The sequence below is a fragment of the Gymnogyps californianus genome, chromosome 5, assembly GCF_018139145.2.
Source record: "Gymnogyps californianus isolate 813 chromosome 5, ASM1813914v2, whole genome shotgun sequence".
Lineage (NCBI taxonomy): Eukaryota > Metazoa > Chordata > Aves > Accipitriformes > Cathartidae > Gymnogyps > Gymnogyps californianus.
The window spans coordinates 55,371,127-55,659,484 of record NC_059475.1 but is presented as its reverse complement, the minus strand read 5'-3'; the positions used below and the strand labels follow the sequence as shown (position 1 = coordinate 55,659,484).

The following is a 288,358-nucleotide window of genomic DNA, read 5'->3' as shown; positions in this document are numbered from 1 at the left end:
CCCCCCCCCCCCCCCCCGTTTTATTGTTTTGTTTTGTTTTGTTAAAGCAGATATTTTCAGTACTGAAGTTGAATTCCCTCTCTTCTTACTGGGTTGTTTTTGCAGTAAGACTAGAAATCATGCCCCAGTGCTGGAATTTTCAGGGATTTTGTTACACTTCTCATCTAGTAGCACCGTTCTTCAGCTCCACAACAAACACTGGTGTTTACAGCAGGCATTGCTGATCAGCTCCTGCCATCGGATGCTTGGGCATAATTCTCCCCCGGTTAGTATCTGTCTCAGAGCACCAGACCCCAGAACTGTCTCAGCAGTGTATGCAGAGCTGAATTTCACTATATCAAAGACTATGGTTGGGGCAGGAGAGGGTGGCAGCTGGTGATTTTGCAGGAGGAGCTGGGTCTGCTGGCAATATCCTTCTCCTTACACTGCTGGAGCTTTCAGTTGCTAAAAGCAACATCTAGCCTTTTCACAATTCAGCTGGAGGCAAATGCACATCAGAGGCATCGCTGCTATGCTGCCTTAGGTAACTGCCTACTTTGCCTGTGTCTAGAGTTGGTCTTGGTCTGGTCAGTGGTGAGTAAGAAGGGATGCTGCAGACCAGTTTCTCCTTCAATAGTGTGTGCTTTGAGGGTCTTTCTTCTGAGCGACAGAAATAAGGCCGCAAACTTCAGCTGGAGTCCAGTTTTATATTTGTGAGTACAGACGAGGGCTGTATGTGTCCCTGTGACGGATGGACAAACCTTCTGCTTGCTTTGAAATGTGTCGGTTTTCTCCTGTATGTCAGGCTTGAGGTTTTTTTGTAACAGAAGCGATGCTAAAGAGGAGGTGAGGACTGACCTAGCGCTACTGCGGGCTTACGTGGCAATAAAGACGGTGTCGTGGTTTAATCCCAGTCAGAAGCCAAGCACCACGCAGACGCTCCCTCTCTCCCCGTCCCCCTCCCCCTGCTCCCGGTGGGATGGGGAGGAGAACCGGGAAAGAAGGCAGAACTCGTGGGTTGAGATAAGAACAGTTTAATAACTAAAGTAAAATATAAAATTAACAATAATAATAATGAAATATACTACTACTACAACTAGTAATGAAAAGGAATATAACAAAAAAAAAGGGGGGGAAAGGAAAAAAACCCAGTGATGCACAATGCAATTGCTCACCACCCGCTGACCGATGCCAGAGCCACAATCCGCCCCTCCCGGCCAACTGCCCCCTGTTTATATACTGGGCATGACATTCTGTGGTATGGAATATCCCTTTGGCTAGTTCAGGTCAGCTCTTCTGGCTGTGCTCCCTCCCAGCTTCTTGCACACCTGCTTGCTGGCAGAGCATGGGAAACTGAAAAGTCCTTGGCTTAAGATAAGTGCTACTTAGCAACAACTAAAACTTCAGCATGTTATCAACATTATTCTCACACTAAATGCAAAACACAGCACTGTACCAGCTACTAAGAAGAAAATTAACTCTGTCCCAGCCAAAACCAGGACAGACGGTCTGACTCTAGTCCTAGGAGAAACATCACAAACATCAGCAGCACCAGAGAAAAATGTAAAGCAACTGGTAAACTCAATTTCCACAATATGACAGATTCTGTAGTCCTTTCCATACTGGGTGGAGATTCTCCCTTGCATTGAAGAACAGCTGGTAAGGAGCAAACTGATCAGTCTTTAAAGTGGTGGTGTTTAATTATTTTTCCCAAAGACTGTATGTCTGGGCACACCATAGTTCTAGGAGATAAAGGAGCAGACCACATTACAGTTAATTTGGCTTCAGTTCACTGTATCCCATAAAGAATATATTCCACTTGTTTCTCTGCTTTTGCATGTTTCTATTGCATGGAACTGATGAGACTTTTCCAGCTTGCTGTTGTAAGACTGTCGGCAAAGACTGACCATCCTCTTGCCTGGTTTCCCATTTTTTTCATTCCTTTGCTTTTCTTTGTTTCAAATCGTGGTTTCACATTAAAAGGTCTTTGGCAACTATACTGGCGTACAAAGCTCATACCTGACTGCTCATTTGCCACTGTACGTCACAGCACCGTGGTTTCCCAGAGGTCAGTGGAGCCCATTAACCCTGTAGGGCTACAGTCCAGTAAAATAAAATGTGTTGATGCCATCTCTTTAATATCCTAATTTTCCAGTGCTTCTCCATCTTTGGAAAAAATTGGAATGGAGTCAGAAAAAATATCCGCAGTTTTGCCGTACAGTAACTGGTAGAAAGATGGGAAAGACTTTAAATGGGAGTAAGAAATAGCGGGTATGTGTATGTGGGATGGAACAGTTGCTTACTATTATTTTCTTCGAACCATTTTGTCACTCAAATTTTTGCAATATTTTCTTGGGAAGTCCCACTGTAGTGATGCTCTTGCATAACAGTTTGTCAACCACTTCTAGCAAAAGAGATGGGGCCGTGTGGGAAGCCACATGGAGGATTCACTGATGATTCCACCAAGTTAATGATTTGTTGTAAGAGGTTTGTCTGCAGTGTTCCGTCTTGCTTCAAAAATGATTCATTAGCACTAAAGACAGTTGAAGTTAATCACCAGATAAGGAAAGGGAGAAAGATGATGTTTAGTGAAGAAGGACTGTGATGGCATATGCCAGTAACAAATTGTTCCATACTGATGAAATTTAAAGGTTAAGCACAAGTTATTATTTTAATAACAGATGACCATGGCAAATCATCACTGAAAGTGCATCTAGAATGCTCTGGAAAAAAGCTTAACATTATCTAGTGTCTCTTCTAGATTTGCAAGTACATTTTAAAAGCAGTACATAAAAAATTATCTCTGTCGTAATGGGGAAATAAATTCAGGAAATGAAATTGAAATTCTGAATTTTGCTATGAAGCTGTCCTCTGCTTTTCCTCAAGAGATTGAAATCAGTAATACTGCTTTTTATGACGCACATCTCAAAATCCCCATTGGCCACAGGTTAAAGTTTTGTTGCTGGGGCTTTTTGCTGTTGTTTTAGGAGGGGAATGATGACCTTGATTAAACTTGTAAGTTTCCATGCATACATCTGCACCTCCAGCACAGCTGCATAGACATGTCAACCTGAAGATTTTCAATAGTGTATCATAAGAGTCACAAAATATACTAAAAGATTTTGTAGCTAAGAAGGGTAAGGGCCAAACTTAATCCAGATTTATAGCAAAACTTCCATTAATGTTTGTGATGCTATTATGGAAGTGTTTTGAGTTCTGAACACCAAGCCTATGTAGGATTGAGGTTAAAAAAAACCAAAAAAAAAGAAATATTATTAGTCCACTGTTGCAAGACAGCAAGACAGAGACAAAGAAGCCTTGTCAAGGGGAAGTAACAGGTTGGTTTGAAACCTAGCATCACAGCTAGTGTTGGACACTATACTGCTGTCCCTGTGGGACTGCTTGTCTAACCACAACAAACAGAATCAGGTAGATGCTACAGCTCTATCTATGATACTGTTCATACTAATCTCATACTCTGTCATGTGACACCTGGCCCAGCATGATGTTCCCTTCCCTGGGGATAGTGTGGACAAAGCAGAACATCACATCTGTGGTGGTCTCAGCTGCCAGTGAGGAACGGGTATGGGAGAGTGGTGTTCTTCAGGCTAAGGACCTGGGTCTGAGGAGAGTGATGAGGGCAGGAGGACCTTGATAATAAATTCTGTCATACTCGGACCTTGCGGTGAAATTTTTCAGGATAAGTCTCCCTTTTCTGTCCATACTCTTGATAAGCAGCTGTGTGGAGGCACAGGGTGCTAACGGAGGTGAAGGAAGAGACAACTCCTCTCAGTCTTTGAAAGCCCTGGAGTCCTTTTCACCCAGCAAAGTATCCTTGTTTGTAGTACTATTATATGAAGCAGTGTTATTGTAACAGTGCGTTGATCTCAATATCCATATGTTTCAGACAGTAGCATTGGTTACAAAAAAGAGTCCCAAGCTTAGAAATTTTATTCTATTCATCTGCTAGAATCTTGCTTTGTCTTTTATTTCCCTTCTCAGCACCATCCAAAAACCCAAGAGAAAATAACATTAAGTATGTTTGTCTCTAAAGGAGAAGCAAACCCAGCCTGTGGGTTTGTAGTTTACAATGCCTGAAGCCCATAAAACATTGCAAGTGTTAAGCAGCTGCAATGACCATCAGTCACTGCAGCAAAGAAACCTCTGTTAATGCGGTAGGATATTCTAATCTCTTGCCAAATAAGCATCAACTGTAACAACTCGAGGGGTTTTGACTGAATGTCGGCTGAGAAAAGGAAAGATGACACCTTGGGAACTTCAGTCTTCAGGAGCTGGTGAGGTGATACTTCTGGCGGGATAAGAAAGCTAAAAGGCAATGAAGCAGAAGGCTGATGTGAAGATGAAGTTGGCCTTGGCAGGATTGTTTGTCACCATTTAACCACATAGCCCACTGGGGGAGGAAAGGGAAGACAAAGAGAATAATAGCAGAGAGACTCAGTCAAAACTAGAACTACTAACTAGCTTATTTGTGTCTTCTGTTGTGTTGCTTGATGCTCATTGCAAAAATCAAGGGGAAAAACTCATGCATAAAAGTTTGTAATACAAAGAGGCTGCTTCCTTTCCTTTTCCTGCCAGCCTTGATTTTCTTGCCTGTGCTCCGCTCCTTTTCTGATCTGTTTACATCCCATGTCCTCTAGTTCTGTGCTCCCGTCCTCATCCTGTGTCCTGTGATACCTCTGCTGCTGTAACTCCATCCCTCCTAGCTCCCAGTCTTCTTGCCTTTTGTCTCTTCTTCCATACCCCTCTTCTGATACACTGTTTCCTTTGTAGGCACCTGTCCTATTTTGACAATTTAAATAGCTCAAAGGGGTCTGTAGCTGGTGGACAAGGAGGGGATGTTTTCCAGCAAGGGCACAGAGAAGGAAAATTAGAAACGTTTAAAATCTGACATTTCAAACAATGATGCATGATTCCCCTCACAGGGCCTCCCTGATTCCCTGCCTCCTTCTGCCAGTATGCAACTATAGGAGCTGGCTATAAAAGCTGTAGTAATGAAGATGTTTGGAAGCAGTCTAAAGCCCATGAAGGATGCTTCTGTCTTTCTGAACCTAGGCACAGGTACAAATGCCTTCCACAACCTTGAATACAAGAGCCTCTTGTGCGACCCCTGGTTCTGCTCGCGGGCGCTCTGTGCGGGTGCGAGTCTCGCCCTGCGCTGATCAGGATCTCGCCCTCTGCATGCAGGGGCATCGCTGCTCCAGTGGCTGGCAAGATGTGGAAGGGAGAATGTAACAGGTCAAACAGTCTGAGTATTCAAATTTCCTGCCTGTGAGTGCCTTGTTTGTGCCTTTTCTGATGTGCATGCTGTCTTAAGACATTTTAGGAGGAGGGAAACCACTCCAGTTGTCAGGACTCCCAGTTCCCTGCTCTGCTGCAGGCTGAGGCAAGTTTTTGTGACTGTGATAAGGAAAGTGCTGAATCCTTCAAACCCACTGGCATACTAGGACTTGGGGGTATTTTCCATTAAGGTTTTGTGTGTTTGCTTTTAAGTCACTGTTGCTTTTTCAGTGAGTAATGGAAAGTCTATACCATTCCTGTTCTTTAATACTATACAGAAAATATAACTTGTGCAGAGAACCCTAACTTTTAATAAGCAGATCTGTTTGGTGGTGAAAGCTTGTTAAAGATAGTTGTTGAGAAAATGCACAGCTCTAAATCAAGTTTATTTTTCAGAATGAAACTTCAATGGCGTTTAGGTGATGGGTAACAACCTCATGAAAAGATTTTTCTGTAGCACCCTGTGAATATTAAATATTTATGGTTGATAGTCTTGAAAGATATGTGCAGGGGAAGAAGCAAGAGAAAAGTGTGTGTGTTGGTGTGAGGGAGAAAAATAGGGTTTTGTTTGTTGTTCATCTCTTTAATTTTAACCTCATAATATATGTGAAGTACAAAAACTTGTGAAGCAGAGCACTGGGTATGGTGACAGGGGAAGAAGAGCTGTTCATGGCTCATGCTCTACCTGCCCGGTGACATGGAGCAGGTAAATGATGACTGTAAGGAGGTGGGGGTTGTCCTGCCTGCTCAGGATCCAAAGGTCGGTGAGATCAAATGGCAGTCTCCTCTCATTTTGTGTATCTCCTCTATGCTCCAATAACCCCAATGTGACATTTAGTTCCAATTTAAGGAGGGAAACAAAAATTAAAGAGAAAAGATTTTATTCCTAAAAGTTTAAAATTCCAAAGGGGTTTCCTTTCTAATTGATCTGCTTGTATTTTCTCACAGAACCTGGAGAACAGAAAAATATTGGTAGTTTTAGTCATGTGTAAAAGTTCTGATTTCTAACAAACCTGGGGATAACAGGTGTCTGCCTCTTTATGAAATGTGACCCGCATTTCAGGATTTTACTTTTGGGATGCTGAGGAGAGCGGAGAACTGCACTTCCACGTGCAAATTCAACCCTGGAAAATCAGCTTCCAGCTGTTCTGATGCAGCAGTGCTTCTTGCTGTGTTCAGCATGGTGTTTGCTGGCTTTTCTGCTCTAAGTGAGATGGGAGCAAGAGACTAAGACTTCCACGTGACGTGTGAAGAAGCTAAGGATTACTGGCGTGCTTTTTTAATAAAGGTCAGACTGCGTTTGCTTTATGACTTCATGTGCCTTATTCATTTTGTTTTCATGTTAAATGAAAGAGTCTTTATGTTGTAGCTTTTGTTGCAAAAAGTGAATGGTTAAAGGAATAGGTTACAACTGAAGAACATGAGAAATCTGCCCAGTCCTCCATCTGTAAATATGTGTTCAAAGTATTTCTGAAGTTAAAAGCTAAACCAAATGGTCAGCTGATTTTAATGACATGGATTTTTTTTCCATTTTACTGAGATGATACAAAAGCCATCCTTGCTCTCTACTTCCTTCTCTCTCCTTCCAAATAACTTTTCTAAGCCAAAACCAGTGTGTGGTATTAAATTATAAATATTGAAATAGTGAAAGCCTGTGTAGGCATGTTGAGTGTCTGCCATTTTAGCAGGTGCATCAATCTCTGAAAACATCCTAGATGAGCTTCTTTGGACAAAGTTTCTCCTGTATTCAACTGAAACAGGCAGACCCTTTTTTAATTAAAACTCTAGTAATTATCTGCTCAAGAAACTCCAGTAGCAGCAGAACTCCTGGTGGAGACCACAGGCAGCAAGGCATGGCAGAGGCTGTGCCTGCTTCCACTTATTGGAAGCTTGTAGCCAGATTAACCACCTTCTGCCTCACAGGTTCACAGATCTCAGATGCTTTAGTGTCACTGTATGGAGAAATCCCCCAAACCAGATGTGCGTGCCACATGCGACACCTAAGCAATCTTGCTTGCTAAGAACAGGCCAGAGCCATGATTTCAATTTCAAACTTGAATTCTCTCTGAGTGGGAGGAGCTGCACACTTTTGTTTGGATTCACCTTTGTTGTAACTTGTTTAATTTGGGTCGGTGGATTGCAAGGACAAGGCATTAATCACTTGTTCTTGAAATCTTGTCTTATACTCATACTATGGTTGACTGGGCTGAAAATGGCCTGGGGGATGAAGTTGGACAGTTGGTTCCAAGACATGATGTGAAGATCCTCCACAGGATACCTCAAAGAGTGCTTGCACAACTGAAACAGTGAGCATGGAAAGAAGGGTGCAGTTTTATTACTGGTGTTCTTAAAGGTATCCTCAAGTTCACGGAGTTTTGAAAACAGACAAAATATGGAAAAAAAAATTATTTACGTTTATTTTTACTTGAGAGGTTATTTCAAAACAAGATCTCTCTGTGTGGAGCTTGAGGATGCAGGAAATGAAACCGTGCAGGGAAATGTTCTTTTATTTTCTACAAGTGACATACTAACAGTCATGTCCTCCCCTTCACTTCTGTAACTGCACTGAAGTGTAGCTCAACTCCTCTGCTACACCTGGATTTCTGGGCCATCACCTGCTGTTCCCACCCTTTGGCAATGACCTGGTTCAGTGGTGTCAAACTGCTTCAGGGTGTCCGTGACACGTGGCCCTGCCCCAGGACACCAGACAGGATCTGCAGCTGAGTGGAGGTGCATCCACATTTAATAATAAGCTCTTTGTTTCCATTTTTGGAATTTAGTGCACTACCAGGTTTTATCTGGGATGAGGTTTTGTAACGTAAAAATGCTTCTAGAATGTCCTCTGTAAGGGAGAAGTCTTAAGAGGATCAACAAGTTGGAGTACCTTTCAAGAAAGAACCTGAGAAATGAATAGTTCATGCCAGCTTCCTCAGTTTTGAGCCATTTATGAGGAAAAAACAAGAACCCTTTAAAAGAGGATATTGATGCTTTTTACTTAATTTGTTTAAAGCTAGTAAACACGAACTACTTTCTTAGCACACATAGTGTCAGTTATTTAATTCATAATTGTTTCTCTTCCATCACAGTAGTTTTGATCTATCAAAATTCCTTTAGGGTTTTTTGAGCTGTTTACCATGATAGTATATTTTGCTAGTAACATCAGACTTAAAAGTAAAATTTAAGGGGGCGCAGAAAGGGAATGTTGGTAATGTTCAAGCACTGCAGTTCAACAAGGCTATCCCAAGAAAAATAAAAAAGCTTCCCCCTCCCCCCCAATTTGCGAATTGAGAAAAAAGTAAATAAAAAGAAGTTAAATGATTTCTTGTTTCCCCTACCCACAAACATACACACACACACACTTTCCTCAAGTAAGTTGTGTTGGAAAACATTCTCAAGGATCCTTATGACACTTGAGAATATTTCCCAGTTTGAGAATAATGGCTTGGAATTATAGCAGCTTGCATCTTTACTGGTCTGTGAAGAGTACTTTATTATTTAATTTGAAAACGGTCACTTGCTGTTGTCTGATGGGCTCCTGTTTTTTCCACGAGAAGGCTTAGAGCGTTTCACTCCAGCTGTTGTGCTCCCCATTAAATTTTTAGAGGCAAACCAAAATTACAAGAAATAAAACCAAATCAGAATCTGATCTTTGAGGAATTTCTCGCTTTGAAAAAAAGAGGAAAAAATATAAAAGAAATTTTCCAAAATGCTAAACCATCCTGTTTCAAACTACTACTCACATTAAAAAATTTTCTGAATTTTTAAAATTTCAAACAAATTTTTTGAACTAATTATCTAAAATTATATTGCCTCAGGGTAGCTGGACTTTGAGAATTTTATTTTGTATTTATTTATTTTTTTTTTAGCAGTCCTATTATTTAAGATGGGCTTTAATATTCTGAATATGTGATAACCCCGACATATAAATTGAAACTTGCTGTCTACATGTTCTATCTGATCTGGATCAGTCACTTCAAGGTCAAAGCATTCACACCTACTTGTGTGTAATTTATGATCTCAGAAAATAGTTGAAATAGTTACAGCTGAGAAGTCAAAGTCATAAACAGTCAAAACTTGTGTCTCGCTAGCTCTTTCTACTACTCCCGGGGGCAAAGCTCTTTTTTTTTTCCTTTTTCTCCAAATATTTTGTTTCCTTCCTTGTTTCAATTAAAATGGATCCTGTCTTCAACCTGACTCTGGCTAGGTTTTTTGTTTGCTTTGTTTTTTGGTGTTGCCAAAGAATTTTGCTCAGAAACTGTCCCATTGCTGCTGGTGAGAAAAAATTATCTCAATCCGTAAATGGTAATGAGTATGAAATGGATTTATTTTTTTTTTTTTTTTTTACACTTAGTGTCAGGTTTTTGTATAGCATAAACAGGTGGTGAAGACAAGATGAAGTGTAGATAAGAACAGTCTCATCCAGACGGGCGCAGCCCTTGTTACTTACGCTAACTGCAAAACTAACTGTGGCTCTCTTCTTCCAATGCTTTCTATTAAAATAAAACCCATAGAACAGATATCCACTGACTCATTATTTCCACAGGTTCAGTATTAACTTGCAAACATGCAGTGTTTATGACGTGCATGTTCCCACATGAACATGAAGAATGTTTATTAAATGATTTATTGTCAGATTTAGTGCTAAAGATTATTTTGTGCCTTGCACTGGGGAGTTCTTCTGCAGGGCACGGTTACTCACATCAGCAAAAGTTAAAACAGAAACATTCTTTACCCGTTACGTGTATTTCCAGTGCTTGTAGCTTCATTAGCTTCTAAACTCATTCATTGTATGTGTTGTTTCATTGTGTTTTCCATAAATTCAGCACTGTAATAACAGAATTTCCATATTCCAAGAACTGGATTTGTGACACTTCGTTTCATCTATGCTAATGTAGACCAAATCTACGCACCAGCCATGGAGAACTGGTCATACTATCTTGTTTAAATACACACTCAGAGTTTGGTGAGATTATTTCAGTCTTACTTGTGACTTCCTCTAGAAGCATTAATCCTAAGTATGTACTTTGGGGGAGTATTTTCAAGTAAATATAGTACAGCTGTAGGGAAAAAATAGATTATCTGGAGGGTTGGCATGTTCTAGAAGGAATATGCAAGATTTGCCAATGTCTTTCAGTTTTCTGACATTTGACCCTGACAGTGTACCTCATCTGTAAGTGGTAGCAAATTGTGTGTACAGCTTTCCTCGGTGCTCTGTATATTCCTTATGCATCTTCCATATGGTAAAACATTAGATAATCTAACACTTAAAAAAAATCTCTATGATTGAAATAGTGCTATGTCACATATTGCTGATAGTGCTCAGCAATAATGGTTTAGTTGGTAGGATTTATAGTGTGAGTGCCCACCATGTAACAGGCAGATATAAGTTCCCATCTCCCTGGAAGGGCTACCCCTTCCACAGCACATGCTCAGCATCCATCACATGAATGGTCCCACTGAAATGCTGGGGCAGGTTTACAGCTGCAGCTGAATTTGTATTTACCTGTCAGCAAGGTCAGGGTCTAAAAGCAGAGTGATTTCATGCAGTCCAAGCGTGCAAGCAAAGCCAGGTAGCAAAGGTGACAAGGAAGAAGGTAGACGTGCAAAAGTGAGAAGCAAAAATAGAAGATTATCCTGGAAGAGAATACTTCCCAGTACAAAAACAGATTAACGTTTTGTAAGTTGATTTGATCATTTTGGCTTGCTGTATAGTGTTAGTTTATTTTTTTGTTGTAGATTATTAGTGAAGACCTTTGTAATGGATATGGTATTTTATTATATCCTGTGTATTTAGTCATATCTGTGACTGTTACTCCTTTCAGTTGCTTTTCTATTAAAAGTAATTTCTCCTTCTAAGATTACTTTTGCTAGGGCTGTGTCACTGAGGGCTGAGCAATGGTGTGCTGCATGTGAGCTGTCCTCTTCGGTGTAGGCCTGTATCCGTTTTGCTCATGAAAAGTCCCAGTAAATATTTTTAATAGAGAGCCACTGCAGAGCCTACAGGGGCAGAGAGGTGTCTTGCTGTGAATCTGTCTGGGGTAGGCACTGCTTTGCTACAAGGTGAATCACTGGCACATGCTGCCACTTGAATCGTGTAGCAGTTTGCTTCAAAAGCAAAGTTAAAGATAATATGCCATACCACCCCATTGTAATGCTTGTCCTAAGAAGGGTAGGTACGGACGCTTGTTCTAAAGATCACTGGAACAAATTTTCTCTTCATTTCCACCCTCATAAGCAATGAGAAGAATTGGTTTCCAGGGTATAATTTACCTTCAAATAAAATCAATTTGCATGTACCTAAGCAAAAGACTGACACAGAATCCTATTGAAATAATTTATCATGCTACACGTGAATGACAGCTATGAAATCATTAATCTTTTGCTATTTTCATCAGAAACATTGTAAAGAACTTCAAAGTTGATAATAGTTGATATGCTAGAGCTGAGCCTGAGGACAAGGAAATTCTCTCTGCATAGTCCAGCTAGTTGTTGACCTTCTATTTTCAATCTATCTTTTAGCTTAAAAGAGTGTTTTTCAGAAACTTCAGTATGAGATAAATGCGATGCACTAATACCTGAGGCTGTTACAACTCTTTGAAAGGAGTTGTTTTCCTATCTGCTATTTGTATTTAAATCTGGTACATTTGGGCTGAACACATGTACGGCTTTTTGCCACTATGGAATGCAAAATGAAGGACTTTGACGTGCAAACTTCAGACTCCCTTGAGAGCCTGCTTGTAAAGCTTGCAACACTGAGTCAAACTCCAGCGTAGGACTAGCCAAGGCAATGGTTCTCTGTCCTTTGGGATTTGACCAATATGCCCCTAATCCCCAGAATGGGAAAATGTCCTTGTGAATAGACAGTAAATGATCTTAAAAGTAAAAGATTAAAGCAAAGCTTTATTTATCACAGTTGCTAGAGAACTATTTCTGCTCTCCCAGACAGTGCTTTGTGTGTAGCCATAGGTTGAATGTATTTGTAACCGTCAGTGTTAATGCTTAAAGGTATCTGGCTCTGGTCCGTGTCAGTGTCATGGCTGCACTCAGCAGCACTATAAATCATACAATAAACTTCAGATCTGGAAGTTCAGCAAAGTTTAAATGATTTTGTTTTTAGATTTGCACCACGGGTTTGAGTTAATGAACTTTTGTCTGTTACTTACTCATTTCTTTCTTCGAAGGAAAATCTGATTAAGAGCAAACTGTAGATGCTTTGCAGCTAAAGGGAAATCTGTGTTACATCTACAACTGGGTGCCTGATAAAAAAAGACTGGTTGGTACATCTGTGCTGGCAATCCCTCTTACTGTGAAATTGCTTCACAGAAGCAAAAGAGCATGTTAGACTGATTCTTTTTCATGATACCATTTTGTCTGAATAAATTAAATTCTTGTAGAAAAAGCACTTTCACCACTATAGCTGCATCTCCACTTGTGCCTTTGCTGATCATGGAAATCACCTTTCCCCAGCACTGTTCCTGTCTTAATAAGAATGATCAGAATATAAATATGTCTTTCCTTCCGCTAAGCCTTCCCCCAAAAATTAGGATTTCTGATTGACTTTCATGCTTTTTAAAAACATTGTTATTTTGCTTTCCTAGCATCTTTGTTTGCCCAGTAAGCTGCGGTGTACATTTATTCTGTGCTAAGTACACAAGAAGTGCCTCTAATAGGCTCTGTCATATAAATATTTGCTATCTTCCTTTGAAGATTCAGAGATCTTGATTGAAAGGATGAAGGCCCCTAGCTGCAAGCCTCTTAATGTGACCTGTAAGTTCAGAGCATCGCCTCAGTATTGCTGCTAGCTGAGAGATGTTATGTGTCAACCTTATCTATCTCCCATTCCGATAAAATGAGAAACCCAGGGCAACCATGCTCCCAACTTTAGCACCTGAAGCTAGGGGTTGTCCCTCCTGGGAGAGAAGATAAAGCATCTAAAGTGCTGAAAAGTCTGTGGTTTCTTTCCATTCCTTTTTCCAAGAGTTGTCTTCTCCCTGCTCCCTTATTTACCTAGTTTATTTTAGTGATCCATACTCTCACCCTTTGTGTTTCCATCCAAGCAGAACACTTTTCCCCAGGGCGGTTGGAATGAAATAAAAATTTAGTTGCAGCTTAATCTTGTTTTACTTCAGATATGGCTGGTCATAAGGGCTGATTTGATATTCCGCAATTGAAAGTTGCTCACTCCTCCCTCATGCTGTTGAAAACTGGAGATGGTTCTTGGCCATCTCCTGCACACTTGAGTTTTTAAAAATACTTTAATATCCTCCCGTGCAAGTTGTTCTGTGTCTGTGAGAAAGGGATAGGCGGTTCAGCTACCCTGGCGGATTTGGCAAAAATCCCCAGAAAACCTATGGGATCTGCTCAGTATGGTGTGCCCTCTCAGGCCGGACCCTGAGAACTTATGTGCAGTAAAGAAAATTTGAGGCAGGGCACCTCCAGACTGACAGTCTCTGGCTACCAGAATGCTCCAGTGAGGCAATCAGTGATTAGCTCAGTATAAATTAGAGGAAAGCTGAGATTACTCTGGGTGAGAAGAACCTACAGTATGGAGTTTAACAATAGTGCCTTGTTAGAAAAAATATAAATAGGGCTCTCTCTTGAGAGATGAGCCCGTCTTCATTAGGACAGTCTCTAATAAAACCATCTGACTGAGCTGTTTTAGACTGTATCGATGTACAGCTAGGTTTTTCCATGCCACTGTGAAATTAGTTTTGCCAACACCCAGAAACAGTATGTGCACCTCACTGTGTTGCTGATGTCTCCTGAGAAGCAAGGGCTGGTGCTACATGCCCACAGAGCTGGTGTAGCTCGTGAGCGCCGAGGAGCAGCCAGAGCTGGGGATGCACACAGGGGCGTGAGAAGTGGTGTGCAGCTTCAAATCAAAAGTCAATCTAGACCTTTATTCTGTCCACAGTAGTGGCTGATGGTGTTAACTTAGAGAAAAAAAATAAGAACAGTAAATGTGTGGATAATTCTTCTCAACTTCGGCAGTTTAGGATTTCCTAAAGAGGACTATGTATCTATATAATCTTACTAAATAGCTCTAAATAAATCTGTCCCAATGAATGTATTTAGTATAGACACTAGGGGAGAATAATTATACCCGAGCCATGTAAATGTTTTTGACTTGGATTTATTTCTAAGAATTGTTTAGAGGGTTTGGGGTTTGTTTTTTCTTTTTATTTACAATTCCTGCAATCAATGTTTACAGCAGAAACATTTTTTGTTTTGCTAAATATTTTATTTTCTATGTGGACACATCTAAAACAATTCCACTTAAAGTTTATTATTTGTTGTCAAACAATGTGCATATTTCGTGCTGTGCATTTTGACATTGAGAAGTGTCTGCCTGGGCTGGAAAGCACCCTGAAATCACACTTCCGGGGCTTAGTTTGAGATTCCTTGTCAGGTTGTTTGTCCTGTGCTGCACAAGGGTGCATTTTGGAAAGCGAGACTATTTCTGCAACACATGTAGTCAGACTGGGAAGAAAAGCCTGTAATGGAGGAGAACAGGAGGGATAAAAACCACAGCCCATGTAGGGTTACTGGGGACATTCAGAGGGACAGAGCTTAAGGACAGCTGTAATGGAAAGCATTCCTGAGTAATCAGAAGACTCAAGCATGTTTTAAATTATAAAAGGTTCTTGTGAAAGTGAGCAGCAGGCAATAAGCTGCTACAGGAGCGCATATCTAAACATCGGTGCTTAAATTTTCCATTTCAAATGAGAACAAGAAGTCGTGTGCTGTGTATATCTGGGTCCAAGGCTTTTTTTCCCTCCCCTGCTGTTTGCAGTTAACACATAATTAGCACTAGAGAAATAAGAGACATGTGATGAAGTCACATATTGTTGACCCCAGAGCAGACTGCTAACCAGATGTGTCCCAGTGGGCCACCGAATCACCATCTGAAGCTTCCCCTTTTGCCTTCATGCTATAGAACAAAGAACGTAAATCTGTGTAATCATCGGAGATGACTCTGGCACAACGTGGGTAGGTGTGCTCCCACTGGATGTTGAAGGTCTAGTAGAGCCTAGCCCAGGAAGCGGTGTGGTTTCCATCTGGTCTCTCCAATGGACACTGGGTGGGAAAGCACATACCTCCATGCCGCATATGATCTTGCAGGTTCCTGTGACAACAATAATCAGATTTAATAAATGCTGTGCTGTTGTACTAGCTTGAGGGATATTATAAATAAGTCTTCAAAGGATGTTTCTGGAATTAGTAGTGGCTTGTGCCTGACGTCACCCCTGTAATATGCAGAACAGATGTGACTGGATGGTCTGGAGGTATCATGGCAGCCTCTTTTAGAGAGACTGTTGGGATGAATTAGCCTGTAGTGCGCTTTGTGACAGTCCTTGAGTATGTATAAACTATGCTAGGATTAGTTTCTGACATATAAAATTACCCAGAAAACTGGCCATTCTTACCAACACTGGACAGAGAGCTCTTTGCCTAGGAATATCTCCTAGGAAATTAGGAGAGTAACCAGCCCACTCTCCTGCTTCCTCTTGCTTAGAAAACTACAGTTATTTCCTCATAGCCTCTAGCCAAGAAAAATACTTCACAGGACAGTTTCACTATAAAAGTAAATAGGGGCAGGCATGCCTTGCAAACAACCACTGGCATCTGGGACCAGGTTTTTGGCCTAATATAGTGGTTTGCACTCTGACTTCTGTTTCTGTTTACAAAGCTCAAAACAAAACTTAGAAGTATCATAAGTTGTGTGTTTGCAGCAATTCGTGGCATATGCATTTGTGTATACCCAGGTATTCATACAGGCTTCCTATTAGAAAAAGCCCTTGCGTGCTTCTGCCGAGTGCTGCAAGACAAGTGGCCAGGTTTTTACAATGGCTCAGCTTTCTGGATGCGAAGACCTTTCAAATATTTAGACGAAAATATTTGTATTGGAATTGCTGAGAGCTTTGAACACGTGCTCTGAAGTGCCCAGACATGATCTGAGCTCTCTTCAGTTTCCTACATATTGTTAAATGCCATGGGTGCATTTTCCTGCTATATTGGCCTTGCTGAATTCACAGAGAAATGGTGCTGACTCCTCTTGGTAGCCACTGCTGTTTTATACCTCTTTAGAAAGTACTGGCACGCAGGTAAAAATATATTTTTTTTTTTCCCCCTCTCTGAATTCAAACCAACCAACATGAACCACCACAACTCCCTGTTTCTGGGAGTGCATAGTGGTACCAGTAAACAGGACAGGGTATATTAATTAGCCTGGAAAGCAGCAGCGGAAGAAAACCAGATGGACTAGCCAGGCTCCTCTACATCCAACTGAGTATAAACAACATTCAGAGATGAGAGAGACAAATGCAATGCCATTGTTTATGGTCAGATTAAAAGCACGGGATAAATTCCAAGTACTGCTGCAAACAGCTCAGCAGGAAGGGTGTTTCATCCCACGGTGAACCAAGGAATGTACGTTTGTGAGAAAGGTATGTGCTTCCCCTTGCCTTGTCCAGGACCTGAGGAGCCTTGAGGTATTTACAGCAACTACAAGGAAGTGTACAAAACCTGTTTCCCCCAAAGTGGTCTTGTATTTTAATGAGCTTTAATATTTCACCAGCTCATATTTTCAAGTATTCTGAACGTTATTTATCACTGAAGTGAACACTCAAGGTTTCTTTTAGCACGATGCAGTCCAGAGCTCTCCGTGCTGACAGGAAATATTGGTACTTGGTTATAAGTCGCACCACAGAGGGAGCAGAGGAAACGACTGACCCCACCTCCCATCTCCCCAAATTCTGACATGGCCCCAGGGCGCTTCCTCTGGAAAAAGAGGTATTGCAGCAGGAGAGGAGTGTTTGTCACTCTCTCTGGCAGGCATAGGGATGAGACCTAAAGCAGGTGGGGTGATATGGTCAGTGTGATGGGGCAGACGCAGGAGTGTGACCATCTGCCAGTGATGCTATGCAGTAACAGTTTGGACACGGCAGCAAAACACCAGGGAGAGGTTGGCCACCTCCTCACCTACATAGGGAGATGAGTTGTAGGTCATCCTTTGCATGTAAGAAAAAGGCAGCGCTAACCCAATAACTTCCTGTCTATAGTATTTGGAGTAAGTTATGTTTAGCTGTGAATAGCACTGCAAGTGTTGTTCTTTTTCATAAATTCCTTTAAGTATAATTTCTAATGGGGAAACCAAACAGCTAGTAATTTATTTTTCGTTTTCATTATGTACTTATGCCATTGAGGGTCAGAGGCGTCTGAGACATGCACAAAGCAGGCACAATGGGTACTGTCAGTGACCACCCTCATGAGGATTTTGGCTCACACACCAGAAGGGCTGACCCACTCCTTTTCTCAGTGTAGTTCAGTACGTCTGCTCCTGGTTGTGTGACACAGTGATGGCCGTGTGGCTGGGCAGTCCTGCCCCACTAACCCCTTGTCTGATCCAGGCTGTTGCTCAATTTTGTCAGCAATGGATCTTGTGGCTAAAGTTGGCTGTGATGCACGTGCTGTGGCTGTACCATGCTGGTGTAATTTGTAGTGCTGATGGGACAAAATTCTTTTCTCTTGTTGCTAAAATAATGTGATTGTGAATGTGGCTGTAGCATAGGGTCACAATATTGTGTATTTTCTCATCCCTGTGTTATCTGCGAAGAGGAGGATGATTCTGGAGAATAGTTGGATTTGCTCAGCTGAGAATTTTGCTGCTAGAGGATACCTTTTGGATGATACGCAGTTGAGGTATCCAGCTCCTTTGCTTCTTCCTTGCCCAGGTTTAGCACGGAGGATAAGACCAGGTTACGCTGTGGCATGTGGCTGCTTGTGAGCTATTTATAGCCTGCAGAATTTGTACCCAGATGTGAGGCAGTACTTGGCCAATTTAATCAACTGGTACTCTGGCCAAATCCCTTCTTTTGGCAAGCAATTTATTAAGGAGCTAAATGATTGCTCAGCAAAGCTAAATGGATTTTATTAGCATCAGAACTTGCATTGGAAACAATGGAGAAGTACCAGCATGCGTTTGAATATTGTAGCAAGCTTTTTAGCTCTGGGATCAGAGTGTTAGGGATTGTCCTGGTTTCGGCTGGGATAGAGTTAATTTTCTTCTTAGTAGCTGGTACAGTGCTGTGTTTTGGATTTAGTGTGAGAATAATGTTGATGACATGCTAATGTTTAGTTGTTGCTAAGTAGCGCTTATCTTAAGTCAAGGACTTTTCAGGTTCCCATGCTCTGCCAGCAAGCAGGTGTGCAAGAAGCTGGGAGGGAGCACAGCCAGGGCAGCTGACCCAAACTAGCCAAAGGGGTATTCCATACCATGAAACGTCATGCCCAGTATATAAACAGGGGGGAGCTGGCCGGGAGGTGTGGATTGCTGCTCAGGCATTGGTCAGCGGGTGGTGAGCAATTGCATTGTGCATCACTTGTCTTTTCTTGGATGTTATTTCTTTTGTTATATTCCTTTTCACTACAGTTATTATTATATTATAATTATTATTATTAGTTAGTAGTGTATTTTATTTTACTTTAGTTATTAAACTGTTCTTATCTCAACCCATGAGTTTTACCTTTTTTTTTTTTTTTCCCTCCTCCCCACCCCACTGGGAGCGGGAAGGGGGAAGCGGCTGCGTGGTGCTTAGTTGCTGGCTGGGGCTAAACCACAACAGGGATCCATACATGTCCAAACTCTGTTCCTAAGAAAATGTGTTTGCATCTCAACTTTCATAGATGAACTTGTTTCTACGTGGGAAGGCCTAGAAACTTCTCCAAATTAGGCGGGGACCTAACTAATCGTTTGGGCAGTTCCATCCATATAGTTAGGCATGCTCAAAATTGCTTGGGCTGGAGACTTTCCCAGAACAATCATCTCATCTGTGCTAACAAAATGTTCTCTTAATTTGGACAGACTCTTACTTAACTTGGTCAAAGGTCGACTGTATAAGCATGGGGAACTTAAGCAGAGACTTTCTGGGAAATTTGGTGAAAAAACAAATGGCAGCCTTTTAATGAAATTATAGAATTCATTAAGTGTTATCAGTGCATTTAAAATGAAACTGGCAGGTGTCCCATGTTCTTTGATAGCCGTGATCTGTACCATCACCATAGAGTGGTCTCTTGGAGCTATTTATTACATCACTATGTCGGCTTCTTGTGATGGTGTTTGAAAAACTGTTTGCCAGCTCTCTTCTGGTTTAGAGTGTGATGAAAACCTTGATCATCTGTCCCTCCCAGACAGAGGTATCACTGGGGAAGCACTGTATAAACAAGGGGATTCAATGTCTGGTTCAGAGATCAGAAGTAAACAGGAGAGCCAGCAGAGGCCAAGGTCTCCCAGCACCCAGACTGCCTCTCTGGCAGACTCAGCTTCCTCTCCGTCTGCTTTCAGCACTGACTTAAAGAACAACAATTGCCATCATCGGTTCCCTTCCCTCATATGACTAGGCTTTTAAATGCTGCATTGCCATTGTATGATTCTCCAGGGCTTCCTCCATGCTATTGAATTCTATTTTCCGTTACAAAGTCAGGACTAGATTGAGTGTTTACTTTCAGAAATCCATCCCCAGAGGAAACAATTATGGTTTTCCTCTTCTTGGCTATCTGTCTTACTGATAATTTGTTGTGCTGTGGACACAATTTATTTTTAGTTAATTCTGAGCTGTAGCATGTGGCTTTGTTGCCCTAACACTGTTTTGCCTGTTTCACGATCATTTACCAAGATGTTTCCACTTAGTCATGTTCCTTACGGTCAACATCCATCTGAAGAAGCTTGCCTCCCATTCCACTTTTGTCACACTTGGGAATATACCCTCAGGTTTCTCACTGAGGGTGGAAATTGCAGTCTTCTGCTGAGTCTGAAAATACTGGGTTTTTTTTTATGTCCAACGTATTTAATCTTAGACAGCTTGAAATTCTTAAGGTACTGTTTACATAAATTAAAAGATGAAAAAAAAATCCCAAACCAATAAACAATAGATCCCAAATTATACTGTCGTCTTGCTGTTTTCAGAATACTAGAATAGAATAGTTCAGTTGAAGGTACTTACAACAATCATCTAGTCCAACTGCCTGACCACTTCAGGGCTGACCAAAAGTTAGAGCATGTTATTAAGGGCATTGTCCAAATGCCTCTTAAACACTGACAGGCTTGGGGCGTTGACCACCTCTCTAGGAAGCCTGTTCCAGTGTTTGACCACCCTCTTGGTAAAGAAATGCTTCCTCATGTCCAGTCTAAACCTCCCCTGGCGCAGCTTTGTACCATTCCCATGCGTTCTATCGCTGGATACCAGGGAGAACTCAGCACCTCCCTCTCCACTTCCCCTCGTCAGGAAGCTGTAGAGAGCAATGAGGTCACCCCTCAGCCTCCTTTTCTCCAAACTAGACAAACCCAGAGTCCTCAGCCGCTCCTCATGGAACATGCTTTCCAGCCCTGTCACCAGCTTTGTTGCTCTCCTCTGGACACATTCAAGTACCTTGAAAATTATTAGGTAACTACTCTGTTCATGATTTAAATACTTGGGAGAGGGCAAATTCTGTGGCTCAACTAAGACAATCACAATCTTCTACTAATACTGGATTGCTCAAAAACTTATTTGGCATTTCTAAATAATCTCACTCACTTTTAGCAAGATCAGCAATTTAGCAAGATCCATTAAACTTCAAATTAGTGTTATTTTGCGAATAAAAATTCTAAAAGTTGACAGATAACAGCTTCAGAGTGGTGTCCCATCTAGCCACTGGTGGTCAAGCAAGCTTCTGCCTACCTGTACAGTTAAGCTTCAGATCACAGATATTCTTGTCATGTAACTACTCTACTGGTTTTCTAGATCCGAGAGAGATGGTCCTAGGATAAGATGTGCCTGTGTCTGACGGCTATAGGCGCTGTAGACTCTGCAGAGGTTCAGCTTGGTCTCTCATTTCCTCAAAGCGTGCTCCAAATAGTAGGCTGTAACGGAAAAAACGGTCAAGGATGTCAGCTTTTCCACCTGCAGGCACATGAAGGGATAGAGTGGTGTTCACAGCTGCCTCCGGGGGCAGGGAATAGATCCTTTAGGTCTGGTACAAGAAATTAAGCCCTGCAAGGAGTGTACACGTTCTGGATAAATGTCAGGTTGGGGTCAGTTCTGGCCATGCACAGCAACACTATTTGTCAGTGTCAGGCAACACAAGGATATGTTCTGGGTACAGCAGTGCCTTGTACCAAGATGACTGATGTGTGTATGGGCAAGTTATCTCTGGTACAGCCAAGTGAGAGGGACTCCCTTCCTGGGCAAGGGAGCTTCCTGAGAAAGGGATATGCTGACCCCCGGAGAACACTGTGCTGATGTGAATTTACTGCTGGGTGTAGATAGGAAAGTGTCTTCAGGTGTCTTGGCCTAATGCTGCATTGCATCATATAGACATATCCTTGAGATCAGAGAAATGCTACTGAGATTCTGTGCAAGTTTGGTTGAATCCTGTGTATGTCCTGATTTTAAAGGGGTGTTGTTGTTGTTGTTGTAGGTTTAAAAAAAAACCAACACAAAACCTAAAAAACCCAAAACCAACAAAAGTGGCTCTCAACATCTACAATGTCCAGTATATGATTCACTGAGTGAAGATTTAAGATAAGAGCTCCCACTCATTAAGTTGAGGATCTGAGATTTCCTGAACGGTGACTACCAAATTGTAGAATGAAACCCCACAAATAGAAATGGATCAAAATTAAAAACAAGCATCATGTAAGAAGCCAACAAAAGAAAAAAAAATAATCGAATGTAGTAGCAGCACAGAAAATGCACTGCATATAGTTTAGAAAAAAATTTAAAAAGAAAAGAAAAAAATTGATCAGAGATTGGATGTCCACTAAGGCGCTATTTCTTTTGATGTGAAACACCAGAAAGAGGAAACATTTTATTGTTAATTCATGCCTTAGTGAGCCAGGATATCACTCATGGAAAACTGGGAAAGCAGTGTCAAAGAGTGGCGACAGGAAACAACACAGCAAATTTCTTTCAAGGTCCACTGGTCTTGGGGTGGGTTGCTTTTAAAAATCCGGAGCCATTGAAGGACAATAGGCATTTATATGTCAGCCAAACAGCAGTTCTCATATCCTTATGCAGAGAACTTTCCCCTTGTTGCCTTCAGGGATGCAGGTTCCCACAGCAAAGGAGGAAAAGTACTAGCAGGACCTGAGGAACAGATTCACTCTTTTAATATGCTGATTCAAAAAGGGAAAGCTGAGTTGTCATTCTGCAAATAGAAATATTGACAGGTATCATGGCAACGTTATAAAGGAGAATTTTCAAATTCCCCTGGCTTTTGAGTTTGCTGAAGAATGATAACTTGGGCAACCAGAAACTGTTGCTTTCTTTTCCTCCCAGTCTTGCACTTAGCGATCATCCTACCGGGCATTTTCTGGGCCATATGTGAAATAAAGGATCTGACTCTGAGCTTACTATTAGTGGTCTAAATCAAGAAGGACCCTACTGAAGCCAGTATTGGACTAGGCAGAGTCATTTAAAATGTGTGTGGAAAAAAATGAGTAAGATTACCTTTTGGGGGTCTGCTGAAAATATTGCTCAATTTGCTCCAATCAATAAATTATGATGCTATTTTGAGTAATGGAAATGAAATTCTAATGTCTTTGCTTCCAAGGATTCTCAGCAAAATACATAGGAAGCCATTGAAAATAACTTTTCCACGTGTTTCTAAACTGCACAGGAGAGAAAAGTTTCAAGGTTGTGTTATAGACCTTCAACAATATTTAAGAGGAATTCTTAAAAGGATTCCAAAGCCAAAAGACACTTTGATTATTTAACTTGATCTTATATATAAATAGACCACAAATTTCCAAACAGTGCTTTCTCAACACTTACATTTTATGAATTCTTTCCGTAACTGTGTTCCATTTATTGAGGAGGAGTATTTTTTCAAAGCTACACTTTGTTGAAAAACATATCTAGGAGAACAAATGGGCTATATTTTTGTTTCAATATCTATTTTAAGTTTGTGATTCATTTCTACGTAACTAACATGACTGTATCCTAAGTGACTTAGCATAAAGCAAGCAGTAAAGGGGGGCGGGGAGCGCCTTCTGTGAATTCCTCATATACCGATGAAGAGATGGGATATAAATAATTTTGTTTTTATAACTTATAAAGAAAAAGACTTATCATTCACTGTAACTGTGATATAATGATTAGTTCATAGTAAATAACGTAGCATTCCAGTAGAGAGCTCTAATGCTGTCTCAAGGCATATTACATTAAACAGTATTCATTACTGATGGAAAAGAAGGGAAATACTTTCATTATGATTATATCAAAGCTACTGGTCTCCCAAACAAGATAGAGAAATATCACTTTAGATTTTAGATTGTGCAATCTTAGATGGTTTTCATCAGGAATACTTCAATCTCATGTCTCAACTTTGCAGCTGTTCAGGGAAACCTATCTACTTTTCCAGTGTCAAATAATCTGAAGAATGGAAGGCACTTGTAGTGTGTACGTTGACATAATTTAAGGAAGATAGGAGAGAAAAGGAAGGGAAGCAAATCACTATAGAATAAAAATAATTCTTAGGTATCGTAATGTGTTGAGGTAACTTCGTAGGTCAAGGAAAAAAAGGAACGTAATGGTCCTCACCTCTGGAAACTTAAGCAACAGAGGCTTAGAGGCTGTTTTTCCATGCAAGCAGATAAAGTTTTTGCCTCTGATTTCATAGGGAAGAAGAACAGTTATTAATATATATCAATATGTATCAATGCCTCAAATCCAAGCTAAATGTTGTTTCTAAGACTTAAAGGAGCTGAAGTGATGCAGACGTTGCAAGGTTTACATAGAATGGCATTTTGTAAATGACAATCTAACAAGTCAGAAGAATTACGTCAGTTCTCATTAGAACAAGATTTTTTTAACAGCTTCCTTTAAGAAATCTCCTTCACTTCCTTGAAATTCCACTCAAAGAAACCATGATGCCATCCTCTGACAGCCTCACAGATTGCACTAAACCAATTAAATCAAACAAACCCTATGGTTTGTGGAACAGACACTAAAATCTGTTACTCCAAAACCATATTGTCTTGAATCTCATTATTAGAAAGGTTTTCAACCTGAAAAGGTAACACGTGTCAACAGTTATAAACAATATAGCTTGCTGGAAAAAACCATAAGGCTATATATCCTAACAGTGACAGAAATCAAACCAGTTCTGTAGTTGTACTGATTTTTAATGAATTTCAAGTGTATAAATCAATCAATAGATAAGACTTAGGCTTCCAAATGACTTAGGAATAGTTCCATAAAAAGGTTAAACTTCTGAATGCTGTCATCAGGGTTTCCATCCTAAAAAAACCCAACCAAACAAATAAACCTAAAAACCCACAAAACCCCCAAACCCTCTCAAATCGCTCTCGAAAGCTGTCTAACCTGGGAACGACCCAAGCATCTGTGGCTTCTTAAGATCTGCTTTGGGACATTTCCCAAAGGATAGCTCTTCTGATGGTCACAGGCAGGCAGCCCATGCTCTGTGAACAACAAATTTAATCTGTGAGGTTCAGTGTACCACTAGAAGTTATTAATGATGAAAGACTATGATATTATATTCCTTCTCCTCCTCCGCCTCCACAATGTCCAGTGTTCATTGGTCAGAGCACTTACCTAAATGTGGAGGAGAGCAGCTCAGGTTCCTCTCCTGCATGTGGGGAGGTGAACTCATGTTTCTGAGGTGAAGGCTGCACTCACTGAGCTGTAGAATACTATTTGCCATACTCCTATTTCAGTGTTCAGGCACTAAATAAAGATTAACTGGATGAGAGACAGCGAATACAAGTGTCTTAGCAGTTAGGACATTCAGCTGGGAGTAGAGAAGTTGAGTCTTACACTGCTCCTCCAATCACCAATTACATATTTTAAGAAGGGGAAGACAAAAAGCACCAATATGCAGCTTTGCAGCCATAGTTTATTAACATAGCCACTGTGATTGTTTCAAGTTTCCCAGTAAATGCTATGCAGATTTCCAACTGATGAATATGCATCTGAAGTAATTCTAAGGTTTTCATAGCTTCTCCTAGCCAATTTTTCCTATAGTAATAAGCAGACTGGCTGTTAACTTTGAGATACCTTCCCTGAGTTGAAGTGAGGTTCAAAGCCACAAGTAGGCAGAGAGAGTGAGACTTCTTTTTGCATGAAAAAAATTATTAACTTCCAGTATCTAGAGCCAAGTGATTATGCTTTTTCAAGTTGATCAGGAGAGGAGGAACCTCAAAATGACACTGTAGTAACCAGTAAGACTGCGTATGGTATGTAGAACTCTTCAGCTGACTCACCTTGGCATCAAGTTTCAAGACCTGATGCAGAAATTACTACATTTTTCATTTAACCTGAGCTGTTAACCAGATGGATCTTATAATTAGCTGAATCTCGGGATCTATACTATCAAAACTCTCACCTGCAAAAACTTCAAGGTGATAAAGTAATAATCAGTCCTTAGGTTGCACCACTGGCCAACCTTGAGTGCTTCTGCTGTTTTGGGTGAAGGTGGATGGGATGAATTCCTGACCAAGTAGTTGAGCAGGACTAGGGCATATACCAGACTATTCCTAAACAAGCACGGCCCCGGCATGCAAGATAAAAAGTAATGATGTACTCTAGTGAGGTCCCCAGTCTGGACAGGCGAGGACCAGGACTTTTCCAGGTGTAACGTGTTTCTCAGCCCAGAAGCACTCTTTACACATCTCTGCCAGGCAATAGAAACAAGCCTTGGCCAGAAGGGCGTTCAGTTGGGACTTGGACAGGGATCCTCATACAGAGAAATGATAGGCTGAAGTTTATGGATTCCTGTGCTTGAACTGCAAATAAAGGCAAACACAAGAGAAGGAGAAGGGTTTTGAATACAATTTGTATGCTCTTCACAGCAAAGTGGAGACTTGAGATATCAATTCTGGCAGCTTCTCAGTGGAATCTTAACGCTGGTGTGAGCCAAATGCATTAGGAATAAATTAACGTGATTGTAGCTATGCTAAATAAAGTGGCAGAAGACAAATGCCTGCACTGACAAGATACTAAGCTGGTTATGAAAATAAAGTCCTATCTTGCAGTCTTTAGTGTCATGAAAAACTTGCAACATTAAATGGGAGGTGCATGAGGAATGCAAAGTGAAGTCCATGGACTGTGTCCACAGGGTAAGTCATGCCAAAGTCACTCTTGCCATTGAAGTGCCAGTCACAGAATTGCTCCTAGAGACTCGGCAGAGCTGCCCTTCCAGCAGGCTACAAAAAGCACAATTTATCCTTCAAGGGGTCAGTCAGAATAAAGCCTCCAGGCAAAATTTGCCTTTCTGCGCTCTGAAACTGTTTGGAGTTTGGGGGTTTTTATTTGTGGTTTTTATTTATTTTTTTAAAATCTTGCTTTTATGCTACAATTTTGTCTGTGGGATGTGCACGGAATAGGCAGTTGACACCTGCAGTACAAGAAAAAAAACGATGTCAGGGTTTTTTTTTTATTTCCAGTTGTGGAATGGTCCTGCACTCTGGTTCTGCTAATGTGATGTGGTGGCATTTTCCCTGGCTTGTATTATGCCATAAGAGGAAATAGTCAAGTGGTTTAAGAGAAACATTATCCTCACTTCTATGCCAAATTTGCTCTGTTGGTTTTGTTTGGGTTTGTTTTTTTTTTTTAAATATAAAACAGTGCTTCACCGCTTGATTTAACATTTATTATTTTCCCATGGTTCTTTCCTGTTAACATGGATGTGTTACAATGGAAGTCTCTTACCGTGCAGGTTTGAAGGAGGCACTTCATATTTCCCTGTAGTGAGTCATAGGGTTTATCTGCACAGAGAACATGGGGTAACCTCCAACCAGTAGTTACTCTGCAGCAATTTCCCAGGTCAGCTGTGTGTGTGCTCCACTTTGAAGGGACACAGCCCACTCTCTGTCCTGGCAAGCCCTTGAGCAGCCCCGTGCAGGAGCCGGCACAGTGCCCTCATTCCCAGCCCCGTGGTGCACACAAACCCGCGGAAAGCGCAGGAGTTTCTCATTAGTGTAGCCCTGCTGTGGTCTTCTTTAGCACTCATGATGATTTCCTAAGCTGTTCAATAATCAGTCGGTTTGAAGAAGAGCTTTTTAGACCCCTAAGTCATTTGTTCTTGACACGGCTGGTTTCTGAGACAGCTCTTCCCCACTTAGCATGAATTAATGCATAGTAAGCACATAAGCACTGAACGAAGCAGGGGACTGTTGTCGAGCTATAAAGTAAGGGTGGCTCTCGTCTAACTTAAATCAGCCTCCTCAGGGAAAGATTCTTAATGCCAGCACTTGAACATGTTAAAACATATCTATCTGATGAACTGTTTTTATCACAAAAGAGATACTAGATTATAAAAAAAATCAGTTTGACAATCTTGACACAGTATGCTGTTCACTTATTGATATATTAAAAAGTTGCTTCAGTGACAAGATTATATATCGCAAGTTTTAGAATATGAGAGTCTAAAGCTGTTTATAATTACACTGTTGCATTGTACTGTTCTAAGAACGCTCTGATTCTCGTCATATCATAGGTCTCAACATCTTATGGGTAAAATTGAAGCTAACGAAAACTATTCTGAAATAGGACAAATTATTGTGGGTTTTATGTTTGCTTGTTTGTTTTTTCCATTTAGAATGGATTTTTTTTCCAAAATTGCCTGAAGAATAGGAATTCTAGATTGCAATTGGAAGACGGAAAAATTAAGATTTCATCTAGAGTATCCTACAATCAGAAGTGAGGCAACTGGGACAACAACTTTAAGAATTAGTCCTACATATCCTTGAACTACAAAGGAAACAGGAAGGTAAGGAAAATTCTTACAAGATCAAAGTTCAAGTTTTACTTTAGGAGACTCCAATCCAGATGTACTTCAGAAGATGGGACCCACCTGAAACAAAATCAAGTCAGTAAATAGTAAGCAGAAATTACTAGGAAAGGTTGCACAAAGGATAGAAACTAGTTCAGCTAAGAGAAACTGGTGTGGTCATATAAACTATTAAAAAAACCAAAAGCATGAGGCTTTTTCATGGGATTCAAAGGAATATAATGGGTATTTTGATTTACCAGAAGGTGAAGGAAATAAGTAATTTGTAAGTACTTTCTTTGCATCAGCTGTTATCACAGAGGACTTTCAGAATATTTACTTGAAGTCTTTTCAAGCAATAAATATTGCCAGAGATCAAAAGAATTTGGGTATTAGCACAGAGTAAGAAATGAAAGAGTAGAAAGATTAAAAAAAAAAAAGCACCCAGGTGCTTGGAAGAAGAGATGAGCTGCTGAGAAAATAAAAATCTCTGTTTAAAATTGTTTGCTACACTGGAGGCCCAGGGAGTAATAAATCACTTTACTTATCCTTTAAGGAGTCACTAGGGAAATTCACAGACCAGTAAACCTTGTTTCTGTACCCAACTAACATCTGCAGGCATAAAATCTTTGTAATTAAAAACAGAAATGACAAGAAAAAATCTTCATAAAAGGAGCATTCTTCTTGCCTCTAATGGGAAAGAATTATCTGAATATGTAAAGGAAATATGGGAGTCAGTTGATGCCCTGTATTCAGAATTATAAGATGCATCTTTATAAAGTGTAATACAAACTTTGTGGGTGATTTGCTTAGCTCAAAATAAAGCCTTTACAAGAAACAGCATTAATTACCTCAAAATAAAACCTGTATAGGGAACAGCATTAATTGACTCCTGCTGGCAGGTGCGGGAGCAGGACAGGCGAGCTGGCTTGCCTCACGTTGCTGTGATCCCCATGGTCAGGGCTGAGTCGCAGTGCCGCTATCTGCACCGCACGTGAGCTGGCAATTTCATAGTGCGGTGTTCTCAGCCCGCTGCCTTTCAGAAACACTGCAGCATCTCATAAGAATTCAAAGCAAAAGGCAAGTTCCTGTTTGATTCCAATGTTTCTGTTATCACAGCAGGCAATGAAATGGATAGCAGGCTGTTTATAGAGGTACTTCATCAACTCCCGTGTAAGATGTGTGCATGCTGCAGTTAACACAGTGAAGTCACTCAGTCATTCCAAAATATTTGAATTAATTATTCTTTATCCTGAAGAAAACTGCAACGTAGCATTAGGCAAAGCAAAATATGTCCGTTGAAACGCCATAGTGGACAGGCTTTCTTGGGCTAAAAGGCTGATGTTCTTTGTTAGTCTCACTACAAAACAATTTACATTAGCAGACATTAGCATCCAGTTTGTTTATGTAGATAATGCTGTGCAAGAAAATAGTGCCAACAATTTCAGCTGGTTTTATTAGTCTGAACACACATAGCTAAATCTTTAAATGACTGATATTCTTCCTCCTTCACTGTTCAACAGAACATTCTCTTCCATTTCTAAATTATTCTCATTTCTAATTATTGTGCAGAATTTAGAAATTAACAGAGTTGAGATCTGTATGATTCCATAGCTGCAATGGAAAAGTGAATTATAATTAGATATTGCTGTAGTGTAGCAATTGCACTGCCTTACATTCTGATGGGTAAACTCTGGAATATGTTATGTGGCTAGATTGATAAAGATTGGTACTTGAAGAAAACATGTCTTTGATTTTTAATTTTTTGTTTAAATTTTTTTAAATGAATTTTTGTCAGACTTGCTATCAGGATTGGCGTATGCATCTTTGTGATGTTCTGAGTTTGCTTCATTCAAAGGTAAGTCAAACTTTTATTTAAAATTGTGCCTGAGAGGTCACTTAGCACGTCCTTTTGTCATTCCTTCAGTGGATCTGAACGCACTTGCCTCATTGGATCCCTTTTGCAGAATCGTAAGATGTGATAATCTACATGCTGTATTGCATTAGGAAAGCCAAATGTTTTCCTTTCTTCCTCTTGCCACTATTTGCCTTTATGAAGCTTGCTGAACATCCTACAGTGAGGTCTGATGCCCCTCCTCGAGTCCCCAAAAGCCCTTGGAGTGGCTGCCCTAGGACAGGAGTTTGGGGCCACAGTCACAAAAACATCCACACTGCACCGTGGGACAGGGTAGTTGTGCTAAACTGGAGAACTGGGAGAGAGCAATGACACAAGGATTCATGGTATAAGGGCTTCTGAGCTTACGTTTGAAGAAGTTGAGACATCTTTTTTTGGCTCCAAGATGTGTTGAGGCACTTCTTGGACTTTGAGAGCAGGTGAATCCATTTCTGTAGAAACAGTGTTTTGTTTGTGCCATATATACAATAGAGATGGTTTCCCAAGACTGACAAATCATGCAGATTTGTAAATTGCAACAAATTATTAGTGTCAGTGTATCACTGGAGGTAATAATTAAACAAACAACTGCATTTACAGACTTCTAAATACTCTCAAGTAAACTGAGAATAAAATTAAAAATCACACGCTGCCATCAATTTGAAGAACTTTATCCAAAAACACAACTTCCATCCGATACTAACAAAACTTGTTATTTTCACCATAGTAAAAGAATGAACCAGTACTAAGTACACATACAGTGAAAGTAGTCAATAACTGGAGAAGAATGTAACAGGAGCTTAAAAGAATACATTTCTGTTAACTACACTTGCTAACTACAGTAAACTTAGAGAAAACAGAGGGCATTTTTAAAGTTGTTTTTCTCTTTACAGACAGAGATCCACATTTCAAGAACAATGACTACAAGAGTAAAGGTTTTTCTTTAAACCAACCCATACATTACAAAAACAATACAGAGAAGCCCTGCAAACCTGTTAGTGTACAAAACAGGGTAGCAGAGAGAAAGCACAAGAGAATTAAATTGTCAAGGATTATTAAGAAAAATAACAGTGCATACTAAAGGGCTCCTGTAAAGCTGTTTTACATGAGCTGAAGGGTGTCATTTCCATATGACTGCAATTTTGCGTGAAGTACAGATGCTTTCAGAAATGTCACTATTTAGCTTATTTTGGAAAAAAAACAACACTTAGGCAATATGTGAGATGAGATAACTGAAAAACAAATGTTATAGGCTACCTCACAAAGCTAGCTACTGGATTTATTTACATTAGTTTAAAATTTCACTGAGGCTTTGCACTCCACTCCTTCCAAACTTCGTAACTTCAGAACTGAAAGAGGTCTTAGAGAAAGAACAAATATTTCTCAGGTTAGGTGCTCAGACAATAGAAAAAATAGTGCAACTGTTTGCTACATTACATACCCTTCCAGCATATCTATCAAAATATTCAGACTTGGTTTTTATTACCTTCTCATTTAAAAAAATACAGTGTTCTGCTTTCTTCCTTTCTTTTGATTAGGAAATTATGGACATCTTCAGATATATTTAAAATAAAACCCCAGCAACCCAGAGCTAGTCCTGCAAGTTGAGCCACTGAAGCAGATGTCAGAAGTGTAGAAGAAGTGTTATTAATCCAGTTGACTCCAGGTGGAGGCAAAGGTCCCTCTGGATAGAGCAGCTTGCAGGCTCGGGAATTTCGATCCTCCTTATGAAGGCAGTAACTGAAAAGAGTTTTAGGCCTAGATGTGTAAACAGTTTAATCTTATTCGCCCATTAGTGGGATCGAACTCCACGGGAAATGCGACATCACCTTAATAACTGCAGCTCAGGAAGCTCCCAGAACAACACCAGAACAAGGAGGGACTTGTGAGGAAGGCTGTTCAGCAGTCTTGGTTCTGGCCAAGGAATACAACGCCTTTTGGTCACGACGAGATTTAGAAATGTGCAATCTGGCTATAGCAGCTTGGCCATGCATCTGAGAACTACAGGTGTGCCTAGATTTGAAATACCCGTGGCATAGCACATTGTGGTTGTTTTTCTTCACTGAATTAGGCTAGTGGGTAATGGCCTGGACCCTACAATAAATCACATGGAGCTCTTCAAGTCTCCTGTGTATGGCACTTCCACTCCCCTTACCCTACCCCAAGCGCATTACCACCGATTCTGATTTGCTAAGAATAACAAGGGAATTTGGGTTGAAGAAAACTCAATAAATGCTGACTGCAGAACAGTGCAGTATATTTATAAAATCTGAATTTCTAAAAGGAGCTTTGGGTTGTATGGATACTGACAATACAGTTACCAAGCTTCATGGCCACATCTTACTCTTCTGCTTGGGGGAAACACTTTGCGGTTTGCTAAGGCAGATAATGATTAAGATCTTCCTACAGGAGAAGACCTTATATCACTGATCTTTGCACTTACTGTGATAAGTCCTTACATATCACTGACCTTACTGTCAGTGAAGGTCAGTCAAGGAGGTGGTTAAGAAGGGCTGAAGAACATTGCTGGCTTCAAATGCTCACATACTCCGATACCAGGGAATGAAAAGAATACAGAGAAGACAAGGGGAGAAATAAAATGAAGGCATAGAGACACGTGGTGGTGACAAGGGGTTTAAAGGGATGGATGCAAGTTCACATTAGGGCGCTTTGGGGAGGAATGAGGAATGATGCAGCCTAAAGGATCAGGTAGTGACTTTTGAGACATTCGTGAGAGGTGACTTGTCTCTGTTCTCAGCCTTTTTAAAGTCTGGGTAATAGTAAGATCTCCTTTGAGACCTACTGGCATAAAGCTGTAGATTAAAATGAGGTGATGCTACTGTACTGATGATACTTGACTCATTAACAATCCATCTTTAAGAAACCTAGGATATTTTGCTTTTGCAGGGAGATTAAGCAGAGCTTTGGAAGGTAAATCTTGCATGTATTCTACCAACATGGGAAGCTTTTCAAGTATTTTCTACAACCAAAAAATATCTTCACTAGCAGCCTGCATAGGAAAGATAGAATGGGTGGCACAATGCTCCCAGGACTTCCCGAAAAGCTGGAGACACCATTTGTGCTCATATGAAAGGGCATTTGCCTTTGTACCAACAGATCAAGTCTGCCTATGACACTCAGGCAAACCTGCCTTCAGAGGCATATCATTGCGATGATTAGATATGTGACAGGTTTGTGTTATCAGGGTTGTTTTCTTTCCAGTTCCTGGCTGTGTTGCTGTAATTCCTAAAACCGGTTACTGCAAAAGTACGTCTGGTCATGTTGTCTCAGTGTAAATGCTCTGGTACAGGCCAGAATGAGATAAAATTGCCATGCATCTTGTTCTGCAAAGGCACATATTCCCCTGGAGTCTCCTGGGTAGACAATTGGACACTTCCCTCCTTCTTTGTGCCTGAAGGGCCAAAACCTAAAATGGGACATGGTTGGTCCCTAGCTGTTAGGAGTTCCCTACACGTCCAGAGAACAGCATAGTGATGCCTTCATTTTCATTGTTTCAAGTTGGAAAGACAAGGTAAAAGGCAAAGAGGGGTTGTATGAGAAAACACAAAAAGTTAGTGTCAGATCAAGGGCAGTAGGAGACTTTAAGGCCTCAGGATGCTTTGATTTCTTTAGGATGTTCCCAGATCAGGGGCAAAGGGCTAACTACATGTTAAAACATCCCTATCCTTACCTTATGGGTGGCAGACCAATGTACCAATAACAATATACCTAGCAGAATATTGATCTCTGGCTCTTCTTCTGTGAATGGAATAAATGCACTTGTTTCCCTGAGGATGAGCAAGCTGTAAGATGAGGAGGGACATGCTGTACCTGATGGTTAGTTCACTTAAACTCAGCTCAGGCTGCGTGTCCAGGAAGCCAGCAGGGCTCAGAGGGGCAGAGCAGGAGTTAATGAGCGCTCAGCTCTGCCTGTCAGAACCCTGATGTCTGACATTATCACCAGGGACCTGACTGCCCTTTGCCTTTCTGTGCATTAACCAGATGAAATCCAATTCTCCAGAGCTCTCAATGTTCTGAAAGCACAGAAGCATTTTGATCTGGGATTCTGATTTTTGGCCTATGTCTCTCAATAATGGAAATCATCCTTAAAAAGAATAATTTTCCACATTCTGCTCTGTGATTAGCCACAGGAAACCTAGTAAAATTACATCGGACAAAAAGACAGAGCTACACAAAATTAATAACTCTCAGCAGCCTGCAGAGAAATGTGCAGAGGATATTAACAACTGGAATTGTTTGAGAATAGCAAAATGAAAGCTTCTAATAATAGACAAAATATATAACAACCTGTAGACTAAGGACTCCTGTTTTCGTTTGGTCCCAGACACAAAGGCACATTTTCCCTTTATCTTCAAATGGATGTACAGGATAAGACTATAATGGCTAGCTGTTTCTATTCACTCTTGATTTGGGACTTACTTATTACAGGCTGCTCAGCAGTTTGGTGGGATGCTGACCGCCCTCAAGTCCCATTGCAAACAAGGATTTTGGAGTGGGGATCTCATTACTTCTGAGGTATCTGTCAGCTCACTTGCCCACTCAAATGGCTAAATACAATATTTGTAGCAGACGAGTCTCTCTGCTACTGTTGTTGCATCAGTTTCAAAATCTGTTGTTCAGTTTTGCAAGTGTGTTGACACAGAAATACATCCTCTTCCCTCATTTTATTTTAGGAGGATGTTAATGCTGTGGACAAGCACTGACTCCTAGCCCTGCAGATAAAAATACAATAGGAGTATCTGTGTGGGTTTCCCTACCCTGTTCTCCTATCTATCTAATGTGCCTTTGCACCCACCTCCATAACTGTTCAGCCTTCAGTCTCTTTGCTGCGGTGGCTGCACAGCTGCCGTGTTGAGCTGCTGGCTGCTTAGAGCAAAAAAAAATCTTAAGAGACACTTCAATTATTTGATATGTTGCTATTGATCCCTAGAGGCCATGGCTAGAAGAGGCGCATTAGGGCATCTTGTGTTTGTACAATGCTGTTTACAACATAGCTAGGGGTCTAACACTGCCTATAGAAAGTGTTTTGCTTTGTCTACTACAGCGCAAACTCCAATCAGGATCTTGTAAGTTATCTGTGCTAGATGCTTTTACGTAAAGCGCAGATCTTCTGTAAGTGGAATCCTGCTCTCACACTGATACACAAAGTGCTCAGCAAAGCACAGAGCCCTCTTCTGCTTTTACAGAAGAGCTTCAGAGAACAGCTCTGGGGAATGTGTTTGGGCTTCCTCGTCACCCCTCAGTGAGTGGGTTATCAGTTATCCAACTGCCTGGCTCCAAGGAAACGAGAAGCTACAGTGCTCCAAGTCAAGCTGCATTGACAGTCCAGGGTGTAACATATACCCACATAAAGAAGCAGTAACACATTTCACAGGACCCTACCTACGAAACATCTACCATTCACCTGCTTCTCCACTCCCCTCTGTGGCTTCTCTGAACTTAATGATGGATGAGTCCCGTTTTTCAACGGTTGAATGTAAGCCTTCCCTAACCTCCCAGAAGATGGAAGTGGTTGTAGTGGATGAAGCCAGAACACAACATCCAGAAACATACTGTGCTCGTTTATCACTATCAAAGTAGATCAGAGTTTGAACCAGCTCTGCCCACTGTGATTTAGGGATCTTTAATACACCTGACGATATTCTGTACAGACTCTCGCATGCAGTATCCTTGCACTTGCATCCTAAAACTATTTTTTCTCAACAGAAAAGCTGCACAGTTTGTGTGCAGTTAACTATGAGACAGGGAATGCCTCCACTTGCTGCCTGCTCCCAGTTTGCCATGTCACCCTGTCAAGCCAATTACTTTAATTAAAGTTCTGTCTGGCCCTTCTTGACAACTCAGCCTCTAACGATGAAAATATGTATGATGATGATCTGGATGAGGGAGGCAGAACTCATTGTTTTCCAGCACTCCTGCTATTACTATCAATTTCACATGAAAGTAGAGCACTTTGGGAAAAGCAACACAAAAGTGTCACTCAGTTTCATTAGCAGAGTGGTGGTTCTTTGCTGTTCCCGCTCTAATGCTCTTCATGGGTGAAGAATTTAGTCCAGTGCTTTGGGAGAGAGATGCAAACATTGCTAATTGCACTAAGATTAATACTCTAGTAAATTTGTACAAAGCACTTTTCTGGCAAATTCATTAAGCAGTAGAAGAATCCTGTTGGGCAAGTACCATAGTGTCAAACTGGTTTTAATCATGGTGGAAATGTTTTGCTCTTCCTGCAAAAACAGTGCTTGCAAGATCTGGCCTAACTAGAGAGCCTACAGAAACACTGAAGAAAAGTCCATGAGTAATTGATACAATTACAAAGGCAACAGAATATCAGAAAATGGTTGGGGACAGTACATTACATTAAGCCATATTTTCATGGGTCCTACATGTTCATATACCAGACCATGTCCTGCTCAATTCTGCATTGGAAACTTCTCTGCAGCCTTCCAACTTCACTTAACAGCTTGCTTTCTGCTCAGCAAGGAGGAGTGTAAGAACAGAAAAGGTACACAATTTATGCAGCTCCCCTGTTCTTTATTATCCTCTGCCTATGAAGGAACGAATAGCTATTTTAGGACAGCAAAAATCAACATTTTTGTATCATTCTTAAGACTACAGCTCTTTTATTAGACAGAATTTGCATTCTGTCCAGCTGATCTTCCAGAACTGGGCTTCTCAAACTTCTTCCCAGCACAGATCTCATCTGTCTGCAACCATCTTCACAAAATCCTGCCTCCAAACAGGGAAATAGCTACACACACAGAAGCTCAATTCCTCAAGTGAGTTGTCATTGTTTTTCTCATCCTCAAAATAACTTAATTTCTTTTCTCCCCCATGATAGCTCTGTTTGCATCTTTCCCAGCTTTAAAGGACAGTTCATAGAGAGGGAAAAAAATATACACAGTGACTACTGAGTGGTTATAAATACTGATTTGGGGCATACTCCTTTGATTCAAGTAACTGTCCACCAGCCCTGCAGAAAAAATGGGTTTAAAGAGAAAAGAAGAAAATCCAGACCTCTCATTCAGCAGCTCTTAGTCCAGCCTCAAGCTCAGTGGCAGGCAAGTGTCAAAAATAGTCTCTGTGCCTGCAGACAAGGCTTTCTGGAATTAGGGTAGTAGCTGTATGAGACAGAAAGCAGACATAGAGGAAGAATTTGTCTGCTGCTCTCAAAGTGCACATATTTTATATATTTGTGTTTGTTTTAAGGGGGAAGAGGGAGACTTCCAACAGAGGTGATTTTTTTTTTCTTCCCTCAAGATTTTATAATCTCTGGAACAAGGAAGGCTACAGCTTGTTTTGAAAAGATAAAGCTCTTGAAAAGAAACTGCTCACAGGAACAATGCAGTGAAAATGTTGTCCCTCAACAGGACAAATCCAAATGATAATCAGAGCTGTTACCTAAAGCAGGCTATATAAAAATCACTTCCAGGAGCCTCATCAGAACCCAGAGACATACTAATACTGAAATACAAGTACTTGCATATCTGTCACTTACTACCTTTTTTGTGCTGTTTCTACCCCAGGACATACCTGACTTTTGCATTCACTCCCTCGCGAGCACAGAAGTGTCCAATCTTTCAATTCTATTTTTCTCATAGACATCATTCACTGTTAATTAGGCTTCGCAATTTCCCCACATTCTTTTGATATACCAATAAGCTTACAAAAGTACATGCCTGCTGTGGGAAATCTGGATTACAGTGAAATGAGCTGAAAAGCATGGTATTTGGCCTTTGTTTCCTGGAAGGGACACATCTATAAACCACTGCAATCCAGCACCTCTAGACAGAAATGGGAGCTTGTGGTGCTGCTCTGTTTAACGTGTCCTCCTCTGGAGTGCAGAGGCTGTGCAGACCAGCCACACCTTGCAATAGCTGTGCCTCCTCCTGCAAACAGCAGACAGGTTTAGCATCAGTTCATAGATTATCAGATCCAGTAATTGATACTGGAAGGCAAGTGTTAGCATGCATCTGCCTGTCATAGCTTTAAGACTCATGATTTTGAACACAGCCTAGCAGTAAGTGCACGTGCTGAAGATTTACACACGATGAACTTGCACTTCATCAGAACTGAGCCAATGCTGACCATTTAGTCCATCTGGAAAACTAAGATGTCAAGCAAATGTGACATAGAACAATTTCATACAAGATTATACCACAGTAAAAAATGCACAAAAAAGCTGACAAAATGCAGAAGAGCTGCTAGAAAAATCTAAACAGTACAAAATAAGCACTTTCTATATAAATCTCATTTTTTCTTTGTATTTACTATATCCATGTTGGTCTCTCTTTTATTACATTTCTATACAAAACTGGTATTGGCTCTGTTCTCAATTAAAGCTCTCACCTCCATACAATTGGCAATTGCATCCAAACTTTCTGCCATCAAGATTCAAGATGATTAACTTGCATTTCATTTCCATGATTGTGGCAGCACTTAATCAACAAAGTCCCTACCTATATATATTTATATAGATATACATGTATATATACACACATACATACATACACATGACAAATACTGTTGCAGTTATCCTCTCTTCCAGTGTTTGGAGTGACAGTCATCCTAGAAGGTGAAGGCGTACACCACTCCCACAACCACGATATTTCCAATTGTTGCTATTATTGCAATCCATAACAATATGGCATCATTTGAAGAACGAGATGTCTCTTCTGGTGGATTCTGCATGGAAGAAGCTGCATGGACGTTGGCTGATGAGTTAAACAAGGAGTACTCTGTACTAAAGTCCTCGTTGGGTGAGTCCATAAAGGCTCCTCCCATGACAGGAAGCTGTGAAGAAAGATATGGCAAAATTAGGTTGAAGGCCAATATCTGTATTTGCTTTGTCTTAAAGTCATTACAAAAGACTAACCACTAGCAAACCTGCAAAATTACTGAGATTTCACATACGTGGTGCTAACCTGTCAGGAATACCACAGACACATGTTACAATATTTCTTCCACTTCTGTTAGAATCAATATTATTGCAGAAAACCTATGTATATTACATGGAATATACATTAAAGCTAGCATGCAGGCTCCAAGTCAGCCTAAGTAATTATATGCATTTAGAAAGAAGAGATACAGCTATCCACAAAGCACTCACATACCAAAATGTAAGTTTACAGCAAATTGATTGTTTTGTGACTACCAGCAATGGTATCGTACTGTCGTAAGACATTGAGCAAGCACAGTGAGGATGTGATGCAGAGAATTTGTTCTCCTTTTATGTATCACTCAGAAGTGAGCCTTTGATTTATGTAGAGATCATGCAAAAACATATGAATTGCAAAAGTTCTTACTGTAAAACAGGTGGAGTGTACTCAGCACACTAACTTCACTTGCAAAACACACCATTGCAACGATTCAGGGTTTATAAATCTATACAATGGAAAACTTCAAACTGGATTTTGAAAGGCTCCATAGCAATGAAGTAAGTAAGTGGCAGATTTCCAACACTTCTCCCCCCCCCCACTTCTTCTACTGGGAAGGACAAAGGTTCTTTAGTGCTCTTAGTGGATTTCTCAGTGGTACCAGGAAAAGTTCTCCGTAAGATAGCAGTTATTCAATACAGGAATATGGAAAAGTTAAAGAAAAAAGGAATCATTTAACCTTGTCCTAATACAGGTTCCAGTTGTCTTCCCAGCTTCATCCTAGATCACAACACATAGTCTTCATGATTCAACAACTATTTTATGCTCTACATAGAGGTGTAAAATTACATCCTTCTGCAAATGTATGCATTCCTCATTCAGACAAGAGAAGGATACCTACTGCAGTACTAAGACCGTCTACTACTAAAAAAAGGTTCACACAAAATCTTTCTGCTTCCATCCTTGTCCTTTGCATGTTTGGGAATGCAGATATGGAAGTCTCCCCCTGGCTCACCGAGTGCAGGCTCCACAGTCTCATGCAAGTAGAGGACATTGTTTCAGAAAAAGCTGCAGAACATCTACTTCACATATCTATAAATGCTCAGGACACGTGCCTCTGAATATCCCGTAAAAAGCCAAAGATCTGCTCAGCAACCTCAGGAACTGCAACTGTTATGTGCTGCAGGAAGAACACTAGCAGTGTGGGTATCATAAAGCCCCAAGTCTCTGCAGTATTCAGTAACTAAAACTCCCGGAGGATTGTAGTAGGTAGGTAGACCAAACCCATGGCTTTACTGGGGAAAAAAAAAAAACAGAGCCATATGTCCAAATCTCTCTGCCAGCCTGACCAGAAGGGAAAAATTCCATCATGGTGTTGATGACTGGTTTGATCTTGAGCAATGAGTAAAACCTAGACATCAGTGCATCCTACCTACACTCTCATATCTGGTAGAATGCCAGTGCTTCAAGGAAAGCTGAAAATAGTCTGGGAACGTTCCCTTAAGAAACACCCTTGCTGCAACACCAACCAACCTTTCCTTCCCCACAGTGGTTTCCATGCTGCTGCTGTCACCTTCTAACCTTTAGACGCAATTACAATCTCCTGTTTTACACCCTACTTGTAAGTGCTTTTGGGGTTTTGGCATTATTATTCTTCGCCTCTCTCAATAGCACTTTCTTCTACAGCTGAAATCCTCTGGCTCTGTAACAACAAAATAAAAATCATTCCTGTTGTTATACTAGTAGTAGGACTATTATTACTTCAACAGTACTGTTGAAATCACCACGGCCTATGAAAAACAGAGGAACCAGCCTTGTCTTCATTCAGCCACATCACAGAAGGCTGCTATACCTTCAGCCCTAAATTACTGTGCCCAATACCCACTGGGCTGAAAAATCAATCTCTTTTAACACCCTGTCCTTCAACTCCCACATCACATTTTGACTCTCCCAGTAACCTTTCCCTTTGGTACCAAACTACACCCCTCCTGGCTGTGTGCAGCTGTGCTATGGAGGCTGCTGGACAGGACAGGACAGGATTTGAGGATAAACCACCTCTCCTCTCCACAGTGGTGGCTGTAATCTACAAATTAGAGCATAGAATTTGAGAAGTTTGAGAATAAAGTAACTTTTGTTGCTTGCTATCCATAACATTTTACAGAGCTGTAAAAGACAGACTCTTTCAAAGCGGACTGCTGAACAAATTTCATCTGTACTAGAAAATATCATGTCACATTCAAAATGAAACAGAGAATGATGAAAGACCACAATGGATATGTCATACTATCTAATCCACATCATTAAATAAAATTATCTTTGAGATCAAATATGATTAGACAAAAGCAGTTTGCAAGAAACCAAACAGGAAATTGCAAAAGTCAAGTTTGATACATTCTCCCTGCATCAAAGATTTTTGCTGCCAGTTTCAACACAGTGTGTGCTTTAAAGAGAGCAAAAGCTTCCCTTTCACAACAAGCCCAGCTTGATGTTTTGAATCCAATTCCACCGGCCTTTTTTATGTCTTGGGATTTGATAAGGAAAACATTGCTTAGTTTAATCAGGATTTCTTTTTATGTAGAGATTGCCATAAAAGGCAATTCTGACTTCAAACCTAAGTGTATTTATGCAGTGATGCTGCCATTTAACAGCTATGGAAACACTAGTTAAAGAGCTTCGCAGCAAATGACAGCCATACATTTAACATACTGGCAGCAAAATGCTCAATCTGAAGTGCTTGCCTCCTTATCAAACTATTTTGAGGGTATCAGCATTTAGGATGGTCAGTTCTGCAAAATCTTTCAACTGGAACAATCATTCAAAAAATAGAGGTACACATATATGTGCATGTGCCCAAGACAGTGGGAGGTCATGAGCACTGTTCTGGTGAGTGATACCTGGTTTTTGAGCCACACATTCTGTGCTCTCAATGAGTTATTTGAAGTGACAAGCTTCCACCCTGTCAGTCCACCTGGTGCTGTCACAGAGGCAGGGAGCATTCGTGTAGCAGCACAGCTACACACCACACTGCAGATGATCAGATCTGAATCTCCTTGTACTGTCTAAGGCTCAAACAAGCTGTTTGTGCCATCTGAGGGAACACATGGTGAAACAGCTCATCTGAATCTCCGAAAGGCTTGCGGTGACCTGATATAAAGCACTGACATTTAGCACCTGGCACAGGCTCTTTCTGTAAAATTGACTTCCAGTTTTTCTGTTTGTAGGTCAGTAGCACTTCACCACAGATCTGGAAATAAACCTTACTGCCAATTTCCCATTTGCAGAAATCGTCTCTTACTAAATGTGTATTCCCCCCCTTCTCACTGCTAAAATGGCCTCACATAAGAGCACAGGAATGGCCATATGGTGTCAGACAGAAAGTCTATCTCCCTTGCGTGTTAGCTCCAACAGTGGCCATAAATAGACGCTTAGGAAAGAGTAAGAGCACAACAGGACAAGCATGTCTGATACTACGCCTTAACAACTCACAGCCGCCAACTGTTTTCAGCTTAGGAAGTTCATATGCCAGATGCTATTGCTATGGATTTCATAACTCGCAAAGAATTTTGCTACCATAAACTTGTCCAGCCTCCACCTGAGATCATCTAAAGCTGAGCATCCTTCTCAGTCCGGCTTCTTACTGCCACTTAACAGTCAGGGTTGCCCAGTGATTAGAGTCACATAAATCATCCTTGGGAGATATGCCCATCTCTCCACTGGAGAGAGGGAAGCACAGATAATTAATATCAACTGGCAATCTATCTTGTTGGTAGATTAACTTCAGTGAGATGAATCTCATCCCCAGTCTTGATGTCTTTGTTCTCCCAGAAGGTACAGTATCTTCCCTCTGCAGTCTTATTTGAGATATTACATTAAAGGCTGTGAGACATCCAGACCCGACACTAATGGGAGTTGCAAAGTGCCTGTGATAAACAGTAGGCTAAGAATAGAAAGCCTGCAACGCTTTCTGTGCTTGCTCTATTCTTCTGTCCATGCCTCTACAAAGCAAATATACACCGATTCACATTGGCCAAAAACTTCACCCATGCCACTGCCATCACAGTGACCTGCAGTCTGTTTTAGCCTCAGAGGGTTTTTGTAGCTCAGGCAAAGCTGTGCAGAGCCTGTGCCACCCTACCCAAGAGCACTAGGTGAGGAGGCCAGAGCAAAGGGTTAACTGGGAAATGCAACAGTGAGGGACATGGCAGGAGCAGATGGTGAGGGGGAATGCTGTAGCACTGTTTGGAAATGAAACTCTTTTCCTAGTGACTATGTCGACATTGTTAAGTAGCGCTAATAGTACATCACTTGCTAAATGGCTTGTGGGACTGGCGAAGAAAGAATTCAAATCATTAAATAGCAACAGGCAGAAAACCAAACAGAAAAATGTCAAGTGGTAATGAGAACACCCACTGTGCTGAATACCTCCTACTGACATGCAAGAGGATGCTTTAGGGTCACGAGGAGGAGAACAAGGCTGTTGAACAGTTAAATGATACACTTTCCAGTTAGCAGAAAAATCCTATTTTATAACCAAAATGATTCACATGAAGGAAAAACAACATGTCAGGTACCAGTCACTGATACTCTAAAAATGATAGCTTTCTTAAGTAGCATCACATAAAATCCATCACTTAGCAATAACATTGCTCCGCTTCTTTGAGAATCAGGTGTCCATCATTTCTTCATAGTCAGCTAGAGAAGTGTAACACTTAGTTCCTCCTACCTTATTGGGAACCCAGGCTTGGCATAGAGATTTGAAAGCATAGCTGAATCTTCTAGTAGCCATCTTCCAGAAATTAGGAAACCTCAGCAGTGCCTTTAACAGCTGTGCTGTATCTTGGCCCTGGCCTCACCACACACCGCTCTGGGAATGGGATGCTGAGAGGTGAAATGTCACCCCAGCTCAGAGGATGTTTTGTAAAATCCCTGTTGTTACTTCAGAATATCTAATTTTTCAGTGTTTCTTTTTGGTTAAATTTTAGATAGCATATTTTTACATGATGGCGTATTCTGAACACATAAAGTATAATTATTATTTCCTTCTGCCCTGGCAGCACGATTGCTGCAGTGCATACTTGTGTCTGAAAACCTTCTAGCTACAATCACAAATCAATCTAATGCAGTTGCCAAAGATGATAGCAATATACAGGTTCACAAAAGCATCATAACCACGTTTTAATTCTTAAGCTCTTTTTAAATAAACGTTTTGCACTAAAGGGATACCCCACAGGATCAATATTCTCCCCACACTAATTCTCTAGTGTCTCACAGAAACATGCATATATATATATCCTCCTCATCCAAAGCATGCACTATCATGTAAATGAAGACATCCTGGCTACTATTTATTTACTGGTAATACCTAGAGAACCAAATTCTTCTGTCCACCATTTGCCAGAATACCACCCTACTACTTACAATGCGAAGACTGGGTACACAGTCACAATCAGGACAGTTATTCCATGTTCACTGCAAGTGGATTAGTTTAAATGCATTAAACTCCCACACAACCAAAACTAAAGGGCACCTAAGGCAATCCTCTTTAATTCTGAAGAGGGAGGATCCATGCAAATGCTTTATGCATTTAACTTCAAATTCTCATTTTAATTAATTCAGGTCCCTGCTTCACCCTGAAATCACAGGCTCAGGTTGACAAGCTTAGGAAAAACAGCTGCTTATTTTCAAAACATAATTGTCAAAATGCTCACCCCACCAGTGGCAATGGAAAATTTTCACTCTAACTTGGAACCATCAGGATTTCACCTGTTATTTGTAATATTGTTAAAACCTCTCTATTCTATCAATTCTATCAATCACTGCTTTGCTTCCAATTCATGATATTCCTAGGACCTGTGTATTACTTCCTCCGCTGCTTTCCCGATGCTAGGCTAGATGTCTTTGTCCTTTTAGATGAGATCACTGTTCAAAGTTGTTCCTTATCAGCAGTATCGCAGATGCCAGAGGTTTGAGTTTCAGCCTTGCTGTTGAACCACAGTAAGAGTTGCCTTGACTGACAGGTGTCTAGATATTTAGGAAGGAACATCCAAAGATGTTCCAAGATGCTGCAGCAGACACTTCAATTCTGAGTTTGCTCTTGGGTGTAGAAACTGGTTTCCCTTAACTAAGGTACTCCCATGGGGAACTGAGCTCAGCTAGATCTTTGTCCATAAGCACAGCTACCCCTCAAGTGCCTTATATGAGTACATGCCTTGGGCAGACTGGAGCACCTCGCTGTGGAAAGTTACTCTGCTGAATCAGCTGCAAGAAACAGTGTAAATAACTGGCATAAAGGTAACTGTTTTCACCCTGATTTTTTCACTCTCATATTTCTGCATAGGTAGCATCCAAGATACCCTAATGATAAAGATGCTGTGATTACATTCCCACAATTTACATCTGCCTGGTGCCTCCTTGAAATAGCTTTTATTATTTCAAAGAACCCTACTGGTTTTAAACTATTATTCTCAACCAACTGCTGTTGGATTTCATCTTCCAAGTGTGGAAGACTGAGAACAAACAAAAAACCTTTTATTGCTGACAAGTCTCAAATGGAAACGGAGGAGGAGTTTCTCATCGTATCCTTGGTCCCAAGAATTCCTCCTCTCTTTCCAGCGAATGCCAGCAATGCTGCATCAAGGAAAAGAGCAAGCTTTGTCAGTGTTGAACAGAAATGCAAACAACCTGTATGAAGAAGCTGCAACTCTAAATCACATATAATTTAAATTGTGAATCTGCTTACTCTAAATTGGAGGGGGTAGTGAATATCACAAAAGCGTGCAGGGCAATCAAGCAGATGCGCTTTAAACTATCTGGATGTGCCAGGAACAACCATTCAAGCAGCAGCACTAGCTGACCTTCCACATAACTAATACAACTGAGGCTAGCACCCTACTGCAGACACCATGCCGGCGAAGTAGAAGATGCCTGGGTCCCATTTACACAGAGTTATAACTTTCATGCTTCCAGGAGTACATGCACATAGAAGAAAAAACACAAACAGAGGGAATTATAAAGGCAAGTATTTATCAATATGGAAAAACTCAGTAGGAGGCTATAAAACTAACCATCAGTGTTAGAATGAGGAGGAGCTATTCAAATCTGTTTACAATTTCCAAAACTGGCAAAACAGAGGACCTTTTTACATCATGTGTAGTCATATTGGGAAACTCAGAGAGAACAGGAATTCCTTTAGAGATAAGGGCAACCTGCAGAGCTGTATCAGTTTAATATTGAACATGATTCTGGAAGGTCTTCAAAGACCAAGCTTCTGAGTTTGAACTCTTTAGTCATATGTGAGAAGAAAGAGGTGCTGATTATCCCACCTATTGGAGGGTTTCTTGCACAACCTTCTGATATTTTTGGCATTGGTAACTTCAAAGCCAAACTACTGGATTTAACTGCACTTACACGGTCTCCTGTTCTGATCCAGGCTGGCAATTCCTTTCTGGTGTCAAGTTCTTCTATTACAAAAAAAACCCAACAAAACCCCAACCCAAAACAAAACAAACAATCTGGGGGTAAAGAAAGGAACATTGCCTAGGGCATAATGTTTTAATGTCTCAAGGGACAGCTTTGCTTTAAAGACACAAGGCGATGTCACTGACTGGAAGCAAGCACACAGCTACATGGTATCAGTGGAAGTTTTGGTTGTTCTTACACAGAGAGTAGGTAGCTCTCCATGTGCGGAGGATAAAGAGGAAAAGAAGAGTGTTGTGGTTTAAGCCCAGCCGGCAACAAAGCACCATGCAGCCGCTCGCTCAGTTCTACCTCTGGCGGAGGGTTGAGACAAGGACAGGGAGGGATCACTCACCACTTAGGGTCACAGGCAAAACAGACTCGATTTTGGGGAAAAATAAACCAATTTAATTTAACAACAAAATCAGAGTAGGATGATGAGAAATAGAACCATATCTTAAAAACACACCTTCCTCCCACCCCTCCCTTCTTCCCGGGCTCAGCTTTGCTCCCGATTTCTCTACCTCCTCCCCGGCCCCCGTGGCATAGGGGGACGGGGAATGGGGGTTGCGGTCAGTTCATCCCACATTGTCTCTGCCGCTCCTTCCACAGGGGGAGGACTCCTCACACTCTTCCCCTGCTCCAGCGCGGGGTCCCTCTCAGGGGGGTCAGCCCTCCATGAGTTTCTCCAACTCAAGTCCTTTCCACGCACTGCAGTCCTCCACAAACTGCTCCGGCGTGGGCTTTCCCACGGGGTCACGGCCTTCTCTGGGCCCAGCCACCTGCTCGGGCGTGGGGTCCTCCACGGGCTGCAGGGGCATCTCTGCTCTGCTGTTAACCTCCATGGGCTGCAGGGGGACAGCCTGCCGTCTCACCATGGGCTGCAGGGGAATCTCTGCTCCGGCGCACCTCCTCCCTCTCCTTCTTCACTGACCTCGGTGTCTGCATGGTTGTTTCTCTCACATCCCACTCCTCTCTTCACTGTAGCTCCTCCTCCTCCTCCTCCTCCTCTTCTTCTTCCTCCATCATCTTCTTCCTCCACCCTCTTTTTAGCAGTCTTTTCCCCTTCTTAAATATGCTATCACAGAGGCACTAGCACTGTTGCTAATTGGCTCGACCTTGGCCAGAGTCAGGTCCGGGTTGGAGCCAGGGAAGCTTCTAGCAGCATCTTCCCATTGCTGATGGGCTCGGCCTTGGCCAGAGACGGGCCCGAGTTTGCAGCCCGGGAAGCTTCTAGCAGCTTCTGACAGGAGCCACCCCTGTAGTCCCTCTCCCGCTACACAAACCCAACACAAAGAGTAACACAAACTGGCTGTAATGGCACTTTGTATCTGCAAGAGGAAAAGGCATTCCCACCATAAATAGAAAAGTCAAATGATGAGGTGTAAGGGGAAAACCACAGAGCAGAGCTCACGAGCGAGTGCATAGGAAAAAACTGAACGAAGCCTAATCCCATTTCTCACAGTGAAAAAGGGCTGCACGAGCCCTTCCTCCACCGTGATCGTTGCAGCCATGTTCATCTCTGACAAAATGTCAATGCCTCATTATCAATTTACTGTTGTGGCCAAGGTATCTTGGTAGCAGAGAAAGCAGCTCACCTTCATATTCTTTTGATTTTCCTTCTGCTCCCTCTCCCTCAGCCTAACAAGATACTTAGGCTATTCCTGGGAGAGAAGGATGGGAATTGGCAGCCATTTACACTAATGGAAGCAACGACACAATTTCAAAACTAGAACTAGTTCCAGATGAAAAATTGTTTAAATCACTAGACTTCAGGCATGGGCAAAAGTAGTGATTTTGTAAATCACTGTATCCTTCAGTATTCAGTAATCAGGATGCTTCTCACAAACACTAAAAGAATTTCAAGGGGCAGGTGTTGGGGGCTATACCTAGAACGATGTGACATTTTGGACATCATCTTATTCCTCTAGAGAAAAAATAACCACATACAAATTCCTCTATGTTGCATATGCTGACCACTGTTCAAACCAACACCCAGTAGCAATAAAAAATCTTGCATGCTAGCTCCAATCCCTGCTACACAGCCCATGAAAAATTAATTGGCTGAGGTTTAACTAAACCACACTAACAGGCATAATATAGCTTAGCTCTATTTCATCAGAGAAATTACTTACTATTCCATGCAGACTCAAAAGCTTTCAAACTATACATCTGATGTATTTTACACAGTGATGGTTGTACTACAAAGACAAGCTTTGGGATACATTTGCCTGTTGAGGGAAGTAATCGCTACCATTGCAGCTCTGCTGTACCTAATGATAGGATATAAATGCCTCATTTTCAGCACCTTTGAGACAGCCACCTGGAATCTATCTTCAAATATGATAACAGAAGAGTTAGGTCAGTCCCCCATCATAATGCAAACCCACTGGGAAAAAATTATTCTATGATGACTTCCAGAGATTAATTCTCCCATGGAAAATACTTTCAGGCATCCAATAGAAAGCCTCAGAAGGGAATTTAAAACATTTTAATAGTCTCAACTTATTCCATAATGATTTTGAAGTTTATATATGCTATCAGACTCCCTGAAAAAACAGAGGAGAGGGAATACTGGTAATGATGTATGCAATTTTATTTTGGCTATACATCATTTTCATCCAACATTTTTTTCTTATTAATTTTTTTCTTTCCCTTTCATTCTCATGTTGCATTACATTTTCACAAACAAAAAAGGGGGAAGGGCTGAGGCATGCTGACAGAATATTTGGGGTATATCGCTCATGTCTTATTTAAGGCTATTTTTGTAAACATTTTTGCTTGCTTACTTGGCACCTAGTTCAAGACACACAACAAGCCTGAAAGTCAACAAAAACAATGTATTCCAGTTGAGATGGACAAAAAAAAGGAGAAAAAGCTGACACAGTGTTAGCCCTCTTCATGTCTGGAGACCTTAAGGGTAGCGGCCGGCACGAAGGTCAAGTAAAGCATGCAGAGCAGCTTCTAGGAAGAAAGGAGGACTGCCAAATGTTAACCCTACTGCTACACTTCACTTGATAGAATACCAACATCTGGCAGGTTGCCATATGTCTTGATCCTATCAGGCATATCAGGCTCAACATATGGCTCAAACAACCTATAGACTGCACATCCCCCTCAACTTATTCTGTAATGCTTCAGTAGTGGCTTATACCTGAAGAAGAAAACACACAATTTGCTTAAAAATTAATCCTATTCTCTTTCATTTTTGTCTCATGAGTGAGCTAATCACACAATACACAAAAGCATAAAAATTAGAAGGTGAAAAAATGTTGACAATTTCCTAATTTCTAGTATTTGAAGAGTAGTATTCATTGTGCTGAGAAAAGTTTCTTCCAACATAACTATTTGTTGAATATCATGAAGAGACTAAAAGCTCAATCACGTGTAAATCTTGAGTGCTTAAGAACTCAGTGCCACCAGACAACTATTTCAACCGCCTTCCAGGATTTACTGTTCCCACAGCAGAGCCCAAGAAAGAGAAGTAACGTCTTTCTCATCCACTGTAGTGCAAAGTCAGCAAGCATAACATGAACACATTTCACAAATGGCTTAAAATAAGCCTGGATCACTTTGCTTTGAAGTAAAAGAGGAGCACCCATACGGGACATTTCAGTGGCTCTTTTGGGGAGGCAGAAACCTTCACCAAACTGTGAGAACAGCCATCATCAGAGCCAAATATTCCATATGTTCTCACAAACCCTGATTCTCACAACCTAGGTTTTGCTTATGTACTAAGACCATCAAGGGATGATTAAGTGTGGCTGAACTAGACAGCAGCTGATGACATCTTTATCACGCCAAACAAAAACAGAACAGCCAAGCCATCTGTGTTTGTGTGCTTATGTTTAAGATGATTGTTCAAACAGTTCAGAGCACATTACAGAAAAATATAATAAATTATACATTGATTCTTTCTCTCTAGATACGCATGTCTATATATGTGTAGGCAAAATAGCACTCCTTAGTGGCTGACATATGCACAGGATGGGCACAAATCAATGTATAATTTATGATACTTCTATTTGTAATTTGATATTTGAGCTTTGAACTCTTGCAGTTGGTGGGCTGCACAGGATAATTAAAGACATGAATATGTAACAGCTTTCCTTGGGAATGAATTTTTTCCTACCCAAAAATGATTTCTGTAAAAGCTTGTTCAGTTATTCTTGTGTTATGGAAGGCTGAGCAGGGAACAAAGAAAATAAAGTCAAAATGTATTGTATTTGCATTTCCCACCCATTTTATTCAGAGTAATCTGAATTATGGAGTCACTAGTGGCCTGGAGAGCAAGAACAGTTGCAAAAAAATGCCTGGCAGAAGCATAACACTCTTGGCTACAGGAGACCTTAGCACAGGCATGGCAGTGCAGTTCCCAACACAACTGAAGAGCTGACTAGGTTCTTCAGTCCAAAGCTTACATACTCAGATAATGAACTCACTGATCTAGACTATAATACTTTTACCCACGCTGAGGCTTTATTTATGACCCCACTGAAGCCAATTGAAGTAAAATATAATCTCATTTTTTCATGGCATCAATGAGTGTACGGTAAAAAGATTAAATGATGAAGGACATAAAAATTGGAGAGATTACAAAGATTCTCACCAAGAAGCCACTGGTTCTGATACAGGCACACCTCAGTTAAAAATGGAGGTTTGGGGTATCCCTGCACCATTTAGTGCAGCCTTTGAACTCAGATGGACTGCCTAATAAGGGAGACCTCTTAAAGAAAGGTAACAGGCAAAGGAAATTTGATCTGAGCTAACCCTAAAATGTTCTGGAGGTTGTTGCTTCCCGGGGAGAAAGAGAGCTCTCCGTCACCCCAGTGGCCTGACAGCTATCTATCTACCCACAGAGGGACTTACCCAGCCACACTGAAGTCTTCAGAATTGCAGCGCGAGTCTTTTTCAAGCTGAGCATCACTCGTCAAAAATCCAACACAGGAATATTAATAAGCAGCATGGGAGCCTTTCAGTAACAACAGTGCAAATATCTAGTACTTGTAAAAATGCAAGCATGTCTCTCATCTTTAATCACCTATATTTTGAAATGCTGGCTTGAAGATCTTCATTTCAAAAATATCTCCAAGAGACTTAGGTGTCCCACACCACCATTCTGTGTCTTGCATGAATAAATCCGTAACACAATGAGGTACTGAGAGCCCAGCAAGAAAAGCTGCAAAGAAAAATGATTGCAACATATGCCCCAAGAAACAATTAAAGCCATCAGCAGAAAAACACAGAGAGAGGTTCACTCCATCTGGTTTGCACCCTCAGAAGCAGTCTGCTTAGAAACATTCTCAAACTCACCATCCAGTCAAAAGGAGGCAAATTTAGGAATTTAAACTGGACATCAAGATCTCCCTTGGGAAGACACCTATTGCTCTCCATTGGCAATATATGGGAATGTAAGTACTTAATCTTGTGGGAGTGCACACAGTGCTCATTTGCACGTTTATACGAGAAACTTTTACCTTGTTAGGTGCTAGTAGGAACTTACTTCCCACTCCCATTATTACATGTAAGGCTTTAGAGTTGCAGTGAAAAAGTGACAGACACACATACATCTAAAATTATCTACACAGACCCATCTTAAATGTAACTAAATCAATAAACTAATAATACAAGGAATAGCAGAGGAAAAGGGAAGGATTTTTCAAAAGAAATTATCATTTCTTTAAAGTAATTCTGCATTTTGTCATTTTGAAAGTGCCCTGCAAATCATGAGTCCTTTTGTAATATGAATAATTGTAGACTGAAAGCATAGTCAAAGGGATAAAAGCAACATCAGATAACAAATAGATGACCATAATAAACAGATGACCATGTTCACCCAAGTTAAAATGAGATCAAGTTAGAAAGTTTAAAACATTCAAAGTAAAACAATGTTTTCTACATATTTGTTGGTAGGCCTGAACTCAAGACTTTTATGCAAAGTTTCTCCAAGGCCTAAGATCTTCGCACTCCGTAAAATCATGGATGCTCCTTCAAGTGCTTTCCTCCTAGCACATTCAATACCTGATTCAGTTCTCCCTTGAAAATAAATTGGAAACCATGCCATAATATCATAATATACTGCCTGACCGGGGAAACTGTACAAAATCGATCTCTGCATTATATCCTTAAAGGAGAACATAATTCCTTTAATCTGTGGTTTACCATTACTTGAAGTTCCTCTAAGTTAAGGAAAGACATTATTTATTAGCAAGTACATAGAATTAATTACAGAATAAAAACACATTTAATCCATCCTGTTGCTCAAACAGCATCATGGAAATATAACTGATAAAATGCAGTACATTGATGCAAGACAACTGCCCAGCTTCGAGATTCACCACATAAAAATAATCTCCAGCTCAGTTCAGGAACAAGTGACCTAGAGAAGTGGGAAATTATAAAATATTTAAAAAATCTTCCAGGCTTGGCTTGTGTGGGAAACGTGCAAATCTCTCTTGAACCTTTTATTTCTAGATTGCTGGTATGAATACAAGTCAGTGAAACAAAAAAAACAAATTTAAGAGATGAATATGATGTGGTTTCAGGCCAATTCCAAGCCACATCCCATTACAGTATGATCTAGAGAGCTTGTAGAAGCCAGTGGAACAGCTCTACTGGCTTCAAAGCAGAAACACTAGTGACCATAGACAGTCACCCAACTGGAAAAGAATAGTTTGAGACATACTGGGCACCATGGGCAAGCAGGCTGGCGTTCATCAAGAAACTCTTATTTGCATCCTTGCTATTGCCTGAGTCAGTACCTTCACAAACTTACATTTCTCTGTGCTTCTTTAATTTCCTTTTTTTTTGTTCTTACTTCTTCATGAAAGTTCAGGGCTTTTTGGCAGAATGGTTGAGCTCCACTGCGGTTTCACTTAGTTTTAGTTTACACAAAGCCTTCCACAGTGAGGTCCCAGTCTTGCCTAGGCTCTCCAACTACAGTGTAATTAATTTACAACTATAACTAGTAATTAGAATTATCAGTGACTCTTTATACCAAGAGCCAATACAGTGTAAGCAACCAACTCCTGTCAGGTACCCTTTACCTATGCATGGCATATCCATGTCTGCTATATGCATGAGAAAATCAAAGCAGTGGATTCACTGAACCCAGTTCTCCTTGCATTAGTTTTATATTGACATTTACTGCAATAATATAGTATCAGTTTGGGGCAATTACATGCAAAAAATCACACCTGCCATTTTTTTACCTGATTTATGTCAGGAAACACAGCAGTGTAGAGTCTGCCTATTCCGAACACCCTGAAACCAGAAAGGATTCCCCTTGGGAAAATCTTGAAGACATTCAAGAAGGTACAGTTTCATTATCCTGAAGTGCATCTCTGAACAAACCTGTTTGACCCAGCCTGTGATACAAAACACACTTAGATGAAACACACATACAACGACAAAAAGCAGCAAGTCAGACTCCTCAGAAGGACCACAAGATACGTGGCTGCGATCCCTAAGAAGAAGGACTGGGTCCCAGTAAATAAAAGAGCAAATGCAGCATGGTTAAACTTTAATTATATTTGGCTCCCTCAAAACAGATGCTCACAGACAGATTTCTGTTTCACCCACTAATGACTGTCATACACAATCATGTCACTGATTTCAGAGGGCTGCAGGGTTTATACGCTTGCAGGCAAAACTGACAAGACACAACTAAAGAATATTCACAAAATTCAACACCCTGCTTCGTCCAACAGGGATATTCAGATACTGAGATGGAGATAAGAGAACCAGGCTGTGCCGCACCATTTCAGGAAGCGGAATAATCGTCAGACTGTGCTGGTGCCTGTTACAGCCTCTGCATATAAAAGCAACGGTCCTCCTGACTGTGGCTTGGGAAGCCACAGTGTGCTCCTCCTCTTTGCTATCTGGTCTGGGTTTCTGGATCATCACATACTGCTGAAAGGATAACAGGAGGTAGTGATACGAGAAGACAGACACAGATAGGCAGGCGGTCAGAAGGAAGAGGTACATTACAAATACCTGCAGGGGAAGGCAATCTGTTGGGAAGTCATATATGCCTTGTGTACTTCACATTGGCCCAGAGTAAACCCCCTCCCAAGAAATTTAAGAGAGTCTTTCTAATTACTTCAGATATGAGCCCCATAAGATTTTGCAGTGGGCCTTGGTCAACTTCAACTTTCTGTTGCAAGATCTGCATAGAATGAGATGGGAAATGAATACACTCATTCCCCAGTCCGAGGCCATGTTTCTCAAGCTTGGGTCTTCCCAGCTTAGATGAGAACACATCAAAATGGAGCTCGATTCTGGAGTTATGCAGCACTGCTGTCATGAACCTCGTTTCACCCAATTTTATCAAGAGCAGCTTCTTGTTCTTACAGCTTAAATAGAGAAGGAAGAGGAAACAGAAGCAAAAACTTCTGTCCCTCTCCTTCAATTCTGGGGGTGGACAGAGCCTCAGCGTGAAAAGAGGGACTGACACACCAATTCCCACATACCTATAAGGGTCACTGCTGATGTTAAACATGTTCCTCAAATACCAAGTAGGGATCCCATCTGTGTATTGCAACTCTGCCCACAGCAGCATTTTTCTTCCCACAAGGCACTAAATTACCCCCAGCACTGATAGGACAAAACCAGTGCCACCATCTCCAAAGTGAAAGCAGAGCCTGAATTTTGCATGCCGGCCCCAGGGACAGAAGGGTTGTTCACTAGCCTGCCCAAGCCGTGGCAGAAGAGTAAGCTTCCACTTCTCTCCTTCCGTTAGGACGAGAGGACCCATTTCCCTCTATAATCCCACTGTGCAGGCACCACTTGTGTTTCCCCAAAGGGAAAGCACGTGCTCTTTGAGGAGCTGCAGAAAAGCTGAGGTTCTGCTTCGAAAATACCACCAGTACCCCTTGTCCATAGATACCCACACTCCCTAGAAATCTGACCAATACCTATCCTTTCTGTTTCAAGGTTCTTACAGTTGTACCATAAGAAAAAAAAAGAAAGAACAATAACAATTCATCCAAGTCTCACAGACCTGATGGAGAAAAAGAAAAAAAAGAAAAAAAATTTCTAGAAAGCATTAGAGTGCATGACTCATTACTGAGGAAATATCATTGGGTCACATCTGCCTTCAGAATGAACTGGCACCTTTCAATGAAAAGTACAGTACATCTTGTGTCACGAAAATCCTTATCTAGTATTTGGAACCAAGCCCTGGCTGCCAATTGATCTTGGCTTATGAAGGCTCCAAACAAGATGGGCTTTGAGCAAGAATCTGCTCACATGCAGAGAACAGCAACAAAACCAGCCAGTCAGGATTTGTGTCACAACAAGATCTGTGTTACAAATCTGATTTGTAACAAATCTGACTCCTGCACAACGAAGCAGGAAAAAAAGGAAAAGTGGAACTAATTTTCTTTACGGACCTTAATCCTTCCCTCCGATTCATATGTTAAGTTCCTTCTTGCCTTATCTTGTCTGCTTTGATTGTGAGCTCTTCAGGGTTTTCTGCACTTGTTCAGTGTCCACCACAAGACCAGCTGATGAATCTCTGAAGGATTACTAGTGTTCAGCTCACCTCTAACTCCAAAGCTGCCTTGATCCATAATGGACTAGTGATAGTCTGATGTTAATTTTTAATCGTTCTCGTCTATAGCTTGTTTCACCAGTCCTAATGAACCAGTGGCTTCACAACACTGAACAAACTCAAAAGCCAGCAAGCTGTTCTCCTACTTCTGTTAGAAGAATAACTCCTATAGATTTTTTTCTTCAGATCAGCCAAAGGCTGATGTTGAACACTTTTCACCAAGAGGCTAAAATACAAGGGCGTGCTCATTCTTCTCTTCAGAAGACACCATGTATGGGCTACAGCAGGGGAAAGGTCCTTATTACAAAAGGTAATTAACTCAGGTCAATTCTTTGCACCATTGTCTTCTCTTGGGTTTAAGCTAGAGGAAAAAGAAAATGGCCGTTCCCCAAAAGACTTGTGCCAGAGTAAACAGCCTTACAATCAAGCAGTGAAGACCGGCAGACAGAGCTAATATCCTCCAAGTTACTCAGGCTGGGTGTGCTGAAAAAAATCTAACTGAGGAACCAGAGCAAAGACTGTATGTAGTTTTGGGCACCTCAATATAAGAAGGACATCAAACTATTAGAGTATGTCCAGAGGAGGGTGACCAAGATGGTGAACGGTCTCAAGGGCAAGACTTAGGAGGAGCAGCTGAGGTCACTTGGTTTGTTCAGCTTGGAGAAGAGAAGGCTGAGGGGTGACCTTATCGCAGCCTACAACTTCCTCAAGGGGGGCAGTGGAGGGGGAGGTGCTGCTCTCCTCTCTCTGGTGACCAGCGATAGGACATGAGGAAATGGAATGAAGCTGCATCAGGGGAAGTTCATATTGGACATTAGGATAAGATTCTTCATTGAGAGGGTGGTTGGTCACTGGAACAGGCTCCCCAGGGAAGTGGTCACGGCACCAAGCCTGTCAGAGTTCACGGAGCACCTGGACAACACTCTTAGTCATATGATTTAGTTTTAGATAGTCCTGCAAGGAGCAGGGAGTTGGACTTGATGATCCTTACGGGTTCCTTCCAACTTGAGATATTCTATGATTCTATTATCTGCACTTCAGTCACATTTCATCTTGTATCCTTTCTCCCATCTCACTCTCATCTCTCCTTCTCTGCTCCCATTACACTTCTATTTTCCCTCATTTTTTTCAACCAGCTCTATTTCCCCTCTTACCGCTCAAATTCCTCTACTTAATACCTGTTCTCCTGCCTTTGATTCATCTCAATTGCTTAGACCATGAGTGATTTTGGTCAAAGGCTGCCTGACATTCTGGGGCTGAAAAGTGCACAGCTGATCCCTGTTGATCTCTATGACAGTAGAAAAAGCAAGAAAATGCAGCATTGGCATCTGCCAACTGTACTTGGGCATCTAGACACAGAACACGACGAACCAAGTATGAGCCGACAGCCCTAAAATATTATCTGATCCATATCATTTTCATTCTAGGCCTTCATTAAAGCCTGTAATTTAGATGATGACATGTTTCTTTCCTTTGCAGAAATGCAAATGAGATATTTTGCACATGAAAAGTTTGACATTGGTGGAGTGAATTATAGGTGTATTGATGTACTCTACTTTCTCAAAAGGTTACTGTGATCTTTTGTCGATTAAGAGACATGATGTTACTAAGATAAATGCCTCAGTTGCTATTAACAACATCTCTCAGTGAAAAAACATTTTTACACAAAGTGCTGAATAAGATAAGGAAAGGATACTTCTCATGTCAAAGCAGGAGGTCGATGACCTTAATGATGCTGCATTGTATCATAGTATAAAGGTAAATGCTTGACTTATGCAACACTGATGCACTAGTCTTCACAACTCAGAAATGAATAAGCATGAAAGGCACATTTAAGAAAGTTTCTTCCAGGTGATACCCTTTACATCTGCTGGCCATCTTGTTCTGTCAAGTGAAAAAGGTATGAATGAAAGAAGCTACCAGCAATAATAAAAAATGAACTGCTATTTTGTGTCATGATTTCAGATAAATTAAATCTGCCTCTTTTTGCCATAAAGATACTGAAAGTGAAAAGAAATTAATCTAAATCAGACCAATGCTAACTGGACCCAAAGCACTCCAAGCATATCTGACATATAACATAAAGGTGCTGACTTCAGTTCAAGGTGTCTTTTTAGACACCCTCATTCATATCGCACACTAAGCTTCTTCTACCCTCTCCAAAGACGTGGAGCCAGCACAGACATGCAATTCCTGTCCTCAGGACTGATGCATTTGTTGAAAACACGCCAGAAAACCTCAGCTTTCACCTAGCCAACTACAAACTGACTGGTTAACTTGAACTTGTTGCTCAGAGGACTTGATTTAAAAGATGGCGTGGAGTGAGGAGGTGCAGAAAAGCTACAAACGATTATCATTTGATCAGAGAAGGCCCGGAAAGGGGAAAAAAAAAATCTTTAGCCCACCTTGACATACATGTATAAAGAAAACTGTAATTTCAGTGACAGGGTGAAAAATCTAAACAAGGACTAACAACCTGAAATGGACTATGCAAATGGAGTCTTTGTAATGTATCGACGCATGAAAACTGGATCTAAATGCATACCTTTGAAATCCAGATCTGAAAGCAGATGCATACACAATAGCACGAGATTGTTTTTATCATCTCAGTTACAAAAAATGCTGCACTGATGGAAGAGGAGGGGTATACCAGCAGACAGTTGAGAACGGGTGCGAACAGGCTGCCCTTTCCCACTCCCAAGGCTGACTTGGGTGCTTGTGAGAACTGCCTAACAAGTAAATGAAGAAGCATGTGAACTCAGGCTGCTTCGGTGAAAGGAAGTTTGCACAAAGAAGGCTATCCACAAAGCAATTACTCTTTTCTGTCAGCTTCACTGACTTGAGAGCTCCTTCGCATTGCTGCTGAGGTGAGAGCATTAAAACTGAAGGGCTAACAGGATTTACCACCACCGTTAGCAGCTTTCAGAGTTGCTCTCTGGTTATCCCACACAGTTATTTAAACTAATTAATCTCCATTTTTTTGTTGATTGTTCTTTATTTGTTTGGCTTTACCCCTAATTTGAAGGACATTGAAGAGGGCTGGCCAAAATAAGATGCACCCAGGACGGCATTAAGCTCCTATGTAACGCAATTAATTGTTTAGAAGAAAAGGGTGCAGCTACCTGACATGCAGTAGCTGGACAATAAACAGCCAGTGACTATGGAGCATGTTTTGGGAGGATCATTGGCAGGCCAACAGCTTTCAGACATATATGGATGCATGTATGGGAATATAGTTACACTAGTTTTCTCCACAGATGTGGAGAAAAAGATAAAATTCCTTCAAAATGGTGTTCAGTGGGCTGAATATTCCAATACCTGTGATTTGAAAAGGTTTCATTTTTTTACTCTAACTCTAGGGACTAATAATTCTAGTTAAATGTAAGGATCCCACAGGAACTATGAAAATAAATAAAAAGGTCTTGATCAAAACACAAGAATAAAGGAATGGGAGAAGGGCAAAGATGGCAATGAGACAGAACTACAACTAGAAAGTTAGGGGCACCAGCAGTCCAGCCATTGCCCAGTATTTTGCCGACTTTAAAAAAGGACAGTTTTCAGAAGGTATTCTGGGAAAAAACAATAAAGCAGCTTTGCTGCAAGTGAAAAACTAAATGCAAGGCTGAGGGGATATATGGGAAAAAGCATCACTGAAGTCTAAAAAGTGGATAATGGAAGAGATCATTGTAGACCAGCTGGAATTAGGAGATGAGATTTTGAAAGGAAATACAGAATGATGGATGACATGGCTGACATAAGATTTTATTTATGATATAAATGGTCCTCATTTGAAAGCAGGAAACTGAGACAGACAAGGGAAAGGCCAGAGACTAAGAAAAAAACAATAGCTTGTTTCTTTCATTAATCATTTCAGGTTTCCAAATCTTCATAGCACTCCCAGTTTGCTCTGCATCCAGCTGAAGAGCAGAGTGCTCATCAGCCACTTGTTATTTCCTCAGCTTGTATTTTTCCCTCCACAGGTCTGTACAAGGCTAATTTGCCTTTTACTTACGGACTCTGCCACTGCTGAGCGGTTTGTGGGCACTGCATTCACACTGCCTACTCCGCGGCTGAAACAGCTATCAACAAAGTACCCCTGACACTGCCTGGAAAACAGCAATAGCAAGTGGATTTACATCTGCTTGTGAATCCTGTGTGGTTTTTTTCAATTCTACTATATGTCTTCAGCATGTGCTAATTTTAACATGCGCATTGTTTTCCCTTGGACATACATACATCATGCAGGCAAAGCATATGTTTATTCCCACTGATACTTTACGGCTGTCCTCAGCATCGAGCACTCAATACTCACACACAGAGATGTGGACCTGGGAGCAAGTGTATCGCCAACACCCTTTCTCCTAGGCTCCCCTTTTGCTCTTCAGATAAAGGCACTTCTGCTCTGGCAGATGAGGGCAGCTGTGCTGGTGGGCAGCAGCAGATGGAGAGCAGAAGAGCAGTGCCACCTCCTACCCACTCCTCCTTCCCCACATGCTCCTCAGCGCTTAGGGGCCACCGCTCTGCCCGGGACACACGAACGGGGAGCCGTCTGCTCCTGCACACTGGCAATACGGCCAGGGCTAACCCTGTCCTTAAGTGGCAATAAGGTCAGGCGGCATCCTATCGCTGCGGGGCTTTCCCAGGCAGGGAGGAAAGTGTGCGTGGGCTCCCACTGGTAGGCATCAGGTTTACATGATGTGAATGCACATATGCCCTTACTGCTGTTTTGCCTCCTGCCTTTTAACAGCAATTGTTCCCATCGACCTGTCTCTTTGCGAATTTGTCACAATTTCCAAAGAACAGATTTGGAAGCTATCCAGTGGCTCCTGTGAAATAGACAAAAAAAAAAAAAAAAAAAAATCTAATTCTGGAGGATTCAGGGTTTTGCTGACGGTTCCCACAACATAAGTCCAGTGCTGGGTTTGGGCAGCACAGCCCACAGTTGAATTTGGACCTACAAAAATAAATGTAGGCCAGATGATTGTGTATGAAATAAATGCTCCTACAGCAAAAATGGTAGCACATTTGAAAGATGAATGGGAGTTGTGCTGCTTGAAGCACCGGTTCCAGCAATTCCTGGACTCACAAAAGCAAGTCTGCTTTATGATTATTTAGAAAAACAGGAGGAAAAATGTAAGTGGGAGGAAAAAAAGCGCAAACATGCAGACTGCTACATTTTGGAAGCTACAATCTGGTGCCTCTAGGGAAATGCAGAGCTCTGCTACTGATGAACCAGTGGGAACGACATCAGGAGGTACCACATCCATGTACAGGATCCTACATAGGCCATAAGTTACTGAATAAATACATCCCTTAGCAGTTCTAAGAGACAAGCACCCAACTTATTTGGTACTAGCTGATGAGGCAGGCAGGAAAGGAACAGTACTATCACACAGAGCCATGGCAAAGGAGGGCCAAATGGTGGCAGAGATACTCAAGCACTGCCACATCCTGCTGTCACTCAGGAATTGGGTGCACATTAAAGCAAGGTGGCAGCAGCAGAGATGAAGCCTCCCAAAATGAGAGGAAACAAAGAAGCGTAAGATGTTTCATTGCAGATCTAAGGTCACGTCCCTGAAAACGCCGTCCATGTTGAGTTCATAAGTACACACAATCATGCTGTTTCCCACATACTTCAGAAACTGACAGGTGAGATCCTAAAGGACCGGTAAGTCCCAGTTAGGAACACCGACTGCAGGTCACCCTGATTACAAAACCCCTTTGTAGCAGCCACTGAACTGGAGTACATCTCCGAGAGCCAGCTGCTAAGGGGCGATTACCAATGATCAGACCATGTAACCAATCTGCTATGCTCAAGGGATGATTGCTGTCATCTCCAAGCCAAAAATACAGCTCCTGCCCTGAGATGCTTGTTCTGTCTGGTCCCCTCCATAGCTTTGAGGAGGAGGAAAGCAGAAACAGAAGGAAAACCAGAGCACAACATCCATGTCCCCAAATACTGTGTCTGCGTGGGTTGTTAGGGGCTCGTCCTCCTTCTGTTTATCTGGGATTGTCCCACTTCAGCCCCAAAAACAGACCACAGATTTTAATCCTGACAACTTTCCTGACTTACTGTTTTGTTTACAAATGGTCTACTGTCAGCCATTGTTTGACTTTAATAAAGATTTAGTGACTAAATACAACCACTTTCATGCCTACATTTCCGAGGATGTAATGCTGGAAGATATGAGCTCGAGCATTTGTTTCTTGGCTATCAAAGAGAAAATGTTTATATTTTCATTTTTTTTTTCCCCTCAGTGTTTTCCAACAAAACAGGAAAACAATCTCTAATTGTTATTTCTTTAAACATTCGCTCAACTATGAATACACTCACTCAGCCTTTATTACAGTAAATATCACTTGCTTACATGCAAGATAATTACTCATTGCTGCAGAGCGGGTAATAAAATCAGGGAATAAAATGGCAGCAGCAGACAAGAATCAGTATGTTCCTGCATTTGGACAGCCACATCCCATCTTGGTACAACTTCACTCAGAGGAGAAACATGTGCTTTCACCAGGTAAGGATGTGGCCTTTACCTTAACTCTTATATTAAATTAACAGAAACAGAGGGAAACCCTCAGGTCGAGCACAAGGTTGCAAACCGCACAGAAAGTGCTGACAGAGCTATCTTACATGTGCATTGATATTTTTCAAGTGACTGATTTTAAAAAATAAATTGCTAACCATGCAACTGCATGAATACCATGTTTGTTTATTCTCACATCAGTGACTGAGAAGCTGTAAATAGGTGTGACAGCTGCAGTATCTCCTCTGTTGTCACCGCTCTGCTCCTCCTGCAAGACAGGCAGTGAACGGAATGGCTACTAGGACTGACAGGAGCATAGTATGATCCTCAGGCAAAGAGTTATACATGAGCTGTATTACTCTTAAACCAATGCTGGGGTTTCTGTCAAAATCAGCACTCACAGAGATGCTGCTTATTTTGGGGAAGAGCACACGCCGTTCTGCCAGCTGGCCGAGCTTTACTGAAATGGTGCAGAGTCTGACAGTTCCAGTTTTCCAAACTTCAGTAAGATCACCTGCTAGATTCATTTTGAAGGAAGTGACACCATAGGTAAAAAAAAATAAAAAAGCTCAGAGCTTGATTGTCATGAATCCAGTACCAAAAGGCAAGGCTGAAAGCTTAAAGCTGTAACTTCATCAATATCCAGAAGAACTCGAGGGATGCTCTGAGCATTACCTGCTGGGCCACCTGGCTGCGCACATGAGGCGTAAGAAGGATTTGCTGCTTTGCCTCTGCAGCCCAGGGCCAGTTTAAGTTTCCCCACTGAAGAAGCACCAAAATGAGAATCAGTTCTCACTAAGACCCTTATCTCCTCTGTGGCATCACAGGAAGTCCTGCCTCCCTCTCTGTATCCTTTATTTGCAGGTGAAACTTTACACTCTTCATAAGAAGTTTTGAAGTTTATGAGAATGAAGATCACGTTAGAAGTTGAACTGAGGAAGTGGTAAGTCACTGCTGGATGTAGCAATTGGACAACAACACTGAAATACAGCAGTAGCCTGGAGCCACCCGTAGGCAACAAACACAGCCATATTGTCTCTGGTTGCCACCGTAAGCATGCATGATCATGCTGGCCCAGCCCGGACGCACAGCAGCTTGCACTTATGGTCCCTCTCCTCCCTGGTCATGCCACGGTCCTGCAGGACAGACTGCAGGCACCATAGATGATCACAGTATTTGGATGCAAGGTCTCAGTCATGTCTCACCCAAATTGACAGTATATGCCCGTCCATTGCTTATATTGTAGGGTTCCAGAGATCTCTAGAATAAGTATGGAGATGCACCCATACTCTAAATGTTACATATTTCTGTAAAAAAAGGTACCATGGATGTGCTGGAGTCCAGTTGAATTACCCTCATAGCCTATGTGCTATACAAGGTATGGAATAATTTTTTTTTAATTAAAAAAGCTAACACTAAAAAACTATTGAATCTGTTTGTATCAATGAAATTATACTCTTGCTTAGGCAAGGCTAAACTTATAGCGTAAAACCATATGTGATTAGTTTTCTAATGGCAAAGATCAGGTGGCAAGACAAGACCAACTTTCATTTCAGAAGAGACCCTTCTAATTCCATTTATTCTCCTCTAGAACTGAATTTAAGATTTTTAATAACTGTTGGCTTTGCCATTTCCAAAGCCAACAGTTTTAGAAATAATGAGCTGGCTCCTGGGAGCTGGCCAGCATTCTTTACATCAATTCAAATCAAACCATGCTGCATGCTCAAGGAAGACATCAGAGTTTGGCCAAAACTACCTTTGCTAGCTGTCTCCCATTTCCCTTCACTTCCTCAGCATTCCCTGTGGCATATGCTGGCACCCAGAGGCTTTAAGGAACAGCAAGTGGTTGCTATCGTGGCAGCCTAGACAGCAGCTTACATCAGCATGTGGTCTTCTGCCTTCTCCACGCCCTCCTCTTCTGCTGGCTATGTACTGTGCAGACCAGAGGTCAGGAGACAAATGTTTTAGAGGCAGGATTGTTTATTTCCTCATCCAAATGCTCATCTTTAAAGCACCGTTAAGGGTATTAAGTACACTAAAGTGATAAGCAAGAGATGCACCATGAAAACCATCCGTGCCGAAAATTACAGCTGGCTGGGTAAACAAGGTTACCTGAGAAAGTATAAAGCACAGTTGTAAGAGAAGTCAGGAGGTGCATACCTCTTCTCACACTTCATAAGATTACAGGAGAAATGAGTTGCGAAACTACCGTGGAGAACAGGGGAGGGAGAGCACAGCAATTCAATTTCTTCTACTTCTGTTTCATGTCCATGAAAAATGCCAGAGAATGCACCGGGAGAATAAAACATCTGCCACCCTGACGACAAATCAGTGCAGGATTTCACCGCCTTGCCCATCTGCACAGTTTCACAGCATGCTCAATCAGATGGCTCAGAGACCAACACAGAATGAACCATTTCACAGCCGGGATCCTATTACAGAACAACAACCATTTGCTATGCCTTAATAACCACATATTCGATAAAGTCTTCCTCCAGATCTGTGGGGGGAAAGATATTATAGGACAGACAAAGAGAGAGGAGTGTTTGTGAATGCATTTTCAATATTTTTCTCCCAAGTGGCTGCTGGGCTCAGCATCTAGAGAAGAGAATTCAGAACTTTTCAGGTTGAGGTTGTAACCTGCTCTGCTCCAGCTGGAGAGCAACCAAAACACAAAACAGAGCAAAGGGGGTGACATTTCCATTCCTGGGGGTTTAGATTCTACATCTAGTGCCCCTCAATTTTTACTAACCTGCAGCCCAGTAAAGACTATGCAGGCATACTAACGTGCTTCTGTCTTTAGTATGACAACTGAGAAAGTTTCTGCCACGTTGCTTACACTTTCAGTGACTGTAGCATTTTAGTTTGCTGCTCTGTTCCACTTGCATCTCCTGGCCCTGAACAGAAGAAATGTTTACTCTTTGGCCCCCATCTTCTGTAGGATTTGGACTTCAGCTCGTGCAACTATAGCATCTGAAACAATTTACAAAAGGTAAAGATGGAGGATATGAGAGATGTAGAAAGAAGATACCCAAAAAGAACAGCATACCTGAGTTGGAAGGAAAACATTTTATGCACGCATACAAGAGAAAAGTTGGGAGAAAACCCCTGAGAAAGGTCCATAAAAACTTATGTGGTGCATCGAGGAGGATAAGGCAGAAAGATGAAAGGATGTCCTGGTTTCGGCTGGGACAGAGTTAACTTTCTTTTTAGTAGCTGGTACAGTGCTGTGTTTTGGATTTATTGTGAGAATGATGTTGATAACACGCTGATGTTTTAGTTGTTGCTAAGTAGCGCTTATCTTAAGCCAAGGACTTTTCAGTTTCCCATGCTCTGCCAGCAAGCAGGTGTGCAAGAAGCTGGGAGGGAGCATGGCCAGGGCAGCTGACCCGAACTAGCCAAAGGGATATTCCATACCATGGAACGTCATGCCCAGTATATAAACAGGGGGGAGTTGGCTGGGAGGGGCAGATCACGGCTCAGGAACTAACTGGGCATTGGTCAGCGGGTGGTGAGCAATTGCATTGTGCATCACTGTTTTTTTTTCTCCCCCCCCTTCCTTTTTTTTGTTATATTCCTTTTCATTACTATTATTATTATATTTCATTATTACTATTGTTAGTATTATATTTTACTTTAGTTATTAAACTGTTCTTATCTCAACCCACGAGTTTTACTTTTTTTCCTTTCCTCCTCCTCACCCCACTGGGAGGGGGAGGGGGAAATGGCTGCGTGGTGCTTAGTTGCTGACTGGGGTTAAACCACGACAAAGGAGTAACCCAATTTATTTCAAGTGGAGCTCACTTTTAAAGAAAAGCTATTATGATACCTCAAAATGCTTTGCCAGTTATTGCAGATTATCAAGGCACTTAATTACATACTTCATTTAAACAGAGGTGTAGTTCAGAGGATTACTCACATACTTTAAGCATACACTTAATTGGGGGCTGAGAGAATTTAAGTGTGATCAGCTGCTCCAAGTCCTTGGCTTCAGCTGCACTTTCAGAAATCCTTTAAAACTTTACATTTTAATACTTTTGCTTCCTCATCAGTTCAACTGTTACTCTTTCTCTCTGAATATACACCTCAACACCTCTATGCATCAGCCGAAGAGACATGGCTGTCCTTTCTCCTTCCATGCAGCGACTCTATGGGGTTGGTAGCTTTTATCAGTCGCAGAACCCAGCACATCTTCCCACATTTTGCAAATGCTCATCCAGTTGTTTTGGCAGAAAAAAAAAGCCACAGTGGAAGTCAATGGAAGTTTGGTTTTGTTTTAGCCATGCACGGCTCATTCCTAGACTGTTCCCCCTTTCCGAACATTTGAAAGGCTTACAAGCAAAATTACAACAAACAGAACCAGCTGAGGTTAAAAGCTTTTTTAATTTTTTTTTAAAACATTTCCAAACTGGAGATAATCTTTTTGCAAAAGAAAAGGAATTGGCCCTGTATCCAACAGCCTGCTGCAAAGAGGCGCTGAGCTTTTCTGAAGTGACTGTAACACTAGTTTTCAGCTAATGCTGCTGCTTGGCAGGTTTTGGTTCTGGCAGCTACAAGGAGTGTGGAATTCAGCTTTCAGAATAGAAAGACTAAAGATTCAGCCTAAGAGTACGTGTCATTTGAAACAGCCAGTGCTGTGAGACAGACCTGAAAGCACTGTGTGAGTGTGAGAGCCAGCGAGAGAAAGGGTGGGTAGCGACTACCACTAACAGCATCAGTTCTGGCTGCCATGTACACGCCACATGGTCATATTTGCAGGGAGAGATCTTCTACCCTGTGTTGCCTCTGCTCCCTGTAATCCTTCCAAAGCTGCAGAGTGTACATTCAATAAGTGTTCAGTGCTCCTGGTCTTGGCGTCACAGCTAGCCATAGGGTTTTCTCCTACTGAGTGCTCAAGGTAGGGACAGGTATTGTTCACTGCAGCATCAGTTCACTGCAGGGGACAGGAAAGCACACCCGGGCCACACAGCACCTTCAGAATAGATGGCAAGGAGTTCACATGCTTCATTCTGACCCTTGCTGTTCCGTAGTGCTAACAACTTGCACGTGCAATGTCAGGATCACGTTTGTGAAACGTGCTTCCAGTGCATTTATCCTGCTGCTACTCCATGGATGGAGCATGAAATGGAGCAACTCCTGATGTATCCACCGGCACGAGAAGTACATCAAGCCACTGATGGGTGACACGACTGTCATCAGTTTACAACCAATTTTCAAGGACTTTCCTTTCACACTTGAGCATGTAACCGCTTGAAAAAAGTGCTTAAAACAACAAGAGAGCGCCATCACTATTTCAAAAGACACCTTTAAAAATCATCACCCTTGTGAACAGTGGAAGGGGTTAACACTAATCCCAGTTAGGATACTACACTCATCAAACCAAGAAGCCTGCTGAAACAACAGACAGAGGACTCCAACAGACCTCACTGGCTTAGGCAGACAATGCAATTCATGACAGAAGATACCTTCAAGGAAAGTAAGTCCCAGCAGACAGATGTAGCAAGCTAACAGAGCTGGTCACTGCTGAATTTACTTGGGTTGCTGTTCTAATTTTCTGCTTTCCACATCACTGCACTTCATTTGAATGCTCTGATGTTTTCTTTGATCAAGGACTTAATTTGATGGTGTACCAATGGTCACCATAGCATCACGCTGCTTTACTAAATCCCATGCAACCCTCTGAATCACTTCGAGTTTTTTGGCTTTTGCCTGGTATGGGAATAAGGTTAGGAAGGTGGTGAAACTAGCTTCCTAATGGCCAGCATCCATCCCATTTCCAATAAAACTTAAAACAGAACCTCCACCGCCATGTTTGCAGCTCATCAATGAACTGAGAAATTCAGCCTAGATTAGCCAAAAACAAGCTTTAAAAAAAAAAAAAATCTATAATCAGTATAGATTTTCTAGCCTATGGATTTTGAGGACCCAATGCCATTGGGCTACCCAGTTGCTACCCAGAAACTCAGTTCTCATCAAGTCTGCCAAGAGCATTACTGCTTAGTATACAACAAGGTTGGGCTCTTACCGCTAAAGAAATACCAGGCACCTGAACAAGTAAGATGTTTGGCACGAATGTAGAGCTGCTTCAGTCTTCATTCCTCTTACCTGCCATCTGTAGCTATTTTCCGTGTACAACAGAACCCCGGCTGTTGCTGCCATCGACTGTGTTGTGAAAGGCTCCCGCTTTATCTTTGTAAAGCATGTGAATGTGTCCATTTGCAGTCATTTTACAAACCTCCGTTCCACATTCAGCAAAGATGGAAATACATGAGATCTGCTCCCTTTGTGAACTCTTTAGCCTATATCTGCTGAAAATCATGTAAGTGATTAAAAAAATAAAGCACTTCACAGAATTATTCTCACAGTTAATCGGCACATGAAACACACAGAAATTATTTCCAGTATCTTCTAACCCTCCCTGTGCAAGGATGCACATAACTAGACTGCACAAACACATGCATCACGAGCCATATTCTACTCTCCCTTCCCTACCACCCCCCTCCTACCACATCCTCCTCTTCTAACACTCAGCAGCTCCTATGAGAAATTGGTCATGCTATTAATGGATGGAAATACAGTCACTCCAAAACACACAGTCTCAGCCTTCCCTGGATTAATAATACCACGAATAGTAGGTTTCCTCTTGCTCTTCTAGGATGTTTTCCTATGAATTGCAAAGCATTCTCACCCCATCTGTGCCAGGCTTTGAGATGTTTCATTTTAAGCAAGTAGACAGTCCTGCTGATGCTACTGGAACAATATACACGTGCTCCAAGTGCAGTAAGTGCTTAAGTGTTTTGCTGGATTGGAATCACTGCTTTTAGCATCTTTGACAGCAATTACAAGCACAATCCTGGAACAACGGCCTCCTCCAAAGTGCAGTATCAACACTTTATAAAACCAGTATGCCCAAATCTCTGCAGAATTTTCAAAAGCTTTGCTGGAACAGAAATTTCTGCTATACAAGACTTGGAAATGCAGTCTGCAGTGTTACTGCAGTGATAAGAAAAGTGCAGGGATTCCTCGTGTTCCCCTCACTAATAAAAATCTAATGCAGTTGCACCAAGCAGCTAGCAGAAAGACTTCTCCAGAAAACGATTCTCAGCTCAGCTGCTGGCAACATCCTCGATGAGGACACCACTGATTTCTGCACACAGAACAGGATTTCTGCAACATCTGGATTACGCAGCTGGTCCCTCTGGCTGTGCCATACCACAGTGAGGCATCAGGATTTAAGCTTGAACTTTGAGCATCTGAGGCATCCTTAGTTAAACTCAGATGTGCTCTTTCAGCTTCCTGATGCGTTGATTCCATTTATTATAGGTCAAGACATTCTGAAGGAATCAAAGGATGCCGGAGAAAATTACTTTAACCTTTGGAAGAAAGCAGAGCTGGTAGAGTAATGGTCAGTGCCCTATTATGCTGTACATAAGTGAGCACTGAACTGGTCATGTGGGAGAATGCCTACATCCTCCTAGCTAACTTTATTAATGTTTGATGCTATGGATCAAAGAGGTTTTGTCTTAGGTATTAGATTATAATCAAGGCAGCTTTTGACAAGGAGAGGCTCATGCATCTTTAAATCCTGATTCTCCACGTGGTTTGGCTTACAGCTTATTTTTTGGCAAGCACACTTTTTAAAGAAAAAAGTAGAATAAATCAGTCCTAAGCTTACACCAGCAACATCAAAGCTTCCAAATGACCACCCCATTCAGCACTGTCACATATAGATTCTCCAAGTACAAACATGACTGAAAGGTCTGTCTCTCTCTGGAAGCAGGCAATGAATTCAGCTTTCTTGGCACATATATGGTGCACACAGGTGCACACGCAAGCTCACATTGAGCAAGTAGCCTGGATTCTGTTTTCAGCTGGTGGAAATAACCTACCAAAACCAAAAACCTAAACCCTCTTGTTTTTAATACCTTCAGATTACCTTGCTGTAGAAAGAGCACACAGCTAATAAAGGCTTTGAATCCTTCTTGATCCCTGAGATGGAGAAGGAAAACAGATGCAGGATTATCCTGCACTCTGGCTCCTCTGTGCTGATACAGCAGAGTACAGTGGATCCTAATTGTGTACCCTCTAGCATCCAGAAATCTCATTAGAAAGGAATTAAAGGATACTGAACCTATGTCTTGGATTTCTGGAAATGCAGCAGGTCTGTTCAGGTGGCTGGGTGTCCAAAAATGCCAAGCACACCCTCTGTGCACACACCAGCTTTGCAGCATAGACATGGGCAGTCCACGTCTTCTGGAAAATATGAGTATTAAGTCGAACATGTCCTAAATGAACTCAGTTTACTCTGTGTATTCCAGTGCTTTCCAGAAGTTACATAGCTCTTATTAATACATGTTGCATGTGGAGGCATGGCAGCCTTGGACTTGTTATTCTGACATGGTTATAGGTAGCTATAGGGTTTCTTCAAGGTACACCAAGGACCACTGCCCTGTTTTGGGGAAAGTGGCCTGAACTACTGCCAATGCAACGAAAGGCTCAGAGAGACTTGAATGATCACTGACCAGACCTGAAATCCTAGAAGAGTAATACAGAACTCAAAACCAATAGAATTTAAATTATCTTTATTATTTAAATGTTTTTGCTTTCTGTACCAAACTTGTTCATTTGTTTCTCTAGCTCCTGAAGCATGTCATGGTTTTTTATTTAAAAAAAATCCTCAACACTACAATAGAAATTAAAGATCACAAAAATACAACTTTTAATCATTGAAACTAAACACAAAGAATTCAACTTATTGTATTTCAAATCCTCAGAAGTTGTTTACAAAGAGCTTTTGAACATGGAGAATCAATAGATAATTCATATGTAAACTATATATGACTGCGACCAAAAAAAAATCCACAGAAATGGCCATGCTCCCACAGCTCTTACTAGCTTTTCCCTGTTCTATATGTAGAAGAAGAAAAGATTTATCTGACAATTAAAATAGTATTTTTACTGTATGGAGGTATACCCAATCATAAATATATTGCAAGTTAAAGAAATCCATTCCTTATTTTCAATATGAAACAAAAATTACAGAAGTCACTTAAGGAAAAGTTAAATTACAAACATTAATCTTGAAAAACACATAACTGGCATTATGACTGCAGGTGCTGTTCAGCTCATATCGATTTGTGATACTGAAGACCATGACATCACTTTTTTCTTCTCTAGCTTCCCAGTTTTTCCTCACTATGCACCTCTATTTTTTCAAGTTGAATACATGTTTCAACTCGGCTCCCATTAACCCAGATGCAATTTTCACTGTTACATTTTTTTCATCAGAAATGCTTTAGCCGATGGTTAAATGGATATTAATTTTAGTGTGTCAAAAGCGGGGAAGGGGGCAGCTCACCACTGGGCGTCTGACAGCAAACCCCTGACCCCTGCTGAAAAGCACTGAGTGCTCTTAGCCTGGACACAGCGCTCAGCACCCCCCAAAACCAGGCTTTTTTTACACTGGAAGCAAAAGTCTCTACCTATAAGCAGAGGCTATTTCTGAGGTTACCTAGACTACGAGAGCACTCTGAAATCACTGAACAACACACAGAAATGAGCCAGTCATACAGCTCAGCAGTGGCTGAACATCTTTGGCATAGCATCTTGAGGTGTACAGGATTACTTCAATTAAAATATGGATTTAAAATGAAAAAAAGTACTAGCTAATAGGCTTTGACTAGGTGCGACTCATGCTTATTAGCACAACTGACCTTAACCAAAATCAATTAGAGCAGTCGCAGAACAGAGGACACCCAAGCCTGCACAACCGACTACTGATGAACACACAGATGCAAAAAGGCTTATTTTAACAACAGATTTAATTGTTACAGTGAAAAGCTGTTCTTCATGACATAGCTAATAAATGTACTACAGCTGAGATGTTCACATGTAGTTGCTTAAGCTGGGCATCCAAACCCTCGTGCTGTATCTACACTGCACAGATTTGTTAGCATTACTACCTGACAATCTCCTGTTCCACAACAACAATTTTTATCAGCAAAACACTATCCTTTCTACAGCTTCAAATATATCATTCAGGGGGGCATTTCATTTATCTTTCTGCTGGCACATGAAATGGTTTCAGGGCCTCCAAGGCACAAACCGTCTCACAGACATCTTAAAAAGGAGAGGAGGTGCTGAATATGAAAGCTGTGGTTTAGTCATATAGCTTTGTATACCCAGTGCTTCTAGAAAGCAGAGTTCCTTGTACTCAGGTGTCTGAAGAGGTGACCATACCAACACAGTTATCCAGATGTGCAAATTCTCACCTACTGAACGTTTTAGTAAATGCACCAAAACTTTACTTAAAAAACACTGATAACTATTGCATTACCTGGCCTTACACTTTCACCCTGTCCACTTTAGAGGAGGCCAGATTTTAAGCCTCCGTAATACACTACAGTATCACTGAGGCTGAAAGTGTTAACCTAACTTACACACACCTTCTGTCTCTGTGCATACATCAGAGGGGCTCTAAGGTACAGATCATTTATGGTGTCTCACAAGACATCTAGCAAAGCCAACTTGGGTCCACAATGAAGCGGTGCAAAGATGTGATAAGAATAATACACAAAAGCAACTTATAGGAACATAAATAGTCTATGGTATCCTGTAGAAACTAAATTAACTTGAGAGGTAGCCATTGCTTTTACACCATTAAGCATCTCAGTTTAGGCATTACCTATTTTCGTATAAAGTATTAATGTACCTGGTATTCATCAGGTAAAATGCAATCCCCATTGTAGGTCACAAGAATGTTAATGAGAGTGATAACAGAGCATCTTTAAAACCAGTTTTGAGCAGGGAGCGCAGGTCAATAATTCTCTTCTGTTCTCACATATCCCTTATTGAAGGTCATCTCAATGGACCACACCACCAGAGATGCCACAGAGATGATTCAAAAAAAAGACGAAAAGATATAGCAGGGAAAAGAAAGTTGAAGAAAAGCAATACCTAAATTAGAAGAGTGACACTCCGGGGGTTAAATGCCACTGTGGTGACAGGAATGGAAAGGGTTGCCCAGTTCAGAAAGAAAGGTACAAGAAGCCTGTGACAGGGGAGTAACAGAGGTAAGTGTAGCATCCGCTGTACACAGTGACCCAACAATTGGATTCATTTCCTTCAGTAGAAGAGGAGCCCAAGAAATCCTCTCCTACAGCTCTTAAAAGGTTAATTACGCAAATACCCCCCGGAGGACTCCCCCACATGCCCCATGAAACAGGTGCTGTGCAGACCCGGTGAGCCCCATGCCCCCACTGGGAGAGACACCCAGGAGCCCCGACTGCCTCCCGCCTTCCCCTCACCACCCAAAGGGCTTCGTGGCAGAGACAGCTCCAAGGTGTTCCATCCTTTCTTCCCGAGGCGTATTGGGCCACAGGAAGGATTGTGTGTAACCGCACCCCAGTCTTCTTGCAGCTTGTCCCTATCCCCATGCTGCTGGATGGTGTCCAGAGAGGGACGAGGGAAACGCAGTGAAGGCTTCTACCTCTTCTGCCTCAGGGACAGGAGATCGGTACCCATGTCGGGGAGGGCAAACCTCGCTTCACAGATAGCCTTCCCTGCTGCGGGGTTTTAACAAAAAATACTTTTCTTCCTTATAAAGATGTCACCCAAGGAAAGGCAGATTCCCCAAATTCACTAAAATCACATTGACAAAAATTATTCTTTGTCACTTCTTGTGACAAAGGAAAATAATAAACCAACCCCGGAGGATCAGGAAGAAAAGCACATAATTCACTGTAAATTGTTGCACTAGTAACCTTAGTAAGTATAAGACATATTTGTACAGGCAACTTTTCCAAGCGGACTAAAGCACCCAGCTTTGTGACTCTTCCAGTGCACAGAATTAGGGTAGAAGATATGTGGAATATGGGACAGCAAGAATAAGGGAGAGCATAGAAAGGGAAAGGGCAGCACTAGTCCCAGCATCGGCACACACCACTGATTACTGGTAAAACCTGCCGCTGTGCTGCACCTCTGCTCTTGTGCAACAGGGGCATCCCACTTCGACTCAGTGCTTAGGGAACAAAAGACGGACACAGGGAGCTCACTGATCATGCTGAGAAGGATCATAGGAAAATGATTTGACACATACAAAATTTCCTTCGAATACTCCAGTTCCCAGGAAGACCTCAAATCGGTAGAAATGATGCTTTCCTCCTCCTCCCCATTGTGGTTTTCCTTAAAAAAAAAAATCTTCTTAGAAATACCTCCAAATGGAAGAGAATCTTGGACAGCCCACTGCTACCCTCAGAAAGGCAGAGCCTGACACCCTCTCAGAAGTAGACTTTAGGAAGGGAACAAGACAAAACAGCCATTGCATTAATGAAACAGAACAACGCAGCAAGGATTAGATTTGGTTTCCACCAACCACCTCCAGCTGAAGTCAGTGCTCAGGCAGCAACAGTGTGGAAAGGCCTCCCTGGCCCCTACTCCACCTCTAAATAGTGGGAGGTGGTTTTTGGCAAAAGCTCAAACTTGGATCCAAATCATTCTTGAAAAAACCCAATTACCTACATACAGTTAGGTATCCCCATGAATAGAAGAAATAATCCTGGAAAAATATGAAATGGATGTTCAGTGAGAGTGACTTTTTCTGAAGCATAGCACTGTTTGTCTGTTTAAAAACCTAATTCACCTGGATTCACCAAGGTGATTTTTGGCTTTGGGTGGCTTATAGCCATTACATACTTCTCAGTACATTAAGCATCAATACACTGAACATCGATACCCACGATCATGCCTCAAGCTGAAATCCAGAACTTAGCTGCAATTTAAACAATTTGTTCATGCAAACAGAAGAGTAATTCTACCTATGCCAAGCTAGATTCTGTGCGCGAAGACAAGAATTTATAAAACCACAGACGCACGTACAAACGCAGTACGGAAGGGAGGAAAAGAACCGAAAAATCAAATCTCCGATTTCTATTTACAGTCTGCCTTCGAAGGAAAGGGAGATGCTGCCTCCGCCCTCCCCGGCCTGAAGGCGGTGTAACCGCACCCGAGAAAGCTGGGCAGCCGGAGCGAGCGGGCCGCGGCCGGGCTGGGGCCGCGCTGCCCGCCGCTAACAGGTGCCGCGCCCCGCGCTGCGCCCGGCAACTTCTCCTCACGCAGCGCCTCCCGTTCCAGCCGGTCTTTTTCCCCGCTCTTTTTCCCTTATTTTTGCCTTTATTTTCGTTCCCCCCTCGCCCCCTCCCCACGCCGCGGCGCCGCCCGGGTTTACCGCCGCGCCGACGCAACTTTGGAGCGGGGAGAAAACGAGCGGAACACGAGAAGAGGCGATGCGCGCCCCGCCGCTGCCCCGGGGCGACCCGTCCCGTCCCGTCCCGTCCCGTCCCGTCCCGTCCCGTCCCGTCGCCGCGCCCCACCTGCGCGGCCATGAAGGAGAGGTCCATGGTGCTGCCGCTGGAGCTGCCGGCGGAGCTGGCGGAGGTGCTGAGGCTGCCGCTGCCGCTGCCGCTGCTGCCGGGGGCGGGCGGGGCGCGGGGGCGCGGCGCGGGCACCGCCTCCCCCAGCAGCGGCGGGCGCGGCCGCGGCAGCGGGACCGGCACCGGTACCAGTTCCAGCTCCGGCGGCTCCCGGCGCGGCCCGGCCCGGCCCGGCACAGCCCGGCGCGGCGCGGCACGGCGGGCGGCTCCGCCAGGGGGCGGCGGCGGCGGCGGCGGCGGCGGCGACCCGGCCCCCGCGCCGGGCTGGGCCCGGGTCCGCCCCCGCGGCGGGGGGAGGCCGAGGGGACGGGAAGCGGCGCCGGCCGCGGGGAGCGAGCGGTTCGCGCCGCCCTGCAGCACCTGTGAGGCGTCCCCTGCCCGCCGCCGCCCCGGCATCGCTCTGCCTCCCGGCCGACATCGCCTTCAGGGGCCAGAGTGGCCGGGGATCAGCCCCGGACCGGGGCTAGCCTGAGCTGAAAGCAAGCTTTTCGGTTCCCTGAGGCACACAGGGGCTGGAGCTTACGTGAAAGAGCTCTACAGCCCCTGTTTCATGCTTGGTATCCCACTGGCAATAAGGCGAGCCTGGATGCTCAGGCAGAAGGAGGTCGTGGCAGCGGCAGCGGGAGGGAAAGCCCCAGGCTGGGTCTCATGCAGGTTGGGAGCCGATGATGGCGAGTGCTGAAGAGCAAAGGCATAAATAATTAACATACTAAGGAGTAGGTGTAGCTCAGCTTTCTCTGCGTTTGGAGGTCCTTTGCATGGTACAAACCTTCTGAGATACCTACCTGGCTGCTACATACTTGCTTTTCTTGCCCAGCTTGCAAATCCATCAGCCTTTTTTTGAAATACTCAACCAGCTCCTTCTCCCACCACAGCTGAAAAGAGCTTCCGACAGTTTATTCTTACACCTTTTCATGACTTAGCTGTCACAGCTTTATTTGTAACTTCTCTCTCCTCCTTGTTCCCTGAATTTACCGTTCAACAATTCGCAATAAACATATTTTGTCCCTTTTTTTATGCTTTCCCTTTTATCTCATAGATACTGTTATCCTTTTGCATGAAAATTCAGTAATTCATTTACCAGGTGGCTCTGAAAAACCTTTGACACCAACTAGAAAAGTAGGTTCATAAAAATGTAAGTTCTTATGTGTTGAATGTTTTTGTTCTGTGTTTTTTATCACCCTTCTGCCATGTACCTGTTGGTTTCATCTCCAAGGCTGAACTATTTGGCCATGTTTTCACTACTTCAGCCTATTACAGGGGCCTGAACCAGGGCTGGTGGGAATATGAGTGTATGCCAGGAGCAGAAGCACCTGGAGAATCAACTTTGCACTGGGCTTTTAAACCCTGGAAGAAACAACAGTAGGTACTTCAGCCTGTGTACTGTGAACTGTATGCTGTTTTGTCAGTATCATGTTGCATTGTTGCAGCAGGTGGTGGTGAAAAGAAAATCAGCTGGTTTCAATCAGTCCTTTACTTGAGTGACTGTTAGTGTGCCTGCCAAAAATGCTTTTATATCGAGAGGCCCATTACGTAAAACAAGTAAAATCCAAAAGAGGCAGTGTCATTTTAAGATTTTTAAACTCAGTTGTGTAAATAATGGAATTGTCTCTTCGTGGACTCTCTCCAAAGTTTTGAAAGGGTATTGATGTGTGTGTCAGAAGCCATAAAGTAACTTCAAAGCAGTGTTAATCTTTTATCATCCAGATAAATTTTACATGCACTGGGTAGACATCTCTACAGGGTGAATGTAGCCTGGTCAGTCGCTGCATCTGCGGCAACAGCTGTAGGAAGGATCATTTCATGAGAATAACAAAATAATTAAGGCTTTGAAACCACAGTGACTTCTGTACTTGTTTAATTCCATGGAGCATGAGAATTGTAGAGAAACAGAGCTGGAAAGGACCTCAGGAAATAATCTAGTCCATGCACCTGCTTAAAATACAGCAGTTACTCCTGTGACCCTCCAAACAGGGGTTTTACCTTTACCCAATCTCTTCTTGAAACTGTCCAGTGAGAAAAGTTTCATTCCCTACCAGACAATGCATAGCTTTATTCCACTGGCCATTTCCTAAGGCTGTGTCCACCAGGGACATGGAGAAGAGATTATTTTCTTTGGGGCAACCCCTTGCCTTCTGAGAACTGCTCTTGGATACTGTTTGTCTTTTTCCAGTCTTATGGTATCTTGTCCATCCCCTGAAAGCGCTCAAGGAGGACTGCTAACGGTAACAAGATTGTTCAGCCAGGTTTCCAAGTATTTTACTGTGATGTTCAACAAGTTCAGCCAACTAATAGTCTCCAAGCGGTTCCTGGCCGAGATCTTCTTTCTCACAGGTAACAATACAAGATACTTGCTCATAGTTGACCTTTCAGTGAGCGATGGCGCATCATCACTTTGGCTTTCTTGCCATCAAATTTTATTAATTTTGCCTTTCTACTGAGAAATAGAGCAGCATTTTTATTGGTCTATTCATATACTTCTGGAAAATTTTCTTTTTATCCTTGATATCTCAAAGATTGATTTCCTCCTATTTGTCTCATATAATTGCTCACTTCAGGAATACCCTGCAGACGAGTTATTGGGGAAAAAATAAATGTGAACTGCTCAAGTTTCAAATTCTTTATTTCCACATAGACTTCTGGAACAACTCTTTCTCTGTAAAAAATTGGATTTAGCAGAAACATTGCTCAATACAGGGGACAGTGAACTCGGCTACTTTCAGTTCCTATGACACAAAAATACATAGCTTCGTTCCATCTTGGTTTAAGAGGTTTAAGTAATGTGGAAAATTGCTGACTGTTGTCTATGTATATAAATTCCTACTAGTCTAGAGAAGAGGTGTTCATTACATACAGTGCCAGTGGAAAGTAGTACCTGTCATTATATTTTGAAGATGCTATACGTTTATCAGTAGACCTTTGTAACCTGCTTCCCTACTTGGAGGAGTGTTAGGTTCATTGGAACAGCATTTCTGTTTGCAAAAGCCATCCAAACCATTATCAAATTTCGTTCTAGAAAGATTTTTTTAATCACCAAAATTATTAATCACTGCCATGTCCTCAATCTCCAAGTTATTAATTCACCATTCATATTTCTTAAGCTTGACAAAGGAAAAAAATCACTCTTCAGTTTTCACTTCAGCTTTCTGTCTAGTTCACTGCCTTGTTTGTGGAACTGCATGGTTTTATACTGTTTAAGCTGCAAATAATTTATGAGGAAAACCAAATTATTTGTGTTCCAGCTTTTATTACGATACTACAAAATACAAAGCTTTGCTTCTCCCTCTTCCCCCAAAATACATTTCGGATGTAAATTGCTTTATAATAGCTCTGTAAGTTCTTCTGTAAAACAAGTATTTTAGACCTGCTTCTGTCTTCCAGTAATGATGATGCAGAGTTTGAATTGAGATCTCTAGCTGCCTTGCCAGCCTTATGGTATGGCTTTCTCATCAAAATATCTAGAACACTTAAAAAGATTATGTCGTAATTTGCTATTGCTATGGACAGACATTGTAGCACTCAGCTAAAACTGCAAACACAGTTGTGTAACATTATTCTTAAAAACAAGCTATGATAGCCTAAGATGCTCTTTAATTAGCTTTAAAGCTGCTTGCTAAAAAGACCACATTTTTCAGTACAGTGGAACACAACTCAATTAGAGAATAGTTTGGTTTGTCAGTTTTCCTGGGGCATAGTAGGAAATCCTTGTTGCACTGCATGTGTGCATAAGCTCTGCCTTTGCTTCACAAAACAGACCTAACAAAACATGACAATTGAGTCTTGCTGCCAAAAAGGATTTTAAATGGGCTTGTATCTGTACAGCCCTATTTACCATATGATGTATTTAGATACCTTAGGCAACGCAGTACCAATTTTTAGCTTTGCATCCCTGATATCACATTTAAATCTTACATTTATGCAAAGGGGGACTAACTTCCCACTTCGGGGAGAGATGGTAACATTGGTTTCTTGCTGCGTTTTAATGTACTTACTTAAATGCTATTCCCTTTGAGCCCCAGTTTTAACCTACTGTTGCCTCTTTGCAGCAGGTTGCAGTCTCACAGGGCAATTAGTTCCCTTAATGAAGAATCAGCCACAGTGACATGTGGTATCCTGTCTGGAGACAGAGTGCATTATCTCTGACGGACCCCTGCTGTTAAATGTATCATAAAGGAGGCCAAGGATGCTGAATTTTTCAGGTGAAGTCTGGCTGGACTGAATTACCAAAAGGGAATTCATTCAGAAACACTTGACTTCTTTCTTTCTTCCTGTTCGTTCATTCATTCAGGACCTGAATGTTGATTTTGTTTGCACTTTGTCTTTTAACAAAAAATGTTGACACCTGCAACTTAACACAGTGCAGCCCTTAAATTTCAAGCAGCCAATTTCCCTGAGTGGAATCCAAATGCCCCAACTTGCTTCCCAGGTCCCATGGGCAGTACTAGGACAGTTACTCAGAGAGTCACTGTCAAACTGGGAATGGAGATGGTTTGAACTGGCCATTAATAAACAGTAGGCACAGATATATGCTTAAACAAATACTCCTTTCCAAAGCACAAGTGCTTGAGTCCATGTTGCAGACTGATGTCTCCTCTGGCTCCAGATCCAGGACCCCCTCCTGAGAGAGGACAGCCACAACTTTTCTTTCATGAAGTTAATGGGCAAGTACTGTTCCTCTTTATCATATATTGGAAGGGGCCTGCTGTTTACAATAATAGGATGAAGAACAAACCCAGAAGAGGGAAACTTTGGTTCAGTGACCTGCCAAGCCTGAGATGGACCAAGCAGGTCCTGGTTCCCTGGAGGTATATCTTCTACAGAAGACTGGGATTGGGAAGAAGACTTGCTCCTCAAACCACATCGAAGACAGATGTCTCTGCAGAAGGACTTGTAAGTCACTATGTAAAGAAGAAATAACTTGGAGGAATCTGCCTGTGGCCCAGTGTTTCAGGCACTCCTGTGCAAGGAAAGCAGTCTGGAGCCCACACCCCACTGGCAGGAGCGTTAGCCTTTATGTTAGGTGGTCTTGGGATAGGAAGCACAGAAATGAATGCAGGAGAAGGCTCAGGCACTGCAATACTGGCTGTCCAGTGAGATATCCATACCTAATGCACTGTAAGTTCACACTTTCTCTTCCTTTACAATAGTAAATGAGATTACAATAACAAACTTTCATTTTTACACTGTAATCTTTGTAAACTGCCATGTGAATGTATTTTCATCATTCAGAACTGGTCAGAAAAAGGCTGATTTTTTTTTTTTTCTTTTCTTTTTTTTCTCCACAGTGAAATGTGTCTGGCTGTATCAGCAATGGAAGCCTGGAGGTCAGATCTACACCTACAACTCTCTACTGCTTGACAAAAAAAAAATCTTTGTAAGTCAAGGCTGCAGCATCCTCGCTGACCTTTCAATGTATCCCGGTAATCACAAGAGGGAGCAACATTGCGCAACAAATTTGGTGTAGATTACATCCCTTTTTATCCCTCTAAACTTCCAATATCAGCAGCTGTTACATACTGAAGGGCTTACTCATACATAACATGATAAAATTAATTTAGTGCCAAGTAATTTAAAGGAAAATTAAGTTTGTAACTTTCTATGTGACTCCTGAATCTCCACAGTTGCTCACACTAGAATAATAAATCAGATGTTACCCTCAAATTACCTGTGGGCAAAATATTCCTCCCAAAAGGAGAGTTTTAGATTTAAACTCTCCTGAAAACAGTATCATTAGCACACAGATGAGCTGTAATAGTGCTCAAATTCTTAATGTTTCAGGCCCTTAGCTTCATGTAGAATTTAATTCTAATGGGGAAGAATGCTTCTGAAGTTCAAGAAGCTTCTCCTTGTACTGCTGGCACTGCAGCTTTACAAGCAAACAATCCAAATCGCTTTGACACAGGAGGACAAATGCAGAAGTACCTGAACGTAGAGACAAGAAAAAACATTGCCTTCTACTTCACTCCTAGTCTCCACCGCGGGAAAGACGGGCGCTCAGCCCTGTAGGAATCAGCACTCCCCAGGGAGCCCCAGCCAGCTCCTTGGCTGCTGTAAGTCGTAAAGAAACTGACATTTTTGTCTCATCTATGTGAGCTGAAAATGCAACTGAAGCGGCAGCAAAGGCACACCGAGAAATCTGGCTCCTCAAACTAGCTTAATCTGCCTGGACGCACCCCCTGAGCCCACCAGTGACTCTTCCCATAGGGAGGATGGGGCTGCTGTCTGTGTTTGCAGCCTGGTCTGCACCGGGCACTCCCAGCCTAGGAAGATGCTGGGAGAGAAGAGCTGACAGCGAGGTAGAAGAAGTGGGAAAGTAATTGGGAGGGAGTTACCTCCTCTCAGTGGAGATGATACACATATATCATAGGCATCAAAACATCTCTTGCAGCCCTGGTGCTGACCCCTTATTGCTGTAATGGGTAGATTAGAATAAGAGATATATAATGTAGCCTCTCTTCCTAAATACAGTCCTCTAAGTATTTTGCTACAGAACCATTTGTCTTAGAGATTGCCTGTTCAGGTAATGGCTCAAGATCAGTTTATTTCATGTTAGAGAACAGAGAGATTCATGATGGATCTGGCATTTGGCACTAATTTAAGAGGCACTAATTTGAGAGGAAGGTGAAAACAGAAAATTCTGCATACTCGTACATTATTAAAAACTCAAGAGAAGAATTGTCTTGGCTTTTGGAAACATTTATTCCCACCCCAAATTTACATTAGCTGATACAAAGGAATGAGTAAAAGATCACAGCTGGTAAGGCTAGAATTCCCAGTTCATGGGGGATTTTGCCTGCAGTAGCCTCCTCTAGCCCTAAAGGAAAAGCTGTCTCCACCAGTTCTATCTATCACCAAGAGTTAAATGTCTGTGAAAAAGCTTCTAACAGTCTAAAACATTTCTAATGGAAATAAACACTACTTTCTTACTCCAGACAGACAGACTTTTCACCTGTCCTTAGATTAGCCAATCTGTTTGAGGCGAGCAATGAGCTCTGCAGTGTCTCTCCTGTCACAGCACATTTGATTTCTTGACATTGACACGCTCTGTACACACTTTGAAACAATATAATCAGCCATCACAATGTGAATTCAGTTCTGAGTCTGAAATGTCAGCATACATTTAAGAACCATAATCCATGTCATAATTACCAAGATACTAATTAAAAGTATTGGAAAGGGGGCATATGACCTTGAGAAGGAGAATTTTATGGTCCCAGCCAGAATACTCAAGGGAATTAGTTTGCAAAAGGAATGCCCCTGTGAAACTATTAACATGTGTAGACTCTAATTTTGGAAGATAATCAAACATCCAGAAGAAGACAGCACTGCATAGGATCTTGAGAGATTATCTACATCAGTCCTCTGCCTTGAACAGGGATCAACCGTTATTTACCAGCCCTGGTGGGCCAGTTCTTCTTGCTAGAGAGGACTTCAGCTTCAAGCATACCTCCCAGAAGAGCTGTGCTGCCACTCTAAGCCCTGGTACACCACCTTCCCCAGGAAATGAAAAACACAAACAGGCAATTTCAATCATAAATGCCACAGCTGCTGTTAATGCTGTATTTTCTCCAAATACTATCGTATGTATATATTGTCTTACTACATTGTTCCCAGTACCCAGGAGTCCTGCCTGTGAAGAGCTGGCTCTTCTGGGGCATATCACAGGCTCTCAAAGAGCAGGAAAGCATATTACATTCTCATTTTCCTAAAACACACTTGAAAGAGCCAGGATTCTTTGATCCAATTTCTTTCTTCATCTTATTTCAGATATTAGAGAAAAAGAGATTAAATATGTAATCAGGTGGCCGAGTAGCCCTCTAAATGGAGCAGAAAGGCAGAGAAGAAAAAGTAGGGGAGTTATCTAAGTGAGGCAGAGGGTTCGTAAAGTAAGCCCCACTTATAAAAGCATCGCATGTGTTAAATGAGCATTTCTTCAACATGTTTTACAAGTACTGTTAGGCTACAATGGAAAGATAAACCAGAACACAGAGGCTGTGAGTGTATCATCTGCAACACAGGAGCTGACAGTTCCCACAAGCCCATCGAAAACCAAAAGTGTTGATGGGCACTCAATGGCCAAGGCTCACCAGCTCAGGAGTATCTCAAGAACAAGGCTGCAGAGGTTCCAGTGCAGAATGGCCATGCCAGCACAGCCCTTTGCTGTATCATATGGTTGTATCAGGTTGGTTCTGGCTCGGAGATCTCCATACCACTGCATGATGCGGACACATTCTGAAAGATGGTCTGAAGGCCAAGTTGTAAGCTCATAGCAGAACCCAGATCTCAGGAGTTCTTTGATCTTAGTATTGAGTCCAAAGTACTTCCCCACTGTACAAAATAATAGGGAATGGGTTTATTTAATTCTGTCTGGAATATTTTAGAGGCAAACAACAAACAACAAACAGTAATATCCCATGGGCAGAGGCAAAAATGTTGAGATATCACTGGCTTGCAAGAAGAAGAAGAAAAAGCCGGAGCTATGCCATGTTAGGGGTCTGCCACAAATGGGCTACAGAAGGAGGTGGTAACTGAGGCATTTTTTAACAACTAGTAGAAGTAATTAATAGGAGAGTAAATAGTGGTAATGGGAGAAGGGAGTGGATTTTCACTATTCAGATATAAACTGGGAAAACATTGCAGGAAGTTGTAGACCATGTTAAATACAGCTTTCTGTTTCAGAAGCCTTTCTCAGAGCATTTGTTTTAGACTTGAGTCTGGCTGGTGGGGAAGAACTGATAGAATTAAATACAATTTGGGTAAAAGCTGTAGGTGAATGGAATTGCAGAGATTGTGACATAACAACTGGCATGTCCTGGTATGTAACCAAATCTTCTAAGGGAAGTAAGCTTTAAAGTGTTGAAGTGCTAAAGTGAGCATTTGGAGTGCAGATAGGGCATACTGTCAGATACTGACCTGCCCTATCGCTGGGTTGAAGAGATAGTGTTCAGTCTTCTAAGGAACAGAAAAAGTAAAAATGCTGAATGAAGACCATAAACATCAGAAAAGCAGACTTCACCAAATTCAGGAGTCTGTAGGAGGGCTCTGCAGGGAAGGTAATCAGGAGGATAAGGGAGTGTTATTTCACTACACTAACACAATAAAAAGCTACCCTAACGAGGAAAAGAGAGAGAAGCTGTACTAAAGAGTCATCATAATTGCATCAGGAACTGAAATTAAAAAAATTACCAAATTAAGTGTGAACACAGAAGAATAACAAAAGTACAGAAGGACCAAAATGAAAAAAGATAAATTACAAAATGCGATACATGGCAAAAGAAAGTACATTAAATGGCAGCACAACACAAGTATAGCAGATGTATCAGGGGTAGTGTGGAAGCCACTGGGGAGCTGGGGGGGATAAGGATGGTGGCAAGAAGGCTTAATTCAGAAGGGCTGTAGCAGTTCTGGAGGTCACAGGAGACCAATAACAATGAAAATCTTTGTGGAAAATTGAAGGGAATGGGTCTGTTTAGTCCAGAAAAGGGAATACCAGAATAAAACACGAGAACAATCAAAGAGTATATAAAAAAATTAAAGAAAGCAATCAATGTAATTTGAAACAAAGAAATATGTTACACTTAGGATCAACTTTCTAACTGCCGAGGAAAGGCAACACTGACAAGATGTCCAAAGAGGATGTAGGAGTGTTTCCTTGGAAGGTTTTTGTCAGTGGTGGTCTATGTAAATTCGATCCTCATTTCAAAGGGTTAGGCTGTAAGTCCCCTTGCAGCCATGGTTATCCTGTTAGCTGAGACGTTAATCTCTCCTGTGGTAGGGTGGAATTCAGCCTCTGGCCCTGAAGTAGGAAAAAAACAATTTGATGGATTTGGGGTGGGAAATATTAGCTGGCAATGAGCCCTGCCTAATTTGATGCCTTTTTTTCTACTGCTTTTACTTGAGGCATACTGTTTCCACCTCCCTTCCTTGGGGAAATCCTGGAGCAAGTGCCAAAACAGACTCATGACAGGACTGCAAATGACTGTCATGGAGTCAGGACTCAGCAGTGAGCAGCACAGAGCTTCACACTTGCTGATTGCCTTCTGACAGCTTTGTTTTGATAAGGCTTGGGGCTGGGGAATAGGAAAAAGCTCCTTGTGCATTTTATACAGAGCAATCCTTTTTTCTCCCTTTCCCTGGAAGAGTGAGCTCATGAAATACTCAAATTGAATTTCAGTGTTTCTGTCACCTCGTAGTTTTCTAATACAGTATAAGCTAGTCCATGATATTCAGAACTGAGCTGAATTTGGGTCATCATCAGCCATTTAATTTTGCTTACCAGTGAGGCAAAGCTAATGAAGACATCTTTCCGAGCAATGTAGTGTGTGTTTAATGTGTCAGCACTTGTGAAACTGAGTTTCCCTCTTTAAAAGAAGCAAGGAACTTTTAAATGCAGCAAGGTAACGTAATGAATGAAATGTGGACATTACCATATAACACTTTGTTTTGACCCATTGAAACGTTCATATCACATTTCAAACATTCTGGCGTGATACCTTACAATCAAAGGGTATCATGAGAAGATTCATCTTGCCTCTGATCTCTGTTTGAATACTGCTGAAGTGAAGCTGATAAAGGAACTTCAAAAGGAATGTAAATTATTTACAGGTTCTGGGGCTTTCACATTAGAAAATACAGTTGGGAAAAAATAATGAGATTTCAGTTCTCCAAACACTGAAAGACAAAAGTGCTACATCAAAGACTCAGCTTCTTTTACCATTAGATGGTATAACACAAACAAGAATTAAAATTATAGGGAAAAGAAGACACCTAGGGGGCCAAATTCATTCCTGATGTCTTCCATAAACTGTCTTAAAATCATTTTCCTTTTAAATATTGTGATGTATTATTTGCACCTCTGCAGCATCAGCATAGGTTTTTTCTTCTACATATCTTGAAACATTTCACAAAGACAGTGACACCAGAAACAGGTCTGCCATGGAAGCATCCTATGCAGTTGCTTTTGCTACCTTTAGACTAAAGAAGACAGGATCATATCACTAACCAGTCTGTAGGGCAATGCCCAGCATCATATTATGTGTATCACACTTACTCGTTTGAGAGATTATTCCACAAGCTAATAGTTTCCAAGAAGCTTTTCTTGACTTTGAACCTGTTAAAATATGTACGAATGTTTTTTTTCTACACATTATCTATCTATTTTTTCCACAACTTCTAATAGTTTGCACCCTTCCAAAATGTATGGCAGCCTCATATGCCTTTAATAAAACAGAAAACATTGGAGCTCTCTGAGACAAGTCTAGGGGCCCCAGTCCAGTCCTCACCAGGGAGGTTCCCACATCACAGAGAACATCAGTACATCTGGCACTGAGTGGCAAAAGAAGTAGAAAGGTCCAACTCTGACTAACACACCTGAAAAACATCTGCAGTGCTGATGCAGAAGTGGTCAGCTGGTGCAGATAGAGGCAGGTTGGTATGTTCTTCCCATCTGAAGGCAAAATCTGTCTGATTTAGGAGCAGTGATTGTTCTGAATTGCGTGGCAGCTCTTTTCAGATACTGTGCCTTTCCTGGCTTGGAACGCTTAAGGTGTTGATCAGCCTCCCTACCTCAGACATACATACCTACATAAAGGAAAATAATGACCAGGAACCTCAGGGCAGAGGCTTCCGTGGGCCAGACCGAAGGTGCTTGACAGCAGTGAGAGGCAGGAAGAGGAACGTTCTCTGTCACTGCCAGTGCTGCATCTGTGGAAAGGGTGTCATGGTCTAAGTATTGTAAGGGTTTTAGAAACAATCAGAAATGGTTGTAAATTTTTTTCCTGTTTAAAAATGACAATAAAGAAACAGAAAAAGTGACTATCATCTCATGTGCAGATATAAATGTGACAAATGCCTTGGTTTATTGGAGAACCAATTACTGTTCCTGACACATCAATACCTCCCACTGCATTTTATGAGTGAGACACTTCAGCGCTCTTGTGTGTAAATAATACAAAATAACCTGCTTACAAAAGCAGACATGAATTTTTTCTTTCTTCCCACTTGCCAATGCTTATCATGCCCAGCTTCATTCACTTTAATTAAAAGACCATGAATGCGTGAAAGGGAAATGATAGAGAAGTGCAGGATCCCATGATGGAATCCACAATGGGTGTAAGCAAAGCAAATAGTCTCTTCCTTGTTGAAAGAGAAAGCTACTAATATGATCAGCAAGGATTACACTTTGTTTGCTGCCCCCAGTATTTTAGATCACAAAGCATATTGCTCCCTGAATGGCAAAGCTGACCCTAGGGCTAAAGACAGTGAAAAATGAATGGAAGAAATTGGTTTGTTTGTGGGTTCCCTTTCCTCCATTCTCTTGGATGTGAAGTAATGAATGCTGAACAGCCAACAAAACAAATAGTACATTCCTGGAGCGGAGCAACAAGGATTCTTCTTAAAACAGGACAGAATAGGCAAGGGTGAATCTGGAAAAGCCAGATCTTTCTAAAGGCACTGACCAAAGAGAACTGACCAAAGTCGCACGTTTCCAGTTGCTGCCAGCTGCAGAATCCAAGTGAAGGCAATGTCTGCTCCCATGTCACTTCTCTCTCCATCTGGTCTGTACAAAGAGACGCTGCTGTTCACTCTTCCTGGTCTGTACCTTCCCCATAAGCTGACTTTGCAAGATTGGCAGAAAGAGTCTGTCTCTTTTCAGATAGCTTGTGAGGTAATGGTTTTGTCTCCCAAGAAATCTTGTACTACAATTTCATTGCTACTGTATTCATGCCAGCCGAAGAGAGAAAAAGGATATCAGGAGAAACACAGATACTGAGGTTATATACTGACATATAGTTTTGGGAACAGTAAATGACAGCAGATGTTCTGAAAGAGGAAAACTGTTCCCTTTTTCTTCTTCCACTTGCCAGAGCTATGCCACTCATGCATCTTTGAAGCCCCTGTGAGCTACAGCATCGGGCATTATTAGATGGAGAGCAATGTCTCCAACAGACGCAAACACCCTCTCCAGTGGCTTATGTCAGAGCTTTCTGCTTTAAAACAGATATTAACTTATTTTATTCTCCTTTTTGTTGTTGCTGTGTTTTTCTTTAATAATACACTGGATTTGCCATGAGCAATTAGACTTTGACTGGTTTTGGCAGAAGTGTCCCAACTGACTCATTGCAAATATTTTGTGCATCTAAAAATACTACACAAGGGGGTCACATCCTAGAATTGTCATTCAGAGGCATAATTATGGTTTAGCCTATAATTCCTTGGTTTTGTAGTCTATGCCTATTTTAGTAATTATAGCAATAATAGTACTTACTGTTTAATATCTTAAAATGTACTTTGCTACTCTACCCGCTCCACTATTAGTTTTTCACTTACAGACCAGAGCTCATGGGAGAAATTCTGTTTCCTCAAGGCCTCTTCATGGTAGGCATCTAGGGATCTCTGCTTCTCCCCAGAGCTCATTATGATATTACCTCTTACCATTTACATCATACAACATAAAAGCTGGGCTCTGGTGCTCTCTGTTCTTCTCAGCCCTGTGTTTTTACAAGAAGGTGGTGTGGCCATCTCCTTAGAACCCTTAAAAACATATGGAATTACAATTACATCACAAGACATTAACAGGTTTTAAGCTGCATATGCACATAAATGACTGTCTGGCCTGAGCTTGCGTTAGCTCCGGGCTACTTGCTAAGTATGCTCTTGTCATGCAGGAAACTTATCTGTCAAGGGCAAAAAAAATGACAGCACTATGGTTTCAAATATATTAAAAGCTTCTTGTATAGCTATGCTCTGAAAGTCAAGAAATATGTTTCTAAATTTTCTCAGTAATTTCTATGTACAATTTTACTGCTGGCAAACATGAGCCCACGTAGGCCAGAAATCAAGTCAAACTCTTCCTAGTTCACGTGCTACTGTCAAGAGTATGTATCCACCAATAGTTAAGAAGTCCAGTGATAAACCCAGTCTAGATAAGTATCCACAAATAAGGCTGGATGTCTAGTTGCAACAGGAATAACACTGAACTGTCATCATTGTTAATGTTAATCATTGTTAAAGCAGGTAGTATTTGAGGTATACAGAGAAAGTGAGTTTACTGAGCAAAGAGTCAACACCAGAGAACATGATCCAATGTCGTCTTACCATATTCACACATCAGAGCTCCTCTATTCAAAAGGGAGCTGCTCTTTGATGATCCCAAGAGTGTCCCAGGTTCTTCTGTTTTCTGGGGGAAGGAGAGGCTCTATCTTAGAATTACGCAGCTCGGACCCAAACTGAAGCTTATAGCAGAGAAAAGAAAAAACAAAACCTAACAACAGACCTAACAGATAGAGTACTGGCCTGTAGGATGTATTCCTCCCCTAAGCTTTTGTCTGATTTCCCTTCATATTTTTTAAAATCTGTGGTCAGCTTAGTCTGCCTCGTAGTCTATTAGTTATATAATTTAAACAGAATACTTGAAAACAGTGTCCTTAAAATCATTCCTTTGTTTGAGATGCAAAACATTCACAGATACCACTAATTAGGTTTTCACCCTTCACAAAGAAAGGAGCAATAGCTTCTAGCTAGCATTTGTGCCAGCCCCGTCTGCTGTGGCAGCAAAAAGCTGCAATGCACCAAGAGTCCCAGAAACAAGAGTCCCAGACAAAGAAAATAAGACTAAATAGGATCCAGTCAATTTTCCCACACTAGACTTTTCCTGAGATGGGTCTTAAAAACATCCAGTGATGAGGTCATGTGGTTATCTGCAAAATCCCTAGGCAACCTATTTCAGTATTAATTACTTTAATCGTTAGAAAGCCTTTCCTAATATCTAACTTTAAGTTTTCCTTTTTGCTGTTTAAACCGATTACTTTCCTCTCATCCTCAGTTGATATGGAGGACACTTTACTGCCTTCTTTTTCATACCAAACATTCAGAGATGTAAAGTCTGCTATAATTTCTCCTTCATTTCTCCTCTTTCCCATAGTTAAACAACCCCAAATGTTTCAGCCTTTCTACACAGCTCACACTCTCTAGACCTCATGAGCTTTTCTTGACCTCTTTTCATTTTCCTCTGTACTTCCTCCAATTAATCTGCATCATGCTTGAAAACAAGAACTAGAATGGGATATTATACACCAAGTACAGCCTTACAAGTGCTAACCTGAAACTTTTTGCTTTAGCTCTATAAATAATGAAAAAAAAAGTTTGTATCGAAAAAGATAATAGATCATCTGAGCCTACACAACATCGAGTAAGTGAAAGTTTCTCCTAAAGAGCTTACAAATAACAAACATGGCACAGTGTCATGGGTAAGAAACAGCATTAAGAAGATCTGTAATAACCAAAAATAGCAACACAGTACGTTCATTCTTAATAGATGCTACATACTTTACTCCTGACAATAAACCTAAACCAAAGGTAATGAGGAAGACACTTTGAGGCTCCATAATTCAGTATTTGAGAAAAATTATATTTGGTTACACACTGTAAATACACCCTATATTTATTAAAGCATGCAGCCCCTTGGTAAGCTGTCCTGAATGGTACATCACTATCCAAAGTGAACATCTCACAGAAGTATCAATGTTTTTGACTGAGCTCCAAGCCATGTCACCTGTCAAAACTGATCCATCTTTTATGGACCAATACGTACCACCTATCAAGTCAAATAAACCATGATCTAATCAAACCAGATACATTGACTATGTAATGAAAGAAATCACCTATCAAATCAGACACTGAATGAGTTTAAAGATAACTCCAAGAGGAACAGAATTTTTTTGCTGTGGCAGATGTCCTACTCCAAGGTTTAGTATTTTGTTCTAATCTTAAGGAAAGCTTCACCTGCTTTACTGAAAATTTCTCAAAGTTAGGCTTGAGTTGGTAAAAAAAATCCTTTTTGTAATCTCTTGTGCAGTGACAAATGCTTTTCACTCCATTTGAAAAAGTCTTCTGTAAAGCAAGATGGTGAGGTTTATAATAGAAAGACCTTGTTTTTCCATGAGTAGTTGTAGACAGCACTAAGATTCCTTCACCTTCTCTTCTCCAGGCTGAGCAACCCCAGGTCTCTCAGCCTATTCTCATATACCCCATGCTCCCATCCCACAACCATCCTGCAAACCTTCTGCTGGTCTTGCTCTGCTCCAGTATGTCCATGTCTCTTCTGCACTGAGGAGCCCCAAACTGGATGCAGTACTCCAGAGGTGGTCTCACAAGTGCAGAATAGAGAGGATGGACCATTTTCTCCAACCTGTTGGTACACTCTTCAAATACAGCTCAGGATATGGTTTGCCAGAGCGCTAGGTCTCCTGCACACAGAGGACTCCTTTTAGCTTTGCCTCCCAAAGAAGGTCCCAGTTTTCTTTTCTACTCTTTACTTAGACACTGTTTCCCCTTGAAGATTTAAGGAATAAGATCCCATCACTGGAAAGCCAGTTTGATTAGCTTTTGTTGAATTCAGTCTTGGACAGTTTCTCTTACTGAATTTAACAGAAACTGTTAATAAACTCACAATTTCCATAAAAAGAACAATAGGCCACAAATTGCTTCCCTACAGGAAGAGCTGAGACAGAGGGGAAGAGCAGTTGTAACAGTCTTCCCTCATAAACCACAGCAGAGCTACAGTAAATTTCTCCACAGAGTGCTTTTGATGCTTTATGCTTGTTTGGTGATACTAATTCATGAACCACAAAAACTCTGTCTTGCTCTCGAGTAAATCAAGTCCAGTCCTGCTTCTCATCTCAGAAACTGCAGCAGAGAGGTTTTGTGTCATTTCAAACATAAACAATTTATTCAAGAGCATGAGAATATATATGGAGCATTATTTTTAAAAAAATATTGTCAAATAACCCATTCACAGGAGACATCTACTACCATCTAAAAACTGATTGCAAAAAGACACCATAACTCCCACTTTCCTGGGTCTCAGCTGCACAGACATGAACAGGGCACTAAGCAACAGCCTAACTGCATGGCTTTGTCATAGCACTGCTATAAGTACATACCTAAAGGTAAGGACAACGCATTTCACATTTCCCTTTCAGGCAGAGATGGACCAGGACGGGAGATAATTTCAGACCCAAATTTTATCCACCTTGAAGTTTCAAGGTGCTTTGGATTGGAAATTACAGGTGAGCCTGTCCTATTATTACAAACCATTTTGCAACGCACTTGTTTAGATCTTAGATATTTAGGTATGTTCATTTGTATCCAAGACTTTGACAGTAGAGCTTGTTCATTCACACTGCCCATGTAATTTACTTTGAACATGAGAAACATTTTTGCAGACATCAAAGTGTGTTTGCAGATTATTTCTGAAAAAAAAAGGTATAGATCAACTCCGCTATTTGCTGCAACATTTGCATGCCTCTCCCACAGTCTGGCAGGTATTTATTGTGAGATTTTAGGGGCTGCAATGCTGAATGGTCAAATATTTAAATTTAACTATTTACTGATGTAGAAACTGGAAAATAGGTCTCTGCTCTCCTAGATGGTGCTATAGCTACTGAACACTGGGTTTACTCCATGAGAAGCAGAAGGAATAGTCCAGTCCACAATAAACCATTCATGATGATCAGGAAACTCTACAAGGAGATGCATAATATGTGCTTACTCTGGCAGCAGCAGAAGGATGAGTACTTTAGTTGGCTTTCAAGGAAAAGGAGGCACTACTGCTGTTTATTTTATCTGGTAGGCATGGGCTGAATCAATTAAGAGATTGAGCCCTGTCCCTGAGGTAGATGGCCACAGAAATGTCTAGTTTATGAGTCTGCACAGCAACTGGAGAGACAGGCATACTCTGTCAAAATGAAGGTGGCTCTTCACTTGTCCAGAATGAGATATTCAGGGAACTTGCCTACAACAAAGGCAGACACTGAAGTATTATGTAGAAACTAAGCAGGATTTTAAGGGTCTAAATATTGGACATAGGATAATATCAGATAATTTTATATCCAAGCCTGTATCTCCCCATCTTTGTTAGAGTTTCCTAAATATTCAACTAGATTATTTTGGATAGTTATTTTCCACTCTTCTTCCTGAAAATGATCTATGTAAAAAGAGCTCAATGCAGAGAGATGGAGAGAGCACAAAAGGGTGCCTGACCATGGTCAGATGGCAGGAACATGGCCTTGCAGGCCATGATTTCTGTTGTCATACTAAGGACTGCTGGATATTTTATGGGACAGCCCCTCAGATCTGCTGAGATGGTCACATCTGAAGTCCTTAGAGCAAGACACCAGTGCCTCAGGGCAGGGGATCTCAGGCATTCCTTAAATGGCTGGACAAACTATTACTGAAGATGAACATACATACCTATTTCAGGGGGAAATTGGGATATTATTGTTCTTAGAGCATTTTGAAGGAACAGATTATCATAAATACTTTTTTTTTTTAAAGCGACTGGGATATTGGAATTTGGAAAGGTAGGAGGGGGCAGTCATTCATTCAATGGCTATTATATACACGTCATATTCTCACACACTTAACAATGACAGTTTTGAAACACATCATACCCAAAATCAGCTACACTGGCAAATGCAAATTACAATAAAATTCAGGGGTTTAAAAATGTAAGAACTGGTCACATTTTGGAGTAAAAGGCTAAGGCTAATAAGAAATTTTGTATTTTAAAGTAAATATCAGTATATATAACACTACAAAATATAATTTCATAATTATATTTTGGTATGTGGATTCATATAATTATTATAATTATGTTTATAATGCACATTATAAATTATAAAAATATAACATTATGATGATATGCTACACATTTATATTTTATATTACTCACTTTATGTGCTTTTTGGGAAGGTGATAAATGATCTTGTGCCTCCACCTTCCAAGAATTCAGGTCCTTTTTTGGGTGCCTCAGACAGACATCTTTAAATCCTTGAGTCCTTCTAGAAAACAGGGCATGATAAACAAGTGGACTTGTTTACTGTGCCGGTGCAATTATTAAAGTAGGAGTTCTGTTCAGGAAGTCCCAAAGCTGAGAGCCTTTTAACAAAAAGTATCCTGGAGATACAGACTTGAGAGACTGTCAGATTTAACAACCCAGCTTTCATCACTTGTCAAATACTGTTGTAGGGAAGCCCATTTAGAAATGTCATGTAGGAGAGCAGCTATGTAGGTGTACACTGGATGTCAGAGCCTGTTTCATTTGCTGTCTTTCCTCAAAGTGCTCATTAAGTGACTACAGTCACAATCTTCTAATATTGTAATTCTGGGTGTTAAAAGGCACTTATGCATTCAAATTAAATATTTTTATGCTGTGTCAGATGACAATATATCTTGTACATTTTACAAACTGCAATTTAAAATAGCGTTGACTGTAACTGCATTACTGAATCCTAAGTGGAATTACTACATCTTGAAAAAACAGTGGACATAAGAAAAAGCAGCATGAGTGTATATTTTTGTCAGACCTGGCATGTCTAAATAATCATCGTGTAGTCAGTGTGTGATTCCAATTACATTTCTTATTTTTCCATGAGACTTACAGAGAAAGCGTTGTTTTCTGCACTGTCAAAAGCTTAGTCTCACAACAGTGTGCACTGTTCTTGCCCTCGTTGTTGCTGGTGTTTGCTCTGGGTGTTTCCAATGAAGGGTTTGAATAACAGCTTGGCAACATGTAAACTGAATGGTTCTACTTCCTCCAGTGGTTTTAATTCAGTTGGAGAGGCTGCTCAGTATACGATAGCAAGTTGTTAGTAACAGGATTTGAGGCAGCTGTCTCCATCTCACTTTCTCAGATGGTTACAAATGCTCACATCTTTGTCAGACAGCCTTTTCAGGTACCATTTCCAAAAAGTAATGCTGGATACTGTCAATATGCTGAAGGTACTTCCGTGGTTTTGATGCTGATTTTCTTGTATTTCTGCATGCACTGAGTTTGGCAAGCTGCTTTTGGGATTGGGAATAGCAGGAGTGCCTAGTGAGTAGGAGTACCTCATTCTTTAGTGACCAAATTCTGTCACATTCTGCTTCCTCTAAAACAAAAAGCAAGTGACAGATACCTTTAGCTTTTCAAACACCAAAAGTTTGCAAATCACTATTAAAACTGAGAAGTCAAAGATTTTTCTCCATCTGCCTAAAACCAGAGAGCCATGAGAGTTTTTGAAGAGTAACTTCTTCCTTCATTCCTTTCTTCCTTCCTGTCTCAGTAACCTGGGAATTTCATTCCCTAATATTAACACAAATACAGATATACAGTGCACTACCTTCTCTTCATGGCTTGAGGGCGGTCATTAGTTTATTACAGATGTTCCAAATTAACCTTCTACCCTGATAAGGCCAGCTGTGTTTTTATACTGCGCGACTTTAGCATGGTAATATTCGCTTTCTAAAACCCAGGATGTTTTCTAAAGTAAATCATCATCTTGATTGCATGATAGTATATTGGGAAACCTTTATGAGTGTTTATGAAAAGGGCAGGAAATGAGAGGTAAAATCAAATGTGTTTCAGAAAAGTTTATAGTTTATCTAAATTTCCTGGCCTTGAGGAGTTGTTTAGTGTCTCTGATTCAGTACTGCAATAAAGTTAATTGCCTTGGATATTCTTTTTAATGTGAATGTAATGCTCAGACAAGTATAGCTATTAAGGGACCTTGTGTTACTAGGTTCAGGTTATAACCACAGTGCCTGTGAGTCCTAGGCATGGACTAGGGCTCCACTGGACCAACCAAGGTTCACACAGGCTGTGCATAAGCTGCCAGGTTGGCGTTTCCCACATCACATTCAGTGCTCCCGGTTCTTTGCTTGTGCAGATTGGGAACCGTCCCAATCCCTATGCTCAGGATACTTTTTTCCTGTGGACCCAGAGAGGAAAGGGCAGGGAAAGATCTAATGGCTGGTGGTATCTGGTTTGTCCTGTCTTGGAGGTGGGATTCCAGAGAGGCACACCAGGACATTGGCAGCAGCAGTGTGCTCCCTCCTCTACCATTACAACACAGCATGAAGAGCAAAACGCCTTCCCCACTTCGTAAAGCTCACAGGCTGAGTATCTTGGGAACAGACTTTAATATTTACTTGCTATAACTCCATCCACAGAAGATTACTTTTCTCTGGGGAGCCATCAGCAAGCCTTTAATGCAGTATTCAAGCTCATTAACAGCCTGTGTAGACAGCCCAAAAGAAAGAGGTCAGCACCGAATATTTGAATGTATGTATGATGTCTGCACCTTAGGAAAAATGCAATAACCAGAAAATATCCACTCTCAGAAACAGTCTGTTTGTTAACAGGAACCACGCTGATGGCACAAACAAAACATAAATTAAAATATTCTACGTTTTAAAGGGCAAACCCCAAAGCAGACATTTTTAGCCAGAAAGCAAAAGAAAGCCAAACACTTTATGAAGTCTGCTAGAGACTACTATTGCTATTGATTACATGCAGTAAAAACTAAACTGGAATGGTAATGGACATGGACAGCACTATAAAACTCCCAGACAGACAAACAGATAGACAAACAGCTATTATCTAATAGCTTACAGGTAAAAGACTACACAAGCACAAAAACTTAATTTAAGGTAAGAAATAAGAGGAAAAAAAATCTAAGAAATTATCACAAAATACTAAATAAGCAAATATAATAAATCCGTCAACTGAAGTCCCAGATCATGGCTTTGCCCCCAGGGCAAAGTTACCTTATGTGACATGAATTAACTAATTCTTTCAACCTGACAAGATCACAGAATTGGAAGAGGTCTCAAGAGGCCCTCTCCTCTGCTTCTACTCTGCAATACGATCACTTTTGACAGAAGGGTTTTTAGTCTGTTTTTAAACACATCCTGTAATCAAAATTTCATAGCCTTCCAATGAAATTCTACTGCTTCACTAGCCTCACCACAAGAATAGCTAACACGTATCTCCCTTCCTGCAATTTAAGCACATATTGCTCATCCTGTCCAACACCATCATGGAGAACAGGCTATCCTCCTGTACAGGGTTTACATGGCAAGGTTTTGGCTGCAGGAGGGCTGGCCTCTGTGAGAAGACACCAGGAGCTGCCCCCACGTCGGATACAGCCAGTTCCGGCAGCTCCAACAGACCCGCTGCTGGCCAAAGCTGAGCCCATCAGCGATGCTGGTGGTGCCTCTGTGATAACATATTTAAGAAAGGGTGAAAAGTACTGCGCAGCAACTGTGAGAAGGTGTAGTGAGAAAATGTGAGAGAAGCAGCCCTGCAGACACGCAGGTGAGTGAAGAAGGCAGGGAGTATCTATCCTCTTCAGTCTTAAATGAAGTGAATTTTAACTGAAGCTAGCTTTAGAAATATAGAAAACCATAAGCAATAAGAGATCACCTAAGCCTTTCCTTAGCATTATTTAGCATAAGTAAAGCTTATCAGAAAGAGAAGAGCAGGAAAAAACTCTTCAGAAGCAAGAAATGAGCTGGAACTTTCCAGAAGCACAGTTTGTAAAATGAGCTTAATTGCAAATAACAACATTATTATACCCACTTATCATAGATAAACTAGAACAGTTTTATGTTAGTGGTATGGTAAGCAGGAAGAGCTTCCCTCTGAAACAGCGTTCCTTGGGGGCTGAGTTCATACTCATACATAGGCCAGCCACAGAAATTATTAGGTCTTCTCAGAAGCTTTAGTTTTTGAATATCAGGGAGGTTAGCAAAGTTTTCATCTCTAATGCACTAGCCATCATTTAGTGATTTCTAAAATACAGATTAAAACTTTTTAAATTCCTTGCATTTAATTCCTTTCTATCATCATAATTTGTACACATTCTTTTATTCATCTATTGTATCATATTTTTCTTCCCTTTTTCTTATTGGAGTTTCTGATCAGAATTTTAAGACAAGTTTTATTTTACTCTTCACAGTTGTAAAAGCCCAGTTTCAAGCTTTGAGTTCCTTGAATTCTCCTGTTTTCCACCTCATAGCAGGGAGTCAAAACTCTTTTTCATCCTCACTTTAAACGAAGTAGATCCCATTGGTGTATTCCTTGGATGTCAGCACTCAAAAGTGAGTAATGTATTTGAGCTGAATCTTTACCAATGAAGGGTACACTGGAAGGAATTATTTCACATATCTTGCAAACTTTACTCTTGACTATACATCCTAGGATGACGTTTCCCATTTTTGTAATGATATGACGTAGCTGACCAAAGGCCAGTTTATGACCGTACTAGACCAGATTTTTTTCTTCAGAACTGTTGAAAAAAGTTGCTCCCCATCCTGTATCAATGGAGATGATTAATCCCACTTATATATCATGGCTTTGGCTTATTTTAATTTAATTCTGGCTTCTTTTTAATTTCACCCTACATTCAAGTCCATTTTCCAATTTGTCAGGGACATTTTGAACTCCATTCTTGTCATCAAAAGAATTTGCTGTCCTTCTTGGTTTAGTGACATCTGCAATTTTAATTTAGGAATTAATTAGTAGAAACTAGAAACCATCATCATTAGCGCATTGCAAGATGAATCACGGTTTGAAATCCCTGAAAAGAATCAAGGTTTCATTTCATGCTACCTCTAAATTGTAATGAAGGTCACAGAGACAAGAATTCAAAGTCACTTTGGATTGGTGCAGTAGGAAGCTGTTTACTTATCTTCAGATTCTTTGGTGTCTCAGGCTACCCAAGGGTCTAGCATGTTCTAAGGTCTATCTCTTTATCCGAAGGTAATGTGCAAATGACACCAAACAAAAGAGTTTGATTCTTGAGTCTGTTTACCACTCATGCTATTGTCTGTGTTTCATTTATTTTATATTATTGTATTTTTATAGTATTATTTATATTATTCCATTCCTCAGTAAATTAAGTTCCTTATTATTAAATGGATTTGATTCGGTAGGCATGTATTACATTAAGCAGGGGATTCAGCTAATTTCTCTAGGGGTTCTGTCTGTCCTTTTCATTAAGTGATAAATGGAGTTGTTTCTAAAAATGGTCATTACAAGTTTCATCCATAACGCATATTTCAGTAGCTAATCTATTCAGCAATATGGAAAAAATGAGTCATTACTCAGAGCTTTAAATTAAAGGGTTATTGTCTAATACAGAAGTTTTGGATCAGTTTGGAGTGGCTCAGATTCTGTACCCAGTCCAACAGGGCTTGTGCTTGCCCATGCTGGCTCCTCCACGCTGCTGGAAGCCATCATCCAGCAGAGCGGGAGCTCTGGAGGCCGTTTCTACACGGCAGAGGGGGGATGCTGTATGCCCGTCAGTTCCAGAGCTGTTGGCAGGAAGGAGCAGGCTCAGATTTGGATTTAAGCTTTAAAAACAGAAATTTATATAATTTGATGCAAAGAGCTCAATCTCATGATGCTTCTTTGAAGTAATTTGAAATAATTTTGGAGGTAATTTCCGTGCATAGAGAGATTTCCAGGACTACCAGCTATGTAAGGTCAGGTGTTATCATCTGTGCATTAAAAAGATTACACCACAGGGCCATGATCCCAAAAAGCCTTGTATCTTTGCTCTACTTTTATGGTCTCAGTGCAATTAGCAAGGATACTTATATAATTAAAGCTGAATGCATAAAAACAACCTCTTGGTATCAGAACCAAAAGATGAACATACAAAGAGGAGCAAGGGGAGATAATCGTGTTTTAAGTGTATTGCACCTGAAGAAATTAGTGTATTTTCTGTATTTTCTCTTTTCCCCAGTGACAGAACTTGTCTTGCAACTGGGTTTTAAGAGAACAGTGAGAGAGCCGCTAAGAATGCTATTAAAACCCTGGCTTCCCTGGAGCCCCTTGTTCCCAAGATTCCGCTCCCAAGAAAGATGATCTCTTCATCAGACTATAAACAAAAATCGTTTCAGACTTTTTTTCAGGACCGAGCTAATAATACAACTGGGCATAACTGTATTAAGTCGTGTGCTTACATTTTTGTTCAAAGAGGATTTTATGAGTTTGAACGTAAAAGAAGGAATCCAAGGTAGGGAAAACCACCTTTGAGCAGCAGACCTAATCTTGGGCTGCTTCTGCCCCCTTGCGACCACTGTGACATGCTTTCTGCAGCTCTCTTCTGTGTAAATACATCAAATTTATTCTTGTTCACATCCTCAACCCTTCCCAAAACAGGCTCCCAATGTGCCAGGAGGTGACTGTGGCTACACAAGCTGAGATCCCCCCATGCCTGGACTCTCTGCCCGGAGGAAGGCAGAACACTTTGGCCCTATAGTTTTACTTATAGAGAAAGAGGGGAAAAAACAAACAAACAAACAAACAAAAAGCCAAACCACCACATAAAACAGGTTTCTGATTTAACCTGAAAATTTTGTTTTTCTCCAGCTACAAAATGGAGGTTTTGTAGTATAACAGAATAAGGAAAATAATAATGGTTTGTAATGTAACATAATTAATAAAACATAACATAATATAATATAATGTACTATAATATATAATATAATACAACACAATAACTCTCTCCACAGACACCCTGGGAACATGGTGCTGTGCAGGGTCTCCTTGCTAATGTTGCTTATGTTACAGCAACTTTCAAACACAGTGAGATTTAACACATGTGCCCCCAAATACCACAAAGCTTGCATAAAAACGGAGCCCAGCTAACCTACTCTGTTGTGACTCATTCCAGCGAGCTTCCATTACCATTTTTGAATATGTGTCTGCTCAACGAACATCAGAGAGCTCCCACTTACACCATCTTTCTCCCCAGGACTTGTAGGGAAAGGCTGTTTCACTCCTCAGGCTCTGGGCCAGAGCCCTCAGGCTCCATATGGAGGCGCTGACAGGAGCCAGTCTGCAGGGCTGCACCGTGACAGCCTCAGAACATCACATGTATACACACACACACACACACACACACACACACACACACACACCCCCGCCGCCATTTTCCTCCCTTATACAGCTGCTTTCATATATATAAATATAGATTCATCAAAACACAGACTATTTATAAGATATTGGTGATTCCCTCTACACAAAAAATGGGACCGTAAAAAGTGGACATTTTTTCTCAGGTAGAATTTCATTATTTTTTCTTGATTACTTCTGGAGATGACCATCATTTCTCTTGGCCTAATTTACGAAGGCGTAGATTTTCAAAAGCAAGACAGGCTTTTTAAATTGCACATTAGTAGTCTCAGGGTCCTTAGGTAAGCTCCTCGCCTCCCAGCCCCCCTCCAAATTTTAAATACATGGTCCAAAAAGCAATAATGATAATATTGCACAATAATTGTTTTATTATCATACAAACTTCTCCAGAGCCACTGTAAACTAGGAACTACTTAGCAATATGCAAGTCACATTACCGAAATCCTTTCTGCATGATAAAACCATGGAGAATGAGGATGGAGATAGATAGAGAAGGAGAAAGCTCAGCCATCCCAGCACCACAACCAGCCACCTTCAGCAGCATGGAAATCATTCACAGAGACCATTAAAGAAGCTGTGTTTGGCAGGAACAGATATTGTCACGTGCATTAGATATGCTCTCACGTGGCAAACAGCCATCCTTTTGGGACTTCTGCAGGTACTTGAACACTAACCTTGTTCCATTTTTCCTCCTACTGTGATAAATTATTACAGACATTAATGCAAAGGATTTTGCTTTGAGGTTGAAATACCAGCATTATTGTCCTGGCTGTCCATACATGAATTGTGTACTAATCATATGATCTATATAGCATACTTCACTGCAGCTGGGTAAGTGTATGATCTATATTTTGGTGGTGCCTTACATGTACGATTATCGATTTATAGTGAGTTTTCTTAATGATTAAAATTTTAAATTCATCTTCATAACAAATTGTGTTCCAAAGTAATATTATTACGCCTCTTTGCAAACAAAGAGAGGGCAGCTGAGGGGCTGGATGTCTGCTCCCTGCCATTCATGCCCTTTCCCTCCAACACCGTATCACAGGCTCCCTCATCCCCCCTCAACTGCACCCCGGGGTGACTCTGGGATAAGCTGGGTGCTCTGCAGGATTACTTTAGCACCAGCAGATGTCCCTGCCATGTAAGAAATCACCATCCAGAATATCACCTCGGGGGAAAAAGAACAGTTTTTTGGATCAGTTTGGGTACTGTTTCTGGAATAGGCACAAATACAAAGAGCATCCTTCCTCCCTCCCTGAGCACAGTCTGTGACAGAATTGAGATGTCTTGTGTGCATGAGAGCACAGGCTATATGCAGCTTTCCAGAATTTATGTAATACAGCTTACTACCACTGTTTTTGTCATGTGCATTTAAACAGAAATGCATATGGGAAAATATTCTGATGAGATCTTAGAATATGACAGTGACTGTGAGATACTTTTCAAAGGGCAGTAACCTGGCTCTCATCTGCCCACCTTCAGTGGCGGCTCTGGGACTGTGTGTTGCTGGTCCACTGGGAATTTCCATGCCAGCCTCCTGCACAGCATCTTCCCTTGGTCCTTGTCCCTGGGAACAAGCCCTCAAGCCCAGACGCATGGGGTCAGAGCAGAGGTTCCCTCCAGCCCTGTGGCCTGTCTCAGAGTGACCCGCAGCAAATGTTTGAGGAAGGAACATAATAATACAGAAATACAAAGTAATCTTTTCTCCTTCGTATCCTCCCAGCTTCCAATTCTCAAGCAAGTCTTCCCCACGCCTTCAGAGATGCCCTTTCTGTGCCCTTTTATGCTTTTCCATTACCAAAAAAAAAATTTGAAACTACTGTCTTTAACTGACCTGTACAGTGCCACACCATAGAGACCAATGGACTTTGTGAAATAACATATATTCAGTACAGATTGGATTTATTAAGTTTCCTGTTCTCAGCTCTGCTTCTCTTTTCTGTTCCCTGTGAAAGCGTGGCTGTACAGAGGAGTACTTCCAGCACAACACAGTTCAGGTGAAAGCCTCCAGAAGAGGATGAAAATAGTGGGAAGAGCCAGGAGTTTCCTACCTGGGTCAGCTGCTGCATCAAACAGCAACTGTCTGGCAGAGGCGGATTTTTCCTCCCGTCCACCCATCTCCCTGCGCCCAGCCTGGCCCCCACCTGCTCCCCCCCTCTCCCTGTTGGAGGTCTGTGCCTCAGCTGTTAAAATGGCCACACTCTAGGTGATGGGGCAGAAACATCAGCCTTTTCTAGCATAAAGAAAAGACTTCGGCAGACTGTTGAAGCACTAAGATGTCTGTTAAGTATGAGATATTGTTCAAGTTCCTTCAAATGTTTATTTCTCTGTTCCTGATTTTCTTATTCATTTATTTCTAGCTGCCTATCTCAAACTTTTTCTTTCAAAACCATCGATAAAACTCATTGCTAGCACACCCTACAAATCTACTGAGATCCATTTTAAAATTTGGACATAATTTAGCACATCATGTTGTGAATCTAAATCTTACTATTATGAAATTGTTTATTAATTTATTATAAGAGCTTTCTGCTGTGTATATACCAAAATATTTATAGTTAGTAAAACCCTGGTGCAGAGTTGCTATTAGTCGATCCTGTTTCTGCATTTATAGATGTGAAAGACGCATTAGATCACTGAATCTAGCAGTAAAAAAATAGCTTTACTCATGTGAAAGCTTAAAAGGAAAGCCATTTTTTAGTTTAACAGCACACAAGTGAAGCAGAGACATTTAGAAATAAATCATAATACAAAGTTATATTCTCTGAAATGATCATTTGACTTTCTTTATCATTTTCTGCCTGAGAATTTCATAGTGAAGGATAGCTGTAGTTCTGTGGGAACTGACCAATGCCAACTGGAGGCTTCACTTGGTGCTGCACACTGTTTCTTTTCTTTGACAAACAAACAAGTTAATAGGCAACTAGATGTGCACAGTCTATGGATGCATTTACCATAACGTGCCCATGTGAGTGTCACCCAGCTGCCCCTCCCGCTTAAGCAGGCAATAATTCCTCGAGCGAATTAGATGCCTCATGGTAAGTACACCATTGCTTCCCTCAACTAACCCAGAGTTACTCTGAGAGATGAAACTGTGCCATGGACTGCTCCATGGCACCTCATTTTGTTTGCAGCCCTTTGCACAGCTCCAAGAGAAGAATGAGTCAAGCAGGTTTAAAATTCAGTTGGAACTCATGTCCCAGTGGTAAAGGTCTCAAAAAAGAGATAGGAAAGAAAGAGAGAATGTGGGATGCTTTCATTAATTCCTACTTCTTCAAGATCTAACAAACATATTTCTTCTGTCATTAGGCTTTTAGAAGTGCTTCCAGACCACAATATTCCTTTGGGTGCTGTAATGGCATTTATGGAGGCCAGAAGGAAGCTCCAATGTATAAAACTTTCAGCAAGGGTATTTTAAAACACAGAGCGATTTTGTGCCATTTGAAAAGAGTATCATAGGAAAGATCAAAACATTTTCCTAAAGATGACTATAATTTGTAAATCAGAAAATGTCATCTTTATTTCTTTACATCTCTATATTGCACAAACATTGCCAGAACCGAAGTATCTGTAAACTGACTTTTCCAATAATTCCGAGGTATGGTTGCTGTTTAGTATTAATTTTGACATGTAGCAAATCCCCAGACAGAGAAAGGCTCAGCAATGAGACACTTTGGAAATGACATCCCTTAAATGTTTTAAGCTTGTCCTCAATACCCACTCTATAAAGGAATCAGACAGGCGTGTTTGTGCTCCAATAATGCAGCTAAGCTGGTATCCAGGGGTTGGTTGGTTTGTTTGTTTTGTTTTTTGTAGCTGATTTGATAGGGTGCCACTTAGGCAGTAAAATTAAAAAGCAGCACAAGGAGAAAATAGGAAAATCAGGGGGTTTTTAGCTAAAATGATTCTAGAGAAAATTTTCACTGCAGAATTCCCCTGGGAGACACACAGATAGCAAAATGCACACAACAACATGTTAATCACAGCGGCACCATGAAGGCAAGTCATATAGCAGAAAAAGCCCTCCACTCATGTCAAAGGGAACGGAGAAGTTGGGGAGTCCTGCTGAGCAAGTAACAGCCCTTTATGGAGTCTTTCAATTTTATGTAAATTTTGAGTCACTGTGATTTGGACATACAGGACCAAAATTTTCTTTTAATCACAGGCAGGCACCTCAGTGAAACGCAAAGATCCGTGAAACACAAATGCAAAAAAAATTAGGAACTAGGTTTACAGTAGATGTATATTATTATATCATAAAGACAAATTTTGTGAGGGCAGTCTGCCAAATGAAGGTCCCCACTGTAATAAGAGCTCAGCCATAGCAAGTCAAGAGAATCCATGTGAGAGAGAGGTATTTTTAATGGCACAGATGCAGGAAACATTTCTGTCAGAGCTGACATCTTATTAGGTACCCTTAATTCCATCATGAAATAGGAAACTATAACGCTCATGCAACTACTTGTTTTGTGTTGCTGTGGCTAAAGGAAAAGAGAAAGCATGGTTGGATTGTCTGGTGGATGCATAGTACAAGTGAAATGAAAATTCTAATTAAATATTTAGACTTAGGGAAAACAAAGGTGATTTGGGACATAAGCTGAGCTGTGTTCATGATTAACAAGTACGTGTTGATGCTTCCTTCAACAAGTAGATGGCAGCAGTATCATTCTCTGCATAAATATTCTCCTGTAGACTATGCTTTTGTAATGGGTGGACAAAGAAGAATGGAAGTCCTGTTCTGGAACAGGCAGCTGGAGGCAAAGGAAAGCAGGAAAGAAAATAAGTGTAGTTCCTGTAGCAAATTCAGCTCAAGGAACTCATAAGATTGCTATTCGGTATGTAATCAAACCTCCATAAAAAGCCTATTTTTTCTTCCAGATAAGACTTCATTATTTTCAGGGCATGAAAAGAATGAATTTTGCCTCAGGTCTGTCAAAAACATTCTGACCATTAATAATCTATATGGAGTCAAGAAGAACACATATAGTGTTTGCATATAATGTAGAGGCAATAAGCAGGCTGCAGTGCATGTGCTCTTTCATTTCCATTACTGTGCATAGCTTTGCCTAGACCAGGGGTAAGAACATGGCTGACATGCATGAGTCTGTGCATAGCATGGCAACATTTCTGCAGGTTTCTGTGGCAGAATGATATTAATTTATTTGATATTCAACCAGATTTGAGAATTTGTCCTGCCATTTTGTCTCCAAAGGTTGGCCCTGCTGTCTATATGTGAATGTTTTTTCTGCTTTAACAGTCAGGAAATTAGTAGCCTTCAGGGGTTGGAAGCCTGATTGCTGTCTCTCTCTGAATTTGGAGAACTGAAGCCATGACTCCTGTCCCCAGCTGTCAGCCCTGCTACACAGAGCAGAGAGGAACAGATGATGGCCAAGTACTCAGAACAGCCAAATAACAACTGGAAGGATCTGCCCGTATTAATCTGGCACAAAGCAGCAAGGTTTTTGGTTGTTTAGCAAGTTTGGGTAGCATGGTTTATAACATAAGTATATATGTAATAACACAATGGCTCAATATTGGAGCTAACTGTCTTTACTATCGCCTACCAACTGGCCAAGCTTGGGACTTGTATGCCAAAGAGGGGCTTTCCGTTGAAAACCTACTTAGGTGAGTCGCCAGCACGCAGCAGCTCAGTCTGCCTTCTCCCGCTGTGTGTAACAGTATTGGTGTGCAGGCATATGGAGATGTGACACAACTTCCAAAGCTCACATGGGAGGTTCCACATCATGGAGTCCAAGACTGTGGCTTAGATTTCTCTCGTATTATATCTACAGGGCCAAACACAGGTAATCATGTCCTTCATTTAATTTGTATCAGGAGCAAGTGGCTGGAACATAGACACAACAGCTTTTGGGAAAGCTGTTTGGGAGAGTAGGACATTAGAACAGAGTAGGACATTTGGAAGAGTAGGAGCCAAATACGCAAGAACAGACAGTCACACACTGGGAGCCTGAGGAACAAGCAGCTATTCGACAGCCAGCTAACCCAGGACACAGGACACACGTATGTGCCTTTCACAAGGGAAGGGATGTGTATTGGATAACCGTGAGGGATGGAGAAGGACAAGGCTTTTGAGGAAACCTGCAAGAGGTAACTGGAGGGAAGGCATTATTAAGAATTGCTATGGGAAAAGCACAGTTGTGTGCCAGTCTTAATGTTCTTAAAGGGTAAGAATTTTGCTGGAGAGCGCATGCATTTCATTTTAAGATGAATCAGTGTTGTTTTGGGTGACTCAGTTCTTCCTGTGCTGTTCTGGGTTTGACATGAGACATTTTCAGCAAGTTGTCAATATGAAGTTTTGTTTTTCATTCTTCCTACAGAAAGAGAAGGAAAACTGTAATTGCAAAAAGTGGCACTTGCATATAAAACAACTTGGTGATCTGGTGAGTGAAAGAGCCCAGCCTAAGCCTTTGATGGGAGCACACATGCCTGTTTTCTTTACCTAGATCAACTGAAAGCAAGCCAAGGACTCCTTTGAACAGTGTAAGGCTTAGGAAAAGGCTTCTGTGGTTCTTTCACTTGAGGATCTTATATCCCAGACCTCATTTTGCACCCCTAAATATGAAATCTGGCAACTGTTAAACTCTATTATCCGGATGTAGACAAGGAAATTTCCGCGATGCTAATGTTGCTGATATGTTGAATATTTAGCTAAAGAAAGAAGTGATCCAAGAAGTCTCCTCTGAAAAATTAGAATAAATGGAAAGGCAGAAACCCAAGATAAAGCATGAAGACTGGAGAAAGAGGCCGACTTGAACAGGCTAAGGTGGAATTGTACATATGAGAGAAAAGTATGAAGGAGAGATACAGACTGCCTGGATTCCTTTTCATTTTTTTAAAAAGGTATTTACTGTTGCTTCTTTTGACTCAGCCACTCTCATTTATATGCACATCAAAGTCTTTATATAGGTTGATATACTGCCAGAGGTCTATAGGTCATCTAGAGTTAGCCAATATGAGTTTATGGATAGCCAGTGGGTTGGCTGGGTGGCAAACAATACCAATACATCCACCGAGAATGGGAAGGACTTGCTACATGAGCAGGGGCATAAGGGAATTTGAAGCACAAGGCACTCCACACTTGTTTCCTTTTATTTTTTATCTAGCAAAGAAGGACTAAGTGTAGTTAATCAGGATTGTTCTGAGGTTTGCAAATGGCCTTTTCCTACATTAACACCATGTCATCCCCATGAAAGTTTTCTCCACAGTTTTTTTTGAGAAATTTCTGCAGAGTGAAACTGACTTTACCAAACATTTAGCATGTGGACAGCCCAGACATGCCTGTCATGGTTTAACCCTAGCCAGCAACTAAGCACCACGCAGCCGCTCGCTCAGTCCCCCCCTGGTGGGATGGGAGAGAGAATCAGAAAGGTAAAAGTGAGAAAACTCGTGGGTTGAGATAAAGACAGTTTAATTGGTAAAGCAGAAGCTGCACATGCCAGCAAGGCAAAACGAGGAATTCATTCACTACTTCCCATCAGCAGGCAGGTGCTCAGCCATCTCCAGGAAAGCAGGGCTCCATCACGCTTAACGGTTACTTGGGAAGACAAATGCCATCACTCTGAACATCACCCCCCTTCCTTCTTCTTCCCCCAGCTTTATATGCTGAGCATGATGCCATATGGTATGGAATATCCCTTTGGTCAGCTGGGGTCAGCTGTCCCGGCTGTGTCCCCTCCCAACTTCTTGCGCACCCCCAGCCTACTCGCTGGTGGGGTGGGGTGAGGAGCAGAAAAGGCCTTGACTCTGTGTAAGCACTGCTCAGCAATAACTAAAACATTCCTGAATTATCAACACTGTTTCCAGCACAAATCCAAAACCTAGCCCCATACCAGCTACTATGAAGAAAATTAACTCTATCCCAGCCAAAACCAGCCCAATGCCAAAGGACAGAAGTGGATGGTTTGTTCATAAAAGTGTAGGAGGATTCCTATCCTTTCTTTCTTCATACTTTGCTTAATTTTTTCTTCCTATGTTTGTAAAGGATATGGGGAAATATACCCACCACTGCTTGAGTTAAATCTAACAGTGCTATCACAACCATTCAGCATCCACTGATGCTGGACTGTTGTGTACAACTACATAGCTGATCTTAGTAGTGGGGTCACCTGAGGATTAATGAGGGGCTGTGTTGTCACACAGGAGGAGGGGAAGCTGGTCAGTATTTTGTGGAAATCAGTGCTTTCAGCTATTGCCTTACAACACATCAGCATAATCAATTATATCAGTCATATATATGCATAACCTGGGTCACACACAAGGTAGGTATTTGGCCCAGGTCTAACACAGGATACCGTGTCCGAGCTGGCCAGAGTTCTTTCCTAATACTAGAAGTCTCTGTTGTAGATTTGATGAGGCATAGCAGTGACAACTGCAAGAACTGTAGCCATCTAAGGCTGACCAATGCCTTCTGGTAATTATTCGGTCATTGACTTCTGGACTGCATGGTGTTAGCTAAGTCACGGAGGTTTTTTTAGTGGATTAAGTGAGATAACAACAGTCAAAAGGGTAAGAGACTCATAATTTCCCTTTTACTCACAACTCTGAAATCAGATCAGAAATCAGAGAGACAGAACTTTTCCATCATTACCTCTTTCCCAGAATTTCAATTTCTGTTTAAATATCCTCACTGCATCATTTGCTTTATTTCATCTCAATAGAAAAGACAGCAGCAATGCATGACATACTTACAAACTGGAGCCATGCATTTGGTAGGGCATGAAGAGGTGAAACATATGTTAAGTTGAATTCATGCTGAAAGGATATCTACCATGTTTACAGAACAGCCCGAACACTGCAGGCATCACTGTGACCTTCAAGAAAACAGTGAAATACATAGAAAAATGCCCAGTGAGTTTCAGATGAGGGCCACTGAGAACAAATGGGTGCAGCAAAAGAGGTATCTGTTAGGGAGGGGTAGAAAGTTTGGTTTCTGGAGGGACCTAGTTTGGTGTGTTACTTGATATTCAGAAATGCAAACTGTTGGAAAATTTGCTGCAGTCTTTAAGTTCATAACAGTCCACTTCTTAACATCCACATAATAAAGATAGATCCTGCAGGTCTGCCTGAAGCATTACAGCTCTTTGGTACCAGCCATCTGTAAATTATCACCTCCTATTTAGATGAGGAAGATACTTATGTTGCTTTTAACCTCTGCCCCTAAAGCCCCGATGTGCTCACTCCTTCCTCCCCTCTTCCATACACTCTTTACACATCTGTATTTACTTCCCTCTGCATTAACCCATACTATTTAAGTACCATTTGCAGTACTCAGAGATTTGAAACACAATGATGGTAAATTATTTAACAAACAATTAGAGGAAGGAGTGCAAACAAAACCACTAATTTCCAAAAGTATCTTTAATCACTTGGTACAGGCTCAGAACCCTAAGCAATTATTAAGATAATTAATTGCTGTCAACATGTCAGTCACATGAAGAGCACCTTCAGTCAATTATGTAAACGTGTCCCTCATAATTCAGAAGGTGTGAACACAGCTACCTGCTGTTTCTGTCAAGGTCACACTTTGAATTCACAACGCTCTTCCCATAGTGTAGAAGTTCAAATCTATTCTGATGGTTCCTTTAGGATTTTCAAGCCTTTGTTCAGCAATCATTATCAATGAATGAAATGCTTGCTTTATTTCTCAAATGAGTACTTCAAATATAACCTTTGAATAACCTCCAGTAATTGGTTGACAGATGACGTACATGTGAGTTTGGATGTAAAAATTGTTCTAACAAAATCCAGACAAGCACAGAGATGTAGAAATTCACGATCAAAAAGGCACCGTTCCAGAAGCCAGCTGTTCACATGCTTTGTTTTGCAGAAAAGATTTTAGCTTATAGAAGTTAAGAGTACCTCATCACACGATAGCAACATATTCATGCCTTCAGTAACTACTTAAAGTATTAAATATAACTGCAAATTGCTAGTGTTAGGTATCTTTGGGATTCCTAACATCCATATATATCTAGATAGATAGATAGATAGATAGATAGATAGATAGATAGATGAGACAACCATAAGGGATGTTGCTGGAGGTGCACCAGCACTCCCACCAAGAGAGCGCTCTCTGGGAGGAATGCAACTCCAAAGACCCATTTTCATTTTGGTACATCCTCTTAAACCTCCCAGGAGGCAGCAAGTACCTAAACTTTCTTGTCCCTTTACTATCTGTCTTGCTAACTTAAAGCTATAACCCTACTTTAGTTCTTTTGCTGTTGAGCATTACATATTTGTAGTTATCCATTGTTGCTTTTAAATACAAATACAATACATACAGTGTGTTTTAATGCATTTCTCTGAGATTTCATTGCTCTGACTTCTTAGTGAAGGAAAGGAGCATTACAAAGATAGAGCTGTACAGTTTGTGTTCTGGCACAGGACTCTACACAAATCCTGGCATAGCTATTTGCATGTGGAGCGCTGCATGTATTAGTGCTAAATAAAAAGACAGGCACAGAGTGCCTCACTGCCTTGCTTCAGGAGAGCATGTCCATGTGGCTGCTGCATTAATCCCGTGACCCACAAAGGGGGAGTGCAAGGATTAGGTTTCCAAAGGCATTAGGCACCCAAATGCTGTTTTAGTGTTACTTCAGCTGTATTTATCACATGAAATCCTCAACCGCCACTGCTCAGGCACTGCCTAGCATCCCAATGGCCAACTCTGCATATTCAAACTCCTTGTCCTGGAGCAACTCATTTCTACCTATGACAGAAGGCATTTAAAAAAAAAAAAAAAAAAGAAAAAAAGCTTAAAGCATCTAAGCTTAAGTAGCTCAGAGCTGCTTCACAGGGCTCTGAAATGACTCTGTCTTTGCTAACCCTGGAGGAGGAGGCATTGGGAACTGCAGCTTGGCCTCCCGTCACCACCTTCCCATCAGGCTGGGGGAGAGCCAGCAGCACGTCTATGGGCTCCTGTGGCTCAGGCTCGGTTGCACAGTCCTCTGGCAATGCATTGGCTTAAGTCTCTGTTTGCTCAGGGCCTCTGCACTGCACTGCACTGCATGGAAGCCCAGCCCTGGGAGTGCACTTTGGAGACTTGCTGGCGTCGCGTTTGCTTATTTTTGTGAGTCTCGCTAGAATGCTTTGCAGTTGCACCCTCAGAGTCTGGAGGCCACCCAAAGGAAACCAGCATTTAACCTAAACACATTTCGGACTCTGGAGCTGATGCTGCGTTTCGGGAGCTAGCTCATGCCATATGTAATGAATGGTGATTTTATGCCCCAGAGCAGATTTACTGCAGGATCCCTTTCTCAGGGTGAAAAACAGCCACGGCTTTAAACAAGGGGACGCAGCTTTTCAGCATCTGTATGCTTGTAACATCAAGAATGGTAAGGGCTGTCTAGAGACAGGTTTCACTGTACATTAACTTTTGCAGTGTGTCAGCTTTCCAGTGTAGTTGGAGAAGTCCCTATCGGAGCTCAGGATATTAGGACAAAGCACACCAATAAGACAATAAAATTCTCTGGACTAACTAATGTGAACCAGAAATCTTTCTGGTTGACTCTTCTCTGCTAAAGTCATCCTGCTTCTTTACAGGTCACAACAACTTAAAAGGGGTTGGTGACCACTCACGCAGGCACGAAAAGGCGCATTTGGCCCAGAGACAAGTCGGAGCTCCCCGTAGAAGTTCACCACTGGGGTGCCGCAGAGGCAGCAGCTGGGACAGATGGGAAGTCATGCTATGAGGTTAGCGCTGATCTGTGAGAAACGGTTTTGTACATACCGCGGTATAATCAAGTAGTTTTGAAACTTTGTAAGGGATTAGAGAAGAGATCAAGAGTGAAACTGAGTCTCCAACACAGGAGGGACAGTAGGCTGGCTTAGGATGCTCAACAGACAGGTCTGCTTCACACTCCTACGTGACCACGGCATGCAATTTCAGGAATAGTGATTTTCCACACTGAAACAGCACATCTAGCCTACAAATTATTCAAAGCAAAGTAGGTAGCACTCTCGTCGCTGGCAGGGAAGGACTGGCCAGGAGCCTAGAGAGAGAAAGACACTGAGCAAAGTCCTGCTACTCAGAGAACAGATACCATGGGAAAGGAGTTCAGCTGCCTAAAAACCTGAACTGGAAGCAGCATCTCTCCAATAATCACAGAAAACAGAGGCAAAAAGGGGTTTGAGGCTCCCTGTGAGTGGTACAGTGAGGAGGTGATCTTTTTCTTTTAGTTCCTTAGCCTTTGAAGAAGCAAGAAGGCCGTTACCACTGTAGGACCAGGCTACAGACTTGGGGCCTCACCATAGCCCTCTAGCAGATAAAGTGGAGTATTATAGGCTAAACGTTGTATAATCTGGTCCTCTAGTAGAAAGATGACCTCCAGTGAAAAGGAGTTATTGCCAGATTACTGTTCAATAAGACCTCATTCTTCATGTGTGCTCTTAGATGTCTTCTCTAGTCACTAAGAAAATTGCTGCAGTAGGGCAAGCACTCAAAAAAGTGGTTGTCTTTGTGTCTTTTTTCAGTGTCCAGAGAAGTGGACATTTTTAAAACAAAGTCAGAAGGTATTTAATATAGACCATTACTCTCCAATACTGCACATGCATCGTTATGTAGTATTGAAGTGATTACTTCCCACTCTTGTGCACAGACTTCAACATTCGTTTGTGTTTAGGTCTTGCACTTAAATTACATTTACACCATCCTTTCTAAGAGAAGGGATTTTGTAAGGGGACTAGGCTCTGCTTGTATCTGCTCTTACTTCCTTAATGCAGCCAGAATGGTATAAGGAACATCAGTGTACACTAAATTTAATCTGGTTTAAGATGTCCATCTTTCTCAGAGGGAAAGATAGATTACTCTAATATGCAAGGTTTTGTAATAACAAAATGTCTCACCTGAAATTGCAGCTTAGTTGGTAGATTGGGTAGAAAGAATTATTCCCATGTAGATTCTAACGTTGTATTTTAATAAATGTTTTAAATAAAGGGAAGACTACTTCCCATGCAGTTTTGCTTTGTTCTAATGAAATATTTACCATGCTGTAATTGCAGTCCATCCCTCAGGCAGAAGGATACTGCCAGCCATGTAATAAATATTCTACTATGCCTCAGCTGGGCTTTTTGAAAAGGAAACTTCTCTTGGTAGGTAACAGTTGTTTGATAATGGCCTGTTCTGAGATGACCACTAGGGTTTTTGTTCACTAAATGGATTTTAGAAACAGCAGAGGTGTAAGATGCAGCACACATCATCACATTTTGCTTATCATTTATACATTTGAAAAACTTTACTAACTATGCCTCACAGAGGAGAAACAAGCCACATGAATCAAATCGCCGTGTTACTTCTCAACTGCAAAAGCACTTCATAAAACCACTTCCAAAAAATACAAGAAACTCTCTTGAAAAAAAACCAGGAAAGCTAGAGGGGGCAACATGCAGAACTAGATCCTCCCCCCACTGCTGTAGCTCTGCTACTCGACTTAAACCAACTGAGAGCCTAGATCTTCCTTCAGCCAATGTCAGAGCACTTTTTTTTACCTTTCAAAGGCACAAATTCTAATTTAATCATAACAAAGGACATCAAAACAGGCCTGGATTTATTTCCATACTTGAAAGTTTGTAGTCAATATGTCCAACGACACCTACAGTGCACTTATCTTTCAATCGCTTCCACAGGTTGTTCTCACCTCTTCTGCTACTGCTGCCTTCTTCCACTAGTGCTGATATGGGCCCAGCATTTTCAGGCTCATGTCAATTGTCAGTCTCAGTTTACATAAACCAGCTTTAAGTATTCCTGTAAAACCAAATTACTTAGAATAGTAGAAGTTAATGTGCTGCTGTAGAGAAGACAGAAAAGCTCACAGGAACTCCCATACTGCTTCCTATCTATCATCTCCATTACTGATCACAGCTTCTCTGGTGTGGCAAAGAACATGGTGGGGACAGGCAGGGAGAGAACAAGCAGCAGCAGCAAGAGTGAAGCTATTCAGTTTTCTCAGTTCCCTCTCTCAGTCCCTGCCTTTCCTTACTGGGCTTTTTGATCTAATACTTTGATCTGACAAATAGAAAAGAACAGAGGATAGCCAGCAGGTAGTGTCCTGGGTTCGGCTGGGATAGAGATAGTTTTCACAAGAAGCTGGGAGGGGGAACAGCCAGGACAGCTGACCAGAACTAGCCAAGGGGATATTCGATACCATATGATGTCATGCTCAGTATATAACTGGGGGAGCTGGCCAGAGGGAGGAGGAATCGTGGATCACGAATGGGCTGAGCATCAGGTTCTGGGTGGTGAGCAATTGCATTGCGCATCACTGGCTTTATACATTCTTTTATTAGTGTTATTGTGTTGTCCTATTAAACTGACCTTATCTCAACCCACAAGGTTTTACCTTTTTCTTCCGATTCTCTTCCCCATCCCACCGGAGCGGGTGGAGGAGTGAGCGAGCGGCCGCGTGGTGCTTAGCTGCCAGCTGGGCTTAAACCACGACAGGTAGCAATAAATACGCAGCAGTACTTTTCTGCCTTTAGTTTCCACCTTCATTCATAGGAGCAAAATTGCCTCAACATATTCCTCCTTATAGAATGAGGAGGAGGACACTTTATGCCAAACAGAGATGTATTTGTTTCCTCTTAAAAGAAAAGATCAGCCTCTCACTTCTGTATTCAGAACTGCATATTTACAGAGTTGTTACATTGCCTACAACCAGACTTTAAATATTTATTGCTCGTGTGGTTGAAAAATAATGCAATCAAATTACAAGCAATCCTCCGCAGATTCTCCCTCTGACAATATTTCAAGCCGTAGGGGAAAGCACGCTACAGCTGGCTGGCATCTTACTCTGCAAGCAGCTCTGCAGGGATGGATCCTGCTTGGATGCTGGGTTCCTCCACGACTGGGAGGGGAACACAAGCCTAAGGAGCCTAGTGTTTCACATCTCACAGAGAAGATCCACAGGCTCCCAAACCAAAGCAGAGAGAAAGGAGCAACACAAGAGTCATTTCCAGTTTTGAATACTCTTGATGGGCCCCACAGCGGATTAAGTTGGCTGGGGCTGGTAGGGCTTTTTGACTGCAGAGTCTGTACCAGCCACCTGACAGCCTCCATGTCTCCCCATGTCTCCATGAAGGAGACATCTTGACCAGCAATGAAGACAGAAGTCACAAAGAATGGGAAACATTCAGCTAGCCTGACTCATCCCACAACGTGACAAATATTTTTCTGTCCAGGAACAGCCACCAGTGTCACTGGAATAGGAAGCCACATCACAGGAAACAGCAGGAGGTCTCAAACAACATTTTCAAACAGCTTGCGTGTCACCAGTGCTCAACATGGCACCTCTGGGAAACCACTGATGTATTCATCTGAATTAGAAGAACCACTGCTAAAACAGGCTAAGTCTTAAGGACCAATCAAACCTTTCCTCATCAAACATACACTGGCTACACATTGTGGGCTCCCTCCATGGTCAAGTATGTTCTGGGAACTGTGGAATACTTTCTGTCCATTTTGTTAACTATATGGAAGATGGAGTCAAATGCAAAATGTACTTCAAAAGTTTCAATTAAAAATAGTAACCAGCTTTCAGATCAAGACTTCTGGCTTTTAGTCATCTTCATGGGAAATGGCAACGCCTTAACTTTCCTCCGTTTGTGGTGATTCAGATACACATCAAGCTTAGCTCTATAAGGGTGTCCAGTCTCTGTTGAATTGTCTACAGTGCATGATGCATTGTACAAGCATCTTTCAGAAACAGAAGCTCTAAACCAAAGACTGTTAAACACGGGAAATTTATTTTTTTTCTAAAAAGATAAGAGGTACCTGCAGAAAAGTGCAGATGCATAAGTAACATCTTAATACATATGACAAGTCAGGAAGCTTGCCTGATACTAATTTGGTCATTTCTCTTGTTACTATAGGCAAGAGAAGATATTTTTTTATTTTTTGTCTTATATCTTGTCTTCAACACTGCTTCCAATTTTTCTTGTCTGGGTCCTGCAGTTATGAAACTCCTGATTTACTTTCATATAGAGTGAGAGTAAGGATCTTTTTGTGCAGAGCATGGGTTGCCAGAGGCTTGTTGGCTTCTTCCAGGAAAGATGAAGTCATTACCTGTGATATTCTGTAAATACAAAGAGATTAGATCCAAGCACACCATTCATCACAAATGGGTGGAGATGGACCAGCTGAAGTCACTATGGAAAGAGTATAAATAGCTCTGTTTGTTAGCAGTAATACAGCACCCAGAACTGAAGTCCCTAGCTGTAAGTACAGGGATACTGAAATAAGTGACAGAATTGCTCCATGCTTCTCCTGCCCTGTCACAGAACACGAAAAATGAATTTTTCAAATGCACTCTTAGAAAATATGCAAGAAGGCACAAGTGTTGTTTATGGCTTTTAAAAAGCTAGAACAAGCAAAATGTTGGCAAGGACTTTACACATAAAGGGTCAAACCCTATGTTATGGTCTCTAGCCATAGAGAATGGAGATAAAAGCATCATGGGAAAAGAAAGGCACAATATCAAAACTTCTTAATTTCCCAAATATTGCTAAAGAAGAAACCATACAAGAAAAAGTTATATGCCCCAAAGCACATAGGCTAAACGCACACCAAAATCAAAAACACTCAAGAGGAAGGCAAATTTTCACATCTCTTGTAAATGAAAGGTTATAGCAACCAGCAAACAAGGATTGAAAACGGCAAAGGAAACCTTGAAGTAATGCCAATGAGATGGCAGAGAGAGAGGACAAGGGGAGGTGGCCAGCAGTGAGCATCCTGTGCTCAGAAAACATGCTGGGAAAATACCAGAAACAAGTGGCAGACAGAATTTTCCTTCTGCTTAGTTTCATTCCTTGAGACTCTACTGTGCTGAACTGGGTTATTTCAGTTCTACTCCTGAGAGTAGAGGCATTCTCAAAAACTTTCTGTACGTCTGACAGAAAGCTTGTATTGCTTAATTAGCCCAATTTTGTCAGATTTTGTACTGGTTTGATGCCACTGAATTGAACTCTATTATCTAAGAGAGTTAAGGGGTTTCACAGACTTGGCCAGAGGTGCCCTCATGCCCTTTGCTTCAGCGGTATCCCAACCTGGGCAGAGCAGACCCCCTCCCATTTGCCACCCACCACATGCTCACAGGGCAGCAGCCACAGGAGACTGCAATTGCACATGCTCATTTAAATGAGGAAAAGCCAGAGATTTTAATGAGTTAAACTCATATGCATCAGCAATAAGTATATTAATGGCTGAAAGTAATGCTGTGGTTTACCGCAGGAAGATTTCCTCCCTCCCTCATGTCCCAGGCTCTACTACACAGGAGAGCCGTGGGCTGCTTTCACCTTGCATGAGCAAACTGTATCTTCAGGGAAGAGCTTTCACAACTTATCTTTCCAGAAGAGTCAGAGCCCTCTTCTCATGGGTAAAGGGGGAAAAAACAAAAAACCCAATGCCCTGTCTAAGGTACAACCTTTTTCCTGAAGACAAAGGTAAATTCTATCAATTTATTCTTCTCTTTGGACAAAATACTTTGCTTTCTTCCTAACCCAAACAGCTCCATTGTCTCAAGTCTATCCCTGTGGAAATGAAGGAACAGGGAGGAACAGGGAAATTGCCCTTGCCCCCTGCTCAGCTGCCTCCATAGACCTCCAGCTGCAAATCCCACATCACACTCCGAACCCTCCTGCTCTGAGACCACTTCTCTGCGTTTGTACTTTGTAGAAGCTGGCTTTATACGTCTTGTTTTCCCCAGCACTCCTTGCTACCTCAGTGTACAGGCTTCAACAACGTCTCAGCTCTGCCCCAAATGTAACTGCCCTTCCCCAGGATGCTCTTTCCAGGCAGGATATTTATGGGGCAGGTTCCCATTTCAGCAGTTGTCTCTCTGCAGGCAGGAGAGGGCCAGGGCCAGCACAGCAGGTCCCAAAGCTGAAGCATCTCTGGCTCTGCCCCGACCAGGAACTTTGGCCTCGGACACGGGTGCAGGAGGGAGTTGTGCTATGGAACGTATCATTTTCATCACAGAATACCTTCAGACTGTTGTCTCCAACTCGGACCACTTTGCAGGGCAGCCACATTCGCTGCAGTGTTCTTCAAAGGCTTCCCACTGCCAAAACAGTCATTGACATTGTAACAGCATGACGCTATACCCAGCAAGGAGAATGACAAACAAATGTAGTCCCAGATGAAATACAAAGAAAAATTAATTAAACATGTGTATAAAAATAATTACATGCTGCATAAAGACACATGTAAACTGACATTCTACAGATGACTCATACTTCCTTGCTTTTTTCCAGTGTTTCTTTGAAGCCTGCTCTTAGTCATGTTGAGGAGAGCATATTTGCTCACAGAGCCACACTGCCTTTATTAAGAGCACTCGCTCTGATCCCAAATCCCCTTCACCACCAGCATGGCCACGTCCGCTGTGACGGAGCACGTAAGATCTGAAAACAATCTCGCTAGATCTGTGTGCGTGTCTTTCAGAGATTTTCCAATCCCCTGAAACAAAAAACAGCTGAAAAAGCATACAGAATCACAAATAGGCAGGTTTATTGGACAGCAGCTTCTTTGCAGACTGTTGCAAACGTTCGATTAGATTAGCTGTGACCTTGTAAGCATGAAATCAGCTTGATCACCATTACTAGTTCTGTAAGTAAAGACTAACACTGCGGGAAGAATGGGATTGTACCAGACAATAAACCAAAGTGATTTCTTTTTTCTAAGCAGCTTTATCAAAAAACCTCAAAGGCTTCATTTTAAGAGATACTGACACCCCCACCCCTCAGCTCTTTCTCTATTGAACAAAGTGTGTAAGGAAGGAATTTTAGACAGTCCTTGCAATGCAGCACTTATTGCATCACGTATACTGCTCTTCCTTTGGGGCTCGCAGTATTTCACCCAGGGGCTCTGATGGTTGCACTTCAGTCCAAGGAGTCCTGGTAGCTTATACCACCCTGCAAAGAGCCCTCTCTGTAGCTGCCTTGGTACTAGGTCTCCCTCATTAGCCTTTTTTGTTCCCAGGCAGAAAAGATCTGCTGAGGGGTAGTTGTATTATCACTACGTTGTGTGGATGTATTTCTGGCAAGCTTTAAATAAGGGAAGGATCCGGGCTGGTAGAAAGGGCAAGGCATGCCAGGTATGCAACAGAAAGCACCCCACAGCTGCTTTGGCTGTGGGAAATGATGATGCTCAACAGCTGGTGCCATTGGGGGTTGAAATGGGATCAGAAGAGAAAACAGGGCCCTGGGCAAGGAAAAGGTTTTCAGTTTAAATCTGAGACACATAAAGCAGAGAGAGCTAGCAATGTTAAGCAAGACTCTTTAGCAGTGATGTTTTGTAAGGAATTGACAGGGCTGATGTTATGAGCCAGGAAACCAGGAGAAGGGAGTTGCAGAAAGGAGGAAAGAGACTGAGAGGGAAATGAATGAGTGCTCTGGGACATTTGTTCCCTTCTTCTATTTGAGAGAAATACTTCTTTCAAGCAGTAATAACCTCCTCGCAAAGCAAATTGGACTGAATGCTTTAGTGCGGCTGCAGGATGCTGCCCTGCTCCAGTGAAGCACTTAAGCACATACTTACTTTCAAGCTTATGGGCAGCCCAGAAAGCCAACAGGACCACACACTTTCTTGGAGAGAAATATGAATGTAAAGGCTCTGCTGGGTTCAGACCTAGGAGCTAGAGTCTGCCTTCAGCTCCAGTCATGCAACTTCAGTAGGGGCTGGACTGACAGCTGGGAACACCACCCTGCATATATGTGAAGGTAATGAAAAAAAATCTTACCGAAGGAAAGCCACTGAATTGAACTAATATATTTAACTTTTACATAATAAAGTTGTATTTTCCAAGGTAGTTTTCAAAGAGCCCCTGGATATATGCTGTACATCCTTCTGCTTCTGCCACTCCTTAGGAAATCATGGTTTCTAAAAAGTGCTTCGTGCTTACAGGGATCTATACATTTTGTTCCGTGCAGCTTGAATTGGTTGACACAAACTGACATATATTTTACTTTTACAACTGGACTATTTCATTTCTTTTCTTAAAACTACTTCTCAGCAACGACATATCAACAACAATATTATCACGTAGGACTTAATGAATAAAAAGACTCACAGAAGGAAGAAACCATCTGGTTGAAAGGAAGAATATCAGGGGACAAGAACTATAAATAAAACTTACTGATCTGAAAGGATATTGGAAAGTACCAGTCAGACTCTGTTTTACTGTTAGCCACACTTCAGTACATCCTCCTGCAAACCCAGCATGGGTTGATGGAGAAACACTCTGCATGCTTATTGATTTCTTTATTTAGTTTCCAGGCAGTGGAATTACAGCACAAGGTTCGTCGTTTTCGGACCTTTTTCTATATTCTGTGAAGCGACAAAAAGGTATACGAAATCTTTGAGCTTATTTGGTAATTGCAGAGATGTCTCAGAAAAAAAAACAATTAGCTGGATCCCCTCTTTTCAAAGTAAGCAAAATTATGATATTTTAATAACATGGGATTTTGATCCCCTTCAGGTTTTGTGGCATCAAAGCAACCCTACTTTTGCCATTGATTTTGTTAGGACCCTTTGTTTTCAGTACAAGCAACAACGTTTGAATCAGTTTAAATGACTAATCTCTTCTATTCTGATTATTGTTTTTGTAGTTCATTATGTGTCTGAGACGATGGGGAGTATTCCAGCAATTACATGAAGAATTTGTAAGCACTCCAGGCACTGTGGATGAAACATGCTACTATTGTAATGCTTACAATACCATGTCATGGAAGTGCTCTCAAGTCAAATAGGACTCATATAAGTGACTCTTAAAAGCTGAGCTGGACTTACAAATTATCCCTAAATGACCTGAGAACTCAAAACCAAACAGAAACAAATTTTAGAGACGGAAAGTCTCAGCTGAATTCCCAGGCCTTCATCCTGTGGTCCTCCCACGCACACTGTCACATGAAGGTGGCAGGAGTCTGGGGAATACAAGGATGCAGAAACCTGGTCTCTTTTCAAACTCTACCAAGGAGTGAGACAGCTCCTATGAGGAGCAGCTAAAGACTTTGGGCTTGTCTAGTTTGGAGAAAAGGAGGCTGAGGGGGGACCTCATTGCTCTCTACAGCTTCCTGAGGAGGGGAAGTGGAGAGGGAGGTGCTGAGCTCTTCTCCCTGGTATCCAGCGATAGGACGCCTGGGAATCGTTCAAAGCTGCACCAGGGGAGGTTCAGACTTGCTGTTAGGAAGCATTTCTTTACCGAGAGGGTGGTCAAACACTGGAACAGGCTTACTAGAGCCATGGTCTATGCCCCAAGCCTGTCAGTGTTTAAGAGGCATTTGGACAATGCCATAATAACATGCTCTAACTTTTGGTCAGCCCTGAAGTGGTCAGGCAGTTGGACTAGATGATTGTTGTAGGTCCCTTCCAACTGAAATATTCTATTCTATTCTATTCTATTCTATTCTATTCTATTCTATGTATAGGAAAATACACATACAGGAAAATAAGAAGAGTGGGGGATTGCAGCACCACACAACATCCTCAGAGAAGACGGCATGGTCCCGTTCAGGAAGACACCTTTTCAGTCCACTTGAGTCAGAGCAGCGGTGACTGGTGGGAACGAGGATGGCACTAGACACTGCCAAGGGCCCTTCAAAGGTCCTGAGAGACACTTCTCTAAAAAAATGTGTTTTGAGGAGAGACATTCAGGGGCACCTTAAGAAATCACTGGCTGCTTTTCTGTTTTATATTAGGCATTGCTTTGTTTTTGCTTCTTCAGTATAGCATTTAAAAAAAATACTGACAAACAAAGCTGTGACAAGTTTTCCCTCTGAAATCATAACCTGGGCAGCATGAAACAGGGAGCTCTGGTACCAGCGGGTGATAGATAAGCTCCATGGAAGCATGAGGCAGCCACCGACTGCAGCAGGACTTTGATGCTGAACAGAAGCCTTTCAAAGCCCAGAGACACCCCAGCCATGGTCCCCTGATGCCCTGGCCTTTGCCATAGTCACTCTCACCACAGCAAAGCCAGCTGAGCATGTAACTCAGTTAGGATGGGAAAAATGTGCATGCTCCCCTCACTTCCCCTGAGAGCACGAGGGACAATGTGGCCAACAGCCAGGCGCCGGGAAGAGGCGGCTGTGTGCTTGCAGGATGAATTCTGTACCTCTGAAGATTTGCTACAGTGTTGTCAATGACAAGCAGCCATCTCTCAGCCTCTCGCTTTCCACCTCACTTTAGTGCTGCCAGACTCGTGGGAGAAGCAGTCTGACAGACAAGAGTTATGCAGTGAGGAGTGGTCTCAGCTTACGAAAGATTTATGAGTGACCAAAAAACCCAAAAAAAAATGTGAAAAAAAACCCCCCCATTCATTGCTGAATACTCTTCAATACTCTGCTGATTCACATAGCAAGTTTTATAAGCCAGGTCTCAGCCTCCTGCAGCCGGCGCTCCCTCTTGTTGAGCAGTTTTGCTTGTCCATGGGACGGCATCCCCAGGGTGGATCAGCGCCGGGGGGAGGCAGGGCTGAGGGCTCCGGCTGCCTGGACACAGGCTCTGGTTTGGACTCCGTATGTAGGGGACGGCCACCTCAGGGAGGGACGTGTGAAGCTGGCGTTAAAGCACAAGAGTTGTGGGGTTTGTTGCTGGCCCTGAGAGGTACTGTCTATCTTTGTGAAAGTAAGTGGAGAAATGGGAAAACATAACTGAAATCATCACCAATCAAAGAGCATTAGGAATCTTTATTTCATACCTCTACCACATACAAAAGGACTACTGATGATTGAGAGAGTTGGTCTGAACATTGTAATCCAGGTAGTTTTCAGTGAGAAGGTGATCATTCAACAAAAAGGTTGGGGTATTTTTCTCCACAGAATTTCTTTGATGCCAATGAAAATTCATTCAGGAAAAAGGTGGGCAAAGCATTATAGCATTTTGGAACTGAGTTTTGATTTTCATCTGAAACAATTTTTCAGTCTGAAATTAATTTTCTCTTAAGAAAAGGAAAACAGCCAAAACAAACCATGTTTAAAACATATAAAACCAAACTGCAACAAACAATCGTTTCTAAATGCCATTCTGTGACAATCTCTGAACTGCTGAGGGTTTTGCTTCAGCTCAGGTCAAAAACCATTTCAAAGAATAACAAATACTTAGTGGGTAGAAAAAGCATTTTCTTCGCATCTCTGATGATGGGAAGTCACAGCGGTGGGAGGAAAGCCCCAAGTTTGGGTGTTTTAACACCCAAACACAACCGTGAGGGTTCTGTGTTGAGTTGTGCTAGTGTTTGGCTACTGCCTTGCTAATAGCTCTGGTGTTATTTTACGTCTTTGCACCAATGGAACCAGGCACATTAGTAATGGTGATATTTCAAATTTTGGAAAGTTAATTGCCTGAGTATTATTGCCTTTCATCAAGTATAAAGGGCACCGGGCACTTGGTCTGTCAGGGTGCACCAAGGGCTGCTGCCCCACACGGGAATGTCAGCCAGGAGCTGAGCACCGTCTATGGTCATCAGATTTTTTGTCTTGCTCTGTAAATTGCAAAGACGGTGCAATGCACTGCTTCAAGGAGTTTGGCAGCTGAAGTCTTTTTTCTAAAATTGAAAGAACCTAATCTTGTAGGACTGTCATACTCAGCACAGTATCGGGGTCACTTGGGGCTGGCCATATGAACAGGCTTGAGAAAGAAGACTCCCTGTTTTGTGTAAATGGCCATATACTTTTTACCTAAACTTGTAGTGAGGTTTGCATAATTGTATGTTGCTCTAAGGATGTGGTTATATTTCCTTTCTTGATCTTTAAAACAGGAGATCAGTAAGTACTAGAAAGAAGCTTATAAAATGTAAAAAGCGACAAAGGATGCAAAATCCATTTGCTAGTGTTTGCACAGCTCAGTGAAACTGTACATAAATATTATTATACAATCAGATAGAAATATGATAAAGCCACCAATGAGTTAGTGTGTTGGCTGATGGTGAATCATATAAAGGAAAATGTAAAACATTCAGCACTGAGATTTTTTCAAAGCAGTTTAGGGAAATGCTTAGTTTCTGATGGAAGATATAGATCGAATGTTCCGCCATTGTCTTGATTCTTTCATTGGTTATATTAGGCAGGCTTTAGCATCATTCTCATCAATCATACAGTCTCAAACAGATCAGCTGAAAATAAGGTCAATGAGGCAAAGAGAAATAGCTCATTGTACAAGAAATTTCGTATTTTTCTCTGTCTGGTTAGTTGCGTTGTTGCTATAGCTGATTGTCAGCTAACTGTCAGCTAATGCCCCAAACCTGCAAATACATATTCATATGCATATTAACTGTAAAGGAACTTAGCCCCTTAGTCTGAGTTATGTACGTGCATAGTCTTAGCAGAGTGAGCATCTAAATTATGGCCTGGTGGGTATTATGCAATGTCAGCAGGGGTGTAAGAATGATAGTTAATGTGGTCTCACTTTTGAGTTTCAATCTGCTAAAAATGTATATGTCTGACATTGTTTTCTTTTAGCTAATGCAAACATTTCATATGCTTCTTTGTTTGCTGACATTTGTTTGAAAATGTACGGCTCTAAATAATGAATCTTTGTCCCACAGATTCCTTTAGGCTCCAGAAATAATGGTATCAAATTATTATAAAAATACTGCTGTGTACTGGATGCAAAGAAAACCACTATCTTTTCCTGTCCACAATAACAAATTAACAAAACATTGACAATGTCATCTTCATTCTTTCCTTATGCATCCAATACCAACATTTTTGCATTAACCATCGTTATTACAGAAATAAGAATAGTATCTGCAAAACTAAAACTGAATTGATTAGTAAGGGAAAAAAAGCAGCACATTAAAATTTGAAAACATGTATAGTAAATTTTAATCCATATCTTAAATTGACAGAGCCAGAATTATTTATAAAGCCTTTCCCACTAAGTTTGCAGGAACTAAAGGTGAGAAATCACGCCCCTGCTACACAAACATTTTATTACATTTACCCACCACCAGTATCAATCCACCATAATACCATTGCTCCTCAGGAAGGTAAGTAAGTACTGTGGAAAGCAGCCAGCCTCCTCTGCACCAACTCTGGCTGACCGTGGCTCCCATCTGGGTCCTTTGCTAAAGCTAGTCCATTAACACCTTGCTGCCAGAGACTGACAAAGACGGAGACTTGTTTTGGTGAGACCTTCATGATATCAAGGCCAGATTAAGATATCAGGGCCTTTAATCTATTCCTGAAGACCTGGCTCCAGGAGGCATTTGAGTATAACAAGTCTCAGCATCATAAAACAAGTCTGCCTGAGTCTAACTGGTGACTGAGCCTGTGGAGAACCCAGAGACGAGGTAATAAACTTGCATTTCCCAGGCTATGTAGGATGATGGGAGGGAAAAAGGTCCCCACCAGCACTCCAGGCAAGTGACCGGGTTGTTGTCAGCAAGAAATGGATGCTCCTGCTGCTATCTCTGCCTTTCAGGAGAGACTTTGCTCCCTATTCTGGGAGACTAGGGAAGCCCAAAGCTGTTTTCTTCACCCAGGTGGAAGGAAGCTCTGCAGCCGCCGCAAGAGAGTCAGGAGTGGTGCACGGGTCATGTTAAGCTGAATTCATACTGGTTGCAGAAGAAGGGATCCCAGTGCTGTGAACATAGCTAAGGACCTTCTATGAACAAGGCAGGATGCCCTTTCACTCTACAGAGCTTGACTTGGGATCCAGGCTGTGGTACAAAACCCTGCTGTAGGGGCCAGTTACAGCTCAAACCCACCCCCCTCACAGTCATGGATACTCTGTCACTGAGAGACTACGCATGGAGGACTGTGTGCCATGCGCATGGCACTGCAGAGGCATATTTCAGGACGAACAGGCACCTTTCTAGGTAATGGCTACATTATGTAAAGTTGTATCACTGGAAACAGTTAGGTGCTTTCAACCCTACAAATTGCCTTTCACCATCTGAGTCCCCAGGTGAAATGCAAATAAGCAAACCTAATGCTTAAGACAAGGAGAGTCTTATTGGATACCAGATGGTTCATATGTAGATAAATGCATATGGATGCATGTGGGATTTCAGCCTGGTGTGGAGGTTTCCATGCTGAACAGGTTTTGTTTCTCTTGGATCAGTGGTGGGGAAGGAAAGCTACACTAAGTTTATAAGACCCTTTGGGAAGACCCTCCAAAACGCACAGCCGGGCACGGAAGCAGTGCAGGTTCTGCAGGGTGTCTGCAGGGTATCTGCTGGAAAAAAAGGTGAACAGCATTTTTTTTTGTTGCCTGCATAATGTAATATTCCTTACATTTGTAAATCTTTGTAAATCTGTGCATTCTGCTCCAAAGAAGGCAAAGCCTCTCAGTAAACAAGAGGTGCTTACATATATGTGCAGTGTGTTCCTGGGCTGCCAAAAAGTACTCTTGGGAAGCAAGCCAGAGTCACTCGGAGGCCTGGTCGGTGTTTTCTTTGGAAGGTTGCTGCTGGAAATTGCTGCTGAAACATTTTCAACGAGGTTCTTTCTTTCAATTAGACATATTTCTTCCAGAAACTTTCCAAGGAACAATATTTTGTCTCCGAAATACTGGCTCGCCAGAAACAAAGTACTCCAGCCAAACCTCAAACTACTTAATTAGTAAATTCTGCAGTGCTGCCTCCCTGGAGTTTTAATTCAGTTCCTTTTTATCCCTGTTCCCCTCTCTGGGCCCAGTTCTCTGCACTCCGCCCACAATGCACTCTGAAATGTCAGTTCTCACTCGGAAACAATGAGACGTCCTGACATGGATGAGACCTTGGGGCATTTGGGGTGAACTCCAGGATACAGATTAAATGGAAATATAAGACACTTGGACTTCAACAATGCTTCATACTAAAGTTTTATCACAACGTAACTGAAGCTTTTTTTGTATTTGGATGTCTACTGAATCAAAATTTTACCTGTGGGCCGGGGGAGGGATGGGTCTGGGAATTCAACCAGCAAAGTATCCCCTAGATTATCAGACAATAACATGAAGATGATTTCTGACTGTCCTTAAAATAATAAAACTCTGCCCCATAGTAGACCTTTACACCACAAGAAACCAGAACAGCAACTTCCAGAGGCTCCCAGGCTGGGTACCTGTAAAAACTGTCCTAAGGTGCGATGAGCCGCACACTGCTGCAGAGGTGCAAGCAGAAGGAGCAAAAGGTACACAATTGAAAAGACTGCCCTGTCAGCCAGCACACAGGAAGATATATTCCTGTATGAAGACATGATTCCCGAGATGATGAATTTTCAGTGGCAGTTACAGGAACCAGAGATGAGAGCGGTATCCTATCTTTCTTCTTTCTCCTCACTTTGTTGTGTACATAATGTGATTTAAATAGTTTTATCTTCTTCTTTCTTGAAAGTCTTCTGTACCCACCAGACAACGCACCAGACACTAGTGGGGAGAATGTCACCTTCCTGTCACCTCAGGAAAATATTTTTCATTCCCATAACACAAACCATCAAACCACATAGGACAATTTAAATATATAATGGTATTCTTAGTTGACAGAAGCAAAAGGTGATGTTTTCATACCTTATTAAGATTTTGGATATTACTTTCCTCCTACTCAAACGCAAACATGAAAGTTCCTGTCACTAATGGAGTAATATTTTATTTTAAAAAAATTACTTTGGAAACTATTTGCATTACCTACAAGTCAAGGCAAAAATGAGACTATCAGCTTTTTCCTTGCCAAAGCAGATTTACCATTCAGCACCTGTAACGAGAAGTTTTATTCAACTATTTATACTGCAGTTACTGACTATAAGGCTTCCATGATATATATGTTACCTAGCTGAGTATTTCTTATAGGTGCATGCTGAAAACTGCTCACATAAAAAAGCATGAGGGCAATTTGGCTCCAGCTGGCATTCAGCCGAAAGCAGGCCTGCGTGCGGCTGCCTGGGTAGGCATACATTCAGATCTTTGTATAAGACCTTTCCCTTCCACAGTCATTCTTGAAAACATACTTTTCCCATATCAGTGTTCATGAATACCAAATAAAAGGTAAAGAAATTGCCCTTGAAGGAAACTCTTCATTTTTATTTAAATGAATACTTAATGAATCTACTTAAGAAGTACTTGCCCCAAGATATTTCTAGAACTATCTGTGAACAGAAACCTGTAAAATTAAAATATTGTTAAACTTTTTATGGAATGGGAGAAACCTTTCTTCCTATTTCAGGGTGCAATAAAAGCCCTGTGGCAAAGCACACAGCACACAGTTGCTGGCGGCGTGGGGCGGTAGGCTCCTGGACACACTGCCTACACCAAGACTGACAGGCAAAGTACAGCACACCCACAGCTGGGAAGTCTTCCCCTAACGGGTCTTCTGTTGGGAAAGGCAGAGTAAACACAGAGTCCTTAGGCTTTTTGATCCACCCATTCAGCTTAAGCATGTTTGGGCTTTTGGCAGTGCCTGTCTTGGTGAAGATGCTGGCCCATGTCTGAAAGACTGCAACTGTGATGAGGAGCTAAGTTGCTACTTTACTTTAGGGGGGTGGGGGTGTTATGTGTTGTTTTACAATGCAGAGCTTTAATTGTAATATTAATAGAAGTACTTAATGAAATTTCATTCATTAAGCATCTTCATGCCCACAAGAAGATGACAGGTATTATCATTTGGTGCAGAGAGAGGCAAAGAAAGATCAGGCATCAGAGCTCATCTCTTGACTCGACACTGCCCTTTCCCAGGCTTCCCCTCCAGAAGCTGGGTACGAGCCTCAGGCAGATTGCTGCAGTGTTTGCTGGGGAAGGAGGAGGGGAGGTTCAAGGGAAACCTCTGCAGAGAGGATCCTGCCAGCGTGAGGGGCAGGCTGGAGTTAGCCAGGTGCCCGGAGTATGTGCAGGTGTGCTCTGGGACATGGGCGCCCATGCCATTGCCACATGCTGTGATCAGCAGTAGTTTAACCGGAAGAAAAAATGCAGAGTGGAGGCAAATATATTTTAGCCATTTTTTTTTCATTAAGGATGATCAAAAAGCAGAGTTTGCTAATTCCTTAGAATTAGAAAATAAATAACTATAAATTAAAAACCAAGATCAGCCTCACTCAGCTCCACTGAACAGTGCCACTAATGTTTCTCACCCTCTCTAAGACCTGCAGCTCTACCAGCACTGTCCAAATACAAACATTTCCTCAGCCACACCAGCGTGCTTGGCACCCTCTTTCTGTGCTGTTCTCTGCTTGTTTGAGTCTCTGCTCATTTTCTCACCGCTCTCACCCTGTCACGTTTTCATTAGCATGAGATTATTTTTGCTCTTTTTTCTTTCAGTCTTCATATTGGATTTCATTTTAATTTATTTACTGACCTTTTCACTTCTCCTAATGATTTTGTTATTGAATGTGCGATACCACAAGAGACTAAATACCTCTGTTTATGAGAGGTGCCCCTCAGGGTTTTCCAGGCTTGCTTTTATATCCTGCAATGAAATTCTGTATTTTTGAGACCAGTCCTAGCCCCTGAAAACCAGCAAAAAGCTCATTACCGATTCCAGAGGGACAGGACTGATCACTAAAATCAATAAGACTCTAGGATCAAACTTTTTACAGCTCCAGCTGACTTCAGTAGCAATCCTCCTTGTGCATCTGAGGACGCAATCCAAACCACAAGGCAGTAAACAATTAATTGACCTATTTTTTAAGAGGATACCTCAGAGTTAATGGGCAATGTACTTAGGCAGCTTGAGGCAGAACTGAGGTCTCATATTTTTAATGCTTCATATATTTATAGGTACTGAACTCTGAAGAAAAACGGTGATCATTATCATTGTACATTCCTGTCAAAAACACAAGTCAGAGAATTTCACTGCACCGACCTCAGTTAAAGCACATGTCAGAGAAGCGTAAAGGGTTAATGATCCTCACATTTAAAATATACTCTGTATTTACAGTCTGGATTTCACTTAAGCCCCTCACTACAGGCTCTCTAAATTTTTCTTTTCAACTGCATAAACCTCTGCTCACTTCTCTCAATATAAGTACTTAGAGAGTACAGATTTTGAAAGCCATAAATTCTGTGAATTTTGTAATATTTTGTGAGATGCCTCAATATTCCTTTCATTCGCTTTTTTTTTTTTAAACTATAAATAGAGCCTTCTTTCTGCAACCAGTCTCCAAAGGTCACCTTACAATGTTTTGCTATTTCCCGTATTAAGCAGCAATGCTTTTCAGCTGACATTCCAACTTCAAGTCATACATATGAGCATGATGTGAGCTTGCTTCAGATCACAGTGAGAGGGCTGCAAACAAGACCACTGTATAATTGCTGAGAAAAATAACATCCATTGTCAAAAAGGGCACTTCATCAAACAAAATTTAGCTGCATGAATACAAGTGTCTCCAAATATTTGGTTCATGCTAAAAATATAGCACATTTATTAAAAATATATATTTATAAACATTGTTATGAACAGACACAGATGTTAAGCAAATGAGAAAGGAAAAATAACCATATAATGTATTTCTCTCAACATTTTATCAGGTTTAGGCAGACCTTGCTCAATGGAATTGTTTTTTTCATGATTGCACCATATGTTCATTCTAAATAAAAAGCTTGTCAGATTCAATGTAAGTAAAAGCAAAAACCAAGAGAAAAAAATCATTTGACCTAACAGACATGTGATCTGTGCTATGATCAAGCTATCTTTGAGTTCAATCTTTGCGTGTATACAGTATACATTTGTAATTGTATATAGTGTACAGTTCCTTTTTTTTTTTTTTTTTAATTGTGTTAAAACAACATATCCCTGGTGGATTTCTTGAAAGCTACAACTTACATAATTGCAGTCATTTTCCCCCAAACTGAAAACCAAACCGAAAGGAAGAGGGCAGGACAGAAGAGTTAAGCTTGTTAAATTAATTGTGCTTCAGCCTTCGCTGCCTGCAGGCAGTGCTTTTATGATGTGTTAATATAATACAGAGTCAATTCTGATTAAATAACTTGTCAATAGTCAGCAATGTTTGTCGTCACTCTTAATGGCCGTTTTATCTGGTCTATTTGCATGCCGTCTAGTTTACAACGTTGTGTAAATATACACAAAAATGATCACAATGAGGTTCAGAATTGTCCCAATAATTCCAAGCATTGCCAAGATGGTTTCTTCTTTGCTTTCCTTTTCTTGACTGCTTTTATCTTCTTCATTTCCACTAGTGATTACCATCTTGGTGGCCAGTTTCTTTATGCTCCCTTTCAGGATAACCTAGATTTAGGAAGAAAAACATCAAAATGGATGGTCAGTTTGAGTTTCCAAACTCATATTAACAGTGGAGCCAATTGCAGAATTTTTGCCCCATAACGTGTTATATTAAGAATTCACTTTAAAAGGATTAATTTTTTACTAGCTATTTAGTAAACACTTAATTAAAATGATAGTTCAGCTAGCCTGTAGATTACTTATAACCCTCTGTAACACTCTCTGTTTATGTGCCAGCAATGATTCATAACGCATATAACTCATCTGCAGTGTCGTTACAAAACTGGTTAGAAATGTACCAACGAGGTGTGACTCCACCGGCATCAGTGGGGACTTTGCCTGCATTAGGACTGCAGGAGACAATCTTGTCAAGTTGCGGAGACCCTAGATTTACACTTCAGTACCAAGAAGCAAGTGGGTGAGGGAAATAAAACTGGGAAGACCTTGTTTCTTTTTAATAGGAAAAATCACCAAAAACAAAGGCATTTTGTCTCCTGACAAGAAGGAAGACAGCAGTGACTTCCTAATAAATAATTCAAAATAAAAGCAAAACCAAAATAACATCCATCTTGGCTTTTATTTTCCTCGTTCTTAATGTATGATGAAAAGTTACTTGCAGTGCAGTGAGCTGAAATGTATCGATCTGCCTGCAGGGAGAATACAGCCATTTCCCAAGTAGCAGCCTCAGCCTCTGAACTGCTTAAAAAAAGAGGATTCTTCAAATATGTGACCAGCCCTGACTCCCGGCACTGCTGGAGCCACAAACAAAGAAGCTCCCTTGGTCTTCCAGCCAGGTGCTGAGACCTGGGTAAACATTTGATTGTTCAAATTAGAAATGGATAAATTCTATTTATCTGTGCTTATCTAACGCTGCAAATTCTAACCTCACAGGCAAACCAGAGCGCCCCAGAAAACTGAAAAAGGTTGGCTGATTTCCCAAAGCCAATGGATCTGCCAACAGCTGAGTTCAGGCGATGCCCTGCTGTTGTATCCCGAGCTGTAAACCATATCCCATGATGTTTCTGCTGCAGGAAGCAGTGGTAGGATATAGCAAAAAATGCTCCTCAACAGCTCCTGCCTATAAGAGGGGTTTGGTTGGAGGAGAAAGGGGGCACAGACGCTTCCCTCATTCCTCCCTCTGCTAACCCGCGGAGCAAAACCACTAGATCCCATCCAGCATGGATGTTCAGGGTGGTGAGGGCTCCCCGAGAACAGGCCACCACCTGCATGGGCACACATCCCCCCCAGCAGGTAGCACCAGAGGGAAGCCCTGACCTGCAGCTCCACTGAGCTCCTGGGCTGTGCAGCTGCGGAGCAGCGACCAGAGTACCGAACGGATGGAAAGGAGAGAGGTGAGGAAATCCTGCGACAGAGAGACTGAGAGGAAAAACAGAGAATCCAGACAAAACAACCTGTATTTTTTCACATCTGCAAGGTGTTCATATATGGGACAGCGAGTAACTGCTGGCTACTGCCTAGAACGGGCATTGTGGTTGAATCCCAGCCAGTACAAGTGATTAGTGGTGAGTAAGGCAGAAGCGGGGGTCTGCGGAGGTGCTGCTGGCCTTTATAATTCCACTTGCATTAGCATTTACGTGTTTTGCCTTAGCGTCACCAAGTGATTCAGAGGAAAACAAGAACGAGGGAGTCAGTAACCTGAGGGCACCCATGGCAGATGCAAGTCAGCAGGAACAGGGGGCACCAGGCAGAGGGGTACTGTGTCAGACATCAGAGCATGCTCATCCAGCAGGTCTTCGGGTAACCTGCCCCAGGAGAGCAAAGCTTCAGAGGTACCAGGTACCTCCCAGGGATGCTGGCTCCTGCTGCCCCCCTCCAGGTTCCCTTCCAGCCCTCAGAAACTCCCTGGTCCCCACAGTTCCTCCAGCCACAGCCACCTGCAACACCTCCTGCAGGACCTACCTCTTCTAGCAGCAGAAGGGCTTTGCCATATTTGCCCCCAGCTGGTGTCCAGAGGAGGGCTTGGTTGCATCTGGCGGGTGCCATTCCTATCTTATTAATTGCCACCGTGCAGTCAATGATATCTTAACAAGCAAATTACCTCTGGGAAGTCACGGGAGAATTCCTACCAAAGCCATTTACATTAACCTCAGAACCCAAGCACATCCACTCCGTGTGGTATCGGACCACAAACCCACATCTCAAGCTATGACATGCAGCCATTACTTCACTCACAAAGCTATGAGTCATTTGGATATCATGTTCTTTTCCCCTTCAGTAACTGGGAGGTTTTCCCTCTGGCAAAATGTTTGCATTTCGCTGTTTATTTGAAAACTCAAGTGGGATCACAAATACAATCTGATAAAATCCCACACCTGGAACGCAAGGATTTGAGGGGAGGGTGAAGTCCTTTCTGGTTGGTTCCCACAGGAGCCAAGCGCTCTTGATTCAACAGTCTGGCTCCCACAGAAATATGGTCATCCCCAAGCATCTTGTGGGTCAAGCCCTTCTGGCTCTGAAAAAAGCCAGAGAAGGTACAATGGGTCTCTCTGCGTCCCATGGTTTGGGCAGAGTTTCCCATTCACATCAACAGAAACCCACACAGAGTAGTGCAGAGCCCCAGCTGGGGTGGATTTGCACATGCACTGCATCCACCCACACTCTTAACTTCGGCATGGTGATTCTGCACCACATGCACTAGACAATCCTGTTTCTAGGATTAATGTGAGCAGAGGCAGCGTGGGGGCATCTGAACCCCTCTTATTAACATCCCCAGTCTTTTCTTAATAAATCCAAACTGCACAGCATGAAGTTAGTGTCAAACTTTTTCCTGCAGGACACTAGATCCTAAAATTAACAGAAATCTAAAAAGTAGCTAAATAATGCACAAAAGAAAAAAGATATCAAAGGCTATTAGATATAAAGACAAAGCCTCTGGCTTAGGAAATCCTTGAGTTGTGAATTTTTTGGAAGCTAAGAAAGTATTCTGGGGAAGTACCACCACATCCTTGCCTTGTTATTGAAGTCTTTCCCAGGCACCCATTACTTGTTACTGAGAGAGAGGGGGTCTTTGGGCTGCACAGTCTCTGATCTGAGGTTGTACAATCACTTTTCTCCTCTTTGCAAGTTCTAATTATTAGCAAGGAGATACTGAGTGGTTTCAAATCCAAACAGCGCCAACTCGACTCAGACTGCCAGATTATTTCTGTCCCACTAATGGGACTTAACTGAGGGAGAAGGTCCTCAGTGTGATGCAGTGAAATATGCATGAAGAAGCTGGTGGCTGGGACATGATGAACATGAAGGAACAACAAGGAGGCAACAGCAGTCGAGAGTTTATACATGGGCTAATGCACAGTGTGATTTGTTGGAGGTCATCTCTGTTGCTCCAGTCATGCCTATGTGCTGTATTTGGCTCACACTATGATGCAGCCTGGGACTGCATGAACTGCATCCTTTTTGGATGAAACTACACCCAAAGACGTGCTCCAGGAGCTCTTCATGTGCTATAAAAGCAATAAAATAAATTTCAGTCCATGGCAGCAGGGGTCCAGACAAAAGCTGCTCTGAAGTAAAACCCCCAAAACACGTGTAGTGTGGACACTGGCACCATTAGTTTCCCTGGAGGGATTGCTCCAGCGGGTCCACATTGCTCACTATTTTATACATCACCTAAACGATGAGAGAGAGAGAGCACAATGGGCTTGGTATTAAGAAGCGTTTAACATTGAAACAGGACAAGACTGGGACCAAGCACAATTATATTAGTACTTTGCCAAATATAGCACTGTTGAAATCAAGGTAAGCGTTGACTTTGAACGGTGAGGAGACTAGAATCAAAATTACTTCTCCACATTTAAGGACTGACCTTGGGAGAAGAGGAGCACTCTCCTAATGGCAAACTCAAGCCTTTAACCTTCACAAATCTCATGCTCAGAGCAGTATTTTGGCTGGGTGGGGTTTGTGGGTGTTTTTTGCTACTGGGAAAATATTTGCTGTCAGTTTTAGTATAATTACCCCAATTAAGAAAATAGAAAAGTCTTCTGGCTTTCTGGGTACCTTTTTTCAGCCTTTACTATTCTCTTTTGGGAATTGATTTCATTTATTTGACATTGTTTCATATTTTTAAGATTCTTATGACACATTGCTCCTTTTATATTTTTCTGGTGGGACTTCATGCTTGTCAGAAACACTCCTTTTGCTTACCCAGAACTGCTGCTAGAACTGCTGAGATAGGAAGGATAGAGCGCACTAGATTTACCAGTTCTTTAATAACTATTCTTCTTATTTCATTACTTACTTCATTAGGAAAGCACTTTCCTGCCACATCAAAATTAATGTGTTTCCTACTTTATGTTGTAAGATTCATCATTAACCTAAAATCAGCCTTTTGAAAAGATATGTATTCCAAAAAGCTAACCCTGAAAATATATGTATTCCATGTATTCTGCATTGCACAGGGGGGAAAAGGACAGTTCAGTGTTTAAGGACACTCCTTGGACTATTCATCTCCTTGCACTACTGCTGACTTCTTATATATCTACGGGAAATCCACTTAGTCTCTCTCTGCCTCAGTTTCTCATCCGTGGGATTCTTTGAAGAACTGCCCAGCCTACATCAGAAAATGATCCATAACAAAAGTGAGGCCCCACAAATACTTCCAAAAGGGGGAGACACTAACATGAAAAATTTCAAATCCAAGTGCTATAAAATACACCCACTACCGTCTCCCCAAATCTGTGGGACCTGTTGCACATCACTGTCATTGCAAACAGTCCAGTGAACTAGGCAAAGCATTTCTAGCAAAAGGAGATAATCCTTACTCGTCTCCTCACTCTCAGCGTGAGCAGTGACTGAGCTAAAGGTGATGGCTTAGTGGCAGGGCTTTGGAAAAGGCAGCAGCAAGTGCACATTTGTGAATTTACTGCATTATGTTTGTCACATCAAAGATACAATGCACATCCCTCATAAAGTACCTGCCTCGAAATATCTGTCAGCTTTTGAGTATGCTGGCACCTTGACTTGCTCTTGAAAAAGTTCTGTAATCTTAAATCATTTCTCTTCCAAGTCATTATTTATGAGCTCCCCAAAGGGGCTGTGAGTGGAGGGCACAGCCAGCAGAAACAGAGCTCCTGGGAAGTCAGAGGAGGGGAGGACGGTCTGGGCTCTGCCAGGGGCCCTCAGCGCTGCTCCTGATCAGCCCCGTGCTGTCAGGTATTATCTGGCCCTTTGAAAAACAAGGATGAAAACTTCTGAAAAGCTCCCAGGGTCAGATGCTCAGCTGGCACAAAGCAGCCTTCCTCTCCTGAGTTCAGCTGAGCCACCTCCATTTACATCAGCTAAGGATCTGCCTCCTTGTAGTCAATCTAGCTTGAATATCAGCGAGCACAGCACAAGTTTGGTATTCTTAATCCATAATCACAGACAATCACCAGCCAAATTGTTTTGATATTTAAACTTGTTTACAGTCCCCAGGCTATTACTTGTGATGACACACTAAGAGATAAAAGAGCTTTAATTTTCTGAGGATAGTTCCACCCTCTGGGGATAAGAAACACACAGCGGAAACTTGTTTTGATTAACAAACTGAAGAGGGCACAAAGATCATACAAAGCCGAGTGTGAGTTCAGATGCTGCTGGAGCTGACACCTTCCCTTATCTCACAAAGAAGTGCTCGAATTACCAAGCAGGGAGGAGAGGCTCCTCGAGGATTTAACCCCACTTGAACGTCACAGCCAAGTGGAGTTCTGTTCCTTTCCTCCTAACAAGTTCTTTTAACCTCATTTTCCTCCAAAGGCAGACTTGGGAAAGTTGGGTGCTCAGCTCAAGTCCTGGACAGCCTGCAGGCAAGATGCTGAGCAAGGCAGTTAAGTGGATACTGCACTGCTGCTAGTGATCTGTGGGAGGAAGGCAAACTTAGCACACACATTTGTGCTCATTAGCAGTCCTTCTCCTAAGGATTACATTGGCGTATTCTCACTTCTGTGATGACTTTGTATCCACTCCCAATCCTTGTGCCGTTTTGACAGGATAAGTCTTCTCCTAAACTCCACTAACACAATATGTTGTTAGCTATCACTCAAGATCCTGCTCAGAGAAGCACTGGCGGGTGCAGGGACACATGTGCATTTATTTTTAGAGCTGGATTTCAGGGAACTGAAAGGCACCATGTAAATGCAAGATAAGGCCAAGAGAAGCTCTGGGGCCATAAAAAGCTTCACTGAAAGCTCATTCAGACACAGCAGCTTGCACAGGCAGTGTGCAGTATGTATGAATAGCAGATGAATTGAAATGGAATGAGCAGAAACTAATATACGGTAGAAATCAGAATACCTGAGAAAAGCAAAGACTTGCCATAACAAAAGGGAGAGGGGAGACAAGGAAAGATGCCCAGGGAGAGGTCTTTCATTAGAGAAAAAAGATCAGAAAGAGCAGGAATATGAGCCAGGTTCAATAACGCTCCCCAGCAGTGAGCAGAGAGACCAGTGCCTGAAGCGAAGAGATGTCTCAGCGGAGAGAGGACACAAGCACTTACATAGTCCTCAAGCAGGAAAATAAACCCACGTCAGGCTGCTGCTATGCTGGCAGGTTTTAGTCAGTGGGAAATACACGCTATTTATAGCACTACAGCCAGGATATTTCCAAAGGTCTCAGCAATGTGAGACCTCCTCTAGAATAAAGGGAAGCACTCAGCAGCAAAGAGGTTATTCTGAAAGGGCAGAATTCAAATAAGTAGTGCATTACAGGGCTCATCCTGCTCCCCACCATGGGTCTGATCCAGTTTGTTCTGGCAGCTGTTTTTGTCCCCCAGGCAGCTCAGAACTCAGAGGAGGCAAAGGACTTGCAGCCAGTTTTACAGTTTTACCTTGATTCTCCTCATTTATGTCGCTGGGACCATGCACAACCCTGAAATGCTCAGGATACCTAAGCTCTATTATAAAGAGACCAAATATTTTGAATACAAGTATCCTTATCTGAGAAACAAAGCTATGATCTGTAGCAGAATAGTGACCCTTAAATACCAGGCTACTACTACAGACTCTCCTTTACCTGCCTCCGTGCAGACAGTGCTATCCACAGACTCAGCAACAGCCTTTGGCTCCTCCACCTGCAGCAAGGTCTCCCATACCAGGATTCATAAGGCTTCACGAGTTCCAGTTTGTGAAAGAAACAAACCTGACTGAAATGGGAGTACGTCACCCTTTAACCCATCACCCTCTCCCCTTTGATACAAGATGCACTATGAAGAATGAATTGTTATTGATCAAAATTAACAGTCTATTTAAAACACAACTGGAAGCATTTACAATTAGAAGTCCAAATTTCACAAATCCAGAGATGATTAATTTTCTGGCTGGGCCCAAACAGTGGTGAAATTTCAGTATAATTCTGGTTGGTTTAGACTGGCCTATTTTGTGTTCACAATGCATGTTCCTGATACACAGCACTGTGCTTGGTTGCTTGGTGCTAATGCTCAGAAGCAGAAGCGCTTGACTCTCAGTTGGTACTGCAGCACACACTTGCCATTTTCCTCCTTTTAAATACTCGGTATTTCTTTTCAGACCTTTTGAGTCAAAAGAGTATTTCCTGCCTCCTACTATTCCTGAGCTTACCTCCTGATACCCTCTGTCAGCAAGAAGACGGCGAGAATGACATGATCTATGTTTATTTTGTTCGCATGAATCCCTCTGCAATGTGTGCAAATGCACTGGTTCTAAAAAAAATACTGTGTGCGCTCCATCTTCAGACAATTTACTGCTCTGCTGCAACAAACAGTTAGTGCTGAAAGATAAAAGTTGCATATTGTGGACACAATGACAGGGAACAGATCTCTTAGGCTCCCTCTTCATATAGTGTCTGCTGAGCCCCGTCCTGCAGAGCCCAAGGGGCTCCCGTCCCAGAAGCAGCAGCTGCAATGGAGAAGAAGAAGAGAAAACAAACATCAGCTCCGAACAGGTCTTTTGTGTCTCACCACTGCTCCTTTCCCATCAGTGGGGAAGGGACAGAAAGAGCTAGCCACAGTGGAGATTTCCCAGAACTGCCTTATAAGATGTCCAGTAAAGGCCAAACACGCTGTGGTGTTAGTGGGCATAAAAGCAGCCAAATGGAGCCAGACCACAGTCTAGCTGACGAGGTGTCCCCTTGCTGTTAGCTGATGCCAAAGGTGCACAGTGTGACTGTAGTAATGCTTACCCCACTGCACCTAACTGGAGTCCAGAAATCTGCAGCTCAAGGACTTTCTCTGCCAGAGGAAACATCTTTGGGTTTAATGCCCCTTCATAGATTTGTTTTCTCTAAATTTGTCTAATTGCTGCTTGAACTTATGTTATTATTTCTTTTTCTGTACAGTGTCCTTTAGCAATGAGCTCAAAAGATAATTGAGGGACATCTGAAAAAGTATCCACTTGTTATTTCAACCTGTTACACATCATTCCTCATTATGTAATTTGGGAAACAGGGAGTAATCAGCTTTTATTCTGCAGGCCACCTAGAATGCTGTAAGTCTCTTGCCATATCCCTGTAGTCACCTTTTTTCAAGACTGAAAAATCCAAGTCTGTCTAGTTCTTTCCTCTTACAGAAGCCATTCCATGCTTGTGGTTGTTTTTATTGCTTTTCTCTCTGCCTTTTCTAGTTATACTAGGGGGTTTTGAAGCAACAAAGGACAAAACCTTTCTGGGCTTCTGGTATTAACGTGGACCCTGTGCGCTGAAGATGTATTATCCTTACGCCAAAGATTCTATAATTTATACATACCAAGGTTGGTAAAAGGGAAACTTCTCATTCAAAGGAAAAAAAGAAAAAAAAAAAAAAAGGCTAACGTCTCTCCCTTCCACACCTCAGAAATTGTGATAGAATAAAGATTTGAAGTTTGAAGTCAGAGTTCTCTCTCTTATTCCTTTGCCCATCTTTCCTGAGCTTAAAAAAGCAGAACAACAAAAAAACTCTACAGTGAGCACACCTAGATGCTGGCATAGTCAGGTAAAAAAACCCAAAACAGACAACTGCTAAAAGCCTTAAAATTTGCGTTTTTCCCCAGATAAAAGCAGCATTAGCTGAAATAGCTATGTGAAAGAAGAAGATGTTAAAGTATCTCTTTCCATCATTTCAGATCTAAGCACCTCATTTTCTGTTTCAAGGGCATCTCCAGGGTTCTCTTTTAGGAGCAAAAATACGTTGAAGCGCTGTAAAAGGAAAAAATACAATACCCGAGTCTCAGAGAAAGACAGGTCTCCATTATCTGCCAGAAGGCACGTAACCTCTGTCATAAGCAATTTGAAGATCTGCCCTCACCACTGCATGCTGGAATGGAAACTGAGCTGCTTCAGAAGACATTTAAGAAATATTAAGAGATGGAAAAGTGACACAAATTTGTATTAATTTTTTGCTATATAATATCTCTAAATTCAGCAAAGGCCAAAAGATAATTTGGCCTGTAATGGATCAAACTACCTTTACCTCAGATGTGACCTCTCCTTAACAAAACAAATGTGCACCAGAAGAGCATGCAGAAGCCTGAGGGATATAACACTAAAGCTTCTCTAGAAAAAAGCTGTTAGTTTGTGGGTGCAACAACAATCTAGAAAGTCTAAAATCTCCACTTTTACTTCCAACTATATCTTTATTCCAAAAATTAATTATAGCTACATTAAGGTACACTGCAAATAATTCTAGCCAACTGACACTTTCTGATTTAGGAAAGTTGTGCCCAGGTTTTTTTTATAACTTTTTAAAATTATAACTGTTTGGTCTGAAATTATACATGCCAGCCATTTTTCTCAGGGAAAATATTTTCTGGGAAAAAAAATCACCCAGTTTTGCTGTTTATAGGAATGATGCTTGAAAATCAATTATTGTTTTTATAAAAACGTGGCAACCTGTTCTGTGAAATATTCAAGTATCTTCACTTTTGAAGCAAGGAGTGCATCATCTATTTTATTGTGGCTGAGATGGCTTGATATAAGTGCTGAATAAGGTCTTGTGCATCTGAAAATATGTTTATTTTTAAGTGATCAGTTTTGTAAAAGAAATTACCTCTTGTAATTTTTTTTCCTGTTTAATTACTCTCTTAGCTCAAAGCATCTTTGCAGCAGTTCAATAGGTTGAAATTACATTGACAGTTGTCATTATGATAATTTGAATAGCAAAAGGTTTTCAGTTTGCTTTAAAAAAATAAATTGTTTGGGTTTTTTGTAATTAATTTGCAAAGACCAGCCAAAAATGCCACAATTAAAGGTGATCCAGAATGAATTCAGCCTCCTGTTCATGTGTTACCAGGTTGGCTTTAGCTAAGCACTATTCTGTCCACCAAATTCCAGCTTCAGTCAGAGCACAGTGCATTTGCCATAGAAGAGGAGAGAAAGAAGCTTTTGCTTGTAGGATGCTTCAATTTTTTTTGCAGAATTTAAAAGATGGCAGGAGAGTCATGAGAAGAGGAGCAGCAGTCTTTTGTCTGCAGGCGTGAGATGTTGCCCCAAGGAACAGGACAACTCACTCACACCATGCTTTTCAAAGCTGCTCCCCTGTTCTGTATTTCTGGGAGCCTGCCTTGGGCCTGGAGGCTTGAATATCTGAAAGTGGTGAGTACTGCCATTGCAGTGGAAGCCAACGGGAGCTGCAGTATGTGCTGCCAGGTCCTCTAAAAAAATTACGTCGGGCACCCACAATTATGGATACTTGTAATCTTACTCTTTTTTGCCTTAGGTTACCAGCTATACTAGGGAGTAATGATACCTAGAATTGTTATTAAGGTGCTGTAAACGGAAATAAGTCAGTGTTTGCACGTGGCAAGGACCTGCACAGTGGAATATCCTGGAATGCCCCAGTGGGAAATAGTTTTGCCTTCACAGCAGAGTCTGAGTTATGCATTGAACAGTGAAAAGAAAATCAAGTATTGAATTCACAAACTGTGTCATCTATTATGTGCACCAAGCGAGACTCAGATCCTGGGCAAAAATAGTCTGTGACTGATGCACCTGTGCAAGGTGGCAAATTAATGGAGTAGAGACAATTTTACTTGCAGCATTTCTTAGCTTCAAGTGCTGAGCTGTGCAATCTTGATAATGTTCTTTTCACATACTGTTTTGTGTGCAATTATTACCTATATCAGCCCAAATTTAAAAATAGAGCACTTCCCTATTGAATGCCTCTTTTAGGACACAGTTGCAGCTGACTCTTAAAGGTGCCACTAACCTGCAACTCGTGCTGAAGGCTACTGGCACCGTCACAGCAACACCATCCAAACGCTGAAAATTTCAAAGCCTCTTTCAAAGTCCTGGGATGAGCACTCCGAAACAGAGGCAGCCGAAAATCCCTTACTGCTTTTAAAATATTAGACTTAATAAGATAAAATAACAGATAATTTGAGGAAGAAGCTAGTTTCTCAAACAAAGTTATTGAAGTAGGATAACACTCCAGGCAACCAACTCCCACACCTTTTATCATCATCATTAGTCATTTATATTGCAGCAGCATGCAGCAACCCCTGCTGACGTCTGGGCTAGAAACCAGACACAGATAGCGAGAATGACACCTAGCCCAAGCAGCTTACAAAATTACAACAGTACAAAGTACGGGAAGGGGAGGGGGGAAGAACAGAAGGTTGAAGCAAGTTGCTGAAGGTCGATTTGCACAAACCCGGCACAGCCATGAGAGCCAGGCCCTCCATCCACGGGAGCAGCTGCCCCTCTGGCTTGTGCTCAGAGCAAGCACAGCATGGGGGAGAGGCAGCAGCTCGACTTGAGCAGGTCCTACGCTCCTGGGGAAACAAGCTGGTTATGCGGGGAGTAGCACATTTGGGAAAACATGAGAGCAAGGTGACACATCTCCTCTTCAGGGCCCGGGGCAGAGCTCTGTGGCACAGCAGAGAAGTGGGATTTGGGAGTGAAAAGGTCATGACTGACTCACCAAACGCTCTGACAAGGCCATCAGGACGGGCAGTGAAGAAAGGAGTATGGGAAGAGCTGGATTTCCTAACCCCTGTACACTGGTGCATTGCTATAACAAGTGCTTGCTGCTGGGAGTTGTGGATATCACACAGTCACAGAATGGTTGAGGTTGGAAGGGACCTCTGGAGGTCACCTGGTCCAACCCCCTCTGCTCAAGCAAGGCCACCTACAGCCAGTTGCCCAGGACCGCGTCCAGACAGCTTTTCAATATCTCCAAGGATGGAGACCCCACAACCTCTCTGTGCAACCTGTTCCAGTGCTCGGTCACCCTCACAGTTATGTGCTTCCTGATGTTCAGAAGTTTCCATTGTTCAGCCACGGATGTCACCTTGTATATGGAGCAAAGCCATTTGGATTCATTTTTTGTCCTATAGCTTACTCCTAGTCTCTTTAAAAACATACAAATGGTGTGGCTATAGATCTGGAGAGATTATTTGCGTATGTCTTCCAACTCTGTACAGTATGCCTAACAACCCATGTTCTTTCTCTGTCTGCAGTGGGTACTGTACTATGTAAGGAACATACTTTGATAACTAATGTAATGCAACATACACATCATGTTGCCTCAAGGTCATGGTAAATTGTATCTGTTCATATGATGCATCTTGACGTACTCTAATGTAGTGCCAGTAATTTAAAACAATGCCCATATAAAATGTGAATAAGACCAAGAACATAGCCACAAAACTGAAAATATTTCACTGCTTTCTTATATTAAGAGTATTCAGTAGCATATTAGTAATTCTTCTTAAGGATTTAGGGAAAGGACTGTATATTTTGCTACATTTTTCTTCAATGGACACCAAGCCAAATTCCGTCCACAAAACCTTGAGTAAAATTACTGTTAAAAGGAAAGCTAATCTGGACTTATGTCCCTAGAACAGAGAGCCAAATTTAACCCTGATTTTTTTTTAACGTATAATGGATTCCTTAAAAATATTGCTTGCAACAAAGAGGCTGCTAATAATAAATAAAATATTCGTAGTATCTGAATTATGCAAAATTGGTCATTGGAGATGATTGTGTGTAAGTCCCAGAATCCTTATAACACACAGGGAGAGCACCGAGTCCCACTGAACTGGTGTGATAAGTGAATGAATAGCAACATGCCTAGAAACAGTAGGTTGGTAATGTTTCTTTCAACTTAATTTTCAAAACAAATTTTTTGTCTGCTATGAATTGTTGCCCAAGATATTCTGCATGTTCACACAGACCTGTTTTCTATTCTAGCAGCTGTCAAACCATCCCTGTAGGATTGATGCTTTCTCAGTTAAGATACTTTGAGTACATTTGTAAAGTATCCATTTGGTTCTACTCATATTTTTAAAGCCAAATGGTTCCTCTAGGGAGGTGTTTATCCGTTTCTTCCCCTTTCATGCTGTAAGGCAGCATCAAGGAGTGCTGGGGTGAGGTAACTGGGAGAAATGAGCACACCAGTAAAAAAAAAAGCTTGTGGTCATGGACCATCTAAAACCCACAGAAGATGGCAGTCCTGCGGTGGAACAATGTTCTTCAGGCTCTGGTGAGAGAAAGGACTTTCCTCACAAAGCAAAACTGGGAAATGTGCACTAATCATAGAAGAGATATTCAGGTATTGCCAGTTCATGACATTTAAGGAAATTCTAATAGATACAAAAAAATTTAAGATCCTGTATGAGTCACATATCTGGGATTAAAAAAAAAAAAAAAAGAAAAAAGGCACTTGGGCCAAACTTCTGCAAAGGCCATTGTGGGCTAATTTAAAAGACCAAACTAAATATTAGTTCAGGTTAACCTGAAAATTCTGATTGGAATAATTCATTCTCTAAGAAAACTTCTGGATTTGCTGTACTAAGTAGAAAGAAATGGAAGGCTGCTTGATGGGCAAAACTCAGTGTTGGTTCAATTCTGGACTGAGAAATTATACCTTCTAGTGAATACTCACAGACACTGGTAAACATAATTAACCTATTCAATGATACCATAGCATTCCTAGATATTATGATTTCAGAACCTATCTGTAATGTAAATTAAACAGACAGTTGTACTGATTAATGTTAGATGTGAAAGGAATAAGACTAGGTGACTGAAAAATTGAATGTGCAAAGTGATTTGAAATACAGTGCCACTCTACCACCCATCTAGAAAACCTGAGGCAGAGCAAGATGAAAAACTTTATCTAAATTCATGAAGCTGCCCACTGAAGCTCCAGAGAACCGAACTCTTTTTCTCGGTTTCCAGATCAGTACCCTATTCTTCGGACCACATTGTCTCTCTGGACCATCTGGTTTAAACTGATGCAGCTCGGCTTCAGTTTATACTGGTTGAAGTCTTGCAGCATAAGCTTTTTAACAAGTCACTTTGCAGCACCAACAATTTAATTCAGCTTAACAGAAACATAGAAATAGAAACAGTAAAATGTCTTTTGACCTTTGCTGTTGGCTACAATCAAAACCATGCAACAAAAAGAGCAGAGAGGAAATGTAGGACATACGCTCAAGATGATGAAAAAAATGTTTGGGCATGTAACACAGTACATTGAAGAAAACATTCAAGAACAATCCATCCTGCTGAAAATATTATTCCCATAAGGCTGCAAGGGTCAGTGTCATCTTAGATTACGCACTGTACAAGTGCCAGCCATAGAAGACGACCCACCACAGGCCCTACACTTTTGGACAGGAGGTCACTAAACACTAGCAATTGATCTATGGCTCTAGAGACTCCAAGGAGGGGCACAAAAAAACAAATAAAATGTGCAGTTTTCCTTTTTTTTTGCTATTATACTTACTATTTTGCTAAAGAAGAAGATGAATAAAGCATTAATAATGACACTGTCCTGTCAGTTCAGTGTTAATCAATGCCAATGATGAATGAACATAAATTAACACAACTCAAAAAAACATCCTTAAGCTAAATTCCTCTCCATTTCCTCCTGATACAGAAGCAACCTTCCAAAGATTTGTCTTTGTTTGAAGTCATTTTTCTCCAAAGACTTCCCGGCTGGTTAATTACATTCACACAAGCCTGTCTAACTTCAGAACTCAAGCTAAGTCCTATTTTGCTTATCTTGTCAGTCCTTAGCTTCTCCCAAACATCACTGACACAGGTAGCATATCTGACCCTTGCTCTCCTCACAGGGTTGGGACTTTGTGTCACCCTCTAAACCACTCTTTTTTACGCTGAAGCTGGAAGCCATGTTGCGCATGCCATGGGTCCGACAGTGGACATCCTTTTGTCATGCAGAGACTTTATCTGTTGAGTTTGGCATGAGCGTTGCCTCAGTCAGACCACAGACCTGGCTCTGCATCTCCAGTAGCCTTTCAAGTTGCAGTCTGACATTTGAACCATACTTTTCAACTCCTTAGATCTCCAGATGCCAAGCACACTCCAATAATTCACATAGAAATTCTGCACAGTGACTGGTGACTGAAATGCAGCCAGCTCTCAAGTGAAGCACAGGCAGTTACAAACCAAAGAGCCATGCCAAATGGTCCAGAGGAGAGGAATGGATGAAGGTTTTTTTCTGAAGCGAAAGCGTATGGCAAATTTATATAGGGAAATGTCTTATTCCATGAATCAAAAGACGTAACCTTTCTTTGCCAAAAACTGGAGAGCCTAAAAGCTCATAACTCTACATTAGTACAGCAATTATATTAGCTTTCCTGTATTTTAAAAACCCAAGACAAAAGTTTAATGCTTCTGACTTTGCTTTTTAAATAGAAAGTAAGAGTTACACTACACAAACTCCAATTTAAAATCTCAGCGGGGCTGACAGCTGTGTTGAAGAAGAAAGCTTTTTCACGGTACAAGCTTGTAGGTTTATTTTAATAATGGACATTTTCTTTCCATAGATCCAATATTTATATTCTTTTTGTTATTTGAAAACCTGTCTGGGGACACATAAATCTGCCTGCATCATAATTACACTTGCCTACATTTCATGCCTACAGTCAGACTAGGACCTATGGCAGCAGCCGTAGGAAAACTGGACAATCTATTCTGCATGGGTTAGTAAGAGAGACTCCAGTTATTTTTCCAAAAGAACAATCTATTTTATGGAGAAGAAATTTATTCTGTCAAATTTTCAGGAAGCTAAGGTTTGGCCAGGAGCATTTTTTGGCTTATTTCTGAAAGAAAACATTCAGAGGACTCCTGAGTCTGCCATCCCAAGCTCATGACTCCCTTTCTTCCAGTCGTTCCCAATTCCTTCTTCCTTTCTCCAGTCCTTTCTTCACTGGAGCTTGCTTGGAGAGTGCAAGCCAAAGCAGGAGCTGCTCACTGGCAGGGATTTGTTGCAGGTAGCTTGCAGAGCAAAGCAGCGTTGCTGCAGCTCACTGTGATCAGGGAGGAAAGGAAGATGGATGTAGGCCGGTGGAGTCCTTCCAAGAGAAAGCTTAGGGTTGTACAACTAATAGCTACATTCAAACCCTCACAAATAATCCAAGAATCAGGCATTTTATGGAAACCCACTGGCGGTGTTTTACGTTGAACACTGCTGTTTCTTGGACTACAAATGTCAAAAGCATATCTGTAGTGATGCGCTGCTGCAGGCTGGCCTTGGGAAAGCCTTCATAAAAATCTGTCAGTGAGGCCGGGTAACTTCCCTCCTCTGACAAAGTCATCCATTCTGGTCACAGCTACGCTCTCTGCACTCTCCCTGGGGCTAAAGTAAACATTACTGAGGAGAAAATGTGCATGACCGACAAATGCACAGCACTTCACCACATGCAGGTATTTGCAAATAATTAAGGATAGAATAGCTTTCTCATAGATACCTGCATGTACACCATGCTCTACCAGCGTGATGACCGTGCCACCCTCCATACACTTCACAACCAGTTAAGAACAAACTCTTCCACACCGCACTTACAATAACATTTCTGCTCTACACTGTTGCCTATCACAGGAAGGATGGCTGAGTGGCCAAAGCACCAGGTGGGGACTGTGGAGTTAGGGCTCTGGGGTCCCAGGAGGCACCTCCATAAACATGGGGACACCCTTTGCAGTTGGGAAGTTGGTCAGCATGAACAATCCTGGCTCTGAGAAAATGCGCCTCCATCCTCCCCACTCATTAGCACGCTCTTCCCAGTTATGTGCTGCCGGGAAGATGCTGTGCAGAGCTACGAAATGTTTCATTAAAGCACATGATTTCCACCTTGTCAAAGCACTGTATGGGCTGCCTCTCCCCCACTGTTGCCAGGTGGTAATTGGTAACCAGGAAAACAGGGATTTACAAAAATGGCTGGTCCTCATAGAGGGCACATTGCCCTCTCTCAAGAGCCGTAATCCCCCTGTTAACACAAGTCTCTGTTGCCTTCCTTCTGTTTTCTCATTCCTGACTCCTTGTAAATGCTAATTTTGGGGTTGTTTCTGTGTCATTTTGCTGTCAAAACTGCTAACACTAGAATATTACTAGGCATCTCATCAAAGAAAGATTTACAGATGTTTGGTCTTCATAATTTTGTTATAATTCTACACTTTTTTTTTTAACAGCACAGTAAACAAGGTATTTAAAACCTCCCAAACATGGCTTATAAATTCCTCCTGTTCCAACTTGCAGTCATTTATAACTGACATCAGCTATATCTCTGCTGCAGTTACAGGACTGCTGCACACATAACCATGCCTGAGGTAGCTTCAACACAGCCAGGTGGGAGCAGAAGTCACCTAGAAAGTACAAGGTCCTGGACCCTCCATGAGGAGCAGCTACCTGAAACCACAGCCACAGTTTTGCTACATCCATTAGATGCACCCCGAAGCCCATGCCCTACCGTCTTTCCTCTGCCTATTCCTTAATCCAGCTAGATCAATGCCAGCTGGGTACCTTTATACAGGTTGTTTAGTACGAGTGTAAATAAACACCTTAGATGGAGATATGCAGTCATTTTACACGGAGGAAGAAGAAATCAGTTCCTTTCATTGTCAATCATTTACACGGAGTTTTGTGGCTGACAAACTGGCTCTTTGAGTGAAACTAAACAAGACGTGTGCTAAATCTCGGAGATATCCAGTTGCAGAGCTGCTCCGCTAATACCAGTGGAGATCTGCACGCAAAGGCATTGTACAGAGACACAGAGATGTGCCCTGAGCATTTGCTGAAGCCCTAAGTATATGGCAGATAAATGTCTGAAGCAGGAAAAGAATGGAAATAAAGTTTCAGGTAAAGAAACAAAGTGCAAACCCACAGTCTGTTCATATTTTCTACAACAGCAACTTGTACTGGTGGTGATGATGAAACCAGCCAGTGGTGTGATCCAGCTGTGGAAGAAATCAGTGGCACAATTCTCGCCGACTCCACCAGGTACTGGATTAGGCTTTGAAAGTAAAAGTTGATGTCGTGGTTTAACCCCAGCCAGCAACTAAGCACCACACAGCCGCTCGCTCACTCCCCCCACCCAGTGGGATGGGGGAGAGAACCGAAAAAACCCCAAACTCATGGGTTGAGATAAAGACAGTTTAATAGGACAGAAAGGAAGGAAAATAATGATAATGATAATAATAAAATGACAATAATAATACTAAAAGAATTAGAATATACAAAACAAGTGAGGCACAATGCAATTGCTCACCACTCACTGACTGATGCCCAGTCAGTTCCTGAGCAGCAATCCGCCCCTCCCGGCCAACTCCCCCCACTTTATACACTGGCCATGATGTCATATGGTATGGAATATCCCTTTGGCCAGTTTGGGTCAGCTGTCCTGGCTGTGTCCCCTCCCAACTTCTTGTGCCCCTCCAGCCTTCTTGCTTGCTGGGCATGAGAAGCTGAAAAATCCTTGACTTAGTATAAACACTACTCAGCAACAACTAAAAACATCAGTGTGTTATCAACATTATTTTCCTACTAAATCCAAACCACTGCACTATACCAGCTACTAGGAAGAAAATCAACTCTATCCCAGCCGAAACCAGGACAGTTGCCCAGACAAGCAATGGTGGCAGAAACAAAAAGTACTTTCTCATAACTTAAGTCACCCAAATTGCTAGCATATACTGTGTTAGTCCCTGAAAATGACTCACATAGTAAGTTACAGCTCCGGTAGCCTCAAAGAAGAGGACCATGTGACAATGAAAATTCACATAAAGTCTCTTTCTTTTAGCTGTCCTCCTCTCGTTTAGTAACAGCTTGTACTGAGAACAGCCCCTGCCTCATGCTGCAGCATTGCTTTCTAGCTTAGGTATTTAAGGAAAGCATAGATACACCCACAGAGACAACAGCAAGATGTCTAGTTACCAGTTACTTTTAGCCACCCTTTGTTGTTCTGCGTGCTTGCAGAGTTAGTTATGGAAGTTGCATTCACTTAGAATTTAATTCTTTAGAAGAGGCTGTTTCTCTTACTGTTTGTACAATGTCTACCACTGTCAGGCCCTGATCTCAATAACTGATAATAGCTGCAATCTATGTGATAAGCACAGGACAAAAAGGCTCCCAAATTTCAAGCAAACCCTCTTCTTGGGTGGGATTCATGTTCTCGGAGGGGCTCGTGATGAGCCTTGCAGCCGTTCTGAGCACCTGCAGTTCCCGTGGGTGCAGCAGGGTCAAATCCTGCCAGCAGCTCGCAGACACAGCTTCTGCTGCTGCCTCTCGCCCACAGCCAAGCAGAGCACTGAGCTGTGCTCAGCCTTGTTGCTTTCCATGTGTCCTTCAGGACCTGAATTGCACGTGCTGTAATAGATCCAAGAGGTTCCTTTGAGCTCATGGTCCTGCACAAACATAAATCGATGTATTTATTGTATTCTAGGTTATGTGAAAAAGCATCAGCCTTGCATATTTGTGCTGTATCACCCAATCAGTAAGCTAGAAGAAGTAGGGCCAAATCCTGAGAGGGTTAAGCCAGTCAAGCTACATCAGCAAACACCGTCTGAAAGCATAGACAGTTTGGCGTATATCTTAAACTGTCAGGAGGAGCAGCCAGTGAGCAATGCAGTACTTGACCTGTCAGCATGATACAGATCGTTTACATAGCTTTTTACAAACATTAACAGATTAATCCTCACCTTGGGACACACAAGCAAGGTTCAGTAGGCCTGACAAACAGATCTGGAAGCTGACTCACACAGTGGTTGTAACCTGATTTCCAGGAGAACCGAACACCTTTACACCTTATAAAAGCAGAGAACGGGATAGGACTTCATACCTCCATACCAGGAGAAAAAGAAGTGTAAAGCAGATAGCAGCTTTGGCCCAGCCACTCGTGTCTGTGAGGAACTGGGGCTATGGGGACTTTCTTAAGTGCTGATTTCCTGGCTCGTCTTCAATTCACACCAGCTGTGAGATCCCAAGTAGGATGGTAGCTCTCACCCTGGCACAGAGGACACAGGCGCGTTCATATGCAAAGCACTGCATTTCACACCCAAAATGTAAAGCAAACCAAGCAGCTGAAGTGGAAAAGTCCTACCTGGTTGCAATTTCCTTACCCAAACAGCTATCTAAAGCATCTCAGCTCATTGCATTTCAGGGGATCTGTTTCTAAAAGCAGTAGCAGTCGTCACTTACTAACACATGGGTGAAAGTTGAGTCCTGTGCACAAGGCTTGGGCTTTGCATTGAGGAGCGGGAAGGATCTGTGATGGATATGGCCCACAAAATCATACTGACAGAGCCCATAGACCAAGAGAGAAAGTGGGACACGGCCGTGGCCCATGTGGCCATGCTGGCTGTTTCATTTAATTACCTGGGAGACATCATTCACGCACACATCATTTATGCAGCTGAGGGGTCTGTTATTAGCAGTATCACTGAGGACTGAGGAGTAGTCCATAAGCCACAGGGGACTGGGAGATCAGGTCCCTGGAGAGGCAGGACAGGGAGTGATGCCACAGCTGTGTCTCTTTGCAGGAGGGGCATGCATGTATGCACCGAAGGGGCGAGAGGCTCAGTTCATACACGCATGCAATGGACAGATGTACCCAGATACACTGTCATGGGGGTTAGTGATGTGTGTCCCCATGGACTGGGATAGACACAAAAAGGGTCAAGGGAAGATGCATCTGTACAGGCATCTGCTAGAGATGTGTGGGCAAAGAGCATATGCCACCGGATTCTTAAGATATATAGTAATTCATGTGTTGTATCTTGGTAAAAATGTTTGGGATTTATCCCTAAAGAACTGATGTCAGGAAGGTCTCCTCTGTAATGAAGGAAATTGCTTATTGATCCTGTCTGTTTGCATCATATTCACACTGTACTACTCCCGTGCTTAACCTGCAGGGATCCAGAAAGGTTGTTTCTCTCTTCACGCATGACTTGACTTCTGCAGGGAGATGCTGCACCTCCATGTGAGGCTCCAGAGACGGGCTGTGGGCAGGAACAGGTTGTGAGGTAGGGAGCACTAGTGTTTCCGATGTTAACATCCCTGTGATGCCCATTTGGTGTGCCTTCTTCATGTACTCATAAATCTACTGAAAGCCAGATGAGAGATCACAAACAAATTTGGAGACAGATTCAGCAAAAGTATTGTAGGATTCTCTCTGAACATTAGGTATGGTCAACTTTTTTTTTCCAAAGGAATATAAGGCTTTAGTGATGCTTTTGATCTATCTCCTCTTGTGAAACATTGCAGATGTGACCCGTGGTCTTTTACTAACTTACTAAAATTCAGTGAGGAGGACTGGAATTATTTTGTGGTGAGCATGAATGGATGGAGCAGATGCTCTGTGGGCCGTTCTGCATGAAACATCCATTGCATGATTTTCAGGGTGGGGACAACAACTAGACCCAAAGATACCAGTGATCCCTTACAATTCCATTAGAAAGCACATGAACAGATGCAGAATTTGAAGGATAACAATTAGGAGCAGAAGTAACAGACCAACCCTTCCTCAACCAGCTCTCATGTGCTAGTGATATTAAAACCATATTACAAGGTACATCACATTGCACACTCAGGATGTTCCCAGTGACATGATACATTGAAACACTGAGCATTACACCAAGTCACGTCAAAGATGCTGTTCCCTTTATACCGAGTTAACAATATCTCAGAGTGGTTCTAAAGGAGCGGGTACAATGTAGATTGTCACACATTTCCGTAGCAGTGTTTTGAGAACGCATTCAGCTGTGCCAAGCTTGAGAGGATTTTGATGCAACGTAAAGCATTTGCTACGGAACGAAAACACAGGAACCCAAAACAAATGGATATCACATCAGTGAAATGGACGACTCTTCTTAAGGAAAGCTTTGTTTTCTGGCTTTGATTAATACAGATAGAGAACAAGTACTATGTTCAGCAGCACAGAAACAATAGTATCCTAAGGGGCATTGTGGTCATCCATTAAGAGCCACTTTCAAGAATGCTTTAAAAGCCCTTCCAAAATCCTACCTTCACCTGCTAAGTATTTTGTACTGCTTCTATATTCAGTGAAAAGTTACATTTGCTGTAAGTACCTGAACAAAGAGCTTTCAACTGGTTTTTGGTTTAGGCACAAAGTAAAAAAGAAATTCCAACAGCAGACAGGTCACAGGTCTTAATAAACCGTCTTGCCATCTGCTTTCTCATCCAAAAAGTTAAATGTTTTTTTTTCAAGCATCAGACTTGCCTTTCTTAAAGGAAAGTTTCTGGTACTCTTAACACAGTTCAGTAACATCTCACTTTACAGACAGTATTGCTTGGTTTTGGGATGTGTCAAAGTCAAGTCCTAATTTTTCTCATCAAATACATCACAGTTTCACACGGAGGAGAAAGTGCTGCTTTTCAATATCTAAAGACATATGCATAAAATTATAAGTCGCAAATTTTCAGAAGTCAGAAGTTAAGAATATGCACTGCATTAATATCCTCATTAAATGGGTAACGAACTATTAAGGCACGATTTATATTCACAAACACCACGTTGTTTTCTACTCACACCACTCTTCTCTGTCTAGCTTGGTTCAAAACTGGAACAGGCATTCCTCCACACTGTTTTCTCATAAAAAGATGTACCAGACATCCTTGACCCTTTTTGCAATCTCTTATTTCATCAAAGCTTACTGATCTCTTTGGCTCATCAACTTTGCTCCAGGCCTTTTGTTTCTGAAGCTCGTACCATGAATGAAATTATTTATTTATGTTCATGGATACTCCAACGTTTCTTAGCCAACTAAAAACCACCTTACCTGTCAAAGTTCAATAATTACCCTACTATAATAATTAGATTTACTTTCCTGATCTATTAATGTTGTAGGAAATATACAAATATTATAAACCCCATGCTCAGATCCTCAAAGGTATTTGGATCCCTTAGCCCCTCTGATTTAAAAAAGAACTAGGGGCCATATGATATGTTAAGTTCTTAAACACCAGCATGTGTTTGAACTTAAACACTTCTATGTATTCTAATATCCAAGGTTCCATGGAAAAATTGCTAGCTTAACTGGAAAAGCCTTTCACAACATCTTTTATGACATTTACAGATAACATTAGGTCTAGTTTAGGACGCAGGGCTGAGGTAGGCTGGGGACAACCCTGTGCACCATCACTGCTGATGAAAATAGAGTGCAAGTGATCCTCCTGGCTGCCCTGAGCTCTGTGCATTGGAGAACAGTATTTTGAAGCAAGTTACGTAGTTGCTTGCTATAATGGAGTATATACTGACTAAGGCATTCCTTTCTAATTCTTTTCCATTGTAAGCCAGTAAAAAGTTCATGTCAGAAAAAATAAAAGAGTGTACTTTATGCAGTAGGGTGCATTTTAAGTTCTCTTCTTAACATTTCTCAGGAATAAAACACAAGTGAAATGAGGTTTCCAGTGGCAGTACTGCTTTTAATCAGACTTTCATACTCTTCTACATTAGTACGTTATTGGGTAATTGGGTAAGTACAGTACCTGTCAGCATCCAGAGGTGTGTCGCACCTGGAGCTGTATAAGGAGACCAGAGTGAGGCAGATACCCCTTAAGCTTCTGGGATATTCTGCTGCAGAACTCATTCCAAAACTCTGGTACATTTGCAAAAAGCTTTTTTACCTTCTCGACATGTACAAAATTTTCCTGGGTTTGTATTAAGATGCCAAAGCAGATTTTTTTCCCCAACTTCAGATGTAATTTTAGCAGCTAAGTACTTTTTGTACACACTGTCTTTTCTTTTTTCATAAAGAGGATAAAAAGCTGAAAGATTACCTTGGACAGAGGAGGCATACCAGGGTTAATAAGAATCACTGTTAGGTACCATATTCTCTGTGTCATCTTTTGGCCCACAAGTGCTGGCTTCGTAATGACCTGTGTGAATTCTAGATAGCAAATCATCAGTCTTTTTATGTTTTAACTGGATTTTTTTCTGTGTTGAAATTTGATTCATTTGGCAAGAGCCCTCAAAACCATTACATACCCCCACAGCTATCCCTAAACCCTGACAGCATAAACAGATACCCATGTACATCCCCCAGAACCTGTATAGCATGTTTAGGATATTTCTATTTAGTAATTTTCTGTGTAATCTAGGATATGTTTCCCCTGTGTAGTAAAGCAATTACATAATTAATGGTCACATTCAAACAGAACGGCTCGGGAGAGAAAAAAGAATTTTCAGGACAACTGTGTCAGACTGGAAAGGAAGTACGCATCAATAATTCCCTTTCACATTTGATACTTCAACTAGTATTAACTTAAAAGTCCAAATGCAAGTCATTAAGCAAAAAAATGAACAAAATGAAAAGCAACCTTGCAGGGACAGTGATGAACTGAGAATAAGGACATTCGGGCTCAATTCCGAACTCTTCCCTTGCCAGTATAGCTTTGAGCAGTTTCTTTGTTCCTCAGTTCCTTATCTATTTAATAAGGATATTAATACTCGATTAATTCTACTCCTTGCCTGCATGCCTTTGAAGGCCTCCTGAAGGTTTCTGTAGTAGAAACTACTTCTTCTGGTATCTGTAAAACTCTCAGCAAAATGGAGGCCTTCTTTTTGTTGAAGACACGAAAAGAATTAAAGGAGGGAATCGCAATCAGAGCTTATGTCTACCATAGACCTGGTAAGAACTGCTGTTCAGTATCAGTAATATGAGGGTATACAATATGTAGTGCTAAAGATGGCCCTTCAGAGCGCTAATTAAAGAACTGACCCGTGAAAGCCAATAAATATTGGGACAGCTATTACAGATCTAGTTAAAAAATATACAACAAAACATTTCTCTGTCAAAAAAAAAAAATTAAGTGTTGCAAATTTTCACTGAGAAAAACAGATCAACAGATATCAGTACAATTTCTTGTAACAAATGAAAGTCTGATTAAAAATGTTAAAATGAAATGTTGTGTCATTTTGAAATAATTATTTCCACACATACAGATTTTTAGAGCTTTTCATTTTTTAAAAATATTATGCCTTTTTAGTTTTTTATCCTGGTTTATGAAAAACACAGATGCTGATCTACTGAAATTTCTTGTCCGATAAATATTCTTTCTATGGCTATTTATGTTTAAACAACAAAAGTTTAAGACTCATTTGGTTTTGTTTTGAGGTTTTTTGTGGGCCTTTCAAAAACCAGGTTTTGTTGGATCTTGAATCAAGACAGCTCAAGGCATTCCAAGTACAGGAACTGCTTATGTGTTGTATTATTAAAGTAGATTTTTCTTGACTAGAAACAGTTGCTAGAAGTGTGGAAAGTATTTCCACTGTTCAGTATAACTTCCCTGATAATGCAGGTGGTTCAAGCTCTAATTCGTATAGTTTATCTAAAGAAACAGTTCAATGGACTGAAATGAAATAAATGTGTTTTCAGCATCAGACCTTTATTGAATAGTATCTTAAAAGAACAAGAAATTAGTAATTTTACTTGCTTTAGAATTGACAGAGAGCCAAATACAGCTGTTGTGCAAATGTTTAAAGTAAATTATTAAAATGTCACTAAAGAAAGAGTTTTAAGTCACAGTAAATCATTGACAGAAACGTCTGCTAAAGACAACAAACATCCTGTATCATGCAAAACCTTCTCTCTCAAAATCACACACTCTTTAGAAAATAATCCACTATTCTTGCTACGTATATGTTGCTATTATAAAGATAAAAGAAACAAACGAACCTATTGCTGCATTAGTGTACTGGAAACATTTTAAAGGTTGCTATGCTTGCTTTTTCTAATATTTTTCTTTCTTCCATAATGCATAATCTAGTGCAAAAAAAATTCCTATGCACCGTATTCTGAAAAGAACTGTTCTTTACAAATTAAATTGAAGGAAATATTACTTGTTATGTAATTTATATCCAAACAATATTGACATTTATAAGCACGCAAAATTGCACAGGGAAAGAAAATCCAGATGATTTTATGCTTCCTATTTCAAAATATATCTATATTCTGTAGGAAGTTTACTATAATTATGACTTCATATTGTGTTTCTATACCCTAAAGATAAATATGTTCCTGATCAAAGAGCTAAGCATCATGTATTAACTAAAAAATGAACATATTTAATGTAGTAGAGAGCTTGGTAAGTATCCTTGAACACAATAATAATGAGTATTTTTATAAGATCAGTGATATTTTAAAGGAATTCTTTTTTTTTTTTTTAAATGAGTTGCCAGAAGAATTGACAATACCTAGTAGCAATGTCAATACTGTCACAAAAATAAATAAGGCAATGAATGATTCCAATAAGAATACACTTCTCTTGGATTTGGAGACCACTAATAAAAGTGAACTTTTGCATACTCTGATAATTCTTCACTAACAATGTATCTGTACAGTTGCATGATCTTTAAGAATGTAATTAACCTATTTTTCTTGTCCTAATTACAAGGCAAAAGGATTCACATGGGTAAAAGGAAAAATGATTTTGTTTAGAAGGGAAATACAAATTATGCCCGAAGCCTAATAAATCTGTTGCCATGACAATCAAAGAGCCTGGTCTTATAAAACCTTTCATAATTTATTCACATGAGTAGTTTACTCATACGAGTTGTCCCACTGATTGAAATAGAACTGCTGACGCGAGGACAGATTTGCAATGGGAAACTTGAATTTAGGATGCAGTCCTCGTTCACATAAAGAGCTGAGGGGACTAATTCCACAAGTAAGAGCTTCTTTCAACAGTGAAGATTGGAAGATGACATTTATGGGTTGTGTTGTCCTTCCTCGGTTTTTCTTATTGGTTTTTACACTAGTCACATTTTAGATAGTAAAATACACAAAAAATCTACTTCAATGCACATGTATGCATATTTTGAACCTTTACTCCGAAAATCAAGGCTGGTTCCTCCGAACCCTACTGAAAAAATGTCATGCTACAGGAATGTGTTTTTATCGTCTCTGTTTCCTCCTACTGCAGTGATTTGAAAAAGCTGCATTACTATTCTCTCTCTAAAAACTCATCATACAAGGAGGAGATGTATTGGGAACTACCACAAAATACCATCTTTTGAATAGGATTTAAGCTCTGATTCTTGTTCATGAGTCCTGGTGTAGCCTGGCCTGGCCTGCCCTTTTTGCTTTGGCTCTTTGCATCCCTCTCACCCTCAAAAACCTGCTGCCAGGAACTTGTCACCTCCATACCCAGCTGGACAGCCTGTGACAACCGCCACACAAACCCGCTCCTGGTCTGTTTCTAACTCCATCAAAAGCAGTGGGATTTGTGAGGGATTACCCTCAGAACAGGGGCAGGCCCTTACCACAGGTTGCTCCTCAAGAGGCACTCCACTTTCCCTCTGCCAAACTCAGTGATCAACCAGAATGCATAAGAAAATATACATATTTCACATCACCACTCTTTCATCTTTTAGTTCTACCCTAACTTCTGAAACAGAGATCCAAGTAAACGAGGCTTTCTGGAAAACTAACCTGTTCTTCCATTTCAGTACACTCACTATATAATTCCTGATCTGCTTGGCAATTTCCTGATAATGATCCTGAATTTTGGTAAGTCGTGTAGTTAGTTAATAACATCACCTTGCACTCCCCTAGCACCTTTCATCCAGGAAGATGAAAGCACATTACAGCTGTTAATGAAAAATATCTCACAACATCCACTGAAGCCATTTATAATAATTCTCAACACCCCACTAATACATGACAAAATTACTTGATATGAGAACATCTCGTACTAGGTTTGCTTATTTTATGACTTGAGTCATCAAGAGTAACGTCATAATTCACAGTGGTCATTTTTTGGCTTTCTGACGTGTGTAAAAGGATCTGCCTCCCACTGTATCTAAAACACAGCATCCAAATCTGCATTTGATATTTGTTTCCCATGGGAAACAAAATAAAGTAAATCTTTTGTACCTGCAGATCTTGCAGACGTTCAAAACCCTTCTGTAGCTTTTATTTACTCAGATAATACTTATTCAGAACTATTCTTACGTTGATAGAGGATTTCTTTTACCTCCTATTTTTGCCTTCTAGCGGTCAGTGCACAACTGAGGTGCAGGGAAGGTATAGCACCATGATCCCACAGAGACAGACAGAGTGAGAGAAAGAGGAGGGAGGAGGAGGGGAATGGAGGGAGGGAAAAAGAGAGAGAAATGTCAAAGCAAATTCTTAAACATCCTCTTTAGCGTGGAAATATGTATGATACAGATACTGATGTTCCAGTCCAAGTGCAAATGACAGCACAGGTGCACACACACACACACATACATACTGTCACAAAGCAAGTAAGAAAGACAGAAATGATCTTACAAAGCTGCTGCAGTAATCAGGACACTTGCTTCTGGAAACAACCATACAAACAAACATTCTTTTGTTAGCTTTCTACATTTTTTCAATTTTCATTTGATTATTGCTATTATTTTCACCTCTCACCATAACAGAAATATGGTTATTATTAAAAGGAAGGAAAAAGGCCTTACCATGCAGTGCATCAGGAAGAGATGAGAAGCACAGAGCATGCTGCAGAGATTAAGCTCAGCATGGCATTCAGATATCCTTTGGAATTGAAGAAAATTGTCCAACCCATTCTTCCTAACAAAGCGGACAAGTTTTCTCTAGGCTTGAATTTTTCACCAGAAGTCAGATCCTTACAGTGCATTATATTTTCTTCTTCAGGAGATATATTTCCTCCAGTTAAGTTTCAGCTCCGCAATGCCATTTCCAATCAGCTCTAAGAAGTTCTTCATTCCCAGATTCGTGGTGTCATCAGAGGGACTCCAAAGAAAATTAAAGAAAGAAAGAAAAAAAGAAAATAATACCTTACCGAAGCCCTGAAATTACTATGCAGAAAAGGAGAAGAAAAAAAACCAACAACCCCTCATTTAGTATATTATCTATGTGTTTCACAACAATCGGTACTACCTCTTTGGTCTTATATATGCGGTGCTGATTACTTGTAATAAATGAAGAGGCAAAAACTTTCCCAGTTCACACATGATGCATTTTCATTACTGCTGCTCAACTGTGCACTACCAAACAACCCTTCTCATCCTAAGGAATCTTTAAAACCATCTGTCAAAAACATCAGCTGTCCCTTCCCCTTCCCAAAGAACACGAATATTAGAATTTCTAGAAAAGTGTTGGAGAAAGCTTGACAAATAACCCAAAAATATAAATTAGATCTATAAGCAAAACCCTCGAAGCAGGAGAGTTCTTGAGCAAGGAGATACCTTGCCTGAAGGATTTGGGGACACACACACTAAGTCATCGTAGGGAAGGAGAAAGGGATAAAGAACGGTGGCTAACAGGGGGTTTGGAGAGGATGGGGTAGGACCGAATGGGTGTCAGGCGGGAGTGGGATCCTGAGTCACCCTCAGCCTCCTGCCTTCTCGCTGACAGCAGCTCGGGCTTCCCCTGCACTTTCTGCAAAGCATATTAATTGATTCTGGTTGCTGAGCAACTAACTCTGGGGAGCCACATCGACGGCTCCGGCACAGCTTCAGCAACAGCAGCAGGGAGAGGGGACGGTCTCCCCCGCCTCCCTTCTCCTCCCGGGGCTCGCTCACCCTCCCCGGGATGCCCTCAGCTGCCCTGCAGGGAAGCTTTGCAAGGAAAAGGAAAAAGCCCCTGTTAATGCAGCAGGGAGAGAAGGTGGGTTTCTCCCCCCACCCTGTGCGGCACTGGCAGGACTCAGGCGAGCAGCCCTACTTCATGCTGACGACACCGCTGCAGCCCCAAAGGGCATCCTCCGCCCCGCTGCTGCCCCGCGTGGGGTGCCCAGGCCAGGGGGGCTGGTGCAGCCGTGGGAAACCCACCCAGGCATGGCGAGAGGTAGGTGAATCAGGGTCGTGCAGCTCCCTTCTGAAAAGCGAAGCTGGCTTAACCCTCTGGTTCTCCAGGCGCACTGCAAAGATGTTAAAATGACAAGCAACTCCCATGGTTACGCCAACTCATGGGTTCAAAAGTGAGTTTCCAGTTGAAGATGCGGCCACTTAAGCTCTGTCCCTGCAATAACAGGGTAAATGTATTACTTATTTCTGACCTCTTTATCATGTTGCATTTCAGACAGAGCAGACACTTCTCTGGCTGAAAGGTCACACAGTAAGCCAGAGCCACCATCCAGAGGAATTGCCTGGATGTTTTTGTCAGAGACTGCAAAATAGAGCTCTCTGACATAACCTTGTCATTGCTTTAACCGATGTTGTGTTTAAGTTCCTCATAGGAGAGAAACAGCAATGAGGCCATTTAGTTTTGACCCATAAAAGAGATGGGATAACTGGACAACTGGAGCTGGCTCCAAGGGACTTCTAGAGCGCCTTGACTGATGGCCCCATAGGAACAACAGAGGATTTCTGCAAGGTTGATGCCAAGTGGATGGACCCTGAACAGAGCCTGACCACTGCAATTTGTGGCAGGGCTTCCACTGACTTCTGTGGCTCTAGAGCCTGAAAAAATCTCCAAAACACCACAGTGTCCAAAACAAGACATTTCTCTGGTGCTCTCCTTTTGGATAAATCCTTAGTCAGATCATGGCATTTGTTCAGCACTGACTAAGCTGTCCTTCCGTTGCACAGGTAAGACACAAGAAATGAAAAGACCTTAAGATTTCTCTCCCTGTGACCTGGCAGTATGTGCAATATCAGATCTTGGCCAAACTGCTCACGCGTGATTACTGTCAAAGACCTGAGCTAGATCAGCTCTTTATTCTGTTATAGTGATAGGACAAGTTAAAGGGCAAGGCTCTGAGAACTGTCTTAGCTTGCAGTCACATAGACAGAATTATCTGATTCTCCCCTTGAAAAACTCCAACCTATAGCTTGTGTGCACTATCTAAATGTCAAACACTGGGTCTTTGTGAAAAGGGGACAGGTTATCTTAAGCAAAAGAGTAACTTTTCTGACAGTAGCTTAGCCCCACCGCACTCTGCTTTCATGCTTTATAAAGGAAGACCTACAGTTTAGCCTCTTTTTCTTAGCAAAGCCAGATGCTTCACATATATTCAAAGCTCAGGAAGGACCATTAGATCAGGTTAGCAGAGCTGCTATATGAAACAGATTGCAGAACATATTCAGTTCATCCAATATGTCTATTGATATGAGCATATACTGGGTATTCCTAATCTCCCAAGTACGGCATACAGAGAAATATGGGAACTTCAGTATTGATTTAGTAAATGAAAGTCATTTGGCCTCCTACCAACAACAGAATACAGCAGAATATTTCTAAGGAAGAGATCCTGTAATTCACCTACTCCATGAAAATGTGTCTCCTGAGATCTTCTAACATACTAAACATAGGTTAAACACACTAAAACACACTAAAATAACACATAATAAACATAGACTGTTCTTGATTTATATGGTCACAGATTTATGTAATTAATTAGGTATCATTGATTCTCCCTTTATTTCTTCTGATTCTTCAGACATTTCTTTTGACTGTCTCTCATAGTACCTCATCTTTGTTCCTGGATAGGAATAAATCCAACAAGGTTTCCTCCAGCAGTGGTTGATGCAAATAATGTATTCTGTTGTGTGTCACTGCTCATATATGACATTGCTTCCTTTAGCCCACAAGTTTACTTGCTTGCAACAAAGTGCTGAAGAATGACAAAAAGCAGGGTTGAAAGGCAGCTAACCCACCTCTGTGTCACAGCAGGATTAATCGCACACATGCGAGTCCTGAGAAATGGCTTTCTAACCAGTGCTTGCAAGTCTTTCTGGAGAATCCATGCTTTTAAAAGGCAACTTATTCCAGTGCCTCACTACTGTAACTGCAAAAAGGGTATTTCTAAAGCTCCATTGCTGCAAAGTTAAACACATTATTTCTTGTCTTATTCACAATGACCAAGGAAAAGAGCTCCTCCATTCCTCGTTGCAACTACCTTTTATGTATATAAAATTCATTATATCTCTTCTCAGTCTCTTCCCTTTCTAGATTAAAAACTTATCTGAGCCTTTACTGTTCTGTCATTGTTTAGGGAACGGTTTATCACACACTGACCTCTGGATCATAAGAGTACAGAAAACTGAGTGTGAAATTACATGTGTATAGGGATGCACATTCGCATGCAAAAGTAAAAGGTACCAAAGAGACAGAGTCTGGTTTAGGAAATGAGTCACGTAATATAGGAACAGAGAAACAAGGGGGTACTACTTCATCTAGCTGTGATAACAGGGTTAAATAGTGTTTCAATATTCCTTTTTTCTTTTCTGAATGAAATGGGGTGACAGAAAGGAGGAGATTAAATACAGCTAAGTTGCGTGTGTCTGTCAATGAGTCCTTCCAACCTGTGGAAGAAGATGGTTCAATTTAAGGGCATAAGGGAAAAAAGACTGTTTTTTCCTTTGAATTTGTACAATGATTTATGAAATACTAAATAGAAGAGGGAAGCTAGCACAAGATTTCAGGTAGATAGTACAAGAAAAATATAGAAATAGATAGAGAAAAGATTAGGGGGGAGTAAGTGCTTGGGAGTGATGAAAGCCTGGAAAACGTATGAACGTTTAGACTAAGGGAACAAAGAGACGTGGAGAGATTTCCCAAATTCTTACAAAGCAATGATTAAGTCTACATGAACATATTTCACCATACACATAGTAAAGAAAGATTTGTTTCAACATGATACGCTGTAGTTGTTTTATCTTCTCCACTTTTACCCCTTCACATTCATGCCGGTGCCTAATTTTATTCTCAACAATACAGTCTTTAAAAAGTGTGACAACAAATTATTAATATTTTAATGTGCCTTGTTTTGTACTTTATTTTTACAAGGAGGAATACCAAACAGTGTTGAAGCTTTCTGTATTGGAGCAAATATTATTAAAAGTGCTAGGGAAGGGTAGTTGAAGGGCAAAGCAATAAAACAAAACAACCATAGTAAGGAAGCAAGTTAACATCTGGTGATTTCAAAATGAAAGCAAACTGGCCTGTAAGAAGGATTCATCAGATTATTAAAAGAAATTGTAGGAGAGGTAGGTTTGGAGATGTCAACATTTGTGCAATTTTTTTTTTCTTTTTAGAAAATGCAAAGCTGCTTAGATAAAATTCAGTCTCTTACAGAAAGCAAGTACAGTATCTCTCTTTCACTCAAACAAGGCTTGAATTTAATCTCATATAAATGCTTTTTATTATGCATTGAAAAGGCTGACTAATGCATGTGTTCTGTTCCTATTCCATTTTCTATTTATCGTTTCTCTTCTCACCTTCCTATCCTTTCAATAGTAGCATTATCCTCTTTAGGAAAATGAGTGTCCTGTGAGCCTAAGGACCAGGGCAAGCTAGGACCCAGTCAGCCCTCATCCCCCGAGGGAATGGTACAACTGGTGTCCCATCAAAACCATGTCAGTTACTGCAGCCAAATCAGACCGGCAGCATTCCTCCATATTCAAGCCCTGTAGCCAGATAGGGCCCATACTACAAGACCTTGGACATCAAAATAATGGGGAGGTGCAACAAGCCATGGCAACCGGCAGGGCAGAAGCCCATTTCAGATCTTAGACTGGCTCCTCTGTGTTGCTGAGACCTGATAACAAGAGAAAGTCCCCAGCAAGACAAATGGGAAGAAAAAAGACCCTTCTGTCAATATGTTCTCGTCCAGGGTGTAGAGGAGGACCAGATGGAAGGATGACATTTGAAGAAAGCAAGTGAGGGCTGCAGCAAGCGCAAAGTGGTGGCCAAGGCTAGAGAAACAGGGCCTTTCTCTGGCTGGGTGTGGATGCCTGCGCTGCAGGGAGGAAGGGCGGTGAGGGCAGACAGGCTCCTTACTGTGCTGGGCAATTACTGTCCCCTAGCCTGAAGCAGAGCAGAGGCCTCTGAGGACTTGGAAGATGTGGGCACAGGCTGTCAGGCTTTAAGAAGCAGAAGCAGAAAAATCTCCCAGGAATCTCCCTGCAAGTGTCAGGAGCAGGGAAGACAAGGGAGCTGGAGCAGAGGTGTGCCAGCATTGCTTCTTGGGTGCTCAGACCCCCTCAGCAGCCACTGTCATCAGGAGATGCCTTCCCACAGGGCAGTGCAGAGGGCCACCCATGCAGGCTCTGAATTGAGTGACAGGGGAAACCTCCTCCCCAGTCCACCCAGCTGCCTGCCACAGTATTGCCTTGCCACTAGAAGCAAATGAAATAGCTTGTTTACCAAAACATTGGCCTTCATTGCAATCATAGTTTAATACTTGATAGAGACCATCACTTTATTCCTTGCAACCTGCACCTTTTCTGGTAGCTGCCATTTGAGAACCGAATTAGATTTTTTAAAGCAGTATTATATTTAAAGGATACAGTAATTTTAACATAAATGCAAAGATATGCAGAGATCATGGAAACTATTTAAAGTATGAAATAAAAGGTGCAATTCAATTACGAACCAAATTTTAACTAAAAACCTGTGAAAATAACTTGCAAAGAAGTTTTCTGGATATGTTTCTCATTTTGACCTTTCAATATCCTCTATCTCAATTACTATTCAGTCAATTGCAGCACAAACAACTGAATTGATTTCTTGCCTTTTTATTTTAAATGCCATAATACATGGATGAGAGTCTGAGCTTCAGTGAGTGCATTTCCAGATCATCACCAGCAATTAATTGGAAAATCTAACTGTAAGAAATAGACCTTCATTCAAAAAAAAAAAAAAATCCAAAAGCATGACAGAGGAAGTACACATAGTTCCATCCATCTATCTGCAGTATACTTAGCATCCCTAAAAACTATTTCTAACATACTTTAAATATAATATTACTGTCATAATTATTTTCAATATTCTATATGACAACTGGTCTCATTCTTTTCTAGTTTCCATCAGTGCAAATCAGACTAGGATATCATAGTTGTTAAGAATTTGCAACAGTAAGAAAATAGTACAACCAATGGTAAGTAAAGCCAGCAAAATGCAAAACATTTTAGATTTGTTATTCTCTTTCTTTTTAAATAAATGCTACTTTACTACAACTTAACAGCTAACTGACTAAGGAATGATAAAAAGTTACCACTTGTGATTACTAATTGTTGGGCTTGCTCATACTTTCACAAGTTAGTCTGAAATAAATTTTAACGGATCTGATTTGAATTTCACTTATAGAAAAGTAAACCTCCTACATTCACTGATTTCAATGAAATCGTCCTTAATTTACATAAGTGTAGCTAATAACAATAGACACGCAGTAATAACTGTCCATTGCAGAGTTAGCTTCAGTTTAAATTCGCTATGTACTGGTAACGTAGCACTGCTTCCCTGACATCACCCTAACACTAAAAATAGCATTTCTTTATAGCTGTGTCAAAAATGTATGCACAAAAATGTGACTACCTGGCTAGTAGCACAGCCATATTCACTGCAGAAAATACATACACTAAGTATCTTTTTTCTTTAGAAAAAGAAAACCTGGTTTGAAATGAACTTCTTAGCACACAAATGGAACATAAATGAATAATCTGAACTTATTTTGAAAAGGGATATCTTGACCTAAAATGCCATTTTGTATAAGCAAGATACAGTGGCAGTTGTATTTTTTTGGGGGTCATCAATACTGAACACAAGTTACATGCCAAAACGAGTGGCCTGATCCTATTCCTCTGACCTAGGTAGCAAAACGCTCCCCAATTTCTACGGGAGGAGGACTGGGCTCTGTTCTTAGGAGACTACTCCAGTCTCAGACAAAAATTGCTTAGCATATTGCACCAAATAGAGACAAACTTGCACCTCTAATGCTGCTTAAATAGACTAGTTCCACGTGTACATTAAACCACTCCGGAAGACAGGTACTATTTTCTGAGAGGCAGTGATGTGTTTGCAGTGTCTGTGTTCGAACTGGAATCTCATTAGAAAAACAGTAATCTTGCTGTACAGCCATGTAGTAAGATAGGACATGCAACACATGAATTCATTGAATCCCAAGGGTGATCATCTGCCTGAAATCCTTTTCTAGATAAGCATGTTCACACATGGTAAAAAAGCTCTCAAGCAGCAACAGTTGTTACTGCTGAATAAATATTCACGTTGTTTCTCAACAGGCAATATATCCACCGGGCAAAAAAATAATAGTATGCTAATGAAGGATTAGACAGGCACTGACTAAATTAGTCCTACTACAGTTTTGTTAAGCTCTTGGGTGTGTATTACATGACATTACTATTTAATACCATAGAACAAAAATTTCTTTCTCTTCTCCTTCTTCTTTTTTTTTTCTTTAATAAAAGAGGTGGAGATTTCCTTTCCTGGGTTAACTTCCAAGCATTAAGAAAAGTAACATAACCTGAATATTCATATGATTCACACCTAGAGCTCTTAATTACTGCACTACGCACAGGACACTGCTAGAATGAATACTGCACAGCAGCCAAAGTAGTCCTAAACATTATTAAATACTCTAAAATGCAGAGTATGAGTGTTGGCATGATACGGCATAGTACCTGAATAAATGCACTTTGAGGAATTTGACAGAAGCCAGATTTAAGTAACTGCTGGCATTTCTATTCTGAATACCATTGTTCTCCCGAATCCCAATATTTTGACTGGTAAAGCCTTTCAAAACATGCCTGTTTATTCTTTGCTTCACAAAAGACTCATCAGCTGGTTTGGTTTGGTTTTCTGTTTGCCACTAACAGAGGTATCTTTGTAAGCAGCTTTCTGGTGAAAGTCACTGTGAACAGCTCAGCAAGTCCCTGAAGTTCGACAGAGAATGTCCCTTAGCTGAGGGGAAAGCAAACTCTATCAGCCATCCTCTGTCAGGCTCTTTTAAATCCTTCCTAAGTAATTACTCACTCCATTGATTAATATTTTGAAAACTTTACAGATGAATAAAGCACAGGTATTCAGAAGGATTCCTCAGAGCCAAAAGATAAAAGCAAAATATACAAATATAGATCCACAAGGTACTCTGAGTTATCTCTTTACAAAAAAAAAAAAAACAAACCCCAAACAAAAAACCCAAAAGAAAACCCAAAAGCAGCCTAAATATGTTAACATTTTATGATATATCTATTTCTTAAATATTCTATCTCGTTTTAAGCTTTTCTTTGGTGCTGGTCTCTGTTTAATTAATTAATCACAGTGTTTGCACATCTTGAATGCTTTGTTTTAATGTCTCACTCCCTTTTGTGGACTGATCTGCTGTGAGATTTTAATGAGAGCCATTTCTCATGTTTTTATGCAGAATTATTATATGGGGGAGAAAGTGATAATAACTCAGTCTTCCGTTAATTACACATCTAATTATTCTTAGAAGTTTATTTATAATTGTGTCTGCCAGCAGGCTTTGTTTCAATTATCATAGCCAGATTGGAAATCGAGCTTAAATTAATTGCTTTCTGTAAACAACCATAATTTAAAACAAAAAATAAGTATTCATATTTACTTTTTAGCTCAAAATACTCTCTTCTTTGATAGTCATTCTTGTAAGCAAAAATCTTAGAGAACCATGTAAAATCTTTGCCCTTCAATAATAATAATACATAAGCTAGCAAATGTTCTCAGAGGACAACAAAAAACTTCATTAAGACAAAAACTATTTATGGTCAAAGGCTCTTTTTTTTTTTTCTAAATGGTAATCAGGGCTTTTATATTAAAAGTCTTCAAATAGTAAACCTCACCTCTAGAGGCACAGCAGTGCCATTACTCAAAGAGAATAAGCATTCTTTCAAGGGTGAAAGGGAAAGAAATATCTATTTTTGATGCTGTTAGATTCCCACTTGCTAGCTAGGAAACCCCTTGTTTACCACAGTATTTCTACAATGATGCAGAACTCATCTGAAACGTAAGCTGCTCAAAGATCTCAGTTCAGGAAATCATATTTTCAGGAAAAAACTGTTCAACAAAAATCATCTTTGGAAAGTACAATCTTATACGTATTATTGCATTTATCATATGCAATAACATTGTTTTAACCAGAGTAATCAATCTAGAAGTAATTATAGAATGACAGAAAGAGATTTAGACACAGATATTTTACCATGTACAGATGATTGACATATACATCCTCTTCCAATAGTATATAAATGTATACAATAGTTGCATATGTTAGGGAATAATTTGGAGTGAGATTCAAATCTTGGCTTTAGAAAGCAATAACACTTCTTATAGGTAGTGGATTTGTAACCTGACAGACAGAAAATGACAACATACAATACTATATATTTAAAATTTAAGAAATACAGTTTGCCTTCATATCAAACACATTTCCCCTCAACACCAGTCCCCTGCGAGCCCCTGCTCCCTTACCAAAACGAATGCTTGAAGAGAAGCCCATGAGACTTACCTGTTTGCCTTACAGGAGACAAAGAAGTTTAAAGCATCAAAGTTCTCGTGACAATCAGCCACTAGCATTTAGCTTACGTAGAAATAATTACATTCTTCCATCTTTTAGCTTTCTCAGTAAGTGAAAGCTGGTGATGGATGCCAGCAGCCTTGTTAAAATATCACTGTAATCCGTTCAAGCTCTGGAGATTGCTTAGAAAACCAAGTCATAAACATGCAGTGTCTATAGCTTCACAAGCAGCTCAGCATTTTCCAAGCATGTACACATCTTCCTTTTCCAATACTGTACTTTACAGAGCACTCGACCTATCTTGATTTGAGTAGAAAGAACACAGTTTTTGGAAGTAAATTCTATGTGAACAAAAGTGTTTTACATGTTTAAGCTTTCTCACATCAAACAATTATGATTTTAGGAAAGGAGACAGCCTTTAGGGTTTTTGGTTGATGCTCTTTCCTCTTAAAAAAAAAAAAAAGCAGCTTCAAATAGAGAAGCAAGAAGCAGAGAAGAGGATATAGCAGTTCAAGAAGCAGCAGGAAAGGATGGGTGTCTTGTGATTGCTTTGAGTTAATACTCCTCAGGGGGAGATGAAAAAAGCACAAATACAGCAAAATCTGTCTTACAGAGTAAAAATCTGTTGTATAAGCCAGTCTCTGGCAAAGTAAAACGGCATGTACATTTAGTCCATTAATTTCTAGCATGCCAGAGTGCAAAGGAAATTAGAAGCTTTCTGTTTATCCGAGGCAAGCAGGTAGGAAGAGGGAAAGAAAATTCAGTATATGTAACTACTGTAATTCTTTCTGCTCCCCTGAGATACGTATCAGATAGCTCCAACGTCTATTAGACGTGTATGTGAAAGCAGCATTTATCAGTACCACAGAACGTTTTATCTTTACCAATACTGTCTGGAGCATATGTGGAGAATGAACATTTAATAATGCTACATCCCCTAGATACAAATAAACACATTTGTGACTGCTCTTTCTATAGCCTAAACACACTAGGTCTTTGGACTTTCTGGAAAATATGACTATGAAGGCTGTTACAAGAATCATAAGTGCTGAACACTTTGGAATAACCGAGCCAATTACTGACACCAAGCAATGGGAACTTCAGCCTAAAAATCCTAATTCAAATCCCGCTGAAGCCCATGAAAACAGATTTTGAGAGGCTGTGGATGAGGACCTTTGCTAGCTGGCTCCTGTGTCCCTGGGCATCACTACACAGCTAGACCACAAAGCCACCAAAAACATCTTGGAAGAAGCTAGATGAAACCCTGCTCTGACCTGAAGCTCTCCTGGACCTAACAGTGTGATGCTGGGTCTGAATTTGCTCAGATAACGTATGCAGCACAAACACAAGCCTGTTCCCTTCAGGGCCAAAAAGAAAACATTCCATTTATTTGTATGATGAGTCCAGTCACAGACCAAAATGCCACTGAGCCAAATGCTATTCAAGCATAAAACAAAGAAATTCCCCAGCTGCACGAATTTACAGTCCAGCTGTCACCTTTCATACTTTCCACACACACTGCCCACCTGCAGTGCCACCAAATCGTGCAGAACACAGGGCTCTTGAATTTAAAGCTTTCTAATTATTAACACTGCCATACTTTGGGTTGCTTTTTCCCCAAAGCAGAGCTTGATCTAGCCCTTTCCAATCAGTAACAACATCACATTTTGAAAAAAAAAAAAAAAAATTAAAATTAACCCCTATTTCCATTATCCCAGTTGTTAGAGAGACTGGAGTCAATGTGCATCTGTGTGATACACTGAAAATATGAAAAATGGGGGAAAAAAATGGCCATGTTTCACATTCGAACTCTGAGGAACTGCACACACCACATACAGCAAATCCCACATCCTTGGCACAGAAGAAATCATCGATAGCTCAGGGCTTTGCCTGAAAATGCTGTAGCACTGTTTAGTTTGCATGTTCCTTTCTTTGCCATATTCACAATTCTGTATTTTGCTGCAATCCAAGTATCCTAAGCTTATACGTGCATGGAAAACTGCCTGCCCTTTGATAATGCTTTGGCTGCTGATCTTCTTGTAGGGAAAGCATTTGCTCATATGTCCCTAAGCACTAGATATGCTGGCAACTCCCTCTCTATATCTGATGCCCAGATGGAAGGCAAATACTCTTTCTGGATGCTCAGCAACTCTACTGCCCCTGGAAAAGCCACAGATAGGAAGATGGGAACACAGTTTTTTGAGCATTGCAGAGGAAATCCCAGCCTACCACTCAGTCCAGCAACTTTCAGTGACATCTTGAGTTGTATCAATTCCACTCAGACCCTTCTGGGTCCCTAAGAAAATTTCCCTCTTCCTTGTCAGCTCTGCTATTTGGCTGGGTGTTTACTCCTTCTAGGAATCTTCCCACTAGCACAGGGCTGCTCTCCAGCCAGGCCTTTGACAGAGCGTCACATGCAGTACCCCTGCGATAAAAAAAGCAGTAAAGCAGTTGCACCATCTATCGCAGCATATGTAAGTAAACAGCAGCACTTCCACCCAAAAAGAAACCGCCACTGCCGCTGATGTAGCATGCAGTGCTTTCTACACACTAGCATACATCTCCCACCATGGTAGATTGATACTACCGATGAAGGGTTACCCCCAGCACTGCCACTGCAACAAAGTCTCTGGTGTTATACGGCAGAAATCTCAATGCCCATCCTATTTTCAACTCACATTTGACTTCTAAATATACTTATCATGCATTCTGTCTTTTTAGCATGCCTAGGGTTCCCATTTTGGGTTCCCAGTCTGAGAAAACTTTGAAGAGATCTGATGTTGAATGGACTTTTGAAAGGCTGGACCATTTTAAAATTGGGTAGTAGGAGAAAAATATTAGAAAGAAAGATACAAGATATCAGTAACTTCTTTCAGAAACAGAGGCCAGTAGCCATGAAATTTGTCACTATCTTGTTTAAGCATCAAGAACTTCAATGTTTTGACACTACAAAGTGCACCTGCCTCTAGAAATTATTTTGAATGTCTGAATTACCCTTCTTCCATCAGGTCCAATAATCCTTGTGTAAAAATGCTTGCCTTATATTTTGTACAAAATACTTCCAGCACTCAAAGATACATTTTAGGAATAGAGGTCAACCTGTGTATGTCCCAAAGCTAGGATATTAATAACACTAGAGTATCTATAGTTTTCCATGAGACATGGCATTTCAGCTACTGACTGTAAAAAATTGAATTTGTTCCAAGGGTTGTTTTTACATAGGAAGGTGACACTACCCTTGCAGAGGACTTATGGGTATCCCCCTCTCATCCTGGGAGAGTCTGAGTGTCCCAGGAAGGACTCTGAGAATCTTCAGCTCCTTTTGAAAGTCAGCAGGAACTGAGTGAGGGTATACAGCCCCTCAAGGAGCCAGGATCCTAGCAAACATGATATAATGCTGTCTTATGTCATTTGGATTTTCCCACTATCTATTCCCATACTATCCTAGCATGAAAAAAGCCTTTGACAGGCTGGGATCAATTCATTTTAGATAATACACGCCTCTCCCTGAGCACCAAAGACCTCCAAATATACTTTTTCTTTGTATCCTGCTCAGAGAACCGTCGCCAAAGCAATTCTCTCCATGTATCTTGGCAAATTATTTTCACTAAATAATATATCCCACACAATTTCCTTGGTGAAATGTAATCAGATGGCAAAATAGTCCCACGACCTAAAAGCAAATGCTAAAAAACATAACAACTACTAAGTCAGCACTGTCCAGGGTGTAGAGTCTGGTAAGAAGAAACAATAAACAAGGAACACAGAGATAAACAGAGGTGGAAACTGGTGTCTTTAACCATTATGTTATTTTTATTTCCAACCAGAAACATAAATCCTGATGCACTCTGTGCATATCCATATTCATATCCAGAATAAATTTATTTGCGCTTAAAGAACAAGTACCTATACATAAGAATGAGGAAGCTGAGTCAGCACACTTAAGATTCAGTTTTGGCTTAAGCTCAGCCATATTTTAAAATAGCATTTTGTGATCACTTCTACTTGTAGCAACAGTAGCAAGAAATTCAAGAACTGTGTCTAGTTTTGATTAAGCTCAAATGTTTCCTTTATGTCAAATACAAAATCCGTTCTAACGCTGCAGAGCTGGACAGGCTGCCATTGGGCTATCTTGAGATAGTCCCCTAGAGATGAAAGTATATTATGTTCCCTCCAAAAGAGTAGAATGTGTATGTAAACATATTTAGAGCATGCCAATGCATGTGTCAACATGAATCTAAACTGACAAACTTTTTATTTATTGTCCTATGCTCAGTGTTCAAGTGCTCAAAGATATAAGCCAAGCTTGAGAAAGAGGCAGCATTTTTTCATGGTCCAGAAAGAGACAGAAACTCCTTCAACAAAGGAAAATGATCTTTCAGCTGCTTTAAGAGAAGGTTACAACACATTTGTTGCAGACATTATGCATGTGATGAATGGGGGGATACTGTAATAAGCCATCAGGATACATGGATATAATGCCATTTTTTTTCCTCAGACTTTCATGAATTATAGGGTCCAAGAGTGCATCATACTCTGAAGTGAGCTAGGTCCATCAGCTCTTGAAAAAAATTTTAAAGTGCTCAGTCACCCCTCAGCCCCCTAAAGATAAAAGATAAATTACAAAATGGAGGTGGAACAGAAAGAAGAAAAATGATTGAAGGTCAACTCAAGGATAAAAGTAGTGGTGGAAAGGCTTAGGGCAAAGAAGAAATAGAAATGTCACGGGGAAAAAAAACCTGTAGGAGGAGGGTTAGAGAGACCAGAGGTATAGGTTGAGGAGGGCAATGTGTGACAGCATTGAAACATGTGCAAAAGGACAAAGGTGTGAAGCAAACAGCCTGGAATGCTGGCAGAAACTACCTGGAATCAGGTAAGAAGGAAGAAGATTCCCCAAACTGCAATTTGATCATGTCATGCAATTAAATACCCAGATCAAATTCTCTTCTGATTTACTCGCCAGGAACCAATCACTGGAGATAATTGAAAAAAGAAGGTGAACATTATCCTAATTTGGTCGTTCATCTTTTTAAACAGTTCTAGGCAACCTTTCAGGACTAAGATTTTACTGGAGAGTTTATCTGAAAGCATTTCTTTCAGTTCTTTAGTGTTTGCTACGTGACATATAGGTGCCTGGGATCTGGACACTTACAAGCAAATTACTTTCTCACTGAGGACCTGGGCATGTTATTGCAAACTGAGCTGGAGCAATTTCAGAAAATACTGCTCCACCCTTTCAATACCATTCATAAATTAAAAGGCACCACCAACAAGCTGCCAAAGGAGCTGTTTAAGCTATGTAGTTTTGCATTGTATTGATACGGATTAGGTGTGCTTTTATGGATGATTACTGTGTCTCAGTTGACCAGAATGGCAAATTCCAGCTCATAGCTGGTAAGCAAAAGTTAAGAGTAGTAGCTTTTTAACTTCTTTTGACCCACAAAAACATACCAATTTATATTTTTCCTTGCTTCAGTTTTAATATCATACAGTGTTTTCCACCAAGTGCTGCTCATTCAAGGCCTAGTGAGTGTCAGTGCTGCCCAACTAGAATCCCAAAGGGATCACAACCCTTGTAACGGCAACAAGAACGGGACAAAAAGAGTGTTTTCAAACACGTAGGCTTATAGGATAATTCAGGTTGGAAAGGACCTCAGGAGGTCATCTAGTCAATCTTTGACTCTGACCCAGTTTTGCCCACTTGCCAGAAGCACCCACCTTCCTCTCAAGCATAGCTGGAGGAACAGGCTTTTATTAGTGTACGTGTCTTGAATAGATGTGACAGATTTTGTTGTTCTTTCTTTTCAATTTTTCTCTAATTTCATACCTTCAAGAAAAGACAGTGCTTAAATATTATGAATGTATTATAATCATTCTCACCATATGCTAGTCTGTAAGCTTGATAAACCACAGATAAATAAACTGCAGATATTTTATATCAGCTGCTCTTTTGATACATGCATTGCATGAGAAAGATTTTTGGGTTTGTGAAAAGATCACATATGAAAGATTCAGCCCAGTCATCCATTCATGACAACATTTGCATTACAGAAAGCCTGTGACCACAGTCTTTTCCTGACCACTTTGAACAGTACATGCAGAAACATTTTTTAAACTCCTTTTGAACAAAAAAGAAAGTACGTTTGCATCTCGTGTGACTCATTAACTCAACAGAACCATCATATATCAATCAAGCTACATATAAAGAGGAATATAATATCGCAGTGAGTCTGTAGTCCTGTTTCTAGTTAACGTGGCTTAACCAGACACAATGAGCAGTCTCACTGTGTAAGCACACTCCTGTGACTATCTGTGCTGGTTTTGGCTGGGATAGAGTTAATTTTCTTCATAGTAGCTGGTATGGGGCTAGGTTTTGGATTTGTGCTTTAAACAGTGTTGATAATACAGGGATGTTTTCGTTATTGCTGAGCAGTGCTTACACAGAGTCAAGGCTTTTTCTGCTCTCACCCCACCCCACCAGCGAGCAGGCTGGGGGTGCACAAGAAGTTGGGAGGGGACACAGCCGGGACAGCTGACCCCAGCTGACCAAAGGGATATTCCATACCATATGGCATCATGCTCAGCATATAAAGCTGGGGGAAGAAGAAGGAAGGGGGGAGGATGTTATGAGCGATGGCATTTGTCTTCCCAAGTAACCGTCAAGTGTGATGGAGCCCTGCTTTCCTGGAGATGGCTGAACACCTGCCTGCCGATGGGAAGTGGTGAATGAATTCCTTCTTTTGCTTTGCTTGCGTGTGCAGCTTTTGCTTTCCCTATTAAACTGTCTTTATCTCAACCCACGATTTTTCTCACTTTCAACCTTCTGACTCTCTCCCCCATCCCACCAGGGGGGGAGTGAGTGAGCGGCTGTGTGGTGCTTAGTTGCCGGCTGGGGTTAAACCACAACATTATCATACAAAAAATAATCTGGAAAGGTTAAAAGGATTTCAGTCCAAAAACCTTGTTATTTTTTCCATCATCACAGCTCAATTTCATTTCAACTTGCAGTTTTTGAAGGAAGCAGTTGAGAACAGTATTTGAAGATTGAGAGCTGGTATCATCATTACCCATATGCAAAACAGACATAATATTTACTTCCCACAAAAAGACATTGTGATGCTTTCATTATAATTAGTAAAATGCTTTGAAATCCACAGATGGAAAACACTGTCTAAAGTCAAACAATTCTTATTCATAAGAAAGTTTTTGCTTTTCAGTCCACTTATAGACTGCCATTCACATGTTTTGCTCTTTCTTATTCCTACAGAATCTTCTGCTGTTTGATGTTTAATTTGTACTTTTATCCTCATCCTTGGAAGCAGATTACACTGGGTTATGGCATAAAGTTTTGCACATTTGCCCTACTGAATATCAAAGAGCCCCACCATTTTATGAAGTCTTTAGGAAGCAAAATTTCAATTTCATAAATGCTGGTATCATTCGCATTACAAAATAGCTTTTTGCAATCTTTGCTCTGCATTCCTTAATTAACAATCCCCACTGAAGAGTAACACTGATTGACATTAGTCTACCAGATTTCTTGTATAGTTATTCTATTTTTTTTTAAGAATATCTCTCTTGTTTATCCAAGAACAACAAAATACAGAAACTTAAGACAGGCCAGGAATAAATAAATAAATAAATGGTATTGTTACCCATACCTGTACTGTACCAGCACTGTGTCAAGAGAAACCATCCTGAATCTTCTGTCTTGAGGCATTAAAGCAAAGGTCACAATAACTTGTGCTCATGAAAGATCCTGTGGCTTTTCCTATAAGCTTCAGGTGACAACTGCAGAACCTTGGACAAAATCCAACTCAGGAAATTGCCTTCTAACTACATCAAATAATTTCTACAGATTCGACTGAGTAATGTATTTTTCTCCACTCTCCATCTTAAGCTCCTGTTGCTGGGCAGCCTTCAGTAACATGAACATTTTACCCCAGAGTTGTTTCAAATTCCAAACACTCCTAAATAGTTAAGTTTCACAAAGTATTTTAGCAGCAGGATTCAAAGGAGCCATAAAGCTCAAGCTTTTCTATTTGCCATCTTATGTTAAAGAGAGAACTCCTTGTGCTCACACAGTATTTTTCTAAATTCTGTATCTAACTTCACAATTGGTAATTCCTTATTCCTTTTTATTTATTTTTCTCCTACAAATGATGAAAAATAATTTCTTCTTTAAGCTATCTTGTTAGAGTCTGATTGTGAATTCTTAGCATGAGGAAAGAAAAGACCTGTTTCTTTGTTTTTAACACAACAGATCTAATGGACAGTATGTTTTTAGTTGATTACCGTAAACCTGAATTATTTAGGGAAGGACAATGGTCAAAAGCTAGACGCTTTCAGCTGTTCAAAAATGCAAGTGGAGTCCCTGAATTAGCTTGTAATGCCATTATGAGCCTGAAATTTATTGGGAACATTAGGACCAAGGTTCTGTGAATATTATGGTTGAAGGTTTTGGAAAAACTTAACTCAGCAAAGCCACCAGAGAGCATCATCCAGGTCTGCTGTCCCACAGCAATTTCGTAGTTGAACATTATCTGCCTCTCTCCATCAGCAGCCCCTGGGCAGTGACCCCTTCTGAGGAGGCCCCTCGTCTCAGCCAGCTCCGTTCCAGTAGCTTTAACAGGGTGAGGCTTATTGTCAATGAAGGGGGGTTTGGCCATCTTGGTGCACAAGGAGTGTCACACTAAGTCACTTTTAATAGATTTTGTTTTGCAGACACATGCCTAGACCTGTTAGAAATCTCAAACAGTTCCATAAATCTTTGTACTAGAAGATATATGTTTAAAGGCTACACCTTTTTTAAAAAACATCATTTGAACATTTGTGAGTTTTCCTCTGTCTTATAATACCTAATACTGGATGAAAACAATATTTATATTCTGTGAAGAAAATATCATCTCCTGTGAAGAAAAAGCCACTAAGGTTCTTTTGGTCTGTATAGGCTTATTTCCTTCTAACTGTGTACATTTTTGTCCACAGTTAGTTTTAGGTAATAATATTATTCTAAGTATTTCAAATGATATATCGAGTACTTACTCTATCAAACAGATGCCATAAAATAGTCTTAAAATGGAAGATTAAGGTCCCAAAAGTAAGTCAGTGACAGCATTATAATTGCATATACAATCTTAATACAGCCATAGGCATATGCAGTTTTGAATACCATTTTCATATACTATTTCCTCAATATAGCATCTCCTTATGATCTTAAAAATACATGTGAAACTCAGCACAAAATAAAGACCAGGTGGTATTTTCACAGATAAACTACAGGAAAGAGAAGTTTTGTCCACGCATTTTGAAATTCCAGGTATTTAATAAATTACAGCTTCTAATATGTGTGAGTTTGGGGGGTGGGCGGGGAGGGAGAACTGGAGGGGTACTTTTTTTGTTTAAATAGGATAATGATTATATTTTAGAGGAGTGATAATTTATGAGGAAGGTCCCATTTACTAGGAAGCATTAACCCCTAAATGCAACCCTAATAAGATACACAGTAAGTTGCACACTAAACAGTCCTCTTTGAGGTTATCGGGAACGGTAGTATACGAGGTGATAATACATGTTCTTTCATGAATCTTCCATATTCAAGTTTGGGGTTTTTTTCTTTGCAACTTCAATGCTCTTCTAACACTTTGTTTTGGGTTTTTTTTTGTGTAATATACACATGCTCATGCAGAGAACCAACTAACAATATTTTCACAAAAATATATTTTGTTTCATAGACTGTGGAATAATTTAACAAGTATGCATACATACCAGGAACAATTACCTAGTTCTGCAATATATTTCATCTATTACATTGTATTTCTCTTTCTAAACACCTACTGTACAAACTTCTCCCAACCGATTCTCATAAAATACAACAGCATTGCATGGGTGATCGTTACAAAGAGTTATATTTCTGATTTAAACTGTTTCAAGATGAATAAAATAAAGTAAATTCTGTTCTCATTTATACTTTAATGCAAAATTTGCTTAATAAATTATTATTTAGTGGGATTCCACAAAGCTTTTGTAATGAAATCCAGAAAAAGGAGAGAGCCCCCAGTCATATTGAATTTACAGGAAGGTTTTCTCTAATGTGCCCATTTTTAGAATGCGGTTCATCTCTCAGTCTTCACACTTTCAAGTATGCATATATCATAAATAACAGTGGTATTCGTAACTAAACCCAAGAAAATAGATATTTTTCCCCCCTTTTCTTTTGTTACCAGTTTTTTCAGCTTTGTCCTTCAGCAAGTTATTTAAAACTTCAACTTTTTCTGCTCTCAGAACTTATTTATTCTTGTCTCTCCTCAGTGAAGTTATAGGGCTAATTTATATGCAGCAAACACATAAAAATTCCACCAGAATCTGCATAAATATTTCTCTATCCTTTTATACAATATCTTATTGTTGCAGTAGTTGATTTCTCTACAGTTTTAACAAAATACATGTTCTATACCTCTTAATAAATCATGAGAGAATACCTATTAGATAAGAAGCAAGAAAACATGCAAAAAGGTAAAAATGCTGATATGGCTTTCGTAAGCAAAAAGAAGAATAACTCTTCGAAAAAAGAAACCCTTCTGTCAATCTAACAATCTTAGAGACCATATTATGCATAGTCCAACTCAACACACAACACAGATGCTTTGCCCATCAAAAACTTGAAAGCCGTATGGTTTTCCACCAGAAGGATATGCTGTAAAGAATAAGGCAACAAGCAAATTTCATTTTAGCAGTTTTGTTGGCCTACACTGGAGAAAGTTATAACCAATACATCATATTTTTTCCTCAAGTCTGATGTTTCCCATGCCCTCAAAAACTATTATATCTGGGCTTTTGCATAAAAAGAAAAAAAAAGAAAAATAAGAAGAACTATTAATTGCTTAATTTAAGGAAAGATAAAAACTTCTAAATTATTGTAAAGTAGGGCAGGTACAACAAAAGCACTTTTGGGATATTGACGTTTAGTTTTCCAGTTTCAAGGTTAAAATCTAGGGATGAAATTCTGTTCTATTTCCCTCTAGTGACCACTGTCATTGAAATAGGAATTAATTCAGATTTATTGTGAAGTAGCAGAACAGGAGATGACCCCGTAAGGCAGCCACTCATTCCTCTTCTAGACAATTATGTAATTCCCGAATTTGATTTCTAGTGCACGAGGCACAAGATGTGCTTTAGGTAGAAAGAACAGGGACAAAGATTAAACACAGAGGAGGGCTGTATTCAAGTGTTCTACAATGAAATTTCCAAAGATGTTTCCAGTTTTGGTATCTGCTGCTCTGTGAACGTGTTTTTTTGAGATCAACATCTGTGAATGCAAACGAGACTTATCATTTTCATCCTGTTAAGATGGGTTTTAAACAATATGAACCAATTACTTCCATAGAAAAAGGCGAATGTCTATTTGAAAGGCACTTTTGTCTGTTGAGGTGATGTTTTTTCAGGCATTGGAAATTTTGCTCCAGTTGTACGACCTTTGAGAATGTTCCCCTATTTTTTCATTCTTTGGTGTTGGGAATTTATATCTCAGAGCAGAAGAATAAAAAAACAATTCTAAGCAAAGCATTGCCAGAATTTTCTGCCTGTCCTTTTTCCTTCCTATTTACAGCCCCAACTTTTATTAAAAAAAAAAAAAAAAAAAAAAAAAAAAAGAAAAGCTTTTACAAGAAAACAAAGGTATTCTTTCTCTTTTGACAGCGAGAAGACATGTTTAGCAATTGCCATATGGAATAAGGGAACACAAGTAATTGTGCGTTCCGGTCTACTGTCATTACTAAAGCTAATCTTTGGATTCAGTGAGAAATATTTTTGAGATCAGCTCATTGAATTTAAAGAACGAATCTTCCTCCACAATTCTTTGCACAAACCCATGATGTGCAAACCCACAAGTCCAGACACCAGCACTGAGTCTGAATTTCTTTTTCAAAGCCGTGGTAAGTGCTAATTCCTAGGTCATTCTTTCCTGATAAAACAATGATTCCCAAGAATTCCAGTCAATAGCCCACTCTCAGCCCTAAAAATTTCTCCCTAGGCACCAGGACCTCTTTTCAAGAAAATTTATTTGAAACACTATAAAGATAATATAGAACTAAACTCACCTTCGCACAACTTAGTAGACCTTCCCTGATCACATTTGAGATCCAGAAGACACATTTGATTGATCTTTGTAGGTATAATGCCTCTAATCACTGTGGCTGGATAATCTTCCCTTTAAGAACTAAAGTATCAGTAATTCAGTTATGTAGGTTTTTCTTGTTTTGGTTTGGTTTTGTACTAACCAGGAAACAGTAACTCCAGGTTGGACGCAGAATTGTCTGTCCTTCCAACCCTCACTGCATTCAGTTTGCCTACAGCCTGAATACATCTTCAGCTACTAGGGAACAAAAAAAAGTGATGTATCCACACACATCTTTTTCTGTCTCTTGTTAGGTGCTCCACTGGAAACAGAATTATAAGAAATACTTAACAGAAGACCCTTTTGTGGTGAACTCATTATCTTCTGAAATGTCTTCATTTCAGTGCAACTTCCTTTCCATTCACATGATTTTTATTTCCTGTCACAGTCTAAGGAATTTCTATATTATTTCCATTTCATAAATCCATCATATGAGATAGGTTTAAGGAAGTCAATAATATTATAATTTTTTTCTCCATTCTTTTTTAGAAAGAACATTTTGTTTGAAGTTCTACATTAGTGATGAAAAAATTGACTGCAGTTGTCTAGAAGAACTTAGTTATTAAAATCTGAATTAATCATATAAAAGGGAAATCCTCTTTGTCTTTTAATGTAGTATCCACAAGATCTGATAAGTGATTCTCTTTGTTCTGGGTTTTGTCTTTGCTCTCATAATCCCCCCCGCCGAAATACTACTATTTATGACCTATGAACTATCCTGGATATGACATTTAAAGTAATAATTACATGGGTCAGAAAAGATGTCACAAATGTTTTGTGAGTTCTTAAATTCAAATCAAAATTTAACTTCAGATTTTAAGAAGAGACTTGCATATTTTTTCCTCCTTTTCAAGGGGAAAATATAGGTCATTCTGTGCTGGAGAAACTGTATTGAAGTCATTGGAGTTATACCAACAGATAATTTGACTCAGAAGGTATCAGCGTTTGAATGCTACAATACTGCCCAATTTAATTGTTTAGCAGACATAAGTCTATGTATCTTGTTGAGCTCTCACTGAAAAGTAAAACAAATGACATGTTTCTCTGTGTATCAAGGGTATACTGATATTCTTCTGAATCCCAGAAGATGGAGGCTAAAATGTTCAAGGTAAAAGGATGCTGTCGTGTTTTGGGTCTGGTTACAAAGATCAGGTGGATGAGGCATTCTCTGGGCAACCAGCAAAAACATGAAGAGCACAGGACAGGTTTGTGGTGGAACTCTTTCATCATCCAGACAACCACTGGGAAAGGAAGGTGGCAGGAAGATATTGGCAGCAAAGTCTTGAAATGTCCTGGTGACATTTTTGTTTCTATAAAAGGTGAAGAAAGCAAGTAAAGGAAAAGGTCTTCTGGCTGTCTTTCTGGCCAGCCTGGAAGAACTGGTTGAGAATGTGTAGATGCAAAGTAACTTGTCTGAGAGTGACCATGAAATAGATGACAGAACTAAACGTGCTCAGATGGTTAGAAAGGAGAACACAAACATCATAAATCATGGAGCTTAGGACAGCAGAGTGCAATAAACACTGGGAGGTGGAAGTCCTAGGTTTTTTACATAACGTCAGTAAAAAGCGGAAAAGGAATTGCGGAGAGCTGGTAGTGCTGTTAAAAACAAACAAACAAACAAACAAAAAGGACAACTCATAGGCACAAAGTACCCTGAACTAGAGTATCAACAGTCTAGGGATAAAATCAGAAAGGCAAAACATAACTTGTGAGAAAATAAAATGTAGGAGAAAATACTTCGTATTTATATTATTAGTAGTAGAAGATTAAGAAAAATGTTGGTCTGTTCCTCAACAGGAATCTTGAGAAGGTCACAGTGTTAATGACATCTTTGCTTCTGTCTTCACTAAAAATGTCAACTGTGATTTTACAGATAAGAAAATTAACAGCAGACATAGAGATGAGTAATAAAACCAGAACAGTGACAAACAGATTGGAAGATAGGTAAATGAGACATTTTAAGATAGGATAGGCTCACTGAAAATTCTCTGTAGGTATTTTCCTTCAGCCAGCTTTTTAGCCCAGGGATGATAAATCTTTTGAAATATCTGTATCTTTTGAAAACTTGTCAAAAATAAGTAAGGCTCCACAAAATTGGGAAAAGTCCACTCCTACATCTATTTTTAAAAAAAGGAAAAGAGAGGAGAGACAGGCAAGAGGAGAGAAAACCACTCAGCTTAATTTCAATTCCAGAAAAATCTTGGAACAAATACTCAAACAAATCATTCACAAACACCTAAAAGACAGCAAAGACATAAGTGACTGCCAACATGGACCTTTCACTATCAAATCATATTAAATTAATCTAATTCTTTGTATGGGAAAATGATCAGAATTGTTAAGATGTAACAGTGGAAAATAAGTAGACAAAAATAACTGGTCACAAGTGGTGTTCCCCAGGGCTCAGGATTGGGGCCAGTTCTGTTTAATATCTTTATTAATGATCTGGACCAGGGGATCGAGTGCACCCTCAGTAAGTTTGCAGAGGACACCAAGTTGGGCAGGAGTGTTGATCTGCTTGAGGGTAGGAAAGCTCTACAGAGGGATCTGGACAGGCTGGATCGATGGGCCGACGCCAATTGTATGAGGTTCAACAAGGCTAAGTGCCGGGTCCTGCACTTGGGTCACAACAACCCCACGCAACGCTACAGGCTTGGGGACGAGTGGCTGGAAAGCTGCCTGGTGGAAAAGGACCTGGGGGTATTGGTTGACAACCGGCTGAATATGAGCCGGCAGTGTGCCCAGGTGGCCAAGAAGGCCAATAGCATCCTGGCTTGTATCAGAAATAGTGTGGCCAGCAGGACTAGGGAAGTGATCCTCCCCCTGTACTCGGCACTGGTGAGGCCGCACCTCGAATACTGTGTTCAGTTTTGGGCCCCTCACTACAAGAAAAACATTGAGGTGCTGGAGCATGTCCAAAGAATGGCAATGAAGCTTGTGAAGGGTGTAGAGCACAAGTCCTATGAGGAGCAGCTGAGGGAACTGGGGTTGTTTAGCGTGGAGAAAAGGAGGCTCAGGGGAGACCTTATCACTCTCTACAACTACCTGAAAGGAGGTTGGAGCAAGGTGGGCGTCAGTCTCTGGCAGTGTTAGGTTAACGGTTGGACTCGATGATCTTAAAGGTCTTTCCCAACCTAAATGGTGCTATGATTCTATAATAAGTCAAAATTAAACTTCACTGAGCTGAGTATCCTTTCTCTGACAGAAGCCACTAGCAGGTGTCAGGGAAGAACATGAAAAAATATGGTAAGTATATATTTAACTTTCCTGTTGTAGGCTGTCCTGGTTTCAACAAATACACAGCTTAATGACTTTCAGAGCTGGAAGTTGTATCAACAACTATGTTTCGCTATTCCATTCAAAATGAAAGGCTATTTTAAAAAAAATTTTGCAGAATCTGCTATTATACTATATTTTCATAAATAACTTTGATGACATTATAGATAGAATATATTTATTAAATATGGAGATCATACCAAAATAGGAGAAGTTTCAAGCCCTGAAAGGTCTAGGACTAAAACTCCAAATAATCTTGACAGGTTAGAGGACTCTCCTGCAAAACCAGGATTCATATTGGCAGAAAAAAAAAAAAAAAAAGTAAAGTTATACACTTAGATTACACTACACAAATAGAGGGTAGGGAATGACAGATCTGCTCTGCTGTAAAAGGTCTGAGGATTAAAGCAGATCAGATCTGAATATGTGCCAATAACTTTGCCAAAGACAAACATACTGCCTAAATGAAAGGCTGTCTGCAAGAGCTGGTGCAGCATCCACCGGAGTACGTTTTCAGTTACAAGCACTGCTCCTCAAGAATAGCCTAGGCCATCTGGAAGAAGTTCAGAGAGCAGGAAGAATGATAGAATTCAAGAAAATATTGTTCAAGAAAGGTTGAAGGGGTCATTTAATCTAAAGAAGAGAAATCTGAAAGGAGATTTAACAGTTTTCAGATGTACAAAGAGTAGCTGTAAGGAAGATACTAAGCAATTCTCCATGACCACTAGGGACAAAGCAAGAGGTTTCACACTTAAATACCAACAAGGAAAATTCAAAGCCAGGCACTGGAAAAACTTTTGGACAACCAGAATTGTCCACAAAAGCAGCTCAATCTCCATCACTGGGGTTTATCAAGGAGAAAGTTAGGCAAATACCTATCAAAAAAGGCTTAGGCATAAATGACAGCTTCAGGTAAGGGGGGTGGCATCCTGAGTCTCTTCCTGCTTTATTTTCTGTGAACTTATCAGTTGTTTTTCTCTATATTTTTGGATAAAGGCAAATAACTACTAGAACAAGTCACCAATGGATGTAGTAGATTCTCAATTACTTCTAGTTACATTTGAAGGTACAACTCCTTCCTATGAAATATACTGTCTTGCAACAGATGATTATTTGGCTTTATGCAGGAATTACTGACACTGATTTTATGGTTTTTCTTCTGCAGGATATTAAACTACATGGCTGTAATGGTTTATTATGGCCTTAGTATCTGGGACTTTATAAAAGATTAATTAAAAAAATCACTCAGTGTGCTATCAAAGATACTACTGAATTTTTCTTTCAAAATGTTGTACTACAATGTGGTACATGAGGCTCTGAAGGGACAAGAAGCAGTGGTCTCAAACTAAAATACAAGAAATTCCATTCAAACTTCAGAAAAAAACTCTTTTACTCTGACAGTGGTTGAACACTGCAGCACATTGCCCAGAGATGTTCTAGAATCTCTCCATCCCTGGAGATATTCAAAACCCTGAGCAAACTGCTGTAGTTGACCCTGCTTTGAGCAGGGGTTTGGACTGCACTTTCTCCAGAGGCCCCTTCTATCCTCAGCTTCCTGCAATTCTGTGAGATCCTGTGAATCCTAGATTGCAGCTACATTAAATGCACTTATTACAGATCAATCAAGTGAAAACCCTGAAGCATTCAAGAATGAAAGCAAAAAAACCACATGAAGAACATTTTCTCTCCTGTTGTGGTCCACATGGATTTTTTTTCTGCTGCATCCTAATTATTTTCGTTCCAACTGGATGGTTTTTCTAATGAAAATTAGGCTGTTTTCTGCTGTCAAGAGTGTGGGAAATGGATCTGGTAAAAACTAAGTCACAGGCTTTGTAAGATGCCACCCTATGTATGCGATAAGCAGTGATGCAAAAAAGTATAAGAAGGCTTGGTAAAAAGGGGAACATCATGAGATGCTCCACGTGAACTGGAAGTTATAAAGACCAGTTTAGCACAATATTTTAGAGTAGAAAATATGAAATTACACGAGGAAAAACAGAAGTTCGCAATGGAATATGCTTAAAAGTAAAATGGACAAAATACTGGAAAATGTTCAGTGTGCATAGAAAGACAGGGAACAGAGGCAAAACCAGAAGGAATCAGCTTCCACAGCCCAGTGAGGGTTGCTGTCAGGATCTAGACCCTAACCACCGAAACCTGGAGTTTTGCCATATGCAAGTCACATCTTGGGACTGATACAAACCCAATCATCCTGTGACAGAGGGTTCATCAGTAACGGGTTTTTTTAAAGGCTCTCAAAGAATGCTTGTCTTTATCCCCAGGACAGTGGAAGCAGGACAACCGAACTAACCCACTTCCCCATCGAGCCCATTTTTTCAGAATAAGAATCACCTCCTTTGATTTATTTGATCCCTCAGAAGAAACCAGATGTTAATAGCACAAACAAGCTCTTCTCATGATGCAAGGAAGAGTTAGATGCTTCTGAATGGGAGAGAGAATCACCAGTAAATATAGTGAGCACTGTGCTAATCAGAGGCAATAGTAACAAGATGACATGCTGTCCCCACACTGAAACCACACTAAAAGCTTGTGCAAGTTGGACACTTACAGACTCAAACTGTTTCTCGGATGTTTGTATTTATGTCAACTATTTTGGAAACAGAAGACTCCTTAATTCACTCAAATGGCTGAAAAATGGAAGTAGTGACTTTAATTTATGTTATAGATTAGAAGGTAAGTGCTTTCATGCACAAAGTAAAAACTCTGAATACAAGACATTCTCCAGCCTGATGGTTCAAACTCAAAATTTCCATCTTCCACCAGCATGGCTTAACACTATTGTCTGAAAGGAAGGTTTGGATGGGAATCACTTTCCTGCAGAAGCTCTGTCATCATGCAATAAAGAATTTGCTGTTCTCATATACTGACAAATTTACTGTCAAATTTACTAACAAATTGAGAATGTAATCTCATTTGAAAATGAAATATAAGGCAAAGCCACTGTTAAAGAGAATTCATCTGTGAATGGCAAATTGCTTCTTGGAGCAAATGCACTCATTAGGCTCAAAGAAAGGATGAGATCTCCCACAGTTAAGTAAAACTAGTAGGAAAAATAATTGCTTGATAAATCAGAGTAATTAAATTTTGCACATGTGAATGCTACCGCACCTCTGTCTCCAGTGCAACAAGGCCAGGCCCGTAGCACAGAAACAGCACATAAAGCTCAGCCCTTTACTCCCTGAAAAATCTATTACTGAAAGAAATGGTGCACCTTTTCCCTGCTAGCTCTTCATTAATGAGGAATGGGAAATCATGCCCCACAAAGCTATTGGGATCAGAGCAGTCAAAAATAGTGGTGATGCTATCTAGTTCCTGTTCAGCTTCTGCCAATATTCCACCAATCATTAGTGTGTCTGCTAGCATTTTAAAAACATCTTATTTTAAAACAATGGACTCTGTTTTCCTTTGGGAAGCTGCCTGACAGGTCATTTGTTAGTTGGTCTGCCTTATATCTTAATTTTTGTATACAGGGTAAATACCTCTGTTTCCCGTTATGACCTTCCATAGGACAGATACTTCCCCATGAGACCTTTAAACTTTATGGGTACTCTGATTGCTCTGTATCAGTTCTGAAAGAAAGATTGTGCAATTATCCTTTCAAATTCTAAAAATTGATTCTTGACCATTCAAAATATTTTGTGTTTAGGCTATCTATACACAGTTATCTACATGTAGGCACGCACACATGCATCAGCTGTTCATCCGCCTGCTGTACTCAGCAGAAATCTAGCCCATGCAATCTAGAGCACGATTCAGTTCACCCTAACCAAGGGAACCAGCAGCTGCTGAGCTGAATCACTCGCTCAGCTCCAGCGACTCCAGGCTTGACCTTTATTGACTCTAATAAGGGCTTTGATACTGAGGGCTCAATCCATTTGCCCACAGAGAGGGAGGCAGTGCCATTTGAGATGAGTATAACCTGCCTGTCCTCCCGCTGGCAATAGGTCTCACAGACCCATCAGGGTGCCTTGCATACTCTAGGGCATCTGAAATGGCAGCAGTTCCTGTGTGTGGGCAACTGAAGCAAGCCTCTAGCCCACAAACAGACTCCTACAGGTAGGCATAACAAATTTAGGTATCTCAGTTGCCAGCTGAATCTCTGAAATTTAGGAACTTGAACAGTAGCTATATCTGGAAAGGCCATGTTACTGCCACAGTATATGCAGCACTCATAAGAAGTGGCTTATGATGGTTTCCCTCCTATAATTCAAGAGGAGACTAACAGGAGAAAAGCAGGGCACAAGCTCATTCATATATGTTCCTCAAGAGTACAAGGATGTGTTGCATACTCTGTCTTCAGAAACAATCAAGCAGAAAGCACCAGTAATCACTTTCAAAAGGGTTACAGAAGAGTGATCTTGGGCCTTAAGGGTCATTTTAAGGCATATCTATATGGCCAGATTTAGATTGTCATGTGTCAACTCACTCCACGTTTCATATCACCTCAGGTTTGGAAGCCATCTAGATGCATTATCACAGGACAGTATTTGAGCTAAAAATTCACACCTCTCAGCTTCTTCATGCAGGTTCAGTAGATGGCTAACTTGGCTACACTCCAAGCTGGAGCTGGCCTGTGCTGCAGTATCTTGGAGCATGGATGGCATCAGCTAGTAACCTTTGATCATTTAGATGTATTCAGACACTTTGGTGCTGACCCCCTTACTGTAAAATCACCACAATTTTGGTAAATTGAGACATTAGGCAACAGAAGACCCATGAAGCACTGAGGCAGCGTATCTACATAGAAACACAACTTCATCTTTTGACAGTCCATATTTGACAAAAAAAAGAGAAGTTGCCTTTCATTAAGAGAATCTGAGCAAAAAATAGTAATTTTGCCAATAGCCTAGTGTTCTGTAAAAATCAGTTCCCTAAACCAATTTCCCTAAAAAAGTTCAGACAATCTTATTACCCATGTGATCTCTGTGCATTAGTCTCATCTTAACTTCTCCACTACAGCGCTTTTGTAGGAATTGACCATGAAAAATACGATTATGGATGCAGGTTTACACAGGTATAGTTCCCAATATAACTTATCCGTTAGGTAGTTAGCTAGTCTATTAGATTAGATACTGCTAGATGACTGAGTAAGGTCTTTGAGCTTCTTCCCAACATGCCTCTTGTGTGCATGTGTCATGTCTGGCAAAACCTGTAGTGTCCACCAAGAGAAAGAAGGCATGCAGCAGATGCTCGACTGCATTTCTTTTCCTGCTTGACTGCAGTGACTGCTCTGAGAAGTAAACAATCCACTCAGTAAAACAAACTGCTGCAAATGCTCACTATGGGTTGTATCATTTGATTATTACCTTGCTCATTCTCTTTCCATAAACAGCTTTGTTCAAATTCCTCTACCAATCTATATAGTCCTGAATTTTTATCAGCTATCTCTCTTCTCTCTGGGCACAGCCCACAAATCCTTTTTGCTCCAAGACTGTTTTCTCTCTTTTCCAAAAGAGTTCTCAATGTCTATATGTAGGATTGTTTTATTGTTTTTGTAAGGCACTTGTTCTTGGAATTAGCTCCTGCTTTTTGACTAAGGGATGACATGTTCTATAAAATATTCAGTCTCTAAATCAGACAGTGAGAGAAAAAACTGTGATGTCTCCTATTTTCAGAATCCAAAGAGCAGCTGATGTCAAAAAGCAAAATAAAAAAAAGGAGACTTTAAAACAATATGGTTCACGGGGACACTGCCTTTTAGGGTCAATGTCCAATTTATCTCTGCACGTGCAGGGCGAGAACTGCAAAGTAAGACTAATGAGCATGGCAGAAACACACGCAGTAATTCATCATCATAACAAAGCATAGCACAATTATCAGGAATTTCAGATGCCTGTAAGCTTAACACAATTACACAGAAACAAATTGTTTGGTCTGCTCAGTTAGAAGTGCAAGAATGCTGGACCAAAAAATAGAAATGGATTGTTGCCACCTATATACACAAATCATTCTTTTATATGACATGACAAATGTACAATTTGGCTTTCTTTTTTGGTTTGTACACTGAAATGGTATTCAGTGCCTGCCCAAATAGGTCTCCATGTTCTGCAACAGGATGTCACAGAAAACACAGGAAGAGGTGGCAGTTGGCTGCAGGGGTAGAGGAGTTAATGTGTATAACCACGACACCTTTCCGATGCTTGCCAAAGACTTTAATACAGCAATAGTTTTCAAGTAAGACTGGAAGGAAGGGAAACCTTTAATTAGTTGGAATTTACTTACTTCAGAAAAACTGTCTCTGCTTGGTCTTTCTTACTGAGAAAAGACTAACATCAGCATCATCTTGTAAATAATTGAGTTTGGTCCTGTTCCTGGTTTTCAGCTATCTGGAGTACAGTTTAGGCTGCTGTTTATTTGACTTTCCTCCCGGAGGACCACTCTTCTGCAGGAGAATTAAAGCTATGCAATGCTTACACAGGCATTTCTTGCACTTCTGATAGCAGAGAACAAGACCCGTTCTGAGTAAGCATTAATAATAGACAACACTGCAAGTAGCTGCTTGGGGGCTCACATGCCTGAGAGACATAATACTAAAGGCGAAGTCACTGCTGAAAGGAGCAGATAGATTGCATTTGCTATCACAGATCTCTGCTGTGTTTCAGTGATCATGCCACTTAGGTAAAGTGGGACTTTGAGAGCAAAAGTCTAATTAAAATAAGTGGGTGTTATATAACCATGCTTGGAAGGCAAGTTTCCTGCAATATTCCTTAGTGACTAGGAGCTGCTTTTCTTTAAAGCATTTATACAGCTCAGCTCTAACAATTTAATGGTTGGGAGATGATAAGAAAAATAAATTAGATTTTGGTACACAGCGGTCAAATTAACTTCAGGGGTATATGTAACTCTTAGCACTTAAGATCCGTAACCTCATCGTGACCCATATCAACATTAAGGTCCCAGTTTTTCAGGGAAGGTTGGATAGCACACGCCACACAGCCGCTTTTTAGAAGACACCATCATGCTGCAGAAATGTCCTGTATACAAATGTCATGTTTCAGGGAATGCCTTAGCTCCACCAGATTATCCATTGTGGTTAGGACCACACTGGTGAGGCTCCAGGGACGCATCTGGCCCAGGGAGTGGATTTATCCCTTGGTCCTTTTTTTTTTAAATTGGTTTGTCTCAGTTGCTTTCATGTTTTTCTTCCTCACCTTATTTACTTTATTGATCCTATCTTTCCTCCTGTTTCTCTCTTTCCTGGTTACTTCTAGATTAGCACCAGGATGGGAACTCCCATGGGGAGCGCCACTTGGCCACTCTCTGCTGAGTAAAACAGCCAAACTCGGCGAATGGAAGATACTCTTGTCAGAAGCAATGGGGAAAATTGCTGGGAGGGTCCCTCTTGGGTGTCACAGGTTTGGTGATAATCTGTCATGCTGCTGCAGAGTCCAGGCAACAGTGCAGCCACCATGCATTGCCAGCACTTCTCTAAATTATGCCCGTGAAGGAACCATGTAAGGTGCAAAGATACTTAGGCTCACTCACTATGTCTGAGCCTGGTTTGCCCGTACTGCTTTCTTAGGATGTGCTGCACAGAATTCAGGTAGTCTCCAGCAAGGAGGAGCCTGTTGCAATCAATAAACACCTTATGGGGGAAAATATATCAACCGTTAAAAACAGCCTCAAATTTATTTCACTGGATGGGTGAATTCTGCCAAGTTCTTTGAATTCTCACAAACCAGTTTCATCTACCCTTAATTTATGGATTTACTTTTTAAAATGTAAACAACTTTCAAATAAGATTTTATTGCATTTGAATATCATTCTTGTCGTGTTCTGTACTTTCTTATTGCACTTCCAAAGAATTCTGTGATGATTAACTTATGCATTATGTGGTGCCATGTGTAATGCTCCCTTGTGACAATAACTCACATTGCTCTTTTCATACCATCTTCCTCTCTCTCACTCTTGTTTTGTTTTTACTCCAGTGTAACTAGAAGATCTATATCCTCACTCATATGAACAGAAACATTTTCAAGAAAATATTTCTGACTCCTTTTGCCAACTGACTGCCAGCTCGCACAGACTAGGGCAATGGCTAAGCGAAAGTACCCATCTACTGCAGCTTTGCTTCCAGTTGCTACAGCGCTCACTTTCCCAGAAATTCTGCTGGACCTTCATCTCCAGAGCTCAGGCACTCATCAAAACAGCAACTGATCAAAAGTTGTTCATTAAAATACTCTAAAAAGATTTGTAGGGTATTTTTTTGTTCTTGTTTTTCTGATGGGCATCAATGAGTTGTACGTGAACTCTTCAAATGACTGGTTAGTCAATAAGGCATACAGCAAGCATTCAGTTCAAACAAGCAAGCAGCAAGCGCAAACGTTTATAATTCTTTTTAAAACAACAGCACAGTTTGATAGGGTGATTAATTACTGAGTTTCACCAATACCACTCACAATAAGATGCAGCCCTATTAAAACTTCATTCTGGATATCAACAGAGGAAGAGAGCTCCTGGAAGTAACTGACCATGGATGAAAGGGAAATAATTTGTTAGAACAGTAATTATTCTTAACCTGAATAAAGATGCAGACAGATCCATTTCATTTTATCATTTGAGTAGAAGAAATAGGGCTAAAACCGTAAAGTCCTGTAATTCTGACGGTGATATAAGAACATATATAACACGCACAGAAAATCTGCAACAAGGGGAAATGCTGAAAAATCTAGGAATGAAGAAAGTGATAGCAAAAGACATGCGATCAAGGGAGATTTGAGGCTTGCCTTGCATTTTAATTGTCCTTGATCACAACAGTAGTAGCCTGTTACTGCTCACCAACTCCATATCCCAAACCTATTTAGATAACGTAAGAAAATTCAGGAGAGGAAAATTCAACTGTCAAGAGCAGGCACAGATTGAGCACTTATTTTCCACAAAGCGTTCTGTGCACAAGTGTCCCTACAAAGCAAAATCCAGAATGAAAACAGCAAGGTCTATGCAAATGGAGATGTATGAGGTGAACAACTTTTTTGAGCCTATTCAGCCAGGGCTGGCACTAGGAAACTCTATCATCCCATAACAAGAAATACAGTCTAAAAGGATTTATTAAGAGTATTAAGTCCACCTCCTTGTGAGAGTAGGACTGTTCTCGAAAATGCTCTGAGCAGCAGTTTCTAGCTTAGCTTTAAATGCATGAAACAATGGCTTTTCTATTCCTTGCCTTGAAATATATCCAAGCTTGGGATTCAGTATTCAGTGGCTTTTGCTGTTCTCCACTTACAGATGCTATATATACAATAGAAAACCACAATTTACATTAGCGGGGCATATAGCAGAGTGTGCTCAATCAGTAAAAATGTCTTCTTATCTGCATTTAGGGGTTATATGGATGCAGGCTCAATAGCTGCCAGACATTAGCATGGAAAAGTCCTTAGTCTTTTACATCACAACCTGATCGCCTATTCTTTTATCCTATTACTCCTACAGACACAGCACCCTGAGGAACATCTCCAGACAGACTCTTCCTCCTTGCTGTCAAGGTCACTTACGGACGTTTGTAGATATTCACCTATCCTTAGTCAGTAAGCTGAAAGACTTTTCACTTTGTTTTGTACTTCCTCATCTAATAATGTTTCCCTCTGAATTGCCTCCAGTTCACTGCATTGTTAATTAACTTTTATGCATTACCAGAGATGGATGCATCTCAGCAGTGACTTAAGTGATTTCTCTATAGCTTGTGTTTCAGTTTCCATTCATAAGACACTTCAACCTATATTATTAGTCAAATTGTTTCCCCCTTGTAATACTTCAGCATTTACATAATATCTCTCATTCTAAAGTAAAAAAGGGCAGAGCAGCTGAGGAGGTAAAAGTCCAAGTACTAATATTTGTCTTTGCCTGAAATACTCAAGCTGGCCAGGGCAATATAACATTTTCTGAGTGTTTGTCAATGCAGTATTTTCTACATGTTATTTGGATTATTAAACAAGAATAGCTGAGCCTTGTCTTAAATCCCAATATAATGGGACCTTAGTTGTTTAGCAATATTGTTTTAAGCCAATGTTTCGTACAATTAAAAAAAATCCCAAACCCTGTGACCACTACAACACCTATAAGACAGTCATATGCCACTGTGACAAGGATTTCTTCAACATACTATGAACAGCACACAGCTTTTCATGCACATTTTAAGGGCATATTTATAGCTCACATACGCTTTCCATTTTTATTACCTAATTATTAGAGAGACAATTTGCGTTAGTAAACAGTTCATGCAGTGTCTGAACCTCTTAGCATTACAATGAACATGGCTATAAAATTATTTAGCTACATAATACCAGAATGTACCTGACTTACACAAACGTTGAATCATTTAGGGGTTTAAAGCAGAGGTTTCCCAAACTGGTGGTCTATGGACTCCCATCAGTGGTCTGCAGCTGAAGGTTTATAGCTGTCTGGTTACATGGTGTTCATTCTCTACGGACAGTGGGGAGAGAAGAGATTAATGAAGAAGAAACATTGACCAAGAAAAAATATTTCAGTTTATCAATAGCAGTTAAACATTTTTTGCTAAAGACTGTAGCCCTACAGTTTCTCTTAATAACTTTTGCATTTGATTATGATTTTGTCAAACAGATGGCTTATGCTGAAGTTTTCTCTTTCAGACTGTTTTCTCTTTTCCAATCCATCCATTTCTGAGAAAAAGACTAGAGAAGATGTTATTTGTAAGATATTTTTAACAGGCAAAACACTTAACCATCTCAGAAACAGGTAAAAAGAGAAGTATCACCTGGCTTAGGAAGAAGCTTGCTGATGACTAAAATGCAAAAAGTGAGTGTACAAGGAATGGAAGCAAGGAGAGGCAATGAAACAGGAGTACAACTGCATGGTTTGGGACAAAATCAGGAAAGCCAAAGCCATCTGAAGCTCAGATTACGGAGGCTAACACAAGGAGTGATTGTAGAGGTCTCCGAGCCTGCGAAAGGAAGTTCAGCGAAAACGTGGGTGTGCTGATGGGTGAAGGAGAACTAGTAGTGAACAGCACTGGAAAGGCTGAATGCCTTTTTTGCCTTCGTCTTCACAGGCAAAGCTTGCTCCTAGACCTCTGCATATAGTATAGTCTGCAAAGGAGAGGGGCAACCAGCAGCGGGGGAGCAATAGGCCAGGAACTGCTTACAGGCTGGACAGACTCAAATCTAAGGGGCTGATTTGGGTGCCCACAGAGGTGGCCAGCATGACTGTGAGGATACTTTCACCTGTGAAAAACTGCAGCAATCAGAGGAGGTCCTGGATGACTAGAAAAAAGGCTAACAATGTCCATTTTAGGGGAATGATGGCTACAACATATACCAAGCCACAATTTGATACACAGGGACTTTAATAAACTCAAGGACCGGGACAGCAGAAACCTCATGAAGTTCATCAAGGAACGGTGCAAAATTCTGCCCAATGTCACAGTACAGCACGGGAACCTACTGGGCGAGTAGCAGCTCTGCAGAAAAGGACCCAGGTATGACTTATCACAACTAGTTGTAAAGAAGAATTGTATTTGTACTTCCATTTCAAGTGCCATCCTCTCATCTCTGTCTCTAAATTATTCTGCTTCCTTCATTCTCCAGTTGCATATAACTAACACCTTCTACTAGGATCCAGCTCTCCATGCCCTCATACCTCCCACCACACGTTTCACCATCGCCAGCTCTTGCCTCCTGCATCCCAGGCCCATGTTACAAACCTGAAAACACAAGTCTAAGTGCAGTCTTGGGTGCTGCTCAAAGGTCCTGGGTGCAAGCTAAGGAGTCATACAGGAACAAGTTTCTGTTCCTCATCTAATGTACCACCTACCCTGCTGCCTTAGGGCCACCTTTTAGCTCCATGGCATATTTGAGATAAAAAGCCAACCTCTTAACTGGGGAGAGAAACACATCAGACTACCTCATTGTCCCCAGAAGGTAAGGGCCTAAACACAAGCAGTGAGGCACAAAGTTACTGTAGTGCAACTATTTTTTGGTTACTGCACATGTACGGACTATTACCCCCAACATCTTCAGAATAATACAGAATAATTTGATCTAAGGTGATTTACCTTATTCTTAAAGGTGATTTACCTCATTGTTAAAGGTGATTTACCTTGTTGAAGCTAGGTTACCTTCCTTGTGCTTTAGAGTACTAAAAAAATTGCTATAGTACAGCTGGTGCGTATAACTTGGTAAACATGACCAAAATGAAACACATTTGGCAGGACAGGTTTGGACTGCAGGTCCCTGAGGCCTGTCCTGCATAGTGGATGGCCACTGGGAGTTCCTCAGTGTCTGCTGTTGGGCAGACTGGAATCACATCAGCATGGGAAACTGGGTCCCCCAGCGCACCCTGGCAGTGGGGCTGCACAGATGGTAGGGGCTTGAAGCTCTTTTGGGCAGAGGAGACACTTAACTTGGGCCCCAAGACATTTCAGAGGCCGACCCAACCACACAGCCATTAATCAGAAAGGACAGTGGTACCAACCTAGAGTTCTAAGAAAAATAAACACATATTTTTTCAGCCCATTTTGGCCTAAAAATGGGATCAGTTTCAGGATAACCCCAAGTATGTTTTTTAAATGAATAAAATGTTCAAAAACTTTGTTTTGTCCTGCTCCAGTTAAACATGCCATAATTTCAGTATACATAATTTCCATAAACAGCTGCTGAATTTGGCACATGATTACATATGTAGAAGAGTTTTGGCCTTGGTTTTGTTGTAAGTGCCTCTGTGACTTTCGCAATACCCCTTTATTTCTCTGTCATTATCTCCTTATTTAATGTCATTAGTTCTAATTCCCATCCTAATAAACTCACATTAAGAGCCACAGATAGAAAGGGTGCAGAAACAACGTATACTACTACACAGAAAATAGACCTGCAAATTGCTGGTCCAAAAAACACATTTCAAATTACCTTTTTTTTTTTTTAACCACTGATGGCTAAAATCAAGTTCAGGAATACATTCAAGAATATTTGTTTGTTAAAACATAAAAACTTTACCACAAAATGGAGACTCAAATGCTCAAAGATCATGAGCAATTCCAAACTTGCTCAGGTTGAATGAAAAACTGCTCTAACTGTATTAGTTATCCAAGTATTACAACTTGCACTGCAGAATATAAAAGATTCATGTCAGTAGAGATTTAAGCTCATGAAAGTAGAACAATACTTAAAGGTTAGTGAACTGCATTGGAATACTCCTTAAAGCAATTTTTCTTCTTCTATGTCACAATGCATTTTATTTCACCCAACCCATGTGAAAACTGCAAATTCTTAAACAGGTTAGGGGTTTACTACTACCCCAATATTCAAGCAAAACTTGTGGGCGTCCACATCTAGGCCCGTGCTTCATGGAGCAAACTGGTTTCAGAAAAGCAAGAAATTTTGAGAATTACTGGTTAGCCCTAAGCTTATAAGCAATAATGAAAAAGAATAACTCTAATGAAAACAGCAAATTCAGTAGGAAGAACCTTTCCAGAAATGTAGTTTTGGATACTCAAAATACACTATAGTGAGAAGCAAACTTGCATGAAAGATACACAGCAGTTCTTTCTCATGCCTCTGTTTTGGTTTTTACCTAGTGAGACAACAATGAACACAGAAACAATAATTATATTGGCTTCCTATATTTCTGGTCTCTCAACAGTTTTGCTCTCAAACATGTAATGCCACAGCTGCATTCTCTGAATATTTTCAGCTTGATTATAGGGCTCCCGCAACCTGTTTTATACTGTTTGTGCCAGGCAATAACACAAAAGAACAAAAACAGGCTAACACTTGGAGAGATGCTGTGAGCATAGCTTCCTAGCCACATGCACATAATCAGAATTTGCAGTACTATCTATGAAATCTCCTGTTAATCTAATGCTTGGGAAAGTACAAAAAGCTTGATTTAGCCGTCAGTCTTTTGCCTGAGTTTACCACAAACTTTCTATTTCCTATAGTTACCTTGATGTCCACAGGAAAACAGCTTGTATTCAATCGCACCCTACCCATTTTTTAGGCTCTTCAGACTGTGCTGCAGCTCTTACCTAACACACAGTGAGGTCAGGTAGGTCAAACCTTGCAAAACTGGGGTTTTCTGCCACGTTTGATGGATGGCATCATTCCTTTCAGAGCAAACAATTCTGTCTCCCCTAGCCTATGGGTTTCCTTTCTGTTGTCTATGACTATGCTTTTCACATATATCACACTTATCCACATACATTTTCACTTAAGCATACTTGCCTGGGCAACCAGTACATGTCCTGCTTCAACTTCACTCTACCTTTATCCCTATTCCATGTTGTCAGCACCTACCTGTTGGGACTACTGCTCCCACTGTAACTCCAAACCTGTTTTGCTACACACAGCTCCTCCCTTCTGCCACCTCCAAAAAACCAGCATGTTCCTATTCTCCTTTATGCTGCCACAAGAATTTGTGCAGCCCCACACCAAACCATGTCAGGGAACCGGTGCAGATTAAAGCTTAGCAAGCAAAAAAACAGCAAGCATCTTTCTTCAGCAGTGCTGCATTATGCCGTCTTCAAGTATTTGTATTAGTATGGGATCAGTATTAAGAACTCTAGCTTCAGAAAGTCTGAGCAGCCCTGAAGTATGAACAACTAATATTCTAAATATCCTTTAATATACTGATCTTGTTAGAGATCATAGTGTCTGAAGCAGGAAAGCTTAATCCTTCCCAGCTTCAGTTTATCTGCCTGCAGCCCGATTTTTGACTCCCAGGACACGTCTGGGAACCATCACAGCTTGTTAGCTCACAGCTAGTGACCTCTTCTCTGAGAGCTCCTTCTCCAAAGGGGAGGGTGACATGTCCAAGACCTGGGATCCCTGGTTCAGCTTAACTTGAAACACCTCAGGAGCTTCTCCCATGGGTTCTCAAACTGATCAACATGTTTTACTTTCCTATGTATCCCTTATGCTGTCTGTTTATTTTCTGTGAGCTGCAATTTTTAAACATTGTCAAGACAGGCAGGCATCACAGGCCATTTTATTTTTGGAGACCAGTGTGGAAGGACAGAAGAGACACATGTATTACAGTCTTTCTATGGGCTTCATTTTTGTTCTTCAACATTTTAGTCTCCTAGTTTAAACAGATAGATAGGTGATTCAAACTTGGACTGTCTGTTGTCTCACAGAAAAACATGATCATCATTACTCTAAATATTCTGCTCACGTGTAGTGATCCATACCAGGCCTTACACTTCAGAAGGTTTGCATATCGAAAAGTTAATTAAGAGATATAGTCCATTTCCATATGTCTTCCTCTAAAGGTTACTGCAACAACATTTCCTGAACATCCTTTAACAATTTAATGGCAGCCTGGCAGTGGTATCATGACAAATAAATTTAAGTGACATACAGGTTGCAGTGGCAGAATACAAAGTATAATGAAGCAATGTACTTCTTATGGAGATGTGACATGAAAAACATTGACCTGTGGTCCTAAGTCATTTTCATAAGACAAAAGCTTTCTTGGTAATAAAAACAAATCAGTCAATGTTCTGAAAGACTAATATAATAAACCATCAGGGAAGCTATTCAGCTGTGTTAACTCCATTTAGCGAAACAGGAATCATTATTATTCCACCTTTGTACTTAAAGTTTGGTGATAACATTAACTGCACTATGACGAAGTAGCCTTCTTGATTAATGGGAGATACCTCCAGAAATGGCAGGGGGACTCAACTTAGAAATATAAGCTACCTTGCTGGTCATATTAAACAAAGCCAGCCTGACATTAGGAACACAGTGCTGGACTTAAAATGACAGGACAGAATATTAATTGCAGAGAAGCTGAAGATAGTGCAGTGGCCCCGCATGAAATGTTGCCAACTCAGAGATTGTTTATATTGACAAGCATCCCGAACATGAGGTGGATGAAAGAGGGGTCAGGAGTGCAAATATTTTGCATGGGAAGGAAAAAAAAAGGAAAAGAAAAAAAGTACCTTCAGTCCGTGAATCCCAAACTGATTCTCAACAAATGGCTACTATACTGCTTTGCAAGAGAAACAAAGTTGTGCCTCATAATTTCCTTTGCAAGGTAAAGAAGTTGTATTGCTGTAGGCACTGAGACTGGGAGAAATTAAGTGATTTACATGAACTTTGTGGTGCAGGTAGAAAAGGATAACAGGTTATAATTACAAATTGTGCTTTTTAACTGTAAGCTCATCCTTCCACACACACTCAGCAGCAATCATTTCCCGAGGAGCTGAAATGTCATAACGATCCTTTTGTCTATCAGCCCCACTCTCATTTGCAAGTATCTTTGCCATTCTGGTTTGTAAATGAGACAGTATTTGGAAATATCAAGGTACCAGGGGAGATGTCATTGAAGTATTTCTGATCTGAACTGGAAATAACCTGCTGGAAGTTTTTCAAGAGATGCAGGAGAACTCCTTTTTAACCACTCCTTTCCTTACCCTGCAGAGATTTTTGGAGACTTTACACACTTAACAAACCAGTTCTATCCCAACCTATGCCACAAGCAACTCCACTAAACCCAGTCAGGATTTTGTCCAATTGCACAAGGCCCAGTCAAATAAGCACAAAACCCAATCAAAGGCTGTCAGCTAGGACTTTGTGGAATATACCAAAAAAGTTGTGAACCATTTGCTTGAGAAGGGGATAAATGGACATGCAGAACAGAATAGAAGGGTAGAGAAAAGGAGGTAAATGAAAGGAGCACATAATACAGGTAGAGCTGAAAAAGGCATCACAGATAAAGATATGCAACATCTCTGCATGATTAGCAAAATATAAGGCAGCCTGTCTATGACTGAAAGGTCTGCATAAAATGAGAGTGTTTGAAAGTTCTGCACAAATTCAGAAGAGTTGTTCCCGCTGATGCAACATGTATGGCTAATTACGATGGACATAATACTGAGAGATCCCACTTAAATTCAGGTCTATCAGGCACAGCACAAGCAAATTGGTAGATAATTTCATGCCCTAGCAGCTTAAGATATGAAATGATAGGGGTAGACAATGAAACAGAACTGAGAAAAAAGATTAGTCAATGCCCCTGTTATTAGATGTATGTGTTATCTACCAAGAACAGCAGCAGGTGCCACATCAAAATGTATCATGGAAAGAAAATCAAGGACTTCACCCCCACAGAAGACAAAGCACTCAAGTATCCTGGACTGTGGGAAAAAATCCTGTCTCAGCAAAGATGAAAAAATTACTACCCATCTTTAACTGACAGTAATATTTAATTGTGACTCCTCTTTAAAATCTGAATGGCTTTTCAAGAGGAAATTTTAAATACTGTAGTATTTTTTTCATATCGCAGATCTTAAAAAATAAAGTGAAATTTCCAGTGCAAAACTGAATTTACATGATCAAGAACTGCAGTTTTAATTCCCCAGCACAAATGAATATCAAAAACCACTGTATGATTGCAAAAGAAGTTTGCTTTAAGATTTTGTCACTCATGCTAGTTATTATAGTATTTTACGTACTTAGATCAGTTACTACCACTTGGATAGGTTTAAGAGATCCTGTGCTTGTTTATAGTCATTAATCAACCTTTCATGAAACATGCATGTTATTCATAATCTTATGATCAATTAACCTTCAAGGGGACTTTCAAAGGGACTCTTAGGATTTAGAAAAATAACATACAAGCCTTATTTTTTAAGCCTCAGCTTGTGTAGTTGATACACAATTTAAAAAAAAAATAAATTACATTTTGTCTAACCTTTGTAAGAGCCTATTTGAATGTTTTTGTCTCTTACTGTCACCCTTAGATCAGCTCCTTCTGTTACAGACTTGAACATGAATACCACAGTGAGATATCAGAGAACAGTACAGGAACGTTTGCCATTCCTCAGCCTACATCCTGTGCTGTGCCTTTCATATAAGTTCAGCACAGAAGCTCTCATTAAGAAAGAGGGAATGCAATGATATTATTGTATTTCTTCGAGGCTGATTGGCTAGGTTGCTCAAAATTATGGTAGCCTATATAACCTCCCTGTGGGCTGGCTGTTGTGGCTTCTCTTGCTAAGGAAATAAGGTGGTGTGACTCCTTCCCAAAGGTCAGCCCTGCATCCTGTTCCTCCTGCAGAAGCAAAACCAGCAAGCCTGGTTCCCCAGGGCTCATTCTCTCACTGTGCAACATCTTCTCACACATCCTTTCTGCTTATCCCTTTCTTCCCCATGGCAGGAGCGGCCCTGAGCTCCATCTTTGGGGCAGCAAAATTCAGTTTTGCTTACAGTGCTGAGAAACCTTGAATCAGCTTCATTTAGAAAGATTACACTGTTCCTTTCTCCAAAGTGAGAAAAGAAAGCATGTGATTAGACACGCTCTCCAAAATGAAAAAAATAAACATAAACGTTAAGTAGATCTCCTGTTTCGGCACTATCACAACAGTTTAGGGAAACTGTATAGACAAACTGAATGTAGACTTACAGTGAATCACTTTGCTCTGGAAGGATTTATTCTCTCTTGATACCAGTTGAATTTGTCTTGAACGGAAAGAGAGGCAAAAAGATCTCATAAAGTCAGACAATCAGAAATAAACATAGCAAGATAAAGTAGATGAACGCCTGTCTTACCCTTTTATTGATTTAGGTTTAACTTCTGCGCAAAGACCTCTGCAAAACCTCAGAAAATTCAGCCAAGGGTGGTATAGCAGTTGACCCCATTAAGGGAGTACAAGGATTGTAATGCGTTGAAGAGTCTCGATTCCCCAGTCTCCTAGACGGTTTGCAAACAGGGAGAGGAGCAGTGGGACATCCTCTCTCCAGGCATTAGCTCCTCCTAGAAGGTAAATCACAGGACCACGGCCCCAGTCACAGTCACTCTGCAGAGATGACTTCCACTGCTTCTCCAAAAACATTCCTCTTTGTCGTAACATAACCTTTTGTAAGAATACACAAGTGAGTTCGTCAAAACTACCCATAGGTAGAGCATAGGCCCTCTGGACCTTTGTGAAGTGCAACAGGAAAGAAGTGACCACTGTCATAATTAATAGATGTATCTAATGTATGTTGCAACAGCAGGAGAGCTCTGATCTCTGCACCACAATATTCTCCATGCCCAGGACAAAGCAACAGTCTCCTTGTGCCCTAGACAGGAGCCATATGACTCCTTCAGCCCAGCCTACTTCATGCCCAAATCCAAAAGATACTATTTTACTTTTCTCTGGTTCAAACACTACAAAAACTTCAAAAAAAAATTTAAAAATTTGTCTTAGGTATTCTACTGAACAATTTGACCCAATACCAGCCTGATTGATGTTGAGATGTTATGAATTGCCCATATTATAAGGGGATGACTGTTTACAGGATATTATGTATATAAATAGTTTTGCTCTTTTAGTCTTAGCTCTGTGAACAGGGCTAGCCCTAAGGCAAAGCCTAAGGCAGAAAGTGAAATACATTTTTTTACAGCTGTTTGTTAATTGAGCCCTAAACTGCTTCCCTGTTCCTTGCCAGTTTTGTCCTAACATAAGAACAAATCAATGTTAAGGCACTCTGCCATAGGCTGGGCAACTTAAACTACTCTGAGCTTCCTCTCACTTCCTTGGCAGCTGAGATCTCTCAGCACTATCCAAATTTTGCTCAGTATCTAACAGGATTCAGCCCTAAATGGGCTGCAATCTGCATATGAATATTTTAATTACATGTTGCTATACAGAATGAAAACAACCAGCAAAGCACAAACAGCTCAACTAAGAACTTGTAAACTGTGTGACAGCAATGGTTTTATGATTTCAGCCTGTTTATTATGCTTCTGGCATCTCTCTCTCAAAGGTTGTGATTGAGGGCACTGCCAGCTAGTCGCCTTCTTTGCAAAAGAAAGGTGGCAGGAGTTTTGCCAGAACTTTGCTACCCTCCTGCACTCAGTGCAGAAAATGACGAGAAAATGAAGAGATTTCTCAGAGTACAAGCCTGAAATTCACCCTTTTCCTGGAGGCCATTGGACTGAAGGAGGATGATCAGTAGCTTTCGTGAAAGAAAAAGGCTCCATCTGGCAGCAAGAGGAGCAGGGGGGCAGAGAAATGGTTGAGTACCAGCCAGGCTCTGCTCTCAGACCTGCATCAAATGTACTGGAGTGACATGAGGCACGCAGCTCTTGCCTTCTTTCCATGGTGACACTGCACAGAGGGAAAAAACAGGCTCTGCTGGGGATGGAGCCAGCTCCCAAAAGCAGAAAGTCTCCAGACGCCATCTTTTGGCATTTCACTTCCCCTTTAGGACACTGTGATTCGCTATCTAGGATCAACAGACAGCTTTCAGATTTTCTTTTGACCAGTGAGGCAATGGCTTTTGGCAACTGGCATCTCCTCTGTCACTCCTATTGTTGTCTTGCCCATTGGTGTCCATGCTGCTACAGTGCTCTGCTGATTGACATCTTGCACATTAAAAAAAGAATTTCAATCTTCCCATTTTGTTACATGTGAGGCTTTCAATATACTCCAAAGATTTTTGGGTGTCATTACAGCTTCCAATGCAGTTTGATGGCAGGTTTTTCCCAGTTGCATACTCCTGTTCCTGTAGTTCTTCAGCATCCTAGAGTTACTATTTCAGCAGCTCTGTTCCAGCAGTGTCTGGTTATCACCTGAGAACAGCTGTCCCTGCTGAGGACAGGAGCCCAGGATGATGTCTCCAGCAAATGCCCACTAATACTTGTGCCTGTTATTTCAGCACCAGTATTACCAAGGTTCCAGCATTCAGTAGCTATTCATTTATTGTAATGGGTAGAGTGTAAATATTTAATAGGTAGGTTCAGTGCCAGCCTACCTTCTGCTCTTGTCCATGACAGTAAAGGTGAATATATCATCCAGTAAGCATCCAATACATGAGAGGGTTTAGTAACTTCTACTTCTGCACTGGTAGAATTTGGCCTGTGCCATAGAGTTGGACTTGAAACTTATTTTCATGGTCATGAAGATGAATTACATGTAAGCAGCTTTAACAGTGTCTTTCTAAATCACCAGGAGGCTGGACTGTTATCTCCAGAAACAGGTCAAAGCTTACAAATGGGTGAAATCTAAAATCCAATGTCAGCTGTTGGTGCCAGCACACACAGTGTTGAGGGCCCAGTTGTTAACATCAGGACACATCAGACAGTCAAGTGGTAGGGGTGCAGGCAGAGGCAGGGCAGCCCAGAAAGGAGCCAATGGGACGTGGCCAACAAGAAGATAAAAGAGGAAGAGCCAGGAATAAAATAGTACGGAGGAGCGTTGTTGAATAGGCACAGCCTAAGGCATAAAGGTGAGACAGGTAGTTATGGGGAGTCTACGCGGAGATTTGAGCTGCAGTAAGACACAAGGGTCTCCTGGTTTCGGCTGGAATAGAGTTAATTTTCTTCCTAGTAGCTGGTATAGTGCAGTGTTTTGGATTTAGTAGGAAAATAATGTTGATAACACACTGATGTTTTTAGTTGTTGCTGAGTAGTGTTTATACTAAGTCAAGGATTTTTCAGCTTCTCATGCCCAGCCAGCAAGAAGGCTGGAGGGGCACAAGAAGTTGGGAGGGGACACAGCCAGGACAGCTGACCCAAACTGGCCAAAGGGATATTCCATGTCATATGACATCATGCCCAGTATATAAACTGGGGGGAGTTGGCCGGGAGGGGCAGATCGCTGCTTAGGAACTAACTGGGCATCAGTCGGCGCATGGTGAGCAATTGCATTGTGCCTCACTTGTTTTGTATATTCTAATTCTTTTAGTATTATTATTGTAATTTTATTATTATCATTATTATTATTATTTTCTTTCCTTTCTGTCCTGTTAAACTGTCTGTATCTCAGCCCACAAGGGGTGGGGTTTTTTTATTCTCTCCCCCATCCCACTGGGTGGGGGGAGTGAGCAAGCAGCTGCATGGTGCTTAGTTGCCAGCTGGGGTTAAACCACGACACAAGGGGATGGTGAGGCTGTTAGGATGAACATGAAAATGGAGTGAGGTGACCCTGGCAGAGAGGTCCCTATACTGTGGGTAAATAGCCTCTAAGAAAGAGCTTGACTGAACAGCTGTCCAAATACCTTGACTGAACAGAGAGAAATTCAGTAATCCAGGAGGAAATAGCCTAAAAGACATTTTCAGTATTTTGTCCTTGAGTCTCACTCTGCAGAAATAATTTTTTTAAGCATCCTTCATCTTTTTACCAGCCTACCAAACAGCCAGGCAAAGCTGGGAAATAAGCCTGTTTGGAACAACAAACATCAAGGTGATTTAGGTGGAGAGAGAACTGCTTGGCTAGTTTTCCTTGTCTTTATTTTTAACTTAGCAGTGAAAGGGAGGGGAAGTTTCTTAGTAACAAAAATAAAAACATTCATGCCTTTCAGAGCCGTTATCACCTCATGAAAAGGGCTAAGCCAGAGTGTAGGTAAAAGCTGTGAGATCCCTCAAAAGAGAAGGAATCTTGCACTAGCATGACATTTCCAGTTTAACATTGACCAACTACTTCTCCGCTACTGAAAGGTTCATCAGTTTTCAGAAGCTTTTAAGAGCTTGGAGGAATGAAATGAAATATTATTTTTCATCTCTAGATGCTCTAACTTTAAGTAGATCATCTACATCATCATCTACAATCACACTTTTTTCTCTTAAAAGCCACTGTACTTTGCTTTAAAAAAGTTCTATGTTGCAAAACAAAACAAGATCAAAATTCAGCGTCATCCTGCAGACCTGGCCTGCTTGTCATCAAAATGCTGCTGTATTTCCTAAAAGCTTTGATGAACCTGATTAGAGGCAAAGGTTGAGACAGAGACCAGGTGAATCTCCAACACTTAGTGAAGTTTTGTTCTCACACTGAATAAACTGTGAGGGAAATTGGTTGAATTTTGCTATAAGTTTGATGCTTGTTCATGTCCCTAATTCAAAGTAAATTTCAGAATGTGTGAAACCACAGACTTCTACAGTCCATTAGTTTTACTAGACTTTAGTGCATGCACACTGTCTCTATACACAGACATAACAAGATCTAAAGAACTTCCAAATCTAACATAAATGTGATCAAGTATAGGAAGACAAGAGAGACTTGAATACTAGGATGTCTAACCCAGTGGACTATTTATGAGCCTGGACTGTGTCCCCACAGTCGTGGTAAACTTATGCCTGATAATCCTCACCATTATGAAGAATCATATCATCATCAATTCGACTCTTCCCATCTTTGGATAATACATTTTCCCTGGCCAGATCTTGGATGTCACGACAATGTTTACATAGGTCCTCTGTACTGTTCAAGACAAAACCTATTAAAACATTTAAAGAGGTGGGTTTTTGAAATTATAATAAGCAATAGATGGCCCTGACATGAACGCATGGCTGAATTTATTCTAAGGACTCTCTCTTCAAGATGTCAGTGTTAAGCCCCTTGGGCAAATTACCTCCTTTGTCCTCACTCTAGGATCATCAGTTAAGCCCTTGTATTCATCAGCACCAGTAATCAAAAATCATCTAGTACAGTCATAGACAAGCAGACTTCATCTCTGGATTCAGACGTGTTTGCAGTCCTTGTCAAGAGAGGCCTCTCCCTCCTGATTGAGCATCAAGTTGCAAAATAAAAAATCAGGTGAAAATTGCATTTCTCAGCTTGGGCACTGCAAACAAAACCCAAACGAATGAGTGTTTATTGGAATGAGCTTGGCAAATAGTGACTTCTCACCAATGGGCTATCCATGCATTACCTAAGGATCATTATCTGTTAGATCTCCTTAATAATGTACTACATTACATTGAGATTGTTGACAGGTTCCCTAATGGCAATAGGTGATGACATAAGTGTTCATTGGAAAGGACTTGAAAATGAAAATTGTGACATATATATTCATCTTCCAAAAGGTCCAACTGATAACAGCACATGCTGGGTTTTGGTTCACAGTATACTCATTAGAACTACGTTGTAAAGACTGGATTGGGCACAAGAGTTATTTTGGTTTTGTTTGAGGTTTTTTTGGCAGAACTATCTGAATACAGAACACTTTCACTCTTGAAAAGTTGCCTAGACCTGAAGAAAAACAATCTAAAGCTATGTAGTAATAGGCATTCAGGACTGAAATCTCTCTATCAGTACATATATTCATAACCTTTTGATGATACAGTCAGCATGTTCCAGTATTTGAAGTGAAGCTTGATCAGGTCTCATCTTTGCCACAACTTTTCAGCAATTAGTTTATTCCTTCCATTTGGGGTTTATTTTGTAAATGTTATGGGTTTCCAAGACATCCAGCATCTTGCAACATATCATTGTATTTCTCCTTTAAGAATGCTGAAAATTAAAACTGTCAGTTAAAATATGTTTTAGAGTCAAGTTAACTGGTAATTACATTTGTAACAGATCACATCTCACTGATCAATGTCACGGTCAATGCACCATGAGTTCACTAGGTCCACAAGGAACAAGTCCCTAAACCCAGAACATTCTGAATGCAGACTGAAAGCAGATGTGGAGAAGAAAAGGACAGCACCATGTGAATACCACTTTCTCCATGATAATATTACACTCAGTTTTCAAGAGGGAAATTGTTCCAAACACAAACAACGTGACAATGAACTTCAGAAAAGGGGAACAGCTAAAACATACAAAAAGCTTCCCAGAAAAGCTACTCTAACTGAAAGTGAGTTACAATGATCCATGATCTTTGCTGAGGCCTTTTAGAAAAGCAAAACAACAGAAGACATGCAAGCTTCCAGACCGATCCTTGCAAAAAGGCCAGTAACAAAACACAACTGATATTCTAACTACAGGACAACTGATTACAACTATGTAATCAACTATATAATTCCTGTAAATTTGAAAGGAGAAATCTGAGACCGAGAAGTTGAAGGAGATAGGGAGAAGTGTCCATTTCTCACCCTGTATTAACTCGTCCACTGACTTTCAGTTGTGGGAGACGCTGAACTCTAGAGAGGGATTTATCTTATAGGGACATCACTGATATGTACACCTCTCTCTAGCAGTGTATCTTGAGCTAGTTGCCTTAAGCTCCCTAGAGGAAAGTAGTAAGTATTTTTAGGCAGGATTCACCCAACCTATTTTGCACATCTCCTTTAGAATACAATAAGACTTCACTCAAGAGAGTCCTGTTCCTCTACATTGACTATAAAGGGAATCTCAATGATTCACTCAGAAGCTGAAATTTACACTACAGATCTCTAAGATTAGATATGCAAAAGCTTACCCCTAGGGTCTATAGAAAAAGCATGTAAACTTTTCTGGCACGGAGAAAAGAGAAAGCTTTGCCAGAGGAGACTGCAGGAGTGCATCAGAAAAAGAACTATATAGTTTTCTGTCTGATGCCTACAATCGAGGTGATATCCAGGCTCACACTGTGCAGTTTACCTGTTTGACCTGAAGAACTCAGATCCACTTCTTGCAAAGCCCAGGCATTTGGTCCCTAAGACGTAAGTCTGAAACAGAAGTTTTTGGAAGGCTGAGAAGGGCAAATCTCAGTCTCCCACTTTCCAGGCAAATGCTGTAACCTCTAGGTAATCCTTTAAGGTGGTGGTGGCAGGGACACCACTGTTGGTCATGTAAATGGAAAGAGCCAATACTGATCAGTTTTTTTGAAATAACAAAAGCAAGGTCCTGATCCATGAAACCTACGAGGATGCAGCCGTCAGTGCTGGAAATTAGGATGGATTTCAGAATGTCCCTGCACTTACTGTTACTACTGGGAGCTCCCACTTCTGTATTTCATTTTGGATTGCCATGTCCCCTCAGGAAAACCACTCTGAATCCCACTCTGCAAGTCATTTACCTCATGAGGTATGTTCTGTGAGACCCAAGTCCTTTACTGGATGTAGCCCAAACCCCTTCTGGGGCTTGGACTGTCCCTCACTGACTTTGGAAATAAGATGTCTACAGACCTTTAAAAATTATGTCTTTATACCACAATATGAAGTCAGGAATTTCTGTCACCAGGTAAACAAACAACATAGTACAATCAAATTTTTATTCCCATCCTCTTTACTCCCCCACAGTATATTTAAGTATTCCCTTGAGTACATTATCAAATACGCAATAAAACCATAACCAATGATAATGATGAGTGATGAGAGAAAAGTGTCCTGGCAGGTGTCTAATAGAACATAATCACTCAACAGGAAGGGCCCGGTCCCATTTAGTAACAATATCTCTCAAGCTCAGTATTTTTTTCACATTTCAATATCCAGAAGTCATCCATCCCATTTTTTTCCAGTTAATAAAATTTTTCTTCCTTTTGTCCACAATTATTGACAAGACTATTATCTAAATGAGTATCAGCTCTTTCTTAATTAGCAGGCAATTCAGCTGTGAATCGCACACAAAACCTTGTCTATTTTAATAAATGGTTACATTGCTTTACCAGTGCTGAGCAATTAATTACTCAGAAATTGCATTCAGTTTTTCATGTGGTATTTTCCTCACATTTGCATTGTGTACTAACCCATGCCACTGTCACATAGACTAGGAGTTTTATTCCCAATCTCGGTTGCTTATGAAGTATCAAAAACTGGGGCCAATTAATGGCTTGGAATAGGAATTCTTCTGTGCCCTCAGTTTTCCATCCTCTTCAAGAGCAGCCAGCTGACATCTATCTGCTTCAGTGGATTCCAGTTACCTGTAAATATGTCTAGAAACCTGTACATCTCAAAATAATATTTGAAGACCTTTACTTTCAGGTCATTCCCCCCTGCTTTCCTATGGCTATTTAGTATGTATAAACAAGGCCTGGGACCTCAGGCCTGATTCTTCTTTACAGTCATTCACAGTGGTGAATATAAAGCAGGTCTAACCCTTCACAGAAGCTGCCCAGGACATTTGTCAACTTCAGCAGGACTGTACTAATTTACACCAGCTCCAAACCTTGCTTATGGTATTTTACATTCACTTTGTCATGGCATGCATGATTACACAAGCTGCAGGGCAGGCAAGTGAATAATTCAGCCCTCTTCCCTCCTCCACCCACATCTTTTATTTGTATGTAAAACACTAACTCTGTTCCCAGAGATATATAGATATGCAACATAAGTAAACTAATAAGGTATAGCCTTAAGGCGTGTCAACTCTATGTGCCTCAAAAGTGCCTACCTTTGGAAACATGAGATTGCTGTTCAAATGTTGTTCCTGGTTTTGTTAATTAGTAATAAAAAACACATGAAAACATAACACTGTGTCAAACACATGAAACAATAACACTGTGTCCCCCACTGTTTGTAAGTTAAAACAGCTCCATACAAGACAACAGAACGTAGCCTGGGTGGGCAGTCTGCAGCCTGTCCTGGGTACTAAGGCTTTTAGGAATGGCTTTTTATCATGTATCTCAGGAAATGTTTGTCTGATCAATGAACACTGCACACAGGCTGTCAGAGCATATTGCAGTCCCATTTCATGTAGGGCTGTTTTGACTTGCCAACTCAACTAGAAGAATGCAAGTAAATTATATGAGTATTTTGCATTTCGGTATTGAATGCATTCTGGTTTTAATTAGTAGGAACAAGAATTGGTTTGCAACAAGATCTGATAAGCCTCTTGCAGCACAAAGTATGTCAAGGGTTCTCCCATTAAAAGTGGAGCATTGCAACTGATTCTGATTCATGGCTGGCCACTCTTCCCTGGACCCTTCAGATATCTCAGCTGTGAGCTTCCCTTTTATCACTGTGGCCCGTCTTTCTCCTCTATTCTCTTTAACATGGCTGCCCAAAACTGGTAGTTCGCTCTCTGCCTCCACATACATTCTGTTGGGCTTGAATCTTGTTCTGAATCCTGCTTTCTCGGTCTAGGGAAATTCACCCAAAGTCACGCACTTCTTCAGAAGACTCACATGCACTCAAGTGCTTAGCTCCATCCCTAACTCTGGGCATCAAAGAGTTTTATTTAATGTCAAAGATTTAACATGGGATGTACCCACACAGATGCAAGCATCATCCCACCAGTAAGGGCTGTCTGTCTCGTAATGGCAACTACTGTATCTTTATCAATGCCACACAGCAAACCAGTAACAAACCTTCAAATAGTGTCTTTCCACTAGGCATTTAAGGGTGCTTCATAAACCACTGCTTACATACAGATGCAAAAAACATGCCTGTGAGAGTTTGTAATTTTCAGATAACAACTCTATTAGTTAAGAGGTTTAACGAGATCTTTAAAGTTACATAGCAAGCCCATAGCACAGCTGGAAATAGAGTGCCCACCTTCAACTCCTAACATTGTGTTTGCTACCTAACAGTCTTGTCTTCTTACCCCCAGAAGCTGCCTGGAACAGCAGCAGGGTGCAACTTCAGTGCTCGGACCCAGTTTTGCTCTAATTCGTGTTCACTTCTACTCATCAGTAAATTACTAAGAAATCTAGCTCAGAAAAAGGATGGGGCTAGATCCTCAGCAGGTATAAACCACTCGAGCTCTATTATAGTCAATAGTTAGCTTGGCCTTCAGCATAAATAAAAATATTATTATTATGTTTTTCTATCAGGCACATAAATATCATTTAAATCCTTTGTAGAATGCCTTCTTTTATTAGGATGACAAGGACTTTATGCAGATGAAGTCTCCTTCACTAAACTATCTATTTACTAGTTAACACAGGCATTCTTATCTGACTGATAAGAGGCTGACCAAATGTTCTTTTTACTCAATCAGCCTATTTTTATTCATATGTTAAATACTGTCTCAGTAATCATTTATCTTACACATAGGAAAACCACTATTTACTATCAGAATACGCTTTTCTAGTAGCAGATTGACATTCTGTAGTTCCTGAACTGGTAGGTTTGATTGCTGATAAACTGAATAACTTTAGAAATTTTATGGAGGTCTCTAATAAGCCTTACTAAAGTGCTGGCATCAGCATGCAGGCACATGCATGCCTCAACCCCATAGCTGCCACTCAAAGGCAATCCTGTTGAAATAATGACAGCTGCAGTGTTTCATCAAAATGTAAATTACTCAACAAAAGACTGCTGTGATAAATGACATGAGCCAAACAGGGAAGTCCATAGTAAGATCAGGCTAAGGAACTCTGACTTTTTGATTTGTAGCTGTTATCAGTACCTAAGGAACAGTACAGAGGTTCATTAGTCCTGTTGTTGGGATGGACTAACAGAGACCAAGAAGTTAGTTGTCTCACCTAAAGCTAGAGAGGCACTGTGGGTTTATATTAGGATCTTCAGCTCCTGGTCTTGCATTTAAATAAACGTTTCTCTTAATTTGGTCACAAGTTTTGAAGCCTTTCACCATTACTGAAGCAGTCACGTTGCTTCATTCCCAGATGCTATTTTAAGTCCTGGCTTTGGCTGCTATTGTGAAGATGGCCAAGAGAGGGCACCCGGCCCTTTTCTACATAGATCCCCCTGTGCGAGCTCCAACCAACTGCACGGGCCCAACAAGCTTCGCTTTTCGGCAAAGCCTCTCACTTGCAGGAGAAAACTAACATGTCCACTGATCCGCATGAATCAATGAGCCACCATGCAGCACACGCCCCAAATGCTCTAGAGGAAGGGAATTTCTGGCCTGGTTGCACTGCCCCTCACGAACTGGGTCCCATGCAGAACTCCCATGCACAGATGAACAGGCACCTGAATTATTTTCTCCATAAATACCTGGTTTTATTTAAAAGTGAGATGAATCAGAAATAGCCCTGACGATTTTCATGCCTCAGGTGTTCTAGGAAGCAAGCATGTGTGCTGGTGCCAAGGCTGACAGGATAGACGGGTTTATTTGCTTGCCCTTCTTGATATAGTAAGTGGCATTTGGTAAATTGTTGTCAGACCACTGAAATCTAATAAAATGGATCACTACAAGACTATTACAGCCCCTGAACACTGCTGGTACTATATGAGCAAATAATAACCATGCCATCTTTGACAAGGGCATATGTAACTCTCAGGGTATTCAGGGACAAGGTGTGATTTCCAAAACTTCGTCAGGAAAGGTGTTCAAAATTATAACACTATTGGCCAAAAAGCCCTCCCTATGGATTTTAAAGATTTGTGACAGTGATAAATAAAATCACTCTCTAAACTAACCCTTTGCAATATCATTTATGAATGCTCTGTTCAAAACTGCATATCATTACAATATGGAAGAACATTGGTGTAGAGACACATCTACTTTGATGCATATATACATATTAAAATACAGATATTGCCAGTCCAGGGATGAGACAAAAAAAAAATCAACATTAATAACATCCACTTAATGGCACTTTAAAAATACAGTTTCTTAACACAATGTACCTGCCAAAGTGTTCAACTGATTTTACATCATGTCAGGGAATAGCTGGCAATGCTTTCAGTTGCACAGGAAAGCTAGTAATCAATGAGAAGAAATGCAATTCACCATGCTTGATAGGTGAGCTAGTGAGGCAGCAATACTTCTGAGAAAATGTCAAGAGTGACACGTGGGCACCCTCTTTCTGTCTTGAGTGCTGAAGCCAGACCTGCTTTCACAGGCAAACTGACACTATAATTACAAGACTTTTCTATTGATATCAGGCAGAAATTATCAATCACAGCCCAGCAGATGGCAGGTAAGATTGCTCAAAAAATATACATTTCCTCATATTTTGAGCTGCAAAAATGGATATTAAGTTTAGACTGGTTTTCACACCTCAAAAACCTTTTCATCATTTGCAAATAAAAGAAGACATACACATATGAAGATATCTCCTTCAAAAGAAGCATACTGAAAGTAGCTACTAGATCCAATTTTAAATCCTGTTATTTTTAAATACTGTTCATAGCAGAAGTAATGTAACCACAACACATTTAGGCAAGAACTGGAATAATCACTAATCTGTACAAGTTCAAGTGCAGAAATCATTGATGTAAAACATCAACTGTGAGGGTTAGATTTTGCCTGAAGCAATACCTGCCAGTAGTCCCACTGAAAATAGAGCGTACTCTCAGAGAAATGCTATTAGGGGAATGATGGGGTGGGGTGGGGGTGGGGGGAGCTTGAACTTTAAAGCATCAAGTTTAACATTCTCATCATGGCTTTCACAGATAGCTCTGACTGCTGCCACAAGCTCCCACCACGTCCCAGCACCTCTTGCCCTTGTTAGCAATGCTATCCCTCGTCTCAACCGCTTCTCTGCCCTGAGATCCAAGACCTGCCCAAGTTACCGCTCCCATTCAATCATCAGCACCCACCCCGTCTCCTCGTGTCACTCCTGAAACCAGCCTCGGCAGCGGCTGCGTGAACCAAGGACTAATTGTGCTCAGAGAAACAGCTGCATCAGGTCCCATTAGTGCTCCATTTAGGACACTGCTTGGTTCTCCTATCGCGCCCACGCAGGCTTTCTGGGTCAGGAGCTCTGCTTTTGTTCCAATCGCACTGTTAACACTAAACAAAGAAATGATTGCAACAAGGGAAGTGTCATTTTGACTAATTCTTGTGTGACTCAGTACCACCACAGAGCAGCTCAGTGTCTGATGACTAAATTGTGACTCTAGGGATACGCCTGACCAAAATGCAAAGTCCAAGACACGCTGACCCTGAGAAACTCCTCAAGACACACAGTCCTCCCAAACTCCTGAGAAAGAGGAGACAAAAAGGCATTTGCCAGCAGCAAATTATGAGGACGCAACCGTACTGTCCTCCAGGCCTGTCCTTAACCAGACCTTATCCCACCCCTATAGAGGCCTATCAAGCAAGGTGTCCCTGTAGCAAAATTTGGCCACTAGACACCTGCAGACTGCCAGTACATCATGGCAGCCTTTCACACAAAGGGAAGGCACATGGCAGAAATGAGGGAGGCGGGAGCAGGTGGAGGCATGGCCTTGCTGAGGAAGGGCGGAGTGGGAGGGAAGCCTGAAGGCCTGGCAGGCCCAGCACAGCGAGGGGACAGGGACCAGGCAGTGGCCTCCCCCACAGGTACGATCCTGGCCAGCGCCAGCACCTCTCCTGAGGAGAAAGAGCCAGGGTGAAGGCACTCACGAGGCTCCTGTCCAGATTTAAGCAGGGCCTGAGGAGAGAGGCTCTGGGCCCTGGTGGAGAGGCCTGCGTCAGGCAGAAGATCCTCCCTGGCAATGTTTTCAGGTGCTGTGAAGAGGGAGGCACAGCCGTGGGCATCCTCTGCCCCTCCAGAGGTGCTTCCTGGCAGGGAAGATATCCTGATGGTTTGTTGGCCATCAGCCCACTCACTGAGTTAGAGAAAAGGTCCTCGGCTGTTCAAATCAGGTGCCCCAATATTTCTGCAACTCTGCTATGGATATATCTGAACCCTGTTATTTAAAAATACCTTGGGTGTTGAAAAAACCAACCTCAGAAGACCTCTATTGTCAGACAGGAGAACAAACAGAGGGACAGTCAGCTGCCCAGATACTCAGACCTTCATGGCAGGAGGGCAGAAAGACACTGTTCTAAATAAGTTTCAGCTTGGTTACTAGAAAGAAAAAGTCAGCCACATACTGAATTTCTGCAAAGTGATATCTGAAACCCACCCAACTTCTCTATAAGCATCACATGGGGCAATTATCACTAAACAGTTTCTCCAGAGCTGCCAAGACCGTGTTTAAAATCAGTTATGAAGACTATCCAAGCAAGGAAACAGTGACAGCCCCAAGGACAGGAGTATAGGTGCTTAGGAATATCATGGAAAGAGGTCAGAAGCTAGAGCTGGAAGGGCAGGATAAACACAGCTGTCTACATTTTGCTTTTATGTTTTCCTAGATAAACACACTTGTAGGTATGTATCAAAAATTCTGTCTGCAAGCTCATGGCAGGTACGTCCTTGTTGCATTCACATGACATAAACAGGCTTCCTTTGTAGGGCTTGCCTGCCTTTCTTACTGAAGTTGAGACAAAAGCTGCAACCTGTTTTATCATGGAGTTAATCATACCCAGGCCTAAAGACGCATCTTCTGCATTGCCACTGACTGACAGGTATCCAGCACATCAGGAAGGAGAAGGAATTCCCCATTACCTTTCTTTTAGTCCTCACTGGAGCTCAGAAACAACTATGAGTAGAGCAAGTTCATCACCATACCTCTCCCCACCATGTTTCCTGCCATTTTATACCAGTCTAATGCTGAGTCCCATTTCTTTAGAAAAAAATATTAGCTTTGGTGTAGCTAGGTGCTTTAGATTGCACAAGTGAAGACTGCTGCTGTGTTGGCTGCATCCACCTAGTGATTCACAACAGCATCTGATTTTAAGGACTGGAAAGGAGAAAGAAAATGGGAGGTGGGGGGGAGGTAGCCAGTACAGAAATTCTAGTTACCTGCAGCAGCAGAACAGATCATTTGAGTGGAGGCAATAAAGGAGCAAAGTCACTAATGGGAAAGAGGAAACATGCATGGCCATCTCGGACCTCTGTCTCTGGCCTTCCAAACTGCTCCCCCACAAGCAGCTGCTTCCCTCTAGCACCTGTATGGGAAACATGATGTGGCTAACTCTGCTCTTCAGAACTGCACTGCAGCTGAATGCCTAGAGAAAGCAGTGCAAAATTCCCATACAGAGCTGAACAGCTGCTTGCAGACCACAGGGGATGGGGGTCTATCCACTGAGGCCATTCTAGCTGAGAGCTACTGAGGAACTTTTAGATTTGTTGCAACTGCTGCTGTTCTAGAGACAGCAGAATAGCATCCTCAAGAGATATCTATTCAGTTCTTCTTTTAGAGGATTTTACCTTAAAAAGGTGCTGTTGCATAGGCTAGGTGTGAAATGAGAGAACCCACCAATGTCCTATGAAGTTTAATTTGAAGAGTATAAGGGGAAAGGAGAACAGCTTTACATCTGGCTTGAAAAACATTCCCCTGCAGTGTTTGTAGCCCAGCTCAGCACAGCACTGGAACATCTTTTTCAAGGACTAAACTGAAGAAGCTTATTTCTTGCTCAGGGAGAACAAAAAGAACAGTTCCTGGAGATAAGCAACAACCAACAACAAAAAGTAATTTTTAAAGTCCTTTTGGTTTGAGTCATAGATGAGGTACTTTTGATAACAAAGATAGAAGATGTGTGGTGTGTGTGTGTCTTGATCTCTTATCACGCCCAGTCTTGGCTGGTAGCTGATGGGAGCACCCCACTCCTGGGGCTGGTTTGTGTCAGCCTGAGGCAGCCTTTGTGCGAGGCTGTCCTGAGGTGGGATTGCCCGCATACAGACAGTTGTGTCACAGCAAGCCAGAGGCTGTACGGACTAAAGCAGGATAAAACCCTGCTACAATAAGTCTGAATCTCCAAGAAAAATCTCTCTTCCATTCAACAGACACTGGGAAATAGCAGGGGAAGCATGTGTCTCATGGTTTTAGTCTGGCTACGTCCTCTTTGAAGGTTCTGGAAAAAGGCAAGGAGCTGATCTGTGAATAGACTACCTAATTTCCCTCATATAATAACTAGTCCATTTTTGTTTGACCCAGACAGTTACTTCAACTTAAAGGAGAGACAGAGACAGTTCTCATGGATATTAAATTTTATATTCATGCCAAGCAAGCTGTAGTTTCTGTTTTGCATATTATCTTTTACTAGTTCTTGAAAGCACTGCAAAGAGAGTCATGCATGTGGAAGGAAGCAATTTGCCACAAACAGGACAGAGTACTGCCTATACACAGTAGTGCTGTTTACAATGTTTTTTATTTTCATTAAACAATGCATGAGGACCTCCTATATCTCAGTGAGTCAGAGCACAGGAGTGTTGCCTGCCCATTCCATCACTTCACTTTTCCTTTGTTTCTCTGCAAGCCTCATGCTCCTGGAGGTGAAGCCGTGGCACAGGAACCCAAACAAGACCCAGCCCAGCAATGCAGCTGGGGTTGCACATGTCCTCAGTGGCTGTCTCTGGGTCTACACTGGACCCACGTTCTTCACATTTGCTCAGAAAAAAGTACATTTCCCTTGAAGTATATTAAGCATACAGGACCGATTATTATTTCTCTAAGCTTCCCTGTAGTTTAAGCACCAGTGTCCAGCCTGTGTAAAGTATAAAGTTTGTCTCCTCAGAGATGGGGGTCCATACATTACACCGATCTCAACTCCAATTTTAAGATCCCTTCAACCAGCTTTCTGTGTCCTGTTGCACAGTTGCATGAGCAGGCCTGAGACATGACATAAAAGCTAAATGAGGTTTCCCTTTTTAATTGTCAGCTTCACAAATCTGACTTTAGCACAGAAAGGCTAATGTGTTCAGGCAAGCTTTTCCCAGAGATGGAGCCTGTTCAATTTGTCCAGCTTACCTGTAAGATTTGCAGGGTTATATTTTCCACAGCCTTTTTCAGATGTTTTTGCATCTGAATTGCAGCATAATTCATTAAAAGTGATGCTAAGCAACAAACAGAAAAAACCCAAACGATTAAGTTTAAAACATGATGGACATATCAGTTCCTAACACAATGCTTTAGCTCCTGCTATGAAATCTAAATTCTACCATGGAGATGATGATGTGGTATCAGCTACAGGCAACGGAAGCTTTACAGCCCTCTCAGTACATTAAAGTATGATGAAAGCTAGCCATATTTAAATAAACTTTTCACATACTAGCTGCTATACATTGCTGGCAATGCTTATAAAAATACTAATTGCTTTATAGCTAATTTTGTTCTGATTCATATATTGCTTAATTAGGATTTTACTCAGGAGCAGATGGCTGTCTTCATTAAATCATGATATATTCTACCCAAATGGAAGCAGTTGTTTTTTTGAATACACTATAATTTATTCCCTACATGCCAGAAATCACTCTGAAGGGAATCCAGTCTATAATCATTCAGTTTGTTTTCATTGGAGCTTATTTACAATAAACTTTGAAAGTTTTTAGTAAACAGAAGTCAAATATAGGTGACATTTGTTAACAACAAGGGCAAATTTCTATTATTGAACTCGGTACTAAATCTATATTCATGGAAGTACTTCCAGATATGCATAGATGATGATCCTAGCATGCTACATGCTGTATACAGACATCAGTAAAAGCTGCCAACATGCAAAGAGCTTCCAAAATATATATCTAACAAAACATACAAAGGACAAGAAAAAAAGTTGGGTTTTTTTTCCCCATTTCATGATAAGAAACAGAAAAGAAACTTGGATGATAAAGAACGTTGTCAGAGTCCCAAAGACTCTCTCTGGTAGACAGGAGAATGAACCTGCCTCTAAAATGACCTCTCCTTTTCCTCTTGCAGTTTCACTGAACTGAGCTGGTAGCACAATTGGCAAATGCCACATATGCTGATATATTTTGTAATTCTTTTCTTAAGAAGGCTTTCTCTTAAATTACTGGGCCAGTCTTCTTTCTACAAGAGAGAGCAGAGTTGAAGCTCCCAGATCATGTTCTTATTGCTTCATTTACCATGCATTGATATGCAGAAGTCAGAGAGCCTGATTGTACGTGCTATGATCAAAAGCTCCTGCTCTCCTATGCAGAGAGACTTCTGTGGTAGAACCTAAGATCTCTCTATGCATCTAAGATTTCAAATGCTCCTCAAAGTCTCTGGAAGTACCAAGGGAGAGCAGGACTCGGATGATAAGTTCCAAAAATATACTGTTTAAATATGGTTTGGTAACCAGGCACTTATCTTACACTCTTTGTACAGCATTACTCCTCCTTCTGGATCCTTGTTCCTCCTTCTCTGTTTCCCCTACCTCCACAGCTCAGCTCTTCTGCGTCCTACTTCATGTCTCATGATTCTTTTTTCCCCTTTTTTTTGACTGTGTCTTTGAACTCAAAGACATTCTCCTGCATTCCTTTTCGTATTAAGTTACACATTATAAAGACAGTAGCTACTCAGTAAATATCTAAGCAGGAATTGTGCATGTATGTGTGTGCTCACTAAATTTAAAAATTAGACAATCACAGCATTTGTAATTGCCCTGTACAACCCTTGTTAGGAGAGCGCTAGAAGGTCTGTTTTTACCAGTGATAAATTCCATTTAGTTTCCAAGTTCTTTTTTAGATTTGAAAAGAAAGTAACAGCAACTTATTTTATATAACCTCATGTCTTTGAGAGGCCGTATCATGATTTGTCTAATTTTCCAGAAATAAAACCACCTCATTATAAAAGCCCAATTTTATTTCAGTGCAGCAAGGGCATCTATACACAAGAGTATGTCAGAAAAGTATATACTGTGATTCAATGGAAATAGAGACAAGAAGGCCTCTGGAACTAGGAGAGATGTATCAAGGCATATTTATCCATCAAAAGTTTTCCCCAAAAAACCCACTACTGAGTTGCCTTAGTGTGCTAGCATTTTCCATTTTCCACTCAAATTCAATTTAGAGAGAAAATGTTGTTTCAGCTTGTGTGCTTGTTGGCAAACTGCCTAATCCAAAAGCTAGAAATTCAGTGACTGACTTCTAAATCAACATTCAGAAAAGGTTTTTGAAAAGGATTAGATTTTCTTTTGGAAGCCAATTTGATTTGGAAAAAGTTATGGGACAGGAAAGCCTATTAATCTAAAATATAGGACACTAATTATTTGGAGGAAAAAAACGTAGTTCTCAAAACACTGTATGACCACGCTAGCAGTTCGCTGAGCCTTTTATCACTTTGTCACCAGTTCTATTAATGTGTACATTTTATGGTTCCTTTTCTCTCAAAATCTGAGAACAAAATTATTCAGACTTATGTACCTAGCATGTCTCTATACCATCCCTTGGATGGAAGGGAAGAGCGTAGATAGACCGTGGCACCTCGCTTTGGTGTGAATGGGAACGACAGTAAGCAAGAGTGAGGTCAGAGGATTTTGACTGAGAAATACTCCTGGGAAAAGGAGGTACACTGAGTATTCAGCAAACGAGCAAATGTCCTATCACACCCTCCTGTTTGTCTGCACTAGTCTCATGTATGACACACACACCTTTCTCAGCCCATAAGAAAAATCATACTTTACTGTTTTGACAGCAGAATTGTCTTTCTCAAGTTTGCTTTCAAAATAGTTCTTAAAGGAAAGGTATTACCTCAGGGAAGGTACCAAGCTCAGGAAATTTCTGTTCCCAAGATGACAGTTTCATATACTTACAAACAAGTTAAAAGTGGAGAGCTGTGCTTTGCAACTGTAACCATAGAAACAGATACCAGCACCTGTATTAATAGAAACCTGGGATTCCACCCTGCATAAATTACCTCATCCAAAAAATGCTTACCTACTGAGGCCATGCAATTAAGTAAACATTATTCCAGCATCTCTTACATCAGTGATGTGGAGCAATCTCTTGCTGCCAGGGACAGAACTAGAGCCTTACAAACTTGTGGCTTTCAGAGCCCCCAGATCTGCCTAGCTCAACAGAGAAGCCACCTCCCAACTACTCCTCCACCACTCTGGTTTTTTTACTCCTCTGTTTTGTTTTCCCTTGTCTTTCTCTTCTTTCTTCTCTTCCCCTTCATCTTTTCTAGCCGTATTCTTCACAATCCCCTTTCCTGCACTTCTCCTGCTTCTCTGCAAGTAATGCCAAGGAGTAACCAATGCTTAAGGTCAAAACCGATTGTGGAGAGGGTGCTTATAAGGTGGCTTCCCTATCCAGAACTGCTGCTGACTTCATTCCATATCATCTGCACTATCCTTTGTCAGAAAGCAAAGGATGATACCGCAATACCACATCCTGGAGTGCGTCTCCCCCTGCTTTAAGTTTTCCCATCCCCACTACCAGCCAAGGCACCAGACTTCCAGTTTTCATGCGTAACAGGGGAACAGCACCACATGCCCTAAAGCCAGGGGCTTCATTAACGAACAATATGCATTATGCAGTACCTGTAGCACATAGAACATCATTTTGCTCAGTAGAAAAAGTGGTTATTTTGGATTACTCTTTTTAATGGAGGATGGATATGAAAATAAATAAGCTCCACCAACTTCTTTCAGAGATAAATTTTCTTGTACTTCATAGTAATAAAAATGTAACTGCACTTTTGAATGCATCTGGCAAACACAGCTAGAGTGATAGTAAAACTGACATGCTGAAGTAGCAGTGATATGCTAAATTTGACATCTTACTCTCCCTAATGCGTCAGGACACTGGAACCAATCATTCATAAATTCTCCTTTGAGATTTATGGAGATCCGGTTGAAGTGACAGTCCATGGTTGCTGTTTTACATCTATTGGAATGTAAAGCCAAAAAAATATAAGTGTGCAAATACAGGGAATCTACTAGGCAAGTTGTGTTGCAGTGTTAGGTCAACAAAAGCTAAAAATAATTTAAAATATCATTCATACAATCCTATTTCCAAACAATCAGAACATTCACAAAACATTCATCTTTTGAGTTGCTTTTTCATGTAGCCTAATACAATCTCCAGATATTTGTCAGGAAATAATTAGCTGATATAACTCCTTTTATTCCACATTTCATCTTAGTTCTTACTGCTGGAAAGAGACTCAGAGAGGGATGGAGAGAAAGGCTGATAAACAGCATCTACTCTCTCGAGTAAAATAGCTTCACTGTTCATTCCCAGGTCTCTGCCTGATCATCCAGGACTTTCTTTTGAAGTGAACCAACTACTTCCCTCCAAGACAAAACTGGAGTGTAGTTCTGAGACTATTTCACTCCAGGGACTGGTTACTTCAGGCAGGATGAGCAGTACTGTGCCCACCTGGGATCTCTCTATCCTAAAGAGTCATTCAGTCATTTCCCACCAGGCTTTGAACCTCCATGTACTTTCATGGCACCTCCAAGGGCAGGTAACATACACTTTGGGCTTCAAACTACAGGAACATGCCTCTGGCAGACTGTGACACTCCTCGGAGTATTTCAGGAACTCCAGAAAAATTACCTCCAACACCCTTCTTTCCATCTTCCCCCAACAAGGACATTTTGGAACAAGAGGAGCATAAAGAAAACTGCTGTGGAAGGAACTGCAGCTATTCATACAGTGTCAGGTACCATTCAGCCCCAACACCTCCTCTCATGTCGAATACGGTACTATGCATGCGAAAAGATGTTTTTAAGTGCGTGTGTGGATGGTATTACTAGAAATAGCAAGGGGATACAGACTGCATTCATTATGTTTGTACAGTGCTCAGCACAACAGAGACCCAGTTCTCCCATGACTTCTGAAAGCTGTCTTGATTAACTCATTCTTTAAGTCTCACAACAGCAGCAACAGACCCACTGCACAGAAGATGCCTGTTCTTCTCTGTACCATGGGTAAATGGTACCTTCTCCTCAGTATTGCATACCTATGGCACATTTATAAAAGCTGTACTTCTGCACAGAAACCTTCAGTCATTTTGCTTTCATAGTAGCTACTAAGAGGTCTTTATGAGAAGATATTTTTTAGGACATCTTCTCTTTTCTGAGAGGTGGTAATTTTCTAATTACCATTAGTTACCTGATATTCTTGTGGAATGATAATTCTTGGAAAGGAATGGTTGTGACTACCCCCTAGCATCTCCCACAAGCTCTTGGTCCAGTTTTAACATGCATGTGAAAGACCACATGCAGGGGCAAACAAAGGAAAAAAAAAAAAAAAAAAAAGGTCAACTTTGCCTTTACATTCAAATGCATGCAAAGCTGGGGCAAAATTACCCAGAAAAAGAACAGACCAGAAAGATCACCAAAGCCCATCCAAAGCTGACACCATTCTGTTCTTCGGACACACACTGATCTGACTCACATTAAGCAAACCAGAGTAATAAGGAATGACCCCAGTGGGATAGCGGGATCAGATCAGTAGCAAGAATTTTGGAAATTTTTTTTATTACTATATTTATTAAGTTGGCTGTCTGAGCTCTCTCCAAGTTAATGATGCAAATGTAGTCAATCTTTTTGCAGTTCAGTGCAACACAGGGACTATCCCAATTGGAAGGGCCTCATTTAAAATATGCTGGCTAAGATCTTGTAGCCCTTGGTTGCATTGGGATCACACAGCTTCAAATTAGCTCCAAAAATGCTGTACAAGAAAGCCAAAGTCATCACGTTTACTACTTCACTTTGCTGAGGCTTCAGGTGACTTTGTGCTTGCTGTTGCATTTCAAAGCATACCTTGTGGTTTTAGGTCCTGTTTCCTGAACAGACTCTCAGGCATTTTCCACACTGCTGGTAAGTTCAAGGATCTGAGAATTAAGGGATATTTATTACCTTGGGAAACACCAAACTTTACTTCAGGCTTTTACAGAAAGAAGCTGAGACCTGAGTTCCTACTGAACATTTCCAAAGGCTGCTGATAATTTGTTTCATATTTCTGAAGCAACTTTTAAAAGACAGCACTTGAAAGTGATATTTTATTTTCCTTGAGATCTCAGTAAAAATTCATAACAGCAGCAGTAACAAAAGAAGACATGACCGAGCACGATACTGCTTAAGATGTCTTCATTTCCTGCATCACAAACGAATTTTTAACAAGTGCAAGTTTGGTTTGGTATAGAAAGAAGATGCTGCCCTTACTGATCAGGGTTGCAGACTGAGTGTCAATCGTGATATACTCTACTGTTTGAAATTAAGGACAGTGATGACAAGTAATCATGTTACCGCTTCCTAACAGGTACTTAATGCATCAGCTAAACCTTGGTAACTGCCCATCTGTGTCTCTCATTCACCCCAGCTGCAAATAAAATGTATTGTGATGGCTTAATTGCTTACCACTTGTTACTTGAGCTGGTACCTGACTATGCATGTGATCTTATGTGCACGCTAATTGTGAATCAAAATGCTTCACCTTAGCCTACCACGTATCTTGTGACTGCATCAGGCCAGGAAAAGGACCTTGGTAGGTTCTGCAGCTCAGCTGATGTAGGGTAATTCATCAAGTCATGGTAACATCAAGTAGTTTTTGGCTGTACTCTTAAAGTCTATGAAGGCCCCGTGAGACTTAATTCATTTCACATAGGATATTATATGTAATACTTGAGCTATGTTTCAGCTCAACTTCTGCAAATGAAAACAGTTGTGTGAGAGGCACTGCTAACCCAATCCACTCAAAATTCATGGACCAGACTCAAAATAAATCAGAAGATTGCCAAAAAGTTCTGAGATTTCCTACTTGCCTTCTGGGTTTGTGTGGGTTTTGGTGGTTTTTTTCCCTAAATCCCCCTAGAATCTTTTCACATTTTTTCCCCAAACCCTACATACTAAAATCCTACTCTTTAATGTATGAACACTGAGATGCTTGAATTTTCATTCAAGAACAGGGATTTGCAAGAAGCTGTTCATTATCATGAGGCTTTAGGTAAAAGTATAGAAGCTATAAACTCAACAAACAAGGCAGCCTTTTAGTATCATGTACTTCACCAAAGTCATATGTGAATGGGTATTAGAAAAAGTAGCATTTTAGTACAACAGCAGAGGACTGGAATCCACAACTAAGCATTAAATTTTCTTGCCTGGATTTAAGGGACTAAGAAGATAAAAGCAAGGCTGATTTTAAAATGTTAGGGTTCTAGTTCACAGAAAACTTGTGAAAACATCTTGGGTGAACATTGTCAATCTGTATTTCCACAGAAATAGACAGCAAATCAGTGATAAAAGCCGGTCTCTGACTCTGAGCCATAGCCTGAATTTACATCCATGGACATTCACAAAGGCCAGGTTTAGTATCATGAAGTTAACTTCCCCAGGTGAGAAGAGACACAGGCTCCTCCAGCAGCATCTAACTTAGCAACTCTTTTCAGGCCCTCAGAAATCATTTTCTCTCAGGAAGGAAGTCTTAAATTACACTTACAAGACAATTAATGATCATCAACTTCTGAGTGGCATGATGAGATAACCCTGTTCAAAAAGGCCACCTATTTAACATTGTTACTTTAATGGTGTGACTGGTTATACATCAGCATAATTGATACTCTGCCACTTTAACAGTTGCTGTTATTGGAATAAGCAGTGTAATTGATGCATTATTACTTTAATAATTCTTCATTTTGAAGGTTAAGGAGCACTGTAATTTAGAGTAATTGTACATTTCAATTAAATGGTTAAGGAGTTTGGAAATAAATAACTCTAGGATCTAGCACTGATGCTTGCCTTTGAAGTTACATCAAATTTATATACATAAAAATGGATTGGTTTTGGCAGGGGTAGAGAGATGGAAAGATATGAAAACAAGTGAGTGTTTAACTTTTTTGATTCTATTTCATGTAAGTTCACAATCCATCTCATTTGTTCTTTTGTACACCTCCACAAGTTTCTAAGTACTTCAGAGATGTTGCATCTCTGAAAGAGTGTGAGATAGAGATGTACTTTTCCATTTTTCACAGAGGAGCTCAGCACTGCGAGAACTAAGTGTTGCAGTGATTAAGGATCTGCCTGCCTTTGCATTGTGAGAAAAGATGACCTTGTTCTGTCCATATTCTGACTGACCAAAAGCAGTGTGACCATGTATGCCTTACCCAAGGCACCTCACTAATGCAGTCAAAGCTAGTTGTCTCCAGACTTGATCACTGTAACTTCACAACTACCTACACTGCACTATGGTCTCAAATATTTACAATCCTATGCCCCAGAGTGGAGCCACCAGACCTTAATCAGCTACAGAGGTTCCCTCTACAACATGTGGGAGACCAGATCAGCCATGCATTTTAAATGGCATCCTCAAGAAGGCAGCAAGCTGAGGTGGGAGCAGACCAAGTGGGTGCTGCAAACACCTGACTGAGCACCACAGATCAGTCCAGCCATAAGGACACCAGCTGCATATTGAAGCCACCAAGTTTCCAAGGTTGAGTGTAACAACTTTTATGGCAAACCAGAATGAATCAGCAGTCGTAGTATAAGGGACTGTCAGTAAGGGTATCCTTACTGAAGAGTCTATGTTTAATCCCATTTCATTTGGAAAAGGAGACTTTACAGGATGATTCTTATTTGAAGAGACAACCCTGTCATGGGGGATTTCAATGGCAGCGTTGAAGAAGTGGAAGACAGGAAACAATGAGAGAAGCTTCTTGATTGAGAGATGAAAGGCTTTCAAATTAATCATCTTCTGTTGCTGACATTGAACTGGCCAGACTTTCCTGGCTTCTATGTGGTAGAAAAGGGGGAGAGGGTGTCTTTTCACTGCCCCCTGATTTTTTCCACACCCTGCTACTCTTCCTAGACTGTAAGAAAGAGCACAGAAGACATCTTATGCAGCTAAAGGACACTGGTCATTGTACTGAGAGAAGGTTGTCTCTCGAGAAAAGATGATCACACCTTCACACAAAATGGCTTGTAACAAACACATAATGGGTTTTGATCCCACAAGGAACACTTCATGTAAGTTACTTGACAATACTAAATGATATATCACCATCTGCTGCTCTGTGGCAGGAGAAGGAGGAAGAGGCACAACCATAGTATCTGAGGATACAGTGAGACTGGATGGGATAAATTAGTCCATATGACAATGCTACTGAAGTCCATGATGAGCCAGGGATTAAGCTGACCAAATGACTTTTTTTTATTCTTCATTCAAAAATAATTGGCATATTAAGTCGCATACACAGAGAAAAATATTGCAGACAATGTTCACAGTCATAAATGTGGATCTTGGTAACTAAAGTGTCATAAATGTTGCTTTTGCACTCAAAGACTGGACTCACACCCTTGCAAATAGCCAGGCCATCGAACAATCTTAGAATCACCATATAGTAAATAAGAACAGTATCTATTGTACGGTATTTCTGTACACTGCAAAAACAGATCAATAAGACCACCAGTCTACTGGTGAAGCGGTAAGGCATACAAAGGTACAACCTGATGGGGACAGCAGGCCACACAAGTGCAAAAGATAGAGTACACAGGTACTTAATGGGCTACATTTGGTATAACCAAGTCTTTCCCTTGGAGCTTGCACATCATTGCTACAAAAGGTTCTGTTACACTCTTATCTGTTTTTAACACAAGATTGTTAATCATTTTCAGACTATAAATGTAACCTTTCATCTGCATAGTTTAAAGGAACAAACCTACCTCTTTAAAATAAACTCTTTGCAAGGTCTTTCATCAACATGTACTCCATCTTTTGCAATTCTGAATTTGCATTAACACGCACTAGCAAATATATTTTAGCACTGATTAACACCAGTTCTTTGGCCGTTTTTGAGGTTTTATCCCTCATACTCGTTTTCCTGACAGCTCACATAGCTTTCTGTATCCCCACCCTCGCACCTTTCTCAGAAGCTAATTCCCAAACATCCCTTTGTGCAAGTGGTGAGGTTGAGGTGCACTCCAGTTCAGTTGCAACTTGAACCACGTCCTTGTATCACAGGTTTCTGAGCTTGCCAGAATAACATTTAGACTAAGTGATAAATTGCAGAGACAACCAGTTCTCTGTGGCAATGGCTTAGTTGCATAGACAAATTTATTTGAACTGCCTGAAACAGCCTAACTCAATCTGTGTTAGATGGCCAAGCAGACTGCAACAGCTTTCAATTACTTCCCAATCATTCATGGCTGAATCAGAAACCTGCTGCAACAGAGAGGATCCTTTTTCAAATTTCTTGGCTTAATATTCAGCTCACATGGTCTGGGTCTTTGCAGTCATCGTATTTGGGGCTACAAACGAACATTCCTCTTGCCAAGGTGAACAGACCCCCCCCTTTTGCACCCTGGTTCTCTTTGCCAAGATTATCTCAGCACATCTCATTTTGTGACATTATCTGGGCAATGGACATTGGTGACAGATTGTTTTTTCCAATGATTACTCTGCGTAAGACTGAAATGGTTCAGGCCAATTGTGGTGTTTTGGCTTAACAGGGATATTTGTACTACCATTTTCAGATGACCTTTAGATGATCAAACAGTCCTGAAAGTATTTGTGATTTTCTGAAAATTTTGGTGCTTAATTTCTGCAAAAGTAGAAAGTAAATGCTGGCCACTTCCTGTCAATCTTCTAAGGAATTCACACAGGATGCAACACATCTTCCAGCAATGCACTGAGCAATCACAAGTTATAATCATACTACTGGCAGACTGCATAAAAACAAGAATATGTTAACATTGTGAGAGTCTAAGTCAGCTCAAAAACATATTTGTTCTATTCTAGTCAAGCTTGATCCAAGGGCTTTTGAAAACAAGGAGATGGATTTACTTTTTCTTCCCCCAATCCAAAGCACACCAAGTGGTTATGTAAATATTTCATTTCATTCTAGAATTAGCATCTTCCACTAAGCATTTCTCTACCTTAAAAAGGCAAATGTGACTTGTCATAAGAGGATATATTTCTGTCCCATCCTTCATACACAGGCATGCAGACAGCAGATACAGGAAAAAAAAAGAAAGTCTGTGAAACCATTCAGCACATAGCTGGGTTCTCCAGTTGTTTGTTATGCACGTGGTAGATTTCTGTGGCTAAATCTGAGCACATGAAGTCACTTCAAGCTCCCCTTTTCCATCACTCGGCATACATTCCGTTTCCCCAAGGACTGCAGATACTTACATGATGGATTTACAAAAGAATAACCAGACAACAGATCCATTTAGCCCGATTCCCTTTCTTCTTTCTACAGTGAGTAATAGCAGATGTTTAGTGTAAGAGTTTAAGAATTAGAGCAGCTGTAGACCAAATCATCCCGTAATGCAGCTTAGCTGTTTGACTAACTTCATAATTAAATGTTAGGGATGGGATTCAAGTAACCTAACTTCAGTCTTGGAAAGTCTAGATATCTACTCCAAGCTGGTTGTTGAACCATACGCTCTGGTCAGATGGTGACCTGCAGATAGCAATTCATATCCTCCAAAAGAAGGATTAAAGAATGGGCTTAACAGCCCTCTGGAGGTGCAGGTTTCTCCACATTGACTGTGGAAAAAGCCTAGATACTGAGTTAGTCTAAACCACTGATTTGAAAAGCTAAGAGTTAGGCAAGAAGAATCCTACCCCAAAAACTAGCACAAGAGCAATAAGAGCTGGTGGTTGACTTCAGCTTTTTGTAGTCCCATTGCTCTACTTACTGGGTCAGTTTACAGCTTCTGTATGCTGCAGGAATACTCAGCAGGCAAAAAAAATTCCACTCTCCAGGAAGAGTGATTTACTATATACACACATTATAGGATCTGAACCACTGGATTTACACCACAGGAAAATATTAACCCTAGATTTACATAAAGCTAGGGTTAGGGAGCTGCCCACTTGCAAAGAAAAGAACGCGACTGGAGGTAGCCTACCCAATAAAGACCTCTCAATTTGTTTGGATCATCCAAGAATGATGTTTTAAAATACTGTTTCTAAAATTACTCTGCAGGTCGTTATACAAGGAAAGAGAAAAAAAAAGAGGCATAAAAGCTATATTAACCGCTTATGTCTAATACATCGTAACTATTGGAGGAAAAAAAAAGGATCAGATGGTGATCAATATAGTATATAACAAGACAGCAAAAATATTTCCATCCATGAAACTATAGAGCTACAAGAGCTTTAACTTTTTGTTAGTTGGCTGGCATTTTTCCCCAACATTTCTATAGCAAATTTCAGATTTTCCTTGAAAATTACATTTGTAAGTTAAACATGGTTTTGGTTTGTAGTTAATTTGCCCTGAAATTGTCTCACTTCATGCCTCAGAGAGGCTTTGGGGAGCAGTGGAGTCTAAGCACAGAGCCAAGCCCTCTCCAAGGACTAGGCCAGTGCACGAGGGATTGGGGAGCACTGGGAGAAGCAACCTCAGAAATACATTCTGCCTTACTTTTATGGGTTTTTCATTTTCTGTGGGTGAGGATTTGAAACAACTCTGGAATTTCAGCATGCGCATAAGCATAACCCTGTGGTTCAAGATAAAATGCTTCAAACAGGACTTCATGTCATTTCCTGCTGAAGGGTAAAGGACCAGCAAAACCTTCCAGCATGAGTCAAGACTGGTTTTATAAATGCAGCTAACAAAGGAGTGAATCCCCTCTGACAAGTGCGTGAGGTGTTTGTACTAGACAAATTAGAGGTACAAAGCTGTGCGTTTAATTCTGACTGAAAGCAATTGAGAGGTACAAATTGTACCAGAGGAACTTTCTAAATTGAAGTGAACATAGGAAAGAGAGGGGAAAAAACACCACTACAATGACCTCCACACAATGACAGTTGAGAGATGGTAAAAACTTAGCAATTTGGAAGGGGGAAATGGAGCAAGGCAGGCAGGGGGACAGACATAGAAGTAGTCTGGAAGTTTTTCATGGATAATTTGTTTTTCAGAACAGAAAAGCCCTGCTGCTGTGCCTTCTTGGATTATTTCCAGTGTTACAGACGAACCTGTAGTTTAGTGAATACAGAAGCCAGGACTTTTTCTTTGTTTCTTCCCCCGCCACCCCCTTTCTTTTTTGTGTTAGCACAAAGGAAGACAGCAACCACGTCAGGAAAGATTTGGTGGGTTTAATTGAGCTGCAGTTGTATCCTTTCCTGTGTTTTCTATCATGTCAGTTTTCCAAGTGGCCATCAAGTTTTTGTCAGCTGAAGGAACTCAAGTATACAAGGCTGACATTTAGAATAGCTCCAGGATTTGCCTTCCTCCTAGCAGCACTATCAAGAGGGGCTTTAAGCATGCTTAAGTTGACTTTAAATCAAGATGTCAGCTTTGAAATCAGGATGTCTTCGGTGTTCTTGTCAATAATGCTGAATTTGGCTTAAGCCCTATACACCTTCATGCATTAACTGGCCAGTATTTGAAGCTATGTTCCTCTAATACACATCACAATCTTGTACTTTACTCAGGATTTGGGACCTTTACAGGTTTGATTGGGTGATTTTTTTTTTCCCCTCCTCCTTTAATGGGAAAGCACAAGTGTTTTCAGCCTGAGGTTTGGGGAGGGGGTGGGGAGGGAGGTGTTGCAGTGGAGCAAGGGCATAACAAAAGGTGAAGAGATGGAAGTCTTTGCATATGTGTGTTTATGTATCTTTGTGTCTATTCTGTGGCAGAGTTGAATGCATAATGGCTCCCCATCACCAAACACCCTTGGACACTGAGGTGCTCACAAGGCATAACAGCAAAACCCTTGCATATGCACACCACAGAGGCCAAAAGGAAAAAAAGAGTCAGGGAGCTCTCTGTAACAAGTAGCTGCTAGACAGCCAGAAAAGACAAAGGAACAGGATTATGCCCAAATTTTCCTTTTGTCAGTTCAGGGCTATTGCATTACAGAATCCCCAAAGTGGTTTGTCACCACGGGAGTTTTGGGAGGAAGTCCAACACACAACATCAAGATTTAGCTTTCTAGATCACAGCTCATTCGAAGAGCCAAAGCCCTGGCCATAGAGCTTTGGGGAGTTCTGCTTCAACGCATAAGGAATATAGGAGCACTTTTGAAATGTGGTTGCTGAGTTACATTTGCATTTCGGAAGTCAGACATCTGAAGACCTCAACTATCCAAACTGAGGATTTTGGCTTGTTTCTGTACCTTTTGCATTTAACACTACGAAGAAATATTTCAAAGTTTCTCAGATGGCATAAACTGGCATTGAAGTCAATGAAACCAAGACAATTCAGCCTGAATACACAAGCTGCACTTTTGACTCATGTATGAGACAAAATTAATCCAGATTAAAGGAGAATAAGGGGGCACAGCACAGTAGCTATTGCAGAATGTCTCCCACATGGATACAGTAAGAGCATTTACAGAGGAGCTATTCTAGAACAGTTGTCCCTGAATGCATTTATACTATAACAACTTTTCCAGTTAATTGTATGGTGCAGACAAGTTCCTAAAGCAAGAAATTAGTAGTCATTGTGAACAGAACTAGAATATTATTCCCATCCTGGATTGAAAACAGTGAACTAAGAATATTTGCTTTTCTATACAGTTGTCTCATTCCAGAATACCCAGGAGTATTTCAGAATATATAGAACCTTAGGTATGGACTTGCACCCTGAGAAGACTTCTTTACAAGGCAAAGAACACCCTAAAACGTGGCAAGAGGTGAATTTCATAGAATTAAAATCTGACTATGAACAAGATTTAGTCAAAACCATAAAAACTCATTTTACCCAATCCTGTAAGGAAGAGAAACACTAGCCTTTCACTAGCATAAAGCAGGATATGAATAAGAAGAATCTGTAGCCAAATGGAAGTGACTGGGTTATAATGTACAGGGTAAAACTTTTAAACAGTAAACTTAGCATAGCTCTGACATAAAAAGTTCATCACAGTTTCATGGAAATACTGGATGACTTCTCCAGTCACTTTATTTAGTGACTTCCCATTACTGTCAGGTTTTTCATCACAACTATTTAAGGCAGCTTCTTCCAAAATGACCTCTCAGTATTCTGCAGGAGTTATTATTTAACTATTACGCCAGATCAGCCCTGAAATAAGTCATGAGACCCAAAATACCATTATTATTAGGAAAATGCATTTGAAAGAAATGTTATTTTTCCAATATCCTAACAGGACAAAAACTCACTAAAGCAAAGGAATGAAAGATTAAGCCATCCACTAATACCATGCAGCACAAGTCAGCACATCAGCCCAAACTGAGCCCTCCCATACACACGTGTATAATAAGCAGAAGGTTAAAATATCCCAGTTCTACTGGTTGCAGCAGTGGGCAGTGTCCAAAGTCAGTAGTACTACAAAAAGAAGCATTTATCAAGCAACTGTCAAAATTGGTGTTGGGAGACAGGAAAATTCAGAGTAATGATTGTAATGGGGTGGTCTATGTACAGAAGCAGTCTTGGGATGAAGATTTGTACCCAAGGCAGAGTCAAATAGGAGGACTTATTTTCTTGTTGCCTTGCTTACTGGATTCATGTCATTTACTTAAGAACTTCACCTTCTCTATAATGAAGTTCAATGGGGATGGGAACCTGGGTGAAGGGATGAACGGTTGAATCTCTGGGGAGGCAGGAGCGTAGCTGCTGCAAGCAATGTTTTTAATTGCCAGCAGCTCTAAAGGAAATTCTTATGTGTCAGCTGCTGCACAGGAAACCCTCCTTTGTAATACAATAAAATTTGACAGTAAAAAGAGTAGCTTGTGCCAAGGAAGAGTTTGTGTTCTCCTTGCATCTATCACTCATATGACATACAGCATCACCCGCAAAGATTTTTTTTTTTGTGCTATAAAAAAGGTGAAACTTCACTAAAACAGCCCTACATTCTATATTTAAAGCCAAATATCCCTCATTTTACTGAAGTGAGTTTTTTGGTGGCCAGACAGAATGCGGCCACAAGACAGTGAGCAATGAAAATACTAAACTGAAACTTTAGCGAGTACACAGACCTGAAAGCTGTCTCTAGCAGCGCAAGGAGAAAGAGCACAAAATCTTCATAGAATCAGAGACAATTAAAGCCAGAAGAAGCACGCATGAAGCACACACTCACACTTCATAAGATCATAAAAAAAAGTTGGCAGCCAAAGACTTCAAGAGGTTGCCAAGCACACACAAAGACAGGATATAAACCACCTATTATATTAAACCAAACAAAAGTTTGTCTACCTTGTACCTAAAGTTCTCCAGAGATGGAGACTCTGCTGTACTCAGCCACCTACTTCACTACCCTTGCATTAGAAGGTGGTCAAATTTAGAAGGAACTTAAATCTTCCTTTGTACAATCAAAACCTCTTCCATCTTTTCTTATCCCTCATACATAACCCATTTTCCTGAAATCTTTAAAGCTCATTTCTGTTGTGAGGCAGCCTTCTGCCCACCTTCCTAAGAGGAGTCATCTCTCTCCTCAGTATGAACTGATGTCCCACCTTACATTCTCTCAAGGGCACGAGTTTGGCTTTTTTTGCTAATTGCAAGGCATCATGTGAGCTGATGGCTCTTTTCCAAGTAATAATAATGCATTCTCTTGCCATTCCCTTTAGCCATTTAACTTTTAACAGACTTTCAAAGTGTCTGGTGTCCTTGTGAGCCGTATCATGTACAGCAGAGTGAAAACTTCCCTGGCATAATATAAAGCTGTGTACTTTTCCATTATAAAGTACTGATCCTGCAAACGCCTCTGCATTCTACCACACTACTGGGAAAAGTAGATATATTGCTAATGTGTTTCATTTGGACCATGTGAGCAGTCCTTTTGTAATCTCTTGCATGCATATGAGTCCTTTTAAGTGCATTAACTTGATTTACAATAAGCCATAACTTAATAGGGATTTGAGATTCTGAAGTTAAGGTTTCTTAATAAAGTAAATATTAACTCTGATCATAGATGGGGGAAACTAAAGCACAGTCCTCATCCAAATACCATCCAATACCTCATCCAAAATGACATAACCAATGCAAGCACTAGAGAAATGTGTAATTCTCCAGACTCTTGTTTGCACACCTCCCCTGTGCAGCATCTCCCCTTTTAAATTAAGAAAATAGGTCTTTTTAAATTGTCAAATTAAGGATTCCAAGCAGCGCACTTTCATGAGATAAGAGAAGAAGGCTGGACTTTAGATTTCAACTGCACTTAAAAAATAGCTGAAGTGCTCTCGTCATTTTGCCAAAAAAAAAAAAAAGAAAGAATTTCTTTAAAAGCATCCATTTTCATTAGTCGAGATCCGTTTTGACTGATAAACAAATATAGCACCACTACTAGTTTCTTAAGGATGTTTATATGACCCTTCAAAACGCAGAAAGCTCCAAGATCAAGCTGTCATTTAATCTCATGATTGTATAGATGGGACAAAAATATCAATGTTCTCCCACATAAAGATACAATAAGGAAGAGGCATAGCACAGAAGACAACTCTGTACGGCTGGGTAAATATAAATGATATTAGTTCTCCAAAGCAGTCAAAAATTCCTGGGAACAAACACAAAAGCAAAGCATTGCAGTCTTATCAGCCCCAGCTATTCACTAGGGCATAATCGTATTTGCTGGTTCCCACTGGAAGGCCCTGCATCCCCTCCATGGCCCCTTCCTGCAGGGTTTTTAAGGCTGACCCATGCAAAAGGATGCAGAGTATGGATCTCCACACCTCGAGGTGAATTATCTCCCTGGTGCGCCAGGCAGTCAGCAATCAGCAGTCCTGCTAAATTAGTCCCAGAAGGGTCCAACCGCCCATCACGCAGCACGAATCAACTACTTCTCACTCCTCCCCTATTCCCTGTTTATCATAAGCCAGAAGTATCAGAATAGAAATCTTGGTTGGTATGAGATGAAGTGACCAATGCAGAACTGGATTGTTAGGAGAGAAACATGCTGCTGTTTCAGAGGAGAGACAGCTCAAATAAGTCAAACCAGCGTGGCAAACTAATTCATTCAGAACTAGAACACAGAGCAGCAACCATTGCCGGAGGAGGGAAGAATAGTTAAAGGATGCTTACAAAAAAAGCCTGGCTATAATACAATGTTTTGGAAGCTGTCACTGCCCCAGAAGAGAGCTATTGTGAGGCTGGACTGTCGCAGGACCTGTTGGTGCTCAAGGCAGAGAAAGCTCAAAAGAAATTAAGGGAGGCCTTGGTCTCAAGCAGTGGCAGCAGACAGTCTGATAGAGAGGCACTCAGCTTAAAGTATGAGGTATTAGGACTGATCGTCTATCTCAATTTAAAAAGAAAACCAAACCCAAACATTTTCACTATGCAAAAAATAAACTTCATTCGAACTGAGATCATCTAGAAGACCAGACTGCTTCTGACCTGTATCCATCCCGCAAAGCGCCAGACAGCAATATAACTTTGTGACCTTTTCGAAGAAGCAGACAAAAGTCCTGTCCAGGAACAGCTCAGCTGGCAATACCAAAAGGCATGCAATGGATAGTTGCTACAAGAAACAGAAAATCTGCCAAATGCCACCTGCCCATAAGAAGTGCCAGGACTGGGGCAGAAGCATGTAGTTCAATGCAACTATAATGATGTAAAGCAACACAAGGCTCCAGGAGTTGGGGAAGAAGCAGATGATCGGTGTTGGCCACACCTACAGCATGTGCTGTGGTCTAAAATGGACTGTGAATAAACGCTGCTCTTGCTTTCTGCAAGATTAGATTCTGTAAATCTCCAAGTGATGCTAATGAGGATCTAGTTTATGCAATTAATAAAAAACAAATTCCTTGCTCAAATCCCAACCCAGAATCCTTGTTGAAGGTGGAACTGGCACAGAGGCTCTTTGGGCTGCTGTCTACAAACAATAATGTGAAAGCTGGTTTAAGCAAGCACCTGGGTTGTATCCAAAGCTGCTCCCATCGTGAATGCAAAGGCTAGAAATACTGTGCACTGTACACAGTGTCGTGGTTTAACCCCAGCCAGCAGCTAAGCACCACGCAGCTGCTTCCCCCTCCCCCCTCCCAGTGGGGTGAGGAGGAGGAAAGGAAAAAAGTAAAACTTGTGGGTTGAGATAAGAAGAGTTTAATAACTAAAGTAAAATATAATACTAATAATAGTAATAATGAAATATAATAATAGTAATGAAAAGGAATATAACAAAAGAGGAAGGGGGGCGAAGAAAAAAAAAAAACAGTGATGCACAATGCAATTGCTCACCACCTGCTGACCGATGCCTGAGCAGCGATCTGCCCCTCCTGGCCAACCCCGCCCTGTTTATATACTGGGCATGATGTTCCATGGTATGGAATACCCCTTTGGCTAGTTCAGGTCAGCTGCCCCGGCCATGCTCCCTCCCAGCTTCTTGCACACCTGCTTGCTGGCAGAGCATGGGAAACTGAAAAGTCCTTAACTTAAGATAAGCGCTACTTAGCAACAACTAAAACATCAGCGTGTTATCAACCTTATTCTCCTACTAAATCCAAAACACAGCACTGTACCAGCTACTAGGAAGAAAGTTAACTCTGTCCCAGCTGAAACCAGGACACACAGTCTGGTCTGCGAAGGAACTTTCCGAATTCTCTGTGCTAATGAACATTAAAGGCGGGATACGGTTATCTGTTTTCACAGATTTGTAGCAGCAAGTTTCTCCCGATGTATGAAATGAGAAATCCCCTCCACATGCACAAGGAGAATTATACAGACATTACTATTCAGTCAGCAGTGTGCCACACTCAGGCTTGCTTCACACGTACTGTTCAGCTCATAGAAATGTAGACACACACAAATACATTGTGCCTAGAAGTCTCTGAACATAAAAAGAGAGTACCTTTGGAAGACTTTAAAAATAAATACCAACTTTAAAGCAAGTCTTATATTCCTTCCCATCCAAAGTGACCCTGCCAAACCATTTTCTTTCTGTTCCTTTAGGATACCCATACTGCCTTTAAAAGCTCTAGAAAGATGCTGGCTCAGGGTAGTCATCAGAAAAAAAAAAAATTAAGAAAACCAGTAGCTTACTTAAAAAAAGAAACTCAGTATTAGAATGATGCAACTTCCTGTTGGAAAGAAATTATTACCACTTGATACTATCATTTTCTCCCCAGACTCACATGCTCTTTATTAGTGAGAAGAAAACAATTGCAGAGATTGAATTCTGATGCTAGCCATCAGTGCCTGCTGTTGCACTGGAGCCCAAAAGCCACACATTGTGAGGGCACAGCAAACCTTCCTCCACAAGCTGGCTCCAAGCAGACAGGAATTACTTTGTCAAGGTTGCTGCTTGCCAGTGACCACAGTTTAGCAGAGCCTAAGTATAGTAGCACGTGGGTCCAGAGCACTGGACTACTCAATCAGCTTTCCTTGGGAACTACTAACTAATTCCCAGCCAAGGTTTTTGTTCAGTTTTAATTACTTTTGATGAAACCTTGAAACACAGAAGCCTACCTTTTCTGTGTGGGCATTAGAAGACCTTTTATAGGATATAAAGGGTTTACCTCCCCAATTCCTTGTACCTTACTTATATGTGCCCTGCAAACAGATATAGTTGCATGTTGGCTCTACCACCCTTGAAGGATCTGATTCTCAATTTTCTGTTAATGGTAGTCCTTTACATCAGTACAAAGCGGGTGAAAAGAAAAAACAGAATAATTGTTTCCCTTGGTTTGCATTTATTACTATTAACAGTTAGCCCACACCCAATACTAACATTTTTACTCAGGCTGCCTGGTCTTAATTTTTCCTCTTCCTATGTCTTTATCGTGTATCAGAAAGACATTTGTTGTTCCAGTTTCCCCTCTAATGCCTGTATTTTCCTTTCTTCTTACAATTCCACATCAGAGCTGGGTGATATTTTTCACCCCCATGTTTTCCCCACCAAAAGCATAAATTTAGTAACATCCCCAGAACATTTAAATACAACTTGTCTCCTTAAATTCCTTAAATGACAGCCATTTTAAGAGTCAACACATCTCGTTTTGACATTTTCAAACTTCTGTGCTACAGCTACTGCTCATTTCAGTATGTCCTTCCATTTTGAATACAATAAAACCCCTTTTTCAAAGTTCCCATCCAAATTCCAATGTTCTATCCCCCCCCCCCCCCCACTTTTTCACAACTCCCAGTGAACTGAGAAATTAATTACTCTACCCCCTAACCCTGTGCAGGACTTGGCACCGTTCCACTAACACAAGAGGGAACTAAGGGCATGTTTGCGCTTGCGAGAGCAGGCAGGACTGCAGGGCCAGGGAAGCTGGAGCAGAGGTGCCTGAGCCAGTGGAGATCTGGATCAGCAACCCCATGGTGCTCTGCTGAGCTACCAAGCCTTGATTTTGAGCAACGCTTATCAGCACAGGCAGACCATTACACAGCTACAGCTATGCCATTTCCCATCCCCAGATGGCAAGCGCTCTGTGCTGACTTTTAAACGATTAGCAAGTCCTTGCTGAAAAACACAGCTTATTAGGGTAAAACTTCCAAGCATGATGGGGAGGTCTGGTTGCTCTGATGAAGTAAGTGTTTACTGAGCTTTGCTTGCCAGGCAGGGCTTGCTATTCTGCAAGTACCACCGTTATCTGCTTCAAGCCCTTTCCAGACAGTCTTTTTTAAGGTGGAAATCCCGGAAGGCCAGCCATTGATGTTTTGAATTATACAACTAGTTTCTGCTTTCCACAGTGAGGGGTCAGCTCCCTGCCAGCAAACTCATTTGTAACGCTGCACTTGTAAACTCCTGATAAAAGGCTCTGATGCAACCACGCTTCACCGGGTAGTGGCAATAAAACTGCATGGCCTCCTTTTCATTATAAAAAGCTTCCAAAAACCTACCACTTCAGACTGAAGCCTCAGTGTGTGGATGGATATAAACCCATACAGGTGAGATTTACTATAAAACTTGAGCTATTTTTAGGTGTTATCAGCCTAAAGGAAAACATCTTTAAAAGTCAATCTATGGAAGAATCTCAGTGATAGCATGAAACGTTAAGTACGTGTTTCTTTCCATGTTTTTCATGGGATTTCAGTGCATTGATTCTGATCACAGGGGTCAAGAATATCAAAAGAACAGTATGAGGGGAAAGAAAAAAAAAGTTGTCTTATTCCAGGGGCTTGCCTTAAATACATGACAGAAGTTATCACAAATAATTAGGCTGATACTTGCTTCGAGTTACAATTGCCTTTTTAAAATTTCTAGTCTTGTTGTAGACTGTTTAATGGGGTGACATATACCACAAAACTGCCTCCAGGACATGTGAGATTGTTTACATTCAGGTGCCAATGCCACCCTGGAAGCAACCGAATGGTGGATAAAGACTGATTTTGGGGGGGGGGGGGGGGGGGAGCGGAGAAAAAACAACAAAACAAAACCAATAAGATATTTCTGGCAAAATTTAAAATGAATCAGTGAGAGGGTGAAGAATCAATGGATAAAAGATTTTGGAGCACTTCTCTTGAAGTTAGCTGATACTGGTCACGTTGAGACTCTGTCTGTGCTGAATGCAAGGGAGGCCCTTGAGACATCCTTTGAGACTGGACGCCACAGATCTGTAAGCATGGCCTCGGGTACCACTGGAGCAGGGCTCCTGATCACGCAGCATCACCAGAAACGTCTGGAGTTTCTACGCCAGCGCATGGCAGGTGGCTGCCAGCAGGGCCAGCCCATGCCCGAGAGCGTGCCCATTGCTTGGACTTGCACTTAGCGATCATGAAGGCGGATCTCAGCTTAAGCTATTACTTGTTATTTCTGCTAAAAGCTAGATTTGGTAATTATATAGATAGAAAAACATATTCCTTCCTTCTAGACATTGTTGTCATTTCCCCACCAGACAGTCTGTCTGACTCTCCTGAGCAGCCAAGTAATTTTCAGGCAGATCATTGTCCCCTGAGTGCAGGAAATTGGTACAATTGTACACAAAAAAAAAAAAAAAGCTAAGCAATACAGCCAGAATACATTCATAATGCATATATTTTGCTTCAAGAAATGTGTTTTACAGCAGAGAAGGGATAAGAGACAGGCCCTAGAGACAAGGTCTCCCTATTCCTTATTTGTAAGCACACTCCCTTAAAGAGATGCTGAGAAATCTCAGGTTTTGACTACATTGAATCCTACACTGCACATTCAGACCAAGTGTTTATCTTGTCCTCAGAGCAATATCCCAATGGGAAGACTCCCACTCCAGTCTAACAGAAGAGCTTCATCATGTCTCCAAAACTTCATTAGCATCACTGGCACTCACAAATCCTTTTATACTGGGCCAACTATCTGCAGGGTCTATGTAATCATGGATCCACTAGCCATGTTATCACACACGCACACCAAACGTTGCAGCAAAGAGAAAGCAGCTCAGCAGACGCACGGTCAAGCTTCTCCTTTGGCTGCCCAGATCCCATTGCGAGCCCAGGGCAGCTCCTCTGTGTTAGGCCCTGCACACCCATGAGTGCAATCCACACTACCATCACAGCACGAGGATACCCATCTGTCTAACCCGGGATGGCAATGGAACTGCATTACACAACTAGCTTTCACATCCAGCTCCATGTGGCACACAAAGGTCTAGTCAGTGTTAGTGCACTGAGATACATAAAACATTTATAAACACCAGCTGCCTCAAGATCTGCTAAAGATCATTCTTTTAGGGTTGTTCCTGTGTGTCTGCATTTACAGCTTGTGTATTTTTAAAAGATCAGGATTGGTTTGGAAGATCCCAGTAGGAGAGCCTAGCATTTACATAGGGCACACAGGTACCCAGCGGTGACTGTGTGTATAGGAAAAAGTCCCAAAAGCCCTATTTCCTGGATGTGAACCTGCATCTTGCAGAATGAAAAACTTAAGCATGGCTCTCATTTAATCTACAAAAACCTTGTAATAGACGATCCCTGCATCACCAGAGGCAGTATCACCGTAATATAAGCAGTGCTTGTGCTGCCTATATCTCAAACGTCCCTTTGTAGAACCTGCTTTGTGAGCCTATTTGGATCATGGAAATTTCCCAATGAGTGTCTGCCTCAGGCTGAATTTTAGAAAATTCCCAGCAAACTCATATAACTGTTTTGTTGTCCATATTAAAAAAAAACTCCTTCAAGGTGACACATTCAGAAGTTCTGCTTTCTCATTAAAAAAAAGTCTGCTCACTTTTAAGAACGAGCTTGGTTTTGGAAGGGTATTGAATTTTCCTGTTTCCAGGAAAAACTGCCAAAGTTTTCACAATTCCCAGACTGAGAAAAGTCCCATTTTACACATGACCACTAAAGGCTTATTTGAGTTTGGCAGCTGAATGGTTTGCAGATTCCATCTGGACTGAGCATCCCCAGCCCAGAGCCGCAAAGGTTGAGCAAAGCTTCTGCTGAAATCTCTCCCACCAGCTGCTCAGGGTCACTTGTAACACTGGCACAGTTCCTGTAGGCATTCAATATGGAGCCTTTTGCCGAAAAAGGGAAGGTATTTGATCTAAAAAAGTGGCAATATGACACACCACTGCATATTGCCATGCCTCCAACAGTGACTTTAAAGCTGTATGGAAAAGGCAAGTTTGTGCCTAGCAGGAATTAGAGCTATTTATTAGCACACCACAAGGCCTTCATGATACTCAGATAGTAAAAATAGGAATCTACAGCCTAGATTAGACATGGAAATGAAGAGAAGTTAAAGGAAAGGTTGCAAAACATTAGCCTATGACATTGTTTTAACATAGGTATACACCTACTTAAAAGGACTGCTTTAACTGGGCCAAATAACTAAGCTATCCAAATAAAAGCTGAAAGTCTTCTGAGTGAGACATGGATGGTGGACCTCTGGGCTCCCACAACAATCAAGGGTGGGAAACAGGTAGTGCTAGGACACAGCTCATCTCACCTTGAGGCAGACAAGCGAAGCAGAGCAGATAAGTACCTGTTTCCATGGACTCTGCAGAAAGCTTTGGGTGATCAGCTAAGATGCGGCTTGTAATACACACATCTGAAGCTAGGGAGAAGCATTTCACCAAAGCAGCCAAAAGAAATGGGGAAAATTAACAGAATTTTTTAAGATAACTGAGGTAGGAACATTCATCACCTTCAATCAAAAGAACAAGTATTGGAGCAAATTTCTCAAGCAATCAAGACTTTCCCCACTCCTGCCCTCTGTCCCTTTAGCCTCCTCAAGTCCCCTTGGAAACTTCTCCATCCGTGCTGTTTAGCAAGCACTGAGAAGCTTTGGCTCAGGGAAGATAGTTGTGTTGGGTTTTTTTTGTTTGGGGTTTTGGGTGGGAAGGGGGGGTTGTCTGGGGGTTTTTGTTTTTTTGATTTTTTTTTTTTTTTTTTTGAGTACATAAGCACCTAGCTGAGAAAGAGCTTGCTCAGGGCTCTGTGAACATCTAGTTCCCACAGGGTATGCTTGGAAGCTCAGCAAGGTATTAACATAATCATTCCTCGTACTGGTAATTTGATATTTTTCCCCTTCCCAGCTTCTTTAATTCCCTTCAAAAGCATTTGGAGCTTTACAACTTAAGCTGTAATTAGTCACACGATTATTTTAAAACTTTTCAATTACTTGGTTTTTTTCATCTTTGTGTACATGTCTGACTTTCACCATGATTCACTCCACCGTGCCTGACCATCACCAGGTTTCAGCGAGGTGATTAACAGATGCATCACTGTATGCCTGGCAGGGAGCACTCTGGCCATCAGGTTTGACAGATGCTCGTGATGGAAAGGAGGGGTTACACAAAGCACTGCTACTCTCCACTATCCAACTCTAAGTATGCCCTCCAACCCCCAGTGCTGCAGGGAATGCGAGTCTTTGCCTTAGAGTAAATGCCCCCCATCCCTCAGTATAAGGGTACCTCATATAGAAGGTCAGGCTTGAGTTTGACTAACAACTGAAATTTGGGGCAGGATGCATTCCACATAGTTTAGAGGCTAATCACATAGGCTTCCCCAAAACTAAACTCTGAATGATAAGCTCCTCTGGGAGCACTTCACAGCTTTTATCAGGATCAGTCAAAGTTCTCTCTCCACCAACTCTAGGAGTCTAGGTGACTATTTTAACACAAGAATATAAAATTTGAATGAAATGAATCTTAGTTTTGGTGACTTCAGAAGTCAAGATACTAATTTTCATTTGATGTTGTTTATAGTGATGGTGCAGATTCCAGTCCACTGACAGCTCGCTGTCATCACTCCTTTGCATCTTTTACCATTCAAACTTTCTATGACTTTTCTGTCCAATGAGTCCTGAAATTTTATATTCCTTGGGAAGAAACACTATGTAAGTACCCAATCCTAAGGAAAGTATCTTAGAAATTTCTGTTCCAATTTCAGCATTTTCCAGGTTACCTGGAGCCACCACCACCACTCACGTCAGGGTTGAGTCTGCTGGCACACCATATACGTAAAGTAGACTTCTGTTAATACCTCAGAAAATTCAGAGTAAGCCTCACATTAAGGCATTTGGGAAACTGGTGTCCCATTCCAACTTCATTAGCTGACCTCCTCGCCTTAGAAAGCACCTTTAGCTATCCAGCTAAGAGTAGTATAAAAATTTCTTTGGAAAAAAAAAAAGCATCCGTGTGAGCACCAGTCATTCTGCCTCTCTAGCTTATCCTGGCTTATAATAGCAAACCTACTGGAATACACTGTCAATATAGCTCCTAAAAATTCCCAACACATCTCAAAATGTGTGAGTTGGTCACTGAATTTTTCCTTTTTAATATTCTTTCCCTTACACGTAAATGTTCTTATTCTAAGAGAATGTTTCATACCTTATCACACATATTTTCAAGATATCTTTTAGAGCTTGCAATAAGGATATATTAAAAAGAACAATGTCTACATAAGATTTCTTACTGAAGTCAGATAAATATTTCAGAGATGTCCTAGATTCATAGGTCAAGAAGAGTACAGATACATCTGGAGACTGTGAACCCAATTGTTAATGGCCTCTCCATCAAAATCTGATCAGAGCAATAACCAGGTAAAAGCTGGAACTCTTATTTAACTGACACATGTTCTGGGTTACCACTGTGAAAGAAAGTGTCAAGCATGAAAGTAGGGCAATATCAGAGACGGTATCTTACCAATATCCTATTAGCAGGGAAGAAAGATACACTGAGAATAGATCCCCCTATCTACAAAAAAATCAAATTAACAGGAGATAAGGAAGAGGGGATCGGATAAAGTTCTGAAAGAAAAAGAAACTGAATGCAAAGCTTATTTGATGTTGATACCATCATACTATAAACACAGAAGTGAGAAATAGGAACTTCCGAGTTCTAATGTTTGCTCCATCTATCACCCTGAGCAAGATTTACAATCTCTGTGCCTTCCTTTCACAATCTATAAAATGTAATAGTAGTAAAAAAAGTTCCTTCCTGGACAGGAATAACATGAAAATTTTACATTTTCAAGAAAGGATTTTAGAACCTTGGATTGGTCCATACTATTATTTCCATTTTTACCTAAATCATTTGATTGTATGTCCATGTTTTTTAAAGCATATACATTACACAATAGGACTAAATATGAATAACTATCTGATCCCTAAACCCTTCAGGATTCATGCATTGTTATTTATTAAGATGCTTGAAAACAAACTATTAGTCTACAACATTTCTGGGTTAGTGAAAGTTTATAGCATTTTTTTTTCCCCTAACAATTTTATTGTTGTAATGGCACTGAGATACAGATTTAAAGTTAGAACCCTCCCCCACAGTGGTTATATTCAAACTTGATACTCTGCTTACTTCTACTAGAAATCAACAAATAGTGTCGTAAGTGGCATAACAACTGAGATGCTTACATATCCCCTGGACCTGATGAGATCAGACATGCATAAAAGCCCCAGAGCAATATTCTTTAGAAGAAAAGCAATTTCAGACATACTATATCAATTCACCCACTTATATTTGTACTATGACAAGTCCAGCACCAGCAAAATAGTCATATTGAGAACAGGTGACAAGTTATTTGGCTCCATTTGGGCCATTCCCTTTCTACTGAAGTCAGTGCTGTATTCCTCTTCAAAGAGCAGAGCAAATTCACGGGAACTCAGGGCCTCTGAACAACACTTGTTGAGCACAGATATTCTAGGATATTATTTTAAAACAAGTCCAAACAGTCTCTAGTTAATATTTCTAAATGGGAACGCAAGACAGCATTTGACTACGTTTAACACACACTTAAACAATGTGGTTTAGGCATGGAAAAGACCCCTGCAATTTTTACTTGAGTTATATCTAGAAGAAAATCCCTGGCTGTTGCACATATGAAGGCTATTCCCTTAGCAGTTACTGAAGAAGGAAATAAATACTTTAGAAGAACACTTCATTCTTTTCCTGGCACAGGCTGTGCTTCAAATAGAAATTAATTTGTACCATTTTTCTATTTGTTGCCTGTTTTTATTAGCCTGGCTTGGCTTTTTGGAGAGTAAACTCAGTAGACATCATTGTCTATTCTATATTGCTGCATTGCCTCATATAACATCAGCCTTGAGTGAAGTCCTTAGCTATATAATAACTTTAAATTATTAACTGCCATGACAAACATTTCAGGAGAAAAATATTTACTGAGAACAGAAAAGGTGATGAAAAACCAAGTGCAATTCATTATCTGGTACTTACATTTTGGGGCATTTGCGTCTTTATTTTTTTTTTTTTTTTAAAGGATTGCATCTGTCAACAGCACATAGTTACAAGTACAGGAGCAGGAGACTTTATTAACAGAGTACCTCATCCTTATTAAAGCTTATTTAACAACTTTATCTCTAGCTTCACCCGCCTCCCCCCATCCTTGAAGTTAATGCTTCATTTTTCCTCTGCTGGGGTTGTCAAGTTGGGTTCATCTAGAGTTTAAGAATTTAAATGAATTGTGTTCTCCTTCTCTACTGTTTTTAACCACTCTTTGGTCTCTTGTGAACGAAGCCTGGAAACTTGTTTGTGTTCCGAGTTGTACTCGTATATAATAGATGAAGAAGCCATTTGAACTTCTATTGTACTTGGTTTTGTAATTCCAAGCAGTAATAAGGCATTAATCATTCTATTCAAAGTGAGCATATGTGCAGGTCAAAACAAAGGCCCTATACATCTTACAGGTTTAGGGACCCAAAAGAAACTTTGCATTTAGCCCAATGTTAGTATGATCTCCCTTTGAACAAAACATTTGTGATATTCACTCAGCAGCCCAGATCAGTGTTCATTCTCCCATACTTAAAAATGGCAAAGGAGTTGAGGAGCCTGCAGGGAGCACAGTTCCAACATTACTGGTCATGAGCAGAAGAACTGGCCCGTTTTATAAACCAGGAGCAGGCATTATTATCCAGAGGATCAGCCACCACCCTCAGCAGGCTGGCCTTCTGTTCAAATGTAAACCGTAATGCCCAGATTACCATCCAAACCCCAACACCCTTGAGCACAACCACCAGCCCCAAAGGGAAGTTCCACACACAGGAGAAACCTACTCAGAGATGAAAAGCAGGGAAGATTAAAGATCTTTCATCCAAATTTGTTGTGACAACTATAATAAAAAAAACCAAACAAAACAACCCAACAAAATCAAAAATAAAAAAACAAAACCCAAAGCCTAAGAAAATAAGTAGGCAGGACATGTTTTGACAGAGGGGGGCAGGGAATACTGAAGTCAAGATCCACACAGCACAATGATGAATGACCAGAAAATACATTCTGATAAGTTTGACCCCCTATCACTGCAACTCAAGATAGTTTCTATATCAAAATTGAACTCTTAGGTAGAAAACAGGGGGAAAAAATTAATTAGCTTTTGTGAAAGTGGCCAATTTTAGCGGACTGCAATTGTTTCTGGGATGTAAATCTATTTCTCTCTCCAGATAACACAGAAAACAATTACTGACAGAGAGAATACTTTTAAACACCTATCTTTGACAGGGTAGGTCTCAAGAATAGCTTGTTGCATTGACTCTCAGTGGTGAGAGAAGCTAATTATTTTCATCAGGAATCTGTAGGATAAGCCAACTCCTCATTTAGTAACAAGCTTTAGAAATTCAAGTATTAAAAAAGGAAACTAATTTATGTTTCATTCAATTGCATGCAATAATCTTGATAGAAAGATTATTCTGACTTCAGAGTTATTTTGAACATAGCTTGTCTGGTTACAACAGTTATGCAAAGATACTCAGCGACTGACTTCTACCAGGGACAAGCTTGGCACATACAGAACAGGTTGGAGCAGAGGCAGACTCCCCTTCAGTTCATCTCGTTGCTTACAGACAGAAAGATACATAAACTCATATCTCAGCTGTTCCAATATTCAAGATATACATGGGCAAAGGAAAGTCTACTGGGTGCTTAGTTCAGCTGCTCTGGGAGACTATTAAGGTCAAAGACAACTGTGGAAGGATCGCACACAAATTCCAGAGTGCAGCTCTCAAACAAGCTTCGTGAGGAATAAATTTCATTGCACAGCTGCAATGTGCGCTGTGGTGTAACAAACACAAAACCTTTTGTTTCACTACTTACTTTAAGGATGCTGACCACATTTGCTGTAGTGAGGTGTGGTACATGTCCTTAACATTCACTGCATGATCATGTAAGGAGGCTTCTTTTTTTTTTTTCTCTCCTTGCTTTCTTTTTTAAGCTTTATTAATAGAGGAAGAAAAAAAAACCACACCCAAAGACTACATAGGCAAACCACCATGAAGACACAGGCAGCCAGTCAGGCTTGACATCTCAAAGAGCATCACTGAAACACAGATGTACTGAGTCCCTGTGGCAGTTGCCACTGCTATTGTTGCTGCGTGACCAAAGCACATTATATTTCTTGTCTTGTGGTCTTCTACCCCACTTTCCATAACGCATTTCTTTGCGGATCAGAACTTCTGACTATCTCAGCAGCTCAGAGGCAAAACTGTAAAATAGCTCCCACATATCAGTGTCCTCAAGTTCCTTTGTTTACTTTTCCTGACTATGTAGTTGTTTTTCCTGTAGAAAACTCTGTGCATTGCAGAGTCTCTGACAGCATAGACACACCATTTGGTTTTAAAGTTAATTCCTTCCCTATATTCATCCACAGTTCTTCAGCATTCACAAAGGGGTTATTGAGCCACCTCACTGCAGGAAAGGATGGCTCATGCTGCAGCCAGACAACGTTAGACATGGGCAAATGTAGCATAAGGAACAGCTTGCTCTTTGCCACAAAAAACCCTGTGCTTTGAAGCTCCTAATCTTAGGTTTTCAATAAAAGGGAAAACAAGTGTCATGGAAGAACAAATCTATGAATGCACCAGAAAAAGTTTGTGCGGGGTTTTTTTTGTGTGTTGGTTTATTTGTGTTGGGTTTTTTGTTTGTTTTGTTTAAAAAGATGCAAAAGCTGTTTCATTAGGTTTTGTTTTAAACAATATTTTACTGATGCAAAAACATTGCACCAGCTGCAGATGCATCTTCTTTTCTTTCCAGTACCAACTTCTTGCATGATTAAGGGCAAGTGGCGTTGGAGTTAAGAACATATGAGAACTTGGAGACACCTTAAGACACTTCAGACAGCTCCTGCCAGTGGATTCAGTCAAAGGTAAGAAGAGGAGTTCAGGGGGAACTAGTTTCTCCTCACCTTTCTATCAAGTGTTTCTGCTGCTCTGTATGTCCCATTACAAGGCAATTAACAAAAATAAGCCTTGGATAACTTTACAAAGCTTATTCAGATTACTCTAGGAAGTATTCCTTAACACCAGGAGGTTATTAAAGCCATGCTTAATTTCAGATTCCATCGCATCGCTGAATCCAGGCTTCAATGTGGTTACACATTTAAAATGCAATTTAAATAAACATTAAGGATTCCAAAATCCCACAGCATCCACTTAGCTCATTTAGCCCCCCCTTCATGCTTATCCACCAGCAATGACAGACAAGATACCACAAGGACTAAAAGAGGTTTTGAAGGTTTTATAAGCAACTGCAGTTTCTTCCAGTACTACTGTGGTTTATCATGTATTTTCGTTTCAAGTGAGGGAAATTTGAGACCAAAAATGTTTCAAGACCATTCTCCTGTATTGTAGCATTTGGTTCTGCTCCTCAAGCAGTATCGGAGGGCCCTGTAGTTATCTTAATTCCTGGCTATCAACTAAATAGTTGCAGAAGTCCAGAATTTGTTGTACATGCTTTGAATTGCAGCCCATGATAGATCCATTTGTTTCTGATGAGGAGCACATGTTTAGATCTAGAAGAAAAACGTTCTGTGATAGAAAGAAGAGCAACATTTGCTTTCATTACTTAGTCTGACTGCTGTTCTGTACTGCAGATAGAAATAAATTCTTGCAGCTGGAGGAGAATAAATTTAAAAAGGAGAAAAAATTTAGATGCAAAGAACAGCTCTTAAAGTAACCAGAAAGAAAATAACACTCCGTGCAGCAGATCCAAATGGGGATGTGAGATACGCAAAACTAGAGGCAGGGTGACACAACACAAGATAAAGTTTAATAAAGGATCATGTTTCAGCATAGCTGGAAAGATTAAGAGTAAAGAAAAAAGAAAGACTTTACCAGAAACTATCCCCTGATATGCATCCAATCATGCATATAAACGTGCTTTTAATTTGTAACACTATAGCATTTCAAATGTTTCATGAGTTGTGAAATTTAACAAGAGCTATGTTGCTTTAGGCTGAATCTGTTTTGTTTTTGCTTAAGTTACTGAGCCAAACACAATGTGTGGAGTTTCAACTCAATGCAGCATTCATGTGCTAACATTTTCCCCTGGTTAGTGAGTCCATACATAAGAAAACATTATCAGTGGGAAGCGATTAAACAAACCAATTATTTGTCTGCTACATTTGACTGTTCCTCCTCACCCTTCAGGAACTATGTGAAGTCTGATGCAACCTCTCCCCTGTAAAATACCTCAGTCACTTCTGCATGCACACTTCTCCTGTGTGGCTCAACCAAAGGAGAGTGAATGCCACCAAACTGCTGTCTTCTTGTATGGACTTGCCAACTGGTGTCTCAAAACCATTTAAGACTTCAGGAAGAGGTACCACAATACATTTGGGTTTTATTCAACAGACGTAACAAGCTTTGCAACAGGAAATCACACCATGTCAAAGTTTCAGGCGCATATGATACAGTATCTTCACAGATCTATCAAAGTTTGAGCCAACACAGGTAAGTCACATTGTTGTTCATTAATGCTTCTTTCAACACAGTTTCAGAAATACATCATTTTAGTCTATAAGAAAAGTGAAGACAAAACAACTAAAAATTGCTAGTGAAAAATAAATGTAAGTTCCTTTCTGTATATTTTGTCACACACTAGAACATGAAACATATAAGAGGGAGTCCTGATAAGTCCAGTTTTACAGCTGATCCTTTAGACTAGTGACTGTTAGCAGGCAATTGATATGACCTTCAACTCTTACACAAGATGCAGCTAAAAGGAACTATTCTTGGTTGGGCACTCAGAGGAGAAGCTTGCCTGGAAACCCAAACAATTATAGAAATAAATGCTGGTAAAGCAGTATTCTTAACTGATAGGTATAAATATAGTAACCCAGCACTCTTCCAGAGAGCACAGAGCAAGCTGGGCACCATAAAATTGTAGTCCAGCATCACTGCCAGAAAGCCCAGGGAATTGATCCCATGTTGTCAAGTTGGTAACTCTGACTCCCTAGCCTATTTTAAAACATTGTCTGAATATTATTCTAACAGTAGCGTTGCTGTTAAGGCCGTGGAGATTGAATTCACTGGCAGGGGGGAAAAAAAAAAAAGAAGAAAAAAAAGCCAAAAATATTAAGACAACATAAGGCCAGATTCTGATTGGAGCTATACTGTACACATGCATTAACCCCAGTGACTTCAGATTAATTACACAAGGGTGCTAAAATTAGCATCTTGCCCATAGCACCGAGCAAATTAGAAATGCATAGACACAGATGAAAGGAGAGACAGAAACTGAGAGCAGCAAGACACCGCCCCCATGAAGTCTTAGCTGTGCTGCTGACATCAAAAGGAATTTGGGAGAAAAAGCCATCCTATCCCAACCGCTCCCCTGGAAGCTGAGCAGGAGGGTGCTGGGGTGGAAGGTACCTTTTAACAAAAGAAGGGAGCGTGGTGGAGAGCTCAGGAAGCCTTTCAAAAGGGGAGACAGTGAGTTTGCCTGCCAGGCAGGTTTTTGCAAGATCTTATCATTCTATTTATAACACCACATGCCATGTTACATTACATTACACCACAGGAGATGCACACCACATGCAACAAAACGCATTAGAAACACTGTGGGTTCTCTCCAGAATAAATGCCCACAGCTCGCAGTAACGGCTTAGAGGTAAGTTTTCCAGGAAGGATATGAAATTCCTTGGCAAAAATTTGTAACCTATGGAGTTCACTTTCACATTCTGCCAGCTCAGCACTTCAAAACTCACAGCATCTATCAACAACCCCCCTGTTTTCCATCCCCACTTTTTTCATTTGTTCAGGGTTTATTCTTGTCTTTTCCTCTGAGAACAAACTGCAGTGTAGTCTTTCCTATACGTAACTGTGTTTTATCCCTCTATATACCCAGGAGCTCATACAGGCATCCTGTTTCACACCATTAAAGCAAATAGTCACAGGTAACTCTTGAGCAGGCCTGGGGTGTCCCAGATGTTCTGGAGCAATCCACGGGCTTCACTGCACTCAGGATGGTGACCACATAGCTTTGGACAGCCTGATCTAGTCAGACCTGTTTTGAGGAGAGGGTTGGAGTGGATGACCTCTGGAGGTCCCTTCCAACCTGAATTATGATTCTATGATTCTCAATATATTCCCTAATGATGCAGGTACCATTTGCCTATTAAAACCACTAATATAACAACCAAGCGTACCACCCAAATTATTTATAGTATTTGCTTTACTTTGATTTATTGGGGTTGGAGTTCTCTTAAAGTAGAACAGGCAACACTAGTTAAGATTGACTTCTACAAGTGTTTGCTCTTCACAGAGGGACGACATTGCTAAAAATGAGAATGAGTCCAAGGGCTCATTTTAACTTCTGAAACCTGCAAATATCAACTGTAAGACAACAAGACCAGGAATTGTATAGAGGCAGGGGAACAGTTGCATAAAATGTATCCCAAAAGAAGCTTTAGGAGCTCTGGATTGGTATAGAAGTGAGATAAGATTGGAATCAACAACTGAGGAGAGATGTGCCATCTCCTTCTAGGGCTTGTCCACATACAGACAACTTTGCACTGGTATCAGTTACGTCCTTAGCCAAAATGGAAGATAATCACATAGTTTAAAAAAAAAACACATCATTTTGAAATCCTTCGGAGATTATGCATGAAAATCCTTATTAAATACGTATTAGCAAGTTCTGAAAAAAAGTACTATGTGAGCACACAATTAATTGAAGACTGCATCACAGCAAATGAGCACAGTGGCACTGAAGAAAGATTGCATGGAACACCCTCAGTTGCTATTTCCCAAGTTCTGTATGCTTGACATTGTAAATTTGTTGGTATTTGTTTACTATAGTATTTTTGAAAGGAATATTCTTTTCTGTAGCATGTCAGAGCTCGTCCTGGAGCAGGGTCTCCATTTCACTTAAGAGGTGGAAAACATGGAAGAAGGAGAAGTTTTTGTGTGAATTTAGCACATGGCATGAGGTTGCTAATACTGTGACATGAAGAAAATTTTAATGAGAAGAGAGAAAAAGCAAGCAAGCCCAGAGTTATGCAAGGAAAAACAAACAAACAAAGAGATAGTAGAGATACTCTGGAAAAAGCAGCAGCAGGATTTCACTGTGGTGTTTTCAGAACATGTGGTATTATCTGTATTTACTTTGGTGAGTCAAGTAGCCAACCAGACTCAGTTCTTAGTGCCTATTTAGTTAGCTGTCTGAGATAAGCGGGGTTTAGTGTGCAGTGTTTGTCGATTCTAAGCATAAAAGGATCTCATCTCTCCAGTTAATAGGATTATATATGCTGGGCAATTTGCGGTGTGTCAAATGCCACATTGAAGTCTTTACTGAAGTAGTAATTGTTTCGTATCCAAATTTTGAGTCACAATCATAGATAGTTTTTGCCCAGAACTTGTATTACGGAAAAATAAATAATGCCTTAGGCTGCCGAGCAGAGCAAGTGAAAGTAGCTTTGTAATCAGTTTGTTTTAAATTTAAACCATCTCAAGCTATACCTGCTTACACTGCATGTTGCCCAAAAATGCATCCAAAGAAAATAAGTGGTGTCCCCATGACAACAGACAGGATCGTGACAGCTTTCGTGAGGAAATGCCCTGGCTCAGTGCCAACTGCCTGGACCTTTCCTTCATGTCAGGCCTCGTACTACGAGTTCACTGGAGTGTAAGAGCCCCAAGGAAGCGATGATCCATTGCCGGGTAAAGCATTAGAAAACAGTGGAAATTCAGAAAAACATATCGAGTCAAGACCGATGCTTTCTCTTTCTCCTGTTCTCTATAACTTATGAGTATTTTGGAAGATGACAAGAGATGCAGGGGTGCTCTGGACTAAAGGCTGATATTTGAACCTAAGGCTCTATGTCCCCTATTGTTTGTGCAGCAAATGCTGCAGCAAGTTGGTGCCATTTAAAGACGATATTCAGGACTCCAAACTACTGCCTGTGTTTGCATCCACATCAGTACTTGAACCTGACAAAGACCCTTTCAGAAAAATAAATCTATAATCTCTGAACAGACATGAAGGAAGTTGCATAGGTACCTGCTGCATTTTCAGATCTGCACTCTGTGTTATTTCACTAACAGGTGCATGAACGCGGATGAGTAGAACAACGCACTACCTCCTCCTGCCTCTTCCAGTACCAATTTCACCCAAAGCACATACTTCGCACCATCAGACCAGATGGAGAGCACGGACCAGTGAAAGAGCTGTTCCCAGCCAGGCTTCTCATCCCTCTAGCTCTCCATGCACTTCTCTCTGGAACAGGGTCCTGCAGACAGAGCACTGAGCATCCCTGACCTGCTTCCTACAGACTGACCCACTGTCACACTAACTCACTGCTGAAATTTGTAACCGGCTAATGACACTGCTAGCAACAGGAAAGCGCTACTTCTCAGCCCACAAAGCTAGGTTTCCTAGAGGACAGCAAAAGGCACAGCTGACCTGTGAACAGCTGGGGGTTTTCTTGGTTTCAATGTTCGAAGAAAAGGGAAGTGTCCAGCAAAACACACCACAGTTCTCTACTGGCTACACTTTTTCTTCACTTAAAAAAAAAAAAAGGTTAAGTAGGATTGTTTCTCTTTAATCTCTTCACCATCAACAAAAACTTACTTGCAGCAGGTTGCCCTACAAATTCATACATGTTTCTCTGTTTACATTCCTCTTATTCAGCCACTTCTAATCCTTCCACTGGGACTTGTCTGGGGGTGAATCAGAAGTTGGGTTGTTTCTAAAACATTGTCTGATGCCCCTATCTAGAAACCCCACTTTCAAAAGACAAGTAATTTAGCTTGCCAACCAGTATTTAAAAAAAAAAAAGGGGGGGGAAGAAGAGGAAAGAAGAGTACCACCAACAGTGTAGATAAACAGAATAACATACAATACTTGCTCCCCAAACTATAATATTAATTTCACAAACCTTTCATCTATACTTAATTTTACTAGGTCCACCAGTTTCATTTTACCCCTCTTATGGTAACACTGAGCTCACGGGTTTAGGTTTCCGAGTCTTGCAGGGTGGCGATGCCCAATGCAAATTGCCACCAGCCTGGTGACAGGAGCTTCTTCGGCCCCCCAGACCATTCCTGGTTCGTGAGCAGCCTCCGCTCTGGCTCGCAGCAAGAGGCCGGCAGCACCACGAGCAGTACAGCCCTCCTGCACGGAGGAAATTCCTGAAGGGCCTCCACAACAGAAGATCTCTGCAGAAAGCATCCTATCTCCATTTTCTTTTAGGTTGTAACTTTTTCATCCCGACAAAGGCCACTACTGCTGTACATTAAACAACAACTTACCTCACGCACATGTGAGCTCAGCTAGTCTAGACTTCACATATTCACAACTCCTCACTCTATAGCTCACTCCTTTTAGCCAGGCAGAATTTCTTCTCAAGCACAATAAAACAACATACCTAAAATACGCATTTCCAGCCTGCCAGCCCCTCTCTGTCTTTTCCCTTGCCCCTTCTCCACCACATCCCTTGGGCCCCCTCCCACACAGGCTCCCCTCCCCCGGGGGGACCTGACAATGGGAATTTTGTGTTTGTTTTTAGCCCGAACCATCAGGTTTGAAGACAGCTGTGAGACCTTATACTGGTTGCTTTCATACCCTTCCTCCACATACACAGACTGCAAAGTAAGACAGCGTACAGCATGTCTTTCCAAATGTAGAAAAGAAGTAACAAACCCAGCCTTTGCAGTGAAGCTCACTGGTACAATTCACACATCAGAGTAAGGAGCTGAAAGGTGTCGTGTGTAAGGGCCCTTGAAAAGCATCCTCCTACTAGGAGCCGAAAGCAACCTCCTACTTCACTCTCGCATCAAGATATGACAAGAGACTAAGAAAACTGTCGTTGCTGAGGTCAGCAGTTTTGCCTGAGCTCTGTCCCTGAGGACAAGGGACAATATTAAAGTCTGCCAACCTGAGGGGGAGCAAAAGTTCACAGGATGCTTGAACAACTGGTGGAAGCCTTCTTACCATTGCCATGTCTGTCTTGGCAGATGTTATCAGCAGAAATCATTGAATAATTATTTATTTTTATGAAAGTCCAGTTTACTACTGCTTCTGCTTAACAGGGGCCAAGATTTGCATTTCTATCAGACAGCTTTAACAGTGAAAGGATCAACACAGCCTTAACCTACATCCACAGGGTCCTAAAACAGAGATTAAAAACTTGCTTTTGTCCACATTGTTCTTGTGCAACAGAATCTGCTTAGCTGCTTGTCATTGACCATAAATTAAATTATAAAATATATAAGTGAACTCCTATGGTATTTTTAGTTATTACAATTGCCATGGAAATTTTAATGGCAATAACTGTGTGGGGAAAATGTTGAGGCAAATAGGATTTTAAATTTTTTAGCTATCATCCATGGCTGGAGAAAGAATACACTAAATGGTTTGATATATCTTTGCCAGTCAGTAAGCAAGCCATGACAAGGTAAGAGAAAAGGTTATTTGAGTTGTTGGAAGGTCTTCCCTCTGATAAAACCCAGCTACATCTCTCTCAGAGGCAGTACTTTTTCCCAGCAGCTCCTGCACCTACTCACATCATTTAAGTCTCCCTTTCAAGGCAGTTCCTCTGCAATAATTTCCTAACAACTGTGGCTTCATCTCACATGTGGTACAACCAGCAGAGAGCAAGCACTGGACGTTCAGTGGGAACACCACCCCTGCAAAGACACGAGCTGATGGAGAGCTTCCCCAGCCGCCACAGCAGCATGTTTTGCCTCTGGTTAGGGAGATGTGGCTGCAGGCATAAAGCCAGTGAACTGCGCGGAGCGGTGACTAATAGCAAGCTGAACTCAAGCTAGAAAATATTTCGCATGACTAAGTACTACTTCAATAGGAAAATAAACCTTTATCCAGAACCACCCAAAAAAACTTCTCTCTGGTATAATACAGCTCCCATCGCAGAACACGAGTGCTCTGCAGTACAATGTGGGAAAGGAATATTTTCCCCATTTTGGGATCCAGTCAAGTTACCATTACTTGACAAGGTCCCATTTGCCAGTGAAGTTGTATGCACTGTCATCACCTGTCACACATGCAAAATGAAAAATACATAAAGCCTGACCTTTTTAATTGAAGCTAACACTTTTAACCTCTTGCAAGTGTGAAGTAAAATGCATGCACACACTTGGTTGACAGATGGTAACCTCAGGAACCAGCAGTTCAGCTGGACATCTGAGCCAGCGTTCAGGGAGCCGAGCTACACAGAGACAGCACACAGGTCACATAGCAAATCCACAGGCAAGGAGAGAATCTAGCATAAATTTCTCACATCTTCAGTCATTATTCTAACTACATGGTCTCAGCTTCAGGTTTGAAGGCACTTTTTAAACAATTACGACACCGACAGTTTTTATTACGTTGTTTATTACTCTGAGGGGTTTATGTTGCACATTTTACTGAATCAGTGTTTCTAATATTGTTCTTCTGGACAGCAACTGATGTTTTCATAGCCAACAATAGCTCTCAAGGTCTCTTAAAAGCCTAAGTATTTATTGATACATAAAGTTACAGTTGCCTAGTACTTTAAGTAGTCTTTCATGATCCAAATATTCCATAAGCTTTTTCTTATTTGTCAAAATACAGCATCACAATATAAACATCAGATATAGTTGGAGAATTTTGGGAACAAAGACCTTTTCATTACTTTTATGTTATTTAATTTCAGTGCATTTGTTTTAGATTTAATCCTACTGTAAGCATAAGTGGTATGTGTTTGTTCCCTGCTATAGATTATGTTTAGGACTTGGAACAGTCTAGCCCTGCAACCTCTGACAAAACATTTGCCACTTTATCACAAGTCCCTTTTTTAAATTATCAACACTTTGAGGCAAAGAAGCTCATAGACAAAGGAAAAAATATCCTGGATGATTTCCGGCCCTGAAACATTGAAGTCAACGTAGATAGCGCAGAAAGTATTCAGTGTTGCACAATAAACCACACAGAGTAGGGTCAGGAACCCAGATCCCACATACTAAAACCATGGGCACTTATGTACATGGACAGAACGGACATATCAATAAGCAATTTGAGATGGACCAGCTATTACTGGCTATGTAAAACCTTACAACCCATATATGTATAGGTAACAGCTTTCCACCCAACGAACCTATTTGGGCGTTTTCACTGTTCCACCTCTTTCCCCTTGAAGCTTTAACCCAGGCCCCTGGATATTCAACCCAATGATCTACTAGAGGAGAAATCCCAACTTGCACAAGGGGTAAACAGGTATTTAAGACAGTACATGTCAGGCATTTTCAGAAATGCTCACAACCACTCTGGGTATATTTTTATTATTAAAGTCACTGTGTAACCCCACATTGACAGTATCCTCTCTGCTATTTTTAGACCTGGAGCTCTTCAGGTAGGAATAGAGGTTGCATAAGGGCCAGCAAAAGGGGATTCCTGGCTCAATATAAATTGCAATGTAGATTTCTTTGCAAATGCCAAGATTACACCTGACCTGTCACACTCTGCCGTTTCCCTGCTGTCATAATCCAGGCTGCAATTTCTGCAGGTGACAATACATCAGAGGAACAGTCAAAAGCCACATGCTGCTCTGTTCCAGACATAGACATTGTCCCAAGTCTTTGGATCATTGCACCAAAGAGCACAAGTTAGGTGAAAAGATGGCTAAAGGCAAGAAAGGGAGATTTATCAATATTGCAGCCCTCTTAAATACCTTTGAAGTATGTAACTTCCAGAATTAGGTACTGGTGTAATCCAAATACTGATGCGTCTTCATGCTCTATTCTAACAAAAGACATTAAGCACACAGAGAAAATGGATGATTGGACTTAAGCCATAGCTTCAGCATGAGATGGGTTTATCCTACTGGCCTGGTCTCCAGACGCATGCCTTTGCCATGTCCTACCCATAAGTCAGGAGGAGAGGTGGTGTGATCACCTCTTCTTGCGATCACTGCAGTTCCTTCCGAGAGGAGGCTCAGGTATGTGAGGAAGTAAGGAGCTCCCTCATGGTCCAGCCTGGCCCTGGGGCTCAGGGAGGAGAGCAGTCCCATCCACATACCAACCCATCACGACTGCAAACCCCATGTTAGCTTTATGTGCACTGATCAGCCACGGGGCAACCTGATCCACTGTGGCACTGAAACAAGTCCTGTTCAGAGTGACACTCCAGTCACTTATTAATGAAGCACTTATTTTGCTATGAGATTACACAGGGGCTTTTAACCCAAACAGGCGCCAGTTAGAGCTTGCTTTTAGTTAGGCTACAAAGACTTTAGTAGCACAGTGTTTATGACTGCTAATGTTCTGTTCCACAATCAGATCTTAATGAATTTGTGAAACAATTTTCCCTGATAAAGGAAGAAAAAAGATTAGGAAAAAAGCTTTGAAGAATTCCATAAGGAAGACTCAAAAGAGATTCACACTCTGAAAAAGTCCTGCGTCAGAGAATTAACTGCAAGGTGAATAATAACTATACTGTGTTCAGAAATTAAAGGTTGGATATGACTCTAGGGCTGTATTTAAGAAGTTCAGACAGAAAGCAAGTGCTGACAGTAAGGAGGTATAACTCAGATGAGATGGTTTCAAATGGGCCATCTGGCCAGCAGAGGAACAGACATGGCAATTAGAAAACCTGAAGACACCTCATTATAGCGCATCATAACGGAGACTATGACTTTGTTTCCAGCTCTCCTTGAGAAAGCTTGCCCACACATGCAGAGCCCAGGCAACAGCTACTCTGATTCAGTGCCGACCCAAGAAGGCTCAGGTTTTGGCTGCCTGCACCATCTCTCAGCAGTGTGGGAACTTACAAAGACAGCTGCTGCCTTTATTTTGCAGGGGAGATCTATCAGGGGCTCTGCGTGCTGTCACCACGTTGCTCCCATGCAGATTTGAGCTGAAGCGAGGCTCCAGGCACCAGCACTGTGCTACTGGAGAAAGCATCTGCCACAGGTGCTAGGAGGACGATCGGCTTTTCTATAGGCAGAGGCTGCTTAATCCTTCCTACCTGAACTCAGTGCTTACATATAGCCACCAATGCTTTGGTTCATAGCTAACACTTATTTTATCGCTTCTTTCCCCTCCACATTCCCTTTCATGCTACAGAGAGGCCAACAAGGAGGTTGGAAGGAAAACATTCAGTGACCTCTAGTCCATGACTTGTACAGAATTCACTCTATTATTTACACTGTGAAGGCATTAAAACATAGTTACCTGAAGTCTTACAGCACACATGCTCTGCTACACTGAAAGATTCCTTAACATCAGACACATTCATGGTCTTCAACAATATAATATGGATTTTTCTTTTTCCCCCCATTTCTTTCCAGCTCTGATGCCTGGCAATCAAACCTAAACCTTTATTGTAAACACTGCAAATAGGTTAAAGTTAACAAACTTTTGCAAGGCAAAAGTTTCTTCTAAAACCTATGAAACACTATGTATAGCATGTACTTAGGTTTTATCTGTTTGTTGGGTTGCTTTTTGTCTGTGCCTTGGGGATGCTGTTTTGTTTAACTGGAAGAGAAAAGGTTGTTTCGTTCCTTTTCTTGGCAGGGTAGGGAATGAGGAGGAGGGAGGGAAAAGGGAAGCATGAAGCCTAAGGTTTTCTGTTGTGGAGTCACACAATAAACCATAAAGCACTGCACACACTCACACAACATTTAAAGGAGCCTAGAGAAGTGAAAGCATTCTGTTCCCTGATACCAGATCTTAGAGAAGATGGAGATAAATTCCTTTTTGTTCAGCACTGAGAACCAGTTTGTACCAACAGCAAGAGGTTGTTTCTAACACCATTTGTTTCCCATGTTTAATGAATACATCAGATCTCTGTTCCAGCCCTAATTGTAGTATAAATAAGCTTTTTAAGAATGCAGGTCAGCATGCATTTTAATAACTGCCACTCCTATGTCCTCTCACATCGGGAATGGGGAAGATGGGAAAGCTGTTTCTGCTGGCATGCGGGGCAGACTGTAGCTCATACCTCCAGAAGCCTATTCTCTTCCACAGCAGGCAATCCTGTACAGAGGATATTAGCATTCACACTCCACTTCAGGAGCCACGATATATACCTTGCTGTTTATCAACAACAACATGGACTGGAATTACCAAGCCACTGACTCTGTTTCTGGCTTCCTGCAAGTCGATGCTTTAGCTTTTACCTTGCGGATTAACTTTAACCAGTGGGAAAAGTGCATCCTAAATATCCTTGAGTAATCTTGTGATAAAATTCCCAGTTGTTCTTATTTGTGAAGTTTCCTTTGTCTTCGCTTTTCTTTCCTTTACACAATTTAATCTCCTTGGATGCTCTTCATATTTTATTTTTAAACTCCAAGTGTTTCTACTCCTGCATCAATTTTTATTACATGTAGGATTTACACTTTTTTCTGTCCAATTCAGATGCATAATGCATTAGCTTGGTTGAAAACTTCTGCAAGTTCTCCAAGACTGCACAATGTTTAAAATAAACTGATTTCCCACACTAGTCAGCCCAGCAAATTTAATGCCTCAAGCACTGTAATAACATGGTTTTAAATAGACTGCTGAAATATTAATCTTAGCATTCGTTATTCTTTCACTCTGCCTCTATTGTTTGACATTTCTTCTCATGCCATCCGATGTCCTCTCTACGCTTCAATATCCTCTGGACATCATTGCATCCATAGGATGACTCACATATTGGGAGAGCTGTGTGTTTTAAGCCTCGCTGTGTCCCAAAGGAACACATTCCTTATTCTTCACATGGAGCCAGTTTTCTTTGAAAGATCTGACCTGTCTTTCAAAAATCTCTTCTTCAAGTTCAAAGATCTATTTACATTAAAATTTGTAATACTGTAGGTACCTTAGGTGACCAAACTGTTGCGTTATCTTTTTTCCTTGGGCTTGGTATTCCTCTAGTTGTTCTGCCAAGTCACAAAAAAGTAAATGAGCCCCTCAGCAATTCCTTTGCTGCAGGCAAGGCATCAAACTGAAGTGAAGGACACTGTGAAATGGGATAGCAAGCATAAGCAGTAATACTGAAGCAGAGGCATTAGAAATTTAGAAAGATACTGTTTAAAGATGGACTCTGTTCAGGCAATCTTTTGTAAAAGTTTTATATTATATCCCAAGATGGATTGGCATTCAGACTGAGCTTAAATTGGTTATTTATTTACGATAAGCAATTATTCAATGCATAGAATTTTGTTGTTTGTAGTATAAAAACATTTTGCTAACTATGGTTTTGTATCATCTGCCCGATTTAGTCAAAGGATTATAAACTGCCCATGAATATATTAAGGCTAGAAATGAGAAGCCCTCCTGCTCCTGGTTGCCCTGTTCCTACTTTTAGCAAGAATGTACTTAGTAGAGCAGAGCCAGGAGATGCAACACTGTGTCCCTTTGGATGCACTACATACCTATCGCCCTATATACCTATTACAGACTTAAGGAGTTTCCAGTATCTTCCTCAAAAAGAAGGTTTCACAGCTTAGCAATTCTTTCAGGAAACTCGTCTTTTGCTCCTTAAGTCTTCAACTAGACTACACACACAAAAAAACCCCACCAACCACAAACAACTCAAACTGTGCTTTGGAGAAAGCAGCTTGTAGGCCTAGGTGAGTTTTAGGCTTCACACTGCTATTAACAAAGATAAAGACTTAACTCCTTTGTGCTGCTGGCAAGTGTCCTTTGGCCCTCGAGTTGAGCCTCCCACAATTAATTCAGCACAAGCCCTACGCCCTGCTGCAGGTATTGTTTCCTGGGTATAAGCACACAGTGGTCATCCTAGTCTTCTCTGAAAGACTGAATTTCATCCAAGCTTAGTGTGCAAGACCTGACCTTGACCTACAAATTTGATCCCAGAACAAATAAGAGATTCAGTGCTTACTGCTTGGCTCTCTCACCAGATGTTTCTCCCTTGCAAGAACAGATTGTTTGATGATTGCCAGTTGAAAAAACACTATTTTTAGCTACTAAAAGTGATCCTTAAGATTCCACCATGCCTTGGTGAGATGCATGAAAATATTTCCTCCTTTCCTTGGGGTTTTATGCCCTACACAGGAGGGATTAGATGAACACAGAGATTTATGCAGTAGAATATCACTTTTTCCTCAATTACTTACACTCCACACTGCAGTCAGGTGCCTGGGAACAGAAAATAAAGATACCAACCTAGAGCAAAAGCATCTTCTACTAAATTCGGCCACCCACCTTCTGGCATGGCCAGACTATGCAGGGACAAGGAAGGAATCAGCCAAAGATATTTTCTTTGACTTCTTCTAAAGAAAATGGAATAAAGTAACTGCACTGGATTATTTTGGTCAAAGTGATTGACATCCGTATTTTCCTCAAAGCAATTTTACTACCTCTGCATACAGGTTTCACAATAACCAGCAGAGGAGACACGAAAGGCACCAGGAAAGTTCCAGGTCTAAAAAATTCAATTCACAACTGGTAGCCTGACGGAAAACATAAAGGCTCTTTATATCATTTATAGAGTAGGCTAATAGATGGAAGGATAAAAGTATACATACTTAAAAAAAAAATTGAAGATCGAAAGGTACACTTAAAATTTCCAGCCACAAGCAGTCCAGTTCAGTTTTACTTTCAGTCTGCAATTATCTAAGACCTTATCTCATTTATATGGTAATAACTTGTCTCATGTCAACTCAACAAGCAGAGATAGCAGCTACGCAGCGCTGGCTCCTTGAATGCTCTGGCTGGCTGAAGCCTCCCGGCGTGGGCGGATGGACCTCGCTGGGCTCAGAGCGCCAATTAGACTTGCCAATGAGCCAGGCCTAGCAGTGCTGTGAGGAGCATAACAAAGGCAGGGAATTTCTTGTTGCCATGAATTTAACTTAACTCTTTGTAGTTTTGCACATGCTCGGCATGAAAACATTTTGAGAGATATTTATTTGGCCAGGGAAGAGGAGAGTTACTGCAGCAGTTGGAATAACTGTTCCTCGATAAGGAGCAGCAAAATTTCATGGCAAGGTTCAGAAATTATTCCAGGATGATTACTGTAGCTGCAAAGCTGTATTTTCTCTAAAATTCTAATTAAATATAGATAAAGTGAGAAAAGAGGCCAAAATAGATCTGGACATCAATGAGAGATAAAGGCATTGGTCTTTGCAATTTCAGAGGTAATTACTAAGGGATGTCTTATCCCCTCACCAAAGCAGAGGAGGTGCACAGAGACCTCTGGGTTCCAACCAACCCAACAGCTCTCAGATGTATTTTTAAAGAGAGAGAGAGAGAGAGATTTAAAGTTAGGCAGGTAATAAACATCAAGACAGAACAAGGATCTGGAATACAAGTACCCCGTACATATAACAAACCTCACATCACTCTCCTTATTGAAAGTTCAACTACTCTAATGAGCTCTTTCTCAAAGAAATTAACTGTGGGTTTGCCCATAACCCATTATCCATTTTGGATATAATAGAACATTTCATTTCAACAAGTAATTGCCCACCACGAGCTAGATAGTGAGGTGCGGTGATTGTATGTGCCAGAACTCCAATTGCTGCACAGTGGGTTGTGTTTTAACGACTGTAGTCATCAAATACATACTTCCAGCCCACCCAGAATAGAAAAGGTTCAGTTTAAGGTGGTGGTGGGGGGGGTGTCATGAAAGTGTATCTTTAATGAAAACCAGGCAGGATATGGTTTGCAGTCTATGCTTTCTAAAGGGATTCTGTGCCTCCCGCTAAAGGGAAGTCTATTTTGTAGGTAATTTAGGAACAGTAAGACAACTGATGTTGTTTGTGGGGAAAAAAAGAAAAAAAAAACAAACAAAAAACAAAAACAGAAGAGAAGACCAGGGTTTGGCTGATGCCTCTGTAATACTATTACATATTGTGATGTTTTTTTCTCTTCCAGAATAGACAGGCGGATTTGAGGAAGATCAGGTCTGTGCTTACTCCCTTGTCCCTTCGCAGAGTATAGGAAGGGGCAACCTGCTCAGATCACGCTGCTGATGGAGCACTGGGAGTCGGGTGTTTTAGGAACGCTGAACGCTTTGAATTCAGAACATTGAGTTTTATATGGGATTTACCTATTGTATTTAAATACAACATAGCAATTTATAGTGAAATACTATCACATACATAGGATGGCTGATAGTAAAATAAAGGATTTAACATCAATATGTTTGAGGACTGCGTTATTCTTGTACACAGAGGATGTTACACATGAATGCCTTAATCCCTACCACATCATGGTAAGCCCTGAGCCCCACAGTACCGAGAAAGAGTCTTTAAGATGCCACTTAGAGTTTCTGACCATCAGCAAGGGTTGTGTTTGCATCACTTCATCTCTAAAACCATCCTTTTAGCCACATGTGCTTCAGGTGCATGTTAAGAATGTGAAATTAAGGTTAACAGTTCAGAAAAGCTCTGAAAGGGATCTAGAAGTTTTCCTGCAAATGCAGCTCTGCCCACCATCCCAGCAATAGCAAAACCCATCTATTTCCACCCCAGCATAATCATAATACCCCCAATCTCAGTCGTATCACAGACTCATGGAAGTGCTGGATTATGGACTGCTGTACTGGGACAGAGGGAAGTCAATGTCAGGGCAGAGGGGATGGAAATACTTTTGTGAAGTGCTGGTACAAAGATGCTAGCCATTCAAAAGATAAGTCAGTTTTGGACAATCGGAAGCAGCCTTGGGAGAAACATGTGAACAGCAGACAACATAAACAAGAAACTGTTTTGCCTTAGTTGATACAAGCAGAGCTGAGTTTATAGGCACAGGTCAGGAGGTTCAGCTTTTAAGCCTGAACACAGAGGATTCAGTCTCCTGCCAGCTCAGGAGCCACGAAAAGAATTCTGATAGTGAGCAGCTGCACACTATGCCATCTTTTAAAAAAGTAAAAATAAAACTTAAGCAGGCATAAAACTGCTTATCAGTTGAGAACAACAACATCAATAATGAATTTTCACTATTAATAAATCCTGCCTCCAGAGTTTTCCCAGAAAGCTTAATAAATATTTCATTGTGTTTCATTCTGAGAAGTAATCCAAAAGAAGACTCTGAAAACCTTGAGGAAAAGTGAAGGAACTGTTTAAAGTGCAAGTTTTTTAAATGCTAATAGCTACAAGGAAGCATTAGTGCAGGTTAGCTCTGATTGCATCAGGAGTGGAATAGCTATGAGCAAGACGTCCAGCGTAATGTTACTAAATGCTTCTCAAGCATAATAGGGTAACATTCCAAAAACACTGCAACCACCACCCCGTAGTCTTCAGCAGAAAGACTGTTACCTCAGTGGAATTTCCCCCAACACCCAACATGGATAAATTAAGAACCCAAAATATCACACACACCATGTCCACTTAAGGGAATCTTGTATCATGGAAAATGTCTCACTTCTGATTCCTTGAGCACAAAACAAAAGGCCACACACTCAGGGCAGAATAAAAAGCCGAGACAAGCATCTTACAGTCTGGAAAGTTAAAAAACAGTGAGAGTAAACCTCATTTGAAGTTGTAATGAAAAACTCAGTCTCTAAAGTCTTTAAATGAATATGCTCACACACACACACGTAAACATTTTAGATATGTATTCAAAGTCCTGTTGGATTCTAATGCTCCTCTGATGATTAAAGCTGATTCTCCTCAGTAAATAATTCAGTAGCAAAGAATTGCTTGGCCTGGAAAAGAGATGAAACAATGGGCCAAGACTTTAGATAGTTGCTCTTTTCGGAGAGATTTTGGCCTCAATTTTGACTTTGTGAGGAGAGGTGTCTGCAAAAGAGGAAGTCACACAAATAAAGTTGAAGTGTTTGTATTCACAACTGCAATTTAGAATCAGCATTTTCCGACCTTTATTCTGTTAGTGGAAGAAGAAACAGCTGATGGCATGAAAAGAGAACCCAGCAACATAATTTATATAAGCTACTGCCACAGGAGAGTAATTTTCTTATTCAAGGGCAAAGTACTGTTTTGTTCTAGCTGTGGTCAGAGAGGTTCATCCTGTGATATAGTGTGCTGGTATTAGACACTTGGGAGTGCAGATACCCAGGAACCTCATCTAGAGTAGGCTCCAGAAAGCAAAATACTATTTTGTGTTTCTGGGTGTTTTTTGTTTATTTAATGTTAGCACAAAGATGCATCCAAGTACTGAAGAGCAATCTGATTAGAAGTGAGACTAACAGTAATAAAGCACTCCTAAAAAACCAGGTAACTCAAGTTTCCTCCCCCCCAGAAGCAAACATTTTTAAACCAGAGACTTTAAAGCAGGGTAAAACCTTTCCCAGGTTAATTCCATTAACTCTGATGGGTCAGAACATGGTTTGTCCTAACACACCACTAGGCCTGATCCAAACGCCATGGGAATCTTTTGGATCAGACCCTAATAAGGGACATAATGGACAAGCACACATACACACAAAAGACATTTGTTCTTTATATTAAAAAAATGCAGAAACTTGGGCCACACATGTTCTCAATATTGCTTTTGTCCGATGATTACATAGGTGAAGGAAAGACACCACTGAGTCTGAAACAACAGTCACAAAGCAGAAGCCTCTTAAAGTGCACCTGAGCCTTCCTTTCCAGGCAGCAACATGCCAACCCAACAAGCTTCTCTGAAAAATGGAGCTATTCATAGGCATTTGCAAACTATTAGCACGTGATACTGCAAAGTACTAAAGCCACCCTGAGATGCACTGCTTAGATATACATACACAGACCAAAAAAGAATTGCTCTAACAGAAATGAGAAGCACAGAGGCATGTTAAAAGACATATAACTTTTAGCAGCCAGTTTGGAACTACACTTTCAATCTTCCCCAAAAAAGGAAGATTTGGGTACCTCTAAAGTTCAGAGGAAACCAAAGACAAGATATCCCAGAGACTCACCTCGTTCATGTTGTTTTTTTTTTTTTCCAACCTTGAGTGTTTGGATCCAGCTTGTTTCTAGCAAACTTTAGGCAAAACCTTATTTCTAGACAGCATTTTCCACAAATAACTTAAAAAACGCAAACAAAAAAATTTAACTCTGTATTACTTCACAAAGAATTTACCTCCTAAGTCAGGAGGACAAAACTACATATATGTAACTGACCTGTTTCGTTTAGAGCTTTCACCACAAGCAGTTTTCTTAGCTGCGCAGACAAATCTTCATTGGTGACTTCCTTTTGACTGTGATCTTAGCACTAGAAACAAGGAGAAACAAGGAGTGACACAACAAAACACTTCAATCTGGAGGCATAATACTTAAGACTTAAAGCCTAAAACAGATCAGTTCAAGAACTGTAAGTGCAAGAAAGACTTTAGAAAAAAGTAAATAAAAAGCAGTAGTCACTACAGAGTGTCTTCTAATGAAACAATTTTGCACAAGGGAAGACTACACGCAGTTACTCACCGCTGTTGCATTTTGTAAACAGAGGTCATCATCAGTTAAATCCCAGAAATATCAGCCATATCTAAACCCCCCATTTGACAACTTCTGTCCCTAACATTTCCCCTTTATCCCAGCTCCACATCATATCAAGAGCAAGGTAGGCCATACCTGTCTCTCAGGGACTAGAGAAAATCTTGTTTGTTCCAGACCAGAACTACTAGATGCTGCCCCATTAATTGCATTTAAATGCATCACCTGTGGTTTCCTTGACAGCACAGCAGGGTCACACAGCCGAGGTAACTCAGTACAGCTGCCTTGAGCCCTGCAGAAGGGCAGCACTTTACACCAGCTGAACCTTCATCCTGGCTCCTCTTTGGCAGCAGCAACCCCCTTTCACGTGCTTACCCTTGTGACTGCCAGGATGCCATGAAGGTCCTGCCGGCCGCAGGACCCCAGGTTGGGCTAGTTTTGCCTCTACCAGGTGCTCTTCTTGCAGCCAGCAGCTGTGAGAGGGCAGAACGTGGGCAGGGGGGCAGGGGGGAGAGGAGCTGGAGATCCAGGGGAGAGTAACACAGTCAGGGTGCCCCACGCCCAACCCACAAAGTGGTCTCAAGTATTTTCTTGCTTAACATTCTTATTAAAACATAGCTATACAGCAACTCCCTCCTTTGTTTTGTTTTGTTTTTTTGCATTGCTATATTGTTTGATTTTGTATTTTATTCAGACAGGCTTCCCCCCCAGAAACGCTGACTTTTCAGCTGGACCTTCCTTGTGTGTTGGGGGGTGGAGGACAGAGTGATAGACATGGTCTTGGGATACCACAAGTACATGTCTCTTTGTCCGATGTATTTTTATGAATGAACCAGCTCAGAAAGATCCTGTATTTTTGAGGGAACAAGCATTTCTGCAAAATTTCTTACTGGAACTTCGCATACAAAACACTAGAGAAATCCCAGCTGGATACTGAACGCAAGAACTCACATCAAAACAGAGGCATGGAGGGGCTTATGGAGGTGATCAGAGGAGCATTTTTTCATGACAGAAGGCTAGAACACTTGTCTTGCACAGTAAAACACAGACTGAAACAGAAGTGAATTGCAATCTGTAAGGAATCCAAGAACTAAGTACCAGGAGAGGAAAAGAACTATTTAATTTAACAGAGATATTGACATAAAGATATTGGATGCAAACTTACCACAAACACATCCATCCTGGAAACTAGAAGAAGGATTCCAGTTATTAGGAGGATGAAGTTCGGGAACTCTCTTCCCAAAAGTCATCTTTTACAAAGAGGAAAATGAGGCACAAAAAATTAAGTCCTCTATTCAAGATCATATATAAAGTTTGTGTCAGAGATGGGAATCAGATACCAGAGACTTAAATGCCAGGCCAGGTCCTTTAAAACAAAATCAATATTCTTACCAGTGAGGGTCAAATGTGTTGAAAAGATGGTTTGCTGAGCCAAATTTTGCAATCCAATATAAGTGAAGTGAGAAAAGGAAACTAATACGAGAAAACAGATTAGATTTTTATAATATGAATAAACTGTTAATAAATAATAAATAAATTGTTAGTGGTAAATTAGTACCACTAATCTTTGGAGTGATTAAAAAAAGATTTTCATTCAAAGAAAGATTTGCATTTCTGACACAGGGCATTACCTCAGGATGCTGCAAAATTAATCAAGATGCTTATTGGCAGTCTTTTCCTTCTTTTGCATGGCAGAGCAAATAATTTATTGATACCTCAGTGTAATCTGTTCTTCTGGGTTGGGTTTTTTTTTCCTTTTATTGTTGGAATTATCAATACAGTCATGTCCTCAGGGAATAACATCCATGCTTGCAAAGTTCAGTTATAAACAAACAAGCTTAGACACTACTCTCTTCTGAACTCTTTTCGATTTGGGATTATCACCTGACTGTAATTTACTTTTTTCCTCTCACACAGTGCTTGTCAATCTGTTGACCTGGTTTTTTCTTTCTCAGTGTCAGAAGAAATCAATGAGGGTTTCCATTCGGGGATTCCCAAGGGTGTTTCCCTTATTATCAATTTCATTGCCATGCCTATTTTATCTCAAGCCCTATACACTACTTGCTTTGTTGGATTTCTCTAAATCCTAATTCCAGTACCAAACCCCCACATTTGTTATTTCTTAGTGAATCCTCAGATGCTCACTTTATGCAAAGAGAGAGATGTATTTGCTATTCAGGAGCGAAGGTTTTTAAAAGTGATGTTTGTTTGGTTCCTCAGGTCCCCGTTGCCTCTCCCCACCCCGGGAACAGGGACCATGTTCCTGCTATAAACATGTTGTCCCCATCTCCAGGAGGGAGACGGTGACACAGGGTCACGCACTCTTCCCAGTGCTCCCTCGTGCTCACAAGGATGTGCATCGCCTGTCTTGGGGACCTGGATTCCCAAACAATATTAAAAATGCAGTCCCAACCTTCTTTTCCCCTCAGCCTTACATGAGGCAGAATCTTTCACATTTTCGGGTAGCCGTAACTTTGTAAAATGTCACCATTCTTCTCAGCTTCTGATTCACACTAGAGTCAGAGTTACCTTCGGTAAGAGCAAGCGACTCTGTGCTCTCACCTTGAGCTCCCAAAACTGGAACCAGAGGGTGCACTCAATTTATCCAGTCATCAACGTACTGGACAATATTTGAAAGAGAAGCAGGAGGACATGCAGGCAGCTTTTACAGGAAAGGTTGGTCCTCGGTGGCCACAACCACACTATTTACATTCCTAGCTTCTCTGCAGCCATTTCTGTCCTCTGGCAGCTCCTAGCAGCAACATCTCCAGCCTCCCACGGGAGTTCGGTCTGAATGATGTCATCTTACCGCTTTTTCTCTGTTTTTTCACACAGCACCAAGACCCTTCATTTTCCCGTTTTCCAACAAAACTGAAAGACCAGCTTCTCACAGTCAGTGGGACTGGAATGGCAATTCCTCAACATAGTGCAGTCTTAAGGCAAGTCGTGCAAGGATGCAGAGAGGAGGGTTATTGCTTTCTTCAGACAGTTGCACGGTGGGTGAGTTCCCCTATCTCCCTGGAAACATGTTTACAACTTCTCTCTCTCCCTGCTTGTCTATCAAAGTGCTGCTGTTGACACCCGAATGCCCTGCCTCGGCACCTCGTCAATTCCAATGAATTAGTAACCACAGCAGCTTTGCAGAGAAAAACACTTGAGAAGAAATACATCAGTAAAACTTAAAGGCTCAGACTTTCAAGAGGTATTTAAGTGGTGTAAGCCGGGGAAAGATTCCCGTGTGACTTTCACAGCACCCACCTGCATCACTATAAACCTACGTAGCTTGCATACATTTCTGCCTAAATATATTTAGAAAACTGGAGCAGAAAGGATTTAAGTATATGTCTTGCATTAAGTTCTTAGGTGATTTGGGGTACTTCTCCAATACAGCGATGCTGAACTTGGACTTTCCAAGTCAACACGTGGAACTGTCAGAGCATCCTTGCATGCTGCACAGCTTTGTCCCAGCGCAGGGCAGAAGCTACTGGGAACTGCTTAGGGCCTCCTGTGCAGGAGCTGGAGCGTCTTCCAGAGAGGCAGACCGCACTGAGAGGTACAGGACTCATGTGTGTACATGATGACAGGAAGGACAACAGGAGCAGCTTGCCCTAGGCACCAAGGCGAGGGAGGGCCCCACATCCTCTGCTAGGCCCTGGGCCCTGCAAGCTGTGAAGGCACCAGCGTGTTCTCACAAGTGCGTTGTGCAAGCATGAAGGCGAATTTTGCATCGCTGCCTGCAAAACCTGGTGTCACGTTGGTGCAGTACCACAGGGGTAGAGCTCCACTGCTCGGCTTGAACAGAGAATTAAACGCCGTGCTGGGAGCTGCCACCGGGCACACTAAGCTGTCGCTCTTCAAAGGGCTTGGGTTGTGTAAGCAGACCAGGGGAATCGCTAAACCACAGACAATGAAAACAACTTTAAATGAGAGACTAAATGAAAGGAAAAAAGTTGTCAAAATGTCAAGGTTAATGTTTTCATAAAACTAACCAGGGAATGGCTAGACAGTATGAGTGTAAACTTTAAACTTAATTAGAAGTTTTAAAGTGTGAATACAAAACTAACTTCAGTCTAGACAGTCAATAAATCTATCCTCCTTAATGAAATACTGGTCCTTTTGGTATTTCTGGTCAATTTTCTTCCTCATCCTTGCAGCTATGTGTAACTTTGAAACTCAGATTCCTGTCTGTCAAAACCAGAGGAGCCATGCAGAGCGGGACCACAGCCTCCCCCCCGCGGCTCCTGCTCCGTGTCCTCCCGTGCCCCTGGCTGGGCCAGCAGCTCTGCCCCCAGCCCGGCCACAGCTCTGGGATGGGCAGCAGCCTCCGAACTGGCACGCCGAGCCAGGGAGCGACAAATCTCTGCCGCTACACCTTAGCTGGACCAGGATGGTTTCTGCAGAGGATCTCAGAGGCCGTTTCCTCTGTCTGCAAAGCGCCACAGCTCTGCCCGGGCTCTAGAGGCAGCCTGGAGGAAAGGCACCTCCTTGTCTTACAGCCTCGCAGTGGCTCTGCTATTTGGACAGCCACAGACAGCAGAAATGGAGTCCGCAGTGCCTCTGAGAAAGCTTGGCCCTGGCAAGTCTCCAGCAGATTTTAAGAGATCACTTTAAAGAGCTCTGGGATCTTCTTTTCTTGCATTTTGTTGTTAGTGGGCATCATCATCCAGAGTTAGAATTATCTATAAATTATCTACTTAGCCATTTTCCTGATCTTTCAGTCAGTTTTGTTCTTGAAATAAAATTGCTTTTTAATTGATTTTAAGAACGGAAAGGAAAATGGTAAGAACTCTCCATGATCTCAAATGGTTTGGTTATTACTGGCTCAGCGCATACCATACTTTTACGTACTATTCCTCCTGGGGAATGCTAGAAGAAATGTATGTGCGCCCTGAAAACACACAGGGCAGTTGTTCTTCCTTCCTTCTTTCCTTCCAAATGTTGCTCATACTTACTCGTGTGCAGAAGCAGAGTTTGGTTAAATTATCAAGAATTTAGTGGAATCACCACACTTTTTGCTTAGATATTCAAACCTCCCTAGACAGCCCCTTTTTCTTCACCTTTTTAACCTTTGACAAGTCTATCATTGTTTTCCTTAAACAAAAATTTCAATTTTGTGACCAACGGGTACCTTTTTTTTCCCCTCTTTTTTAAAATATGCCTTGTTCAGACACACAGTTTGCAGCCTGTGCTGCCAGCGCACTGCGGCTTTCCCCGGGGCTGGATCTGACCTTGCACTGTGCTCAAAAACGATGGAGTTGGGAAAAAGGTGCGGGGACAATCAGCATGTAGATAACCAAGATTTAAATCACTGGCTCTGCCATCTGCTCCACCTTACAGTCTTAAACTTGGATTGAAATTTGCCTTCATCTGTATGACTCTGCCCCAGCATGAACTCCACAGCTGTACTCCTAATAAGTCCATCAGTATCGTCTCAGCACTGTGAATAACAGAACGTTAAACTAGTGTTATGGCTCTGTAACAAAATAAGGATATTGGAATCTTACATCAAAGCCATTTTGTTAGGGAGCCATAATATTAATTTAACGTTCTGTTAGTCATGGTGCTGAAACAGTGCTATTTCACATGGTTTGATCCACAGAGAGCAAACAGACACAACCAGTACTTCAGCTGTACATGAGCAAATATGATTCTGGATATTCAGTGAGAATAATTATAACCAGGAAGACCACAGCACTGAAAGTTTTCTTTAGGAAGGTCACTAACCAAACAGATTAGATTGGAAGCTCATGCTTTTTCTATACAGAAGAGACAATCTGAAGTTTAATTTCATTTTCATAAGACAAAACAAAAAACGTTAACGCAGCATATAAAGCCAAGAGCATATGGCAAATACTGCAAGTGAAGAAAAGCATAAGCTAAGAGCCAGGATACTTCAGATGCATGTCAAGATGTTTCGACTTATGTATAGATCTTAAGTTACCAAAGCTACCCCCATTAAAACAATGTAAAGCTCTTACTTCCTTCCCAAAGAGACTTCAACACAAGCCATTAATTTTTTTCCTCCAGTACATAAAATAATGGACTTAATGCGAGTAAATCCTCTCCGCTTTTTCTCAGTTACTGCTGAGGAATCTCAGACATGCAACAATGTGTGACAGAGCGGTAAAGAAAAATAATAATCTAACTCTACAGGAGATATGTCCTGGCATAGTAAATCAGCACTAGATGTTCCCAGGGCTACCACCTGCATTCATGGCTTTCTTTTATTTTACAGTGTTTTGTTAAATTGAAACCTGATGATGTTTTTTAATGAAGATTTTAGCTCAAAAAGATGTTTTTTTTTTTCCTTCTTTTTTTTAAAGATAAAGATATGCTTTTTCTAGCTCTGATGGCAATTCTGTATCATATAGTCTGCCTGGATCTGTAGAGTTGAAAATTTTACCCCTGCCACTGAGACATATTTCTGAAGAAAGGGGTGCAGAGATTCAGAGGTGTCTGTGAAGGTGACCCACTCCAGCCCAAGCACATTGGTTAAAAGCAGAAAGCAGTCTCAGAAATACAGAAATAGCAGTAGCTCCTAGAAATTTTGGCCAGAAAGAAACAGGACGGGGAACCTGTACTCCAGTGAAGGACACCCAGCAAAACTCTTACGCACATGCACAGCTTTGGGCAGGAGGCACCATGAGGGGACACGGTCACAGTTTTGCTGCCTTTGGCATGTGGTCAGAGCTCTTCCTAGAGAGGAGATTAGAGCACTGATATGGATGATCACCACCCCAAGCCTCCACACCACAGGAGATCCCCAGTGCCTGACAGTGCTATTGCAGTGGATGCTCTATCATCACGTGCAGCCGGACAGGTTTCAGAGCCCTGCCCTCTGACCCCAGCATCTCCATCCCCAAGGCTGACTGTCAGTTTAACAATGGGGTTGAAGCACTAAAAGCTACTGCAGCTTCCTCAGGAACTGCTGCTGCAGTAAGAAAATATCAGAAAGCAGCACTTTGGACCCAACTTAGTGTGAGCTCGACTTCTTTACCAGAAGAGCGAGCAGCAGAGCAGTAAAAGACCATACACATCTGAGAGACTGGAAGCTCTGGACTCCCTCCATCGTTGACTCCCAGCAGGACCTGGCCACAGAGGTGGCTGTCAGCTCGGCTTCTGGGACTCACACATACACAAAGCCATCTCCAGACCAGCCTGGGCTGTAGGCAAGACTCAGTGTTACCCTCCTGATGGAGAAGGACCAGGCAGAGAAAGGGAGGTGGTGGTGAGCCAGCAAGCAAGGGAGATTTGTGGAGAGCTGCCCCTGGTGCAGCCCGAGGAAGGGGACAAAATGCCTGCAAGAGATTCCCCAGCCCTTCGCTGCTTCCTGGGCTGTTTCACCACCTTCAGCATCCTGCCATCCAAAAATTGCCTGTGCTGAGAGCTGGCCTGGGATACATGATCATTTGTTGGACTGAGTTTTGCATTTTGTTTCACTAAGAATTGCTCTACTTGGGAGAATTTATACTTGGGTATTAGAGAGACATAAACAGCCATAAAAATTCCAGCTCTGCTTGTACGAATGATCCACTGATGTGTGTTAAATGCACTCTATTGCTGCAGTGAAGTCAATTTGCAATTGATCATATTGCATTTCTAGTGTCAGCAGATATGAAAACATGTCATTTACCAATGCTTAATGAACCTCTATGCTGACAAGACATAAATATCAATAAGCAGCTCTCCAGCTAAGGAGGTTAACCAGCAAAGTACTCAGTGAAAACATTAAAGAGGTAATCATCTGGCAATTGCTGTATAGATGGAGCAGCTACCCTCAAGGATGACTAAACCTATGCAAAGGACCATTACAGGAAAAAAGGAGAAAAAAAAAAAGAGGCAATTAACTCCATGTTGTAAGCTGAAAAATTCTATCTGAATGAAAAAAGTAATTGCCTTTCTGGATTGCACTTGTACTCTTTTCCACAAGTACTTGAGGTAATCTACTTAGTAGGGCTCTTTGACCATGATGGATATTTGGAAAGGAAAAGGCAAAGCAGCAAGTTGCTGCAGTGTTGTTCCACTTAATTCTTCCTGGTAATGCTGATCCTTCCTTCTGTCTTTTTTGAATCTTTGCATTGCTTTCATGGGTATTTTAATCCTAAGATCTTCCTTTTTTTTTTAGGACAAAGCTTTCAGTTTCCTGTAAAGTTAAAGGAACACAATAAAGGGAACATTACCAGTGCTTAGAAGCACTTCATGAAAGTAAAACACAGAAGATTAAACTTTGCTTTATAGTTAATGGAGCAATTTAACAGCAGCTACATTTACCACTGGACTGAACACAAATTTCAAGTTCAATTCAGATTTTAAGCAGATGTAAATGGTGTTTATATTTAATCTATGAAGCCCTAGGCAGAGAGAGTTTTCTGAGCAATCATGGGAGTCCAAAAGAGTTTAACCTCTCATGGCTCAGATATACCGCTACTCACGGGACAGGGTACGCGCAATACCCCTTTTGCAGTCAGCTCTGCCTGTGAAATGGGCCCATTCTGCGTGGTCAAGGAAAAGGACAGTACAATTGAGGGTGATGCTACAGAGTGCTGTTGGCAGAAATCACATCTCCTGTGTGAGATTCCCTGACCTGGGCATCCTTTCCCCATTTTACAACCATTTCCCACCCCAGGCAGATCCAACTACCCTCCACCTGCAGCAAGCACCGACCTGTACCCCAGCTGCTCTGGGACAGGGGACCCCCTCCTTGCAAGCCACTTTCCCTTGCCCAGACGACCCTGGCAGCCACGTTGCCATACCCCTGCGTGCTCTGCCCTGCCTCCATTCTGCCCGAGTAGCATCTCGCCTCCCGGATCAGGCTCTGAGCTGATATCCCAGCCATGAAGCCTCTTTCTGTGAAAGTCAGAGGGCCACATCCAGGCCACAGATGGCCAGGCTAACCCTGCTTATGTAGCGAGGAAGGCTGATGCCTCTCAGAGGCCAAAAGCTTCTGTATTTGCCAGTGTCCAATGCATGAAGTATGTGAATTAAGCATCCTAAAAAAAGAAAAGAGAAAACAAACAAACAAAAAAAAGCAGTTATATATTGCCTTTAAATAGTAGCAGGCCAGTGGGTTTCAGCAGTGCGTCATTTTGAACCAGCACCTCACAACTTGCAGCTACTTTGGAAAACCACTGAGTGGTCACGGTATAAACAGTTACCCGAGGCAAAAGGAAAACTAGTAAAGCTGGAGGAAGAAAGGGAATCTTCCCTTTCTGCAGAAGAAACATAGGGATGTTCAGAGATAGCAGACATTTAAGGAAGTTGCTGCCTTTTGTATACTCAGTAACAACTGACTATTCTAGTGACAAAAACTCCTGATATTTTAATGTATTGTAACACTAGCTGTGCAAAATCACCACGTGTATGAGACAAGAAAAGGAGTACATCAGAAGAAATGCAATTAGCAGGAAGTTGTCTGTTCTCTGGTATAGCCTTTGCCACACACGCTGATAGGGTACCACATAAATGTTTCTCATTTCAGGCATGCTCTCCAGCAAAAACCTCATCATGCAGACCCAATCCTCCTCTCTCCTGTATACATCCTGTCCTATTTCAATGCAAATATGTTGCCCCTTGATAATAACCATCACCCACAGCTCTCATCACATTTTTCATCAGCAGATGCAAAAGCAAACATAAGACCAACTGAGGTCAGTCCATTAACCCCATTTGGCAGCTTCAGAAAGTGAGGAATGGGAGACATCCCTCTTGGCAGGTTGAAACAGAAGCAGGGCTTCGGTGCCCAGGGATGCTCCCCTGGGATCCTTAACCTCTGTGTTTGCAGCCCAGGCTGGACACAAGGTCAAATTCAAATGGCGCAGCTGTATTGCACATGTTCTGGGGGGATGCATCTCAAGGCACTCCGCACAGCTTCTCCATTTAGGCACTAGTTTTCCCAAGTGTGCTCAGAGGAGCTTGTCTGGTTTTCCCTCTAGTTACTGCCAGTGTCCATACAAAGTTGCACTGATTTGCTTCTACTTGCACCTCTCAACATGCAAATACCAGTTTTCCATACACAGTTAAAGTGAAAATCTTAAAAAATGGAGTAAAAACTCAAATCATTTGCATGGATACTTTTAAACTATGATTTGTAGTTTTTTAAGCATTCTGATAACTTCATGATGGCCAAGCTCCAAACCTCAAGTACCAAACATAAGATGTAAGCGAGATGAGACAGAGGTTTCCGACATCCATATTACTGTACACATTAACTGTTGGTGATGAAATTCAGTAGGTATAATTGTAGAAATGCTTCTGAAAGGGTTTCAAAATGTGCTGAAGAATGCAGTATACAATAAAACAAGATGTCACAGAAGCCTTGATTTCCATTGCTAACAGTTAATTGGGTCCCAGCTACCATTTGGCCAACTACAATTTGAACCAAACATGAAGAATAACAGAATTGTAATCAGTAGCACAATCTTAATATTGAATTAAATATATCCTCCACATCAACCGCGGTTATGCACAAATAACTCAGAAGCATTCCATGTTGCACAGCAGTACTCTAAAAATACATTTGCTTTCAGATAGGATTATGGATGGCCAAGTAGTTTCTTCATAACTCACACCTGAACTTCAGAGTCTTTGCCCACTACAGTAAGCTTTAATAAAATTAAAAATTTGCTCCCAGGTATGGTTATATCTCAACTTTATAGAGATGTCTTATTATTATTGCTGCTTTGTGTAGAGAAAAAAAAAGGCTTTATGTAACTCTGTACTTGATTTTTCAGAAGTGAAATAGAAGAGGAGGATTCATTTGCACTGAAGGATGAGATTTCCCTCCGGATTTGCTGCCCTCTAGATATCTTTCAGTATAAAACTGCTGCACTTTTTAAATGGATTTTGCAATAATCTGCTTTAGCTGAGGATGCAATGGGGAGGGGATAAATCAGTACAAAGGCAGGGAAGAGGTAGTGTTTGCATAGTTTGTCAAGATGTTTTTTACAAAGATAAGGTGTCTTCAGATGATGCCAGTTGTCCAAAGGAAGGGGGGCAGTTATACGTGTCTATGGGGGAGACAAATCAGTGCTAAAGAAGTGCTAGGTGGCTGCTGTTATGGGACAACATGCTCCATTTCCTCTACAGAAGTAGCAGTGAGATTATCAGCACATCTTTCCCACATACTGCTCTGCCAATGGGCGTTAGTGCTGATATGAGAAAACTGATGTGAAGAGGCGTATTTCTTCCCCAAAACTCCCTCGCTATGTGTCTCTTGGATAATATAGCTCTGCAAAGCTTTTCTCAAGTGATGCAAGCTCTGGGTTGGTAGTGCCACTTCAGACATTCCAGATTTGTTTGGTTTTCTCTGCAGCAGAGAATAAAAACATTTCAGAGATTTTGACAGAACCCTATTTGCTAAATTCTCTGTTTCCAGCCCTGCGGTAGTTCTGATCCTTCTGTTAGGGATCTCTAGTAGAGGGATGTGCACGAGTGTACAGGCACATAGTACAATAGGAGTTTAAGAGAAAAATATCATACAAAACAAGAGTAATACTGGTGATTCATTATAAGATAATACTAATAAGATGAGGATTAGGTAAGCAGGGCAGCCTATAAATAAAAGGTGACCATAACTAAATTCTTCAGTTTGTTCAAGGCCAATTGGGAAAAAGCTGTTGTTCAGACTACCTAGATCAAAAAGACCTCTAAAGGTCCCTCCAAATGAGACGAGACAAATAAATTGTTTCAATTATCTCTCTATTTTGTGTCTTAACCAGGGTGTTTACTTCAGGAAAGACTCTGGGAAAAAAAAGAACCACTTTATTATTAGATGGAAAAAGGAACCACTTTATTATTTGATGGAGAAAATAAGGCCCAACTTTTGGAGCCCCAAATCTTTACACATGTATCCTACCCAGCTTTCAAGTAATTTGACTCATACACAAACACTTGTGTAGACTTCCACCCAGGCCAAATCCTGTAAAAAAAGTACTTTTTTCTCCCTCAGCCTAGACGTAAATAGTCCTATTGATCCCAAAGAAACAGCCATTGCAGCAAGTGCTGCTGCATTTCAGTGTCAGCAGGATCAGACCCTGTGATCTGACAGCTTGACAAAATTATAAGCTGGCATGTAGAAAGCACCATTCATCAAGGGAAACTAAGGGAAAAAACAGTTATTAACTCTCAAGGTCAATGTAGGGTGATCAATATTATTAATTGCATGTGGATAAGTTGAGACAACAGTTCAGCACTTTAGCAATTATCTGAGATTCAATCAAGTATTAAATACTAAGAGTATTCAATCATGGGTGGTTATGAAAAGAAGCTCCTAATTCTGCTCACCTTTTGCAGGTGAAAGAAGAGTTCCTTCAGACTAAAGTATTGCTGGATACCCTCAGCCCTGTGCTCAGACCAAGTGTGTACGGGAGTCAGAAAGGTAACATTTTGTCTGTCTTGTCTTTCTTGACACTGGAAACAGAAATCTCCAACTAGCACAAAATGCCCTGCCTTGGTGACATTTCCGGCCTTACCATAGGCTGAAAATTCCCAAATCCACCCAGACAGCCTGTTGCCAAGAGATTACAGCATGACTTTTTCTGTGTTGGAACAGGAATCAGCAAATACATATGAAAACGTGCATGCAGGGAAGAGCAGACTGAAAGGAAATACTTGCTTACACAGCACATGCTACCACAAACACTTCTCCCTAGGGTCCTACCAATTAGTCAGAAAAAAACCCTGCTGAGTTTCCTAACTTTATCACATGTCCAGTCCCAAATCTAGGTTTCACTTATCTGTTCAATGCCAGTTCTAAATCCTACAATGCTTTTCTACTCAGATGGCAAGAAAACATAAATTCCTAATTTTTAAATGCATGAACATTTAAAATCCTATGATTTTACCATAACTAAAGTGTTATTCCTGTCCTATTGTCATGCCTTCAGCTGTTTTCAGACTTCAATTTATCTGATTTGATCACTCCTTTCCTGGGCACCAGCTTCTGTGGCTAAATGCTTTGTTACGGACACTCGCTCACTCCGCAGCTTTGGGGAATGGAAAGGATGCCAAACCCGCGCCCCGTATTTGATTAACCTGGGCCAGCCAAGAGCAGATAAATGCCCAAACAAAGATAATTTGTATTAAATTTTGCAAGTGTGCTCAAAAATATCACGCACTTTTTTAAGTCCTTGGCCTGAGTGGCCAGACCTTGGCCGTTCTCACCAAAACTACTGGGAAGAAAGAATAAGCGCTACATGGTTGTTAGTCATGCCACTTGTTGCTTGCCTGAAAAATGCTAATTTGCTATGGTGATAAGCAGAGATAAGGAACCTGAACAGAATGAAAGTCTTGCACTTGCTTTGGACCAGAATCTCAGGTGGATATTAGTATTTATAAATTCAAAGACTGCCTCTGGTTCAGAGCTAAATTTCAGGCATTCATCCAAATTGAACTCAAAGCTTAAACCTTTTGACATGAACCTTCCTCTCCACCAAACATTTGTGTAATTAATATATCTTTTTTCTAAACCTTTGGGGAAAAAAAAAAAAAACACAACACAAAACTGTATCAAATGAGCTGGAAAAGTACAGAGAAAAGGAGGCGTTCAGTGAGAGCCAGGAAGCCATAGCTCTGATTTACTTAAGTGAAGGACAAGCAGTGTCTTCTATACAGAAGAGTTTATTTTCCTGTCATGATCCAAACTAATAGTGAAGGTGGGTTCACTTGTCAGATGTATTATTCCAGAAGAGGGATGATGTTTTCTAGTGACAGAGTTAGCCACCCCCAGTGTGCATGGGACCATGATTTTCCTCCAATTCCACTGCCATCATCAGCTGTTCTTCCCACCAGCCTAACCTGAGTGAAATCTCTCCTTCCAGCAAATAATACCTGCTAAGGCACCTGCTGCCCTGAAGCAGGATGACTGATTGATGAGGTTGCCTAAACTTTGTGCTGACATATGAAAGCTGTGACAGCATCTGGAGGAGTGAAGGGATGATAAAAATCAACTCAAAGAATTACAAGAAGCAGTAAAAGTGGATGTGAAGGCAGAGATGCTTTATTTCTGGCCTATTTTAATCCAATTCTGCCTATGGAAATTTGCAAGTAAGAGATTTTGGTGCTGGTTCAAAGAAAGAAAGATGTACAGAGGGCTGAGCTGAGGGAGGCACAGACGTGGAGGGGAGAAGGGAAACAATTGGTACGGGTTCATTAGAAGTATCACATTTCAGCTACGCTGCACAACCTGGTTATGTTATCTCCCACTTCAGGATGCCAAAAGTATCCCTGTCGCCTTCCCTCTGTGCACTTACCTTCAACAGATTCTCTAGGGTGGGATATCCTCCCAAATGTCCCCCCAGGCAACACTGGGAGCTATTCATCCAGCACAATAACCTCTGCTCTATTCTAAGCTCCAAGTCATGACAATAAGTTAGAGCCAGGGAACACAGCTGGGCCCATCACCACATGTGGTTGACCACTGGGTGCCAGGGTACCTCCCAACAGCACATCACATCCGACAGGAGAGTATTCCTCAACTGGACACGAGCTCGGTAGCTTGGTGGCCCCAGATGAGAGGAGTTCACTTATGGGCTCATGCTGCAATCATACCCTATCAACCTGGCAGATCTCCAGACCATCGAGTAGCAATGGCATTACAGTTTATTTGCACAGAGCAAACCTTGATAATAGCTTTAGTAGACAGCACTCTTGACTGCAACAGCCAGCATGTGTAGAGGGAAGCCTGGACTGCCTAGGTGACTGCTACAGAGAGCCTTGTCTTTGTGGTGTAGAGCCAAGGCCCAGGAATCTCAACTCTGTTCCTGCATTTGCCAGAGAGCTCCTGTGCAAATCCCCTGCCAATGCTGGACTTCAGCAGCCTGGCACTGTTCCTGGCATCATACTTGTTGTGACCTTCTTTTCGTTACACCTTGTAAGATCGTTTAGGATATTTATAAACAAGGCATCACAGGAATACAGACAGCAGATTGTCAATGTCATGTTGTTGCTTGGTCTCCTTAGAAGTCCGTACAAATGCATATGCCCCTCTGCATGGATCTAAGCACAGAATAGTGACCATGAGGAAACTGCTAGCTGCCAAAATCTGCTTGGCGCTTTCATCCCAATAGCTCTATGCACTCTACTTGATAAATAAATGTGCATTTTTCTATGTATATGTAAATCAAGAATAAATAAGTGGGCTCTGTTTAAAGTTCCAGTCATTCTCACCATCTATATACAGATAAAAAGCTGAACTAATCAAAGCAACTGCAGAATGTTACATTCTGGACAATTATGGAGGTAAAATAATATTGTTTAATGATAAATTAAATTAATCCCACTGGAGTTAACTCAGTCTACATCCATTGAAGATTTACCTTTTACTTTTCTACAATGACTTCCACTTCCCCATGCCCCCAGGGTGATCAGTGAATTATGGATTTATACAGACTCTATGGCACTTCTCAGACATTTATTGTTGCTGCACTTTTTCAGTTGTCCCGGTTTTTCCCCTCCCACCTCCTTTTAAAACTTTGACCATATAATTCACTTAAGCTTCTAAGAGAGATATGTCTATAAAGAGCATCTGGGTCAGCCAGCCTTAATTTGAAAATGTCATTACGCCCACACTAAATTTTCCCCATCAATCCCACAGCAGCCATCATGGTTTGTATGTCTCCCAGACCAACCTTAGTGAAATTGTGGTCTTTTCATCTTTCAAAAAGGAGGAAAATATGGGGAGGAGATAAGAAACCACCACCCAGGTGGTAAAGATTGAAATTGTCCAGGGAAATAGAGTGAGAAAGTATTCTCATTTCCACAGACTTTTTTGGGCTGCAAAGGTGTAAAGTTTTATCTGGAGAAGGGAAAACAGTAAGCTTTTTGCTTATGCTTAGCTCAAGTCCAACTATCTTTAAGTCAACTCCATTTTGCAAAGTTCAGAAATATTCAAGATGCTCCTGAAGTTCATAA

The 288,358-nt window shown here is 41.1% G+C and overlaps 1 protein-coding gene and 1 long non-coding RNA gene across 2 annotated transcripts; both read right to left on the bottom strand.

Moving 5' to 3' along the window:
• Positions 1-38,197: 38,197 nt before the first annotated feature.
• On the bottom strand, positions 38,198-75,793 carry C5H14orf132 (chromosome 5 C14orf132 homolog). The gene is made up of 2 exons (XM_050898023.1): positions 75,744-75,793; positions 38,198-38,752 (listed from the first exon to the last, which is right to left on the bottom strand). Exons 1-2 carry the CDS (start codon positions 75,768-75,770, stop codon positions 38,528-38,530), a joined length of 252 nt encoding a protein of 83 aa, XP_050753980.1. The 5' UTR covers positions 75,771-75,793; the 3' UTR covers positions 38,198-38,527.
• Positions 75,794-132,272: 56,479 nt separating this feature from the next.
• Positions 132,273-272,649, bottom strand: LOC127017159 (uncharacterized). Its single transcript, XR_007766544.1, has 5 exons — positions 272,588-272,649; positions 272,141-272,231; positions 196,910-197,029; positions 161,357-161,651; positions 132,273-132,716 (listed from the first exon to the last, which is right to left on the bottom strand). It is a non-coding gene; the product is annotated as an uncharacterized LOC127017159 (long non-coding RNA).
• Between the last annotated feature and the right edge of the window lie 15,709 nt (positions 272,650-288,358).

Bases quoted from the DNA above. Each gene is read 5' to 3' on its own strand.
- C5H14orf132 (XM_050898023.1), bottom strand. From the start codon at position 75,770: ATGGACCTCTCCTTCATGGCCGCGCAG. The intron at 38,753-75,743 runs GTGGGGCGCGGC...CTTTCTTCACAG, and splicing joins TCTCCTTCATGGCCGCGCAG to CTTCCTGTCATGGGAGGAGC.